General features: G+C 39.9%; 1 protein-coding gene and 3 long non-coding RNA genes across 5 annotated transcripts; 3 read left to right on the top strand and 1 right to left on the bottom strand.

Moving 5' to 3' along the window:
* The first annotated feature begins 18,539 nt into the window (after positions 1–18,539).
* On the top strand, positions 18,540–19,737 carry LOC117088760. The gene is made up of 3 exons (XR_004439306.1): positions 18,540–18,650; positions 18,793–18,849; positions 19,339–19,737. It is a non-coding gene; the product is annotated as an uncharacterized LOC117088760 (long non-coding RNA).
* A 19,179-nt stretch (positions 19,738–38,916) lies between these two features.
* Positions 38,917–75,746, top strand: LOC117087782. The gene is made up of 4 exons (XR_004438912.1): positions 38,917–39,420; positions 54,961–55,092; positions 73,133–73,296; positions 75,352–75,746. It is a non-coding gene; the product is annotated as an uncharacterized LOC117087782 (long non-coding RNA).
* Positions 75,747–105,431: 29,685 nt separating this feature from the next.
* TOX3 (TOX high mobility group box family member 3) lies at positions 105,432–215,237 on the top strand. 2 transcript variants are annotated; one of them, XM_033218381.1, is made up of 7 exons: positions 105,432–105,934; positions 184,942–185,007; positions 189,108–189,362; positions 202,346–202,615; positions 206,959–207,186; positions 208,833–208,913; positions 213,257–215,237. In XM_033218381.1, exons 1-7 carry the CDS (start codon positions 105,848–105,850, stop codon positions 214,010–214,012), a joined length of 1,743 nt encoding a protein of 580 aa, XP_033074272.1. In that variant the 5' UTR covers positions 105,432–105,847; the 3' UTR covers positions 214,013–215,237. The 2 variants fall into 2 exon arrangements, with proteins under 2 accessions (XP_033074272.1, XP_033074273.1); XM_033218382.1 differs by having other exon boundaries at positions 105,460–105,934; positions 189,111–189,362.
* LOC117087781 lies at positions 208,253–236,567 on the bottom strand. The gene is made up of 3 exons (XR_004438911.1): positions 236,487–236,567; positions 208,872–209,000; positions 208,253–208,405 (listed from the first exon to the last, which is right to left on the bottom strand). It is a non-coding gene; the product is annotated as an uncharacterized LOC117087781 (long non-coding RNA).
* Positions 236,568–288,358: the final 51,791 nt, after the last annotated feature.

Below are 288,358 nucleotides of genomic sequence, written 5' to 3'. Positions count from 1 at the left end.
ATACACATCTTTCTTTCAAATAAATTTAACTACAAAAAGTCAATTAAAAATAGCTAACCAAATAACACAGAGAGGTGATCAGGAATAGTACCGAAATATGCACATGGTGTATAGGACAGGGATGTGGTCTAACCCATGAAGGTGAAATGTGATCAGCCAGAATTTGGGAAACTGCTTTAGAGCAAAGGATTTTTCTTCATGCTTTAGGAGCAACAACAATCTGCCTCAACCTTCACTTCCAAATCCGTTTTGTTCCTTGCTAGCCTTTCCCTGAGGTCTTCACACACTCTAAGTGGCCCCTTTCTTCCCCAGGGTATAGACATCCCCTAGTCTTCAAGCAGATTTTGGCAACTGTGTTTTATACAGTGCAACAGTGAGATTTGCACTTCCCACTGTCTAGAACTACAGGCACTGAAATAATTAACAAGATTGCCAGAGAACAAATAGGCCCCCACAGCCACCCATGAGTTTTCTTCCTTTATTCACATGTTCCCCTACCACTCTGAACCCTAGCAGTTTCTCTGAAGATGGTCTGGTTGCTAGTGTGGCCCCAGTGTTTCCATCTCAGCTCACACTGCAAAGCCTACTGCAATCCATTCTTCATCTTCATTCCAGTTTAATAGACCCAGTGTTGGCCCCAAGGATGCCATTATATTCCCATAATCTTTATTGCTCCACCATTGTTTGAGATGGTAATTGATCACCTCTTAGTCTTTGTATACAGCTCTGTGGCATAGTTTGGATATTTGTTCCTGCCCAAATCTTGTGTTGAATTGTAATCCCCAATATTGCAAGTGGGCTGGTGGAAGGCATTTGGGTCAGGGGGGCAGACCCCTCATGGCTTGGTGCTGTCCTTGCAATAGTGAATGAGTTCTCTCGAGAACTGATTGTTGTAAACTATGGCATCCCCCCACCCACCCAACTTTCTCTCTCGCTTCTGCCTTTGCCATGTAACATGCCTTCACCCACTTCCCCTTCCATCATGAGTAAAAGCTCCCTGAGGCCTCCCTAGAAGCTGAGCCAATTATGGTCACATGCTTGCACAGTCTTCAGAACCATAAGCCAATTAAACCTCTTTTCTTTATAAGTTACCCAGACTCAGATATTCCTTTATAGCAATGCAAGAATAGCCTTACACACTCTGAAGGCCATCTTCAAGCCCTCCTTCCTGCCAGCCTGCTTTCCCTAGATTCCTCCTATCTAAAAATTATATAGATTCTTCTGAATCCTTCCCTCCCTTCCTGTGGCTCATTGCTCTAGTCCACCCCTGCGATCTGCCATTTCTCTAGGTTCTTTCCCTTCCCTCCCTCTCTCACTCTAGGCCTCTCTCACCTGGTTTTCTTCTTTCAGGTTATCTGGACCTCTTTTAAGGCTTACCCATTGTCCTGAAAACATGATGTTTGAATGCCACCTTTCTTCCATAATTAATGGAGAGAGGATTCTTAGGGCTTAGAAAATGCCATTACAAAGGCCCTTCCCCTATACCCCATCACTTCTTTCTCCTGCACTCGTGCCTTGATCCAGATGCAGAGCTCCTCTTTGTGATTCAGGACAAAAAGATGTGTCCCCTGAACAAATCCCCCTCTGCCAGACCTGGAGAGGACTGTGGCCAGCAGGGTAGTGCAGTCTTACCTTCTGCTACTGCACACTGGGACTAAGGGGCCAGAGGCCTCACCAGACCAAAGGCCTAACCAGGACCCAACACAGAAGGAGCTCATGTGATCCACAGACGGATGTCCACGAAGAACCATAGGCCGCATTCATATGTCTGAGGTGCCCAAGAGAGTCCTCAGGACATACAACACCTATCCTATGGCCCCCAGTTCCTTTTTTGAGAAAGAAGCCAAAAAAGAAAAGGAAAGAAATAAAGGAAAGGAAAGAAAAGGAAAAGAAAAGATGACAGAAAGGAAGGGGAAGAAAGAAAATAAAAAGTAAAGGAAGTGGGGGCGGAGCAAGATGGCCCAATAGGAACAGCTCCAGTCTCCAACTCCCAGCGCGAGCGACACAGAAGACCAGTGATTTCTGCATTTTCAACTGAGGTATTGGGGTCATCTCACTAGGGAGTGCTGGATAATCGGTGCTGGTCAGCTGCTGCAGCCCAACCAGCGAGAGCTGAAGCAGGGCGAGGCATCGCCTCACCTGGGAAGCGCAAGGGGGAAGGGAATCCGTTTTCCTAGCCAGGGGAACTGAGACACACAACACCTGGAAAATCGGGTGACTCCCACCCCAATACTGTGCTTTAAGCAAACGAGCACACCAGAAGAATATATCCCACACCTGGCCAGGAGGGTCCCATGCCCACGGAGCCTCCCTCATTGCTAACACAGCAGTCTGCGATCTAACCGCAAGGCAGCAGTGAGGCTGGGGGAGGGGCGCCTGCCATTGCTGAGGCTTAAGTAGGTAAACAAAGCTGCTGGGAAGCTCGAACTGGGTGGAGCTCACAGCAGTTCAAGGAAACCTGCCTGTCTCTGTAGACGCCACCTCTGGGGACAGGGCACAGTTAACAACAATGACAACAAAAGCAGCAGGAACCTCTGCAGATGCAAATGACTCTGTCTGACAGCTTTGAAGAGAGCAGTGGATCTCCCCACACGGAGGTTGAGATCTCAGAAGGGACCGACTGCCTGCTCAAGTGGGTCCCTGACCCCTGAGTACCCTAACTGGGAGACATCCCCCACTAGGGGCAGTCTGACACCCCACACCTCACAGGGTGGAGTACACCCCTGAGAGGAAGCTTCCAAAGTAAGAATCAGACAGGTACACTTGCTGTTCAGCAATATTCTATCTTCTGCAACCTCTGCTGCTGATACCCAGGCAAACAGGGTCTGGAGTGGACCTCAAGCATTCTCCAACAGACCTATAGCTGAGGGTCCTGACTGTTAGAAGGAAAACTATCAAACAGGAAGGACACCTATACCAAAACCCCATCAGTACGTCACCATCATCAAAGACCAGAGACAGATAAAACCACAAAGATGGGGAAAAAGCAGGGCAGAAAAGCTGGAAATTCAAAAAATAAGAGCGCATCTCCCCCTGCAAAGGAGCGCAGCCCATCGTCAGCAACGGATCAAAGCTGGTCAGAGAATGACTTTGACAAGATGAGAGAAGAAGGCTTCAGTCCATCAAACTTCTCAGAGCTAAAGGAGGAATTACGTACCCAGCACAAAGAAACTAAAAATCTTGAAAAAAGAGTGGAAGAATTGATAGCTAAACTAATTAATGCAGAGAAGGTCATAAACGAAATGACAGAGATGAAAACCATGACACGAGAAATACGTGACAAATGCACAAGCTTCAGTAACCGACTCGATCAACTGGAAGAAAGAGTATCAGCGATTGAGGATCAAATGAATGAAATGAAGCGAGAAGAGAAACCAAAAGAAAAAAGAAGAAAAAGAAATGAACAAAGCCTGCAAGAAGTATGGGATTATGTGAAAAGACCAAATCTACGTCTGATTGGGGTGCCTGAAAGTGAGGGGAAAATGGAACCAAGTTGGAAAACACTCTTCAGGATATCATCCAGGAGAACTTCCCCAACCTAGTAGGGCAGGCCAACATTCAAATTCAGGAAATACAGAGAACGCCACAAAGATACTCCTCCAGAAGAGCAACTCCAAGACACATAATTGCCAGATTCACCAAAGTTGAAATGAAGGAAAGAATCTTAAGGGCAGCCAGAGAGAAAGGTCGGGTTACCCACAAAGGGAAGCCCATCAGACTAATAGCAGATCTCTCGGCAGAAACTCTACAAGCCAGAAGAGAGTGGGGGCCAATATTCAACGTTCTTAAAGAAAAGAATTTTCAACCCAGAATTTCATATCCAGCCAAACTAAGTTTCATAAGTGAAGGAGAAATAAAATCCTTTACAGATAAGCAAATGCTTAGAGATTTTGTCACTACCAGGCCTGCCTTACAAGAGACCCTGAAGGAAGCCCTAAACATGGAAAGGAACAACTGGTACCAGCCATTGCAAAAGCATGCAAAAATGTAAAGACCATCGAGGCTAGGAAGAAACTGCATCAACTAACGAGCAAAATAACCAGTTAATATCCTAATGGCAGGATCAAGTTCACACATAACAATATTAACCTTAAATGTTAATGGACTAAATGCTCCAATTAAAAGACACAGACTGGCAAACTGGATAAAGAGTCACGACCCATCAGTCTGCTGTATTCAGGAGACCCATCCCACATGCAGAGACATACATAGGCTCAAAATAAAGGGATGGAGGAAGATCTACCAAGCAAATGGAGAACAAAAAAAAGCAGGGGTTGCAATCCTAGTCTCTGATAAAACAGACGTTAAACCATCAAAGATCAAAAGAGACAAAGAAGGCCATTACATAATGGTAAAGGGATCAATTCAACAGGAAGAGCTAACTATCCTAAATATATGTGCACCCAATACAGGAGCACCCAGATTCATAAAGCAAGTCCTTAGAGACTTACAAAGAGACTTAGACTCCCATACAATAATAATGGGAGACTTCAACACTTCACTGTCAACATTAGACAGATCAACGAGACAGAAAATTAACAAGGATATCCAGGAATTGAACTCATCTCTGCACCAAGCGGACCTAATAGACATCTATAGAACTTTCCACCCCAAATCAACAGAATATACATTCTTCTCAGTACCACATCGCACTTATTCCAAAATTGACCACACAATTGGAAGTAAAGCACTCCTCAGCAAATGTAAAAGAACAGAAATTATAACAAACTGTCTTTCAGACCACAGTGCAATCAAACTAGAACTCAGGACTAAGAAGCTCAATCAAAACCACTCAACTACATGGAAACTGAACAACCTGCTCCTGAATGACTACTGGGTACATAACGAAATGAAGGCAGAAATAAAGATGTTCTTTGAAACCAGTGAGAACAAAGATACAACATACCAGAATCTCTGGGACACATTTAAAGCAGTGTGTAGAGGGAAATTTATAGCACTAAATGTCCACAAGAGAAAGCAGGAAAGATCTAAAATTGACACTCTAACATCACAATTAAAAGAACTAGAGAGGCAAGAGCAAACACATTCAAAAGCTAGCAGAAGGCAAGAAATGACTAAGATCAGAGCAGAACTGAAGGAGATAGAGACACAAAAAACCCTCCAAAAAATCAATGAATCCAGGAGTTGGTTTTTTGAAAAAATCAACAAAATTGACAGACTGCTAGCAAGACTAATAAAGAAGAAAAGAGAGAAGAATCAAATAGATGCAATAAAAAATGATAAAGGAGTATCACCACCGACCCCACTGAAATACAAACTACCATCAGAGAATACTATAAACACCTCTACACAAATAAACTAGAAAATCTAGAAGAAATGGATAATTTCCTGGACACTTACACTCTCCCAAGACTAAACCAGGAAGAAGCTGAATCCCTGAATAGACCAATAGCAGGCTCTGAAATTGAGGCAATAATTAATAGCCCAGCAACCAAAAAAAGTCCAGGACCAGATGGATTCACAGCTGAATTCTACCAGAGGTACAAGGAGGAGCTGGTACCATTCCTTCTGAAACTATTCCAATCAATAGAAAAAGAGGGAATCCTCCCTAACTCAGGATGATGAGGCCAACATCATCCTGATACCAAAGCCTGGAAGAGACACAACAAAAAAAGAGAATTTTAGACCAATATCCCTGATGAACATAGATGCAAAAATCCTCAATAAAATACTGGCAAACCGGATTCAGCAGCACATCAAAAAGCTTATCCACCATGATCAAGTGGGCTTCATCCCTGGGATGCAAGGCTGGTTCAACATTCGCAAATCAATAAACGTAATCCAGCATATAAACAGAACCAAAGACAAGAACCACATGATTATCTCAATAGATGCAGAAAAGGCTTTTGACAAAATTCAACAGCCCTTTATGCTAAAAACGCTCAATAAATTCGGTATTGATGGAACGTACCTCAAAATAATAAGAGCTATTTATGACAAACCCACAGCCAATATCATACTGAATGGGCAAAATCTGGAAAAATTCCCTTTGAAAACTGGCACAAGACAGGGATGCCCTCGCTCACCACTCCTATTCAACATAGTGTTGGAAGTTCTGGCTAGGGCAATCAGGCAAGAGAAAGAAATCAAGGGTATTCAGTTAGGAAAAGAAGAAGTCAAATTGTCCCTGTTTGCAGATGACATGATTGTATATTTAGAAAACCCCATTGTCTCAGCCCAAAATCTCCTTAAGCTGACAAGCAACTTCAGCAAAGTCTCAGGATACAAAATCAATGTGCAAAAATCACAAGCATTCTTATACACCAGTAACAGACAAACAGAGAGCCAAATCATGAATGAACTTCCATTCACAATTGCTTCAAAGAGAATAAAATACCTAGGAATCCAGCTTACAAGGGATGTCAAGGACCTCTTCAAGGAGAACTACAAACCACTGCTCAGTGAAATCAAAGAGGACACAAACAAATGGAAGAACATACCATGCTCACGGATAGGAAGAATCAATGTTGTGAAAATGGCCATACTGCCCAAGGTTATTTATAGATTCAATGCCATCCCCATCAAGCTACCAATGAGTTTCTTCACAGAATTGGAAAAAACGGCTTTAAAGTTCATATGGAACCAAAAAAGAGCCCGCATTGCCAAGACAATCCTAAGTCAAAAGGACAAAGCCGGAGGTGTCACACTACCTGACTTCAAACTATACTGCAAGGCTACAGTAACCAAAACAGCATGGTACTGGTACCAAAACAGAGATATAGACCAATGGAACAGGACAGAGTCCTTAGAAAGAATACCACACATCTACAGCCATCTGATCTTTGACAAACCTGAGAGAAACAAGAAATGGGGAAAGGATTCCCTATTCAATAAATGGTGCTGGGAAAATTGGCTAGCCATAAGTAGAAAGCTGAAACTGGATCCTTTCCTTACTCCTTATACGAAGATTAATTCAAGATGGATTAGAGACTTAAATGTTAGACCTAATACCATAAAAACCCTAGAAGAAAATCTAGGTAGTACCATTCAGGACATAGGCATGGGCAAGGACTTCATGTCTAAAACACCAAAAGCAATGGCAGCAAAAGCCAAAATTGACAAATGGGATCTCATTAAACTAAAGAGCTTCTGCACAGCAAAAGAAACTACCATCAGAGTGAACAGGCAACCTACAGAATGGGAGAACATTTTTGCAACCTACTCATCTGACAAAGGGCTAATATCCAGAATCTACAAAGAACTCAAACAAATCTACAAGAAAAAAACAAACAACCCCATCAAAAAGTGGGCAAAGGATATGAACAGACATTTCTCAAAAGAAGACATTCATACAGCCAACAGACACATGAAAAAATGCTCATCATCACTCGCCATCAGAGAAATGCAAATCAAAACCACAATGAGATACCATCTCACACCAGTTAGAATGGCAATCATTAAGAAGTCAGGAAACAACAGGTGTTGGAGAGGATGTGGAGAAATAGGAACACTTTTACACTGTTGGTGGGATTGTAAACTAGTTCAACCATTATGGAAAACAGTATGGCAATTTCTCAAAGATCTAGAACTAGATGTACCATATGACCCAGCCATCCCACTACTGGGTATATACCCAAAGGATTATAAATCATGCTGCTATAAAGACACATGCACACATATGTTTATTGCGGCACTTTTCACAATAGCAAAGACTTGGAATCAACCCAAATGTCCATCTGTGACAGACTGGATTAAGAAAATGTGGCACATATACACCATGGAATACTATGCAGCCATAAAAAAGGATGAGTTTGTGTCCTTTGTAGGGACATGCATGCAGCTGGAAACCATCATTCTTAGCAAACTATCACAAGAAGAGAAAACCAAACACCGCATGTTCTCACTCATAGGTGGGAACTGAACAATGAGATCACTTGGACTCGGGAAGGGGAATATCACACACCGGGGCCTATCATGGGGAGGGAGTAGTGGGGAGGGATTGCATTGGGAGTTATACCTGATATAAATGATGAATTGATGGGTGCTGACAAGTTGATGGGTGCAGCACACCAACATGGCACAAGTATACATATGTAACAAACCTGCACGTTATGCACATGTACCCTAGAACTTAAAGTATAATGAAAAAATAAAAAAATAAAAAATAAAATAAAAATAAAAAAATAATAAAAAAGAAAGTAAAGGAAGCTTCGGCCTTGTGCTTCTCATGGGAAATGCAGGTCTCGTGCAGCATAATAGAGATCTGTGGCTCTATCAGCCATTGCCTCTAGCACCCTGGATTAACAGAGCACAGCATCCAACTCTACTCTAAATCCAAGGGGAAATGACCTTGGTTGCAATTTGCTGAAGCCTCTGTGGAAGTTGGAACAGCAACTCTGAACTCCAGGATTGGAAAGAATGAAGTCTTCGTGCCCTGGGATGGGCTCCCCACAAATCTGAGGACAAGAGTTGAGGATACCTCTTCCCCAATATTCATATACCAAAGAACCTGGAAGGAAAGAGCCATTTTTTTACACGCTTCTTTTAATGTGGGCCCAGCACTACATCCTAGAAGCCTTCCTGGATAACCTTAGCTCATACTGAGTTTCCTTTTTCTAGGAATGGCACAACTCCTAATCTAATTATACACCATCCTGTCTTTCTTTCAGGGACATTGCCTTGTTTTTCTTTCAGCTCTGCCCTCAAATATGCATGTTTCTCAGAAATGCACATAGTAGGTGCTTGATAAAGACTATCTGTTGAGTAAACAAGTGAGAGAAGAACTGTGATCTAGGTAGGAAGTACTGTGGAATTCTTTGTAAATTGTGTTCCATTTTCATCGACACCATTTTTTTTCCAAGAAAACCTTGAGTTTTCTCATCTGTAAAATCAGGATAATACCTACCTTACAGGGAAGTTAAAAAACTTACAAGTATGGTAGGCAGAATAATACCTTCCCTACAAAGATGTCCATATCCTAATCCCTGGAACTTGGGAATATGTTATGTTACATAGTAAAGAAAGGGGAATTAAACATGCAGATGGGATTAAGGATGCTAATCAGTTAACCTTAAAACAGGGAGATTATCCTGAATTATCTGGGTGGGCCCAATGTTATCATGAGGATCTTTAAAAAGGGAGAAGTGAGATAGAAGAGAACCAGAGAGATGGCACTACAGGAAGGTGCTATAAGACTGAGATTGTTGGCTTTGAAGATGGAAGAGTGAGGCCACAAGCCCAGGGATGTGGGTGTCATGGAAATTAGAAAAGAAATGCAGCTTGGATGATACCTTGCTTTCAGCCCAGTGAGACCCATTTTGGACTTCCAGTCTCCAGAGTTGTAGGAGAATAAAGTTGTGTTGCTGTAAGCCTCTGAGTAGGGTCAATCACAGCTCATTGTAGCCTTGGATTCTGGGCTCAAGCAATCCTCCTATCATCATCCTCCCACACAGTTTGGACGACAGGTGTACACTACTATGCTCAGTTAATTTTTTTTTTTTTTGAGAGATGGGGTCTTGCTATATTGCCCAGACTGGTCTTGAACTCCTGAGCTCAAATGATCCTCCCACCTCGGCCTCCCAAAGTGTTGGGATTACAGGTGTGAGCCACTGCACTTGGCTGTTTCTTACTTCTTTTGCATTCTCCTCAGCCCCTAACAGGTTACTGGGGATACACCAATCTCAAAGAAGTTTCTAGACTCAGATTGATTTTTACATTTGGGCATTGACTGTGGCAGGAAACATGGGAAAGAGATTCAGTGTAGAAAGGGAGCAAACGGGTTATAAAAGGCAAATCAGCTTTTTCCTGAAATGTGGGTTTAGTGAGTGTAGGTTACCTTCAAAGGCATATAATACAGAAGCCAGGTTTAAATATACCCAAAGAAAAATAAATCATCTACCAAAAGACACCTGCACTTCATGTTCATCACGACAGTATTCCCAATAGCAAAGGCATGGAATCAACCCAGGTGCCCATCAACAGTGGATTGGATAAGGAAAATGTGGAACATATGCACCATGGAATACTATACAGCCATAAAAAAGAACAAAATCATATTGTTTGCAGCAACATGAATGCAGCTGGAGGCCATTTTCCTAAGCGAATTAATGCAAAAACAGAAAACCAAACATTGTATATTCTCACTTATAAGTGGGAGCTAAACACTGGGAACACATGAACATAAAGATGGGAATGAAAGACACTGAGGATGGATGGGGAGAGAGGGAAGGGGGAAAAGGCTGAAAAACTACCTATTGGGTACTTTCCTCACTACTTGGGTTATGGATTCATTCATATGCCAAACTTCAGTATCATACAGCATATCTTTTTATAACAAACTTGCACATGAACCCCTGATTTTAAAAAGCTGAAAAATATTACTGCAAAAAATAATAATAATAAAAAATAAATACCCCTGTGCCCTGAGACTCCAGGCAAAAATGTTTGGGGAAGACGTGGGGAAAAGACCTTTCACTCTTTTCCACGAAATGCAAGAGGCCATCTCTCTGGGTGAGAGATGCTATTCATCAGGGGGAAAACGTGCATTATCAGCAAGCCCGTTTCTATTTACCAACACTGTTTGCAGAGGCATCAGTTTGAAGTCACCAGTGTGTCCAAAGGGCTGGGCCCTGGCAAAGGCTACGACAGTGAAAGCCATTGCAGAGCAGGATTTTGCAAATTTTCTTCATGTATTTGGCTCCACCTGGAACTCCAGGTTCCAAATAATAAAATCTTGGTTATGGGGATATTGCTGATCAATTGATCAGTATGATACTGCTGCAAATCATTGAATGTCTTCCTTCATTTTTAGGAGAAATGAAAAAATTTTATTTCAGTTCTGAATGCATGGGGTAAGAAACCCAGTGGTCACTTTCTTCTTCTTTCCAGCTCTCTCTCATTCTCTTAAATAAGGAGAAAGGCTATATTTTTTCATGGATTAAGTCCAACACAGAGAAAACTGTCACTGTGAAAACAATAGAATTTATCTCCACTGATATAGCTTGACACTGGGACAAGTGCCTGAATTGTTGCCATAGCAATAAATGTGTCGAACTTATGCATGCGTTTTCTGCTATAGGATTTTGATTAATGGCATTGACTAAATGGTGTGAAGGGGGAGAGGCCATTCAGAAGGCCCAAAGAGAGAGAGCCAGGCTGCACAGGACTTGCTTTGGCCCACTCTGGAGGGGTGTTGCATAGCATTGGCTAGAAACCAGTTAAACAAGCTGCAGAATCTCTTCTGTGGAGCAGAATCCACTTGCCAGCAGTGTCTTGTGGCAGGGGCTTGGGAGGTGGGTGCAAGACACTGAGGCCAGAGCTTGATCAGAGCCAGGAAGCCAGTGAAATCTTACATGTATGGGTGCTTCCTGTATGCCAGGCACTGATCCAAGGACTTCGTGTCTCAACTTATTTAATCCTTACATAACTCTATGAGTTGGATATTACAGTTTTTTTCTGATAAGAAAACTGAAGTACAGAGAAGTTCATTAGCTTTTAAAAAGTCACACAGTAGTTGGTGACATAACCAGGATTTAAACCCAGTCAGCCTGGCTTCCGAAGGCAAGCTTAACCACTACACTGTGATTTGCTCTAGGAACAAATACTGCCCTCTTGACCTAGCTCATAAATGCTGGCAATGAGGGTGGAAGATAAGAGAGAGACAGAATGGCTCAGTGAAAAATTCCTCACCCCCGGAAAATCAACTCAAAGCCCGCACAGCTCTCTGAGGGGAGGCAGCGTATCTTCCTCGCTGCCGGCATTACAGGCACCCATTAAGCCTGGGCCTTCAGTGTGCTTCCCGGAAGTCTGTACTGAATCCTTCACATGCATCAAGAAGCAGACTGGCGGGATGGTCAGAGCAAGGCCTGGGAGCCAGGAAGGCTTGAAACCTGGCTGACGGCTGTCGACGTGACCTTAGGCAGTTCACGTGACCTCTCTAGGCCTCCATTTCCTCATCTGCAAAATGGGTGTAATAGCATGACCTTGCCTATGGTTGTGGGGATTAAATGAGATGATGTATTGTGACCATTGGACACAGTGACTGGCACATAGTAAGTCCTAAAATTAAGTTAGGTTTTGTAAAGACTCATTTTTACTAATTTGCCTGGTGTTCAGAAGACCTTTTCAGTTCACAGATTCAGACTTTCCTTTAGCTCAAACAAGTTTTCTATTAATATTTTCTTTGATTTTTTTGTTTCTGCTTCCTCTATTCTTTCCTTTTTGATCTTCCCTTTACTTTTAAACTGTACCTCCTGAGGGTGCCCGCTCATCATTCTTCTCTTTTGTTTTCACTTTCAAACTCTTTGTTCTCTTTGGAGATGAGGCTGCTTTTGTCAAGTTTGTCTTCTACTTCACTCACTGGGTATTTTTCTTTGTTATTCATTATATTGTTCATGCCTTTGAAATTGTTTCTAATTTTAGATTATTCCTTTTAGACTAGTCTAATTTCACAGATTCGAAAATAGTTTTGAAATCACTACTCAGAATTCTTTTAACTTTTTCTTTTCAATTTTTCAACAATAAATCTATATAGGAAAGGCTGCTTCTCTAAAATGTTCCTATTCTGTTGGACCACTATGTTACTGATCTGATTTCATTCATTCATTCATTCATTTGCTCCCTCAAGAGTAGTTTACTGTGTGTCTGTTACATGTCCACATCGTTCGTCATGTCATGGACATAAGCCCTCTGAAGGAAAATACAGCAAACTAAGGGAAACTGAGAGTGACAGGGGTAGCTATTTCATGTGAAGTGGTCAGGGAAGGCCTCTGCACAGGCAACATTTGAGCAGACACTTGAAAAAAGTAAGGGAGTGAGAGATGTGGCTATTGGTAGGAAGAATATTCCGTGTGGAGGGCAGCCAGTGCAAAGACCCTGCTGTGTTTGCAGAAGCAAAGCTGTTTGCTATGGAAGACAACTCAAGTAGAAAACTCCAAGGAGATGGTTTTCACCTGGGTACCGCTTTCTCTCTCATGGTTTGCCTGCTCTATAGGTTATTGTTTTTAGGTTTTTTTTAAATTCCCAGAAATAAAATTCTTTCCAAAGAGGGGAAATTCCCATGATCTCTCCTACAATAAGATTCTATTTGAACTCTAGCAGAAATCCTTTGAGTTTGGCGTGTGGGGGTCATCTGTCCTACTTTCAGGGACTGTCACTGAAATGCTAATGGCTTGAAAAGGGGACTGTACCCCATACCCCACTGCAAGAGAGCAGGGATGGCAAATGCATGACACAAATGCCTTGATTTCGGGGAAGGTAGCACATATTGATTATAGCACTCTTTCCTGCTGAGACAAGATGCCACTTCAGAAACCTTCTCAACAGCCTCAGTCAGTCAAGGTTGGCACCCAACATGAAACCTTTTGGCCATCTTTGATGATGATTTCTGATGATACACCTATAAATTACATTTTTGTATTAGGTTGAGCCACATGAAATTGCTGATAGACAATTTATTTAACCTCAAAAATGGCCATTTTATATGGCTTAATTTAATGCATCAAATTAAATACAACTTTGTTCAATGGACCCTTGCTGGGAAATCTTTTGCTAAGCAAAGTTCCCTTTGTCTTCTCAGAACACTTAAGCCATAATATAAACTCACTTTTCATGTATTGAATTTTCTTGCAGTGGGACTCACCTGTATTCATTAATTTGCTAACACATCTACCACAGCAGCAGCTCCATTTCTGGACCTTGTCTAATTTTTTTCACCTTCTGGGACCATGAGGTGGCTGAACCTAAAATAAGGAGCCCCTGGGCCAGGTGCGGTGGCTCACACCTCTAATCCCAGCACTTTGGGAGGCCGAGGTGGGTGGATCACAAGGTCAGGAGTTCGAGACCAACCTGGCCTATATGGTAAAACCCCATCTCTGCTAAAAATCAAAAATTAGCCAGGCATGGTGGCACATGCCTGTAATGCCAGCTACTCGGGAAGCTGAGGCAGGCGATTCGCTTGAACCCAGGAGGCAGAGGTTGCAGTGAGTCGAGATTGTCCCACTGCACTCCAGCCTGGGTGACAGAAAAAAAAGGACCCCCTAACAGACATACCAATAGACCATAGCTTTCTCCCCTAGCCTCCATGTAGTTTCTGTGTTATTGTTCTCCTTTATTCACTCTCCTCCCTGCAGGAGGTTTATACTTTCCCCACCCACTGCCATGTGACTTGCAGTACTCCCTGAAGAAGTGTACTTTTCTGCCCTCTTGACCTCAAACTTGGTCATGTGACTGACTTTTGCCAGTGGAATGTGACACACAATATCTGTGTGCAGAAGCTTTAAAAGACTTTGCATGGTTCATTCAGAGTGCTCTTTTCCCTGAGCCATGAGAACTGCATCTCAGGTTGCAGAAAACATGTGGAGCAGAGGTATAGAGCCTTCAATTTCCTGCAGCAACAAATAAAGTGAGTGAGAAATGGACCTCCATAAGGCACTGAAAGGTTGGGGAATATTTGTTACTGTAGCCTTACCAGCCAAAGCTGACTGATATACCTTGCCAGCATTCAATATCATGTTAAGAAATAATTTTCCCCAGGAACTTGCCATGGCTAAGGGTCATATAGCAGTAGAACTTGCTGGAGAGTATGTTGGTTTTCATATATTGATATGAAGGCGATGGAAGGTCTATGCTTTCGAAACATAGCATACGATGGATGTGTCAGAAACCTTTAGAAGAATGTATCCAAACCACAGAAGGATCACAGATGCTTTGTAAGAAAAAAAAAAAAGAGGTTTAAGGTTCAAATAAGCTTGGAAACACTGGATTTGATAAAGTTAAACAGGTTTCTTTCCAGCAAGACTTCTCAGAGGCTTTAATCTGCTATCATGCATTGTGAAACTCCAAGAAGAGAGGGTACATATAAATTTACTGTTTTCCAAAATTGTTTGATCGTAGAGAATTTCATGGGCTTAACATGGCAAAAAAGTTGGCTAATGTTGCCTCTGGTGGCAGCAGAATTTTGCATATTTCTCTTGTATTTCCATCTCTTCTAACCATCTTTTACACTGCTTGTCTTCTTCTTCCCCTCATTTATCTTCTCTTCACCCACCTGTTCTTCTGCCTCTACCTGCTCTTCCACATCCTCTCATTACTCTACCTTTGCTTCCAATTTCTCCTTCTCTTTTCCTCCCTCTTTTCTTTCTTCTCACCTCTCCTCCCTTTCCTATTGTTCCCTTCTCCCCTCTGTTCACTTTCCTCATCCCTTTTCTCTTGCTCTCTTTGGCTTTTCAAGAAGCCAGTGAGTTTTCTTGGACTGGATGACCCAAGGGGATGTCCTGCCTGATTGACAGGTGTCATTCTTGAACAGGAAAGCCAGTGATGATGCTGCCTGCTCTTCCCAGGTGTGGTGTCAATTTTAGAGTGATGGGCTTTAACATCGCATCAGCCTCCTTAAGGGCTGATCCTTTGTTCTAGATTCAGACAAAGCAGCACAGTCGGCCTTAAAAGAAAAAAAAAAAAGCTGTTTCATTTTATATTGGAAAAATACAATGTGACATCTGGAGAATAAATTGTTCAGTCAGCCAGAAATACGCCTTGTAAAAATTGCTTAGGTTTCTGTAACAAGATTATTTACTGCGAGTGTTCACCTATAATACAGCACACTTTTGAAATGGACCTTTTATGAAACACATCAAGAACTGTAGAAATGTATTCAGTGCATTAATCTACAACACTGCGCACTTTACCACACTTTTAGAGCAGATTTCAAAACTCAGACCATCTAATGAGATAGAAAAAAGTTATTTTCGTCCTGTATTCATTCCAGTCATGTTCTACACTGAGCCCTTGGGATATTTAACATAATGCAATAGGTTTTTCAACATACACACACCCACACACACACTCACACACACTGTGACACACACTCTCATGCAAAAACAAAATATATGACTGTTCAGATGAGTATTCAGTTTAGAATGCACCAGGCCCATATTTCAACAGCCCACGTGCAAGGCAAAGGCTGGCTATTTCAGATACCAGAACTTTATAAATATTTAAAGAACTTGATTTAATCCAAATGAGAGATGCTCAGGTGCTGTCAGTTACTTACATAACTCCTTCTTTTCTGATCAGGGGGTGACAGTTTGGATAGCGATCTCCTGGCAATTTGAGGATCTGACTCCGTTGGAGTCTGGCAACCGGGATCAGGCCTGAGGTAGCTAAAGCAGGTGGATTGTGGAGAAGTGGGTCAGGTGGGGGAGGCAGAGAAAAGACTGCTGCTTTTCTGACCTTGGCTCTTTTTTATGTATTCTGAGGACAGCAATAAATTCTTCTAGCTGGGCAGCTCAGAATATATGATTCAAGCCCTTCTACCTCAAGGTCAACTCAACTGCCCCTTTGGTTCAGTGGATATCAGCTCTAGAAGATAGAGAACAGACACCCTGCAAACTGGTCCTCCACCAATCCAATAAAGAGGCCCAGACTCTCCACAAAATTCACCTTGGCCTCTTGACCTTAATGTTGTTGCTGGGAGAGCTAACCTGAAGGAAAGGAGCTAGCACGGAAATTCAGGAGAGAAGAAATAGAACCACCCCCAAATTCTCTCTCCAGCGTCAAAGATAGACTAATTTCTCTGCTACCACTTTCCATCCTCTTGTCATCACCACACTACAAAATTTGCGTACACTCAAGGTAGGGCTAGTGGCAATTGTGCATCTTCTGCACCTTAGAGGATGGAGTGCTGGAGATGGCTTGCCCAGTCCTGCTTCTTGAGTCTCTCTCTCTCTCTCTCTCTCTTTGAAACAGGGTCTCGCTCTGTCACCCAGGCTGGAGTGCAGTGGCATGATCATAGCTCACTGCAGCCTCAATCTCCTGGGCTCAACTGATCCTCCCAACTCAGCCTCCCAAGTAGCTAGGACTACTAGGCCTGGCCAAACTTTTTTCTTTTTTTCTTTTTTTTTGCAGAGACAGTCTTGCTGCGCTGGTCCCAACTTCCTGGCTTCAAGAAATCCTCAGCCCTGAGGGTCTCTTCTCTTCTTTAATTTATTGATTTTTAATTTAATAGTGTTGGGGGGTACAGGCAGTTTTTGGTTACATAATTAAGTTCTTCAGTGCTGATTTCTGAGATTTTAGGGCACCCATCACCTGAGCAGTGTATCCAATATGTAGTCTTTTATCCCTCAACTCCCTTCCCCACTGAGTCCCCAAAGTACATTATGACATTCTTATACCTTTGCATGCTTATAAATTAGCTCCCAATTTTAAGTGAGAACATATGATCTTTGATTTTCCTTTTCTGAGTTATTTCACTTAGAATAATGGCCTCCAACTTCATCCAAGTTGCTGAGAAAGATATTATTTCTTTCCTTTTTATCACTGTATATAGACCACATTTTCTTTATCCACTTGTTGGTTGATAGGCACTTGGGCTGGTTCCATATCTTGGCAATTGGGAATTGTGCTGCTATAAACATACACGTGCAAGTGTCTTTTTCATATAATGACTTACTTTCCTTTGGGTAGATTCGCAGTGGTGGGAGTGCTGGATCAAATGGTAATCTACTTTTGGTTCTTTAAGAAATTTCCATACTGTTTTCCATAGTGGTAGTACTAGCTTATGTTCCAGAATAAAAGTGTTCTGAGAGCCTCTTCCTAATGGACTTCAGCATTTTCCATTTTTGTTTTTCTGAGTCTCACACTCTGCGAAACTACCAGCATCCTTGAGAAACTTTCTTCTTCTCATTGCTTCCATCCTTTCATGGAAGTGTTATATTCACTCTTTGTGGTCCAACTCAAGACACTTGTCCTCCTTCAAACCTTTCATGACCCTCTGGCTCCCCCTAATTTTTCATTTTTTGCTTTTTTTCAGGCAGGATCTTGCTCACTGTGTTGCCAAAATTGGAGTGCAGTGGTGTTTTCTATCATAGCTCACTGTAGCCTTGACCTCCTTCAAGTGATCCTTCCACGTAAGCCTCCCGAGTAGCTGGGATCACTGGTACACAACCATGGCTGGCTAATCTTTATTTTTCATAGAGACTGGGTCTCTCTCTGCTGCCTAGGCTTATCTTGAGCTGCTGGGTGCAAGTGATCCTCTATTCTTGACCAACCAAAGTGCTGGGATTACAGGAATGAGCCACCACAACTGGTCTTCATTATTGATCCTTTCATGTAATCTATTGGACTGTGCAGAAATCAATCAGACATACCCTTGCCTTATTTTTTCTAGTACATCTTCTCCTGTAGGTTAAGCGGAGGCATAGGGGATAGAAAGACAAGTGCGCCAAGAAGAATCAAACTAGGATTCTAATTTTCCCTCCCTTGCCATTTTTATTCATCTTGTGAACCTTGGGCAAGCACCTTAACCATTCTGAACCTCAATTTCCTCACCTATCAAAAGGAGGCATTTCTTATATTGCTCATCTTATCAAATAGTTATTAGTGTTAAGTGAATTAATTGAGTGTGAACAATTCACAAACTGAAAATTCTGGAATGTATATGAGTATCAAAAATACTTAGCTGCTTGTCTAACATTTGCTTTTATTTCCCCCACAGAAGCTAGAAAACGGTTGAACACACAGTAGGAAATCAACAAATATTTGTTAATTAGAATGTCTGTTCATTCTTCATACCCCAAGGCACCCTTCATCTGTTCTGGCTTCTGGAAGGTCTACTAAGATACACAGAGCAAGCCCTAATCAGGATGGAAAGGATTTGATGACTGCATCTGTACTTTTCACAAAGATTCAGAGAGGTGGGTTTAGGTTTTCCTTTACAATTTTCTAAGAGCCTAAGTTGAAAACTTTGTTATGGAAAATTCTCTGGAAAGATTCTGGGTGGGGCTTAAAATTAAAACTTTAACACAAACTCTGAGATGATCTTTTCCCTTCTTTTAGGAACAGAGAATACTAACAAATTAGGACCATCGTTTGATAAGCCAGATGTTATTTCCGGTAAGGTTGTGACATGTCTGTACTACAGGAAAGTGAGAAACATCGAACATTTTTGGGAGAGCCTGTCTCAGTCTGTTTCATGTTGCTATAACAGAATACATGAGACTGGGGAATTTACGAAGAACAGAAATTTATTGGCTAACAGGTCTGGAGGCTGGGAAGTTCAAGATCAAGATACTGGCATCTTGTAAGGGCCTTCTTGTTTTGTCATAACCTAGCAGAAGGCATCACATGGGCTCAAGAGAGATGAGGAGGAGGCTGAACTCATCCTCCTATAAGGAACCCACTCCTGCAATAATGGTATTAATCCCTTCATGAGAGCAGAGCCCTTATGACCTCATCACCTCTTAAAGGTCTCACCTCCCAACACTTCTGCATTGAGGACCAAATTTCCAACACACAAACTTTGGGGACACATTCAAACCATAGCAGAGCCCATTTGATTAAAAATTCAGTTGACTTACTCCTTGGTTTTGTATTTCTCCACAGATGACCCCTTCTTTGTTGTTCTGAAGAGAGCAATGGATTTCACTGTGGACAACCTTATTTTCCTTCATTGCACTGGTGGCTTGGGAGAGAAATTTGGTTAAAAGGCCTTAATACTGGCCCTGAGGCTCAGAGCCACTCAGATGCTTGAAGATTTCATCTTTAGGCAGATGCTGAAATGTGTGTTGCATCTGCGTGTGGTTTGGCTATTAATATTTGGAGTAAAGGCAGGTGAATCCTTTCAGTCAATCTCACCTGGTAGTTCTAGAATCTCCATCTCATTGTGGTATAAAAGAAATAAGGTGCAGGCTGGTCCAGAGAGAAGAGATAGCATCAGGATTGCCAGCCCCCACGGGAGATCCTGGGTTCTGCACCCTCGCTGAAGCAACTGTTTCCCCTTTTTCCCCATAAACTGGCACATCTCTAAACATAAACTAATGTGGGGGAAGCTACAGGCTCCAAACTGAAGCCTCATTCATAGAATTCACTCCATTTTCCTTAAAATGATGTCACAAGGGGGTTGAGAAAATCATACCTCAACATGAGCCACATTAATCGGTGAAAATTTCCCCTACAATTTTTTTTAAGGCATTCATTGAAGGGCTTATGGTTTTGAGGTTTTGTAATAATAACTATGGGAGAAATAGAAGCAGGTAAGATGTGATCCTCTTTTCAAATGACTCACCATCTGCAGGTGGAGATAGCTGTACAAATTAAATGAAGGCTCTAGACTAACTGTTGTAAGTGTAGTAATATATGCGCAAGTGAAGTTCACTCAAAGAGCAGGGAGGAAGGGATATGGGAGGGCTGAGGGGTCTAAGAAAGCTTCTTGGAGGAGGAAGACAATCTAATGAGGACTATCCATGGTGATGAAACCAATAACTTCAGCCATTACATTTTAGCCATGGTTTCAGCACCAGATTGATCAATGAGGCATTTGAGGAGTATTTGGCAAGCCAAGTTGGGGAAAAGGTCCTAGAGATGGGGTGTGTTCATGATATTTAGAAAAAAGAGCGGCAGGCACAGTGGCTCATGCCTGTAATCTCAGCACTGTGGGAGGCCAAGTCAGGAGGATTGCTTGAGCCCAGAAGTTTGAGACCAGCCTGGGCAACAATGTGAGACTCTATCTCTCTATAAAAAAAATAATAATAATAGTAAAAATAAAAAGTAATGTGGCATGGTGGTGCATGCCTGTAGCTACTCAGGAGGCTGAGCTGGGAAGATTTCTTGAGCCCAGGAGGCTAAGGCTGCTGTGAGCTGTGTTCACATCACTGCATTCCAGCCCGGATAACAGAATGAGACTCTGTCTCAAAAGAAAACAAAAGGCAGGCGAATTGTTTCAGTAATATTAATACTTGAGAATTTTTCTCCTCTCCTCCTTCATATCTCCTTAGTCTTTATGATTCCTGGTGGCCACTAGCAGTTGGGGACTCTGATTTAGGTACTGTCAAAACTATCTGGGTTTCAAGTAACAGAAGCCAAATTAAGAAAGCTCAAGCAAAAAAATATAGATTTACTAAGAATATGAATGTCTCATGGAACCCAGGGTGAGGAATATATTTGAGTCTCAGGAGGAAATTGCTCTCAAAAACTGGGAAAGCAGCTAGGAGTCCAGGCAGTTCTCCCACTCATCTCTGCTTCTCTCTGAGCATCTATGACTCTTCTCTTTACACAGCAGTTCTTTCTGCTTCTTAGTCTATATAAAAAATATGATTGTTCCAGAGTGTCTAAGCTTTTACCTACCATGTCCTTCAAAATCTCCCATTCACAGAGACTATGTGGTTATCTCTGAGTTCCTATTTTATTCACATTCCTGGTAAAGAGAATCTATTTAAACTAACTTAAGCCATGTGTCTTGTCTCTCTTTGGTCCAATACATTTTGCCTATAGGGTGGCTGTCAAGATCCTATCTTTGTGGGTGGACATGATGTTCTTAAAACATAAAAGGATTGCTCAAAGCCTGGCCAGATTACCCCCTGCCACCCTCAGCTCTCAAAATAATATGCCGTCTACCCCATCCTAAGCTCCTGTTCTGCAGGTGAATCACAAATCATCAGTTTAAGGAAAGCTCAGTTATAGGAAGAAATAAAAAGAAAAAAAAGAACTCTGCGATTTGGGATGCCATCCTTTAAGAAAACAGTGATATAAGCCTTCCTTTTTCATAAACTCAAACTTTCACCACATCGAAGTTGTGTTTCTGGTTGTTCCTGCTGTGCATAAAAGGGTATTTGCTTGGTTTCAATAACTTCATTTTCTACCAGTCTTATTATCCTGCCTTACAGATGTGTATATGATGCTTCTGAACAAGGCAGGTTCAGGAAGGCCCTAGTAAGTCCAAACTCTTGATATTACACACAAGGCCATTTAAACTCTGACTCCTGCCTACTTCTTCTGCCTGAACTATTACCACACATCATCTTTCAATGAATGTTCCGGGCATTTATAACTGCCTCTAATCCCTGAAAGAGTGCATGGTGTTTGTGACTCCATGCCTCTGAACATCCTGTTTCCTTTTTCTGAAGCCTCCTTCCCATCTGAGTCTCCTTCCCATCTGGACCTCCTTCCCATTAACTCCTACTCACCTGTTAGAGCCTGGCTTACATATACCACCCCCTCCCTCACTTCCAGAAAGCTCTCTTGAGAATGAGACTTTCTTTCTTTTCTGTCTTCTGCACTAAAATGAGATGATGAAGTGGCTTAACTCAACACAAAGTAGCGCTCCGAGGCTGATAACTCCTTGCATGGCGCCACCTTCCCATTCTTCTCTTTTTATTTACTCACAAATTATTCCCATACGCTAGACAACACTCCAAGCTCCCTTAGAGTATCTCTGTTCTGTTTATCTTCATATGTATTCCTCAGCAAACACACAAGTTTGTGCAAGAAAGTGGTATAACTTGGAGATTAAGCACAAGTCCTCTCATGCCAGATGAACATGCTGACATGAACGTCTCAGCTTGTCCAGTCCTTAGCTGTAACCCTGGGCAAGATATCCTACCCTCTACATCCCAGTTTCTAAGACTATAAAATGATTATAATCATAAGACTTACCTGTTAGTGTTCTAATGTGGTGATTTAGCAAGGTAATGCATGTAATATAGTAAGCCTCAACAAATATTGAGTACTATGCAAAAGTCTTCTAAGCAGAATTTCTCTTTTACTTGGTGGCTTAGGAGATACTCTATTTCAACAACCAAAAATGTCTCATGCATCTTGGGGTCCTTTACTAAAGACACTGATAAAATATTACTCAGTAGATGGGCTAAAGTGCTGGTTGCCAGAAGGTTCTGATTAATTAGAGAGTCTTTCTCTTACTACATTTTGTAAAGGCTTTGATTCCATTGTCCTTTTCCTAGATGGGGAAGAAATGGAAATCCAAGCAGCTTTGATTTTGCATCTGGGGATCTCCTTCGACCACCATGAGACTGTTGGATGAAATATACACCCGGAGCTCAGGCATCCCACTCCTTGCTTGCCTGTCACACCTCTGCCCAGTTCATCCCAGAAAAATGCTCATCTCGGAACAATAGAGGAGCTTTTGCAAAGTTCTAGAACTCTCAGTTTTTCAAGCAGAACTCAGGACAGAGGGAAATAACCTGTTATTCTTAAAGAGAAAACAGACGTTAGGAGAGGAAATCTGCCCTGCTCAACACACCCCTATGTTTATGAGCTATAGGAATTTTGGATTTTTTTTTTTTTTTAATACACCTATTTCCTAAGTCCGTGGTGACGGCTCTTCTTTCCAGATCTTATTGAGGGCTGTTCTCTAGGTGTCCCTACATCCTAAAAGGTACAAGGACTGAAGGCTTGCAGCTCCCTGCCTCCCTTCTCATCCACTTTCTCTTGCTTTCTCACCAGTCCCTCAGGCACTTGGTCCTTGTTTCTTGTATTTCTTCATCTCAGTTCTCTCTGCATTTCTTCCCTCTGTATCTCCTCTCCCCAACCCCCTCTTTTCCTCTTTCCTTCCTCTTACCTCCCTCTCTCTCAGTTATTCAAGAGCCATGTTCATTCCTGGTCATATTCTATTCTCAATTTTAGGAGATGAGATGCATTTTCAGTTCCACCAAACCAGCCCCGAGGGCTGTGTTCATCATGCGTGAGCACAGCTTTTGTGGTCAGGCACGTGCCCAGAGGGATGCTGGCACTGGAACACAGCAGAGCAGCCTCTTCCCTTCTCTGTCAAATTTGGACAATGTTGCTCCATCCAGAAAAGCCTGCATTTCCAGAGCTGCCACTTTCAGGCCTAGCCAAGTGACTCTTTGAGCTCTTTATTTGGAAATCATGTCTTGTGGATTCTCCAACAGTCTGTCTTGAAAGAAAGAAAAAGAAAGAAAGACAAAAAGAGAGAAAGAGGGTAAGAAAGAGACAGAAGAAGAGAAAGAGAGAAAGAAAGAAAGTAAAGAAAGAAAGAAAAAGAAAAGAAAGAAAGAGAGAGAGAGAAAGGAAGAAAGAAAGAAAGGTCTGATTGCCACCTACTGATTACTGACCAGGAAACAATAGATCTCTAACATGAGGCAAATAACTATTTTAAATCTGCTGCCACTTTTCTAAATATTAACATTAGGATTAAACAGAAATTTCTTGTGTCCCCCCCCCCACAAAAAAAGAAAAGAATACTAGGTTTAGGACCAAAGAGAGTTGATTTTGACATTCATGATAGTATTTTTAAAATAATTCAACTTGGAGAAAATGAGATAGGGGGTAACTGGGTACAGAAGAGTATTTTTTTGTGTGTGAAAGGGGGTTGGGTCTAAAGCTGTGCATGTCAGAGAATTTACCCAGGGGGATGGCAAACCTGCGACAGAGTCAATTTAGTTACAAGATCAAAATCTCTTGACTCACAGGAGACAGTGTTAAAAGGTTGGGAACAGCTACAGATCTGTTAAAATCATGCTTTTGCAGCAAAATCAGATTCTGAATTGTTTTACAGGCTCTCCATTTATAAAGCCCCTTTCAAGCTGGCAGTTTTTTGGTCCAAGCAGTCAGGATGTTTAGGAAGCTGCTGAACAAGGCATTCACTGCACACAATCCTCCTCCTCTATCCCCGCCCCAACTCCCAGCCCCTACCTAGGTCAGGTTCAGCTGCTTAAAAGACAAAAAGAAAAAGTAAAGGCCCAGGCAAGGACTGATTTCCTGGTGCTTATAGAATGAGAGGTTGCAGAACTAATGCCCAGTGCTCCCTTGTTAATATTAATAACAAACAAGTTAACAATAGCTAATGAACACTTACTATGTGCCAGATATTGGATTAAATATTTACAGACAAGAGTGGGCAAACTATGGCCCATGGATCAAATCTAATCCACTGCCCCTTTTTGCGCAGCCAGCATGCTCAGGATTGTTTTGACTTATTTTTAAATAATTTCTAAAAATTCAGAAAAAGAATATCTTATGACTCATAAAAATTACATGACAATCAAATCACAATGTGCATAAGTAAAGTTTCATTGGAACACATTTATGTTCATTCATCCATTCAATGAACTGTGTTCATCTCTACCTATTATTTATGGCTGCTATGGGCTACAAAGGCAGGAATAAGCAATTGTAGCAGAAATCATATGACCTACAAAGCCTAAAATATTTACTGTCTGGACTTTTACAGAAAAAGCTTACCAATCCCTATTTATGTACAACACCTCATTCTTACAAATGCCTTCGAAAGTAGGGACTATGATTATCCCCATGGTTGCAGGTGGAGAGGAAATGGGGGCTAGAGAAGTCACTGCACCTTAAGTACTTTGCTTAATTTCCTCCTTGAAAAGTCTCTTTTAATGAGACTATTTTAAAAGGAAGCACTTCCTTAGGTGCTAGGAAGTAGGGAAAAGTGACCGGACAAAGTCAAAATCCACAAGAGTTTTAGTCTACAATGAAAGTCCATGGTAGCTAGAGCTAATGTAAATCTTCAAAGTCATAAACACTTTTTGATTTATTTAACAAGCACATGTATGGAACTTAGTATGTGGCAGGTACTATTCTCAGTGCTTGGCAAATATTAACTAATTTCATTCTCTCAGCATCCCTATGAAATAAATCCTATTACTACCTCCATTTTATGGAAGGGGAAACAGGCATACAGGTGTTTGTAGGTAACTAGCAGTCACATAACTAGTCAGTGGAGAGACAGGATTTGCAGTTGGTTGAACTTGGTTGGAATGCCATTGCTCTGCACCAATGTGCTATGCTGTTTCCTCCTCTCAGCCTATCATTGGATCGTTACAGCAATCCTGGGAGCAGAAGGCTGCTCATTATTCCCACTTAACGAATATGGAAACTGAGGACCCATGAGGTAAATGACAGGCCCAGGAATGAACACCTATTTGGCTGCAAAGCCATCCCCTGCCTACTTCACTCCACACCACTTTCTTCTTGCTGTTTGCCTTGAAGCCACTCTGACTTTCTTTCTGTTTTTGCCCTGAGATTCCTTTTGCCTGTGGCACTTCCCTTCACTTTTCATGTGGTCAGTTCCTTTTCAACTCTCATATTAAACAGTCTAACCAAAAATAGGTCCTGCTTTCTCAACGAATAGATTTTCAAATAGCAGTGTTTCTTTCTCTCGCATGCAGAAGTGTGGGTTAAAGGCTGTCAGGCAGCTACACGGTCACGAAGGACCAGGCTGCTTCTTCAACATGGCTTCTGACTTGAAGTCCAGAAATGTTGCGGTAGCTCTTGCCATCACATCTGATTTCGAATCAATTAGAAGGAAGAAAAGAAAGTAGAACAACTCCCACTTTTACTCATATCCTGTTGGCTAGGATTTAGTCAGATGACCACAGTTATCTGCAAAAGAGTCTGAGGGAATCTAATCTTTTTTTGTTTTGTTTTTTAAGACTTTATATCAGCTAAAAAGTAGAGTTCTGGTGGTGAATGAGAAAGGGAGGATGGGCATGATATGACAACTCTCACAGAACTTTGTATTTTTCCTTTATCACACTTCTCCAAATTGCAATTAGATATTTATTTGTGTGGTTATTACTCAATGTCTTTCTCACTGTACCAAAACTATGACCTTCTAATTTCTGCTGTGTCCCCAGCACTTAGCAGAGAGCCTGGCACATTGCAGCTGATCAGTAAGTATTTTTTAAAGGGCTGCTGTATTAATCAGGGTTTTCCAGAGAGACAGAATCAACAGGATGGGTGAATGGATGGATGGATGGATAGATAGATAAGTACATAGATAGATAGATGGACGGATAGATAAGTACATAGATAGATAGATGATAGATTAGATGGATAGATAAATTATAGATTAGATAATAAATAATAGATGAATAGATAGATGTACAGATAGATGAATAGATAGATGGATAGATAGATGAACAGATAAATAGATGGATGGATGGATATATAGATGAATAGATAATTAGATGGATAGGTTAGACAGGCAGACACATAGATAGATAGATAGATAGATCAATAGATGAATAAATAGATAAGTAGAAGGATAGGTTAGACAGACAGATGATAGATAGGTAGATGTATAGATAGTTAGATAGATAGATAGAGATACAGATGTGGCTACTGAGATAGAGCTAGAGATAGATATGTGAGAGAGGATTTATTAGAGGAATTGGCTCACATGATTATGGAGGCTGAGAAGACTCACCATAGGTCATCTGGAGACCCAGGGGAGCCAGTGCCAGCGCCAGAATCCAAAGGCCAGAGAATCTGAAGCTCTGATGTCCAAGGACAGGAGTAGAAGGGTATTCTGGCTCCAGAAGAGAGAGAGCATTCACTTTTCTTCTGCTTTTTTGTTCTGTCCAGGCCCTCAGCTCATTAGATGGTGCCCACTCACATAGGATGAGGGTGGATCTTCCTTACTCAGTCCACTGATTCGAATACGTCTCTTCTGGAAACACCCCCACAGACACAACCAGAAAAAATGCTTTACCAGCTATCTGGGCATACCTTAATCCAGTCAAATTGAGACCTAAAATTAACAATCACAGACGCCAAGCAGAGTTGAGATGCCAGACACTTATCCTGTTTCCCCAGCTTTAAGCCAAGGCATAGACAAAGATCACATTATCCTTGTGAAGCTACAGGGTAAGAGAATTCCGGCGGAGTATGAAGGTGAGCACTCCACTCCTGAACCCCTGGGTAAAGTTGTTTCATCTGGTCAGTAATTGCCCACTTGGCGGGAGAGACATCCAATAAGAATGTGATGCCGGCCTGTACAGATCTACAGTGGTGGCCTACCTTGGTAGCAAGGAGGCTGGTTTCCTGTGTATAACCCTCTGCCCAAGTCATGCTTGACAGTTTCATTTCGTGATCCCCAGACAATAGGGAGTGTAACCGTAAGTCCATTATATGGGCACAATTAGCACCAATCCTCCTACTTTTGAGTAAGATCTCTGCTAGCCAAGGTCATTTTTCTAGCTTTCTCATAGAGAAATACCTTTTAGAGCCAAATATCATTTTCATTTTGCAGAATGTTAATTAGAGGCATCATTTGTCAACTGCCCTTATGTGCCTGGAGCATCCAGTTTCTGGAACATACGTGATCTCAGAGCCCTCAACAGATATGAGATTGCTAGTGTAGCCAGTGGAAGAAACAAGGTTATCTTTTCACTAAATCGTTTCTTTTTTCTCTTGGGCTCTCGGGAAGGGTATATTTTTTTTTTTTTTTTTTTTTTGTATTTTTTAGTAGAGACGGGGTTTCACCGTGTTAGCCAGGATGGTCTCGATCTCCTGACCTCGTGATCCGCCCGTCTCGGCCTCCCAAAGTGCTGGGATTACAGGCTTGAGCCACCGCGCCCGGCCAGGAAGGGTATATTTTTAAGATATTCCTTTTGATGAGAGGATGGAGGTGTGTGCGACAAGATCTGGTCCATGGAGTGTGGGTAGGAATGACATTTACTACCTCCAGGCCTGGCTTTTTCTTTTTGTCCATCTTCCCCTTCCGTGGCATGAAGGCCATGGGTGAAGATGGGCAGGCTGTAATACGGAAGAAGCCTATACCCTTTGTACATACCTCCCTGGGTCTCTATGCATGAGACATCTCAAATGCACCTTTTCAGATTCTCAAGGTCTCACTTGGACAATGCTCCAGCCACTGCTATGGTTGCCAGCTCTCCATGAGAATTCAGTCATGGAACTCTTATGTACACCAGGGCTTCAGTGGTGTTGGTGAACATATGGATGACAGACATGGGGACGGGTAGGAAAGCCTCATTGGGGTAAAGTTTTGATCCATGAGGATGGGAGCCAATGGGATAAATGCTTCACCCTTATCCTACAAGACATATAGTCTTATGGCCCATTTTATGATTTTTTTGAGTCCACAGGACCACACAGCCCACTGCCCTCAGTGGCAGACAATGCAACAAGGCATCCTTGTGCTCACGTTTCCTCTACCTGCTATACTCTCCTTGCTTTCACTCTTGTTCCCTGATACCATATTTCCTAACAAAGCCCTTCCACATAAGCCTTTGCCTCTTCTCACTGTGGGACCCTGTTTAAGACTACTGGGTAGAAAACTGTCTGGTAGAGCCACCCAACCAGGAACATCAATACTGAATTTTGTGTGAGTGAGAAATTAATTTTGATTGTATTAAGCTATCCAAATTTGGAGTTGGTTTGTCACAGCAGCTAATGCTAATTACCCTAATAGATTACTCTCCTTTTACAGATAAGAGAGCTGAGTTCAAGGAATTGAAATAACTTTTGCATAGTCACACAGTTATGTTGGAGCAGGGAGTTCAAATCAAGGTCTGCTAGCTTGTAGTGATTTGTGGTAAATCACAATTTTCATGATCCATTTACAAAATGGTAATCTTTTGGAGGATGATTTCTTCATCTTTCTATCTCCCTCCCTCCAACTCCATCTCATTCAAAGGCTCATGCCTGTATCTGCTTAGCTGAGCTAAGTCCAGAAAGTACTTGTATAAGCAGCCTTCCCCTTTCCATCAACGAATGTCCATTGATATACTTGGCTGCTTTTTAAAAACATAGGTTGGGTAGGGGGAAAGACTTTATTTGAGGACTACAGAAATAAGTGAGTGTGGCTTTGAAGGGGTGTTAATTCCTAATTTGCCATATTAACATTGTTCAGACAACAATCATTATTTATTTTGTGATAAAAATGTTTTTTATTTGACACATTCAGAAAAATAGCAAAAAGAAAGAAAACTAGTCTATAATATCGGGGGTTAAATGAATTATTCAAAATGAGAAGGAAAGTATTGCCTTTCCACTCCTTACAAACTCCAGCATTATCAGATTCACCTTCCAAAGAAAAGCATTGTTAAAACTATGGAGCAAAGCCATTCCTCTATCTATCTATCTACCCCTTATCTGCCCATCCATTTATCTATCTATTCACATATACAATTTCAAGCAATTTGTTCAACTACATGCATTTGAAAACAATATTTGGATGTTACTCAAAATGGCTAAATCTTTTTCTCTTAATTCTATATCATTAAAATGTTTCAATTACCATATATTCATTAATGTATTCAGCAAATATTTAGTGATCACTGTCTATGTGCCTGGTGTTTTCTTAGTGGTGAACAAAACAAAGTTTCTACTCTAGTGAATCATACAATAAAAATTTATATTGTGATGTAATATTCCATCATATAGATGTACCAGATTTTACTTAACCAATTCCCCAAAGATGGACATTCTAAATTGTTTCAATTTTATCTACTGTTACAAAAAATACTGTAATGAGAACATTTGCATATTTACTTTACATATGCTGCTGTTAGCTTTATAGAGTAGAATTCTGTTAGTTTTGTAGAGTAGAATCCCAGAAATAGAATTATTAGGTCACATGCAACATTTTAATAGATACTGGTAAATTACCCTCCACAATATTGCACCAATGTTTTAATACAGTATGAATCTACTCTCCTCTCCCTACTCTTTCCTGCACTTAATGTTATCAGTGTTGATTTCTGGTTTTTGGCCCATCTGGTTAGTGAAAAAAATACCATTTTGTCTTGTACATTTATTTAATATTAGTGGAACTGAGCACCATTTGACATGCTTGTTGCTAAAGGTTTTTCTTCTGTAAGTGGCTGCCGATAGCATCTGTCCCTTTGTCTGTTTATTTTTCCTTATGAATAAATACCAAGCTCCTACTGTTGTGAAAGTGACAGGTATATTCCCTCATGGAGCTTCCAATCCAGCTGGGAAGATAGACCTTGACCAATGTTAAAAGAGACCCAGGACGCATTCTATGAACGTGTGGTACCAGGTTCTATGGGAGCACGTGACAGTCTTGGGTGAAAGTGAGCAGGAAAGGCTTCATGGTAAAGGAGATGTTTCACAGTAGGAGGAATTAGCCGCATGGATGTAGAGAGGGGGAATTAAATTACAGGATAAAGAAGCACTAAGCAGGAAGGCGATTAAGAGTCTCCGGTTTGGCTTTATTACTTTACATACTTATGTAAATGTAATTAATTGCTTGTATCCACCGACTGATGAGAAACAGGTGATTTTAGGATTATAATAGCAATTGTTACTTAAAAATAATAGTAACTAACGTTTTTGAATATTTGGTTTATTCTAGATAATCTTATGAGCAATTTACATGTTTTCTCATTTAATCTCTTCTCCATCTCTTGCACTAGCCACTCTTTTATTAGTCCCATTTAACTGATCAGGAAATTGAGGCACAGCTAGGAAGTAGTGGGGCCTATTATTTGCACTTGTATAGCAAGTATTCCCTGCAGTTAGCAAATTTCTATTTATATTATATTCCCCTTGGTGTCCACTTTAAAACGTGGGCCTTCATTATACTTCCATCACAAAATTGCTGTGTGATATTGAGACCATTACTCTGAGCTTTAGATTCCTCTTCTGTAAAATAAATTTAATGATACTTAACATTAATAGATGACTTTCTGCGTGGGTCAGAGGGGAAGTTGAGTTATACTTCAGTTCAAAAAAAACAAGCTTCTAGCCACAAACTGTTATTTATTTCTCACTCGTGTTACATCTTGATTGGGCTGAGAGCTCTGTTCCATGTCTCCTTTCTCCAGGACTCCCTGCCTCCTTGCTCCAGCATAGCACACATGTCTAGAATCTCTGCAGCAGAGGCAGGGGCCACTTTCTTCCATTCAGCAGTGTTACATACTCTTCCTCTTTCATTGGCCAAGGCAAGTCATGTGGTCGTAACTGAGCTCCAGCAGGCAGAGAATTGCAGTCCTGTCCTGGACAGGAAAGAAGAGGAAAAGAACTGTTTATGAACTACCATAATCCACGTGCCAGTTCTACCTGCTTTACTGTAATAATCCACTTACTTGCCAACAATCCTGTGTAGTAACTATGATTGCTATCCCCATTTTAAAGATGAAGTGTCTGAACTCCCATGTTCTCTGAAGCCCCATTCACAAGAGCCAAGATATGGAACCAGCCTAACTGCCCATCAGTGAATGAATGGACAAAGAAAATGTTACATATAAACACAGTGGAATACTATTTGGCCATAAAAAAGAATGAACTCCTGTCGTTTGCAGCAAGATGGATGGAACTAGAGGTCATTGTGTTAAGTGAAATAAGAAAGGCAAAGAAAGACAAATACCATATTTGTTAGAAAGTAGAGTGATGGTTATCAGAGGCATAGAAGGGTAGTGCAGAGGGTGGATGAGAAGCTGGTTAATGAATACAAACATATAGTTAAATAGAAGGAATAACTTCTAGTATTATAATATTAATATACTACATATTAATGTAATATAGTATAGTATTCTATAGAATAGTAGAGAAATTATAGTTAATAATAATTTATTGCATATTTCAAAATAACTAGAAGAGAAAAATTGTACTGTTTCCAACACAAACAAATGATAAATGTTTGAGGTAATGGATATCCCAATCCTGATTTGATCATTCTGGATTGTATACAAGTATGAAAATATCACATGCATCCCCAAAATGTGTACAACTACTATATATCATTTTTTAAGATGAGGAAACTGAGGGAAAGAAAGATGGAGTCACTTGCCCGAGGTCACTTGGCTAGAAAGTGGTAGATCAAGTTTCTACCCAAGACACAGTCTCCAGATCCCATACTCTTAAACCACCCACTGTATTTACCTTATACAGTTATTGTGAGAATAATAGATTAGATGGGACTTGGAAAATGTAACTTACCATAAAGGAGCATTAGCATTATTGTTGTTGTTGCTGCTGGTCCCTCAGTGCGCTGGTCTCAAGAAGTCCTCAGTGAGGAGACTGATTTGACTCAGCCTCTCCAGTGGCCATCTCCCACCCCACTCTGCCAGAAAGACACAGGTTTTTGAAGGAGGTGTCACTGCCTTTGCCATGAATGATTCCCACACAAACAATCCTTTTCCAGTCCAGTTTCCATTAACCTAAAAATCACAGGCAAGTGCGGCGATTAGAATGAATCAACATCAGGCGGTGAAGGGCTGGCTCTGTGAATAAGTCATGTAGCACAATGTAAAGTGGGATAACACGTTGTAAATTAATGTTGTTAAAATGAATACTTGATAGTAATCCCAAAGAAGGCTATTTACCATCCACACTTGAAGCGACAGGAGCCGTGTGGAAGCCAAAGCAATTTGCATTGCACAGAAACACTCAGGTTTGCTGCTGCTGCTGAATTATCACACACTTTGGCTTCTTTCCATGTGCAGTGCTGTTTAATGTTTACCTAAAAAGCAATGGGGCGGGAATGTGCTCTGTGTGCCTTGGGAATGATGAGTGACAGAGGTCAGTGGGATGAACAAAACAAAGGAAATCTATTTTAGTAGCCACCACCTTCTCTGGGCTATCACAGCTGGCTTTCATTCTCTCTTGAATTTTGGATGGACCATTCCGTCCTGGAGCTGGGTGAATGGAAGCACTGTCAAGACATCAGCAGTCACCTGTTCTTTCTGTCCAAGCTCACTTTCCTGGTCTGGGTCTTCTGATGTCCGGCCTCCACTTTTTAGGTGTTGGGATTTCTATGTGCTTAATCAGACAGCTGATGAATGGCACTTTCCATCAGTGCAAGTCTTAGGCAAAAATTATCTTTGTCTCTTTTAAAAAGTATTCACCCTGGGACCCTCAAACTTACCTTGAATACTTTGAGTGCCACATAGAAAATAACACCCACTGATTTTGACTTCCTCTCCTTCATGAAAAGTCAACATTACCCTGTACAATAGCTTCAGAATTCTGCTGCTTATGTGCATGGTTTATTTACATGATAGGCCCATTTATCTTGGAATTCAACCATAAAGGAGACAATCAAAAGAAGGAGGATAAAAAAAAATTTAAAGAGTCCTGATGAGTTTACCCACAGTTCTGCTCCATGTGAGGCTGAGATAGGGAATAAGAACTTAGTTTCCACAGGACATGGCGCTTGCCTCCAAGCTAACTACTTTGTCAGGAACCAGACCAAAAATCCACAATCATTCCAGTGTTAGAAGCAGAACTTTATGTGTTGAACTCATTGAGCTTCTTCCTATGGGATTTGGAAAACCACAAGTTGCTTTTTATTTTAAGAGGTAGAAACTATACTCCACTGTAATGGGAGAGTCCAGTAATAAATTAACATAATTTAAGCCCATTCTTTTCAACTTAACTTTTAGCAGATTTTGCACCTTCTGGGGGTTGTACCAGGAAGAATAAATGATTCCTCTTCCTGGTACTCCTTCTTCCTCCCTACCACTACTGAAAAGCAAAATCATGCAGTCTAGAATAGGGAAGCCCAGTGTTTCATTTTTTTGTTTTTTGAGATGGAGTCTTGCTCTGTCGCCCAGGCTGGAGTGCAGTGGCGTGGTCTCAGCTCACTGCAACCTCCGCCTCCCGGGTTCACGATGTTCTCCTGCCTTAGCCTCCCGAGTAGCTGGGACTATAGGCGCCCGCCACCACGCCCGGCTAATTTTTTGTATTTTTAGTAGAGACAGGGTTTCACCCTGTTAGCAAGGATGGTCTCGATCTCCTGACCTCGTGATCTACCCGTCTCAGCTTCCAAAAGTTCTGGGATTACAGATGTGAGCCACTGGGCCTGGCCTGTTTGATTTTTATTTCATGGAGACCAGGGTTTCTCAAACTTGAGTTATATAGAGACCCTTTTGAGAGGAAAATAATTACCATGGATCGCAATGAGAATATAAAAGACTTTTTAAAAAATGTTAATGTATAAACATAAAGTCAGATAGAAACTCTTTGTGCTTATTGTTTTAGTCAATTATGAAACCAAAACAAATTAGAAATTAAATACAAACATCATTGCAGATCTAATAAAATTCAAATTAACAATATTAAATAAATATGATGAATTGTGTTGTCTGGCTGAAATGGAATCTTTTCTTTAAACATGACTGTTGTACTTTGGGCTTTGTTGCAAGTTCTCTTGGGGTAGGAGACCTAGACCATCGTGTATGAACAATGCTCTCATCTCTCTTTGGTTCTCATCACTTGGCATGAATTGATCATTTCCTATGAGTTTTTGCACTGGATCTTTCTCTGTTCTTTTCTGCAGGTAACACAGGTAGTAGTATTAGGAGCCTACAGGATGGCAAATTACAAAAGCAAAGTCTTTTCTAAAATCATGCGGCTGAACTCAAAGAGAAGGTGGCAATGCAAATAATTCACAACATGCTTCCATTGATTTCTTCTTGCTTGTCTCTGAAATTTCCTGTGACAATGAAAATTTATTTTGGAGAGAATGTGTGTGGACACTCAGGGGCTGTGGACTCTAGTTTGGGTGCAGTGTTCTAGATGTATTCTCTTAATGACCTTCTTATTTCCCCACCAATCATCTTCCTTTGTCCCACATACCATCAGAGCATGGTCAGTTTAAAGGATCCAGTTGGACAATCAGGAGACCCGGACTCTGATTTTGGTTGAAGCCTTAACTACTCTTTGACTGCAGAAAAGCCTCCTCTTAGGTCTCTACCAGTCCAAGAAAAGCCATCATTATCTCTTGCCCCAACTGGAATGGCCTCCCAACTTGCCAACCTGCTTCCATGCTTGGCCCCCTTCCCCATCCATTTTTCACCCTAGAGCAGAGGGCAATCTTCTTAAATTGTGCATTAACCATGTCACTTTCTTGTTTTATACCTCTCCACTGAAGTTCCAATTTTATTTACAATAATATCCATGACCTACTATGCTGTAGGTCCATTTTTCACAACCCCCTTCCCTCTATTTTTGCCCTACAGCAGAGGGTAATCTTAAATTATAAATTAGTCATGTCACTTCCTTGTTTAATACCTTTTCATTGAGGTTCCAGTTTTACTTACAATAAAATCTATGACCTACCAACCAAACTGTATGGGATCCAGTCCCACCCATCTCTCCAGCTCCATCCCCCACCTCACTTCTTCACATTCTCCATGCCCAATCCTAGCGTTTCATTTCAGTTCTTCAAATTGAATAGCTCTTCTTTGAATGAGGTTTTTGAACGGGCTTTTTGCTCTCCCTGAAACAGTCTCCATTTCTACCAGTCAACTCCTCTCTTGCCGGTTTCTAATAATCCTTTAGAGTTTAGTTTAATTCCTTCCTTTTCAGATCAGGCTCCTCTGATTACCCTACCTTAGCTAAATTTACCCCCAAACCTTGTTCTCTGTATCCATCTTTTGTTGAACTCCATCATGCCACGATTTAGTTGTGTGATGTGGGCATGCATTCCTCTTTGCGTCTGTCTTCCTCCACTAGAATGTCAGCTCCTTGAGGGCAACAACATTGTCTGCTCTTTTATCATGGTATCCCCCTGCACCTAGGACAGTGCAGGCATGGAGACTATCTTGAATTATTGAATTAATATTTGTGAAAGAATGAAAGCCCTCCTTCCACTGGGCTTATTTTCTGGGCTTAATTTTCCTTAGCTATAAAGTGGAGCTAATAACATCTGCTTGATTTGACCTCCTTTATTTAACATAGAAAAGCCAGTTTTGTAGTGAGGCCCTGTGCTTGGTACCAGGGATACAAAGTGTATTGACAAAAGTTCAAGGGGTCTTGGAGAGAGTCAAGTGCTGGAGGTTTGGTATCAATAGCCAGGCAGAAGGTGTGGGGAGTCAGGCTAACTGCTTGGAGAGCTCCACACCTTGGGCTCTAATAGTTCAATGCCCCAGGAGCCTTCTCTTTCCTGCCAGGGATGGTCTGGCTGCCTTTGACTCAGAATGGAGCACATTTTACATGCATTCACTGAAGGATCATGGTCAGGTACTTAGCAGCTCTAAGTCCGTCTACCATCTTTGCAGTTTATCTCTTGTTTAACATAGCTTCTTCCTACTTTTATTTTGGAGATCCTGATGGAGTGAGTTTAGCTTGGTTCATCAGTTCATTCATTCAGTGCACACATGAGCACCTTCTATGTGTCAAGCACTAGGGTTGTGAATTTTGCTTCTGCTACCACCAAGACAACACAGCTCTGGCCCTAACATTGGGGCTTGGTGTGCTAGTGCTTTTCTGAAGTCCATCTTCCTTATAGAACTCTGTGACATCATAATCACATGGTGAGCTGGAGTGGAATTTAGGAACTCAGCCTTCTTACCTCATTCTACAGGGACAGTGTGACATTGGGTGGGTTTCTTAACCTCTCTAAATCAAGGATTTCTTAACTTGTAAAACAGGGCTATAAATTCCTGCTCCACCTTACCTCTTTGGGTTCTTTTCAGACTTGAGATAATGAGCATGAGGGAGCTTAAAAGAAGCATAGAGCAAAATGAAAATATAATTAACTCAATGACTATAAAATGCCAAGAGAGGTAAAGATAAGGAAACTAATGCTGATTATGTATTTACCGTGTGCTTGAGGCTTTGCTGAATGCTTCATGTGCAATACCCAAACTGTCATGAAAAGCCATTTTTCCTGGAGAGGAAACTGGGACCAAGAATGCCAGGTCGCTTTTTCAAGACTGTGCAGCCAGTAAGCAATGAGGTTGGCTTTCTAACCAGACCTGGGTGACTTTTAAGGCCAACATCCCCACTGCTTCAGGTTGTCCAAGATGACTAAACATTGTGTATCATTGTAGAGGGTGGTTCAGCCTCTACCTAAATGCTTCCATATGGGTGTGGTCTGATTTCTTTAGGGTCCTCACCCTGGGAACAGATAGGATGGACCTAAGATCAGAATATCTCTCTGTTGGTAACATTAGGTTTTTTGTCCTCCCTCCATCCAACTGGAAGTGTGCTCTAGAAATCATGGGTTTGCTGGCACCCCGGAGAATGTCTTAAAATATCCCTTTTTTGGATGGGTGTGGTAGCTCATGCCTGTAATCCCAGCATTTTGGGAGGCCCAGAAGGCCAGATCACCTGAGGTCAGGAGTTTGAGACCAGCCTGACCAACATGGAGAAACCCCATCTCTACAAAAATATAAAATTAGCCAGTTGTAGTGGTGCATGCCTGTAATCCCAGCTACTCAGGAGGCTGAGGCAGGAGAATCACTTGAACCCAAAGAACAAAACTCTGTCAAAAAAAAAAACCCTCTCCTTTCAGACAACCCAAGTTGCCCCAAGTCCCAGTGGTAGGCTATCATCCTCACAATTCCAGAAATGCCTCCTTATCTGCTGAAAGCTCCAGCCCATTGACAACTGCTTTCTGAATTCCGAGGATGCTCCCTATCCTTTAGATAATAGAATAACAGGGTAGAGGCTGCGTCAGGAGAGATGAAGCCTGCAGCAATTTGGTAGCAGCTATCACCCCAAATACCCTGAACTTCATCTGTATTCGTTCCCCCCAGTGCTGTGGACGGCTCCTGTGGACTCCAGTTTATCTCAGTCTCAAAGCTAATAGAGTTAAACCAGCTGGTCAATTTAAACAGGAGCTGAAGCAGTGAGATGTTACTGTATTCTGAGATGGTGCTAATAAACTTTAATAGATTTCAGCTAACAATTTGGTATAAATTAGACATTGCACTGCTGCTGAGGTAATAACTTTTGGCACTAAATAACAGAAAATCAAGCTCTGTGATGTGCTTCAAAAGCACCTTCATCGAGCCTCCGAGAGTCAGGCAGATTTCACTATTGATTACTGCTTACTCTTCCCCAGGCTTTAAGAAAACAGCAAACTGCTCCAAAATACACCCCCTCAAAGGGGCCCAGACTTTTTCTCACACCTGCTCAGTAACTCATTTACATTAAAGAGCCCTTGGGCTTAAAATGGGTACAAGGTGGCTGCAAGACATCTGAGGATGAGTCAGGAGCCAAGATGTTAGACAATTCCCTTAAGAACACTCAAGCACTTCTTCATATTTTTCTGGAATCTTCCAAAATATTCACCAGCTGAATGAAGTCATTTCCGTTAGATTTTGTTTAACAATGGTTCAAATGTGAGCTCTGTGATGAGCAGGGGTTAGGCACTAGAGTCAATGGAGCATGTGACAAGAGGCCTGACATGGCATTAGGAGAACTTGCTCAGGTCTTGGCTATGACATTAATGATCTGCATGACCTTAGACAAGTGATTTAACCTCTCTGAACCAGAGTTTCCACACTCACTTGCCTTAAAAGGATGTGAGGAGGGAGGAAGTTTGAAAACCCCTGTCAAAGTGCGTTGTAGGCTGGGAAGTGTTATCCAAACATGTGTTGTGAGATTCGATAGGTTGTGGGACGTTTGGGTGGTCTAGGGTATACTAGGGTTCTGACGCTCTATGACATCATCATGAGTCTCAGAAATGGCCAGAATGTTCCTTGCTGCTGATGCATTGGCCTCATCTGGAGGTCCTCTTTGACACCTACCCTACTCTCTCCCTCCACTCACACTCTTAGAACTGTGCTCAGGGGCAGCGCTACAACTTCAAACACTGGTCTTCACAGGGCTTGAGTGATTCTTTCAAGAACAGAACCCTGTGTGGAGGTTGTTGTTACTGAAACCTTTACCATATTTCATTGCATCTAAGACACATTTTTTTGTGTGTGTGATTTAACATCTCTAAGGTTGGGTTATGTTTCTTCATCATTGTCAGGTTAGAGTTTAATTAGCAGCACTTTTTTTTTCCTGAGTGTCACACACAGTAATGGTGATGTATCTCACAATTGAGATGGTCTTAGATCTGATGGAATATGGAATCGTGTACCTGTTACAAGCCAGGCTTTTGTTTGGGTTCTACAGACAGTGGAACTCAAGACAGTACCATCCTCTAGTGGTGTTCACAGCCCACCACAGTGGAGTCAGGTAAGTTAACAGGAGCAAGTCAACAAGAGGATTTCATATGGTATTACATTTTGGAGCAATGTAACAGGAAAAAGATAAAAGATAAAGATGATCTAGAGTTTTAAGCTACTATTAAGAGGATAGTCCATGGGGGCATCCCAGAGGAGGTGAAATGTACACAGGAAGCTGAATGCTAGAAGGAAGGTTACTTGGTAAGGTCCAGGACCAAGAGCTTTCCAGGGTGATGGAATAGCCAGGTGGTCCCTACAATGAAAATTGTGTTAGCAGGATGTTACTGGTAGATTCCTTACGTGCATAATTCTCTAAATATGTGCAAATGAGAATAGTCATAGATTTTCCCAAAAAGATCTTGTGCCTCCATCTTTCCTTGATTTTTTTTGAAACAAAGCCCACAATTTACCCTCATCAAGGATTGTCTTGGTTTCCTAGGGCTGCTGTGATAAATTACCACAAACTTGAGTGGCTTAAAACAAGAGAAATTTATTTCATTATAGTTCTAGAGGCTACCAGTCTGAAATAAAGGTGTCTGTAGGGCCATACTCTCTCTGAAGGATGTAGGGGAAAATGTATTCTATGCTTTCTCATAGCTTTTGGTGTTAGCTGGAAATCCTTGTAATTCCTCAGCTTGGAGTAGACACATTGCTCCAAGCTCTGCCTCTGTAATCACATGGCTTTCTCCCCAAGCATGTCTGTCTCTTTTCCTCTTCTTACAAAGACACCAACTGTGCTGGATTGGGACCCAGTCTCATTCAGTATGACCTTGTCTTCAGTCGATTATATCTACAAAGTCACAGGTACCAGGGATTAGGACTTCAACATATCTTTTCAGAGAACATAATTCAACTCATAACAGATATCCTAATGATACATATCAAGAAGAGGCCTTAATGGAAGTCTGATGCCACTTTGATAAGATGAGACCCAAACCCTCTCACCACCAAACAGATCTCCCACATTTTGTTTACCGAGAAGAAAAGTCATGACCCCATCTTCAGGGTTCAGGATCCAAATGCCTGGCTTTGCTGTGAGCATTTTCTTATCTCTCTATTGGCCTAGCTGATTTTGGTGATAAGGTAAAAGCTTTATCTTGGTGGAAGATGGTCATCATCATAAACCTCCCTAATGGTAATCATTGGCTGCAACAATTAATGATACTATTTTTGGAGTACATGGGTGGCAGCCACAGCCAAGTGAGAAATTTCTAATAACTTGGAAGCCAGTTGTCATCAGGAGTATTAGTATTAAGATAGGTAGTTCATTCCTCTGTCTATTCCTGTTACGATCTAATGCCACCTTTGAAAGTCATCATAAAATAATAGCTGGCATTTATTGAGTGTTTATCATGTGTTAGGTATTATGCCACATGGTTTAAATGTATTGTGAACCCATTTAATTATTGCAATAACCTCATGGAGTAGGTACTGTTATTCCCCTCACTTTAAGTTGTGGGGAACGAAAGTTCGAAAAGCTTATGTGTCTTGCATACTGTCACTAAGCTGGTGGGTGATGTAAAGAAGATTCAAATTTAACAGGCCCGGCTTGAAAGCTCGTGGGCATAACCACTCTCTCTATCGCTCTTCAACAGGGCAGCCCCCTCATTTTACGCCACACAAGAGAAATGATGTTCCCAAGGTCACACAGCTGAAAGATACCAGAACTGACCAAAGGACCCAGATTCTTCTGATTCCCAGGCCAAGTGCTTGCTCTGCTGCCCCTTGCTTTCCCAAGACTTCATCAACATTCACAGCCCTGTGAAATTTCCCAGTGTGATGTCTGACCCCGATGCCTAAGAGCAAGCCTAAGATAGCCCACAAAAAGACCCTGCCAGCAGAGGCTGGAGCTCTGACAGTGCCGCCCTGCGCTGCGGACATCAGTTCCTGTGAAGCCCAGATGTTGTTCAGGAATGTCTTGATCATTGTGGGCAAAGTGGTGCCCCTCAATGTAAAGTGTTTTCTGGATCTCTGTCATTGCTACAGAGCTAAGTCTGCTCTATCTCAGCTCACTACTGGCTGAAGCACAGTGGGGTCGCTCTTCTGAAATAGAACTAGATTCTAAATCTGATCAGTTTCACCTTTCAAAGCTATTAGTTTCCTAAAATGCTGCCTCACAAGAGATTCTGAGACCAGGTACCTTGGTCTCCATTTGGGGAGGGCAACAGGGTGGTTTGGGGTCAGGGGTGGGAGGGAGATTTCTCTCCTTTTGTATTTTTTTTGAATGTTGTACCCTGTGAATATATGGGGTGTTGAAAAGAAGGTCTGAAGTACGACCTTCGGTTGGTGAGAAAATTCTAAATACTTAGTGACCAATTAGCTGTGTCTGCTGTGAGTGGGGATAAAGGAGTGTCAGTACATGGGCTGACATTTCTTACCTCTGGATACTTGTCATGATATTCATAATTTATAGCTCATGAGGATAGAACTTCTTATTTCCCGGGGAGAAGATTGCAGGGCAGTTGTCAATGTTTTGCACATTTCCAGTTCTTTTTCAAAGCTCATCATAGCTACATGAGTGTCACAAAATTGGTTTTAACAACTTCTCAGCTGTGAGAGGGAGCAATATTGCAGAACCCCAGGGATCTATTTCATGTCTAACCTCACTCCCTCTTGTTGCCTGCATAGAAAATAAGGGGTGGAAGTTTTTGTTTCCTCCCAGGGGTGTCCTAACCTCATGCTCCCTGGTGTCACCCCTTCCTCCTTCTGCAGGAGTTAGGTAGCTCTTCTTCAGGTTCCTCCCACTACTCAGGTTGCAGCCTCCAGTGGAGGCACACAGGAGTGAAGACTCAAGATGACCCCGTTTGGGGCCAGGCGCAGTGGCCTGTAATCACAGCACTTTGGGAGGCCCTGGCGGCAGGCAGATCACTTGAGTTCAGGAGTTCGAGACCAGCCTGGACAACATGATGAAACCCAGTCTGTATTAAAAATGCGAACATTAACTGGGTGTGGTGGTGTGCACCTGTAATTCCAGCTATTTGGGTGGCTGAGGCAGGAGAAATGCTTGAACTCGGGAGGCAGAGGTTGCAGTAGCCAAGATTGTGCCACTGTGCTCTAGCCTGGGAAACAGAGTGAGACTCTATTTCAAAAAAAGAAAAGAAAAGAAAAAGATGAGCCTATTTTGATGTTCCTGCCTGGAAAAACTACCCTTGACAAACACATTTGTTGCTCATGCATTATCTGTTGGCTATCTACCCACATGCCCATCTGTCGAGATGGCAGTGTGCCTGATCCCAAGCCCTGAAGCCAGCCCCAGTAAACCTAGGTGCCAGTAATCAGTGAGCTGGCTGCAGGAGACTTTGCTCCCCGGGGATCCTTCTCCCAACATTGCCTTGAGAAGACTGAGCCTGCAGGCATGCTTCCGGCTGTCTAGCCTGATTCTTGGCTGGAGGTATACTCCCCTTTGGAGATCCCCAGTTTAGGATGAGAAAGACTTGTTCTGTGGAGGATGAGGCCCAGTCTAAGCTGAGACTCTGTGTTGGAGGGAAAGGAGAGGTGGTGAACTTGAGACGTGTGCTTAAGTCCAATGGGATCCTGCCTGTCTGCACTGTGGAGAAAAGGCAGGGATATCAGTATAGAGTGGAACCACATCTCTTCCACTGAATCCCATATGTTTGAGTGTGTGTATATGCGGGGTGGGGGGAATAAGTTCATCCACATCACCGGTGATAAATCAAATGTCTTTATTTCCTCCCTTGTTCCAAAATGGATTTGAAGAGACAGATAAAATATGCTAACAAGGGCACATTTCCATCTCTGGTGATATATTTAGGCTCCAAAAGGCACCTGGCAGGGTGGAGGTAGAAAATTAACTATGGCTTATGCCTGGCATAGCATCAGCCACACAGTATGAATGAGAATATGAATGAATGATAGAGGTCCCCTCACAGATGGCTTTGTCAATGAAATGTGACGACCTATTTGTTTACTTTATTTTTTGAGCAACTTCTATATGCCAGTGACCCTTCTGGGCTATTGGGAGGTAGTACCAAGCAAGATAGACAAGCCCTCTGCTCCTGGAGGGCTTATGTTCTATCAGGGAACAGACAAAAACAAATAAATGAATGTGCGATGAAAACTGGGCAGAGCTTAAAATCTTTTCTCTTGCCCTGTGGAAAATAGCAGAATAGAAACTGGCATACATGTGTGTATTAATCCATTTTCATACTGCTATAAAGAAATACCTGAGACTGGATAATTTATAAAAGGTAGAGGTTTAATTGACTCACAGTTCCACATGGCTGGGGAGGCCTCAGGAAACTTACAATCATGGCGAAGGTGAAGGGGAAGCAAGGACTTTCTTCACAAGGCAGCAGGAGGGAGAAAGAGAGAGAAGGAGAAACTTCCAAATAGCTATAAAACCATCAGCTCTTGTGAGAACTCACTATCATGAGAATAGCGTGGGAGAAACTGCCCCCTTGATCCAATCACCTTCCTCCCTCGCCATGTGGGAATTACAGGTCCCTCCCTCCACACATGGGGATTACAATTGGAGATGAGATTTGGGTGGGGACACAGAGCCAAACCATATCAACCTGTTAAGCCATCACCTGTATTTGCTGGATGGTTTCCAAAGAGCCCCCTGCCACAGCACACATACTCATGTATGTAAACATATACACTCATGTACACACACTGTCTTCTTGAACTTGGAATGCTGCTGAGAGATACATTATTTTTTCCTGTCAAATTTGCAAGAGACATACCTCTGTGACTAGACTGGGGGGCTTGTCAACAATTCAGAGAGATCCCAGTTTGCTTGGATCAGTTGTCAAGTTTCTGTACTTCAAATCATAATATCTGGGCATCTCTTTGCAGGCCTAACACCTGTGTGCTGCCTCTGGATGTGTGTGGGAAAGGGCCGTGGCTTCTGGGTCATGTCCTCCCATGTATCTACCCTGGAAAGCTGTGAAGGTGGGAGAATAGCTACTGTAGAATCAGGGCACAGGAGAGGTGACTTGGGAGAGATTACCATATAGAATTCTCTACTTCTTCTAAGAGTCCATCTGTCTTTGAGACTGTGATTCCTGAAAGATTCCAGAGCTCTGACTTCCTTGGGTTGCTTAAATGCTCAGGGGTTTGAAGAGTGATGGGAACCATGGCTTGGTTGTATGGTTGAAGATATTTGGGTGTCAGGGAGACAGTACCATCTAGATCTGAGGGATGGCAGTCCGAAAAATGTCATCTTCCATGGGATGGAGACTGGGTCTCCTTTTTAGCATACAATGGCCACTCTGATTATGTCTAATAACCAAATCATTCACGAATAGCCTGGTGTTGTGCTCAGTCAGCCAGGGTGGTCATCTCCAATTATACTCAGTAGGATTAAGAACCCGATACCCATTAAGTTCTCCATGACTGGTGAGTGAGTGCCTGTGAGAGAGATAGAAGAGAATGTGATTATGGGACTATCTCATGTGCTGAGATGTGAGTAGACTATGAGCCCCAGGCAGTCTACTATGTAAATGGTGGGAGGGATGGGAGGGTTGGTATTGTCTGTCCCTATATTATCAACATCTACCATAACAATGCTGGCCCAAAGTAGGACTCAATAATATTGGTGTGATGAGTGAATGAATAAATGGTTATAACTGTTTTTTTTCCTCAAAATTAAGTAAATGTGGTGGGAATATTTTGATGCTAGTACCTATAGTGCAGAGAAATTGGTAGTGCTGGTGATGAGTGAGAGGGAGATTATTATTAGACTAAGAGACAACATGCTACCCTGTTGCTAGGTGCAAAATCCCAGCATAAATCAAATTGTCACAGATAAAAAGTAATAATCACCATTGTGGGTGACAGTATGGATGGACAGGCAACTTTCTGCAACTTTTGTAGGAGCATAATTTGGTGTACTACCTCTCTGGAGACGCATGTTGGCAATAAGTTTCCAAAAAAATTAAATATGTGTGATGGTCCCGCTGGGCCCAGCTAAACTGGGACACATAAACTAGCATATAGGTTTAGCCTAAGATATCTAAGGATTTACATAGGTTCTTAGCTACTAGGGGTTTCTTAATACCTTGTTGAACATAGCAAAATATTGGAAATAGCTTAAACATTCTCCAAGAACGGGCTGGTTGAGTAAATGGTGGCACTTCCATATCCTAGAATGCCATGCTGCCATTTAAACAGCATTGTAGACAAGTATTTGTCAACATAGAAGCTTGTGTATTTCTTAGGATCTGGTTAGGATGCAGGCAACAGAGAAGGAAAAAAGTGTTCCTTTAATGACAGAAAAAGAAGTTGGTTCCTACTGTGGCTTAAGTGTTCCCTCCCAAATGTATGTTGAAGTTTAATTATAACAGTATTAAGAGATAGCACCTTTAAAAGGTGATTAGGCCATGAGGGCTCTGTCCTGATGAATGATTAATGCTGTTATCTCACGAGGGAGGTCCTTATAGAAGTATGAGTTTAGCCCCCTTTTGCTTCTCTCCCTCACCCTCTCTGGCCATTCCACTATGGAATGATGCAGCTAGAACACTCTTGTCAGATGTGGGTCCCATGATCTTGTATGCCCCAGTAGCTAGAACTGTAAGAAAATAAATTTCTGTTCATTATAAATTACCTCGTCTGTGGTTTTCTGTTTATGACAAACAAACTATGACAGTTCCTCTCTTATGTGAGAGTTCAGGGTTATGTTGGGGGCTCTTCAGGCTTCTAGGATCAAGCTTCCAGATTTCTGCTGTCAGGATTGGTTAAAAAAAAAAAAAAAAAAAGCATTGACATTGGGTAGCCATCAAAGTGTTATAAGCAGCACCTGGCTTTCCTCTGCCTTCTTTGCAAAGATGTCCTGATTCTTCTCAATGAAGTTGGGAGTTGCTGTAGTTTGTAGGACTCATGCAAACTCAGACAGTGCTTATGAGGACTTTAGACAAAGAAGTGAAGAATATGGGGCTCCACATAGTCATGACTCTGTATCCCTGAGTAAGCTGCTTTTAATTTTTGTTGGCTGTTTCACTTCCATTATACTTTCAGTTAATAAATAGTGAAAGTTTAGAGAAACACCTCTCTATTTTTTTTTTTTTTTTGAGCTTTGAAGCCACAATAGCAAATGAAAGGTATATGTGGAGGATAAATCAGGTTTATTTTAGTACTTCCCAGCATATCCTGTGTGTAATTGTGTTGGGTGATCTCTAAGACACCCAGAAGTGTTTGTAAAGATTTTCTTTACAAGCCTACATTTACAGCCTTCTATGAAAGTAAGGCAGCATTTGCTCATTAGGATGGACCCTGAAGCAAGGAAAACATCACCAGTCTTACTGGAACACTCAATTCAATCAAATTAGATAGAAGAGCATCACTTCAATACTAGCTTTGCAAGGCCATGGCTCCAAGCCAAAATAACTACCACTAAGTGTTGACTATGATTACTTCTGGGAGGCAATAGAGTTCCCGGAATCTGGGTGGCGTATGAGAATTGGGGGGTCCCAAAGGACTAAGTCAGTAGGGGAGGTGGTGACATGTTAGTGATGGGCAATGGAGCCTCATTTTACTGGGTTGGAAAGAGTTAGCACAGCATTGGTCTTGCCTTAGCAGTTTAGCAGTTTATACTTTATTTGATAGCAACTCCCACTCTATTGTTTTTAATAGGCTTTGCATTTTCACCAGAGGCACTTAAAACTAAAATAGAGAGAAGTCAATGATGAGAGTGCTTTGTTATAGAAGGGACTCTTTGGGTTGCAAAAAATGGCAATGAACTTGAGTGAGCTAATGTACAGGGAAACTTCTATCAAAGAATCAGAGGTAGTCTATACACCCTGGGGCAAGACCTGGGTAGCTTAGTAACCTGATACATATCCTTTCCTTTTACCTGATTAACAAAACTCCAGTCTATCATTGGTGTGCCTGCTTAAAGACTACATTTCCCAGTATTCCTTGCAGCTGGAAAGTAGCCAGGGAGATTAGGTGGAAACCATTGAATGGTTCTTCTGCACTTCTTTGAAGGGCTGATCTGGCTAGGAGACATGCCCTTTCTATTTGGTGGGAGAACTATAATGCCATTAGGAGTCTGGTGAACTTAACTGACAAGTACTCTCTGATTGTTGGTGGGAATACAGGGTCCACGGTGGCTATCACGAAATAGCTACCTCGTCCACCTTCCAAGTCCGCATTGTCCTATAGTTTCAGCATCCAAAGTTAACTGGTACTGTTTCTTCATGCTCTGATTCAGAACTCTGAAACAGTCGAATGTGACTAGCCCAGCCTAGGTCAGGTGCTTATCCAATCAGCTGTGGTTGATGGGGGTGGCAGGCCATGTGAGGCTCATGAGAGCTTTGAAAAAATGAAAAGGGCAGATACTCTAAGAAGGAACGTGGAGTGGGTATAAATAAGCAGCAGAGAACATCATTTGTGTCTATAATTTATTTACCTAAAAAGAGAAGCAAAAATGCTAAGCTCACAGCCTACACGGTAGATTCTCAGGAGATAGGAAGAAAATCTGTATGCTGTGCTCCCCCTCTCCTTGGACTTCTCTCCTTACTTCTTCACCGGTTTTCTAATTACTACCAGCAGAGCAATCAATACAAGGTTATCAACAATAGGAACAAGTTAATTAAGATGAGCGAATTAATCAGGTAATTAAATGGCCTTCCCTCAAAAGGTGAGCCTGTCGAGGTGTTAGTGACATTAGGTCACATCAAGTTGTCTTTCTGCAGGCATACAGGAATTGTGGTGACTGTGGATCATGCCAGCCTGAACCACAATTTAAAATCCTCATCCGTGTGCACAGGATTTCTTTGGTCTTATCCATAGTGAGCTCATATTCCAATGCAAACTCCCAGAGCTTTGATTTTGTTCCCAATGTATGAGCCCTTTGTTTCAGGGGCAGACCTGGGTAGCTTAGTAACCCGATACATATTCTTTCCTTTTACCTGATAAAACTCCAGTCGATTATTGGTGTGCCTGCTTAAAGACTACATTTCCCAGTATTCCTTGCAGCTGGAAAGTAGCCAGGGAGATTAGGTGGAAACCATTGAATGGTTCTTCTGCACTTCTTTAAAGGGCTGATCTGGCTAGGAGGCATGCCCTTTCTATTTCTGTTGCATATTTTATAGTTCTGTGGTTTCCTTTTTTAAAAAAAATAAAAAACTATTTTTTGCCCAGATTTTATATTTTTTCCATTTGTTTCAAGAGAATGTGTAACTGATTGTTGAAGCATTTCTATGTCTCCTTTAAAATCCTTAGGCAATTCCAGGATCTGATTCATCTGAGCATTGCTGTCAGTTGATGGTCTTTTTTAGTTCACTTGTGTTTTGCTTGGTTCTTGGTGTCATGGCTTTTTACTGTATACTGGACATTTTGGTTATTATGTTAGGAGACTCTGGATCCTATTTTAATCTTTTATTTTAGCAGGCAGTCAGCCTGTTTAGGTTTAGCACAGAGGTCTTGGCATACTTTCATGGACTGTGGTTCGAAAGACAGTTTAATTTTCACAGCCTTTGTGATGTTGTTTTGGTCTGCTTGGTGTATCTGGTGCTGCCTGAAGAGACAGAGGAGATTTTGCAGGCCAGCAGAAAGGTGACACTTGGTAGGGGAGGAGAATCTCAGGCCCTGTGAGGAAGAACAGCACTTCTCCCGGATGCTTATTTTCGAGGAGCAAAAAAGTAGGACCTTGGTCCTGTGGACTGGAACCCACCATACCAGCTTTCGGCTAAATAAGCTTTAGGCTGCTCTTTTCCTATGTAAGAGAGAAAAAAAATGTATCTTGTTTTAGCCACTGTTATTTGAGTTTTCTGCAATATACTTGATATGATTTGGCTGTGTCCCTACCCAAATCTCATCTTGAATTATAGCTACCATAATTCCCAAGTGTTGTGGGAGGGACCTGGTAGGAGAGAAATGAATCATGGGGGACGGTTTCCTCATACTGTTCTCATGGTAGTGAGTAAGTCTCACAAGATCTGATGGTTTTATAAGGAGAGTTACCCCTTTCACTTGGCTCTTATTCTCGCTTGTCTGCCACATGTAAGACGTGACTTGTGTTTTCTGCCATGACTCTGAGGCCTCCCCAGCCATGTGGAACTGTGAGTGCATTAAACCTCTTTTTTTTTTTTTTTAAATAAATTACCCAGTATTGGGTATGTCTTTATCAGCCGCATGAAAATGGACTAATACACAGAACTTAATCCTATTGCCATAAGAGGGAGGGATAGAACTGGGAGTCCCCAAAGCTGGCTAACTCTTGTTCTTCTAGGCTAAGCAATTTGCCAACCCCATGTCTATGGCCTATACCACCATCCTTGGCTACAGGAATTCCCTCCTCCAAATCAGAGAATGCTTTCCTGTGTGAAGGGACAGAGTGACTATGTTTAGAGATTAGAGTCTGGTCAGTCTGAGTCTGAATCCCAGCTTTATCACTGGCTTTGTGACCTCATGCATGTCACTTCAGTTACAACTGAGAAAGGGATAATAATAATTGTGGGTCAAGGTTGTTATGAAGACTAAAATACATAATGCACATTTGGCCAACACCATCATCTTTTACCTGTAGCAAATATTATTTCTTAAGAATTGGGTCATATAAAACACAGCATATAAATAATCAGAGCTAACATTTACAGAGCACTTACTATGAACCAGACACTGGCTTACATACTTTGTGTTATCTCATTGAGTCCACACACACTCTTATGAGGTAGTTATTTATAATTATAACCCTTGTTCCCCTTTAATAAGCCATGGGACTCAAAGGAAGCTGAGAACTTTGTCCCAGTTACACAACTAGCAAGAACTGGAGCTGAGATGTGATCCCAGGTCTGTCCAACTCCAGAGCAAAGTTTTAACAAAATAGATTAGTAAACACAGAGATATCTCTCAGATTTGGGGATATGAACAATTAATTCACTTAATTCATTCAGCCATTCAAGTAGTATGCATTGAGTTCTTATTCTGTATCAGTTCTGTGGTAGGCACTGCTATGGTTTGAATGTTTGTGTCTTTTTAAAATTTGTGTTAAAACTTAATCACCAATGCAATGATATTAAGAGGTAGGGCCATCAGGAGGTGATTAGTTCACGAAGCTCTGCCCTTGTGAATGGAATTAGTGCCCTTGTGAAAGATCTTGAGGAAGTCTGTTTGGCCCTTTTTGCTTTCTGTCATTTTGCTATGTGAGAATGCACCAAGAAGGCAACATCTTGAAAGCAGAGAGTGAGCCTTTCCCAGACATCAAATCTTCTGGTGCCCTGATGTTGGACTTCCCAGCCTTCATGATTGTGAGAGATAAATGTCTATGATTTATAATTTACCAAATTTAAGGTGTTTTGTTATAGCCACAGAAATGGACTAAGACAGGCACTGTACATACAAAGATGTATAAAACATGGTCATGCTTTCAAGGGCCTTCCAGTGTAGTTGCAGGAGGTAGACATGTAAAGAAATGTGTGCCCTAAAAATTTAGAGGCATGATGAAGTATGTATATATGGAGTTCATTTGGATCATACAGCAGAAAGCAGTCAGTTCTCAGGGAATGAAGGAATATTTGGCCCCATATCCCAGAAAGCCAATTCTGCAACATTTCCTGAAAGGTCTATTTTCTAATAGAATTTTGAAGAATCCCTAGTTTCTTGTTTTGCTTGTGACAAAGAAGCATGACAGTATGTGCCAAATATACCTGAACAAGGGCTTTTGTTAATTGTGAATGCAAAGATCCATGCTTTGTTTAAAGCCGGAAAGTACTAGAAGGTGCCTCAGCAGACAAGGCACTTCCCTTTCTAGAGCACATGGGAAGCTCCAGGACAGGTTAGGTTTGGTTTCTGTTTCTACTGTTGTTCCCTGACACTTCATCTGCCCTTACACACTCACAGCTTCTACCAGTACGCACCAGATGGTTGGGTTGATGAGGAAAAGTCCACACAGCAAGGGAGATGGCAGCCAAGTTAAAAAAAACAGAGGCTGAGCAGGGGTTGAAAGATGGGTGCTCTTGAATCTTTTCACTAAGCACCACAACATTTCCTTTTCTCAAAAGCAACTTAAGTTCAAAACTTCTGCACTTAGAAAGATACTATGATGAAGCCACGCACGGTGGCTCACGCCTGTAATCCTGGCACCTTGAGAGGCCGAGGTGGACAGATCTCTTGAGGCCAAGAGTTAGAGACCAGGCTGGCCAACATGGCAAAACCCTGTCTCTACTAAAAATACAAAAATTAGCTGAGTGTGGTGGCATGTGCCTGTAATCCTGGCTGCTGCATGAGAATCACTTGAACCCAGGAGGTGAAGGTTGCAGTGAGCTGAGATGGTGCCACTGCACTCCAGCCTGGGTGATGGAGCGAGACTGTCAAAAAAAAAAAAAAAAAAAAAAAAGAAGAGAGAGAGAGAGAGAAAGAAAGAAAAAGAAAGAAAGAAAACTATAAACAAAATGAAAATGAAAACCACAGGTTGGGAGAAAATATTTGCAAAACATCTGACAAACGGCTTATATCCAGAATATATAAAGAACTCCTACAACTCAATAAGACAGATGACCTAATAAAAAATAAAAGGTTTGGATAGGCAATTCACAAAATAAAATACCCAAATGGAAAATAAGCACATGAAAAGATGCTCACATTCTTAATTATTAGGGGAATGTAAATTAAAATGATAATGAGATATCACTACACACCTTCCAGAATGACTAAAATTAAAATGATTGGGAAACCAAGTATTGAGAAGGAGGTGGAGCAACTAGAATTTTCACACATTGCTGCAGGGTTGTAAAATGATATAATCACTTTGGAAACAAGTTTGGTAGTTCCTTATAAAGTTAAACATTTATTTCCCATATAATCCAGCTATTTCACTCATGGAGGGTTACCTAAAAGAAATGAAAGCATCTATTTATAAAAAGAAAAACTATACAATAATTTCATAGTAGCTTTATTCATAAAAGCCCAAATTAGAAATAATCTAAATGCCCTATGAGTTTTATTAAATGTAAATGTCCTAAATATTTTTAATAATTATATAAGTTGTGGACCATCGTTTAATTAGCTGGTCTCTATTGTTTGACGCCTAGGTCATTTGTGATATTTTTGTCATATCATAAGTAAAACTACATTTTCATAGCTAAATTTGAGCACAAATGATAATTATCTCTTAAGATACATCCTAGAAGAACAATTTTTTGGTCAAAGGTTGGAAATGTTTTAAGGCTTTTGATATATTAATTTCATACATATATAGTTATTTGATAAGTCACCTATAACTGGGGAAATCTGAACTATTTTCAAATGGGATATTTTAAAGCAGGCTTGTCCTGCATGTGGCCCAGGATGGCTTTGAATGCGGCCCAACATAAATTTGTAAACTTTCTTAAAACATGATAAGAATTTTTTTGTGATTTTCTTTTTAACCCCTCAGTTATCATTGGTGTTAGTGTATTTTATGTGTGGCCCAGGACAATTATTCTTCCAGTGTGGCCCAGTGAAGCCAAAAGATTGGACACCCCTGTTTTAAAGTGTTTGCCAGTTGAGAAGAGGAAGATGATATCTCATTGGTGCCTTAGTATGCATTTTTCTGTTTGCTTCTACCACCTTTTTCTTGCTATTTTAGCTGTAACAGGATTGGACCCAGGAGTTTATCATGACTAAGTTCAAAGGGTGGAGCAGCAGCAAACATGGATGACTTCTGACTCTCTAAGTCACCCGACCCCAGGGTCAACCAGCTAATACTGGTCTTGACATTAAACAGATCCCTAGGCAAAGGAGTCTCTGAACCAAATCCTTAGCTCAATTGCAGCACTGGCCAGATGGGAAAAAAAAAAGTCTCAGTGCCCAAGGATCATGGTCCAATTTCAGACAGCTGAGACCTGGAGAAAGTGAACTAATTCACACTAAAGGGATAAGTGCTACTATGGCCAACACCCCTCCTATTATTATCTCCTTCACAAGCACACAGATCTATTAAGACTTTGATCCAGTTACTAAGCTTTCCCTTGGGGAATCAATAAAACACCAGAAAGAAAGAAAAAAAGTAATACTCAAGGAGCATCTCTACTTCTCCATTCTCCTTCTAGATATATCATAGATGGAGACCAAATAAACGCTTTCTAGTAATTATAGAAAAACAAAGATCTTACTGGTAGAGGGGTGGATTTTTCTTTTCTACAACATTCCAAGTGTTAGCACATGCCCCCAACTTTTGTTCGATTTTTCCTGGCCAGAGAGAAAGTCTGTTTATCCTTCAGTCTGAAAGAAAACCTTGGGACGGGAATTCTCCATAAAGGCAGAATTGTTGGTGCTGGTAAAAGAACAATGTTGTGTATTGTGAACACGAAAATTGATGAGGTCAGAACCACCCCAGGGACATGAAAATATATATTTATGTAAGAGGCAGTGAAATTTGTCTGCAATTAAGTTTTACCAAAACTCTCAAATCTGTTGTTTGGTTTTAAGCAGATGTTGAAAAGGTTTATCCTGGATTCTGTCTTTATTGATAGGATGTCTTTTGATCTGCAGCCAAATAAGAAATCTGGATGTTATTTTGGATTTGGAAATTTCTTTTAAATAAACATATTAGTTAAGTATGTAAATCTGCTTATCATCACTTCGGGCATATTGCCAGAGTGGGAAACATCTGGGGCCTCGTGTCACCCGACTTATTAATTCACACTTAGAGTACGTTTCACCCAGGTTACTGCTGAATACTGTTGTCTTGATTACCTAAGTCAGCTGTGTCTTGACAACAGTTGGTTACAAGTTTCAAGGCTTAAATTTTGACTCACGAGAAATTCATGGAGCAGGGTCTGCCTGGACCTAGAGATTTAGGCTTCCAGCCCCCTTCAGGATTGATTTTGGAAATTAATTGTTAACATTTTGGATTATAAATGACAGAGATCTGTGTTATTTATCTGAACCGACCAACATGTAATTCTGGGAAGGGATTATATGGCCTGCTCCTGATAAGCACTGAAGTGGTGTCATTAGTAGAACTTTCTGCCATAAAACTCTCACCACTTTGTGGAAGCGCCTCTCCCTCCAGTTCAAAGGATACTCAATTGACTTCAACCTGTAAGTCTAGGGTGAATCATTTTGTCTGGCAGGCTGGTAGATAATGAATGGGTACAGCCTAGCATTCTTGTTAATACAGATAATGTAGCATATAGATCCAGGGAGTGTGCTGCTCCTCATACGCTTCTATACCAAGAAATGAACACCATGGAATGAATGCGTTTGGAGAGCACCCTCATGAATGAAGACTTTGCACTCAACAGCAAAAATGATTCTAGACATTGGTTGACAGAGCAGCTGGAATTCATATTCTGAGGCCCTGAAGAAGTGATTGGTGACAAAAAGGAATTTCAGAGAAGCTGTTTTTATGTATGTCTTCTGGTTAGTCCTTGCAAAGCATCTGAAAGACTTCCTTAGTCTTCCTTGGCATTAGCTAGGCTAAGTAATACTAGCTTCTACAAGGAAGAGTCCTCAAATTTCTGTGACATAAGAGAAATGAAATTGTGTTTTTATGTCACATTCCTGTGCAATGTCGGCCAGCAGGGCAGGCAGTGGGAGCTCTGCTCCACACTATCATTCATGGATGACATTCTTTCTATCTTGTCACTTTGCCATCTTCTAGGACTTTGAAGTCCTCTGTTGGATCTGCTTGGAAGATGAGAGAAATGAGAGAGTATGGAAAGAGGTTTTGTAAGTCGTGTCTGGAAGAGGTCATTATTCAGAATCCAGCCACATGGCTACGTGGAACTGTAATGTAAGTTGGAAAATATGCTCAAGTTGTATGCTCAACAGAAAACATTTGATATATATTTAGTCTTGCAGTAGGCATCTTGACTATAATACTAACAACAAAGATAATCATAATAATAGCTAACAGTTATGGTATATGTAATACATGCCTTGCTCTGAGCTAAACGTCTTGCAATGCATTATCTCATTTAATGTTTTAATTCCATTCTGTAGATGAGTAGTAAACTGAGGCTCAGGGAGCTGAAATGATCCTCACAGTCACATGACCAATAAATACTGCAGCTGAGACCTAAGCCCAGAGTACACTTGACTTTGGGTCACATGAGCTCAGTTTTTTTCTCCCCATGCACGTCTTCAGACTCCTCTGTCCAGCGCTGGGTCAACCCTGTCTCCCCTCTTCCTCTTTCTCTAGGCTAGCGCAGGTCCTTTTACTGACTGAGACCTAAAAACTTTTATTTAAATTCCTTGTCACTACCATGAACCTACAGTAAATCCTAGTGGGAGAAAGATACTTGAATATTCAGTCATAAACAATGCAAACTTCCTGCTCTGGGATGAGAAATAGATAAAATTGGTACCACAGACGTTTTAAGTCCCAAATATCACTCTAGTTAAAACTTTCCCCTTTTAAGTAGAAGTAGTGATGTTTAACAAACATTTATGTGACTCATCAAACTCCTCATAATTCTAAAAAATAGGGGTCATTGTACTTTTTTTATTCCAAACTTTTTTTTTCAAAATAAGAAACATATTTTTCTATAAACTGTTATTTCCTCTTTACTCACAGTAACTGTCCTAGCAGTTGAGTTTCAGGACAACTTAATTTCTTTTCTTCCTCCCTCCCCCTTTTCTCTAGTTCTCTCCTCCCTTCCTACCTTCCTCCTCCCTCCTTCTCTGTCTTCCTTTCTTTTAATATTTTCTAACCACCAATTTCGTACTAAATTTATTATAATAACAAAGAGAGCCAAGATTTCTCCTTTCAATGGGCTTACATCTGGTTTTTTACAACAAAATAAAGTTCTTAATTTCTGTAAGAGCTTTGTCCGTGTGAAAAGAGATGAGGACCACAAAGTAGCTCACAACATGAGTATGAGGAAATTTCACAAATCTCCCCAGCAAAGCAACTTGCTTCCAGATATCACTTATGTGGGATTCAAATTTGAACCATACGAAAGGAGAAATTTTATTTTTTGTGCACAAACAAATATATACTTTTGAACAAATGGAAAGTAATAATACAAAATTTGTTAGTGGGATAAAAGGAGTAGAGATCAAGGAAGAAATCAGATGGAGGTAGCATAGAGACTGGATCTTCATTGTGACTAGGGGCCCTACTGGGATGGAACATAAGTGTCTGATGGCAGGAGGTAATGATGGGTCACTCAGCTCAGTGCTATCCATGCACCAATTGCCATACTCTGTTAGGTGTGAAAGGGCCAGGGTAGAGATGAGAAGTAAATGTGACTGTCTTTAGGTCTTTTGCCATCACAAGGTACATATTGCTAGGATAAAGAGACCAGTTCTCCTCCTACTCATTCCCTACTCTATTTTATCCCGGGCCATGTGGCTTTCCTGGAAGTGGGAAAGCCATGAGTCATTGGTTGGCATGGCCTGTGGACACGGATAAACAGAACTCCACCTGCCCTCCAGAGTTACTGGAATGAGGGAAGAGATTTCTGCCAGGAGCAGGTGGAGACGAAGTTAGCAGGCACAGGACAATTTATTATCAAGGTGCTTTAGTGGCCTGAGAGCAAGGGTTCCCAGGAGCCAGGATAGATTCTAATTTGTTCCTTGTTTGTGTACGTTTGTGTTTGGGAGGACATGTGTGCTGTCATGGAGCTGGTCCTCCCTTCAAGGACACCTGCTCTTCCAGTGCATGTGTTCACTCAAAAAAGGGAAAAAAACCAGTGGAGTATGAGGGTGGGAGTGGGACAGATGTGGGAAAAGCCTCCCCACAGGGCGTAGGTAATGAAAGGGCCATAGTCTCTATAGAATTAAAAAACAATAATCAACTAAAAGTTGTTTTGCTTTTAATTATCACCATACCCCACCAATTCTGAGCCACTCTTTCCACCAGGGTGCCATGCCACTGAAACCACATGGAACCTGCAGGCACCCATGGGGCAGGTAACCCCTGCAGGCCAGATTGGTTCCCTGACCCCCTTCCCACACTAAAACCCCCACCCATTACTGGCCCCATAGGATGTGAAGATTCACAAAGCACAAACACCAATGACTAAGGACACACTTGTTGTAAAGACAATTAATATTTTATGAAATAAATTAATACTTAATATAAAATAGTTTAATACTCTATTTTATTAAATAATCATTTAACAGTTGTTTTCTCTCCCAAGGCTGAGTTTCTTCATTTTTCTTTCACTCAAGAAGTTTGCACTGAGTTCCTACAATGTGCCAGGCCAGGTGCTGGGCATGGGTGGTACCACACAGCAGACCAGACAGTGACAGGGAGCCGACCTTCCAGAGCCAGAAACAGGCAGGGGGCAAGTGAGCAATGCACAAACAAGATGGTTTTAACTAGTGTGAGCTATCACGAAGGGGCACATTGTAGGGTCATGAGATAGTGATGGACAGGAGCGGGTCTGTGTTGTATAAAGGTGATCAAGGCTGGCCTCCCAGAGGAGATGTTGTTTGGGCTGAGAGTTGGTGTTTGGGAAAGAGCCAGCAATGGCAAGAAAAAACAGCAAATGCCAAGACCGGCAGGCAGAAACAAGTTGGGCCTATTAGAGGAAATGAAGGAAGGCTTGTGTGGCTGGCAATAAGGGAGAGTCCTTTTGGGGAAGAGGCTGAAGGGATGCCGAGGCCAGGTGCAGTCAGTCTTGTAGGATCATAAGACCAAGTTTGCATTGGGTGAGCCATGAGAAATACACCTTTGACCACTCCCCCGTTATCATCCTAATTTGCACAACTGCTTGTTTTGTGTTGTGTCTTTCATGTTTGCTAGCTTCTGCTGACTCTCCTTCCCAGCACTCCAGTCTCCCCACCTCCTCTGCACTTGCTTGCACCACCTTCACTCTGTTCATGCACCTTCGAATGTCTTTTCCTTGGCACCCAATTCCCCAACATGGCATCCTCTTCACGCTGCAGCCTTGTCATCTAATGAGGAAGGAAAGTTTGAATGGTTCTGACCACAAGCAATTGTCAGAACTCACATCCATTGTTCAGGTTGGAAGAGATAAAACAAATTAACCCGTGCCTTCCTTTTCTCATAAATGGAATTTCTTATCTTGAACTTTTTCTTGAGTCTTCTTGGGGAAAGAGATGAGCCTGTGAATGAGAAGGAGGGAGAATGAAGAAAGATTACGAGCTGTTGAGGCCTGGGAGAGTTCAGAGAGAAGGGTAAATGTCAGTCTGTGATTCCCTTTCCTGATCTCTGTGCTGAGTGGAGTTATCTCTCTCCACAAAGTATATTTCTCTTTTCAGTCTTCAACAAAGTCTTCTTCCTTTGGACCTTTGCAGATCTGAGAAAACAAACAAAAAAAACCCCCAAAAAACAAAAAAACAAACAAAAAAAACCAGTCGTTTAAGAATTTAAAATGTAAACTCACTTGGGCTGAAGAAAGCCTGGTTATCCTCTGATTTAAGAATAAAAATGCCAGTATATATCTACATTTTCTTTCTCTCCCTCTACACACACACACACACACACACACCACACACACACACACACACACACAATTTGCCAATACTTGGAGATAATTGGCTGCTGGATTCCACTCTGACACACACAATAGGTCAGGCGGATTCTACCTTTTTACTAAAGTAGAGGATGACTTCTATGGAATCCCGCTTTAGTTTTTCCTCCTCCTCCTCCTCCTCCTCCTCCTCCCCCTCCCCCTCCCCCTCCCCCTCCCCCTTCTTCTTCTTCTTCTTCTTTCTTCTTCTTCTTCTTCTTCTTCTTCTTCTTCTCTTCTTCTTCTTCTTCTTTCTTCCTTCTTCTTTTTTCAAAAAGAACATAAATTGCAGGACAAATGCAGCAAGTTGTAGCAATAAGTGGATGATGTCCTGGAGGACAGGAAAGGCAGATACATCTGGACCTCTTGCCTAGAAGCATTACATGCCTTTATTTTATTTTAGAAATAAAAAGATGACATCATTTCAGGTTTTTATAGCAAAGAGGATAGAATTAAGGCCCAGATTTTTCTGGGTTCCCTTGAGGGAGATGGCAGAGTTTGGTTCCTTAGGTATGATGTCTCAGATATATTTGTTTTCAGCTACTGTGATGGTTGGAGAAGCGCCTTGTATCTTCCAAATTTCTGTTGAGGATCTAAGCCAAATAAAGTACAATTCCCCTAGAGATGACATTGGAGACTCAAGAGCAAATATATTCTTTGCTCTTCAAAATGTGATTTGTGAATCTGTCAATATGTCATAGTCAATCAGTAAGTAGTTATTGATCAATCACTCAGCTTTGGATCCAGATAGGGCAAGTGCTTTGGATAAGGATAAGACAGAATCCCTAATGATGCTATCTAGTGGGGGAAATGAAGACACATCTTTGATGTGTCAAGAATTGTTTTATTTCAAATAACAGAAAACCCAATCTTAACTGACTACATCAAAAATAAAATTATCGGTTCATATAAGTTGAAAAATTCAGGGATGGGATGTGTATCAGTTATTGATGAATAATAAATCACCTCAACATACAGTAGCTTAAAACAACTGTTTATTTTGCACAAAATCTGCAAGCCAGCAGTTTAGGCTGGGCTCAGTTGAATGTTTCTTCTGGTCTGAGCTGGGCTCCCTTATTGATCTGCAGTTAGCTGTGGGTCAGTGAGGCAACACTGCTTCTGGCTGTTGGCTGGGATGCCTTGGCTCTCATCCACATTGTCTCTCATCCTCCAGCAGGCTTGCCTAGGCTTTTCTACATGGTGCAGGGTTCTGACATCAAAAGTGCCCACCATCACTTCCACTGGAATGCATTGGTCAAAGCATGTTACAAGATCAGCCCGTACTCAAGGAGTAGGAAGTAGTTTCCATCTCTTAATGTTCTCAATGGGAGAATCTGCAAAGTCACATTACAAAGGGTTTGGATAAAGGAAAGTGTGAAAACTTGTCTATATTTTTTTCCCAACCAATGCCAGCTTTAGGAATGGCTCTCTGTGGGGCTTGAACAATGTCATCCTTCTACTCTGTTGACTTCAGCCTCAGGCTCCACATATACCCGCAATGGCTGCAGCAGCTCCAGCCCTCACATTCAAGCCTAGTGAGAAAGGACAGTCCATACAATCACTTTCCTAGAAAGTCTCATCGACTCTAACTGGATCATTTGCCTATAATTAAACAGATCTCTCTGCCCTAGGGACACAGTATATTAATTGGTCTAGGCTTGGTCACATGTTCCACCCTTGCCCCAGAGATGGAGTGCCACCAGAAGTGGACAGTGTGAGGCTTTAAGTGTGAGAGTGAAGGAACCTCAGGTGAAAATGGGTGGCTTTGCCAGAAGGAGTAATGGTTGCTACTTGCGATAGTCATAATGGTGTCTGCAACCCCACAACAGAACACACTGCATTTGTTACAGCTCTATTTGCTGCTTCCATGTGATAAAGCAGTAGGTTTGAAGTTCTATGAAGCCTGATTTGAATCCAGATCTTCAGATATCAAGCCCTGCATTTTGGCCTGAATTATCTTTCTCAGCATAAAGCATAATTCTTACATGATATAAGAAATGGATAGCCCTGCCTAGAAGGGCTTTTACTTGGTAATAGAAATATCACCCTGATTGATGGCAGCGTTGGCTCTTCATGATCATCTTCTATGTGTTGAGGGATCAATACACTTTCAAATACTAGCCCATTCACCAGAGCATTATCTCCCCAAACTTCTTTGTCCCTGCTTATATTTGTCAACTTTACAATCCTTTTATTACCAGCAAAAGCTTTGGGAAGCTACAAATAAAAGCAGGGATTATAAAAGGATTATTAAAGCATGCTTTCTTTGAGGTACAGAGTACAATGTCCTCCGTTCTCCCCTTGTGAAAAGATGTGTTTTCTTGTTTAATTAGAATAGACCTCCATTCCATTAGAAGAGGACAAGTAGGGCACCAGGGTTGAGACTGCAGGACCCAGGAAAAAAAGGCTTATTTATTTCAGCTGCCATCAACTTTAAGCGTGTACTGCAACTTTGTGAAATATTCTATCATATTTGGGAATGGATGAATACATGTAAACACCACCCCTTCCCTGATACAGAGTAATTGGTTGTAGTCTCCATTTTTGTTGTTGTTTTTTTGTTGTTGGTACTCTGCAATTAAAGCCTGTGTTGGAGAAATGCAAAGCCAAGTGCATCAATTAGGGTCCTAGCAAGAAACAGATGGCACACTCAATTTGGATAATTTGAGGGGAGCTTAGTAAAGGGGCTTTTTGCAAAGATGTGAGCAGGATTAAAGGAAACCATAAGGGACTGTGCTGTCCCAGACTAAGCAACCGTGGGGAACTGTCTCACTTAGAGCAGGCGTTGGCAAACTATGGCTCATGGGTCAAATCTGGCCCAGTACCTGTTTCTGAAAATAAAGTTTTATTGAAACACAGCTGTGGCCATTTCTTTACATATTGTCTATGACTGCCCTCACATTTCAAAAGCAGAATTGAATACTTGCATCAGAAACTGTTTGGCCTACAAAGCCTAAAATATTTATTCTCTAGGCCTTTACAAAGCAAGTTTGCATCAAGGCCAGGACAAGGGTAAGGCAAGTGAGGTGTCCAGGGTGCAAAATTTAAGAAAGGATGAACTCTTGGGCCCTGCATTTGCATAACTCCGAGGGTAACCTTGACTTCCTAGGCACTTTGCTTGCCACCCCGTAGTCCGGGCCTTGTTTGACAATCCCTGACCTAGAGAGTAGCTATAAAGAGAATGCTGCTTGACATGGGCGGTGGCTTTGCCAAGAGAGATGCTGCCAACACTTGACAACTCTGCACATAGATATATGGAGAACAAAACCCACAGCCTTCATCATGTCCTGCTTTCCAAGCTTCCTAGAGGCACAGGGTGAGGGAGGCAGTTGATTGGGTCCATAAAGGTCCACCTCTTGGGGAACAGAATGGGTTGTATTAGGGTTCTCTAGAGGGATGGAACTAATAGGATAGATGTATATATAAAAGGGAGTTTATTAACGAGTATTGACTCACGGTCACAGGATGAGGTCCCGCAATAGGCCGTCTTCAAGCTGAGGATCAAGGAAGCGAAGCCAGAACTGAAGAACTTGGAGTCTGATGTTTGAGGGCAGGCAGGGAGCATCCAGAACAGGAGAAAGACGTGGGCCAGAAGACGATACGAGTCTAGTCTTTTCATGTTCTTTGCCTGCTTTTATTGTGGTCACGCTGGCAGCTGATTAAATTGTGCCCACCCAGAATGAGGGTGGGTCGGCCTTCCCCAGTCCACTGACTCAAATGTTAATCTCCTTTGGCAACACCCTCACAGACACACCCAGGAACAATAATTTGCGTCCTTCAATCCAATCAAATTGACACTCAATATTAACCATCATAAGTGGAGAAGGGTGGAGAGAGTATCCATGGAGCAAACTAAAATAACCTGCTCTAAGCTCCAAGGCACTCCAGCCACTATAGAATCACAGCCTGGAGCTGGTAAGGATGACGGTGATCATTTGGCCCAAAGAAACTGCATTAAAAATAGAATACAAGAAGAAGGCTGGCGGCTCATTTATTCAGACACTTACTTTACCATTCAGAAGTAGGAAATCCATCCCAAGTCTGAGTTACATAAAAACAGAGTGAACTCTGAATTTCTCCATAATGCACATCACAGTTATTAAATGATGATTCTCTGATTATTTAAAGTCTGTTTTCTCTACTGTTGGCTCTACAGTTCATTGGTCTATGCCCAGCACCCAAACCAGTGCTTGGCACATAGTAATTGTTCAGGATATAATTTGTTGAGGGCCAGATGTGGTGGCTCATGCCTGTAACCCAGCACTTTGGGAGGCCGAGGTGGGAGGATTGCTTGAGCCCAGGAGTTTGAGACCACTCTGGGCAACATAGGGAGATCCCATCTCCACCTCAAAAAAAAAAAAAAAAAAAAAAAAAATTTTTTAAATAAATATTGTTGAATGAGCTAATTGGGTAAAGAAAGATATGTGAAAGACCTTACACCTAAAGGTAGCACAGCATGTCTGTGGAAGGGGAAATGGGAAAATGGCAAACAGGAAAAGTAATTATGTGAAAGTCCTTCTATCAGAAGCAATTGGGACAAATAGGTAGGGTTTGAATTCAGAAATGATTAAAAATGATCCATACTTTAAATATTTCATTTTATTTTAACACAAAACCTATACATTGTTTTGGGGTATCGTTTTGACAATCATTTGATATATGACTTAGGCTTTTAAAAAACATGGTTATATTCCATTGCTAAGACTTCTAGATGGCCTTTCTTATATAAATCACACTCACAACGCATTGTCCATGAATTTCAATTTGTTTCTTTAACACAGAAGGTGAAGCCTTGGGAAACTAAAAGAGCATTCTGAGGGCAGGTTCCATATAGATCATAACTTTTCTCAATTTTTTGTTACAGATCTGCCAACACTCTTTTTAATAACTTGCTTTTATCAAATCTTTCCAAAGCATTCTATCCAGTCTTCACAGAAATATCTGTTTTTTTCGGACTCACATTACATTAATGTACATAATGACAATAAGAAATACAATGAGAATAAACAAGCCTGGGAATGAACCTAATAGACTCTTAGTAAACATAGCACTCAATGATGGGAGAGCAGGACCCTGGACATGCTGGACAGTAGCCTACTTGCCATGAGCCTTCAACCTGCATTAGAAGTGTGCTTTATAGGAAAAAGGGAGAACTTTGGTTTGTTTAGTGAACTGCTTAGAAGGAGGTTATTCAGTTGAGATTCTTCCATATGCAAATTAGGAGACAATATTTTTAAGATCATATTATAAAGATCAATCCTGCAACTACTGACTTTTGCCTTTCTATCTTGCAAAAGCAATCACATGAAAGATGAACTCAGGCCAGGCATGGTGGCTCACACCTGTAATCCCAGCACTTTGACAGACCAACGTGGGAAGATTGCTTGATCCCAGGAGTTAGAGACCAGATTGAGCAACATAGGGAGACCCTGTTTCTAAAAAAAAAAAATTAAATTTGCTAGGTGGAGTAACATGCACCTGTGGTTCTAGCTACTTGGGAGGCTGAGGTAGGAGGATCACTTGAGCCCAGGAGGCTGAGGCTGCAGTGAGCAGTGATTGTGCCATGCACTCCAGCCTGGGCAATGGAGCAAGACCCTTTCTCCAAAAAAAAAAAAAAAAAACCTCAAACTGGACAGTGGAGCTCCTTACAGTTGACGTCATTGAGGGTTATCATTGTGAACTTTCTCTGGTGGTTTCTAACCCCAGCAAAGACCCAATGTTGTCATCTGCTGGCAACTGCATGTACTTGTTTTTCCTTGGCCTGATTTTTGCCCAATAACTTGGATTCCTCCTGAGTGGTGGGGGAAGAGGAGTGTGAGTACAAAGCTAGATATTCCAATCTGAGTATACCCAAGGGCAGGCAATGGTGCTCCAGTCCTTTTTTGGAGGAAGTGTTCTGCATTGAAGAAAGATCAGTCATTACAAGCCCTGTGCTCCACACCTAGCCCTTCCACTTACAAACTTTGTGATCTTGTGCGGGACACTTAAACTGCTATGTCAGTATTAGATTATCTGTAAATAGTAATTTATAAATACATAATAAATAATATCCATTCCTTACCTTTCTCATAGGAATGCTGTGAGTCTCAAGTGAAAAAGATGCAGTGTAGAAATGTTAACTGTTTCCCTTCCCACCTCTTCCTAGCATCTGGAAGAGTCGGGATGGGCTCAGTGATGCTACGGTAGCAAGCAACCATCATAGTTCAGGGGCTCAAAATAACACAAAGCTTTTATCACTCTCATTATGTGTCTGTCATAGGTTGGTGGGGGTTTTTGGTGAGCATATTCACTCACTATGGAACACAGGTTTATGATGCAACCACCATCTTGAATATTGGCAATTTTCATGGCAGAGGAAAGAGAGACAGCTCTGTAAGGTGTCCACAAGCAATTAAATATTTGATCTGAAAATGAAACATGAAACTTCTGCTGGCAATTCATTGGCCAAAGCTATTTACATGGCTCCTACCTACTTCTAAGCAGGGCAGGAAGTATAATCCTTCACATACCTCAGAGACTAAAAACTGGAGATACTTGGTAAACAGCACTAATGACTACCACACCTACCACACCACCCTTTTATCTCATCTTGATTTACTTCCCTTTTTCTTTTTTTTTTTTTTTAAGAGAAAATAGAGTACAGTGAAAGTGTAAACTTTGAATCCAAGCCAAATACCATTTCTGTTACCCAGCAGTGTGGGTGACTTTGGGCATATCACTTAAACCTGTCGTCAGTCACCTTATCTTAAAAAGGTGCTTGTTGTAAAGATTAAATGAAGGAATACATGGAAAACCTCCAAGAACAGGGTAGAAACTTAACAAATGTCTGTTTCCTTCCTTAATTCATCAGTTTCTCCCCTCTCCTTTCTCTCTATTTTGCAAATTCTCTTTGGAAGAAAAAGGGGAAGATTTACGGGTCTGCTGTAGATCTAGAAAGAGAAATCATTTCTGCTTTTACTACATCCACTACTTCCAGCCCTGTCTTCAGATCACATGAAAATGGAAGCCAGAATCAACCTTGATCACCCAAGATAATCTCAAGGTCATCTCAAGGTGTTGCAAATTGCAAGGAAATGCTTAACCAAGTAGTTGCTGGGAGATTTGCCTGAGTTACCATTCTCTCAGTAAAAGGCAGTGTACTATCCAATAGTTCCAGTGCCTCTTAAACTTCAGTGTATAAGAATCACTAGAGGATACTGTAAAATGTGGAGTCTAGGTGAGGCCTACAGGTCTAGGGTGAGGCCCAGATTCCAGTGAGCTTCCAGGTGGGGCCAATGCTCCTGGTTCCTGGACCATACTTTGAGTAGCAAGGTTCTAGGGGAATGAAATGAAGATTTAGGTGTTATAGACCTAAATTAGAATCCTGGATCTGCTTCTCATGAGTGGCAAGGCTTGGACAATATACTTTTCTACTCCATCAATCTGTTTCCTCATCTGTACATCAGACGCCCTCACAGTGTTATCAGGAGGCTTCAATGAAATCATACATGTAAAAAACTTTATTAACTGGAAAGCATAGTGGAGTGTTAGCTTTTAGTGGAATCTTTTCAGCTGTAAAGCACTGGGCTCTCTCTAAACCAAAAGCGATTCTGTCCTCTCCCCTTTTTTGCATTGCCTTACACACCAGATGCTGGAGAATGCCTCTTTCCCATATGCTGTGGTAAGCACTTCTCACTTCCAGAGAGATTTACCTTGTGTAACTGACGAGTGTCAGGGAAATGTGGGAGAGCAGCGCTAAATCTAGACCAGGTACGCGTACGTGTGGGCAGGGAGCATGACAGAGAGCTGAGGGGGTGCGTGGCCCCAAAGCTAAGCAAAGTGAGTATAAATGGTGGCCACAAAGGCATCTTAACCAAATAGAACCTGTTAAACCAGGCCATGAGCAGTGAGACCCTACTTTTTCTTATGGGATGCAGTGATAAAGAAATTACATAGTTATTTGAGAGGAACATAAATAAAGATTAATAGGTTAATGAGTTATTTTCCTTTCATTACTACACTATTGTACTTTATTATAATTGCTTTGCACTCATTTAATTAAATTTGAACTGGGGCCAACACAAGATAATTTGTTTTCCCTGTACTGAACAATGAGTATGCAGATTGGATGTACTGAAGCAGTAATCAGCCCTCTGTTTGCAACACTTTTCTACTCTGAGTAGACATTATAATTGATAATTTGATTGTTGCAGCACTCTGTGCAATATATTTTAAAGCAACATTAACATAATGGAAATTATGTTGTGAGCTTAATCTCAGCTTTTCACTGAGAGGCTATCTGGTTCCTCAGTGTAAACCAGTCAGGGTCTGACAACAGCAGGTTTCTCTCTCATTCCTACTTTTTATCTCTCTCTCTCTCTCTGCCTCTCTCCCTCCTTCCTTTCTTCTTTCCTCTCCTTTCTGCTCCTTCCTCCCTCACTCTCTCCCTGCTATATTTTGTCCCCATTCTGCCCTCCCTTTCTTCCTTTCTCTCCCATTTTTTTTCCCCTTCCCTTCTGCCCTGCTCCCTTCCCTCTGTTTTTCCTCCCTCCTTCCATAACTGCATTATTTTCTTTTCTTGCCTGTTTCTCTAGTGTATTGAAGAAAGGAAAAAGATGAGATAAGCGTTGTTGATAGCAACCATTCCCAGTTGCATTTCCTAATTTTGACACCTGTTCACATCACGGACATTTGAGAAAGCAAACAAGAGCCTTTCCTGCAAACACCTAAGTGAGAAATTATTCCTGGTGGTCAGTGTGGTAGTCAGCACCACACTTTGTGTTGTTGGTCAACAAAGGGAATTAATCCACAAGGCAGTCATGAGCTCTTCAAGGGCATTTCTGCACATTTGGGCAGATGAGGAAAAAGTCACTGGTGTTTCCTTTGTCCAAAGTCCATTCTTCCTTGGAGCCGCAAACACTTCCTTGAAAAGATGAGGCCTTTATCCTTATGGATACATTCTGCGGACTGATTCTCTTTGGCCCAAAGGTTTCCTGTCCCGTAATGGAAAGTAGGTGTGACATTCTGTTTGATAATCCCAGGCCAGAGATCTTGGACGCAGGTGAGGAAATTTGTGCTCCTGTGACTTCTATTGAATTTTCATAACTCTGTAAATATTTGTTTCTGTGTTTGTTTTGGGAAGAAAAACGCCTGTGAATGGTTGGAAATGACTGTGTTTGTTTGGAAAAGCTGAAAGAGAGGGGTCTGAGCGTTCTTTGTTCTTCATTAAACTGTCCAGACCCTGAATTTGTTGCAAAAAAAGTCGAATGTATTTGAAGAAAAGCCTATTCTTTAATCTCTTTGTTCTAAGGCATGGGCACCACACTCTACTCTAGTCTGCTGTTTTACTTTCAAACTATCTGTCAGTGTGGAGGAAAAATGCTACACCAAGAAGAATGTTTTTTTGGAGGGGGCAACATTTTGGAGAAGGCAGATTTTTCTCTGACACATTAAATTTCTCCAGTGAACACTTGGATGTCATTGCTGCATCGGAGTGGCTTTTCTTTTCTCTTTCTGTGTTGTTAATTTTCATAGAAAATTGGACTAGAACTTATTCATATATCAATTACTGAGTTGAGAAGTAGCACTCTTAAGTTTTACTTTTTAGCTCACTATTTCCTTACCTGTTTGGGGGAGAGTGTGTTTTAGTCTCTCCCATTGTTTTGAGACAGACTTCTCTCAGCTGGTTCTACTGTTCTAATTATTATTATTTTAAAAAAATGTTTTTAACAGAAACAGGATCCAGAGAGTTAAGTTGGGTTTTGCTTTGTTTTGTGTTTACATTTTAACCTCTGTTAAAATTACAAGAAAGAAAACTTCAACTTGCCTGGATGGAGGGTGCTTCCTCTTGTGCACAGATGTTGCATTTAAATTGAGAAACCCACAGCTGGGATGCTGTCACAGCCTAGAGACACAACTACAGTCTCTTGCATCAGTCCACCCATGGCTCCCTGCCCCCAGGGACATTGCTAAGCAAGCCTGTTCCCAAATAAGAACTTGAGGGTAAATTCGTGGAGCACAGGTATCAGACATACAGCAGTTTTCCACTGCAGGAAGTCAGGGAAAAGGACCTCTCTCCCAGTGGTCTCAAACACAAATTCCTGGCACTTGCCACCCATCTGGACATCATAGCACTTTGAAACATTCATCTTGGCACTTCAGTTTGTATCTGTCATAATTTAGTTTCCCCAAAGCAGACCTTATGGCAAGGTTTCTTAAGGTCAGCAGCAGAAAGATGAGTCACTACAGTGCAAATGAGCAGCAATGCTGAGACCAGATGGGTGGCACAGACAGCACTGATTACACCTTCACTGAGAAAAATCTCGTGTGCACCTATTCTATCTAGACTGTAAGCTCCATGAGGGCAAGTGCTGAGCTTGAGTATCAGTCTGTGTTCCACAGTGCCCATCTGGATAATAACATCATCCAAGCAGCATCCATCCTGGTCTGAGCATTGTGCTGAGCACATTATAAGATCCCTGCCAATCTTCACAACAGCCCAATGGGGTATCTCCATCTAACAGATGAGGCAAGAAGCACAGAGTTAAGTAACTTGCTGAAGAGGTAGAGTCAGGATGTTTAAACTCAGGCAGCCTGGAGCCTACCCTTTTGCCACTGTGGGAACCATCTCTCATGGCTGTCTGGTTAGGAATTGGAGTCTGGAAGCTTTAGAGACCATCACCACCATAACTAGAGCTATCCTTTGTTGAATACTTCTCATGTGCCTTGTCTTGGGATAAGTGCTTTACATTTGTTATTTTGTCTTCGTTTGCTCATTGAGGCTGCTACCCCCATTTTAGAGCTAAAGGCAGGTTCAGAGAGATTAAACCACACAGCTCACGAGTGGCTCTGTCAAAACTCTACCCACCAGACACCAAAGCCGTGACTTCAAGATGTGACATTTTCCACTTGAGCCGCTGCAGCAGTAGCAGGCAAGCGATGATGGAAATCAAGAAAGTTGTGTCCCCTGACTCATCTCAGAGGTAGCAGGTGGGCCAAGGGTCATTCAAGAAATGGAGGTCATTGAGAACACCTCTCCCCCAGATTCCTATCACAAACCTGGCACAATCAGGTGAGGTGGTTGCTGTTTTTTTTTCCCAAATAACCTTTGATAATATTCAAAGTATTTTACGGTCTGCTTCCTCTTCACCTGGTGCAGTGGCAAGGATACCGGAATACAGCCAAACCTGCCACACTTGAAGAAGTCACTATTTCAACTCACCTTTGAAAACTCTTTTCTCCCTATCTGTATCTCTGCTCCATGCGTGGGGGCAACAGTGAGGGTGCACAGTTGTTATTGGTGGTGGTGGGCTGGTGCAAGCAGGAGAAAGGGATACCTACCTGTGTTCCTCTGAAAGGCTTGCTGGACACTCCCTAGATAATAACAACTGAGGACCTTCCTCTCTCTTCCTCTCTTTCCTTCACTAGCACTTTCTCCTCTTTTGTCACTCCTCTTTCCATGTCCTTTCTAGCAAAGAAATCCCAGTGTGGTGGAACAAGGTCTGCCTAGGAAGTCAGGAGACCTTGCTAACTACAACAATCACAGTCGCCTTGTGCTTAGCAAAGAATGATGAACACTGCATTCGAACTAGATGGCCCCAGCTCTGTGTTTCGATTGCTGACCAGCCAGGCAGCCTTTCTCTACTCCCTAGATTCCAGGCCCCAGTCTGTAACAAAGGGCAGATGCACTAGATTATGGTTTTCAGCTCTTTTAAGAAAAACAGTAAAACTTGCCCTGTGCAGTGTTTACAATTATTCTTGAGCCTGTATTTTTTAAATGTTAGATTTTATATTGAAAACAATCAGTTATCACTGGCATTCCTTTAGAAGTCAGATTTGGACATCCTGGACTCATGGTGCCTGCTCTTTGGCTCTGAGTTCTGGCTTCCCCTTCTACTAGAGGCATGCATTTCCCATCCAGTTCCCACACAGTTTGTCCTACAGTCACCTTGCTTTCAGGTTTGCAAGAGGCTGAGGAAAGATATAACCCCAAAGGAACCTTGGAAGTTCCTGAAGTGCACATAGATAGAGAATTTACATGTCTGCATTTTTACTTTGTGAGAAAGATGGAAAACATAGCAAAACAAAAGGCCAGCAATCACCCAGATTGACCTTAGGTGATGGCAGAAACGATGTGCCCTGTATGTGCAATGTCTTTTTTTTTTTTTTTTTGAGACAGAGTCTTGTTCTGTCACCCAAGCTGGAGTGCAGTGTCGCGATCTCGGCTCACTGCAACCTCCGCCTCCCAGGTTCAAGCAATTCTCCTGCCTCAGCCTCCCGAGTAGCTGGGACTACAGGCACCTGCCAACACGCCCGACTAATATTTTTTTTCTATTTTTAGTGGAGACGGGGTTTCACCGTGTTAGCCAGGATGGTCTCGATCTCCTGACCTCGTGATTCACCCGCCTCGGCCTCCCAAAGTGCTGGGATTACAGGCATGAGCCACCGTGCCCAGCCTGTATGTGCAATTTCAAGTGCCATGTCATGTGGGATCCCATAGGATCCTCCAACCCAGAGAGGTTCTGCTTTCCACATTGCAAGATGAGGAAGCTGCAGTGCAGAGAGGTGAAATGACTTGCCCAAAGTCACAAAGCTGCGATCATCCAAGCCCAGCTTCAAACTCAGATTTGCTCACTCTTGGCCTGGTGTTCCTTCTCTCTACCTTGATTTTAATACTACTTGATTTTCAAAACAAGTTTTCCCATTGTCTTATCTACCTGGCTCTTCTAACACCTTGGACAGGTGTGCAGGTCAGCTGTTCCTAAACACATTTCAACAGATGAGGACACTGAGGCAGTCATTGATATAAAAGCAGAGTGAGTTGTTTTCACTGTGGCACAATTTGAGGGATAATAGGAAGGATTTTTTACCTCTCTCTTTCCCTCTCTAATTCTAGATGGGGTGGACTCTAACACACTCATCCCCTCCCTTTATTTTAAAAAAGGAGAGATCAAAAAGTACCAAACACCAATCTTACTCACTTTGGAAATTGGAAAATATCAGTCCTGAATTCTTTTCTTTCTCCTCTCCCTTCCTTGTTCCTTTCTCTTTACTATGAAAATAAAACAAAAACAATCTAACAGTATTTTATATTTTCAAAATGCTACATAGACTTCTCAGTTATTCTTATCAAAATACTTAGGGAGGAGTGGAATGATGAGTTCTACCTCCCAACTTAGGATACTGAAGTCAACACCAGAACTAACATGTCCATTTCACTCAATGGCTTAGAAATGGGTGGAGAGTGAACCATAGATCTTTTGAAATTTCAGCCTGAGTCAAGCTAAGCTTCTAACAACTGTTGCTTTGGTTTTGGGCGCACCTACAGTGTGCCAGGTATCTGCTGGGGACTTGATATACAAAATCTCGTACATCCGTGCAATATTTCTAGGATGATGTATCATCTCTTGCAAGCTGAAATGAGCCAAAGCTGCGTAGACTACTTCCCACGTCATCCTACAGGCCTGGGTTTGACTCCAAAGCCCATATTCACTCTACCATGCCGATTCTACAGTAGAAACAAAATTATCTATAATTCTCCACACTGACCCCCAATAATACTATAAATCAGGCCATTTCCTTAATCCATGTGTTGCCAGTGACCCCTCTGGGGTGCTTGGGGGTTTCCTGCAGATCCTCTGGGATTGTCTGAAGGTTAGATAATGTGTGGGCCACGTTGCCATAGAGGAATCTTCAACAACATAAAAGGAAAGACAAAATCGCGCATGGTAGTCAATCGCGTACTGAAATCAGCTCCTGGTTTTTTGTGAGCTTAAAGGGCTGTCACTTTTATGTCGCTCTGAAAGAGAGCCAAGCTGTTTGAAACTGGGTAACAAACATTCAGGAAGTGAAAAGCCCATGCCACACCCTTAATGTGGTGTGCCAGGGAGGAGGGAGTAAATATTAACCAGAAGGCAAATACGGAAACATCCCAGAGGCAGTGCATGGAACAAAAATCAGTGAAGCTGGGTAGCAACAGCTAAGCTTGTGGACTTGGAAACCAGCCGAGGCCTGGGTTCAAATCCCTTCTCTGATACTTACTAGCTGCAGTCTACTAGGAAAATTACCTAACATTCTTAGCCTTAATTTTCTCTGTGAATCTGGGATGGTAATACAGTTACCCTGTAAATCTGGGATGGTAATACATTCCTCTGAGTCTTATTATGTAGATTGAATGAGGTAATGCATAGAGCATGTTTAGGGGAGTTACTAGCATTATTATAGGCTTAATCAATGGTAGCACTTCTTAGATACAATTACACTACTATTAACCTATTTTCAGGCTCTTCTGTCAAATGTCTTCACTATACTCATATTTCAAGCAAAAGTTGCATCAGGGTTTTCATTATATTATATATTTTTAACTTCTAGAATATGTTCTGTGGACACTACAGATGTAGACTAAATCACATGCAAAGAGAATCTGTCAGCCCTAACAATAAGAATGGCTCTTGTATGATGAGCAGGTGAGACCAGGTAATCACCGAAGAAGGAGAGTGGTGTGTTCATTGAAGTCTACTCATGGAGGAAAGAAGGTAGGCAGAAAATCAACAGGTTTTCAAAAATATATGCAAAATAGGCTTTGGGGAGAATGCCAACCCTCAGTTAACCTAAGTCCCAGTCTTGGGTACAGGTATGCCGGTCAACTCATGTCCCACAAAAATGGAAACTGGACAGAGGCTGGAAAACAGCAGCCCCAAGATACAGGTTCCTGGTTCATAAGAGGCAGGAAGAAAGCCGACACCAGCCCTTCCTGAAAAGAGAAAATGAGGGTATCCAATAGACAGCACGTGGTATCTGCGATGAATGTGGTGATTCTGGCCAGGTACAAAAGTCTACTGTGTCATGTGGGAGACCTTATTATGAAAAGGATATTGTGCCACTGGCGAGGCCTAGTGCAATACAGCTAAAGTGATTGGGGCACAAAGATCTGTGGATATTTTAAAAGGGAAGTGAAACCAGGCTGGTATTCTCCAAGAAAGAAGAGATTACGAGGAGAGGATTCACTGGTGACACTGCATTCTGATGTGAAAACAGAGAATAAAAGTGAAAAGGCTATTTGAGTTCATCGGTCCTTCTTTCTCCCTGACCCAGATCTGCTTCCCCAAGCAAGGCAGGACAGTCTGAAAAAACTGTATATTAGCAAGGATTTATAACGTATGAGCATTTTTTAAAAGACTAAAAATTTACCTTGGATCAAACAAAGGAAAGTGAGAAAGAGAACAATGCAATATGTAATTAAGAAAAGGAGTGCCTACAGGAACAATTCTGATGATTTTGGCATAGCACCAAATAATTGGAGAAAAAAAAAAAACCAAGAAATACGCAATTAATATCCTGCAGAACTGGCTTTGGAGTCAGACACATGGGTTCAACTCTCACCTGTTAGCTTTGTGACTTCGGGTTGGTCCCTTTGATACTCTAACCGTTGGGAGCAACACAAGCCCCTAACTCATTGCATTTTTTTGTGAAGATGACGTGGTCAGGTGCAGTGGCTCATGCCTGTAATCCCAGTATTTTGGGAGGCCAAAGCAGGAGGATCACTTGGGGCTAGGAGTTTGATAACCAGCTTGGGCTGTATAGCAAAACCTCAGCCTCTACAAAAAAATGAAAAAAATAAATTAGTTGAAATCTGTAGTCCCAGCTACTCAGGCAGGAGGCTGAGATGGTAGGATGGCTTGAGCCCAGGAGTTTGAGGCTGCAGTGAGCTGCGATTGCACCACTGCACCCAAACCTGAGCAACACAGTGAGACCATGTTTCTCGGGGGGGAGGGGGGAGGATAATGTGTATAAAATGCCTAGAATCAGGCCTTTCATGGAATGGACACCTGTGACAGGGTAACCATTATTACTGTTATTATCAGTCTTGGTCTAGATATCATCCCTGCAGGAGGGTTCATTTTATGCATGAGGAGAACAAAGCACCAAGGCTCAGAGAGGTTACAGAATTTGCCCAGGGTCACACAGGCAGCAAATGTTGAAACTGGTATTTGATCCCTGTTTTGTCTGATGCATTCAGTCTCCATCCTGCCTTGTTACAGGTGATGAAAGGAAAAGAAAAAATCATACATGCTACCTGTGCTTAATCCATGCCTCCTTCATAGATATACATTTTTCTAGAAACCCAAATCATTAGCATATCTTTAGATAATTTCTATACCTGTGAGGGCTCTGTGAAAACCTGATTTACATTTAGAGATTCTGGGGAAATGAACATCCTCAAAAGCTAAAATAAGTGGGGCACGGGAGCTGCATGCATTGGAATCAGTTAAAAACACCATTCAAGACAATGGCTTGGAGGGAGAGGCTTCAAGTGATTCACAAGTGACTATGGAGCCTCTCTGAAGATTCCTAAAGCTTCTGTGTGCATGGACATGTTTCCACCCACAGCAAGATTACCGTCCCATAGGGGCATCTACTTACTTAAGCTGCTCTTCTTATTCACCATGTAAGGGAAGTTGTGGCCATCCCCTCTTCTTTCTTGCCTATCGTTCAGAGCCTCGATTTTGTTCAGGACAGTCTAACTCCAACAGTGGCTCCTGCTTGGCCTTAAGCAATCTTGATGACCCATTTCCCTTTGCCAATGATAGGTCAAGGATGTGCATGTGACCCAGTTCCAGCCAATGAGGTGTGAGGAAATGTCTGCAGGAAACTTCCTGGTTCTCTTTCTCGAGCAAGAGAGATATGGGAGAAGAACACTTTTCCTATGCTTGCTTTGTTCCTGCCTGGTATGCTGGTGTGAGGATATGATGCTTGGAGCCATAGCAGCTGTTTTGCAACCATGAGGAAAGACATTGCTGATACATCGAGAATGGCAGATCAGGAAGAAAGAGCCTAGGTTCTTGGTGGCATCATTAAACTGCCATACCAACCCTGGAATAACTTGTTTCCATATGCTTTGCTATGTGAGTTCCTGCTTTATTGCTAACACTGCTATTACTTGGAGTTTCTGTTTCCAGAGTAGTAATATGAGACTATCTTGGGATGGGACCTGGGCATGTATGATTTAAGTATTCTCAAGTCATCACTGATTAAAAGTTAGATTTGAGAATCATTTTTCTGTACCATAAACATCTTAAATACCATGAGAAGTGTTAAGACCATTCAGAAGAGGCGGAGAGACTTCTTTCTGATTGGAGCATCAGTGAAAACATCTTGGAAAAGGTAGCACTTGGTTTGCACTGGGTGGGATGGGTGGGGTCTAGACATGTGAGGATAAGGAGAATGGTCTATAAGTGAGCAAAGCCTTGAAAAGCAGGAGCTATGTATCGGGCAGGACAGGTATCTCAACTTGGCTGGATAATCAGATGGGAAAGGTAGGAGAGAGGCTACAAAGATGGTTTGAGGTTGCACTGGGTGTTGGGTGATGATTTAATGCCATGCTAAAGGCTTGGTGCCTGATACTGAGCTAATGGCTATAAGCAATTCAAGAGAAATTTAAGACTCAGTCTGTAACATTGAAATGCTTCCAAAGCAATTAGGAAGACAAGAAATACTCATGGAATCTCTTAGAGACACAAAGAAGCCATATACAATTAGGTTCCCCAAGGAATGGCACAGAAAGTAAAAGCCTCAGGATGTCACAGTCAGGAGGAAGAGTATGGGATAGAACAGGACTATGGAATTTGAGGATGTTACAGTAGGAAAGATACTGACTGGCTCAGTCTCTAACTTTCCAAATGACACCAGAATTCCATCTGGGATGCTCTTGGGAAATGAGCCATTGAACTCTGTCTAATCCCTTCTGGGAAAAAGACTTCAGTAATTTGCGTACATCCTTGGACAGTTCCAATGATCATCCAGTTTTTTATTACCAAAATCTATCTTCCTATAGCTTCAGACCACTGACCCTCATTTTGACCTGCTACTCTGGAGTGGAATAAATTAAATTATTTGTTCCACTACTCCGTAATAGGAACACATGCAGTTCCCTTCCCACGGCCTCATAGTGGCTGAAGCTCCTTAAATTTAGGATGGCTTAACTTGGGCAATGGATATTGGCAGACATGATATCAGCAGAGGCTTTTAATGCATGCACCCTCTTGTGCCTCTTCTATCACTGTAAGAAAAATATTCCCATGGGCACCTACTGATTCCCAAAGAAAAAGAAATACATGGAGCAAACCCGAACCCCAGTCATGACCTGGAGCCAAGCCCAGTCAAGCCTACAATTAGATCAGACGAACTCCAGCTTATCTGCGAATGCATAAGAGATAAATAGATGTTGTTACAAGCCAACATAGTATTAATGTGACCATAGCTGACTAAAGCATAGAGCAAAAAGAATAGGTTTACTCCCTTTTACACCTGAATGCTCGTCAAATAGATGGAGGTCACTATTATTCCTGTAAAATATTATCATTTTGTTCGCATTTATCCCTGATAAATGCTGATAACCAGTCCTTGTGTGACATGCATTCGAAATCCCTCCTGTATGTAATTGCTCACTCTTTCACCCAGAACTGAGTACACAATACTCAGATGTAGCCTCACAGAATCTATTAGGATCATCACTGCCCTTCAACTGAGAATAAGACTTTTATTACTGCAGCCTAAAATTGCTTTAAAAAATAAGCTGTTTTGTTGTTGGATCCTATTGAACTTTGGGTTAATTAAAACCCCCAGGTCTTTTCCAACTCAATTGCTGTCAATGCAACTCCCAATCCTGTACCAACACAACTGACTTTTTAATGTTAAATACAGATTCTATTACTCTTAAATTGCATATGGTTGGTGTTGACCTAACATCCTGGCCTGTCAGTACAATTTGAATCCTGATTCTACCATCAAACATGCCAATGATTCCTTCCATAAATGTGGTGAGTATGCCTGCTACATCTTCTTCCAAATCATTGAGGAAAGAATATCGAACACAATCAACAGAAGAGAAAAAACAAGCACCTGTGGCGTATCTCTAGAGAGCTGAGTACAGTTGACTGAAATCTGCTGTACAGTCAAAAAAAAATTCCACCTGTGTTTTGGCATGTTGTCCAGAAAAATATTATCAGTGACATGGCCAGCAGCAATGCTTAGATCAATGTATGTCAGCAAAGTAATTTTATCAAAAATGGAAATTGGCTGGTACACTATGATCTATTTCTGGAGAACCAGTATTGGGTCCTAGTAATTACTTTTCTTTTCTACCTGCTTGCCAACATTTTTACCTTATAATTGTCAATAAGTAATATTAAAATAATGTCTAGTCTTGAGAATCTACTTTTAAAAATGTTTATGAAGTTTCTCCTTGGTGAAATAGCATAGTGTGGTGCAATGTGCTCTACGATGCTGGGAACTGTCAGGGCGCTCCTCTTGGACTTGACGTAGTCTCCTTTGTTAGGTCCTGGATTAGGTTTCATTTATTCACCACCCTGGATCCATCCTGGCCTTGCTTTTGGATGGGAGGCCCTAACATCGGCATGCACCCTTCCCACTGTTGCAAAACCTGCTTACTACAGTTTCCGCTAGTGTTATAGATGGAGGGGCTCACTGGGGCAGCAGCTCCCAGACTCTCAGGGCTATCAGGCACCTCCTCTCCCCTCTCCTGCACTATGTACCACTCAATTCCTGCCCCGGGACTTTCCTGTTGCCACTGAGGTACAAGACACCACGACACATACTCAATAAGCACCTTCACATGGACAATGCAGAAGTGCAGAGGAGCTGAAGTCCCCGGTAAATTCCTTTCTTCCTCTTTTACAGAGGCGTAATGTGTAGACAAGGTAGCTTCCTATGGTCTCCTAGAGAACATCTGATAAGACTTAAAAAATCAACTTGTCAGCTGGCACAGTGGCTCACGCCTGTAATCCCAGTACTTTGGGAGGCTGAGGCAGCAGATCACCTAGGTCAGGAGTTTGAGACCAGCCTGGTCAACATGGCAAAAACTCCATCTCTACTAAAAGCACAAAAATAAAAAAAATTAGCCAGGCTTGGTGGTAGGTGCCTATAATCCCAGCTATTTGAGAGACTGAGGGCAGAAGAATCACTTGAACCTGGGAGGGAGACGTTTCAGTGAGCTGAGATAGCGCCACTGCACTCCAGCCTGGGCAACAAGAGTGAAACTCCGTCTCAAAAAAAAAAAAAAAAAAAAAAATCAACTTGTCATAAGTAATGCACTTCCCTGACTTCCCTGTACGGTTCCCTGTATGGTTCGCTCTCTCTCTCCCTGCCACATAAGGACACGAGTTTTTGTCCGTGGCTTGGCTGTCTAGGTAAGCAAATGTACTGACAGTGCCCTGCCTGTATCTGCTCAGTATTCACTTCCTCTACACGCTGACAACTTCCCCCAACCAGCACTTGCTCTGGTGTCTCCGCCAGCAAGCAGAGCCGACTGGAAACGCTGGAGAATTGATGTCCCTGGGAGCAGAGGATAAATTCTTCAGATTCCTCCCACTTTGGATGGGAGACCTCTGAAACATGTCCTACAGTGTCTCCCAGAGGTCTCCAGTGGGGCGAAACCCCAGTTGCCCACAATGGTAACTCACAGCCCCTTCAGTGACTTCCTTTCCTTCTTTGTGTCCTTTCCCCACTTCTGTTTTGATGCTTCCTGGGACCACTTCCCACATAGATTACTCTCATTAAAATCCTTCACTCTGAATCTGCTTCTTGGAGAAGCCAACCTCAGGCACCAGGGAGGCCAAGAACTTTTCTATCGTAAGAACCACCTCCCCACTGCCATCTTCCTTTCTAATAGAATAGTTGGCAAGGGTATGCATTAGCCAGATGGGTTTTAAATTCTTTCCTCTATTCTTGTATTCGAGTCTGAGTAAAATTTAGGCAAAACCCGAATCATCAAGTTTAATATAATAGTGTGTTCCCATAGTGTGGTAGCTAGTTGTGTGCAACATTATATAAGCAGGCCTCACTTTTTTGTTAAAATGTTATTTCTATGATTTGAATAAGGGACACCTGCAAACAAGGTAAAAATATGTACAAAAGGATATACAATGAAAATATGCACAAAAGGATACACAGTCTCCCCTCTTCTTCAAGTTTTCCAGTCTGTTACTAATGTCTTAATTATCTTTCCAGAAATCTTCTATGCATTTACAAATTTACAGTCACACACACACACGCACACGCATGCATGCACACACGCACACACACTTACCTTCCCTTTTTTATGCAATGGTAAATCCCATACTATACCCCACAGATTCTTCTGAATCTTGCTTTCCCATGTTAGAGTAAATCTTGATGATTTTTTTTCATGTCGGTAAACATGGATTTGCCGCCTTCTTTTAATAGCTGTGCAGTTCTCCATTGTACAGATCAATTTTTTATGACTATTTAGGGATCTCACATATTTAACATAATCTAAACTCTAAGATCATCTAAAAACCTTAAAACATCAACTGCTTTATTTGCTTACAATCCGCAATTTGAAGTGGACTCCGCTGGGCTTGTGCTGGCCTGTCAGTGGTTACTTTTGTAGATGTGCTCAGTTGGCAGATGGGTTTGGAGTGGGACTCAGCTGGGACACTGGGATGGCTGGGTGTTCCTCTCCCTTGCTCCATGTAGTCTCAGGGTCCCTCTCTTTCTCTATGAGCTCTCCATGGCCTCTCTCCATGGCCTTCCCAGCACGGTAGCTGGACTTACTAGTAGCTCAGGGCTCTGGAAGCCACTGTGCCTTCTTTGAGCTTACGCCAGAAACCCGCCTGTTCTCATCTGTGCATTCTATGAGTCGAATCAGGTCATAGGCCCAGTCCAGATTCAAGATGAAGGACCTTCACAAGACTGTGGATATGAGAAAATGTTCACTGGGGAGTCCCCATGTGAATAGGCTACTACAAGTGGCTTCAGGGAAGACTAAACTAGTTACAGGATCAGGGCTCTCAACAGACTTACATTTCCTTTTCTCAGAATTTATTTGTAATATTTAGTTTGAAAAAATAATTGCACTTTTTAATGTTGAAAATCACTGACTTACATCATGGAGTTACATCATGTCCCTCTAAAAATTCGGAGAGATCGAACCCTTTGCCTTCATTTGACCAGTGAGGGACCTGAAAACATGTACAACATTCCTCTGACTTACGGTTCAGAGGTCTGCACCCCCAATTCTCTGCCCCTCTTTTTACTCTTACCTGCCTTCTGTAATGATTTCCCATCTGTGGGCTTCAACACAGTCAGTTCCTGGATCAACAAACATTTATTCAGCACCTGCTATGTTCCAGGCATATGGTCCAGAGAGTTGCTATTCCAGTTACGTGGTAATTCTAGCCTCATATATAACAGTGGTGTGCTGGGGCCAGCTTGGACCATCTCATGAGACCTGATTATGCCTGTTCATCTCCTTCCAACTCCAAGTTCAGTGTCAGCACGTTGGTAGCTTGAAATTGGTCATGATGGGAGTATTTACATCACAACAATCGGCAAACACTACAAATTGGGACTTTTCTTCCTCCCCGAAGAGTTGGTTGTTAAACATTTACCAGCACATCCTGGATTTAATCTTAGATCACATTCTCTTTCAGGCTCAGACAGGTTCCTTTACCACAGTCCATGATGACCTATAGGTCTCTGACTTTTCATTCATGTATTCATTCGTTCAGCAAATATTTATTGATTAACTCCCATGCTATTTATACCATGTCCAAAGTGGGCAGTCCCTACTCTTTCCCAGCTAATTATTTTCCGGCAGGAATGTGGGCCTACCATTGCTAGATGTTATTTTTTTAAGAGACATGAGTAATTCAGATTTTTATGTAGAAATTGTCCAATTTTTAAATGTGAACAACAAATTAAAACTTTTTTAAACTACTGCCTGGGTCAAAGTAAACACATCTTTAAATTACCTTTGGGACTGGGTGCAGTGGCTTATGCCTGTAATTCTAGCACTTTGGGAGGCCGAGATGGGAGGATTGCTTGAGCTCAAGAATTTGAGATCAACCTGAACACAAGGTGAGACCCCATCTCTACAAAAAAGAAAAAGAAAATAAATTAGCCGGGTGGAGTGTCGTGTGCCTGTAATCCCAGCTACTCAGGGGACTGAGGTAGGGAAGCATTGCTTGAGCCAGGGAGGTTGAGGCTGCAACGAGCTGAGATCGTGCCACTGCACTCTAGCCTGTACGACAGAGTGAGACTCTGTCTCAAAAAATAAAAAAATTAAAATAAAAAAAATTAAATTTGCCCTGGGGTCCAACAGTTTGTGACCTCTGTTCTAATCCTAACAAAAGTAGGTGACATCAAGGCCTTAGCCTCTCCACTACTTCAGTCCCACCAGTCGTGCTACAGTTCAGCCACCTGGAAACCCAGGCACACACCTAGTACTCCACTCTTTGCCCTATGTCTGTCATGTAAGTACTGAGTTTTAGATGTGTGTTTAAAACAATGTCCTCTGCTTAAAGGCCTTGTAGGGGTCCCCAGCAATGCTCACTTCTCAGCCTCCCATTTCACTCTCTCCTATATTCTTTCCATTAGGCTGCTCTGGCCTTCTTTCAGTTTCTTGACCATCCCACGCTGCCTTCTGCCACAGGGCCTTTGCACTTGCCACTCTCTTTCTGGAACATTGCACTTTCCTCTTGTGAATGTAAGACAAGAGACTATTTTCTGAAACAATCTTCATTGTCCTAGACCAGATCATGTTCCGCTAATTTATCTTGTTATTATTGTGTTTTGCTCTATTGTAGCATTGCAATGGCAATGAGCACGTAATTCATAGATCTCTTTCTGATGGACAGCCCCAGCTGCTGTACTCCAAATCCATCACCACATGTCTGCAGAGACCACACTTCCCAATGGCTGTTCCCAGCTTATAGCTAAGCCCAGCAGGAAAACTAAGCCAGTTCCATCCTTGAAAAAGCAGGACTCTTCTGATGGGCAGTTGTGCCTTTGCCAGAATTTCCTTAGGATGACACTGAATGTAAGACCACCCATGCATCCATCCTCCTCTCTCTTCTTCACAGAACTGCTTCCCTGTCTGATGGCTCTCCTGGCCTTCTCCAACCTCCCCCCACCATTTTCTTTTTTTTTTTTTTTCCATTTATTTATTTATTTTTGAGACAGAGTCTTGGTCTGTTGGCCAGGCTGGAGTGCAGTGGCATGATCATGACTCACTGTAGCCTCGAACTCCTTGGCTCAAGTGATTCTCCCACTTTAGCCTCCCAGTAGCTGTGACAACAGGCATGCGGCACCATAGTTGGTTAATTTTTGTATGTTTTTTGTAGAGATGGGGTTTTGCTGTGTTTCCCAAGCTCGTCTTGAACTCCTGGACTCAAGCAGCCTACCTACCTCAGTCTCCCAAAGTGCTGGGATTACACGCATGAGCCATTGTGCTTGGCCTCCAGTTTTCACTCACAGGCATTTTCCCCAATAAATCCCTTACCTGTTTATTCCCATCTTAGTGTGCGTCATGGAGGACCTGAACTAACACAAGTATCTATTATGGTGGTAAATTTATGTTTATATATGTAATTTTTTAAGTGACTAGTTTTTATTCCTTGATCTCATTCCTCAAAGCAAACCTCTTTTTGATCTTTTTTAAATTAAACAACTCAAAGCATTTAGTTTTATACATACATACACAATCATATATGTGCGATTATTTGACAAATGCTTACCTCCCAGACTAGATATGAGGGCAGAGACCAGATTGAGCATATATTTGTCTTTGGTTTATCATTAAATCCCAGGACCTCCACCAGGGCGGAGCTCCCACACTGTGAGCTCCCACAGTGGGTGCCTATGAACATTTGTTAATTTCACAGTGAATGAAACAATTAAAAATATAATGCATTATAAAAAATGGAAGGTATGCTTAAATGTAATGTATGTTTGTCCCAACTGGAGGCTTTATAGTTATTTTTCAACACGGGAAACTGAAATTGGGTATATCCCTGCGGAAGAAGGTAAATATAAGGCAAATGTGGTCAGTCACAATAGTCCATGTTGTAATATAGGGACTTAGAATTGGATTACATTTCAGTGTGCTTGTAGGGTGGACCTCTGGTTTCTCCTTACCTAAGCCATAATAGTTTAGTAATGGAGAATACACTAAAAAGTGTCAATTCAAATACTGACCAAGATTGAGCAAGTGAGGTAGTAGGCAGTGAAAGCAGCTGACACCGTTTTGAGACCTGACTTGCTTGAAGTGGGCTAGCTCCGGATCTTGGGCAAGTCACTTTGCCTCTTCTGATTCCGATAGTTCCATCTGTACCATGAGAGGAGTGGCCTGAGACTCTGAGGCACTTCTAGCTTGGATTCTAAGTGGAGAGGAGAGAGAGGTTGGGGAGGAGGGACCTCTTTCTTGCTGCTTACTGTGTTCCCAGTACCTACCTTGGTGCCTGAATTTTAGGAGGCACTCAAGAAATCTTGCCTGAACGAATGAATGAAAACCTAAATGGAGAATACCTCCTCTTTCGCCTGGGTACACACTGTTTCAGGGCCCCAATCTGTGCTAGCAGGGGAGGCAGGAAGCAGCTGTTTACCTTTGAGGGAGCGGCTGGGTGATCTGCCTGTGTAAACAGCCATTTACCCAGGTGTCAAGAGGAGCAACTGAAAGAGAACACACATTTATTCCTTTCCTCATGGTAATGATCCAGAAATCCTGGCTTGTCTCTGCATTTTTCCGGGCACTGCTGCAGTGGGAGACTGGTCTTTTTCTAACGCAGCCCCAGGCCAAGCCATGAACCCCATTACTACTCTCCCACACCTACCCCAAGTCACCTCTCTAGTCACCCTTCTAGTCACCTTTTTGCCCTTCAGGACAAAAATCAGTATCTGAAGTTACCTTTTAATCGAATGTTTTGGCCTGCCTGTTGTCTGTATCCTTTCCCTACAATGTAAACACCTTGAGAATAAATCGCTTTGTTCGATGCCCTGCCCCCACACCTGGAAGAGTGTCTGGTACTTGGTGGGGCTGCTCAATCAATGGACATTGACTGATGGACAAGTGAGGCTTGTGTCAAGCCTGGTTTAGTGCAGTCCCCGACCTGAAAGGGTGCCTGAAATTCCCATTACTAAAGTCACCTCTTGGGTTGAGTCTGCGTTCTTCACTCAATCACAGCACACCACTTTTAGCTTTGTCATATTTCCTACTTTTACTTACTTATTTCCTTAATTCATCTTCCCTATTTAAGTAAGTGTATTTAAAATGCAAATTGTATGTCATGGCTATAAACAGAAACCTACTGCACTTTCCATAAATAGAAAGTAACCATGAAAATAAATGCAACAATCACGAACCGTAGTGGCAAGAGGATGGTGGATGGAACTCTATTTCAACATATTCTTTATCTTGTAATACTAGGTATTTTATTGTAGGTATTTACAAGCATTATCTTGATATAGGGTTCATAGACTTCACCAGATGTCCAAAGGAGCCCATAGCATTTTCCTTAAGAACACCAGAGTAGAGATACCAAGATATTGACTACCAATCTTGAGATCTTTCTCTGTTAAAAAAAATATCAAATAGCCTTAGGATGGTATAAAAGACATGTTAGCACCAAGCTGAGATTTCCTCTATGACACAATCAGAAGGACTAAAAGGAAATAGAAAAGGGGCCAGGTATCTCACACCTATAACTCCAGCACTTTGGGAGGCCAAGGTAGGAGGATCACTTGAGGCCAGGAGTTTAAGACTAGCTTGGACAACATAGTGAGAGCCTGTCTTTACAAAATTTTTCTTAGAAACTTAGTTGGATATGATGGTGCATGCCTGTAGTCCCAGCTACTCAAGAGGTTGAGGCAGGAGGATCACTTGAGCCCAGGAGTTTGAAGCTGCAGTGAGCTATGATTGCACTATTGCACTACAGTCTGGACAACAGAGTGAGAATCTTCTCTTAGAAAAAAAACAGAAAAGAGAGTGACTTTCTCCATGTAACTTAATGTCTGTGGGCTCCATTAAATCATCTCAAGGTACCTGAGGTGACTTAATAGAGCCCTCAGACAATAAGACTTAATAGGGTGTTCTGAAACCCCAATTGCCCATACATTACTTAGGGTTAAAATTGCAAATATATTAGTACCATTATTTTGGATTATCAGTTCATATCATTAAATATTTGTTGAGGGAGTATTATATACACAGCTCATGTGCCAAGTTTATGTACTAAGTATCTCTTGAGTAATATGAGTAGAGAAGGACCACGTAATCACGGTTATTTTAAAGTCTATGTCTAGTAACTCCAATATCCAGACACTCTTAGGGTCCGCCCCCTCATCTATTTCTTCAATCATGTGGTCTTGTCTCCTTAAATGACTGGTAGTTTGAAATTAGATGCCAGATGTATACATAAGATTAAGATAATTTGAGCCTCTTGGTAATTTTATTTTCTTTCAAAGAAGAATCATTTTTATTTTTAGTAAATGGTTAGCATAGAGGCAGATCACCTAATCCAATCAGGGATAATGTTTAATCAAAGCTAGACTTTGTTCTTTGTGAGGGTTGGTCTATTTCTGGTTCACCCCTACGTTCTAGGGTACAGCCCTTGGTGGATGTCAACTAAAACCTTGGGATGCTTATCACGGACTCTTTTCCTTATAGGGCTCTGAATTCTAATTTTTTCCCTCAGTATGATAAGACTGCAAGAAGCCTAGCTCAGCTTCTCTGCTCTCAGTCACTACTTGTGAATCAGCTAAAGACCTTGAGAGCAAAGCAGACTGAATGTTAAGCACACCTCTTTGTACTTCCCTTTTCTCAAAAATATTAGCCCCTCAAGTCCTTGCTGACATGGTAGCTCTCTAATGCCTTCAAACCAAATCAATTGAATATTTTGTCAGACTTTTCGAGTTGCCCTTGGCTAATGGATTGTTCTGCAACAAACAAGTCTATCATTACAGCCTGCAGGCCATATTATTACATGGGAAAAGCAAATTATAAAAGAATATGTAGGGCATGATCCTATATTCATTAAAATAAAAATATTGATAATTTTTTAGAAAATGCTTAGGAATGCAATCTGAAAGAAGAGTCACCTAATCATTTACATTGGTTATGTAGTATTTCATTTCACTTTCTATGCTACTTTTTTTTGTAATGTTTGGACTCCGGTTTTCAATAAAGATGTGTTTCATAATAAGAAGAAATTCATAAGGTCATTTCCAAAAGATGAAAGAAATAAAAAAGGCATAACAAAATAGCTGGAAAGTGAGCTTACCCTTATCTCTGTTTCCTGATTTGGGAAAGCCGAGCTTACAGAATATCCAGCAGTATAGGGAAAGCTATGGTACCCTGGTTAGACTTATGCTATTAATTATGGTAGCCTTTCCTTACAGTATCAAGGGGCCTCTTGGTTCAAGGATTTTCAAGGTTGATGAATTAACTGTGGTGACTCCAAATTATTTACTGGGTCATTTAAACTACTTGATCTGCAAACAAAAGGGGAACTGAAATTATAGAAATCTTCCAACCCTAGGAAAACATTTACTTAGCCAAACTAACTTTAGCATGCGACTAATTAAAAAGGACTTCCTTGGGCGGAGAGAGGGGGGCGCTCCCAAGATGGCCGAATAGGAACAGCTCCAGCCTCCAGCTCCCAGCATGAGTGACACAGAAGATGGGTGATTTCTGCATTTTCAACTGAGGTACCAGGTTCATCTCACTGGGGCATGTCAGACAATTGGCACTGGTCCGCAGGTGCAGTCCAACCAGAGAGAGCTGAAGCAGGGCGAGGCATCACCTCACCTGGGGAGCACAAGGGGGAAGGGAATTCCTTTTTCTAGCCAAAGGAAATTGAGACACACAACACCAGGAAAATTGGGTAACTCCCACCATAATACTGTGCTTTACCAAGGGTCTTAGTAAACGGTACACTAGGAGATTATACCCCACACCTGGCCCAGAGGGTCCCCCACCCACAGAGCCTCCCTCATTGCTAGCACAGCAGTCTGAGATCTAACTGCAAGGCAGCAGCCAGGCTGGAGGAGGGGCGCCCGCCATTGCTGAGGCTTAAGTAGGTACACAAAGCTGCAGGGAAGCTCAAATTGGGTGGAGCTCAACACCACAGCTCAAGGAGGCTGGCCTGCCTCTGTAGACTCCTCCTCTGGACACAGGGCATAGCGAAACAAAAAGCAGCAGAAACCTCAGCAGAGGTAAATGCCCCTGTATGACAGCTTTGAAGAGAGCAGTGGTTCTCCCAGCACGGAGGTTGAGATCTGAGAACGGACAGACTGCCTGCTCAAGTGGGTCCCTGATCCTTGAGTAGCCTAACTGGGAGACATCCCCCACTAGGTGCAGACCGACACCTCACACCTCACACAGTGGGGTACATCCCTGAGACGAAGCTTCCAGAGAAAGAATCAGACAGCAACATTCGCTGTTCAGCAATATTCTATCTTCTGCAGCCTCCGCTGCTGACACCCAGGCAAACAGGGTCTGGAGTGGACCTCAAGCAAACTCCAACAGACCTACAGCTGAGGGTCCTGACTATTAGAAGGAAAACTAACAAACAGAAAGGACACCCACACCGAAACCCCATCAGTACGTCACCATCATCAAAGACCAAAGGCAGATAAAACCACAAAGATGGGAAAAAGCAGTGCAGAAAAGCTGGAAATTCAAAAAATCAGAGCGTATCTCCCCCTCCAAAGGAATGCAGCTCATCACCAGCAATGGAACAAAGCTGGATGGAGAATGACTTTGACAAGTTGAGAGAAGAAGGATTCAGTTGATCAAACTTCTCAGAGCTAAAGGAGGAACTACGTAACCAGCACAAAGAAACTAAAAACCTTGAAAAAACAATGGATAAATGGATAACTAGAATAATTAGTGCAGAGAAGACCTTAAAAGAACTTACAGAGATGAAAGCCATAACACAAGAACTACATGACAAATGCACAAGCTTCAGTAACCGACTAGATCAACTGGAAGAAAGAGTATCAGTGATTGAAGATCAAATGAATGAAATGAAGAGAGAAGAGAAGTGTAGAGAAAAAAGAGTAAAGAGGAATGAACAGAGCCTCCAAGAAATATGGGATTATGTGAAAAGACCAAATCTACATCTGATTGGTGTGCCTGAAAGTGACGGGGAAAATGGAACCAAGTTGGAAAACACTCTGCAGGATATCATCCAGGAGAACCTCCCCAACCTAGTAAGGCAGGCCAGCATTCAAATTCAGGAAATACAGAGAATGCCACAAAGATACTCCTCGAGAAGATCAACTCCAAGACACATAATTGGTAGATTCACCAAAGTTGAAATGAATGAAAAAATGTTAAGGGCAGCCAGAGAAAGTTCGGGTTACACACAAAGGGAAGCCCATCAGACTAACAGCAGATCTCTCGGCAGAAACGCTCCAAGCCAGAAGAGAGTGGGGGCCAATATTCAACATTCTTAAAGAAAAGAATTTTCAACTCAGAATTTCATATCCAGCCAAACTAAGTTTCATAAGTGAAGGAGAAATAAAATCCTTTACAGACAAGCAAATGCTTAAAGATTGTGTCACCACCAGGCCTGCCCTACAGGAGATCCTGAAGGAAGCACTGAAGGAACAACAGATACCAGCCATTGCAAAAACATGTCAAAATGTAAAGTCCATCGATGCTAGGAAGAAACTGCATCAACTAGCGAGCAAAATAACCAGCTAATATCATAACGACAGGATCAAGTTCACACATAACAATATTAACCTTAAATGTAAATGGACTAAATGATCCAATTAAAAGACACAGACTGGCAAATTGGATAAAGAGTCAAGACCTATCAGTTTGCTGTATTCAGGAGACCCATCTCACATGCAGAGACACACATAGGCTCAAAATAAAGGGATGGAGGAAGATCTACCGACCAAATGGAAAACAACAAAAAAGCAGGGGTTGCAATCTTGGTCTCTGATAAAACAGATTTTAAACCATCAAAGATCAAAAGAGACAAAGAAGGCCATTACATAATGGTAAAGGGATCAATTCATCAGGAAGAGCTAACTATCCTAAATATATACGCACCCAATACAGGAGCACCCAGATTCATAAAGCAAGTCCTTAGAGACTTACAATGAGACTTAAGACTCCCACACAATAATAATGGGAGACTTTAACACCCCACTGTCAACATTAGACAGATCAATGAGACAGAAAGTTAACAAGGATATCCAGGAATTGAACTCAACTCTGCACCAAGCAGACCTAATAGACATCTACAGAACTCTCCACCCAAAATCAACAGAATATACATTCTTCTCAGCACCACATCACACTTATTCCAAAATTGACCACATACTTGGAAGTAAAGCACTCCTCAGCAAATGTGAAAGAACAGAAATTATAACAAACTGTCTCTCAGACCACAGTGCAATCAAACTAGAACTCAGGACTAAGAAACTCAATCAAAACTGCTCAACTACATGGAAACTGAATAACCTGCTCCTGAATGACTACTGGGTACATAACAAAATGAAGGCAGAAATAAAGATGTTCTTTGAAACCAATGAGAACAAAGATACAACATACCAGAATCTCTGGGACACATTTAAAGCAGTGTGTAGGGGGAAATTTATAGCACTAAATGCCCACAAGAGAAAGCTGGAAAGATCTAAAATTGAAACCCTAACATCACAATTAAGAGAACTAGAGAAGCAGAGCAAACACATTCAAAAGCTAACAGAAGACAAGAAATAACTAAGAACAGAGCAGAACTGAAGGAGATAGAGACACAAAAACCCTCCAAAAAATCAATGAATCCAGGAGTTGGTTTTTTGAAAAGATCAACAAAATTGATAGACTGCTAGCAAGACTAATAAAGAAGAAAAGAGAGAAGAATCAAATAGATGCAATAAAAAATGATAAAGGGGATATCACCACCGACCCCACAGAAAGACAAACTACCATCAGAGAATACTATAAACACCTCTACACAAATAAACTAGAAAACCTAGAAGAAATGGATAATTTCCTGGACACTTACACTCTTCCAAGACTAAACCAGGGAGAAGTTGAATCCCTGAATAGACCAATAGCAGGTTCTGAAATTGAGGCAATAATTAATAGCCTACCAACCAAAAAAAGTCCAGGGCCAGACGGAGTCACAGCTGAATTCTACCAGAGGTACAAGGAGGAGTTAGTACCATTCCTTCTGAAACTATTCCAATCAATAGAAAAAGAGGGAATCTTCCCTAACTCATTTTATGAGGCCAACATCATCCTGATACCAAAGCCTGACAGAGATACAACAGAAAGGAGAATTTTAGACCAGTATCCCTGATGAACATCGATGCAAAAATCCTCAATAAAATACTGGCAAACCAAATCCAGCAGCACATCAAAAAGCTTATCCACCATGATCAAGTGGGCTTCATCCCTGGGATACAAGGCTGGTTCAACATACACAAATCAATAAATGTAATCCAGCATATAAACAGAACCAAAGACAAAAACCACATGATTATCTCAATAGATGCAGAAAAGGCCTTTGACAAAATTCAACAGCCTTCCGTGCTAAAAACTCTCAATAAATTCGGTATTGATGGAATGTATCTCAAAATAATAAGAGCTGTTTATGACAAACCCACAGCCAATATCATACCGAATGGGCAAAAACTGGAAGCATTCCCTTTGAAAACTGGCACAAGACAGGGATGCCCTCTCTCACCACTCCTATTCAATGTAGTGTTGGAAGTTCTGGCTAGGGCAATCAGGCAAGAGAAAGAAATAATTTCAGTTAGGAAAAGAAGAAGTCAAATTGTCCCTGTTTGCAGATGACATGATTGTATATTTAGAAAACCCCATTGTCTCAGCCCAAAATCTCCTTAAGCTGATAAGCAACTTCAGCAAAGTCTCAGGATACAAAATCAATGTGCAAAAATCACAAGCATTCTTATACACCAGTAACAGACAAACAGAGAGCCAAATCATGAATGAACTCCCATTCACAATAGCTTCAAAGAGAATAAAATACTTAGGAATCCAACTTACAAGGGATGTAAAGGACCTCTTCAAGGAGAACTACAAACCTCTGCTCAGTGAAATAAGAGAGGACACAAACAAATAGAAGAAAATACCATGCTCATGGATAGGAAGAATCAATATTGTGAAAATGGCCATACTGCCCAAGGTAATTTATAGATTCAATGCCATCACCATTAAGCTACCAATGACTTTCTTCACAGAATTGGAAAAAACAGCTTTAAAGTTCATATGGAACCAAAAAAGACCCTGCATTGCCAAGACAATCCTAGGCCAAAAGAACAAAGCTGGAGGCATCACGGTATCTGTCTTCAAACTACACTACAAGGCTACAGTAACCAAAACAGCATGGTACTGGTACCAAAACACAGATATAGACCAACGGAACAGAACAGAGCCCTCAGAAATAATACTACACATCTACAGCCATCTGATCTTTGACAAACTTGACAAAAACAAGAAACCGGGAAAGGATTCCCTATTTAATAAATGGTACTGGGAAAATTGGCTAGCCATAAGTAGAAAGCTGAAACTGGATCCTTTCCTTATTCCTTATACGAAAATTAATTCAAGATGGATTAGAGACTTAAATGTTAGACGTAAAACCATAAAAACCCTAGAAGAAAACCTAGGCAATACCATTCAGGACATAGGCATGGGCAAGGACTTCATGTCTAAAACACCAAAAGCAATGGCAACAAAAGCCAAAATTGACAAATGGGATCTAATTAAACTAAAGAGCTTCTGCACAGCAAAAGAAACTACCATCAGAATGAACAGGCAACCTAGAGAATGGGAGAAAATTTTTGCAATCTACTCATCTGACAAAGGGCTAATATCCAGAACCTATAAATAACTCAAACAAATTTACAAGAAAAAAACAACCCCATCAAAAAGTGGGTGAAGGATATGAACAGACATTTCTCAAAAGAAGACATTCATACAGCCAACAGACACATGAAAAAATGCTCATCATCACTCGCCATCAGAGAAATGCAAATCAAAACCACAATGAGATACCATCTCACACCAGTTAGAATGGCAATCATCAAAAAATCAGGAAACAACAGGTGCTGGAGAGGATGTGGAGAAATAGGAACACTTTTACACTGTTGGTGGGACTGTAATCTAGTTCAACCATTGTGGAAAACAATGTGGCGATTTCTCAAGGATGTAGAACTACAAATACCATTTGACCCAGCCATCCCACTACTGGGGATATACCCAAAGGATTATAAGTCATGCTGCTATAAAGACACATGCACACGTATGTTTATTGTGGCACTATTCACAATAGCAAAGACTTGGAATCAACCCAAATGTCCATCAGCGACAGACTGGATTAAGAAAATGTGGCACATATACACCATGGAATACTATGCAGCCATGAAAAAGGATGAGTTCGTGTCCTTTGTAGGGACATGGATGCAGCTGGAAAGCATCATTCTCAGCAAACTATTGCAAGAACAGAAAACCAAATACCGCATGTTCTCACTCATAGGTGGGAATTGAACAATGAGATTACTTGGACAGAGGAAGTGGATCATCACACACCGGGTCCTATTGTCGGGACGGGGGGTGAGGAATAGTATTAGGGGATATACCTAATGTAAATGATGAGTTAAGGGGTGCAGCACACCAACATGGCACATGTATACATATGTAACAAACCTGCACGTTGTGCACATATACCCTAGAACTTAAAGTACAATAATAATTAAAAAAAAGGACTTCCTTCTTGGAAAGAGAGACAAATATGCACAGAGTGTTATGATTTATTTAAGAGTTCATTTTGAAAACTCCATTCCATCACTTTGCAAGTGAACACTGAAATCCAAATTTGGAAATTAATATTTATGTGAGCTAATTTTTATCTTACTGATTCTACCCAGATTTCTAGCCCTTTAAGATGATTTTGAGTCTGAATCTCATTTCTAATTATCTTAACTAATGTTTCCATGATTTTGTTAACTGAGAGTTCAGTAGGTATATTTTCTATGTCCTAATCTGTTTATTAAAATATTGAGAACATTAGAAATGAATCAGAACCGAGGGCAAGATAAAGTGGGACTTTACTAAAGATGTCTTCCAGCCTGTCCGTAATGAATCAATACCTTTGTGTATGACGGTTTCATCTGCTTCGAATCCATTTGACTACACTATAATTGTATCCACATAACCCTCTTCCACTAAAGTTGCTAAAGAATTTATTCCCATTCAAGTCTTCTGGGTGAGCTAACTTAGCCACAGATCACAAGAGGTAGCCCTTGTGTACCACCTGACCCATGCCCCTGGCCACAGCCTATTGGACCAAGGGTAGACACTTGATGCAAACTGGGCCAATCAGATTCTCTATCTCAAGAATTTCGCAAAGAGGTAAGGAGCCTGAGTTTGCTATCTGGGGGTAGCCAAACGTAAGTGTCATGTGACTTAGGGGCTGAAGCTACTATCATCGGGCACTCATGATGAGCTTTGTATAAGCAGAGGGGTGAGGAGAAAGAAAAAAACAAAGCATGCATACTGAGAGAAATATAAATTTGAAGCCATGAAGAGGGAAAAACATGAAGAGAGTAGCTGCCTATTGGCTTCCCAGTTCTCTGGATGTCTGACTTTAATAACGTGCACTTGGATTCTGTGAAGCTTTTATTCTGAAATTTTAAAATAAACTCCCCCCTTTTTTTTTTTTGCTTGAGCAAATGTTATAGGCTCAACTGTGTCCCCAACAAAATTCATATTTCGGCTGGGTGTGGTGGCTCACGCCTGTAATCCCAGCACTTTGGGAGGCCGAGGTGGGCAGATCACTTGAGGTCAGGAGTTCAAGGCCAGCCTGGTCAACATGGTGAAACCCGTCTCTACTAAAAATACAAAAATTAGCTGGGCGTGGTGGCATGTGCCTGTAATCCCAGCTACTCAGGAGGCTGAGGCAGGAGAATCGCTTAAACATGGGAGGCGGAGGTTGCAGTGAGCCAAGATTGCACTGTTGCACTCCAGCCTGGGTGACAGAGAGAGACTCCATCTAAAAAAAAAAATTGGAGATAGAGCCTTTAAAGAGGTGGTTAGGTTAAAATGAGGCCCTTAGGGTGGGCCCTAATCCAATATGTCTTGTGACCTTATGAGAAAGGAAGAGACACCAGAGATGTGCACTCACAGAGGGAAGGTCACATGAGGACACAGCAAGAAGGTGGCCATCCACAAGCCAAGAAGAAAGGCCTCAGGAGAATCTAAACCTCCTGCACCTTGATCTGGGACTTCCAGCTTTCATAACCGTGAGAATATGAATTTCTGTTATGAAAGCCACCCAGCCTATAGTATTTTGTTATGGGTACCCTAGTGGACTCATATAGCAAGTCTAAGAGGGTTTCACTGCTTTCCATTGCATGTAACAGAAAACTAGGACTCAATTGGTTCAAAAGATAAGATTATGAGTTATTTCACATAACTAGAAATCAGGACAGAAGGAGCTCCAGGGTTAATCAGTGATTCCTGACATTGTCAAGGATCTATGTTCTTTCCGTGTTTCTGCCCCTCCATTCTCATCTCAGTGTGTCAGCTCTGACCCCGGGCTAGAGATCCTTTCATGCTGATGAGCTGGCTGCAACATTTCAAGACATGACACTGTCCAGAAGAAGAAGTTATTATATATTTTCTGAGTGTTTCTTTTTAAAAGCATGGAAACCCTTCTTAGAAGCCCTCTTATACTCTTTTCCACATCTTATTAACCAGAAATGCATCAGAGTCCATGACTACAGTAATCATTGGCAGTGAAAATAGGGCCATCATAAAGGATCCTCCCTGGATAAATATGGTCCCAAGGAGAAGGGCAGAACTTAAATAAAATAGAGGTAGGGTTAAGGAAAAAAAAAAAAAGGGAATGAATTCGGAGTAGGTAACCAACAGGGTCTCCTTGGTTTCTTTCACCAATTCTCCCTAGACAGCAATTCTCTGCAAGATTGTCATGGGAGATTTTGACAAATGTGTTACTGAAATGGCAACACCCTTTTTAATGTCACTCCTCTGATCTATCAATTTAATATATACCAACAAGTACAAAATAAATTTGGATTTTCATAACTTTGCATAACTTATACTTTTTGTATGCATTATGTCTTTTGGTACAAATAACAATTTTACAGAATGGGAAACTGAGGCTCAGAGACTTGAAATGATTTGCCTAAGAACACACGATGCTTGTCCCTAGAACAGTGAATATAGTGAATATAGTGACCAGGGGGCACAGGCCAGTAGTGATAGGTTAAATTGGATTAGAGCAATAAATTAGTAAAATTGTAGGAATCTAGGTGAGATTATGAGGGCCTTGAATGTCAGAGGAAGGAGTTTTAAATTGATTAAATATGTAATAAAGTCTTGATCTGAAGAGTGATCTGATGAAATGATATATCAGAAAGATTGATCAATCACTGGTTTCTAAAAGCAGTTAATAAGTGGCTTAACCAAATAATAGAGTCCAGACTCAATTTGAGATTCATTCATTTTCCTCTAATCAAAATTTATTAAGCATATATTATGTGGGAGGTCCTGTATTCAGCAGTAGGGATAAGAGGATGTGCAAGACAGGTACGGTCACTTTCCTTGTATCAATTAAAGTCAGAAGGATCTGTATTAATCAGGATAGGTTGGGCTATGCTGCTGTAACAAATAGACACTGGATATCTTGTAGTGCAATACCATCAAGACATGGTTTGGCTCACGCGAATTCTGAGGCATGAATTGTCTTCTTCCACCTGGTGCATGTGTCTTCCCAGGACATCACAGTAGGTCAAGAAAGATATGGAGGAAGAATACCAATTCTTAATTGCCTCAGCTGTTCCTCACCTAACAGCAGGAAAAACCGAGAAACACATAGTGGGGAGCATTATATATTTGGTTAGAAGTAACTGTCTCTGTCACAAAATTTTATAATAAATACCTTAAAGATCTGTGTCTTTTTTATTCACTTATAAAGTTGTATTATGCAAGGAGTAGTTATATAAACATCATTTTAATTGCAACTTCTGCTTGAGGAGAAAAAACATCGTATTAACCTTGCTTTCAGACTGTGTATATAAGGAGAAGATAAAGAATAACAAGTCAATACTAAAGAAAGGTGACATTTTAATTTCTTTGCCCTGCAGTGATGCAGCAGAAAGACCTCACTTTGCATCACAGTTCTATGTGCTGCTTTTGTGTCTTTAAGCAAGTCATTCAACCTCGGTGAGCCTCCTTCAGCTTAACAAAGAGAATAATACTTATTTAACCCAGAGAGGCGTCAGGAGGATCAAAATTTAAAATATAGATCTATGCAAATGTCTACATGCCACCACAACTGACATACAGTATAAACTAATTAAATGTTAAATGAGTCTGCTCTATATGGGTCAAAATAAACTTTAGATCAGAACTCACAGCCACGTTTTTTCATGCCATCATACATCCTCTTGCATCGAATCTAACTCAGCTGCCCGGCCTCCAAAACTTGGTAATGTTTCACTTCCCAGCCTGTCTCCTTCCCACTATGACTTCCCAGCATCTTATCTCACCAAGCTCTTCCCCTCAACACTCACTTACTCCTCCTGCTAAACAATTTTGCTTGCTGCCTGAAACTTTTGGTAGGTCTCTAAAACACTCTTTCCATGGCACCGACTACATTATTGCAAAATAGGGGGCTCCTCCTTACTCTTTAGCAGGCCAGTCCCTCCAGAGGGATCATACTTTCTGCCCCATTGACATGGGGCTTGACCATCTGATTTGCTTTGCCCAGTGAAAAGTGAGTGGGAATGATGTGAGCAGAAATGATGTGAGCAGAAACTTTGACAGCTGTAGCGGGTTTCCACTCTCTCTTTTTCCTCTGCTACGAGAACCACATGCCCCAGATAGAAGCCTCTTTTTCAGCTTTGGTCCTGAGATGAAGATGTGCAAATGAACAGCAGCTGATGAGTGGTGGACTGGAACGGGGTCTGAGAAACAGTCGTTTGTGCTGGTAACCCAGTAAGATATTAGAGGTTATATTTGTTACTGAAGCTTAATTTGCCCAAAAAATGGCTGATGCCACCCAAAATTCCCACCACACATGGAATATTTTCTCTTTAATAACTGTGTTCAAAACCTCCCTCCACTAGAATATTTTTTCATCCCTCTTGCCTCCCCAAAATGCTATCTACTTTCAAATGCCTTCTCCATGAAGTTTCCTCTGATTATCCTAATCATAAATGATCCCCCCTTTTCTAAGCAGCACACTAACATATTATCTGTAACAATTTCTGTAAATAAATGTTTGTTGACTACTCTAGCCTGAGAATGCTTTTTCTATGGCACTGATTACAATATTTCATTATATTACTACTTTCCTCATATCTTGTCATGTTTAGTATAAACAGGGATCATGCTTTTTCCTATTTCTGGAAACGTAGTACCATATAGTTAGAAAGGCACAGTCAACACTTGTTCAAAAATAAATGACACATGTTTCAGCTGTGGGTAAGATGCGGTAATCACACTCTACTCTTTCTCGCTAGCACTGAACACAGCTCTCTAACTTGGTGCTGAAGCACACAGGGGGAATTCAGTTAGTGATGGTTCCAGATTAAGAGGGCTCAGTCTTTCAGTTAAACGATAGTTGAAATGTGGTTTTGGACTGCAGAAGAAGTTTTAGACTGGTGAGATCCAAAAAATTCCTTAAACTCCTTTCTCTGGGCCTGAGAATTGGCCAGTTACACAAACGTTAACCAGGACATTGGCTCTACAGTGGCTATAATTGTGTTGTTGTTGTTGTAGGTATGTGAGACACCAACCAGAGTTCGTAATTCTAATGATCTCTCCAGATGTATGGCTGCAGCATCCCCAAGAAGGGGTAGGGAGGGGCATATAATGAGCTACCCTCAGGGGATCAGAAAGAAAAGGGAAAGTGAGGAGGTATGATCTAGAATGCTGAGGGTGGTGTTTGCATGACAGTCTGCATGTCTTATGAAACTGACTTTATTTCACAGTGATGAAGATACTTTGAGGAATAGTAGAGATCCTTCTTAAATAAATAGTTACTTCCTCCTGGGGAAAATTTAAATAATTAAAGATGTAGTAGCACTGGGCAGATTGGCCAATAAACAAGCAACTTGGATGGAAAAAATCAAACAGGGATTTTACTGTAAGGTTTAGACTAATCCAGGACGCTCATGGATTTGTTGTGGGTGAATGAAGAAGGAGACCAAATGGGGAAAGAGACAAGAGACAGTAGGGGAGGCCAACTTTAGAATCACCCACACAAGTTACTAGAGTGTCATTTTCAGTAGCCATCTTACCTCAAGATGTTCCACCCAAGCACCGGTTCTGAAGAGTCTTCAAAACTCCATTGCCACCCTCATTTCCTGCCTGCCCTGGGCTTCTAGGATGTGTGGGTTGGGATAAGAGGTGGAAGGGAAAACAGCAATGCTATTTCATTGCACAACTCTAGGGGGCATCATCCACAATGCATTTATGTAACAGAACGTTGTAATTCTCCCTTTCTTCCCTGTGGCCTCAACAGGGAGGAAACACAATGTTTTCCCTGAACCACTTTCAAAGCCACCTTTCTATTTGATTTCTATTATATATGTAACCATTCCTCAATTCCCAAAGCACTAGTTCAAAGTTTTTAAATCTTGTCCTTTCCTTCAACATGTTGTTGATACAGGATAGAGGGAGTGGATGAAGCTAAATGATTTTTACCTGCTCTCCTTAAAAAGAAAATCTCTCATGCTACCTAACCTCAGTTTTTAAAATACACATTTAAAAAAGTGCAAATCCTCTAATCTAACTCATAAAACATTTAATATTTTGGATATATGGCTTTAATGACCATTCAAAAGTCACGGTGGCTAGACAATGGGAGCTGCCAGACTATTGTCCATTGACCACAAAGCCATGAGGTGGCTCTTTTTCCAGGGTCAGGAGGTCAAGCTTCACAGCATTAATTTTGCTGAGTTTCTTTGTTATAAATAACAAACAAGGTCATTTATTTTCATTTTCTTGTTTCTAATTGCATGCATCTTCTCCCGAGGATGAACTCCATAAACAGGTGGCTGGAATGCTGGGGAGAAAACTTGAAACTGTTCCAGAAAAAGAGGGCATGTCCCACTCTAGCGAAACAGTTTGATGAGTTGGAGATTTAGTCACTGCAGGATACGCACCTGCACTATTACTCGAAAAGCAAACACTCATCTGTTTGGCACGCACAGATCTATGTAAATTAGGAGAGATTATTTTGCTGCTAGTTCTTGGCTGTTCTGTGATCAAATGCAATTGTTTCCCATTTCTTAAGAAACAGAATCTTTATTAGACTCAGTTCTTTTCTTGGTTATTTTTACAATTTTATTGTTCTATGGTTATTAAAAAATAACATGTCATATAAATTAAGCCTAGAAACATGGATGCTTATCAAAGAAAGGGTTGCCATCCAAAGTTCCAACTATGAGAGATATTTATGTGCAATGCTATACAGATCTGTCATAGAAGGGTTTAATTAATATCTGCCTAATGATTTTCTCTCCTTAATGCCTCTATAGCTGTCCCCTAGTGAAGAATAAAACTGTGGACTGACCCCCACCCATTTGCGAAGAAAGTCCTGGGTCTTCAGCTTTCATTGTCCAGTCGGTGGTCTTTGTGGACACCAGGGGCCCCTCCTGCTGAAAACTGTCTGGACTTCCTGATTTTCACTCCTGTATAAACCCCCTCCCCCATTAGTACCTTTGTCTCCTTGGCGGAAAAAAAAAAAGTTTTTCACTTAAGTAAAATAAAAGCTACCCAGTATTTGTTTCTGGAGTGAAATTATAAACTTCATTGTACATTCTTCCTGGTTTTGATGCTTATCTTGAAGAGTTCAGTGAAAATAAATTGTTTTTATGAAAGCAGAGAAACCATTTGATAAACACGCTGTCTCTGAAAATTGTTCCTGCAAAAGAGGTCATTCTTTCACTTTAAAAGAAATAGAATATATTTCAGAAAACAGGCAGGACGACAGTTTAGAATTTCTGTGAATATAATTTTTTTAAAGGCAGAGTATAAATACAGTGAAAATTGCACACCTCCTGATTGTGTTGAGTGTTTTGGTTTCTAAAATAGCTTTACTGAAGAGCTACTTAGGTCACAAGCAAATACTTGCTGCATTTCATATTTGTGGTAATGAATTCTTGGCTTAATAGTATTTTGCTACCAGGGTGTTGGAGGTTACTGTTCCATAATTACTATATATCTGTCAGAACCTTTGGGTGTATCTATTCTTAGTAAAAGTAATAGTCAACTGACAAAATGATTAGTTTTCTAGAGCTCTTCTTGTGCCTGGTAATACAGAGACCAATAGGACTAAAATTGTTTGTAGTAATATGAGAAACAACCTCATGTACACAACTGAATATATATTTGTTATCATGAAGGAAAAGTTTGCTTATTTTTATCCCATTTCTCCAGATTTCTGTATTTTTTGACCAAAGTAAAAATATCAAAATAGCTCACATCTTCAGACCAGAAGAGTTTAGATTCCCTGAAAACTGAAGCTAACAATGGCTATGCTTGGGGATTTTTTTCACACTGTAATTCCTGCGTAGATCTCTCTATGGTAATTCGTTTTATGTCCTACACTGGTGATGTGTCATCAGGTCCCCCAGGTAAGAATTCTTCCTCTATACCATGTGTAGGTTCACTATGGTGAGAGTCTTGGTAGGTTCTGACTTGCTTTTATCTGCATGTGGTTTAGACTATGCATGTGAAGTGTTGATTCGCAGATACGAAACTCTCCTAAATTTCATGAAGATACCCATATTAAGAATCCAGGCTGGATAGGAATGCTACGATTTATGACACAACACCAAGTTCAGATATAAAACAGAATATAAGATATTTTAGCAATATAATACATTAGCTGTTACTATGAGAACAGATGAGAAGAAACGTGAGTAGCCCTGGCCTTGTTAATTTCCACTTGGAGCTACCGATAATTTGGTTACATTACATATTGCAAGGATCATAATATTTGGATAGGATTTTTCATCACCCAAACTCAAGAGAATTAAACTGTATATACTGTTTAATAGTATTTGTGTCTCATCTTGGGCAAGCAGAACATGGAGGGGTTAAATTACTTTCATAGATTTGTAAAAGTGGGGGTTCCAGTGAGGTTTTTGGTTATAAAACTCTGGCAGGTTTAATGAAGTCCTCATGGGGACTTTCTTGCATAATTTGAAACCAGATAAAGTAGAGAAAGGTTTCAGCTTCTGTCAAGATGTAAGGTAGTTTTCCCACAATGTAAAGTTTGTGTATTTTCTCCCCATTTTTAAGGGATTTTTGGATGACATCAACTATTTAATTAGAAACATCAAGCATTATAAGATGGACAGTTTTGATCCAAATCATCTCAAAACCCTAAAGGAATTTTCTTAAGCCCAGAAGTTGCATTTTGGCTGCAGAACTGATTCTTCTGCTGCCCTTCTAAGTCAATAACTGTTAGCATTGTTCAGCATAAATTCAAAGCATATTTAAGATATGTTCTTGGAGAAGTTTCTTCAAATTCAAGGCTAATCCAGTATAAAGGAAACCTTTGTCTATGGCTTTCAGAAACAAGACTGCTGACAGACTGAAAACAGTGACACCCTTAAGATAACAAATACCATGACAGTTACAATTGCATTTAATTTTTTAAAGCATCATTCTAAAGTTTTTAATGGATAGTCTTCAAAACCACTGGAACCCTTAAAATTAGATGATAGTGCAAAAGCAATGGAGAGTGTAATCAGATCAGTTCTAAAGGAAACCACATAGGATCCTAGTTTTAATATTTACGAAGAGTCTACAACAGCAGGGTGCAAAAGGCCCTCACCCCACCCAAGGTAGATTGTTCTAATTCACATCAGAGGCCCTGGATACACTCTTCTCAAATCCTGCCTTAAGGTTCCCTGCAAATAAATAGTGTAAATAAATTACACTATTAAAACATTCTGATTTTTTTTTCCTTCTTCCTTCCCATGTTCTTTCTAAACTTTCTTTCTTTAATGAATATTTATTTCCTGCAAACAAACTATGCACCAAGCATGGTCTGAGGTTCTTGGGATCCAGCAATGATCTAGCAGTGTGCACTGCCTCATCCCTTGAGCCTTCTTATACAAATACCATGGGGATGTAGAGGCTGGCATCCTTCACACTGTATGTGAGTTTGTTTTTCATGTTGCTTCTCTCAACAGCAGCTAGTGGCTGTGCCATGACAGTATCTCCAGGTGACTGGGATGGTTCAGGGTATGTATACATGTGTGCATGTGAGTACGTGTGTATTTTGTGTTCCAAGAGCTCAATTCATAGTCCTCTTTGAGGACTTCTATATGTGTCATGTTGGGAATCGAATCCTCTTTCTCATTCACAAGTGCCTAAAATCATGTCTGGCACATGGTAGGTACTTATATAAATAAATAAATAAATAAATAAATATAGCTAGCTGCCAAATGCGTGGAGATTGGGCAAAATCGTCAAGTCAGCAGCCTTGCCCAATGCCCTTTTTCTGTTCCAGTGATTTTCTCATTCGAAATGCCTCAACATACACGTCTTCAGCTCATCATCCGAATTCTTCCCCTCCCCCCAAATCAAAATCTAAACTCAGATCTTTTGCTTACCTTACATCCTAAATCAAATAATAAAATGCAGACGGATGAGTATTGTTCCCTTCTCAAAAGTATTTGCATCCTAACAGGGAAGGGAAATTTAAGAGAAAGATTTCCAAAACAATGGCCAGAAGTTAGGGATTGTCATTGAGCATTCCTAACTCCTGAGAGCCTTAGGGGTAAAGTTCTCGCTTCATTTTCTAGGCTCCACCGCCCAAAGCTGAATGCAGTACATCAGCCCACTTGCAATTCCCATTCTTGCAGCTAGCGGGTTTCCACTGCGAAGCGTATTTATATTCCTGATCCTCGAAGTCTGATTACAAGTTCAAGTTTAGTCTCTGTAACTTTGATTATACTTTTCCTCGTCCTTTAATCAAGCTCAGATTGCTCCAGATGCAAAACGGAATGCGCAGAAGGTGAGGATTGTGAGTCTGCAAAGAAAAACTTAGCTTTCCAGACTTTTGGCTCCTTGTAAGAGCTATCTGTAAAAACAAATTTTTTTTTAAAATTCTTTTTTGGTACCCCAGATCATCACATTGCTCCTCTCCTGTGACAAGATCGTGCTCTATAGGCTATTGTTAAATACTAATAGCGAAACTTAAAAGATGTTCTTTTGCTAGACAACAGGTGGCCACTGCAACCTCCAGCTCTGATTGGTGGAAAGGCCACAGGCGCCCAGTGGCCCACAGAAAGGGCCTCCACTTCTGCGTTTCAAGAACTTACTCAATGGGGTGTTGTCCTGATAATATCTCAGCTCGCTGTCAATTTGTGCAACCTGCTGGGCCATTAGGGAGCGCCGCTGGGTTGTCAACGTTAAATGGAGACTAGGGAGGGGAAACCAAAGCTTTTTCGGGAGGGTGGGAATAGGAGTCAACCCAGGGACAATGTGAGCAGTTGTTTCTTTTCTGAGTACACACTGCTCTCTCATGCAGTCTCCTGACCCAAGTTTTTGCTAAGAGAAGAGCAAATACAGAAACTTTCACCTAATTGAAGTTTATTTTTTTCTGCTCCGTTCCAGAAAGATAATATTGAGCGAAGGTACACACACAGGTGTCGCAAGCCCGATCCACTTTGGAGAACAGAAGAAATGAAAAGAAAACCCATGTCATGCTTGTCTGAAAAAGCTCAGGCCCTGGGCCAGCAAGGTGTGATCAGGGGACGAAACTGTTAGCGAGTGTCATAGGAAGTATTTCAGAATGTCTCCGTTCTGGTTACAGTGGCTCGCAGATAACTAAACTGGGGAGGGGGCAGATCTCACGGCCTCTCCACAACGTTCCCATCTAGTATAAAGCCTCTTCCCTTCGACAAGGCTGAAGGCCAAACTCTCAGATTAACTCAAAGCAATAAAGCCGATGAGAAAATAAATAAATAAAAAGATGGAGCTTAAGAAAGATAAAGAAATAAAGAGGGGGTGGGTGAATGCAGAGTGGGGAAGTTAATCAGCTAGGACCTTTTAGGAAAATAGGGACATTTTCTCTCTAAGAGCAGTGAATGATCTGCCTAGATCCAGTTACTCAAATGCCTTTCGAATACAAACAAGAGCAAAGAGAATACGAAGAGAACCGACATGAGGCTTCACTTGGGAAGCTTCAAGTCTGCCTACCTGTGAAAGGTCAGGCCCCAACACCCCTTCTGGGAAATCCTACAGGTGAACTTGGGGTCCCGGTTCCCGGTTACCGGGAGACACTCTTGCAGGTTGGCGTCTGGGTTAGGTGTGTCCACGCAGGGGACATTCGAAAGGCAAGGCGGGGTCGAGGAGAGGGGCCCGGGCACAGGCACCCGTAAGGAAGGAAGCGGGGCGTGGGGAGGAAAGCGACAGGAAGGGAGCAGAGGGCCTAGGGATGCTGGGGCCCGGGGAAGCGGTGGTCGCGCAGGAGGAAGGTGGGACACACGGGACGCAGGGCTGGCGTCCGCTTCGGCCGAGGAAAGGAGGGGAGAGAGGAGCGCTCCGAGGCAGCGGGGACAAAGAGGACCGGAGCGGGAAGGGGGGCGAGGTGGGGAGAAGAGGGGCCCCGGAGAGGGGGAGGCCGCGGCGGGGGTGATGGGGCCGGCGGGGCGGGGTGGGCGCGCCCGGAGGCGGTCCGGGCCGAGGAGCGCACCGGCGGGGCGGGCAGCGCGCCAGCTGCCCGCGGTGGGAGGGGCGGAGCGGCGGCGGCGCGGGGAGGGGACCGGCGGTGGAGGCAGGAGGGGGAGAAGGAGGGGAGGGGCCGGGCCCCTTGTCTCCGCGGCTCGTCTCCTCAGTCCGCCCGGGGAGGAGGAGGAGGAGCGGGGCCAGCCGCCGCCGCCGCCGTCCCAGCCTCGCCCAGCGCACCTGAACTCGCCGCGCCGTCCCGGGCCCCCGCGCCGCGCCCCGCGCCCTCGGCGCCCGGCCCGCGCGCAGCGCTGTCTCGGTGCCCCGGCGGGGCGCGTCCTCCGGGCCGCCTCCCGCTCTCCCGCGGCTCGCGTGGCCGCGCCTTTGTGTGCGGCGGCCGCGGCTCCCGGGCTTCTCCGGCTCCCGTCGCGGCGCTCCTCCGACCGCGAGTCCGGCGCGCCACCCCCGGGCGCCCCCGACGGTGGAGCTAGCGGCGGCGAGGAGGCGGGTCCCGGCCCCGGCGAACCCCAGTCCCGGCCCCCGGCCCCGGGCCCGGCTCCGGCATGGATGTTAGGTTCTACCCCGCGGCGGCCGGGGACCCTGCCAGCCTAGACTTCGCACAGTGCCTGGGGTACTACGGCTACAGCAAGGTGACCGGGCCGGGCCGGGGGGGCGGGTGGGCGGGGGCCACCTCCCCATCCCGGGCGCGCCAGGCGCTCAGGCTCACCGCCTGCTGCACTTTTCTTTGGCCTCTTTCCTCCCCTGTTTACTCCTTTACCTTTGAGCCTTCGTCTCTGTCCAGCTCTCCCCGCTTATGTTTCTGCCCCATCCCACTTCGCTTTTTGTCCCCCAGCCGGCGCTCCCCTCAGCCTCTCCGCTCCCTCCCACCTCCCCGCCAGACTCTCCTTTGCTGCACCAAAGAAGCGAAGAGAGCCCGAGGACTAAAAGAGGGGCTCCTGTGTGATTGTTTGTTGCTGTTATTAGTAAACACGATCACAGGCCCCCTGGAGTGAGTGGAGGGGGGGGCAACGCAGGGGGTCCCTGATCTCCTAGTCCGATGATCTTGCCCTCCCCCACTCCCAGTCCTTACCTCCCCCCACCTACTCGAGAGCCGGCCTCGGGGCAGCTTACGGACTGAAAGGAACAAACTTTTGAGTATGCCTTGGACAGGGGAATGGGGTAAGTGGTGGGACCCCGCAGGTGGCCTTTGCTGCCCATTCGCTAGGGCGCTTTGGACCTCGGAACAGGGGTGCCCGCCCCTCCCCGCTTAGCGTAAGTGGCTTCTCTCCTCTCATTTTTTTTCTGGGGCGGGGGTGGTAAGTTTTGCATTTCGGGGAGATCGGGATTGGAGACCTCCACACCATACCCTGGAGTCACCTCACCTTCTCCACCTCCCCCTGCGCCAACTTCGAGGACCGAGCGTTCCAGGTGGCTAGGTGGACCTCAGAAGGGCAGCGGGCGCCCCTCGGAGCAGCGAGGCGGGCGAGAGTCGCAGCCCTGGTACCCGGGCCGCGCGGAATTCCCCCCCGCCCTCCCACCACCACCACCACCACCACCACCCCTCGGTGTCCTCTGTCCTCCCTGAAGCCCCCAACGCCGAATTTGCCGAAAACATCACCCTGAGGGCGAGATTCAGAGAAACAGCCGGGCTCTGGATGGCCTGTACCTTTTGAATGTGGTTTTCTTTACCCTTCCTCCTGCTCCTCCCTCCTCCCTCCCTTTTTCTTTCAAATCGTAGTTTGTTTATGATTGCTTGGATAACAGGAGGAAATAAGGAGTCTGCTAAAAGAAAGGTGCTAAACAAAACTAATGAATAAATAACAGGAAGAGGAGGAATTGCATCTAGAGTGAGGAACAGTTTGCTGTGCCCCGTGGCTGATGGAGGCTCGTGTTCCTTTCTATTTGTTTATACTCCGTTCCCAACTCCAGTGCTGAAGTTTGTAAAAAAACATTAGGGTCTCTCTTGCTCGCCTTCCAGTGTCATCATCGCCCAGCTCCGCGTCTGGCACAGAGGGGCCTCCCAACAAATATAGATCGAGGGGACTTTATTCCTTGTGCTTTAACCCTTTGGTGGTTGGAGCGTTCCTGCTCTCCGCATTCTAAGGGCTACGCTAAGCATTTAAAAAGAGGCAAGAAAAGGCCGATCGCTGGAGCCAGAGTTAAGGATTAGTTTGTGTCCTCTGATTTTGGATTTACTCAGGTTGTTAAATGCTTTAAAAAGTCCCCCATGTATGCTCAGTAAGGGACTTAGGCAGCCTAATTAAGTATGTAGTGTTTCTGAGAATCCACCTAATTGTTCCAGTGGGGTATTATTTATCTCCTTACAACTTAGCATGTGGATGCAAGCCTTGTATAAACTGGGCATGCTCTTATTTTTGGAAGCCATTACCTTGCCTAATGTAACTCCTTCTTTCTCTGATTTAAGATCAGCAACACTCGAATGACACCAAAATAGAAACCTATTGTACAAATGCAGTGACTGCAATGCGTGGCAAATCTCTGTTCACTGGGATCCCAAGGGTACTTCAAGGGACCAGAGGAAATTGGGGGTGTTTTGTGTATGTCTCTTTTTTATTTTCTGAGAAAGGCTATTTTGAGTCTATTTAAGCTCAGAACATTTATTTCAGGAAGGGTATATAAAGCTTGAAAACAGACATTATTTATCGAGATGCTTGTTCAGCTTCAGGAGTGTGGATGCAATTTGGCTTACTGTCGTATTTTCTTAATGCAGCTATTTGCCTGAAATAACTTGCTTTCTTACTTATTTAGCAATCTGATCGTCATCAGTGCTCTGTGTACCCAAGTTACAAAAGTTAGACATAGCGCTTAATATTGGTAGGAATCAAATTATACTTATTTTAAGGGATGTTTGTATTGACTTCCTTGCAGGTAAAAATATAACTATCTTTAAACTGAGCCACAATACTATATTTTGCTACTTTTATTTTCAGAAGTGAAAAACACAATTTAATTTTCCATAATTTTTCTTTACAGAGAATATAGTAGAAGAGGAAGTATTAACTTTATGGGTATAAAGCAGCAAGTGCTAATTAAAGGTTTATAGCATTTTGTTTCACAGCTAATTTGTGTGTCTGAAGTGGTGCTGTTCAATATAGGTTTATACTGAAAATGTAAAAACTAGCATGTAAAGACATGCATTTATTTTATTTGAAAATACTCAAATTATTAATTAATCTCTAAAGACTTAACTTTTGATGACATGTATTATCGTTCTGGATAGGAAATGATGGATTTCAAAGAAAGTATGTTTCTGCCCTCTCTTGTTTTAATGACCATCTGGGAAACTTTAGAAGAAACACAGAACTCTTGGCTCTAGGCTTAACAAGTGAAAGTTAGCGCTTATCTTTAAATTTATTTACAAACCGTGAATAATAGGGTTTCATTCATTTCTCTCTTTAACAAATGACCAGAGTCCTTTGTATAAATTATATGCATGTGTATTATCTTTACATTCTGTGAGTATATGGATCCTTTTCAAATGTCAGCGCTCATGAAAGTGTACTGTGTCTATGGAGAATGGATGAAAGAGTTTTGTGGGTTCAAAAGTCGTTGCAAGTAGGAGAATAACTTCAAATAAAATATAGCCAGGATCATTAAAATCAGTTAATAATTCATGAACCAGCCACTGATGTATAAACTTAAAGTCATCACTGTTTCCTAAGGGCTAATTTCCATTTTAATTTCAAGTAGAAAGTTGACTGTTTGAACATTTCTTTTTCTGGTGTGGTTAACAAATTAAACCCCATATATTAAGAAATAAAAACTCATTATGTTACTCAAATGAATTGGTGACTCTTTCACTATATATTTGTAATTTTTCTTTCCTGAGTTCAATTTGTCTTTTCACCAGTAAGAAAATAATACACAGAATATCAATTAGCAAATATAATTTAAGTAGCACTGATCTGAAATCCAACATACTCCAAAATCCAAAACTTTTTTGAGCACTGATGTGACGGTCAAAGAAAATGCTCATTGGAACATTTCAGATTTCAGATTTTTGGATTAGGGATGCTGAACTGGTAAGTATTATCCAAATATTCCAAAATCAAAAGAACCCCTAAATCTGAAACTTCTAGTCCTAAGCATTTCAGATAAGGGATACTCAACCTGTAGTTGTCAGAATTCTGCCATCCCAAAATAAGATACTGTATTTAATGTAGGTGTGAGGTGAAATCATATAGTGAGTTATTAACGAACTTGGACTAAACTCTATTTACTAGCTATTTCTGCATATTTTTAGGGCTTTTCCTTTTGAATTATGGCTATTGACCTCTCATCCTTACGTAGATCAGTGCTATGTTGTTTTTATTCTATCAGTCCCAGACTTTGCTTTCTAATTATTATGTGTATTATTTATTGATCACTCTGCTTAATTAAGACATTCTTATATTAGTGCTTTGACTCCACCTGATTGGGCTTCTGCCTTGGCTAGCTTGAAGGACAAAAGAAACGGAAGGGTAATTTGTCATTTATCCATCTTCTTGGGGATCATGGTTCAATTGAGAACATATTGAGAGGGGAATTCGATTGAAACTCTTCTTAGATTGAGAGATTCCTATATCCTATCATGACAAGTCTTCACGTAAGATATTGAAGCCACATTGTGAAAAAGAAATAAGGTTTTTCTAAGAGCCTTAGACCAGGGAACATAAACTCAATTGTCTCTTGGGGGGGACAGTAAGTTAGCCTACATGGAGATAGGGTTTGTGGCCAAGTAGAGAACATACCCCATTTAAAGGGGTAGCCTTAATCAGCATTAGTAGACTGTTGCCCTGCCAACATTTGGGCCCGATATCTCTATACTTTACAATTCTTTTTTCAAGAGGATGATAATCTGGGTTTTTATGTGAATTATCATGAATTTTAAATGTTGTAATAAATTAACAAAAAATAGTTAAAATCATTATGTGGGACCCTCAAAACTTGCTTGTGTGCTGATTCTTGCACTTCTTGTCTTAAATTCATGTGTAGATGAGGATCCAAACATAATTTTTTAATAGTCATTTATGGTTTATGTGCAACTATGTGGACAGTTCTACTCTCATGTCCAACTATGTAGACAGTTGAATAGAATAGAGTAGAGCTGCATAAAGAAATTTGTGACACCTGTGAAGACTAGACTTACCACAGAATGGTTGGCTTCAGGTTGGTACCCAGGGCCTTTTTAGAACCTTGGCAGCTCTAAGCACTATTGATCTGAGCTCCCCTCCACGCCCCATCAAACATTAAAATGCATCCACTTTCCTGCATTTAATCTAATGTGATATGATACCATATCCGAATTGATATGGATCCATTGACTTATGTTTACATTTTGTAAACATTTAGCTTCACATCTATTAGTTGTAATTTTGTAGTTTTCTGGTATTGTGTGGCCAGTTTATTTTTTTCTCATGTTGTTGTGGACCCATGAGAAGCTTGCAGTTCTAAGTGTGTGGTCTATAGTGATTAATGGATAAAACAGTCCTGCTGCCCCTAACTAGAGGTCCACAAACTCTTTATTTGACCACTCCAGATGCTGGGCTATTGATGAAGACCCTGTGCTCAGTAGAGACTAGCATATAGTTAGCCAAAGAAAATTAATTTTAGTCATTTTAAATGAAGTCAGTGAAGCTATGTGGTCACAGTTTTCAAAGTATGTGTCGATATTTCAAGGAATCTCTACTTCATGTCACAAACTCAGCTGGATGTGAATCCACTTGAAAATTTGTTTAATCTGCAGAGTATTAAAACAACCTTGGTTGTCTATATCTAAAAAACTTTGCATATAAATCTGGATTCCAGCTTTTCTTTAGAAATGTGAAAACACAGAACCAATTTCCTTGTATGACAACGTCTGCTCGGTGTCCTTCAGACGTGCCTGTACCCCGTAGTTCATCACGGCCTACTTCACAGCCTGTCTTATATTCAGACCTTTGTAATCCTCTCGGGTCCTGGAGGCTTCAAGTTTGAAGACTTTGATTAAGAGGAGAAGAAACTAAAGGAGCAACAAATGATGCTCAAACCCAGTAAGGTTACTATCACCAGACAAATTGCAAATCAAGTGCACCTCATCCTATGTAGGATAGTAGCTGAGATGGTAAAAAGTAATTTGTGATAACTTTGTAGAGCAGTGTTTCTCAAACTTCACCATGCACAAGAACCAGCTGGGAGCTTGTTATATAACACAGACTTTTGGCCTTTACCCTTGGAGATTCTGATTCATGGGCCCAGGGCTGGGCTCCCAGGCAATGCCAAGGTTGTGGGTCTGTAGACTACACTTTGAGTAGCACATCATGCAGAGGGCCTTCTGTGGTAAGGTCAAGAGTTTGCTCTTTCTAAGTTTATCAGTTAGAGTGCTTTGGGCTGCAGATAACAGAAAAAACGGTGGCATAAACCATAAAAGACACAGGTTTATCTTCAAAGAAGTCTTTAGGTTGGCAGTGCTAGGCTGTCTTGGATGGTTCATTGATGTCTTTAAGAGCCCTTCTTTGATTTTCTTTTTATTCTGCTGTCCTTGGAGTTTTAGCAGTCTTCCCATGGCCACAAGTTGGCTGCTGTAGCTCTGGGTGTCACATCCTCACATGAAAACACAAAATGAGAAGCAAGGTGATGGTGGTGGGAGTGGTAGCAAATGAATACTTTCTCTTCCTGTACATCTGTTGGCAAGAAGGAAAACTTTTTCCACTAGACCCTCTTTTTTATCTTACTGGTCAGAAGTGGGTTGTGTACCAACCCTAGGCCACTCACTAGCAAAGAGGAAGATTACTGTGATCAGTTTAGACCAATCCATCATCATCCCTGAGGCTGGGCATTGCCACATGAGCGTAATTAATTAGTGTTACGCTCTGTTAGCAAGGAAGAAGGCTGTTGGAAAGACAGTCAACAGTGTCTGCACCTGAGTGCATTCAAAGAATATACATATATACATACATATTTTTTGAAATGGAGTCTTGCTGTGTCACCCAGGCTTGAGTGCAGTGACCATGGCTTATTGCAGCCTTGATTTCCCAGGCTCAAGAGATCCACACATACCTGTGGTCCCAGCTACTCAGGCCTCCTGGGAGGCCTCTTGAGTAGCTGGGACCCCAGGTGTGTGTTCACCATGCTTGGCTAACTTTTTCATTTTATTTTTTTTGCAGAGACAGGGTCTTGCTATGTTGCCAGGGCTGGTCTTGAACTCCTGGCCTCCAGTGATCCTCCTGCCTTTGACCTCCCAAAGTGCTGAGATTACAGGCGTGAGCCACTGCGCCTCGCCTGAAAAATGTTAAGTGGACTGATGGCTTGGTTAGAGTTTTACTTTTGTAAAGATGGATCTGACCTTTTGAGTAGATTGGTGTAGGCCCCGGCAAGAGTAGGAGAGACTGGGTAGGATGCCATCACCCAGTTGAGGTAAGGTATGGGAAGGATTTGAATCAAGGATATGTGAATTTGGATGCAAAAGAAAAGAAAGCACTAAAGAGAACCTCCCGACTTGGGAAGGCAGAAAGAGGAAGCAGAAATGATTGAGGGTGTTTGAATTTGGGGCCTGGACGAATGGTAAGACCTTGAGTGGAAGCAGAACAGAGAGAGGAGAAGCTGGTTTTGAGGAAAGATAACCAGATAAAGCTCATTTTGGATATTTCAGTGGTATATTCTTACAGAGTCATGCACTGGAACTCAAGAGAGAGTTCAGGGCTGAACAACCAAAGTTGGAGTCTTTCTGTTTGTGTTAAAGCAATGGAAATGAATTTGAGTCCTTCAAGAGAAGGCGACAGGAAAAGCAAGGACAACATCCTTGGACTTGAGGATTGGCTGGTGTTGCCAATTCAGCTTCCCAGTCAGTAAGGCAGTAATTTAGGAAGTAACATGTGAAACTGGGAGAATTTGGAAATCCTATTGCACCATTAAAAACAATGACATAAACAAGGAATGTGTGTTTGTGTGTGTGTTTGCATGATGAAGCATCCTTTCTCTCTTAATAGTTGTTTGGAAGGAAACATTCTTAAGTGGTTATTAAGGGGGAATGATGGGAAATTTTCAATAACATAATTTAAAACCATATTAGCCGTTCATGAATGAAAACATTTATTTTTCTGGGAAACGTATTTTTTTGGGTTTTGTGAAATGTTAATGGTGTCATAACTATCTTAGAGAATCTGTTTTGAGTATGGTTAATAAGAAAGGATAGGATTTTTGCTAAGTATGCTTACAAATTCAAATATATTTTGAAGGTGGATTTAGTGCTCTAAAAAAAAAAAAAAAAAAAAACCCTGTTTAAAAATATAAGGAGTAGAGGCTTTCATTTAAGGTCTGCATGAGCTTCTCACAGGTTTAATCTTATCCCTTTGAGGTAGATCGTTTTATTTTCTTTGTTTCCTAGGTTTGTATCCTTAATCTCTTCCTCAGGGAGGCCATGTTCTCTTAAATATGTTTCATGCTTGTGTAAAACACACCAGGCCCTGGAAAATGGCCCTTCTTGTATGATTAACATTCTATCTTTAATCTTAATTCAATTTTGCTTTGTTTATAAAAGAAGAATTTGAAGATACACAAATGGGCTAATATGAAGACACATTTGAGTTTTTACTCTAAATTCATATTTGAATGATCTACACTCATTCTTTTGGGGGAGTGAGGTTTTAAGCTGGATCCTTCTATTCCAAATACTGAAAATTTCATGTAGCCTTATCTACATTGACTAAATTGTTTATGCAGAAGAATTATGTCAAATATGGTGATAAGAGTGAGTTTTAAAATTGAAGTTATTTTAAATGGATGTAGTATAACTACCATATTGTGAGATTTTTTCCAGCAATTTCTACAGCTAATTTGTAATAAGCAAGGGATTTACTGTAGAATAATAAAAATTCTACAGTTTCTTTAAAAAATCTCCTAGGTGTAGGAAGTAGAAGTTCAAAATGCTGACCTGACTAGAAAACTTTTATGAAATATGTATGATTGGTTGGAAGTTGATCTTCTTGCAAAAGGGGATGAGTTAAATCTAGAAATATCGAACAGTTAATAAAACATACTTGGTAGATCCTTCATGCCGCTCCTTGATGCCAACTTATCTTTAATGAGAGATTCAACCTTTATTATTTTACTTATTTAAAAAATTCTAATAAAAAAGTTTAATGCAAAAGTGGTTAAAATGATTGTTTTAGTAAAAATGCTCTGGTTGCAAGTGAGAAAAAGACTTCAGTGAAACTGAGTTAAATAGAAAAGGGATTGTAAGTTTTGTTTCAGGCATAGCTGGATCTAGAGTCTCAAGGGATGCTATCAAGACTTTCTTATATTAGCTCTGCTTTCATCGTTTTCTTTTCTTTTTCTTTTTTTTAAAAATCAACCAGGCTGTACTCAAGCAGTGGGAAGTTGTCCAGCAGCAGCTCCAAGTTACATTCTCACAGCTCAGCCTTCTCAAGAGGGAGAGATGCTTTGTTGCTTGTTTCAGCAACTTTTCTGGATCAAGTCTTATTGGATAGACTTGGGTCCCATGCCCAGGCTCATAGCCATGTAGGCATGCCAGTGGGGGAGCTGGACACTGGCATCTTCTTGGAAGCCACATGAGCTAAGAGTATGGAGCTGTTGGAGGAAAAACAGTGCTGATGTCACAATGAGAGAATGTGGGTGTAGGATAGGAAAGCTGATGTCACAATGAGAGAATGTGGGTGTAGGATAGGAAAGCTGATGTCACAATGAGAGAATGTGGGTGTAGGATAGGAAAGCAAAGTCCATTGAAACTGCTAACTGGAGTGAAGCTTGGTAACTTTGAAGATTTCTGAAGATTTCCACTGTCTGTGTTTATTATTATTCTTTGTGGAAACCAAAATGAGCCTGTGTTTATGTAATGCAGATATCATAAATATTGTTTATATTAGGAATGTCCTTCTTGTTGGGGCTGAGATTGGATGTAGTCTGCCTTCAAGAAACCTATAGGTCACCTGGATATTCTATGGATATGAGATTTTCTCTTTCCATGGTGGGAGATGTGGTTGGTTGAGAACAAATTGTGGAGACACTAGAATGGTGAAAGATCCTAGGTTGTATTGAGTAGGTACTAGTAAACTACGTGTATATGTGTGTGTCTTGGTACATTTGCATATGTATGTGCTTACATACATATGTGTGTGTGTATAGGTAGAGGGTGACATTTTGAAGTGGGGCTAATGAGAAGATATTTTCAAGACAATGTCTGAACATGTGTGAAGAAGAGATTAGAGAGAGAGTGAGAGAGCTATTGAATGATGGATTGGGTGGTCAATTGCTAGAGTTAGCCCTTAAATCCTTAAATGAAGGCTTGGTAACTATTTATTTGCAATAATAGGAAAGAAACAGAAGATGACAGAAGATTCATATATATATACATATAAATATGTGCACACATGTGTATATATATGTATATATGTACACACACCACTGCACTCCAGCCTGGGAAACACAGCAAGACCTTGACTCTTAAAAAATTCAAGAGTTAAGGAAAGGGCCAGTGGCTTGGACTGTGGGAACAAGATTCTCAGTGGCTGTATGGATATAGAATGAGAAATATATATTGTACTATACACACACACACACATATATATGTATAGTGTATATCTATTTCAGTAGAAAAGATGTTGGGAAGAGAGGAGAGAGAGAGATAACAATATGTATGGGCGTGGGAATTGATTGGCAAGCCTGAGATCTATCCCTGTGTACTTTTCCTACTTCCTCTTCTTACCACTCCTCCCCTCTACCCTCACTTCATGTGTTTTAATGGTACCAGCCTTCATCCCATCTTTTTGAACTTGTTCTCTCTGTCTGGAGCCCTCTCCCCAAATGTCTGCACTTGGCTGGCCTCTTCTCAGCATTCATGTCTGAGCCCAGATGTCATCTTCAAGTATGTCCTGACCATATAAAAATATCTCAATTTCTAAAATATCCTTTCCCCATCCCTCTAATTAATATCTCTCTACCTTCATAATTTTGTTCATAGCACATACCCCATTTGAATTTCTTGATTGTTCATTTATTCATCTGCTCCTTATTGATCTCTTTCCACTGAAATGTAAACTTCATGAGGGTAGGGGATGTGTTTACTTTGATGCACATGGTACATCTAGCATTTAGAGAAGTGTCTGGCACATAAAATGTGGTAAGAAGTGAACTAGAGATGAATAAAAATACTGTTGAGCAGAAGATCTGGTTGTAGTTTAGTATTTGAGTGAATATGTGTTGACATTCTATGCGTCAGACACTTCTAGGCAATAGGAATGTCACAGTGAAGTCTCTTGTCCATTTTCAAGGAGCTGGACTGCAGTTGTGGTGATCCCTATTAGAAATGTTTAAGTTTACATTTTATTTTTAATTTTTTAAAATCAGTATTTGATGTGTTGATGGCAGCAAGAGAACAATGGATGTGAAGCTGACTTGGTGGCAGATTTTGCCTAGGCAGGGATGAGAGAAGAACAGGAGTTGAGGGAAATGAGGTATTGAAGTGACTGCTTTTAATCCAAGTATTCAGGCCATTGAAGAAATTTTGGTCAAGGAATAGGAGGCCCCCATAATAGCAAAGAGGGTACATTAGGGTTCAATGTACATGTAATAGCAAAAGTCTTGAACAGCAATGTCTTAAATGAAGTAGATATTCATTTCTTGTTTCCCTAACCAAATCTAGAGGGAAGTAGTCCAAGGCTAGTGTGTGGCCCTGAAGAGCCAAGCTGCCTCTAGCTATCCTGTGACCCTCATCCTTATGGCTCAAGGTTGACCTCCAGTCAGCCTCCATGGTCCAGCCGGCAAGAAGGAGGAAGGGGATTGAAGTGGATCAAGGGTAAACGAAGGTTTCCAGAAGCTGCCACATGTCATTTTGCTTATATCTCACTGGCTAGCCTGCATCACATGGCCACACCCGGTTACTCAGGAAATGTATTTTATATTGTGGCTGGCCATGTGCCCAGTGAAACTCTCAATTACTATGGAAGGAGTGAGTGGAGAGGAAGGGACACCAGGTAGTTCAGTAGGTGTGCTGTACATGAGTGAGTGATGGGTGAGGTCTGAGAAACCCTTTTGGGGTATCTCAAAGTTTGAAATTTTATGTATTTACTGTAGTGTTCTTGTTTTTCCTAAACTTCAAAGTTTTAGTTTTTATGTGCTTCTTGGAGGATCCTCTTTTGGTGACAGAGATACACTGTGATAAGATTTATATCTTTCCGGGCCTTTCTTCAGTTTTGGGATTTTATTTTGCGCATGCTTAAAATACCCAGTGATTTATGTTCTTTGCAAGAACCCCATATCATTATGTCCTAATTTTAATTGATTATCTGCATTTTAGGCCCAAATTTCTCTTCTTTTCAAAAATTTTCCTGAGTTTTTGTAGCACCATTTATTAAGTTCCTGCTCTTGGTAACAAAATTTTGAGCATTAGTTAATATTTAGTTGATATTTTAAAAACCAGTTTTTAAAAAAGTGATGTTTTTCCTTTTTGATCAAACCTAGTTTATTTCTCGCTCCTTATATCCCTATATCCACTGAGAATCTTGTTCCCACAGTCCAGTCCACTGGGCTTTTCCATTAACCCCTTTTTTTTTTAAGAGTCAAGGTCTTGCTGTGTTGCCCCAGCTGGAGTACAGTGGTGTGATCATAGCCACTGCAGACTCAAATTCCTGGGCTCAGGCAGTCCTCCTCCTTTAGCTTCCTGAGTAGCTAGGACTACAAGTGCTTTAGTATTTGAGTGAATGTGTGTTGACATACTATGCATCAGACACTTCTAGGCAATAGGAATGCCACAGTGAAGTCACTTGTCCATTTTCAAGGAGCTGGACTGCAGCTGTGATGATCCCTATTAGAAGTGTTTAAGTTTACATTTTATTTTTAATTTTTTAAAATCAGTATTTGATGTGTTGGTGGCAGCAAGAGAACAATGGATGTGAAGATGACTTGGTGGCAGATTTTGCCTAGGCAGGGATGAGAGAAGAACAGGAGTTGCCCAGCTAAGTTTTAATTATTTTGTAGAGATGGTGTCTCGCTATGTTGACCAGACTGGTCTTGAACTCCTGGCCTCAAGTGATCCTCTCATCTTGGCCCTCTGAAGTGTTGGAATTACAGACGTGAGCCACTGCACCTGGCCAACCTTTGACTCTTTATGTAACCTTGACTATGAGGACTTGTCAGCTATGCTTGCCACTACTACCTAATCTCCTCCGCCCCCTTTTCTTTGCTGGTGTATTTTTTGTGTCAGCCTTAGAGTTTCATTTCTCAACTTTGGGATAAACTGTGTCCATTTTCCTTACTAAAAATTAATGTTGCCTGACTGTCCCTGGGTCTTTGCTGCCGAATTCTTTTCATCTGTTTATTCTTTTGGGCATTGTCCACAATGGATATTCCAAGTCTTTCATACTCTTTTCCAGTCCCAGTCAAACCAACTTACCCTCATTTTAGAGGGGCTCTCCAATCTTTTACTTACGAAGAATTTGATATTATCTGCCTTAGATCTCTCATTTGTCATCCTCACCCATTTAGGGACCAGTTCTTTCTTTCTTCCAGGCCCAGAGAGGGCAGTTTCTGCTCTGGGATAAATCCTTCCAACAATCCTTCCTGCCTGTTGAATATTCTTGGTTCTGCAAACAGCTCCCATCTTTCCTGTCTCTTGCCTTTCTACCTTCGAATATGCCCAGATGTCTTCTGACTTCCACTGTAGATTTTCCAGTCTTCGCTTTGAGTGCTACCTCACTCGTAACAACTTTTGCTGTCTTCTCATTTGCATCCACATTATTATATGCTACATAGCTTTATCTACCTCTTTTTTCCTCTTAAATAAATCAGTGTGAAATTAAGACTACTGCAAATGGAAAACCTGATTGCTTTCCACACATAAAAGAAAATCCTAAAAATAAACACAAAAGGGGTGTAAACAGTGTTTTTCAAATCTCACTGGAGACCTTGCTTGCCTAAGGCTCTGCTCTCTGTTGAACTCTGTTGAAAAGGGAGATTTGCAAGTGTTAGGGAGGTAGGTGTGGAAGATGGCTTAGCACCAAGCCAAGACTTTGTCTTATTTTTTTCTGGGGGCTTGAAAGGGAATTCAAAGCAGAATGACTTTCTCAAGATGTCATTAAATGCTCTTCAGTTCCTTGTCTTTGTACTTCCTAGAGCAGAGCTTCTCATACTTGAATGGCACATGGGGATCTGGATAAAAGACAGGTAATAGGTCTGGCTTGGGCCTGAGAGTGGGCATTGCTTACAAGTACCCAAGTGATGCTGGCATGGATGGTCCCTGCCACACTTGTGATTGTAGGGTCCTAGAGAAAGGACCATTCACATTTACACTTTTGTCCAACTCTGTTGACTTCGTCTTCAACATCCCTCTGAATGTTTCTTCAAACAAGTAATCTTTACTTGGGGTTCCATATCTTTCCCACCCAGGCCCTCTTCAACACTCCATAGACCACTTCTATTCCTTGTTATGTTACTGACACCATCTTCTCACTCTTCTCCAGCAAGCTCTGCCTTGACAGATCAAACTTCAATCATTCTTGCAAAAATACTAGTGCCTTCTCTAGGCAGATGCTCTGCTAAGCCCAGTGCTATACCTCCTTGATGAATCCCTGACTTCTAACCCCACTTTTATCCTCTGTGTCCCCTGCCCCCATGTTCCTGGTTCCCTGATATTATATACTTTAATGTTTCTGATCGCCATTGCCCTGTCATCTTGTCTACAGCTTTCCCCCTTCTTCCCAGGGATTGGGAATATCCTGCTAAATCTTGACCTCTTACTCCTTTGCCTCTGTATGTTTTACCCTTTTTAGGCAGACCTGTGTTGTTTGTATCAGTTATCAATCACTAATGATAAACCGCCTCTAAACTTTGTGACTTCAAAAACACATATTTTGTTTGTGATTCTGCAAATCAGCAATTTAGGCTGGGCTCAGAAGGGCAGTGCTTCTCCTCTTCTGGGTTCTCTTATGTGTTTGCAGTCAATTGCAGATTGGCAGGGAGGGTTTGCTTCAGGAGGTTGGCTGGCTGTCCACCGGAGTCCTTCAATTCTCTGGCATGTGTCTTTCACTTCCAGCATGCCAGCCTGGGCTTGTTCACGATGGCGGTATTCTGAGACAGCAGGAAAGTACACAAGAACCCTTGAGTCCAGGCCCAGAAATGGCACACTGTTCCTTCTACTACATTCTACTGGCTAAAGCAAGTCACTGGGCCAGCCCAGGTTCTTGGGGAGAGGACACAGAATCCATTTCTTGATGGGAGGAGCCACAAAGTTACATTACAGAAGGGCATGGATAGACGGAGGTGTGGAGAATTGTGGCCATTTTTGCAATCTACCCCAGGGTCTCAAATCCTCATCTCTATTGTGATCTATATTTCTCATCTCCTGCATAGTGGCTCTCTCCAGGCTATGACCGCTCCCTCTCTGCCGTACTTTCAAATCCAGCATAAGCCAGAGGGCAACCTGCATCCCCACTGCCCCCCAAACTTCCTTATGAATATCTATTTTTTTCAGTGCCACATCATTTCCAGGTGCAAAAATTCAAAATTAATTTAGATTACTTGGTTTCTTTCGTTCCCTTAGTCCAGGGAGTCTTCATGTCTTCTTAATTTTCCTTCTGATAATCTTTTTCTTTTCTTTCAGCCGTCAGTATTCTAGCCCAGGCCTTGCTCCCTGCTTGTCATCTTTTCTCACCTTCAGTGGAATCTATGCTTTACTTCTGATTTAATCTTCTAAAGGATAGCTTAGACAGCTATCATTTTCCTTCTGAACACTTCCAATGTCTTGCTTTTGTTTAGGGCAATGCGTTCTCAGATTTGCCATATTCATTTCCACTATATCTACCTATCACTGCTATTATTTATAATTTTTTACATTGACCCACTTTTTAATTTGTATCACCATTGCATATGGCGACCCTGTATTGCTTGCAATGTGTAAAGATTACCCATACAATAATTGCATAGCTATTAAACTTTAAAAAACTTTCCTTATATATAACTTAAGTTAATCCAATATGGATAGTAGACACTGGGAACACTGGCCTGCAGGGTAAATTGCTATGTCCTCTACTTGTCATTGAACACCCTCTGTATTTAGTATCAAACTTACACCCTTAAGCAAAAATAAAATTCCTTGGAAAACAGCTGGTGAGTTTTCTTAACTGTTTGAGTTCTGCTCAGGGTCACTATTGACCGTCATTGCAGTGGTAATTGATCAGCACCACAAACTAGGATTGCCTGCCTTTATATTTTTGCACCTTTCCTGGATATATTCGTTGTTTTTAAAATAGCTATTGTCTGTGTGACTCCAAACCCATTGTTTATAATAAATAACTTTCTTGGTGGCATAAAAGCCTTGCTCTGTCTGCATTAATAACTTTTCGAATATCCTCCCCAGTCCTGGCTTTGGCTAGCGATTTCTAATTGCCAATGGGGTAAAATAATATATTACGTGTTCCTCTTTTTACGTCTTGTCTCAATCCTAGATTCCTGTAAGACACTGTAGTTTTGACTATACAGCTTTAATCATCTGAGCCTTTCTTCATAGTTTAAACACTGAAAATAGTGGAGCTTTAAGCAGGTACAAGATGGCAGGTGACAGTGTTTTCCTTCCTCCATGTTTTTCAAGGCTGCATGATTATTAGGGTGAAGCTTGTGGAAGTCCAAGGCAGAAACCAAGTAAAGGAAAACCTAGCCAAGTTAAAAGCCAGTGAGATGAATAAGAAGTGATAACAGAAGACCAAGAAGAGTGTAATAGATGGGAGTGATCTAGAAGATTCTTATATAAGGGAGAAAGACCATTCAGTTGTAGAGAGGGAAAAGAGAAGTATAGTTAAAAAAAAAATGGGGCCAGGCATGGTGGCTCACGCCTGTAATCCCAACACTTTGGGAGGCCGAGGCGGGGCGTATCACCTGAGATCAGGAGTTCCAGACCATCCTGGCCAACTATGGCCAACATAGTGAAACCCCGTCTCTACTACAAATATAAAAAGTAGCCAGGCGCGGTGGTGGGCACCTGTAATCCCAGCTACTCAGGAGATTGAGGCCAGAAAATTGCTTGAACCTGGGAGGCGGAGATTGCAGTGGGTTGAGATCATGCCACTGCACTTCAGCCTGGGCAAGAGAGTGAGACACTGTCAAAAAAAAAAAAAAGGTGGGGCATGGGGCAGGGCAGTTCAACCCTAAGTTAACAGATACATTTGATGACAGACAATACTCATGGCCTGATTTCAGTTGCACATTAAAATTTCCATTGCAACACTACCCATACATTAGAATTCGACTTCCTGGGACGCTTTTCCTGATGATAAAAGTTGCCAATATATATAATGGTTTTGACACAGGATTTTTGTCCTTCTTGAAGTCCCTGCTGCCCAGTTTGTGTTAATAAAATCTATTGGAGGAAATAATATAGCTAAGGAGAATGGCCTGAAGAAGATGCCATGCTTCCATTCATCCAGATAACCTAATTTGTTGAGAGATTTCTGCCAGACTTGTGAGAGAGCTGAATGCTCACAATGGCATGTTATGTGGCACCCCACTTCACAGTTGCCTTCACAGGCCCTCTCTGCTTTATTGAACTGCACACTGATTAAGGCTTCACTTTGTATTGAGAGGATCATGAGTAATAGTTTCATGAACATCATTTAAAAAAAAAAATTCTGTTTACAATGTATAGCCCATTACACCTCATGGTGTCTTTTTGGATGACGATTTACAGAGAATCTTCTTAGGTTACTATATCAAGAAGAACTGAAAAAATCCACTTTGCTGTATCTTATTGGGTACTAATCTTACCATTCTTGTTCTTTCTTTGCATTGATGGCCAAGAAGCTTGAAGTCAAACAGGAAACCCATTAAGTAGCTGTCTAGGGCAGTAGGATATGCATTCCTGTGTGCTGGCCATCTAGGCTTTATTATTTTCTCAAATTTACTTTTTCCTTGTTTTGATTCACCTATTACTTACCTTTTAAAAATCAAATATGCTTTTAAAAGTCACCTCACTTCCTCTGTACAGAAAGACAGGCTATGAATAAATACTTAAAGTACTTATAAGTATAATAACTATGTTTGCATAGTGTCCAGGCTACTATTCTTATCATTCTAAAAGGGAAATTTCCACATTAAAAAAAAATAAAGCCTACTATGTCAATATTGTAAAACTAAAAAACAAGCTCTTATCTCTTCTTATTTTAGTCTTTTTATAAAGGTGGATACAATTCTTTATTTACAGTACTTGCTAGAATTTGTTTCTGATAGGATATTTACCCCTAGAATTATAGAATCTACTGAAATGATGAAAACAGGAAAGTTAGTATACTTTCTGAAACTTTAAATTAATGTTTGAACTCTCTTATCATTCAAAAAGTATAAATTCCTGAAAGTTGACCTCCTGACATAATCAGCATCGATCTAGATTTTACCCAAAGACTGTACTAAGGTTAACTTGGCATTGGGGGTCCATTGGACTAATGGCCAAGTTGTCATCTGGTCCACATGTAAATCCCATGATCCCTGAGTTAGCTCCTGAGTGGTTGCAAAGAGTTTCTGCACTCATGCAGGGCATTTGTCCTTTGAGAAAGTGGCCGTTTTAGCTTCAGGAAGCCTGCCTGGTGGCTGGTGCCACATGAGTCCTGCTCAAACTGAGAGAAGCAGTTAACCTCTTATAAAACCAGCCACCCTCTTAGATTGCTTTCAAGTGGCTCATGGCAATACAAATGCACTTCATCATTGTCTTGGGGTCACTAGATTGTTTAATCAGTCTCTTGAATATTGGGAAACTTTTGGTAACTTTGGAAAGCAGCCTAATTCCTTCCCCCTTGCGTTGGTTCTGCTTATCTAAGGTTAGACTCAAGAGGTCTGATGGGTTTCAATGACTCCACATATGAAGCTGTTGGCCAGCTGGCAGGGTGCGAGAGAGAGAGGCTAGGGAACCAGGCAGGCTGCCTGGTTTGAACCAGGGTTCCACCATTGATTGGCCCTGTGATCTCTGGCATGTTCCTGAGCCTCTCAGCATCATCATTTCTGAAATGGGGTTTTCACTCTGCTGGGTGCTGGACAGATGGTGGTGAAAAAGAACAGATCAAGTCTTGCCCATAGCACACACCTCCTAGGGGCTTATAAACCCACCTACTCCATAGAGTTATTGCATGTGATTAATATACTTACCTTCTAGAGTACACTAATAACATTTGTAACATAGGGTCATTGTAAATGTGGACTGTAACTCTGTATACCAAGCATTTCATTAATGTTACCATTATCATCATTATTATTCTAAAATATGATTAACATCCTAAGATCAGGTCAGTTTTTAACATGTGCATAAGTTGCTGAACATAGACTCTGGGAGAATAATCCTACTTCAGAATATTTTAACAGAACTATCTGGGGTCACTGTAGATGACCCCACTGTTCTTTGTTTAATGTATAACTTAAGCAGGATTTCTTAATCTCAGCACTGTTGATGTTTTGGGCCAAATAGTTCTTTGTTTTGGGGGACTTTCCTGTTTATTATAGGATGTTTAGCAGCATCCCTGGCCTCCACCCACTAGATGCCAGTAGAACCCCCAGTTATGACAACAAAGTATGTCTTTAGATATTGCCAAATGTCCCGTGGTTCAGAACCACTGAGCTAGAAGAATATTGTGGAAAACTTTCTGGTTCTGTCATTTAGAAAGTGCTAACTGGGATGAGTTATTCCTTTGTTACAAAGGGCATTTATCTAAATATAGGGCAGTTATTTCTCTAGGGCCCGATGGAGCTAAAAGGAGCCTCCATCATTGTGTTCCTCAGAATAGCTAAGAAGGCCAGCACTCATTCTGAGGAGTAGATGGTCACCAGGGAAGGAGGCACCTGGATCAGGTAAAATAATCTACACCTGTTTCAGCACTTTGCAAATGTTTTCTTTTTCCGTCTCCCTCTTTCTGTTAGAGAATATCTCTAGGTTAGCAAAACTGTGTTTCAAACTTACGAAGCTGTGTGATCTAGCGGATTAAGAAGAGAAGGTCTTTGTTCATTCGAGGAAATAGTTGTCCTTCAACAGGGGAATTGACTCAATTGGGGACCAGCTGTGTCTCTGGGTGCTTGAACTAAGTCACAAAACTATTTGGGAGGAATTGTTAAAATAGCACCAATGACTGGTTCTGTGCAACGATGATATTAAAATAATAAATAGAAGCAATACGTAAAGGATTTTGATTTCTTGTTCCATTTCTCCTAATATTGTGGGAGCACACTCCGGTTCATTATTTTGTATGTTTGGTTGTTCCTAGTATACCTGCTAGTTTTTTCTTTACTTTTACTTTTTTAAATATTTTGTAATCTTGAATCACATGAACCTCGAGCTCTGAAGTCTTTTTATTCATTCATTCCTTAAATATTTATGGGATGGCTACTGTGTCTGACATGGAGTGCACAGAGATTTAAAGAAGGAATTTTGTCCTTCTCAACTGTGATTTCCAGAGAGTAGTGACCACTGTGTTTGGTTTGTTCGCTGCTATGTGTTTAGTACCCAGCACTGTGCCTGGCGTGTAGGAGAATCTCAATACATAACTAGTTATGAGATTTTATGCTAACATTTAGTGTTCTTTGCTTAAAGATTTCATAAGCTGATTACACATTTTTGGAACAATTGAGAGGATGTCTTAAGAAAGTCTGTAGCAATTTGTTTAAAAGAACACATTCCAAGAAAATGTATTGTTGTAGGCTAGCGTTTCCCAAGCAGTAAATTGCAAAGACTACCTGGTTAGAGCCTTCCCAAAGCAGTTGTCACTGTGACCCTCTTCTCTCTACTAGGCCTGGAATTCCCAAAGGAAAGGGGAGTGCTGAAGACAACAATGTCCCCTCTCTGGCTCTGATCAGGGTTTTATTGTCAGGAAATCCCCCCTTTCAGGGACTTCATTGTCTGTATCCTCTAACCAGCCCTCCCCCACCACCCCCATCCCATGCCAGCTAGCGATTTCAAGGCTTTATGGAAATGAAAAGTTGCTCTTCTTCACAAAAAAGATTGGGGGAGATAAAGTGATTAACACTTATTTTGTTCAAGAATCCATCCGAGCTACCATCCTTGAACACTCATTTGGCTTGTTGGAAGAGTAATCTCTTTCAGAAACATTGGACAGAATTGACCAATTCATTATGTATGTAAGTCTGCTTAAGAATGTTTAATTCAGTGTGCCCTCATCTCCTGGCTTCGTAATCTCCTGCCTTGGCTATTCTGTTCTCTTTGAGTTTCTGCAACTCATTTCTCCCTGATTATTGAAGCTTTCTCTGGACATTCCAGGCGGGCTTGGTCGAATCTTGATGAATAGATTTATGAGGGAAAAAAATACCATCCTCTTTTATTTGGTTATTGATGACCAGATTGTTCTGGGGTAATTAAACTTGGGAAACTACAAATTTAGGCAGAAAAGTATGAGAATACTTAAGCCAATGGGAATGTCAGGGAATATTTCAAAGGCAGTGGGAAATTCTTATAATAAGTAGCTACTTTGGACAACATGGGCAGTTCCTGAACAGCCAATTCTGGAAGATCTAGATTAAAACAAACAAACAAACCTTTAGTTCTTTGTGGACAGAGTAATATTTGCACTATTTAAAAACAGGAACAAGTAAGTAATTTAATTATGGGCATCTTTCAATGCGATATATTGCATATTTTTTTCCTAATAATTTTCCTTTGGGGTTCATTAGGCAGGTTTCCATTAAAGTACATTATCACTGCTACTACCCATAACAAGGAAGAGAAGGAGTGACAAAATATTGGAAAATGTTGGAATGGTGTGTGTGTGTGTGCATGCACGCATGTACGCTCTTGCATTTTGGCATGTGCACTCTATGGAACTTAAATGGACTTCCCAATGTTGGAGAGGAGTAGAGGTGTGAGATGAGCCCCTCTTTTTAGTTATTGCCTTTGTAGTTCATGCCCCAACTGTCTTTGATAGCAAAGATGCTGTGGGATACAGTGATAAATCCTTGACATTGCTCTTGATTTGAAATTAGTGTTTGCCCTCTGAGTGTAGATGGTAATGTGACTGATGGCAGGATGCATGCTCTTAGCAAGCGTCCAGGTACCCAAAATAGCATTCAATTATCTTCTTTTGTATGTGCTTTATTGTCTTAGTAATTTAGATAGGCACTCAGGACTCCACATAAGGTTTTCTTCCATTTCCTTTCCAGTAGGAGAGCTTCAGGAAAAAAGGACAGAGGAAAAGAAAGAGAACCCCCCTCCCCAAATGTAATTAAATGGATCTTTAGTATGCTAAAAGAAGATACATGGATAGGCCTCCACCCACAAAATATCATCAGTCTTTGCACTCGTCAGAAAGATTCTCAAGTCGTTTTATTTACTGTACCTGATTAGATTGCAATGTAATCAGCACAGACAAAGCATGGGATTGTTAGGTTCTGCAAATTTATTTTTTAAAAAGCAACAAAACAATGTTCTCTTTTTTCCCTCAAATATCTTGCCTTTCAGGTTTTTGAAACCAGAATAGAACAAAGTAGGATTTTATTTTATTTTTAAATAATGATCACTCTAACTCAAGAGACTTTCTGGGAGGTTACCATCACAGAAGAAGAACGTTGGGGTGGGTGAGCCAGGGAGGGAAAACAGCATCATGCCTAAGTGTGGAGTTGTGAAAAGGTAGAAAATAGGGGTTCTCAGAAAGGAGACTCAGAGAGGAGGGTCGAGGCCAGATTTTGAAAGGTCTTGCCTGTCGTGCTGCAGTTTAGGCTTTATCTTTTAGGCACTTTTAAGCTCAATGTGCTTCAAGGGCCATGCTGCGATTTCTGTTTGGATGGTGGCTGAAACTGGGGTGAGGGATGGACTGGGGAGAGGAAGAGAGGGAGGAGTGGCCATGTTCTTGTAACAAGAGTGAGTTCCTTTCAGCCCTCTGTGGAAGGGGAGGGCACCGGAGAGTTCATTTCCTTTATGTCTTGTTCAGTGAATGCTGAAATCTTCTCAATGCTCATTAAGAGACTTTGTAATTGAGTACACGTACCCGTGGTGATTGGAAACCATTTGCATTTACTGCTCCATACATGTAAATCATAGTAATTTTAGGAATAAAGAATTGCAAACATCTAAAAAATTCATTTGAATTCATTTCTCAAATTCCATTTTTAATATATCCTTTTCTTTCAGGCAGTCTAAAGTCTTATCAGAATTATTTTTTAAAACTGAAATAGACCACTTTTAGACCCTATTGGATTCAGTGAGTTATTAAATTTCACATCTTCCAGGGTTTATTTTTTCTGATGCCATAGTTCAAGATAATGTTTTTTTAATACTACATGCAGAAGTCTAGAGATTCATAATAGCTTATGACATCTTAATGTCCACAGTGACATTCCACTGGTCATATCCAACTGTGATAAACAGCTCTATACTCTATAAAAGACGACAGTTACTAAGTAAATGCAGAAAGATGCAAACAGCCCCTCAATCTCGTGAATAATGTTACAGATCCTGAATGTTAATTTTGAAGAAAACACATGCTTAAATTTAAAGTTTATGTCTTCAATTCACAGTTCTTTTATTCTTCCAGGAAAAAAAAATCAAGCAGCTATACTTTAAATGAATTTAATGAACTGCAAAGACTGACATTTTCACTATAAAAGTCACACTTCATTTAATGAGTAGTTAAATATTGATGCTATATTAAAATACAGGCAGAATAAAAATGGCACAATGGATTTCAAAATAGGAATTCAGGGTTCTTTTATGTTGAAAATTTCATGAACTGAAAAAAAGTCTTGTTCATCAGAACGTCTTCATAAACACAAATATTCCAGTGAAATAGAATATTAGCCTGCAGTATATAAATGCACATAGATAAACTGAGGTAAGTCTTCCCTTTTGCCGTTTGGTTCCCTGTCAGTCTTTATTCCCACAGGATTCATTGATGTTAAACGTGTTTCCTGTCTTCAATGAGAGGGGATGCTGAAATTACAGAAGATGGGGAATCTAGTTTCCTTGGATTGGCCCTCCTTGAATAACAAGTCAAAACAACTAGATGTCGATGAATATTTGAGAAAAATAAGTAAGCTAGGTCCCTGTGACTCCTGTGCGTGGAGCTCTCCAGTGGCTCCCTGATTCATTCAGAGGAAAGCCTGGTCTTAACTCAGTGGTGGATATTGTTTCCTTGACCTCGTCGAGGCCTGTCTTGCTTCCCTCCTGCCGCATACCCAGCTCTTCTTGATCACTTGGAAACCCCTGGCACACTCCCACCTCAAGGCCCTGGCCTGTTTACCTCTGCCCCAAATACTGTTGCTTCAGATATTTTCATGGCTCAATTGTTCATTGTTTTCAAGTCTTTCCTCCGATGTCCCTTTTCTCAGGGAGGACTTTGATGGGCACCTCATTGCTTTCCCTGATACTCTCCATCCTCCTACCTTGCTTCCGTTTTCTCCAGGCACTTACCACCATTCAACATTCCCTCTGCCTTATTCATTTCATTCTCTCTCTCCTCCATGCTAGAACATAACCTGGTGAAGGCAGAGATTTCTGTCTCTTTTGTTTGTTGCTTCATCTCCAGTGTCCAGGACTGTGCCTGCTATAGAGGAGGCCTTCATCCAAGAAGTGCTTGAATAGCACATTATAAACATGAAGGAATGTGTGTTTTGAGGCAAAAGTGGGATTTGCAAAAAAGAAACAACAACAACAACAAGTGCTTCTCATGGTACTTGGAAACAGGGACCAGATAGGAGAGACACTTGTATTGTAGACTTGGGACCCATCTGCATAGATAGGGTGACCATCTTGTCCCAGCTTTCCTGGGACTCTTTCAGTTGTTGCATTAAAGACCATGTCCTGGGAACTCCCTTGCTTTCCCAGTGGGACAGCTGTCACCCTGCACACAGAGGACACACTTAGAGGCCTTAGAGTTTGCAGAAGGATGGGCTCACAAACCCCCGTGCCATAGGTATGAGGAAGATGGTGCATGACTGCAGCTGACCTGTCCCTTTGTGTGAGACTGTGGGAGACCAGGCTTCTTCAAACGAGGTGATTGCTACTCTACTCTGCCTGCCTTGTAGCTCTAGGGAATCATAGGGTAGTGTTGTCCGAGGTCCTGATTTTTCAAGGGGAACCAGAAATTTTGATTTCTGTGATATTTTAAAATTTTTAAATGTTAGCACTATTTGGAAACTGTCTAAAGTCTGCATCTGGCCTGTGATAGCATTTGGCTATCTCTGCTGAAGTTCCACACTTCCAATTTATTAGGAGACAAAGCCTATGAACCTCATTTTGAATGTCAAATGAAGCTTGTAGTTATTAATTGTCTTTATTATTTGGAGAAAATATTATTTTTAGCTGTAAGTAAAGGTTTTTTGTAGCTTACATGGAATACTATTGATATTTGTGCAGTATTTCCGTGAACGATTCTAAGTACCCTATCTGTATTAATAAATTTAATCCTCTATAACTCTACAAGGTAAGTACTATTAATGTCCCAGTTAACAGAAAAGGAAATGGAAGCATGGCTGAAATTAAATAACTTGTTCAAAGTCGTAAGCGAGGAGGTGATTGATCTGGGATTCCTTCAAACCAGCAGGTGGGTTCCAGAGGCTAGTTACCTACAGGCTTTTCAGATTTCACTGAGCATCAGAGTTACCTGAAGGCCTTGTTGGAATCCACATTGCCGCTCCACACCCAGAGTTTTTGATTCCGTAGGTCTGGGGTAGGGCCCAAGAATTTGCATTTCTAACAAGTTGCTAGGTGACGCTGATGCTGCCTTCCTGGGATCACAGTTTGAGTTCTACTGCTCAGAACCATCCAAAGGCCTCTGAAGGGACCCGGGATCATCGGGTAGAACATACGTGCATCCCCTGAAGCTGTGTGTGCACAGTTGGTCACTGCACTCATATTTAGGTACTCTAGTGGTAACAGTGTCATCTGCACAGATGGCCTTGCACAAAGGCAAAACATATTTAAGGGGCATAAAGTAAAATGGGTTTTATGTAAAATGAAGCACTTCCTGGACCCCTGTGGTCTTATACCACAGAACTTTTTATTTTTCAGCTGAATACTACAACCCCTGTATGTTTCCAAATATCTGGCAGAGAAGGTAGGGTTGGCCAGGGACATGAGCAAACATGGTGTGCTGGTTGGCATAGGATAGAGGGAAGCTAGGCAGGTGGTTCTGGGCTTCTACCATTGGTAGGATGTAGCTTGATTCTTAGCTACAAGGATATGTTTTTAAACCATATTGAATTACATAGAAAGCATTTCCATTTTCCTTTCAGACTTCCTTATTACATCAGTGAGAAATTCTCAGTTTGGTGCGAATATGTCTTTAACACCTAATACTTGCTAAGCTCTTTTTTAGCAGAGAGATTGAGACACATTATAGGGGAAGATAGAGAGAGGGAGAAACAGAGGAGATCATGCAGGACCCAGTTACAAACCCTTCTGTAGCTTTGGTTTGCTAGAATTAAATAGATTATTTTGTATTTATTATATTTCTTTTGATGGTTATGTGCTATTTATGGAAAGGAATACTGATTTTCCAGGTATGACATAAAGTTTCCTTTTGTTAACAAAAAAGCACATTATTTTTTATGCAAATGCATGAATTAAAGAAAAATAAAGGCTTGGCCAGGCGCGGTGACTCACGCCTGTAATCCCAGCACTTTGGGAGGCCAAGATGGACAGATCACGAGGTCAGGAGATCGAGACCATCCTGGCTAACACGGTGAAATCCTGTCTCTACTAAAAATACAAAAAAAAATTAGCCAGGTGTGGTGGCAGACACCTGTAGTCCCAGTTACTTGGGAGGCTCAGGCAGGAGAATGGTGTGAACCTGGGAGGTGGAGCTTGCAGTGAGCTGAGATCATGCCACTGCACTCCAGCCCGGGCGACAGAGTGAGACTCCATCTCAGAAAAAAAAAAAAAAAAAGAAAAATAAAGGCTCACAATGCTATACCTTAGCCATAATTCTAAATTCTAAATGCTCTGAAAAACAAATTAAAAAAAAAAGTTTAGGGTTACACATTTGCAGCAAAACCTGGCCTGAATTCACATGAAACTTTTTTTTTGTATTTATCTTTATGTGAATATTCAGATATTTTGCTATAAAAATGTCCACGTTTGATTATGGGGTGCTGCCTCAGACCACTAGAGGTATTATGTAAATGGAATATGCACCATATTACTCTTCTAAATCTTAAAAACTTTCAACTGTAAAATACATCTGGCCCCAAGGTTTTGGATAAGGAGGAGTGTGGACCTGCTTTAAATGGCAAAATTCATGAAATTGGTATACAAATAACTGAAATCTGGCAGACACTGATCTAGGAAGAAGAGCTATCATTGAACATAAGTCTATTAACACGAGAAGAACAAACATAACAACTAATAGGGTTTCCCAGCTTTTGCTTGCTGTAAACAGCTGGCAGTGGTTACATCTATATTTGTTAAGAGGCAGAGCACTGTATTTTGTGTAACATAAGGTGCTAGTCTTGGCCAGGCTGCCAAGCCTGGGCTTTTAAAATAAAAGTTTTAAGAAAAATTGTAGCATAATAAATTACACAATTTAATTGGAAAACTGAAGACATTCAACCAATGTTGGTTTTTAAATATATTTAGAAATACGATTTCAGGAACTTTTAAATATGCTCATTAGTCTTATGGATCTGCTCTTTATGTTTGGACTTTATATATCGATATTTCATAAAATTAGATACATGAGACATGTCATATCTGCATTCATACTTCAGTTTCCTTCAGCCATTGGGGCATTGTATTTGTAGCTCATCTACTGCTACTACTTCTCTTTCTTCTTCTTTATTTTTTTTTGCTTTTGAGACAGAGTCTTGCTCTGTCACCCAGGCTGGAGTGCAGTGGTGTGACCAGTGCTCACCGTGCTCACCGCAGCCTTGACCTCCCAGGCTTAAGCAATCCTCCCACCTCAGCCTCTTGAGTAGCTGAGACTGTGGATGCATGCCACCCTGCTCGTCTGATTTTTTTATTTTTTTGAGGAAACAAGCTGTCACTACGTTGCCCAGGTTGGTCTTGAACTCCTAGACCCAAGAGATCCTGCCATGTTGGCCTCCCAAAGTGCTGGGATTATAGGTGTGAGCCACTGCGCCCAGCCCATTCTACTACTTCTTACTTGGTAAGAAGTGATGTCATCTCAGTGTGACAAAAAAAAAAAATAGCTGATTGCCCAACCATGTTTTTTTTTTGTTTTTGTTTTTTCTTGTCTGCTTAGCTAGGATGAGTTTCCCTCACTGAACCCCATCCAGCAGAGGACAGAAGAGTCAGAAGAGGGTAGAGAGGATTTCCATACTCATAGAAGAAGTAGTGGAGGATGATTAGGGCCAACCTAGCTTGGGAGCCGGGCACACTGAGGAGAGCCTTTGTTAACTGATAGCTACCTATCTGAAAGTAAGACCTAATCTTCTGGTGAGGTTTCTAATGGATCTGGACAGGCTAACTGGATAGTGTATTTTATCAGTTTGATGAATGAACTAACCCTTGCATTTCTAGTTTAAATAAGATGAAAGTGGTTGGGAATAATGAGGTGTAGATTCAAATATAACATGCATGAGTGAATGTCAGTTTCAGTGGTTTTAAACAATTTGTGGCCTCCACAGTATTTGTAGATAACTGAAGACGGATTAGCCCAACCATCTGTCTGGTGCATTTAGCGCTAGAACAGGTTGGTTCTACATGCCTCTCATGATACCATTTCCCTTTGATCTTCCTGGCAATAGTTGTCTTGTGAGTCGTCCTTATTATAAGGAAGGATTTCCTGATACCTGACATTTTGCTCCCTGTATCTTCTAACAGCCTCTAAATCCATGCTCATTAATCATTGCCGTTGGTGTTTACACTCAAGTGTAAATTTTAGTTGGAAAAAATGGAAATGATTTGCTCAACCACAGGATATTAATGATTATTGAAATATGATTCAAATCAGAAACATATCCAGCTATAGAAGAGAATGTTTGGGAAAGCAGTTCATTATTGATCATCAAGCTAGTAATCTGTGAAAACTATATCCAGCAAAGTGGTTGTTCTTTTTATTTATATTATTCAAATGAACATTAAGCTCAGCAATTCCAGATTACTATGAGGTATTCTTCATCTCTGTTCCATATAGTGTTGCATTTTATCAAGATAATGTAGATATTTAAGAAATACATTGCTGACAATTCTTGTAAATATTAGAATTCTGTATGAGAATATTGATATTAAAGCTGTATTAGGATGGATACCATTAGCAACAATATAGAGAAGATGTTTTATTAAATACTAATTTCATATGTTATTTAACAAGTAGCTGGCTTTGAGCACATTAATCTCTCTTTTTAATTCAAGGTTGATGGTCTGGGTCTTACATATTGTATCCCTGAATAGGCCATTCAATAACTATGCAAAATATCTATTTCTCCCATGGGTATTTGTGCTTTGATATATTCTGATCCTTATTAAATTTAAACAGGATCAAATTTATACAGCTCTGGCAGAGATTTATTAAAATACACTGAATGGGCAGCTTGTGGGAGTGCAGTGTACTGTAATAACATATGCCTTTTACCAGAGAATAGTAATTATTGAGAATCAAATAAATCTGTAGGAGGTTAAGTATATATGGAAAAGATATCAATTGCAGTTCTTCAAAACTAGCCTGAAATATTATTTGAAGATGTGTTACTGTGCAAAATAATGAATCTCATCTTTTTAGACTCTAAACATTTAGCAATATTTGAAAAATGCAGGTTTTTTTCAGGATGTTTCAAATTCCAAAAGGGGAGGGGCTGGTTCAACATTATCAGAAGTGTTACATGTTTTTAGTATACTCCATCTGTGGAGGCACCTGTTTTTTACTTTGCCCTACTTTTTATTAAATAAAATTGAAAGCACATATATTATCCTGTTGGTAAAATATACTTTGTTTTTAGAAGCAAAAATCTGTGTCTCTTTTGGTCCGAGGTTTGGGAGAGAGATCAGAGATGGACTAAATAGAAGTGTTTTTGATACTTTTAAACTGGTTTATATTTTTAAAGTATTATCTTGTTCTCAATTTAGAGTTTTCCTCCATACTTTCAGAGTGACCTTGGTGTGTTTAATCTGATCAGATTGCAATAGTTCCAATGGATTAGTCTTCTCGGTGGGGCATCACTGCAGAGGGCAGCTAGGATTTTTAATACTCAACGTGTATATAAGATGAATGTAGTCTTTCAGAGCTCTCATGACTCTGATGTTTTATCCTTCATAAATTATTTAATTATGTTACAATCATCATTATTAGTGCTCTTCTCTTCTCCTATTTATAGACACCCTCTCTTCTCCTATTTATAGACACCCTTGAGAGTGGGCTAGGGCACCACCGAGAAGAGAGCCATCTGATGAGAATATTTTGCCCCAACAAACCATCGTGGCTTCCCAATACCTTCTTTTCCTTCCAATATTTGAATCTCTTTCTCTGTCTAATCCTTTCTAGTATAGAGGCAGAGGCACAGGTGGAGGTGGGGCACCTTTCTTTCCTGGTCAAAGTTGTATGAATGTCAAGTGAAGGCTCTGGGAGCCATGGGAATCTTTGACTGGTGGTATCTGGAGGAAGTGAATTAGGAAGTGAATTAGGATACTCTCTGAAATTCCCCCAATTCTTAAATTTGATTGAACATTGGTAAGTGATAGTTATGGCAGGGGGTAGGAAATCTGTTTCTGCCATGTATTATGGTAGCTACCCTAATTTTTGTACTCATTCCTTAACATATTGTGTGTGTGTGTAGATTTTATAGGAGAATCACTGTTTATGCACACTTTATAGTGTTTTCTTGGGTCATGGTTAATATTTGAGTGTTCATGATGTTCTAGGTAAGTCTCTATAGGAATTATTTTTAGGCGTTGTGGTATAACAGCGTTTTGGCTTTTTTGGTTGGGGAGTCAGATATGTTACATACAATAAAATCTGCCAATTTTAAATGTGCTGTTGGAAGTTTTGACAAACATGTACAGTTGTGAACAACCACCACAATATAAATATAGAACATTTCCATCACCGAAAGTTTCCTTGTACCCCTTTGCAGTCAATCCCCTACCCCCAGCCACTGATCTGCTCATCTGTTTACATGATATGTATGATATGCATATTTGTTTATATCAACCAATAAGTATATAAATGTTTAGATATATCATACTGGTAAACCTTTATGGTTAGCATATACCTGAGGTTTTTCAATCTTTCATTACATTTGCTCACATGAAGTCATTATCAGTAGAATGAGGAAATGTCAGAAATCTGGAGTTTGAGCAAAAAATGTATATTTTAGTGAAAAAGATTTTTAAATGCCTCCAATTATTTGCTACTTAGAAAGTAAGTATACTTGGCTCTATTGCCAGCTTTTCTCCTTCATTGTTGCTGATGAATGAGACAGATTTTTCTAAATGCATATAACTGATGAATCCAGTTCCCTTTCTCTTGCAATTAAAAGTTTTAATTTATGTGTCTATCTGTATATTGGGAAATCTTTGTAATTTTTCTTTTATAGTGCTAGTTAGATCTATAGGGCAATATAGACCTAGTTTCTGAAATTTGAAACTGGATAAAAAATATTAAATGAGATGATTTTTAAAATCTAAATGTCTTAATGTTGATTTTTGATTGATTTTCTTAGGTATTAATATTCATTACCATTTGAATAACTGTGAAATTTCAAAGTGATTTTACAATACCAACACTTTAAACCAGGTGAGCTCAAATATTCCTTCAGTTCTGTAATATGTGAGTGATTCTTTGAGGATTTTTTAAAAACAAGTATATGTGTGTGTATTTGATTTACATATACAGATTCAGATACATACACACACAAGCACACTTTTCAAATGGGAAAGAAAAGAGAAAAAAAGTAATTGTGCTGTTTATATTTTCAAGTTAGCATTTCAGAAGATTGATTATAAAGATAAATTAAAATAATCTGTACACTTTTTGGATGTTGATTAATGCTAGTGCAAATAGTGGAGAAAATAGAAAGCTAATATTGTTTGCTATAGGTATCCTTAAAAAGAAAAAGGAAGTAAAAAATGAAAAGAAGAAATTTAGCTTATGCCATTTTTCCGTTTTACTTGCTTCTAATTTAGAGTAACATGATCACTAGCTTCATAAATGCAAAGCTCTTAAATCGTTTGCAGTAACAAGAGCATGTTCTAGTGTTGTCAGAACTTTTGTTTGCACCTGGTGTTACACTTGATCACTAAATAATTGAGTGATAATGACTGTTATTTTTAAACTAAAGCATAACATCAGGGGAGGATGGTAAACACAAACCGCCCAGCTTCCCAAAGCCAGTAGGGAAAATATTTCTAAGTGTCAAAGCATGATAGAATTGTTGAAAGTACATGCAGCCAGCTATGTAAACTCAGAAAATGAGACATGGAAAGATTTGTTCTGCAGCTCAAAAATTATAGTTTTTAATTTCATAAAGATGGAAAATTCAAACAAAGAAAAACTAGTAGAATTTGAACACCGTGAGCTAGGGTTAGGAAACCATACTATCTGGCCAAACAGTTATTCAGGACCAAGGACAAGGCCATAGGCATGCCTCTCCCCACTTAATTTTTTCTTTTCTTTTCTTTTCTTTCTTTCTTTCTTTTTTTTACATTCATAGCTGTACTTTTAAGTTATTCATTTGCTTAATTTATTCACTCAGAAATTAAATTACCTATTGAGTATCAAATAGGTAATGTGACAAAACAAGACAGACTTGAGCTCTGTTTTCATGGAACTTATATTCTCTTTTCTCTTCTCTTCTCTCCCCTCCTCTCCTCTCCTCTCCTCTCCTCCTCTCCTCTCCTCTCCTCTCCTCTTCTCTCCTCTCCTCTCCTCTCCTCTCCTCTCTTCTCTTCTCTTTTTTCCAGAGTCTCACTCTGTTGCCCAGGCTGGAGTGCAGTGACTGTGATCTCGGCTCACTGCAACCTCCTCCTCCCAGATTCATGCCATTCTCCTGCCTCAGCCTCCCAAGTAGCTGGGACTACAGGTGCCCGCCAACATGCCAGGCTAATTTTTTATATTTGTAGTAGAAACGGGGTTTCATCATGTTAACCAGGATGGTCTCGATCTCCTGACCTCATGATCTGCCTACCTTAGCCTCCCAAAGTGCTGGGATTACAGGCATGAGCCACCGTGCCCGGCCCTGGGTCCTTCTATAGTTAGCTGTTGTATTCTGTTTCTCTTCTTCTGGGGCTCTGCTCTTCCTTCAAGGTAATTTGTATCTCCCATATAAATACCTCTTCTTAGATTCTTGACCTACTGGTCTTCTTCCAATGTGCTCATCCTCCCATAGCCTTCACAAGCCTTCTATTTTTGGCTCTATTGAACTTGCCAAAACTGTTCTTATCTCAGCTTTTACAGCCATACAGAGAAAACAATACCTATTTTTCTCATTCCTTAAATGGCTTCTCCAATGATGACGTGTGTTATATAAGTGGTTTAGTGGTTAGGCATCAGTTGGGTTCAAAACTCATCATGTGAAGCTAAATTTGTAAGCATTGGCTTCTCATTCATGGTTGACATGATATTCAGAATACAAGGGAGGAAGGGCAATATTGAATCAAAAAGGTGTCTATTTAGGCCCCAATAATTTGGAATTTGTTAAACTTGAATATTTGGGTAGCAGTCTGATAAAGTGGAACAACATGGATTTGGAGCCTAGTAAGCCAGGATTTGACTGCATTATTTAGCTCCATGTCTTTGTTTACATTATTCTGATTCCCTTAGAGATAAGGAGATAGTAATACCTACCTCAAGTTCATTGCCAGGTCTAATGCATATAAAACATCTAGAAAAATAGATGTAAATCTCTTGCTCTCCCTTTTCTGCAGTGGTCAATGACTTATAATGAACGAAGCCCAGAATACTTCTTTCTGTACAAATATTTAGAGTTTAACTTTTCGAAGTCAAGGTTTCTGGGAAATAGAGACATACTTTCAAATTATCCTAGACATCTTGATCATTCTTTTATGGTTGAGAAACTTTTATATAAATGGTTTAATATAGGCCTCCCATTATTATTTCTTAAACTTCTAATTGAAGAATAACATATATAAAAAATGCACAAATCATAAGTCTACAGTTTTAAATTCACAATCACTAGGTATTTTTATTTTTAACGAGTCACATAAGCAGTGAACATCCCCTTATTTTAAAAGTTTGACATTTTAGATTCTTCAGTTTTAGATTGGCCTTTCTATCTCAATTCTAAGTCACTTTGCTTTTATTCAGTAGAGGTTTAGCTTTAGATCTCAAGTGGGAGCAACACAGAAAAATCAGGCCACTTTTACTTGGAAAGGAAACTAACATTTATTCAGCCCTTGTAAGACTGTAGCTACTCTGTTAGGAACTTTGCATATATTATCCCGTATTAACTATAGGTGACTTTAGGTTTTAGTGTATTTTCAATTTCCATTTCATCTAGATTTCTATAATTTTAATTCATGCCTTTACCCTCATAACAGTTCCAGTTGCATGAATATTTGGGAAGCAGAGGCCTATTCCTAGGGATTTCTGTACATTAAATATGCAAAGAGGAAATGATTATCATCTTTGTGATGAATATACCATACATCTCCAGTTATAACCCAAATGTTTCTATAACACAGAAGTAACATTGTATTACCTGTTGTTTGGAAGATGATGCCATTAATTGTGATAGCTCTCAGAGGGCATGAGAAGCATTGAACCAGTTGCCTTTTCTACAGCGTATGCCCTTAATATTGTTCTTTGAGTAAGGTTGTGATTTATTCAGCCTTTTGTGTTGGTGTCTGGACTTCTTTTTTCTTAAGCTCCCCAAAGAGTCAGTTGCTGTTTGTTTGCATTATAGCTCTTCTTTCCTTGTGCTTCACCGTAGTGGTATGCAACGTGACATTATGTACTTACGTGTATTTTTGGCATTGGAAAAAGAAATCTGATCGGCTTTTGGATGTGAAGAATGGTATTATTTATTCTTTTCGCTTACGTTGCTCACACCATGTTCTCTAGCTCTTTCCTTCCCCTGCAAGCTCACATCTTACCACTTCTTGGCATTCACTTTATTTAAGTCTTCTTTTCTCCTTTTTTTTTTTTTAATAACATGCCAGCCACATTCCTAACTCAGAGCTTTTCCATTGATTCTTTCTTCTACAAGGAATTCTTTCCCCCAGCTCTTTGTAAGACCAACTCCTTGTCATTTGTGTCTCAGCTCAAAAATGTCACCTCTTCTGAGAAGCTTCTCCTGTTTTCCCTTTCAAAAGTATGCTACCCACCAAGTCATTTTAAGTGACATAGTCTTATTTTACTTCCTTCATCTAATATTCTTATTTATTGCCATCCACCTTTGCTTATCCCCAATTACCAAGGGCATGGACTTTGGCCTCTCTTGTCACTAACTGCATATCAAGCACATAGAATGTGCTTGGCATGGGATCATGAATATGGCATTTGTTGCATGAATGGATGTATTGAGCAGCAACTGTGCTCTGGGTAAATAGAAAACAGAGGTTCACGTTGGTTGGATTATTTCTGTAGTCAAGTTCTGGGTAATAGAGCATTTTTGGTTGGAATCATTTTGAACATTCAATCTGTCAGCTTCCTAGTTTTTCCTTTAGAAACCTCCTGGTACTTGATCAACTATTTCTGGGGCAAATTTTCTTTTTTCTTTTTTTTTTTTTTGAGACGGCGTCTCACTCTGTCGCCCAGGCTGGAGTGCAGTGGCCGGATCTCAGCTCACTGCAAGCTCCGCCTCCCGGGTTTACGCCATTCTCCTGCCTCAGCCTCCCAAGTAGCTGGGACTACAGGCGCCCGCCAACTCGCCCGGCTAGTTTTTTGTATTTTTTAGTAGAGACGGGATTTTGCCGTGTTAGCTAGGTTGGTCTCGATCTCCTGACCTTGCGATCCACCCGTCTCGGCCTCCCAAAGTGCTGGGATTACAGGCTTGAGCCACCGCGCCCGGCCTTTTTTTTTCCAGTATACCTTAAGTTCTAGGGTACATGTGCATAACTCTGGGGCAAATTTTCATCCCTTTGATTCAGGTAAAACAAAATCCATTTGAGCCAATATTTATGTGTCTTTATCAGAATGTGTCCTGATTTTGAGATAGGGTCATAAAAAGTATCTTGCTATCTTCATGGGCAAACTGTCTTAAAGATGGACCTGCAAATACAGTCGAACAAACATAAACCACAGGGACTGTTCCTCAGACTTACCCTGGGAGGCAGATATGACAGGACTGATCATTTTTAAAATTGAGGAATAGGCAACGTGGTGCTCGAACGTGGAATATCTGATTCCAAGTTCTCTTCCCCTCTGTGTTCTGCTAGTTCCCTGAGGAGTTCTGAATGTGTCCGTTTAGGCATTTCCCATACTGCTTTAAGTATTCTTTGAAATTATAAAGGCAAACATGACTTTACATTAAATATTTTTTCTCCATGCAGTAAACTTTCAAGTCATTAGAATATAGGCTAATGGTTCTCAAACTACTTGAGGCCTTCTGACTCACTCTTCAAACTACTGCTGCCGTCTTTCATGTTTTCTTGGTATATTCCTACTTTTCTGGAACTATTTGAGTTACAATTCTCTGCATTCATTCTTTCCTACAAATACACATAAAAATGCAGATTTTTACATCATAAAGAAGCACATGCTTCATAGGACAAACAGAGTATCCTAATCTGTAAATACTTCACCATCTATTTTTAGGACACCTTATATTCACTCTTCTTTGGTATTATGATACGAATGTGTTTTCTGTAGGCCTTACTGTTTCTTCCCCTGCTCTCCCACACCCACCCGAGCCCGGAGATGGAGTCTTGCTCTGTCGCCCAGAGCGGGAGTGCAATGGCACAATGTCAACTCACTGCAACCTCCACCTCCCAGATTCAAGCAACTTTCCTGCCTCAGACTCCCGAGTAGCTGGGATTGCAGGCGCTTGCCACCACGCTCGGCTAATTTTTGTATTTTTAGTAGAGACAGGGTTTCACCATGTTGGCCAGGCTGGTCTCAAACTCCTGACCTCATGATCCACCCGCCTCGGCCTCCCAAAGTGCTGGGATTACAGACATGAACACCTGTGCCCAGCCATCCTTACTGTTTCTCTTTGAGTATCCTGGACTCTCAGCTTTTATGGGATGCACTTGTTCTAATTAATCGTAATTCATATTGTCATGTCGATGCTCAGATGGTCACAGCATGACCTGCAGGAGTCCCTTTAAATGTCCTGTTTGGTCCCCTTAGTATTACCCCCGGGAATTCCTGAAAGCACTGTTGTTTTCTGAGAATCACAAGTTCCAGTGGACCTTGATTTTTTCATGACCCAATACATGGAGTCAGCTATTATCCAAGGAGCTCCGATTCCTCTGATAGAGCATAGTGCCGTCCAAAATTTAGGTGCCCTGCATGATATCAAGGTGTTCCATTCAAATGCTTCTGGAAGGTAGAAATGACTCCCCAGTTAAGTCATTTTAGGGAGAGAGCTAGAAGACAAATTTTCTTTTCTTCTCCTCCTTCTCCTTCTCCTCTCCTCCTCCTCCTCCTCCTCCTCCTTCTTTTTTTTTTTTTTTTTTTTTTTTTTTTTTTTTTGAGACAAGGTCTCTCTCTGTTTCCCAGGCTGGAGTGCAGTAGTGAGATCTCAACTCACTGCAACCTCCACCTCCCAGGTTCAAGCAATTCTCCTGCCTCAGCCTTCCAAGCAGCTGGGATTATAGGCATGCACCATCATGCCCAGGTAATTTTTGTATTTTTAGTAGAGATAGGATTTCACCATGTTGGTCAGGATGGTCTCAAACTTCTGACCTCAAGTGATCCCCCTGCCTTGGACTCCCAAAGTGCTGGGATTACAGGCATGAGCCACCGCAGTTGGCCAAGACGAATTTTCTTTAAGGTCATGAGTTTAAATAGCTATTTCCAATTTTAATCCAGTATTACTAAATCCATTTTTATTTTATTCTAATGTAAATTTTTAGTATCTATTTCTGCTCAACATACTTACTCTAGATTTATAAGACCCTGGTCCCAAATATTACTTTGATTCACTTCTCTAATCTTTAGTCTTGTCTATCACTTTATTGTAATCACTTTACTGACAAACAAATATTTTGAGATTATTCTTGCCTATTCTAAGAGAAAGGGGAAAAAAACAAATAAAACACCTTGCCTCTTATCTTGTAAGTAGCAGCATTTTTTTTTTTTTTTTAACAGCAAGACTTATATCATTGTTCTTTCCCTTGGAAATGCAACAGATATTTTTTGAGGTATAAGAGGCAGGGACAGATTTCTAGGGATTGAAAGAATAGAGCTGATCTGGTACTTAAAACCCCCTCCTCATCATTACCAGCAGCAAATATCTCTGGTTTCTTGGAGGGGCAGGACCGAGGACCCTTTTAGACTCATCTCTTGAATACCATGACTTGACATTATTGTACCAGCCTGAGAACCGCTGCTGTGGGTCTTAGACTTTGAACTTGATAATTCAAACCTAAAGGTTAATTACATTAGTGAAACTACTGATATCCATCATTATGTTTAATAAGTTGGTATGCTGCAAGCCTGTTTGTTTTAACCAATACCTAGCAATGCATGTGTTTGTATGTATTTAAACATTATGCACGTTTGTGTGTACACATGTACACGCATACGCATACACGTTAGGCCACATTGCATCATCTGGAGGAATTGTGAGTGGGTGTGTGTGATTGGCAAGTGTGAAATTGAATTTAATATGAGATTCTCTGTCTTAGGTAAAATATTTGAAAGAACGTGGATAGAGAAAAACTGTCTAGCTTTGGAAAAAATGGTTTATGTGTTTTGGGAGCAAGAGGTCTGAATGTTAAAATTTCATTTAAATGGCAAAACACTTTTAGAACTATGCTGAAGAATTTGGTTTTAGTGGGAAAACTTTAATTTGCCTATAACATGAAGTGCAAGTTATTAATTGCACCAAAGATAACATGCTAATTAAAAGGTTCATGCATAATTGTCAGAGGTTAACAGTGCACACTGACAGACTTGGAATAGAAACTAATTATATTATGTTCTCTAAAAGGAGTATTTTTACCCATGAATGTAAGATACCTTATTATAGCACTGTTTTTTCTTAGCTTGGAAAAATATCTTGTAGATATTCTTTGTAATGAGGCTGCAATAACAAGCATTCAAACCAATGATGAAGCTATATATAAATAGCTTTATTTGCAACATCAGCTTCCAGTATAGTTATAATTCCAAATAAACATTTATTTATATTTGCAACTTAGAAGAAAGACACTCAAAGTAGAACCTTCCTAAAATTTATTTTCCTGGGGTAATAAATAATAAATGAATAATAAAGCAACCAGGATTTCTGGAAATAGTCCAATGTTCCTTTTTGAGATACTTTATGAATAACAATCATCTTTTGATTGGCAGTATGCTAGAGATTTGGGCTTGTACACTCTTTCATTGCATTTTATACCTCTGAATTTTTTTATATCTATAATATATACATACATAGCTATACTTGTGATTTTAAATTATGAGTATGTTTAAATAATAGTAATAAAATGATCACCTATTTGTCTAATATCCAACTTTGTTGAAAGTTATCAATAATTTTGAAGTTCTCTCTGTGCACTTCTCAATTGCAACTCCCTCCCTTCCTGCCCTCAGAGATAGTCACTTTCCTGAATTTTACATTTATTATTCCCTTGTTTTTTCTTTATATAAAAGTTTACCATACATCTCTTTATCCCTTAGTGATATATTACTTAGTTGTACATATTTGTGGTTTCTTTATAAGTGGAATGATGTTATATATTTTATTTTCTGACTTGTTTTCCCCTACTTCAATATTAGTTTTGTAATATTCGTCTAAGTGGATGCAGGTGTCTTTCTTTTGGTTTGCCACTGTATAGTATTCCATGGTCTGAGTATCCTACCTCTGAGCATTTGATTTGTTACCAGTGCTTTGCTATCATGGGCGGGTCCTGCAAACACCCTTGTGTATGCACTCTGCTGCACATGTGCAAAAATTGTTCTCATGTCTTTACTTGGGAGTGGAACTCATGGGTTTTAGGGGATGCTCTTGACTTGGCAACATTGAATTGTTTTCCAGAGTAGTTGTATGAATTTAATACTCACACCCAGAATGTATCTACATTATACATTTCCTCCAAATCAGCCTTCATGATAATGTCTCCAGATATTTGTATGATTAACTGACTCTCCAATTAAACAAAGGCAACATTTTCTTACACAACGGAAACTTACAGGAGTCCTGCTATGATAGTGTATTTCTTTGCTTATAGCACTTAGTCAAAACTGCTCGGTATTTTGGATCAAATATTAAACATGTTCAGTAACAAACCTCAGGCTCATTTATAATATTGTTATAGTTATGCAAACATCACAGCTTAATTGTAATATAGTTCAGCTTTCTGATTTACCTTCACTCCTTCCTGGGAATTCTGTTCCCTAACATGATTTGTAGACAGTATTTACTTTCAAATAATGTAATCTAGAAATTATAAAAAAGAAAAAAAAACTAGTATTAGGCTTAGTAAAATATAATTAAGATCATAGACACACTCTAAAAATTATCTGATGTATTTCATTTCTCAGTATCTGACTTCTGGACTACCTGGTATCTTGGATTATTCATGGTATTCCTTTGCTCTATTAATATGAAAATAATTTATTATATATCTTTTCTAAAAAAATGTTTTTGAAGCAATATTGCTTATTTGTGACTTATTTTGCTTACTAAGCTGTGTGAATACAATTATGTTGAAATAAAGATTTCAGTTGCCTCCTTTAAGGTTTGCCTTCCTATATGTAATCACAGAAGCACTCCGGATGACAAAGAAGGCAGATAACTTATATTCTTTAAGTCACGTAGCCTGCAGCAATTCTTTAAAGCCTCTAGTTTCATTTTTTAATGCAAAGATTTTTTGTGTGTGTATGGAGATGGAGTCTCACTCTCACTGTGTTTCTCAGGCCTGTCTTGGATTTCTGACCTCAAGCGATTCTTCTGCCTTGGCCTACCAAAATGGTGGGATTACAGGTATGAGCCACCACCCTCTGGCATTAATGATTTTGATAATTTCTTTTACACAGGATCTCCTTGTTTGCTGTGATACAAAACAGCACCCCCCCACACTTTTTTTTTGTTATGGCTCCCTTTCTACCCCCATTCTTTGAATCAATTGATAATCTGAGACACAATCCAGTTCGTTCTGTAACTCTGCAAACTTTTAAGATGTAGGTCTTAGGTGTATATGTACCCCAGTTGAGAATTGAACTGTCACACATTTTAACATTCCATGGGAACTCTATGCATCTCTTCACTTTGAGAGTCCGTCACCGTTGTGTTGTCAGCTTTGGGCTGTTTGAGCAGAATTCAGATTTCTATGGGCAACTCTGATCAGGGTTTCCAGCTACTTAAATCCATTAACCTCCAAGATAACTTTATTTTTGAGAATTTAACACAAACAGTACTACATTATAAATACTAGTGCTTCTTAGATGCAGTGGATATTGGACATTCCAAGGAGAGTCAGAGCTCTTTAAATCTTAATGTAATTATAGGTGATATCTCATTGTTGGAGGCCTTTCCAATAATTGTCCACTCCAGCATAAGTGTCCTCTTATCTCCACCCTTCCTGTAGCCTCTAAAGGGTCTGGATCACTTTATGAACCTGACCAATAAGCTTGTGGTGATGAACAATTTATGGTAGGGGGCAGACTCCCATGACTCTGTGGGTTCTATTCCTATCTAGAAACCCCGCTTCTTTAAAAGAAGGGCCAAGAATCCAGGAGGTCCTTGGGTTGTGCATGCCAGTCCTTTCATAGCGTCTCCAATCTGTCTCTAATCCAATCTGATACATTGCTTGGTGGGTTGGGTTGAGATGAAGACGTTGGTTGACTCTGTGTTGATTTCTCACCTTTGAGAGATGGTTTACTTTCTCATTCTATTCTCTTTCTTCACCTTGGACTTGCTTCCATTAGTTGGGGGAAAATGCTCCTTTTTATCTGTGTTTTGGTAGCTAGACCTTTGGACATGTGTGTAAAGGAGCATGAGCATTTTGCTGTGTTTCAGGCATCAGCCTAGTGAGCTTAAAACTGAGAGGTGCTTTGTGCATTGGCTTTAGTGTGAGAAGACTTTTAATTGCAAAATATTGGATGTGTATAAAATAGCCTTAGCATTTAGCATGATGGCTCTTGTCCTACAATGATTACAGTTTTGACCAGGAGTGTCAGTTCAGGGCTAAGTTAATAAAATTCATCATTGAATTTTCAGATAGGTTTAGATAAAAGTTGAGACTTTCCTAGAAATTCTTTTCTTTTTTTGAGACAGGGTCTCACTCTGTCACCCAGGCTGGAGTGCAGTGGTGTGATCATGGCTCACTACAGCTGCAATCTCCTGGGCTCAATCAATCCTCCCATCTCAGCCTCCTGGGTAGCTGGGACTACAGGAATGTGCCACCATGCCCAACTAATTTTTATATTTTTTTGTAGAGACGATGTCTCCCTATGTTGCCCAGACTGGTCTTGAACTGCCAGGCTCAAGTGATCTGTCTGCCTTGATCTCCCCAAGTGCTGGGATTACAGACATGAGCCACACTACCCAGCCTTCTAGAGATTCCTAATTCTTATTGTGATATAAAATTATTAATTAGTTGAATGTGATTTTGACTATTTTGTTGTTTTTGGAACTTGGGGCTTATCCATGAGGCCATTCTCTGGAAGCCACAGCAGTTAGTGCTTTTTGTGGCAAAATCCAGTCACGAGCTTCATGAAAACCCAATCTAGTGATATTGTCTAGCATCATCTGTAATTGTTCCTATGCTTCCAAATTCTCAATCAGTTTGTTTAATGCTTAGTTTGGTGACTCTGGCATTCAGTGTTTATTATAGCTGAAGAAACAAGCAAACAAGTAATCCCTCTGAAGAAATGGATTAACCAGATGATTATTTTTATTGGAATGAGAGGTTAACAAAATTAGAGCTATTGATGGCACAAATTAATCACTACGTGATTCGATTTGATTGCCTTGATTCTTAACTGCATTGATGACTAACAAGAGAGTAGTGAAATGAGAATGTTCAGGGAATCCTAGCCAGGACTTTTCCTTCCCATGCAATTCTCTCTTTAACAGATCTTCCTATCTTACTTCTTTAAAAGACCTTCTTCTTGGCTGAGCGCAGTGGTTCACACCTGTAATCCCAGCACTTTGTGGGGCCAAGGTGAGAGGATCATTTGAGGTCAGGAGTTCAAGGTCAGCCTGGCCAACGTGGTGAAACTCTGTCTCTACTAAAAATACAAAAATTAGCCGGACATGGTGGTACAGGCCTGAAATCCCAGTTACTCCGGTGGCCGAGGCAGGAGAATCGCTTGAACCCGGGAGACGGAGGTTGCAGTGAGCCAAGATCATGCTACTGCACTACAGCCTGGGCAACGGAGCAAGACTCCGTCTCAAACAAACAAACAAACAAAAAGACCCTCTTCTTTAAATATATCTCCAGTGACTGCCATTTCATTGGACTTCTTTCATCTCCACTCTCCACCTCCCGAGATCGAGTCCCTTGCCTTGCCTTGCCTTTCTGTCTCGTTGATCCTTTACTTGTCCATCCCATAGGCCCCTAAGAGCCTCCTTCACCCCATCCATGGAACAAACCTCATTTCTTCCATCCTTTAAGTCTCATCTGTGCTTTGAAGTGACATGTGATCTGGAGGGTGAGCATGACTGTGATCTCTAACTAATGTGTGTATATGGGACATTGTGTGCACACAGGCATTTCTCATTCTCTTCATTTTAGAGTGTGAACTTCTTATGGGAAACTACTTGACTTTGTCATCCTCTCCCAACACAAAAATTGTTGCACAACTAGGAACTGTTGGCATATTGCTAACCTCATGTTCAATTTTGCTACAAGAAACGACTTAATCCCTGGATTATGATGACCTATTATTTATTAAATATCTCATCTCATGCTGTAGTGAATACGAAAATGATGATTCTTTTGGAGAACAAATACCAGAATATGACAATTGGATTTTACAAACAATGACAAAATGGACTTCAGAATGATGTATTTATTTAACACATTTATTTAAACTATCTGACATGATGTACATAGATTATACGATACATTTATTCTTGGAGGTATTTTTTTTTTTTTTTTGAGTCAGAGTCTCGCTCTGTCGCCCGGGCTGGAGTGCAGTGGCCGGATCTCAGCTCACTGCAAGCTCCGCCTCCCGGGTTGACACCATTCTCCCGCCTCAGCCTCCCGAGTAGCTGGAACTGCAAGCGCCCGCCACCACGCCCGGATAGTTTTTTGTGTTTTTTTAGTAGAGACGGGGTTTCACCGTGTTAGCCAGGATGGTCTCGATCTCCTGACCTAGTGATCCGCCCGTCTCGGCCTCCCAAAGTGCTGGGATTACAGGCTTGAGCCACCGCGCCCGGGCGGAAGTATTATTTTATAACATTGAAACTGATTAATTTGCAGCATGTATGTTGTTACCATAAACACATTCTATGGTTCAAATAATGTCTTAAAATAACAACTCTAAAAAAAATTTTATTGCTTATTTTAGGAAGTTGGAGAGTAACAAATTCTATGGAATTTTCCCTAGAAAACCTATCAATACAGCTTAAATATTAATTATTGGTTCTGATTGCCTTTCCTTTTTGTAAAGCATTAAAAAATTCAGGTTGTACTTTAGCTTGGAAACTAAGGTAAAATTTTGCCATCGCACTCCCTCCTTTCATTTGCTCATTCATTCAACATAAGCATGTCCTTATGTTGGCGTTATGCTGGGTGTTTTTATAGTATCATTAACGATAAGCTAGAAGAAAGTTGATAGCAATTGCTATAATAGGGTAGGTGCAGGGTTATCCATAACTGTGCTAAGTGCTGTATGCATATTCACTTGTGTGGTCCTTGCAGTGAGTGACCCTGTGAGGTGAGGGCTGTCAGCATCTTAATTTTACAAGTGAGGAAACTGACACCTGGAGATGGCAGGCCACTTTCCCAAAGTCACACAGCAGTCCTGGAACCCAGTCCTATTTGACTTCATAGCCCAAGGGTTGCTCTTTATTCTGTATTTTAATACTTCCCAAATCACTTTAATAAAAACATAATTTTCATGATGGAAAGACCCTAAAAAACATAATCTTTAACAAAAAGATACAAATAAGAATTTAAACCAAGGTTCAGCAAATTACTATCCATGGGCCAGTTGCCTGTTTTTATTAATAAAATTTTATTGGAACAGAGTCACACTCATTTGTTTATGTATTGTTTGTCTTCTGTGGTTGCTTTCCTGCTTTTTGTATAGTTGCAACAGAGGTGATATAGTTTCTATAGTTGCAGTGTGTCTACGGATGACCCATAGAGCTTAAAAGATTGACTCTCTGGTACTTTATAAGAAAAAAAGTTTTTTGACCCTGATTTAAAGTAACTTGCATTGTCATTGTTAGGATTATTCTAGCAAACCAATGTTATACTTAATGCAAGAAGCAATATTATTTGACAGTGTTTTAAAATTTCTAGAAACTGCATTACCTGGGTTCATTGCTCTTTGGGATATCATGGAATTCTTATGTTGGTGTCAAAAAATTTGTAATATTAAAAAATACTTCCTCTACTCTCTTAGTTTTGTTAAAAATTATATGTCAGAAAACTTTCTGGGATTCTCCATTTTGATGACAAAGTAATTTATTTGGTTGAGCTTCAATGCTAATATTTTCTTTAAGACCTTACTGCTTTTTATTAAACATGGCAACCTGGATCAATGGTAATTTTCCTTTTTTGCTATTAAATTAATTTCTCAATCTGTGCTTTTTTTTGTTGAGAATAGATTTTTAGATTTTGACTGAAAATTATTTCCCTTTCTTGAAGACCCATTCTTGTAGGTTTGACTTGCATAATGTTTATTGCTGCTTGTCTTGCTGGAAACTGGCTTTCTGGCTAACATATGAGGACAGACATTTTAAAAATGGAAGCTAAACCTGAAGCATGGAAAAGTGTGGCTTTTTCCATCCATGTTAGATTTTCCTCCTATTTTTTATTTTGAAATCTTGTCCCTGAATGGCCATAGCTTTTATTTTTGTGTTCCTGGTGTTGCATAGAGCCTGGCAAATAGTAGGCACTCAGGAGTGCTTAGCTGTTTGTCTTACTGTAGGCTTGGAAGGAACTTTTAGGAAAGAATGGAGTTGCAGTGTGTCAGAAAAGTGTGTATTACTAAGTCACCTGGGAAAATGCGGCCACTTTCTCCCTCATTGGCATGGCTCAAGTTTTACTTGGTGGGGGTATTTAAAGTACAGGAAACTGTGTTACCCTACTTCCCCATTCTGTTGCTGCCTTCCTGCTGGTAATTGGGGATGGTGAGAAGAGTCCATCTTAGCCCGCCCCAGGAGGGAAGGCAGAAGGAACTTTAGTTATTGACATGGTTGTCTCTTATAGACCGTTCTCGATAGGGAGGCTTCTTAAAAAGAATCTGTTTACATTAGTGGCTTAATGCCGTACTTTCCCTAGTATAATCCACATAGTTTAAGGAGTGAGCACTAAGATTGGAGAAGAAAATATTAGTAACTCTCTCTCTCTTTTTTTTTTTTTTTTTTTGAGACGAGTCTTGCTTTGTCGCCCAGGCTGGAGTGCAGTGGCGCGATCTCAACTCATTGCAACCTCCGCCTCCTGGGTTCAAGCGATTCTCCTGCTTCAGCCTCCTGAGTAGCTGGGATTACAGGTGCCCGCCACCATGCCTGGCTAATTTTTGTATTTTTAGTAGAGACAGGGTTTCACCATGTTGGCTAGGCTGGACTCGAAGTCTTGGCCTCAGGCGATCCGCCTGCCTCAGCCTCCCAAAGTGCTGGGATTACGAGCATGAGCCACCATGCCCAGCACTCTCTATGTTTTTATTTACCATTTTTAATTATAATTTTTGGTATGTTCTGAAATACACGTAATACATCAGGATGGTGGTAACTGTGTTTATAGTTTATAAATAAATAAACCTGCATATGTTGGAAGTGGGTGCCCATGTTATTAAAGAGACAGTACAGTGGCTCAGAGTGTAGACTTGGAGACCTGTTTGTCTGCATCATCATGTAGGCTTGGCCAAAGTGCTCAGTTTGTTCCTCAGTAGAGTGGGTACAGTGATTGTACCCGTCTCATAGGCTGTTGTGAGGAATTAATGAGTTAACGTATGGAAAGTGCTTTAAACTGTACCTGGCACATGGCAAGTTATATGTAAGTGTTAACTGTTATTATTTATATGAAAATCTTTAGCAGAGGTGTGTAGTAAAAAATAATTGGAGATTACTTATTTAGCACTTAAGACTTCAGACTCAAACAGTTGTTAGTTTGAGTCCAGACTTTCTTGTGTGTAACTTTGGACAAGTTAGCTATAAATGGGCATGGTAATAATAGTAGCATGTTACTGACTTAGGCACACATATTTTTCACATTTTAACATGTCTGTCGTTAGATTATATCTTATAATCAATGGTGTCTTAGAATATGATAGTTTCTATTTTCTAAGGTTGTTGTGAGGAAGAAATAAGACGATGAATGGGAAGTGGTTAGCATAACGTCTAGAATATAAATGGTGTTTAATAAACATTAGTTGTTATTATTAAGATATATTGGCATATGCATTATTCTAAGAGGGAAATGAGAAAGCAAAATCCAGTGATAATAGTAGGATGGTCTTGATCAGCCTTTGATATCTAGTAGGATTATATATTTTCACCTTTATAACTCTTGGAATATTCCTGTGGTACCCAGCTTGGGAAATATGGCCACATTTTAATATTCTCCAGAAACCCTGTGAAACACTGCCATGTGATATTATTGCTTCATATGATCGAATGCTGATTAGTTGGTACCCATACTCCTCAATTAACAGGGTATTTTTGGATAAGAAGTCTGTGCCAGGAGTTAAGGCCTAGGCTAAAATGATGTGCATGGGATGTACCTGTTTTATTTACATACTCTTTGGTTTTTGCTCCAGTCATAGTGCTGCCTCCTCTAATAACCTAAATGTTTAAAACACAGGAGAAGGAAGCATAGAGATATGGTGTAACATTTGATGTAATGTGACTTCCTTTACAGATTAAACATTAATACATTTTTAAGAATCTCTTAAATATAGCAGAATCTCTTCTATTTGGAGAAGAAAACCATGAAAAGCATTTTCATTTCCAGTATCAGAGCTCCCTGTCTCTGCAGAGATGGACAACTTCTGGCCAACATAAACATCTCTTGTTACATTGGATCAGAAGCAGAAATTCGTAGTTGTCACTTTGTAGCCAGCGACCCTTGTGTTCAGGTCAAAGACTGATGCTTGTCCTGGTTTTCTGCTCATCTCAGATTGTGCACCCTCAGAACCTGATGGAGAAGTGACTTGGAAAGAGCTTTTATAAAGAGCTTTGCATCCTTTCCTTGTACTAAGGTGGCTGGAAAGTTGCTCAGCAGCATCTGTGTTCACCCTCTGCCTGTCTAGGCAGGTATGTATTTGAAGCCATAGGGAAAACATATTTTCAGCTCAGTAGAACCATGGCGTCCAGGTGAGAGTATGCTGGGGTGGGTCTTAGATCTTTCCAGACTACTGTGGAGGACATTGGTTTAGAAATAATCACAACCAGTTTTAGCATCCTTGTTATTTAGGGTGAGGGCCAGGTCTAAAAAAAGGCCTTTGACTAAAATCCTCAGGCAATTTTGTTCCTTGTGGATTTTTAGAATCAATCAGGTTCTAAGAATCTGATTCCTGAAGTGATAGATTCTTCATACTTTCCCTAGCATCATCTCATTTATGATTTTTTGTTTGTTTGTCTTGTATTTATTTTATGAACCAGAGAACCTTGACTTAATACTGTACTTGAACACAGCTTGAGTTAACGTTTTGAGTATCTGGAACACTTGCCATGAAGAAAAACAAAGGAAAACCTCTCAAATAATTTGCAAGGACTGGATTTTGCATGTTGTTCCGAAGTAAATGCTGCCTGGCTTCATTTGAGCAGCTGTCTGCATTGCTAAGGCTCTGGTGTGGAGCACCTAATTCCCTTCTGTTGCTTACTGGCTTTCTAATTTTTCCCCTGTGATCATAGTTATAAAACCTAATTTCCAGGGGGTCTTGTGAATCATATTAGTAGCTTTGTGTTATAATAGCAATTTTATATTGCATTGGTATTCATTTTCACTATTACGGAATAATCAAATCAGCACCTCTCTTATTATGCCGTTGAAATAGAAAATAATGGGACTGTAATGTAAAACTGCTAATGTGATGAAACTCGCTCATTGTGTTAGGGTAAGAATGTTCTCCTTTCTTGTTCCAGCTCACTTGAAACTGTGATTGAGGAAGGAAATGGAAAGCATTTCTACATCTGTGATAAGGCCCCGCGTACATCCTTCATTTGAATACGTAATTGTCTTTTGATGGCGCAGGGTGTGCTCGTTCGCACACTCGGAGGAGGCCCTCCATGCCACTGTGGTGATGCACGGGGAAGCGGGATGTGCATGGACCAGTTTTATCCTGTGGTTTCCCTTTTAATCATGAGTTACATTGGATGTCTCTTTGTTTCCAGAGGACTTGTTTGCACCCTTTCTTGCTCATGGAGGCCTTCTTCTGGCCTTTTTAAAAACTCAAAGAGCACATTTTTGCTACATTGTTAGAGAATACAACCTCCCCCACACCCCCCACAAAGGTTCCGATTTGACAGGGATGTTGGGAGGCAGGTCAAGTGACTGCCTAATGAAGATGAATGAAGAAAATTGCTGGTACCAGGATCACGCGGGGGCTCCCAGCCCAGGTTGTTGCAAGTGTGATGGAATCTCATCGCTTCATTTATCAGTGTCATATTTGGGCTAAAAGTGAGCAGTATTGTTCTCATTTTTCCCAGATGGATAGGTCAACTTTAATATTTATTGCTCTTGTAGAACATTTGTTTGATGTATTTCCATTAGCTAGGCAATAATAGAAAAGCGGTGGAGAGAAACATAAAACAGTTCCCTTCCTATTCAGTTGAAATACAGTGTACACTAATGTATAACTATGGCTTGAAGTGCCATTGATTTTCCCCCCTTTTGGTTGATGACATGATTGTATATATTAAAGATTCCCATGAAAATAATGGAGAGGCAGCATGAATATCATATATATTGAGAGCAGCTGGCGGGGTAGAAATTGTGTTGTCTTTTGATTTTCGTGATTTGGTCACATAATTGGTGAATTTCTCTTGGCCATATATTAAATTCTTAGCCCAATATCGTATTTTAGAATGGGGAATAATGTGCGGTAGATCGCATCATCCTCTGGGTTCTATGGTGAATCTCAATAAAGCTAGAATTTTTCTGCCATTATAGAGCAAATTGTTTTCAGTTGCTGAATAATGTTGATTTTTTCTTTATATCTTTGCGGACAAAAAATACCTTTTTATGGAAAGTATTTTCCCCTATGTTTTGAATATATTAAAGATAAGGCCCTACACATTAAAAGAAAAACTGACTCTGTAAGAACATCTAACTCCTGAGATATTAGTTGATGATCACATTTTGCAGCAATATGAACGTTGGGCTATTATTTTGTACTGTGGAATAAACCTAGCTCTTCGTGAGGTAGGTGTTGTCTTAAGTGCAAAGCAAACATCCTAGCCATATGTTTCTATAATTTAAATTAATTTGGTACAGTCATACTGTTAATCTTTAGTGACTTGTTGATTGGCATTTTGCAGACATATTTCTGGAAGGCTCCCAATACCATTTTCTGCAGCCTTTCTGGCAGTAGCAGAGAGCAACATTTCCACAAATTGGAATCTTGTACAGCACTGGGAAGCAAGCCAAGATTTAAATTAGACAATAACCTCTGCTCTGTATATAGCTTCTATTCTTCAGCTGTAGGCAGAGTGATTTGTTTAATACAGTCAGCCCTGTAGCATATAATAGACTGATATATGAGTCACTCCTTGGCAATGTGTGTTTCTTAAATTTATATAGATTGAACAACTGGTTGGTAATGTACTTAGTTACAGTTGTACAAACAATAACTATTAGCAGGGCTGAAACAGGCCTAGAAAGGCTGCACTGGGCTGGTGTTTGTGAGGATCCTGAAGTATTGCCGATTTTCAGAATAATTCCCCTTTTGAGGCTAAGGGAGACTCTATTTCATAAACATGAGTGTGCTTTTTTAGCAAAGTAGCAATAAAAGTTTTATGTTATAGTTTTCTGTTTCTCATTTTCTATTTGTTTAAAATAGAATTGGGGGACCTAATTTACTTCAAAAATTAAACTTAACATCAGTCTACATTGGGGCAAGATAATTTGATTGCAGGGGTTTTGTTTTTGTTTTTAAACATTTCCTTTTTTTTTTCTTTTTTAACAAAGAAATAACATAGGTATAAATACGTATTTTCCATTTTTTTTCCCAGGTTAGACTGTCGTGGGCATTAACTGTTCATGGGTTGAAAGAGATCTTTCTGAGCAACAAAGATCTTTTCTTAAGGGAAAAGCTTGTGCTCCAAGTTCAGTTCATGTTTATTTAAAAGATTAAAATCATTAGACCAGATCTCACTTTTTTGTCCAAAAGAAAATTGATTTTGCTTCCCATAAAAGTGGGATCTGAAAGAGGATATTCAGGAATACGCAAATAGAGGCAATGTAGAAATCTGTTTGTGCAGCTGAACAAAGCAATTCTGTTTTTACCGCTGAACATTTACTTAGCCTTGGTGTGAAAATTTCTGAACAGAATTGTCACCTGTCTTTAGAAAGTACTTCTTTTGTAAGGCAAAGGGGATCATTTTGATCTGAAATGTTTTAATGCTTTTTCTTTTGAAACTTCTGCCAACTGGAGCATTTATAAAATAACGTACCCTGTAAATATTGAACAATACAAAGACATCTTTCATAACAGTTTATAGTATGTTGCGTGTGCTCTGTGGAAGCCAGGCAGCAGTTAGTGGCAAATGATATGCCAATCAAAAATTATTACTGCAAGTATAACCTGGTATAATGCAGTATCTTATCTGGAAGTGTCAACTTGATATAAGCCAACTCTTTGTCTTTTAAAGTTAAGCTCTTGTTTGCCCTCAGTTAATTCTGTCTCCCAAAGGCTCATTTGAATTGCATAAAGGATAATCTGCTTGACAGTTTTATACATTTAAGCAATCTTGATTATATGGTATTTTACATGTTTTTTAAGCTCCCAGTTACTATTTTATTTGGCTTTTAAGTCTTTAGTTAGGAAAAAATAAAAGAAACTGATAGGTAGAATTTGATACTCTTTCTGTGAACAGCATTTAGTAAAACTGATATAGCACCTCTTTTTTTTGCTCCATAGTTCATGATGGTAATATTTGATAATTGTTGATGATGGGGTGGAGGTGAGAGTAAATTCTAGTGAAAATAAATGGAAGAAAATGTAATATCCAAATTTCATTACACTGAAATAGAGATTTATAGACAATCTTTTCCTCCCTCTCAACCATGACTTAATTTGGAGAATTTCTAGATGAATTTTGGGTGAAATTTTAGGATCAAGTGCCTAGTGGAAGAATTTGGAGATTATATATGTGTTAACTGTACTCTGGAAAGGCATGAGTTCTGTGTTAACATCGTGGTGATAGTTAAGAGCATACCATCTGGTATTATATAGACTGGCTTCAAATTCTGCATACACCACATGTGTATGTGCTGTGTGATTTTAAAACAAGATACTAAACCTCTCTGAGAGTCTGCACCTGTAACCAGAGGAGAAAATAATACTTCCCCAGTAGGGTTTTGATCAAGGTGAAATGTACTGAAATGCCAATAAATGCTACTGTTATTAAGGTCTGCCTTCCCCACACTTTAGGCCTGGTGAGATTTGAAAAAGTTGGTCCATCCAAGAAGACAGAGAACCATGTGTGAGTAATTTGGTGGGATACTGGATGCTACTGCTTTCGGGGTGAAGGAATCCCAGAGAGGCCATAAGAAAAGGAAGATCTTTGGGAAGTATCTGGGCTCCCATGAAACCCCCATTAGACTCCAACAAGCAATAAGAGAGCCACTGAGAGCCAAGCATTCCTTGAGTCTTACACCCTACCCACCTCAGATACAGCCATGGGAGGAAAACTTGTCAAATTAAATATAATCTATTAAAAAAAAAAAAAAAAAAAGAAAAAGTTGGTCCAGAGTGGTAGCTTTAGTACTTACCTTTCTTTCACTAGCAAATTATTTGATAATCATTATTGGAAAATCACATGGCTGTTCTCTATATCCTGTGACGAAATGAATTTTGAAGAGAACATAAGGCATTACGGGAATTAGGGGAATTAGGAAGCTCTTCTGTTTCCATAAGCACGTTCTGGGCTCCCAACTCCCTTCAAAGTTGTATTATGATGTCTTTTTTTTTTTGAGGCGGAGTCTCGCTCTGTCGCCTGGACTGGAGTGCAGTGGCCAGATCTCAGCTCACTGCAAGCTCCGCCTCCCGGGTTTACGCCATTCTCCTGCCTCAGCCTCCTGAGTAGCTGGGACTACAGGCGCCCGCCACCTCGCCCGGCTAGTTTTTGTATTTTTAGTAGAGACGGGGTTTCACCGTGTTAGCCATGATGGTCTCGATCTCCTGACCTCGTGATCCGCCCGTCTCGGCCTCCCAAAGTGCTGGGATTACAGGCTTGAGCCACCACGCCCGGCCGTATTATGATGTCTTAAAGGTAAAAGGGGTTTTCTCACATTGCTTTATCAATTGATGGACAACAATTCTGCAAGGTTAGCATCAGTATTATCTTGTTTTATAGATAAGGAAATGAGAATGTAGAGAAGGACCTTATAAAGAACTTACCTAACTCCAGCAAGTGGATGGGATTTGAACCCATGTGCCCAAGACTGCAAACCGATGGTCCTTTCACCCACAGCAGGCAGTACGCCTATTTTAGGAGAGTAATTTCTCCATGGAAGATCTCCCCTACCTGTATGGTGCTGAGAATTGTGGTGTAACCAAGCCAATTACTAGCCAGTTGACATCAACTCATACTTACTGGCCTATGCCACAGGTGGATGGTTTGTCACCAAAGAGCAAACAAACGGAAAAGAAACCTCTCTTCTTTAGAATCGGATAATCAGATTGGTGAAATAATTTTGCATCTGATGTAAGAGTGCTGAGTCAATATTTGTTGATGGAGAGGTTGAATGGGTGATGTAACCAAATGTAAGCAAATATAATAGAAACATCCTCAAAGTGTTGAGAGGATGATCTTGAGTGCAAGTTTTTGTTAGAGAGATGGATTTAATCAGAGACTTGAAGGGCAGGAGGGGCACAGAATAATCTAACAAATGTAGAACTACTGAGATGGCCTTAAAGGATATGGAAAGTAGAAATAAAGAAATAGGAGATGCTGGCTCAGTTAGAATATCATAACAGCTGTTAACAGATAGACCCACCATGTATAATGAGGTAAATGTAATAGAGATGTATTTCCTGTTCAAGTATTAACATCAAGGTTGTTCTGGTAGGCAGTGGAGGAGGGACCCAGGCTGGTGGAGGCCCTGCCATCTTGTCTTAGGTTCGAACACCTAGTTGGGGTGGACCGGGACATAGAGAAGGTGGAGAAGCCACACCTGCTCAGCTGCTTTGGCCCCAAAGTGAGACACATCCTTCTGCTCACGTTGCACTAGTTAGTAAGAGCTAAATTGCCTGCCCCCCAATCCCCATCAAAATGCAAGGGGGTTGGAAACAGCCCGTAATTATATACCATGGTAAGAGGAGCATGACTCTTAGAAAATAATTACCCTAGCTGCCACATATGACAAGCAGATTTGTTTGTCAGTATTAGAAGATTCTTTTGGGAGTTGGAAGAAGAGATAATAAAATTATTATTTCAGTTGTGGGTGAAAGGGTTATAGGGGAGTTTTGGATTATCAGTCAGAAAATATCTGTTCTCCTAAGATATGAAATTCAAGTCTTTCAATATTGGTGAAGATAAATGTTTAAAGAGCATGTGCCCACAGGGAGAATTATCAACAGTGGAAAAGCATCTGAAGTATTGACATTGAATATAAGGAGTGTGGCAGTGACTGAAGAACTGTCTGGGTAATTATGTGCTTAAATGGGTAGGAGTTTGGGAAATAATTACCACCTTTACTCTAAATGAAAAGGGACACTTTGTAGGAAAGGTGGGATTTCAAGAGGTGGAAGCAAAGGCTGTTTAGATGAGAAGCCATGTTCTTTAGGCAGTGTTTTTAAGGTGATTCTGTGATGCAGTAGGATAAAAGGAAGAAGATATGGAGGACATTTTCTTGTGAGAAAAAAGGGGCTAGGGAGAACAAATGAGAACATTTAGGTTTGTCAAATATTTATAACCAATTTTCTCTCTTTATTCTTGCCAGTAAGTAATTCTCTTCAGGTGATATTTGGCATAAAATGTACTTTATTGCTTTGCATCACCCTGTAGTTTATATATACATTTATTTTTTAACCTCCCCTGGGAACTCACCATTACCACTTTCATTTTATGGTCCAATTTATGGATACACTGAACTTGAATAAAGATTGCACTCTCACTTTCCCAAAGAGCTGGATTCTCAGAGGAAAAGGGCTGATGTGTATGTGGGTGTATGATGTGTGTGTAGGTGTGACTGTCCGTATATGTATACGCATGTGCAAGGTGAAAGAGTTCTCAGTGTTACCTTACATGTCTTTCTCACATGCACCTTATTCTGCACAAGTTCCTTGAAATACTGCTATTGAGATCCTGTTCCCATTGCCCCAGTTATAAGTCACTGATTCCAGGCGCCTATTTCTTTTGTAGGACTGGAGTCCTTTGTGGGTATGAATATTGACTAAGCACAGGAAAGCTTGGTTCTGTCCACTTGTTCTGTGTTCAGTGAAAGTACAAAGTACATGTTTGTTTCACTTGTAAGTATAAAGGGGAAAAACCCACCTGTTTTGCCTTCAGAAAAATTCTTTTGATCTGACTGTTCTCAGAACGAAAGCTGGAGTGAACTTTTTTTTTTTCAGTTGGGTTTTCTGATCTACCTTGTGCCTCTCATGAAAACACAATTGGGAGTTGAAAGAATCTACTGTTGAGGAAAAAAAAGGAAGGGGCTTTTCATCATCCTGCAAATCAGAAGCAAAGATAGGGCCTTTTCTTTTTTTCTTGTCATATCTAATAACACCTGGTAACATGTGGAGCCCTAACTCAGCTGGGAAAATGAAGAGTAACTTAATTTTGATTGGCCATCTGTCTTAGGTCTCAGATTCAGTATATGAAAATGTAGGTTCTCATGAACACTCTACCTGAAAGGAAAAAATTAAGGAATATACATACATATATATATACACACACACATTTATATACAACATATATATATGTTTGTAAAATGACCAACAACACAGCACTATTAAAAAGTTTCCCAAATATTGACAAAGTAATTTTAATGTTAGAATTCATTGTACAGACCCATTTTGAGAAATAGATTTCATTTACAAAGACAGGAACAACTGAAGAGGACTGCTTCAGAGTCAGCCTTTGTTGTGTCAAGGGGCCTAGTAAAGCTGTTCAGATTGGAGTCCTGCAAAAGCTCAATGCTTCCTACTGCTCCTGGCAATGTGGTGTGTAGCCCCAAGCACAACTTCATCTGTGGCCGTGGTACTTTCTTTCATGAGAGGCAAGAAGCCATTAGAAAAATTAGAACAGAATATTGAAACATACTGGCATGTCATCTTCTCATCTTTGATGTGAAACCCCAACCAAAGTACTTCTGCTTCAGTTCCCCTCTCTAAGGATGGAGATAACACTGCAAATGACCTCATAGTGTCATTTCTTCATCTATGCAGAAAATACATATTTAGCATCAACAGTGTTCCACATAGTGTATCCAATACTGAGAACAAAAGAGGGAACAAAAAGAGATGTAATTCCTTTGTGATATTTCCAGTCAGTGGGTGGGACAAGCAGATCAGTCCATTAATTACCCAAAGACATGTAAAATTGCAATTCTGATGATCAAACAATGTTATACATACCAGCACATACTTAGCACTCAATACGTGTGAGCTCTTGTTAGAAATATTACACAATAAGTCCTTTTGTGCTGATAAATCTAAATGAAAAAAAATACTCCCATTTATTTAACACAGATTTGGGGAAATGTTGTGAGTCTTTAGCTGTGTGGTAAGATTCCATGTCTACTGGGGGCGCTCACAGCTTAATTAGGAAAAAAGACAAAGAAACCAATCATAGTGCAGTGTGAAAGGGCCTCAGTGTAGGGGCAGGAGGAAGGAGAGCTCACCCTATTGGATGTTAACAGAAAAGGATCCTTCTATGAAAGGGACTGGAAGAACCAAGAAGAAGAGAAGGATTATGAGAGTAGAGGTGATGAGGTTGGCAATGGAGTAGAGGAGCAGAAGGAACAGAAGGAAATAAGGCTGTGTAAACAAAGTGATGTTGATTTGTAAATGGCTTTTTCCTTCAATAAGGAAAGGAGTTTTAATTAGGCTGTGGGTAACTGTGGAAGGATTTTAACCCTGACAGTGACATGTATGATCAGACTTCCATACTGGAAGACTACCCTACTGAAAACCAATTAAGTAAATTATGCTGTAGCCAGGCCTTGGCATACTGTGTTAAAAATCACATCTTAGGCCAGGCGTGGTAGCTTACAACTGTCATCCTGGCACTTTGGGAGGCTGAGGTGGGTGGATCGCTTGAGCCCAGAATTTTGCGACCAGCCTGGGCAACATAGAGAGACCTTGTCTCTACAAAAAATAAAAAAAATTAGCTGGATATGGTGGCGTGCACCTGTAGTCCCAGCTACTCAGGAGGCTGAGGTGGGAAGATTGATGGAGTCCAGGAAGCTAAGGCTGCAGTAAGCCATGTTCATGCCACTGCACTCCAGCCTGGGTGACAGAGCAAGACCCTGTCTCAAAATAAAACAAACAAACAAACAAACATTACATCTGAGAAGGTATCAGTGAAGAAAATGATTACAGAGTACTTTTCAATTTAAAAAAATATACTAAGTATAATTTTTGGTTCCCCCTTGTGAAGTGTTCATCTTGAGGGTGGGGTGAGAAATACCTTTTATGTTAGTCCTCAGGCTTTCCAGTATTTTCCATTATTTTAAACAATGCAATATAAATGACAAATGGAAATAAAGGTGTACTAGTTCATTCTCACACTGCTATAAAGAACTACATGAGACTGGGTAATTTATGAAGAAAAGAGGTTTAATTGACTCCCAGTTCCACAGGCTTAACAGGAAGCATGACTGGGAGGCCTCAGGAAACTTATTATCATGGCAGAAGGCAGAGGGGAAGCAAGGACCTTCTTCACATGGTGGCAGGAGATGGGGAGAGAGTGAAGGGGGAAGTGCCACACTCTTTTACACCATCAGATCTCCTGAGAACTCACTCACATCACAAGAACAGCAAGGGGGAAATCTTCCCCCATGATCCAGTCACCTCCTACCTTGGCATACTGCGTTAAAAAATCACATCATAGGCTGGGTGCGGTAGCTTATGCCTGTCATCAATTCAACATGAGATTTAGGCAGGGACACAAATCTAAACTATATCAAAAGGTACCTCTAGGTGCAGTGTGGAGGAAGGGTTTGAAGGGGGGAAATTGGCATCTGAAGATTGGTTAGGATTGGTAGTCCATTAGAAAGACACACAGTGATGTGAAACATGTTTGTGTGGTTGGTGTAGTTGAATGACCACATGTGGAGGATAACAGAAAATCAAAGGTGGTGGCTTCGGAAAGGAAATTTAATAGAGTGATGGATTTCTGTATAGGAGCATAAGCATAAGATAAGCTCTGTGTTTGATTTGTTGAATATAAGCTGTTAGTAAGTCATCCAAGGCAATATTCAGAAGGAGTTAGAAATTTGCAACTCAGTATAGTGAAAGATATTCAAACTGGAGATTCGTTCGTGGTTGATGCATTGGGACATGATGAGTTTTTAGAGGATGTGTTAAGAAGAAGCTGAAAACCTTTCCAGGGGGTAAGATCACTGGCTTAGAGTGACTGTTCCTAAATGAAAATAACTCTTTCCAGAGGGTGATAGCTGAAAATGTCAGAGGGGGAAAAGTGATCATTTGAGACCTAGATACTGTGGGGGACATATCCATGGGCTTTGGAGATTAGAAGTCCACAGTAGACTTAATGATCACAGCTTATTAAATAGAAGAAGACAGATTTAGGAGGGCTAAAGGTGTAGAGGGACAGATCACAATGTGGAGATGGACACATAGGTAGTGGGCTTGGGGGAGGGATTTATGAGATTAATTTGAGAGGGGCTCAGCAGTGTTTGCTCCCCTAACTCTAAGGGTGAATGGGACTGGAACATTTTGTTAGGAGGAAACAGTGGAGTGGGAAAAATGGAAGAATCAAATGAGAGGTAAATTGACAGAGCCAAACCCAACCATTGTGGAGTGGGATTCAGGACACGTATGGAAGAACATGTTTTGCTGGGCAAAGGAAAACAAGGGGATGATTTGAGGTTCTGGTTTGGGGTGATAGTTGCAAAAGAACTGTATACCTCATGGCCTCTGTTTATGCATTGAGGGACAAAGTCCATTAGTGAAGGAGTGGGTGAGATTTGGTGCTGAAACCTCAGCAGAGCTGCTGTGGGGAAATGGGATAGGAAAAGTTACAGGTGCTGAGTGGTTGGAGAGGCTCTGCTGAGTCAGAAACCTAACAATGAAAAAACTCATGCCTGTTGGGAGAGAGACATTTTTGATGCTTATGTCTCCAAGGTATATTAGTCGTATGTGTGTCTGTATGTCTCTCTCTGTGTGTCTATCTATTCCATAATGAGAACTTAGTACACATTTGTTGAATAAATGAGTCAATCATAGAGGTGTGGACAATTTTTTTTTGGTTTGCTTCCTAGAACCCAAGTAAGTATAATACCAAGATTTGAATCTTTTTCCTGACTTTTGTTTTCCTTCTCTATACTTGGTATTGCCTCTTCCACTAAAAAGAAAGTTTATACAAGAAGGAAGAATTAAATCCAAACACTTCTTGTGTCTTTTCTATGGATAAAGCATTAGACTTGCAGAATAGTCATGGCAATAAGATGATCTTTGCCCTTAGAAGCTTCTACTATAGTGGGCATGGGGGTGGTGGGATGGAGCAGAGGAAGAATTAACCATTATCAGCACAGGCTGTGTCATCAAAAGAGATGGAAAGGAAGAGCTTTGGACATTCCAGAGAAGGGGGTCAGTAAATCTGGTAGCTTGAGCTGAGCAAAGTTCCTGCAGTAGGGGAGGTGGTTTACACGGGACACTGATGAAGGCATGGAATTTCAGCAGGGGACCACTGGCTAGGGGCAGGGTGTTTTAAAATGGAAGTGACAAGAAGAGTTTCCAATGGAAGAGAAAGCCTGAAGTTGGGAAAATGTGGAATGTAGTCAAGAAATAAAATATATGTACCAGGATACATAGGCAGATATATCCATATGCAGAAAGCGCAATGAGTTAGTTACTCATTGTCAAGTTTTGGCCCTTGGAAGTTTCCCTTTGGCTTACTTAAGGTAACTGATAGGACCTCAGATGAAAGGGGAAAGGATTCAATGTGGGTCAGTTTCATTTTTTTTAGACATATCAGAATCATGGGGAAGAATTTGCTTTTCCCTATTAGTCATTAAATATTTGATTCCCAAAATCACAGACTTAAATTCACATTGCTCCACAGATACAAGTGTCAGTTTCAAAGAGTCTTAACATCAACATTTATCAAAACCAAATTATGTTGAACAATGGTTTCAAGTTTTGTCAGAAATTTCCTTAAATTCCCAGTTAATATCTCATGCGTCAATTTTAACTGCAAACCATCGTCTGATTCTCTTGTTTTTAAGACCTTATTGAGAAGATACAGGACAACGGTAGTTTGGGGCTTATACGTTTTGTTGTCCTAGAGACAAAAGCTATCCTTTAATCCTGTTTCTTTTAGTAGATGTCATTTTCATATGAACACATTCAGATACTTTCTCATACTTAAAGGATGTGGATATATAAAATTGGGGATGGAAGTGTTTCTCGCGCAATACATGTGTGTTTAGTTTTGAAATGTCCCTGTTTTAGAGCTATTAGTTCTTGAGGTGAAAGCAATCTACTTTATCTTCTGATATATGACATTCCCTAGTAGTGAAAGGGTATTGAGGAAGCTTATTTTTCTTCATTTTGCCACCATTCATGATGAAGGGATGTCTTTTTCTTTTTCTCTTTCTTTCTTTTTTTTTTTCCATCTGACTCAGCTGCTCTGGTGGCCCTGATGGAGAGGAATGTGGGATTGGGGGATGAGCTTGGCGCCATGCATGTCACTACCAGAAGCCAACAGTTTCCAAGTTGTACAACTATTGTCATCCCATGGTGCACAAGTCCTTCTCACTAATCCCAAAAGATGCATCTTCTGCTTTATTATAAGAAAATAGTTTTGTCCGTTTGTTCCAAGGATTTTCATTTATGTACTATTTTGGACTCTTTATCTACAGAGGAATAATTTATATGCTAGGGGCATAATGCTTGTTATTTTTCCCCTTAGAACAAAGCAAGATCATATGGTGGATGGTCACCACTTTCTTTTCTTTTAAAAATTAATTAATTAATTAATTAAAGACATAGAGTCTCGCTTTGTTACTCAGGCTGGATGGAGTGCAGTGGTACAATCATATCTTAATACACTCTCAACTTCCTGGGCTCAAGTGATCCCTCCGTCTCAGCCTCCAGAGTAGCTGGGACTACAGGCGTGCACTACCACACTCTGCTAATTTAAAATATGTGTTTGGAAAGACAGGTGTCTCAATATGTTGCCCAGTCTGGTCTCGAACTCCAGGGCTCAACTGATCCTCCTGCCTAGGTCTCCCAAAGTGCTGGAATTACAAGCATGAGGCGTTGCACCCGGCCCACAATTTCTTTATATCTATAATTCTTCCTTGGCCATAGCAGACCCTCTTACTCTCAGCCACTTTCCCATTCTCCCACCAAAACTGGAGTTGAGTATTTGAATTTATTTTTGATATTGTTCTGTGTGGGTACATGCATGTTTGTCCTGTTTTCACAACTCCTGGAGGGCAGCTGGTGCCATCCCTCCCTTATACTTCTGCTCTGTGCTGTTGATAAATACCAAAGTGTCTTTGATGTCATTGAACCCAACAGATCTATTTCAGCCTCATTGTACTTTAAGCTTTTGTGGCATCACTTTCTCCTTAGTGAGATCTTCTCTTGATGTCAGGGATCCTACCCTCACTAGGCTTCCCTTCCACATCCCTTGCTGCCCTTTCTCAGGCTTCTTTTTGGGATACATGTCTTGGTCATCAGACATTGGTGTTCTTCAGGGTTCTCCTCTAGGCCTCTTCTCATCTCACTTAGGAGGTTCTCCCTTCCCAATCTCAGTACAGGGAGCCTCATTCATTGAACACCAGCACCCATGTGTCTCACAGAGTCTCACATGAAAAGGTCACTGTATTCCAGACTTTTCTGGTAAATGACAGACATCTCTTGGCACCTCAACCCCAACAATGTTTAAAATGCACCCGTGCTTTGGCCCACTGCTGGAAGACTGATTCTGTTCAGCTTCCCCTGTGTTCATGAATGACCACATATCTAGTTATGCCAGCCCCAAACCTAGAAGTTTCCTTGATGGTTCTTCTCCCTCACCCCTCTCAATTCATCATCAAGTCCAGGGAAAACACTCCTAAGGAAGTTCCTGGGATCCATGACTCAGCTTCCTCCATCTTCGCTCTCTTCTCTCCATTACCATCTGGGGTCATGCTATCATCATCTCTCATCTGGTCTGATGCACGATTTTCCTAACTGATCTGCCAGTGCCCACTCTTATTTATTCTCCACCCTAGATGCTTCCTTTTTTGTTAATTTTGTTTTATTTTAGATTCAGGGGGTACAGGTGCATGTTTGTCACATGGTTATATTGCATGGATATATTGCAACCCAACTGGTCGGGTTGGTCTTCTAGTGTACCTGTTACCCAAATAGTGAACATTGTACCTGATAGGTAGTTCTGCAACCTTCGCCACCCCCTGACTTACTTTAGGAGTCCCCAGTGTCTGTCATTTCCATTTTTTATGTCCATGTGTACCCACTGTTTAGCTCTCACTTTTAAGTAACAATATGTGGTATTTGGTTTTCTGTTTCTGAGTTAAGTTTACTTAGAATGGCCTCCAGCTCTATCTATGTTGCTGCAAAGAACATGATTTCATTCTTTTTTATGACTCCATAGTATTCCATGGGAGATATATATATATATATCTCATATTTTCTTTATCCAGTCAGCTACTTATGTGTACTTTGGTTGGTTCCATGACTTTGCTATTGCGAATAGTGCTGCAGTGAACATAACAAGTACAGGTGTCATTTTTATATCATGATTTCTTTTTCTTCGGGTAGATACCCAGTACTAGGATTGCTGGGTTGAATGGTAGCTAGCTCTAGTTTTAGTTCTTTGAGAAATCTCTATACTGTTTTTCATAGAGGTTGAACTAATTTCCATTCCCATAAACAGTTGTATCCTTTATGGCATAATTCACAGGAGAAGTCTGACATTCATTCATTTATTCACTTATATCTATAGTTATTTGACTGTTATCTTCTTTCTCTTCACCGGGCTAGATGCTCCATGAAGGCATAGGTTTTTTTTCTAATGTCTTTTCACTACCTCAGCAAACTTTCTGGCACATAGGAGTTAAGCAGAATATATTTGTTGTAAGAATGAGTAAATGAATCAACAGTAAAACTTGATTATTGCTGTTTGTTATTTTCAGAATTTATGTTTATTTACATGCTTTATGCCAATGGAGATTAATGAAATCCTTCTTGCGCAGTTTCATTATAAATAAATATATACTTTTTTTAATTGCAGAACTAGTAGGTCCTAATGTTAAAACACACTTAAAGCATAGAAAAGCAGAAGAATAAAAGAATTCTGTCAAACTGAATATGGTTTTGAATCATGTTTTTTTGTTATACCGTGACTATTTTCCTTTGTCATTCAAACTGCTTCAGAATTGTTTAAAATTAAATTGACAAATTGGAGACACAAAACCTTTCTAGAATATTTATTTTTGATAAATGAAAACTCTTGAAAAGACTTTGTTTAAAGAAATTTCCCTAAAGTATTGTAGTCCATAAGGTATGATGAACTTTAGGCTCCTTTTAAAATATATTACATTTTGTTTAGGTTCAAAAATATATTTTCTGCTTCAGTAACTACTGCCACTTTATATAACCCCATGTTATTATCTGGATCTTCCATCATTCCAATTTCTCAAGGATAGTGTGAGGATTCCTTGGTTAGTATTTGTTACAAAGCAACATTGTATATAGTTCCAGTTGACCACATTAAGTGCTAACTTCAGGTTCTACCACTAGGAATTAAATATTTTCTTGTCAAGGTTACTTTTCTTGTATTAAAAAACCTGCTCTGTGGATCATCTCATGCCTGTAATCCCAGCACTTTGGAAGGCCGAGGTGGGAGGATCACTTGAGGTCGGGAGTTTGAGACCAGCCTGGCCAATATGGCGAAACCCTGTCTCTACTAAAAATATAAAAATTTGCCGGCTGTGGTGGCAGGCACCTGTAATCCCAGCTACTCGGGAGGCTGAGGCAGGAGAATGACTTGAACCCAGGAGGTGGAGGTTGAAGTGAGCCGAGATTGCGCTACTGCACTCCAACTTGGGCAACAGAGTGAGACTCTGTCTTAAAAACAAAAACAAAAACACAAAACAAAACAAAACAAAAACTGCCCTGTCTAGTAGAGGAAGCAACTTTAGCATTTTACCCAACAGTGAATGGGTAGGCAACACGTAGGTTTCATCTTGGCTCATTTGGCCAAGGCACCTGAAGGGGGTTTATAATTGTACAGTGCTGGAATGAGGTACGCCCGTGGCGTTTTCCCAGCTCTCCTCTTCTAGGCAATGCAAGAGTCAAGAACTTCAACTTAATGTAACATATTTTCTGTTTTCTCTGGAGGGTTTATTTTTCCGTGGGGAATTCTGATCCCTTGTGTCGAGAGCTTTCCTTTGATATGCACCCTTTTATTTTCAGTTATGCATTAAGATATTCGGTGTCACTTCCTTATAATCTTATTAAAGTCATTAAAACATGAAAGTGAAACGGTGTGGGCGATGTGCATCGTTGTTGAAGGCGTGGTTTTCCTGGGAGGTTTTCTTGGGAGGGCATATTTTTGGTCTGGAGTATTTAGCACAGTGGAAAAGGGAGCGGCTTATGGCTAGTGCCAGATGGACATCCCTTAAGGAATCTGTTACTTATCCCAGGGGCCCTATTATACGGGGTTTATTTTCAATATTAATCTTGATATGAAGGCAGCTGCAGTTCTTAAAATTCATACCTCTAACTTATTTTTACTATAGCCAAAGAAATTTATAGATTGGCTTTATAGATGGATTCTACTATTCCCCTCCGTTATTAACCAGCACTGTGGAATGTGTCGTAATTTTTCCTGTGTGCCATATATATTTTTCCACTAGTAACAATGAGAAAAATAATTCTTTTTTGTTAGGAATAAATGTAGCCAGTGTGTATGGTAATATGTACACTTTGTGTAAGAGTTGCTGTAAATAAGGTGCTAACATTTTACTTTAAAGGTAAGTAGTGTGCCCCCCCCTTTTTTTTAGCTTCTCAGCAAGAATTTTCTCTCCAAATATGCTGCATTTTTAACTGTGGCATATCCAGAGGGTTAATAAATATTTAGAAAGTACATATAGTGTCTTTAGCTTAAAATGCACCCTAACTGATATCCTTTTGTGGTTGTTTTAAGAATTTTTACATCTGTTTTAACTCCCTTTTAGTCACTTTTGCATTTACAACTTGATATAATTCGCCTAAATACAATTGAGTCACTCTTTTAGAATTTGATTTTTGCTGGTGAGTAAAATTTAATATATGATTTAAGAAGAGCTACTTACAGATTGCTGAATAATCACATCTTTTTAAATGTTTGTAAGGAAATGTTAAGGTAATCTTAAATGTGTTAGTATACAGTGACTCTTTGGGATCCCAAGAATAAAATGCCTCCCTAATTTAGGAATACTTAAATTCATGGTTATTTGATATAAAATGCTAAAATAAGTTGTAGCTGAATACCAGATTAAAATTTACATCTTGACTGAGTTCTATTATTTGTCTTCAAGATGAAAGCCAACAGCCCCTACTTTGAAGGGATTTTATTTTATGGTTATGTTTAAGAAGCCATTAGCCACATACTCAAACTAATTAAAATATAGGTTTAGCAAAAACCCTTCTTTGAAAATAAATATAAGATATAAAATCTTAAGTTACAGATTTTGGAATAGTTAGTTGGGAGGAATGTGATTTCTATCCTTCCTGCCCTAAGACCTCATCAGAAGTGGGATTTAGAGCCTCATGTGAGCTCTTTCCTAGTAAAAGATTTTAGATAAACACAACTGGTAAAATACAGAGAACTAATGAAAGCTATATGATCACCCATCTGGTAAACAGTTGTCCCTACAGAATTCTGGCAATCATAAAATCACAGAAAAATGTAAGTAATCAAGATATTCTTGCAGTGTGAGCAAAAGCTCTCTGCCACTATGCAGTAAAACATTAGCCCTGACATGTTTCTAAAGCCAGACTGGTACCAGTGGTTTCATAGATTCCCATAATTTCTTATCAGCTATCTTAGACTTTCTCTTAAACAATGATAGTTGTGAATTAAGAGACATTAATAGACCTCAGATGTAATGCTGTTTGGCTTAAATGATTATATGTTATATATGCTTATGAACTTCTTATCATTGATGATTTGTGAGTTAAGTAGGCTTTAGGTATTTGGTTTATCAAATATGATTAAGACTGGAAAATAAACACATTCAGTCCCTTATAATACTTAAAAATTTATTGGTTTATTGATCTTTTAAAAATGTTAGCCTTAAAAGAACATGTTAAACTATTTGTTTCTTGGCTTATTCTCAGCAGGAACAAAAAAAGCAACTGGGTGTTTATATAAATGGAAAACTTCATTGCTGAGAACCTACTAGTTGATATATATTTGAAACATGTTTAAGAGAATCTTTCATTGCAGTCAGTAATCTTGTAAATAGATATATCCAAAGGCAACACAATACCCTCTTGAAGAAAGAACACACTGCATTTGGATAGTGTAGAAGGAATGATTCTGTAATATTTATTGTAAAATGCCTCAAGTCTCAAATTTATGTGTAATGTATGGATTGATCTATATCAGAGTTTCTCAGTCTCTGTTGACATTTTGGATAAGGCAGTTCTTTGTTGTGGGAGGCTGCCCCGTGCACTGTAGGATATTTAGTGATACCCTGGCCTTTATCCCCTGGATGCCAGAAGTCCTAACGATAAAGAAACTCTCTCCAGACATTATCAAAGGTCCCTGAGGAATAAAATTGCCCTGGTAGAGAATCACTGATGTTTATACCTATCTGTTTATAACTGTTTATAGCTTTATCTGCATCTGTGTATTAGGACATTCGTTTTCGGCACCTGAACATGATTATGGTTTAAGAGCATTACATTTTATACTTTAGAAATCAAAGAATGGAAGACAGTATAGGAAGTCATTGATGTTTTGGTGGAATTCACACTAACTCATACTTAAAGGGATTTATTAAAATTAGAGAGCGTGTGTTTTTACTATTGGTTAGTGAGAGAGTTCAGTTACTGAACTAAAGAAATTTTGTAATTAGTTAAAAGGTTTTCATTTAAAAATACTGAGGAACATTTTATTTAATTTGTTGTTCCTTTTGTACATTTGAAGTTTCACATGGTTGTGCAAGAAGTGATGCCCAGGAGACTTACTCAGGGTGTCTAGTATAAATACGTCATGTCATTAGAGGCCTGAAAGTTTGTTTTCAGCAGAAAGTCTCTAAGGTCCTTAGTCACTGGATTGCAGCAAGAACTACAAAGTCTGGCAGTACAAGGAAAATAACTCAAATTTTATCTTATGTGACTTTTTATTTCTATTTTATTTTAAGGCTTGACAGTACTTTGGCAACCATAATTGCAATGGTTCACCTGAATTTGATGTGGACTGCATCATGTGCACGGAAAAATAAATGGCTTAGTAACAAGTGTCTTTAACCACATTGAAGCTGCCAAGTGCAAGCCTCCCTGGGGTTGATCCTGAGGCCGTTGCATTATCAGTTGAGTACTTATTGTGTGCCTGGCCCTGGAGTTGCAATGGCCAATGTGTCATTGCCTCTGCTTCTAAGGACTCTAGCAGGGAGACAGACACTGAAATAGATCATTTTAACACAGTTTAGAGCAATGCACAGGTTGCCTTGGAGCTTAAAGGAGGAGAATCCAGTCCAGCTAGGGGAGAGGAAGGTGGTGCCAAGGAAGGCTTTTCCAAAGAGTTGTTTTCTGAGCATCCTTGAAGATGAATACCTACTGTGTGCATCAGTAGAACTACTTATTATGAATGAATTCACACTAAAGTGCCCATGGCAGATGAGAGCTAAGTTGTTATACCTCCCAGCGATATTAGGATTTATAACAGGTCACAAGCCTTTCCAAACCCAAGAGAGGATACTGCTAGTAACAGAAGCTTGCATGTCACATCTGTCCATGGAGAAGTTGTCTTTTCAAGTCTAGCAACATCAGAGAAAGTAACCACCTTTTCCATCTGGACTAATGGATTCTCTTAGCTGTCATTTCAGTGATTCTCATAAAAACCAAAACAGAGCAAGCACATCTCTTTTGTAAGTTGCTGTCATTTTATAGGAGATGCCCACTGGTTTGCCAAATACAAGAGAAGACATGCAGAATAGACATTTTTCTTACCTTCTGAAAATTATGCCTCAAAGTCTATCTTCTGCTGTCATGGTCTGATCTTCCTTCTCCTTTGTGTTTAGTCTCTTCCCTACTTGCAAACATTTGCAAGTCTCCTTTTATTAATAAGCATGTTCAAAGTAACCCTCTCCTAAGCACAGTGTATACTTGCAGGCTCCTATATCAGCCTTCTCCTAAGCACAGTGTATACTTGCAGGCTCCTATATCAGCCTGTCCTTCCTGCCTAGAGTGCATACATCTTCATTTCTTGGTATGCAAGTCTCATTTTGATGACATTAGGTAGGCCTTTGCCCAAGTAGTTTTATCTACGAGAGTGCTTTTGTCTTACAGGTGAGATCCTACACATCCTTCAAGACCCCAATCCAATGGCTCCTCTTATTGAAAACTTCTGCTGACTTTCCAGGGGGAGTGCTTCAAATATCTCCTCCGTGTATTACCTGTCATGGGGAGTCATATCTGTTTTTTCTATTAGAGCTGTTCTTGGGTAGAAACTGGGTCTTATTTTTAGCCCAATATTTACCATTGTATCTTTTTTATTGTAGGCACTTAATAAATGCTATACAAAATGTTTCAATGACCCATTCATTTTCCCCAGATCATTGAACTCCTGTCTTCCCAGGATTCTCATTTCCAACTCTGACATTTATCAAGTGCCTCTCTGTATGAGATCCTTTCCTGGGAGTTTATGTTGTCTCCCTTCTTTTTGCAAAGCCCAGTCCCATGTAGTTCTATCCTTTCTTCCTTAGAAATGAGGAAACAGAAGTTCAGAGAGGTGACATGAAGCAACTTACCTGATGATACCCAGCTTGTAAGTGGTAGAGCTGGGTTTTGAATTTGGATGTTTCTGGCTCACTCATTCATTTACATATTCAACAGAAACATACTGAGCAGCTCCTGTGGCCCAGATACTCTTCTAAGGAAACAGCATTGACTTAGAGAAATGGACTGTCTATTCCAGAATGAAAAGAAATAGTAAATGGACAAATAAATCCAGTACATTAGTCAGTGATGAGTGACTTTGTATCTCTGATGAGATATAAAGGAAGAGAATGGGCAAGGGGCGAGGAGGGCCCCATTTTAGCTAAGCTGACCTGGGAGGACTCCCTGAGGAGTGAACACTGAGCAGAGACCTACATAAAGTAGGGATATAAGGGAGAGCAGCCCAGGCAAGAACAGCAGGTGCAATGAGTGGCCCAGAGAAAGAACTGAGGACCAGGCAGTACAGTGTTTCTGGAGCTTAGTGGGTGGGAGCTGCTTTCTTAGGAGGGAGTTTGGAGAAGCAGCCAGAACCCAGATGATATGGGGACTTGTAGCGCATGGCAAGGAGTTTGAATTTTACTCTAAGTGCCTTTGGGAAGCCATTGGAGTTTTCTAAATAGTAAAATTCTCTTGCACTGTTGTATAAGCTACAGCAGTTTGTAAAATAGATATGCTTGGTTTCTGTTGGTTTCTTCAAAACTAGTTGAAATGTCACCCGGCCATTAGTATAGATACAAAAGGTGACTTTAAGCCTGGCATGGTGGCACATTCCTGTAATCCAAGTGACTCGGGAGGCTTAAGTGGGAGGATCATTTGAGCCTAGAAGTTTGAGGCTACAGTGAGCTATGATAGCACCATTGCACTCCATCCTGGGCAACAGAGCAAGACTCTGTCTCTTAAAAAATTTTAAAAATTTTGAAAAAGGAAAGGTGACGTTATTTGCACTTATCCATTTAATCCTCAAAACCCCTGTAATGTGGCAAATACTGTTCTTTTCCCTGTTTTATTGATGGGAAAATTGAAACACGTGGAGAGTAAACAGCTTGTACACACTGACAGCTAGCAAGTAGCTCAGCTGGAAGCTGAACTTGTTCTTAAAACAAGTGAGACAGCTTGCCTACCATCCCACAACTAGTTTGGTGCTAGGATCGGAATTCAAAGTTAGTCTGATTCCTGGTAAAGTGCTCTCTGAATTTTGTTCTTCCTACTGTCGCATCTGCCCAGTCTAGACACTTTTAACCTTCTGCCAGCCTTGAAGTGTTCTTCACTGGTCTCCTTGGCACCAACCTTTCTTAATACTACTCTTGTGCATCTCACACTATTGATAAGCTCAGGTGTGGGCTTTACATCTCTCTCTCTCTCTCTCTGCCTCCTTCCACTAACAAAATCCTTTGTGGACTTTCCTATTTAATATATTTAAAAATATTTAGGTGAGCCTTCAAGGCCCACCAGAGCCTGGCTTCCTACCATCTCCTCCAGCTTTCTACCCTTTCTCCTGTAGCCAAATTGCTCTCTGCTTTGTTCTTTGAACACAGGCTGTGTACAGGTAGGTCTGAGGCTTCACTCACTCCCTCCTTTTTGCCTGGGATTGCCCCTCTGTCTACCTTCTTTCTTGGTTAAAGACTTGTTCCTAACTATTGGGTACTACGCTCAGTACCTAGATGACGGGATCATTCATATCCCAAACCTCAGCATCATGCAATATACCCATGTAACAAACACGTACATCTACTCCCTGAATCTAAAAGGAAAGTTAAAATTATATATTGAAAAACGTCTTGTTCCTCTGAAAGGCCGTTCCTTTTTGACTCCTCCTCCTAGATTTGCAAGCCTCTTGTCACTGAGTTGGCCCTTAGCTTGATACATTTTTTTGTCTCATCACCCCAATTGAGTTTTCATCTCTTAAAATCTATAATCATATCTTCCCCTTCTCTGCATCTACAGAGTAGATAATATATTCCACTAAATATATCCTATTAAGTAGCATTTAATAGGGACTCAGTTAAGCGTTGGTAAGGCTTTCGGGGAGAAGGGAGGAAGACAAACTGGAATTAACACAAAAGGTGTGGTCACTTGGCAGCACGTGTGTTACCACTGGCTTTTGTTGTGGGTGTGTATTTGAAGAAAACCGGAGATCAGAGACATCTCTTCCTGTTCTCTGAATATTGGTGATGATTGGTTGCTTGGCCAATCTCAAAGATGGCCCCATTTTTGCTTAAAAAAAAAAAAAAGGAACAAAAAACTTCCCAAAAACAAAACAAAAAAGTCCCCTTAATTCTGGAACCTTAGTATCCACTACTACTTATATTTGTTTTCCTGATATTAAACAAGTGCAGTTGGGTTTGAGAGGGTGTTTTTTCTTTCTTGTCACTTTTAACTAGTCCAGATGGTTATGCGATTCACAGACTCAAACGTGTCCAGATCATGAAAATCCCAAGGCCTCCGTGTTTGAGCAGAGTCCATATGTTTAGGCATTGTTGTTACTTGTGTGGGTCCACAGAACTTGTTGAAGAATCCAACAGTGGAACTTGTGTTCCTACTTGATCCAAGTTTGGATGTTCCCATCCTTCCTCCTGGTGATATGGGTAGAAGGGGCTGGATGGTCACCCCACAAATGGTTGCATGTCCCTGTCATCCAGGAAAGCGAGAGGAGATTGTAAATATGCGTGCCAAGCGTTCACTGCTATAAACAAAACAGCTTGTGCTCTATCAGCATTTCTGTGAGATGTGTAGAAACGTTTATTTTAAAAAAAGGAATTTCCACATTAGTCTAAAATGAACTAGGCTAGTCGTTCTCAAATATTAGAGTGCTTCGGAGTTCCTTTGAAGCTGGTTAAAAATACATATATTAGGGTCCCACCACCTAGAGCTTCTGCTACGGTAAATCCAGAGTGGGGAGCGGGTAATGTGCATTTTTAACGGCCATCTGGTTGTTCTGTGGTCCTCAGCACAACACTTGGAGAAACCCTGACCTATAATGGAAAGCAATTTTTTTTTAGAAGAGGAAATTTTAAATTAGAAAAAAAATTAGCTGTCAAATCTAACACTTGAATCCTTGCCCCCATTGACATTACGCTGTTGGTTCTCTCTTCTCTCAGCATTTTGCCTGCAGGCCAGAATCTGTGTTGTTCATTGCAGTTTGTGCTCAGCCACCGAAGGCACCTATCCCTATCACCCAACCCCCATCCACCTAGGGCTCTATAAAAAGGTTAGTGCATTCTCTAGAATAAAGCCTTTTTCTAGGCGGATGGTTCTAGGGCTCAAAATAGGACTTTTATTATAACACAGAAGACTTAATGTTACCATGTTTTCCCCATAGATGTAGTTTGGGGAGTGACTAGTGGTGGTGGCTGCTGGACATCTTGTTTTCACTTGGATTTCAAGTACTGTGTCTGGATGGGCTTGGACGGCAGTTCTGAGTATCATTATTTTGCACCCAGAAATTCATTTGTGCCTATTGGACACCTGCTATTTACCAAACACTCTTCTTCTTACTGGGACATCAGTATAAAAGACAGACAAAACATTTTTATCTTTATTGAATTTATATTCTAGTGGGAGGAGAAAGGCAGTAATGAAACATATTATTTGATGTTGAAAACTATTCATGGAAAAAGTAGACTTGGGGAAGAGGGATAGAGAGTGTTGGGGGTGGAGGAGAGTAGTCAAGAGAGAAGATGACATCTGAGAAAAGACTCCAAAGGCAGGGAGTGAATGAGCCCTGGGAACATTTAAGGGGACAATAGTCTGGACAGAAGAAACAGCCAGTGCAAAGGCCCTGGGGTGAAAACATGCCTGGGGTGGTGAAGGAACAATAGGAAGCCAGTAGGCTAGAGGAGTGTGAGCAAGGGGAAGGATGATGGCCAAAAGGTAAGAAGAAAGGGGCAATTGTAAGGATGGGGCATCTCCCCCGAATGAATCAGAAGCCACCGGAGAGTTTTGAGCAGAAGAGTGACATGGTCTGAGTTAGATTTCCTCCCTTCCTCCCTCCCTCCCTTCCTTCCTTCCCTCTTTCCTTCATTCTTTTCTTCCTTCCCTCTGTCCTTACTTTCTCTTTCTTTTCCTCTGTCCCTGTCTCCTTCCCTTCTTTCTTCCTTTCCTTCATTTTCTTCCTTTCCTCTTTCTTTTCCTTCTTCTTCTTTTTTTTGAAACAGGGTCTCACTTTATCACCCTGGCTAGAGTGCAGTAGCATAGTCATAGCTTATTGCAGCCTCAAACTCCTGGGTTCAAGCAATTCTCCCATTTCAGCCTCCTGTGTAGCTGGAACTACAGATGTATGCCATCATGCTCAGCTAATTTTTTTTTAGTAGAGATAGGGTCTCACTATTTTGCCCAGGCTAAACTTAGATTTTCGAAGGGCCTCTTTGTCTCTGTGTTGAGGATAGTCTGTTGGGGAGTATGGTAGAACCAGAGGGACTTGCTGGGAAGGTAGTTGCAGAGGTCCAGGAGGGAATGGATGGCTTGGGCCTGGGTGGACCCTGAGAGGCAGGCACACATGGTCCATTTTGGGTACAGTTGGAAAGATAAGCCAACAGAATCTCCTGATGATTGGATGAAGGAAGGGAGCTAGGGAGAGAGGATTCAAGAATGATATTTGGCCTGAGTCACCAGAAGTGTGTCATTTCCCCATCAAAGACTGGGTGGAGCAGGCTTTGAGGAGATGAGGAGTTCAGTTTTGGACATAGGTCTAAGATGCCTACTGACTTCCAATTGGAAGTGCTGTAGACAGTTGAATGTATGAGTGTGGTGCTCAGGGGATCCTCATCTAGGAGTTTTATCATGTGGATGTGTGTGTAATTATATGTATGTGTGTGTGTAAATCTATATAACTGTATATACGTAATTAGCAGAATTGTGTGCACATATGCTTGTGTGTATACATATCTATATATAATTATATGTAGAGTCCTATATTATACCTCACAGCCTGTTGTTTGCAATGTTTTGTTTCTAGAGTATAGTTGAACCCCCAACCTTTGGTGTAGTGGTCTTTAGTCACAAAGTCACGCTTTGCTTCCTGATGTGGTGCTCCAGACCCATCCGCGATAATCATCAGTATTCATCGTCATCTGCCGTATTGGCTTGTTTTCACTCCTTTGGGCTTTATGTCTTGAAACAGATTACTAATGCTGAAAATGGTTGAACCTTGATCATCTCTCCTAAGTTCTCTTCCAGGGGGTAATTAACTGAGCCTTCACGTGCGTGTGGACTTTGCAGTCCTGCCTCCGCCAGCATGTGACCATGCTTGGCACACTTGATCCATCATGGCACAGTTCATTTGTGTAAGTGACTTGACAGATGTCCATAGTGAGGCATCAAATTGGATGGTGTCTGCTAACAAATCTAATGGGAGAAAAAGAAAAGAGAATTCGAAGGATTATCTTTTTTTGTTTAGGATTAAGTTTGTGCCATTTAGCTGTTTGAGACCCTGTAGTTAATGCTGCTTTATTAGAAGCCTATACAATTCTTCACATGGGTGTCAAAATAATTTCAGTGAAAATGATGTTGTGTGGACGCATCAAGCTGAAGTATTCGTCTTGTGATTACAGATGGGTTTTTGTCTGGGCTGTTCCACTTTCTTCCGGCTCCTTTGCTGGACTAGCTAGACTTAACAATCTGCATTAATTTACTTTGGCACTTCACACGGTCAAACAGGCCATGAACACGATGGTCCTTAATAAGTTTCTAAAAAATCCTATGGTGCTCCTTTTTAATTGACGTCCTTCATAAATTGTATTTGCCCAAGCTATAATTACTCATCAAGCAGCAAAAGCAAGTCTTCCTCCAAGTATAATGAAGATGTTATTTTATGAAATTATTAAGATACAGAAGTTCAACACAGAGTAATTTAGTTCTGCTTTATAATGATATCTTTGGGGACTCTATCTTTGGGGATCACATCTATTACAGCCTATCAGCATGGAAGAGGACCTATCACCATGAGTGTGTGTCGTAAATGCCAAATGCCCTTGATTCCCAGTGACCATTTATGTGTCTTTAAAACAGTTGGAATTGGCTGATTTCTTTAATAATGTTTGTATATGACCTTTAGAACAATTAACTACTTCACCTGATATTCATTAGTGTATTTGGAATATTTTGTTTTGACTCTTGAAATTGCATAGATGGCCCCATGTATGGTTGAGTAGGGGATCTTTGAGGGAACATCAGTGGAGGGTTATAATCTAGAAAGTTTAGAAATAGACCAAGTTAAGGTGACTTAGAATGAATAATTAAAATTTCGTATTTAGTTGATTCCTATTAATAAAACAAATACATTTTACCATGGTATAAAATTAGGATATTAGCTTTCCTAAGAAAGATTCAGGGAAAATAAAATAATATTGTCAATAAAGGGCTTAGAAGAAGCCTTCCCAAACTGTGGTTTCACAGGATATTGCAGGGGAAACAAAAGGAAGTGATCCACAGCTTGTTGTTTGTTTCCTGTCTCCCCCTTAAAGAAAAATGTAAGCTCATCCAAGTAGAAACCTTGTCATCTTTTCCATCATATTGCCTCCAGTGCCTAGCACAGCCCCTTATACATAATAGGCACATAAATATTTGTTGGATGAAGGAACTGCGGGACTTCTCAGAGCCTTTAACTTTATAGCAAGCATTGTGACTCATCAAAGAGAAGTCAGCCTTTCCCAAACTTACTGGACCATGGAATGATCTCTTGAGGAACATTTTACTAGACTTGAGTACCTCTGGGAAATTCTAGCTTTGAGTAAAATAGATAAAAAAGTAAAACTGAATTGATCACTGAGTGAAATATTCAAGCTTTCGCAGATACTGGAACGGAAGTGCTAGAGATCATGAGGTAGGGAGGAGGCCAGACTTCTGTGGCTGAATCTATAACCTTGAGCAAGTTACTTGAGCCCTAGAAGCCTCAGTCTTCTGATCTATAAAATAGGGATGATAATTATCTTACTGGGTATTGGGAAAATAGATTACAATTAGTCCCAGTTTGGAAAACTAAATGAAATAAAGTATGTAGAGGGTGTCACTGGACTGAATACTTATTACTATTATCTTTAAAAAGTAAGTGAAAATGACTTCAGTTAGGATGGGCGATTAGGAGGCATTGAAGTTTATGTGTGATCAACCTTTCTCCCTCTCTCCCTTCAACAAATACTAGAGTGCTTGTAATATTCCAGGCATTGTTAGTTCTGGGGGAGATGTCAGTGAACACAGTTAAGGCCCCTTCCCCATGGACCTACGGAGTTTTTGTACTATAATGTGTTTACTGATGTCACTGTCTCTTAGAGCATAAAGTAAATTTAATTGTACACAATTCACTTAAAGTTAATTGTTCTGAGGTCATTATATTAGAGACCTGCCCCAAAGGAGCACTTTTTCTCTCAGAATCAGATCTGTTCTTACACCAAATGACTAAAGCAGGATTCATAGGTCACATTTTAAAATAAAACAAATAAGATCAAGCTAGCATGACTAGGTAAGGTAATCAAATGAAAATGCCACCCTTTCATTCTGATTAGTTTAACCACCACGGTAGGGTGGCCAGATTTACCAAATAAAAATACACAGCACCCAGTTAAATTTGAATCTTAGATAAAAAATAGTTCTTTTAATGTAAGTATACCCCAAATAGTGCGTGGGATATACTTATACTAAAGCACATTTGCTGTTTATTTGATAAATTTAACTGGGTGTCCTGTATATTATCTAACTACCTTGCTACACTGAACTAGGATCCCAGGTACCTGCGCAGGAGAAAGACAATTGCCTGCAACAAGTCAATATTTAAAGACCCCTTTGTAGAGGGGCTGTTTTACCCAATACAGAATATAAACCTTTACTTCTATTTGAAATGATTTGTAACTGTTCCCGCCTGATCCGCAAGTGTCTCCAAATTAAAAGCCATTAATTAAGGCCTTCTATAGATACAAAAGATATGCAAGGAGTGCTTTGTAATTCTAGCTCAGTACTTCAGGTGAGAGCTTTTCAAATTACCTGGACCACTGGAGCCACCTGCTTGACTAAATGCCGTGTGGCCTGCACCGCTCATCAGTGTGCGCCGCGGTGCCAGCGTTGTTACTGATTTTTCTCATTTCTCCAGGGCAAATACTAATTAATGGATACAATTCACAGCTGATTAGCTGTAGTTTCTTCAGTAATTACATTCGCATACTAACCGTTCAGAAGAGGATTTCTAACCCAGTTCTTATTTCACTCTAAGCTTAATTTGTTTTTTCAATTGTTTAGGCCTTTAGTTTAATAGCCATTTTATTTTTCTTTGTTGTTTTAGGTGCTACTAGATAATAAGTAAGTTTAATCTTAAAAAAATACTCTCTGATAATGAGCTGTTTGCTTTAAATGGATTTCTAATTCCCCAACAAAACCTACATTTAAATAACGTTGAAGTTGTGATATAGGCTGTTAGGTGGTTTGGAGGGGCCAGGACTGGTGCACGGAATACTCATCTCGAGCCCAGGTTCTCGTAAATATCCAAAAGGAACATTTACATGGAGACCTGAGATTTTAACTCTAGCATCATTCATTCATCAAAAATTTCATGATAGAAAATAAAATACTTAAAATATAATACTTTTTCTTGCATATATTTAACATTGTCGGAAAACAAGGGAAAATATGTGTGTGAGTGTGCGTGTGCACATGTGCAGCCATGCACGTTTTTGATATCACATGCCTTCAGAGAAACCAGATAAAAGTCTTTCTTAAACGCCAATTCATCTTTCAGAAATCCTTATAAAGATGTTTACCTAAATGAAGCTGAGTGCTCGGTGAGAGCTTTTCGGATGGCTCGTTGTATGTGTATTTCAGTGTGTTGGCTGTTGTGGGATACTCTGGAGCCATTAGAGTCTTTCATATAAATCCTGCTCAGTTCTTGGATCCCTGACATAATAAAGTGTAGCATGCCAATCCTGCTTCTGGATGCAAGTCCTTCAGAGTCAGGGATTGAGAGCCCCCAAGAAGTAAGTGTTGGTTTATTGAGGAAGAGGATTATATGAGTCTTTCATATCTATGTGTCTCTCTCCATATTCTATGTATTCTCTATATTTATCTGTGTATCTATCTATGTACCTACCCGTTTATCTCCATCCACCCATCTCTCACTCTCCTTGGGAAAATTGTATCTTTAAATAATTACTAGCTTTATTTATATTAGAGAATATATATACATATATATTTCACCCTTTGGAGACCAAACCTATGTTTTATTTGATGCATTAAAGGAAGGAAATAATAAACTTTATAAAAAGGACATTCTTTCACCAGTTAAAAATCATGAAAATAATATAGCTCTAGATTTTTACGATCACAGAGCCTTTCCATATTGCCAGACTGATAACGGAATGTTTAAAGCAACAAAATGTGCCGATTTAGACCATTCGAATCTGAAAATACATTTCTGCCAAACTCCAAGTTTTACATTTTGATAACAGGTCCCTAGAAGTAAAGAGCTTAAGTCTGAAATGCTGATACGGTCTTATTTGTGATGATATGAATGGCCCATTGTGTTAGGGAATGAAGTAAAAATTGCTGTGTTCATAAGATCCTGCTTATTTTTAAACCTCTTTGCACTTAATGTTACATTGTGAGATTAAATATCACTGTTTTCAGCAACTCTGATGGATATAGATATCGCTCTAAGCTCTGTTTGGAGATTTTAAAAATATTCTTTAGTCTTATAATTTATTTATATTCATGCCACACCCCATTCACTAGAAAATAGAATTTGAGTCCTGGGAATTGAATTTTATTCCCTTTAATTCACATTTTAACCTACCCACACTTGTGACATCTGTTCTTGAAAAGTAAGCTATAAAATCCTTACGTGCTTTTAAAATGTGTCAAGGTGATTTTCTTGGAAACTCTTTTCCCTCTCACCTCTTACAAATGCCAAGTCAATAAACAACACACGCTGGTGACCAGTTAGCTTAATGTTTGTAATCCTCTCCCTTCACAGTTAGTCTTGATGAGAAACAAAACTATTTTATAGAGTTATTGAGTTATCTTAACTCTGTGCTTTATTTTCTGAGGGAACCAGCTGACAGTATAGCATAGTGCCTTGAAACCTTTGTCATGTTTCGCATTTGGGCTGATAAAACCCTCTTTTATTTAGCAATACCAGCATTCTTTCCAAATCACAGCCAGAATGCTTTATTATGCCCCATATTAACATAAAACAATCTGTTTTCTTTCAGTTTGGAAATAATAATAACTATATGAATATGGCTGAGGCGAACAATGGGTTCTTCACTGCCAGTGAGGTAGGTGACTGTCTTAATGTGTTTGTTCCTGTTTTTTGTGTTATTGAGATAATTTAATAGGCTTAAAGGGAAAAACAGTATCAAATTTATCTCTCTCTTATGTGGCACAAGGTAACGACTTTGGAGGAGAAACGAGAAAAGCTTATTGGAAAAGAAAACCTGATAAGTCTTTTATCACTTTTCTGTAGACTGTTACTAATGATAGTAACTTCATACAAATCTTTTGAATTAAAAAATATGCAAACAAAAAATAAATATATAAGAATGTATGTTAAAACACACACACACACACACACACACACACACACATACAGTGTTGGTATCTAAGCAGATAAGTGGTTACCTTTTTAGAAACTAGGCTAGAAGTGACTTTTAATGGAAACTATTTTACCTTCACATATATCTAGGGATAATTAACTGTCATTAAGTTGCCATGGTTTGGGAAACCATGTGACAGAAGAGTATTGTAGTTTCTTGGGGCTTGGGGTGATGTGAAATGAGTGTTGTAATTTGCTGCTAGATCCCCACAGCCTGTTACAGTGCGTGGCAGTAGTAGGTGCTCAATAAATATTTATTGAATGAATGAATGAGTGGCTGGCATGCTCCAAGACTTGGTTGCAGCTGGGGAAACTGGGTAATGGAATCTAAATGCAGCACCTCATTGTCTCTGGGTCTATCTTCAGTTTACGGGTGCAGATGAAACAAGCATCGTTTTCTTGCTGCTGTTTTTACTGCATTTCCTATTATTGATTTTGGACTGCTGTTTGGTCTCATTGGCCTGCCCTCCAGAAAAACCTCGATCTTGATTAGATAAAAAAATGGTTTCCTAAAAATGGTAGAATGTGTGAGATTTAAGATTTTAGAACAAGAACAAACAGAAGTGAAATTGACCCAAATGGAACATTTCCTCTTGCAGTTCGTGTAATAAAAAGTCCTCATTTTCCAGATACATTCAGATACAGGAAACTGAACTAGCTTGACCCCAGAGAATGAAAATAATAATGGCTTCATAAATGATCTTGGTAAAGGGAGGCAAGTGTTATGAAAGAAATTAACTTAGAGAAATTGTTAGAATAAATGGGGAATCAAGAATTAAGTGTATTCCTAGATTAATCATTTTTATAGTGACCATCATCTCTCTAACCAAGAAGACAGCTTAGATAAGGGAATATTGTTTGGCACTGGCTGCTGTGTTGTTTGTGATAATGAACACAAACCCCATCTGTAAGGACAACATGATGTTTCATTCTGTAGGATTTTTTTTCCCTACATTTGAATCAAACATTGATGAAAGCTCTACTGCCAGCAGCTGTTCAGAGACAATTTAATTCCAGCTGTGATAATTCACCGTGTCAGACATTGGCTGTTATATGTTGATACAACAGTTCTCCAGATTTGCATTTTTATCAAAAGGAACAAATGTTTTGAACATTTCAGTACAGATGGTATTTAACCATGTACATACTACTTTAACATGTTCAAGGTAAACATTGAAAAGTCAATATCTGTAAAAAATAATCGCATAAACTCTAAATGATTAATCTGATATTGGTCAGATGGCACAGTTACCAAAGTCAGTGTGTCTTTTTGTTGTTGTTGTTGTTGTTGTTGTTGATGCCATGTATGGTTATTTTTTTATAATCTTAGACATCCAGCATTTTGGATTCCTTTTTTTTTCTAAGAAAAGCTTAACTTTAATATATTATCTGTCATTAAAGGTAGTTTAACATTTTAACATTTTCTTGGTTATTCCACTGGATTATTGTATTAGGTTAGGATATTGTAATATCCTAAATTGAAATTAATTTGTCGTTAAAAAAATTACACCATAGGGACATATTGCATATGACATCTCTCTCTGTTCCTTAACAAAAATAAAAACCTTCCTAATTGCCTAATTGTGACTGCTTAACATAGATATGTTTTATGTTAGTTTTGGAAGTAATCTTATATAATGATTTTTCTGTACATCTTTTCTTGAACACAAAAGCCCAAGTAAATGTTAATGCTACATTATAGCGTGTGCCTAATTTCCCAGTCACTGCATTAAAAGTAAATTTACTTTTTTTTTTTTTTAACATTTTAATGAGTGTAAACTAATTCAGGAAGACTTTAGGTTTGCCTGCTGTAAAGTCTAAATTGTGCCTGAAACCAATTCCCTTCTCATGGATATTGTCCTGTAGATAACACTACAGGGACTAGGATACTCTGAGTTTGAAATTCACACATTTGCTTTATGTTTTCTGTCTGTGTCATGATTACCCTGACCATTTTTAAAGTACTTTAAATATTTATTGAAATAATATTTCAAGTGTTAATTACAGTGGTAATGAAAACAGCCAAATGCCACATATCAAGAATGAGTGTTTATCCGTATTGTTAATGTGATATGTTAGATTTCATTAAGCAGTAATGGGGTAGCAAATGAGTCACAAATTACAGTTGCATCTGTTACTAGACCACATTAGTGCCAAAATAACAGCAAATGCAACCATAGGGTTATGTTCATTAGCCAACCACGTTTGTGGCCAATTCATCCCTTTGTGTTTGGGAACTAGGGGTTCCACAGTTAGAAACTGACAGCTTTTGGGGTCATTATTAGAATGCATGTGTCAGAAAATCCAATATTTTAGTCTAGCATTCAAATGTATTATTCTGCTACGATGTTTTGCATGTATTGAGCCTGCTAAGAACCTCAAGATGTTCAGTTGTCCCACCATAGACTGCCATAGCTCGTGACCTCTTTTTTTCTGGTGAGATACAAATAACATTTGACAGGTTCTGATGTAAGAAATGTGTTTTGTTGCTTTTTTTTTCTTGAGTTTTTCTTTCCTCTCAAGTGGTCATTACATTATATCATGATTGATAGCTTGAAGAATGATGATTTTCAGCACTTAATTAGTCCTCTTAACTGTTAATAGCAGACTCAAATTATCTTGCACCAGTTCATTCTTTCAAATACTATTAATAATAAATGAACTATAAATTTGACCCTCTGATCTAGGAATAAAAAATACGAGTAGTCCCCCAAACCCTTCACCTGACCAAAAAAAAAAAAAAAAAAAAAAAAAAAAAAAGAAAAGAAAAGAAAAAAAGAGAAAGGAACAAAAAAACCCCAAAAACCTAGACCTTGCCACTCCCCCAGAACCTCTCGCCAAAAAAAATCCCCCCCAAAATGGTTAGTGTGGTTGGGTAGAGCAACCCTGATTTATATCATGAGGCCCTATTTTAAAATACCGCCTTTAAGAATCTCAGTATCAGTGAAGAAAAACAATGCATTAAGACTTATTTAGGTCTTGAGATATAATACTTGTCTAAGTAGGTGAACAGCATCAAATCTAGTTAGTATTTCTATGTCAATATAGCTCTATGCTCTCCAGATCATCTTTAAAAAGCAGAAGACTGGTAGAAAATGTTCAGATAAATGCATATTAAAATGTTCATGTAAAAGAAAATAACCCTCCTTATAGTTTAAATAAAAGCGCTGGCATCTTTTTAATATGAGCTGTGATAATCCTTATATAAAACATTGTATTACACATAGTAACAATTTCCATAGAAGTAGTCACTGCACTTGGGAATATACTAATGAGGAAATTAAAAAAGCAAACCACAAATTTAATATTACTTGTTTTATATGTTGTGGCAGAAAGTAAATATATGTAATGTTCACTCCTGGATTAATGTGTGTGTGTGTGTGTGTGTGTGTGTGTGTACATGCACAAAATCATCAGCATTTTATAAAGCATGTGCATAGTGTCAGCGGTTTGAGCTGTTTCACTAACATATCAATAAAGTAGCAATTTGTTATATGCTCCAACTAACAACAAAGACAGATGTTGCTAATTAAGTAGGCATTAAAAAACTGTTAATACGGATACTCCATTAAAACCATATGATAATGAGACAAATCTTTAATCAGAATGATCAGCAAAACTTTATATATGGAAATCTGTGTTTAAGATGTTTTCATCTGAGAAATAAATATTTGGCTTAGATATGTATGTAGTGTTTTCATGCAATGTCTTTCTCTTTCCCTCCCAGGAGTAATAAGATATAGGAACAGAATATGAAGATATCTATATTTTGTTTCCTTTTAGCAGACATTCCATACACCAAGCCTTGGGGACGAGGAATTCGAAATTCCACCAATCACACCTCCTCCAGAGTCAGACCCTGCCCTAGGCATGCCGGATGTACTGCTACCCTTTCAAGCCCTCAGCGATCCATTGCCTTCCCAGGGAAGTGAATTCACACCCCAGTTTCCCCCTCAAAGCCTGGATCTCCCTTCCATTACAATCTCAAGAAATCTCGTGGAACAAGATGGCGTACTTCATAGCAGTGGGTTACATATGGTAGGCCCCACATTTATTACTTAAATTATTTTTTATCATTTGCACAAATCATGGTAAAGATCTGAGAGTCCATGTTCTGAAACGTGCTATTTGATCCTAGTGTTATTTACATGCAGGTACTGGATCGCTGCCTGGTATTGAACAAAAGGGTATTGGGTTGGTTGACAGTAACCAAAAACAAGATGATCCAAAAAGATTCTGGTGATTTAAAATGATTTTTTTTTTAAAGTCCAACTCATTGGACTGGAAGTAGCTAATCTTGCCTTGCTGTTAGTTTAACACAAAAGTGTGCTTGCGTTGAAAGTTTGCCCAGGCAAGATTTTTACAAATGGAAGTCCCTATCAGGTGCCTAGGTCTTTTGAATTTTTAGAATTATAATGCTTACGATACATAATTTACTCTTACTGCAAATGAAATACCAAACTGAGATACCAAAAAAGGGAAAAAGTATAATTGCTTATACCCAGCAGAGAAAAATATATAACAAGTGATTGTGTGAAATACACCTAATTGTGTTGTTTATTGTCATAAACATCGAATAAGGCACTCCAGAGAGCCAAGATAACTAATGCAATAATTTTGGTTCTATTTTTCTTAGTGTGCGATTATAGTCAGCAATCACTAGAGTAAATCTGCTTAAGTATTTTAAACTCTGCTGCTGGGATTTTTCTTTTTTTTTCCATCAGAGCATATAATGCATCTGTGTCTATCTAAGTGAGGTACTAAGTTGACATTTTTAAAACAAGATTAATAGTTTATAGAGCTTTTTTAAAAACCCTGATAAAAAGAAACAGACGTGTTGGTAAAACAAAAAACAAATCCTCTTGCTTGTTTACGTATTTCTGTGCGCATTAGGACCATGCCAGTGATGTTTATTTGGTTTCATTGTTAATTCTCTAGATAACAACATATGATTGCAAAATATGTAGTGGATTAGTGGGGCAAAGATTCAATGTGCTCTCTGAAATAGAAGATTACTTTCCCAAATAAGATTGCAGCAACATAATTTTCTTTGCCTGTGATCTTTTGTGTTTGAGCTGAACATCGGGGTTTTTATTTTGTACTTTTTTTGTTGTTGTCAGAAAAGAATTCAGTGAACAGTCGAGAAATAGTCATTAAGTATTCATAAACGTTACTCGACATCACAAATAATTGTTTCCTGGGGACTTTCTTATATTTTTTACCTTTGACATTGGAATGGAGGGTTCTATTCTCTGTTTCTCTACAGCCAGGCTTGCAGTGTTTTGCTAAGAAAATAATAAAAATAAAATGGGTGTGTTTAGTCACCAAGGAAGTTTGCCAGGGTTCACCATCATTCACAGATGCTCTGTGAGGCTTGTTTAAGTTGCAGAAATAGTTAAATGTATGTTAAAATGTGTAGTTTATTAAATTGGTAAATATTTATTAATAATATAAGAATCTGCCTTTAAATTAAACATCTGATGAATTACCTTGCCTTAAAGCTATAAAACTGTTATTGCTGCCATAAAAAAGTGTAAAGGAGGCATTTTGACTATGAAATTTCATTTCATGGTCAATTGAATTTACTATATTGGAAAGAACTAAAGATGGAATCATAAAATAATTATGATGTTCACATACACTTAAAGAACAATGCTTTCACGGACTGGTGTTGGGAAAGAGGACTCAATTTTTAATGCTTCTTTTGTAATGTATGGCTAATCACTAAAGCAGTTGAATTATTTCATTGATTTTTAAAAGTATAGGTACTTTAGCTAAGTGCAGGCTGTTGTCATGGTATTTACATGGACCTCATCACATTTATTGGTGCCTTTTTGAAGTTTTGCTGAACCTGAGTGATATTTATTTTGGCTTGAAACAAACTAATCTTGTTGAAAATTCTAGTAGAATTTCACCTTGAAGAAATGTCATGGGGTTTTAAATCACAAATGTTGGAAAAAATAAAAGTAGTAGGACAGAATTATGATGAATACAATGTGTCATTGGTTTTGTTCTATGTACTACCTGACATGTTCACCTATAAACTTGAATTCAGAATCGCCAGAGGCATGGTTAAAAATTGGTTATGTCAAGGTTCTTCTGTATCTCCCTCCGGGTACTGAGTTGGCTGGCTACATCATAACACTCCACAGAAGCCTCCTCAGAGATTTCCCTTAGGAAGGTCACCAGAAAAATAATAAATAATACTTTATACATCATGCATTCAGCTTCTGAGTGTGTGTTGGATATTTCATACCTTATGCAAGTAAGAAGTTTTATTATCCAAATGAATATGGCTGTCTGCTAAGGATTGCCATGGTGAATTAAGACTATCATATAAGAAGAAAAGCCAGCTTGTTGATGTTGTATTGAACCAGCTTTTCTTCAGAGCTTCATCGGTTTTCCTTTAGAAAGAGTGACAGTTTGTCACATTACTGATTAGCTGCATTATTGTTGGCAACAAGCACAACATGTTTATCTTCCTTAAATTTATGCCATTATATTTAAAAACAGAAGGCAGGAACAAAAAAGGGGGATTAAAAAGAGTCCAGTGATTAGCATTCACATTTCAAAATATGCAAATAATGCCCCAGTATTCAAAAGCGAATTGCTGAAAAATTGAATGTCGATGCATTTGTGACTTCAAAGAACAACCTTGATTTGCTTGTCGTGAATACGTGTATCTTAAAACAGGATGCGGTTGGCAAGTCAAAATCAACAGTATATTTTGGTTAAAAATTTGTCACCTCTAAGCGTTATTGTCAGTTCAGATGATCACCTGGAAATTGTTTTAATCCACAAAAGATTGCAATTCTAAAAATCTACAATGTGCGTTCCAAAGGGTTGTGTGTGTGTGTGTGTGTTTTTAACACCTCTCTGTAATCTGCCCAGCCTGCTGAGTAGCATTGACATCAGTAGTACATCAATTTCAGAAAGTGGATTATTTTTACTAGACAGCTATTGTGACATATTGGGTCAGTCATAAATGAAAGATATTCATGCAAGCATGCAATACTTGTAATGAAGTCTCACTCTGACCTTCTGTATGATTGATTCTGTAATTTAGTTTTCTCAGGCAGTGCCTGAAATGAAATGAAATCATGTTGAACAAGTTTTGAATACCCACAGTGCACCAGGAGAAGAAAAATTTGCAGCCCTAGAGGCTTGAGAGAGAGCAGATGAACGATTTATCTCTATGCTATTATAGCCTTTGCCAGCATTCAACATTTCTTTTTTTTTTTTCTTATTTGGCTTAAGTACTTAATTCTGCAGGTAGCTGTAAATGGGAAAATAAAATGCTGTTCAGATTTAAAATGACAGGACAGGAGTATGTGCAGGGGACTGATAAAATATCTTGAATAGAACTGACCTTTCATGTAGCTGAAAGTTACTGGGGGATTCATCCTCATAATTACCATATAGATTATTTTTATTTCTTTCCTGCAATGAAACATTTCAGAGAGCAGTAGTGCTGATTGAATGAAAATTGAACTTGTTAACATTCTTTTCAGCTTAGCCTGTTGTACATAACAGAAGGTTAGCTTTGATGAATTTCAAAATTCTCTTTGATATCTAAGAAACAGACAGTAAAATAATTGTCTCTGGTCTGATATTTTGTATGCCCCCCAAAAGAGAATTTATAAAACACACTGATAATTCACATACTTTTCTTCCTATATTATATTTCCATACTTAGAGGACTGACATTTTCTGTTTGATACTACTTTGGATTTAATTGTGATCACACATATTTACAGAAAATGCTATAGTGGTGCTCTAGCAATATCAAATGGAGTATTAGAAAATTGAAAAAGATGGAAGTAAGAAAAGTGTTTGAGTATGGTAGTATTCATACCTGTTAAAGGGAAGAGAAAAAGAGAGGAAAAGGTCCTATAGGAGACACTTATGCAGAGAAGAAAATTATGAGCTTTTAAAATATTCATAAGACTCTTAAGTCATAATCCAGAAAGATATCATTTCTGATAGAAAAATGGCAATTTATCAAAATATTATATCTAAAATTACCAAGCTTATTTTAGAAGTTTTTATAGCATCATTTGGCATGGCTCTAATTTTGAAGCTGAATTATTATATTTGTTTTTAAGAAAATGACTTTCATGCCATTTTTATACTTCAAAAAATCTTATGTTTAGAGAAATAGTAGACTTTCAATTAATGCATTGTTTTTAGCAATGTTGCTTTAATGTGTTACAGATAAAGCAGTTATTTCATGGGTCATTAATGTGTTTAATGCATGGAACGTTCTATTAAAACAAGCCCTTATTATTGTTATGAACGCATTCATTGCCATTGTCAATAGATGCTGCGGAGCTACAGTCCACAGGATGATGACTATTTAGCCATAGGGGGACAAGCAATTTCTCATACGAATTGAATGCTTACAAATTTATCTCACAGATTGAATAACTTTGGTCAAGTTATGGTCAAAAGCTATTTTACTATAAATTAACGATATAAAAGTCACAACTTATATAGGCAAAAATATACATTGAATGGAATAAGACCTATCTGCGCGAAGTCTAAATTATAAAACTGAAACCATATATTGACCTTCAATGAATATTTACTGAGCACCTACTAAATGCTGTGTATCTTTTTCTTTTTTTAATTTTACATAATTTTTAGAGAGAGGATCTCATTCTGTCACTCAGGCTGAGGTACAGTGGTGTGATCATAGCTCATTGCAGTCTTGATCTCCTGTGTTCAAGTTTCCTGAGTAGCTGGGACTACAGTGTGTGCCACCATGTCCAGCTAGTTTTTAAAATTTTTTCTAGAGACAGGGCCTTGCTGTCAGTTGGCCAAACTGGTCTTGAACTCCTAGCTTCCAGCTGTTTTCCTGTCTTGGCCTCCCAAAGTACTGTGATTAGAGGCATGAGCCACTGTACCTGGCCTGTTTTAAATCATTAGAGCTTGATTATACTGTTTGCGAAATTGTTTTGTGTTTCTTTTTTTTTTTTTTGACTACCAGTGTCCCCTCAACGAATTACAGAGATTCAGTCTGACTGCTGCCTGAAAGAAGCTTATTGTCAAAAGCCAACTTTAATTTAGCTATTACTATACCTTGCCAATTGTCTGCCAAAAATACCCAGACCACAGACACTTTTACAAGCTGCCTTCTTTGTAGAGCCTTGTACCATACTGAGCTTAAAATAAATATTATTTATTCTTGGCCTGTGCATACTACTGACTCTAAACAGATAGGAATTGTCTTTAGGGTTGAGTTAACTTGAGGGTCATCTGTCAAAGTAGGACTGTGTTCCAAACTTATACTAAACCTAATTAACCCTTGTGCAGTGTGATACATGATTACTTGTTTGGTTTATAACATTTAAAGGAAAGTGGTATGAGAAGGCTGGTCGTGGTTTACTTCCCTGTCTCTTCTTTTTAACATATATCATCTACAGTTAAGTATTGTAGTACTTAGCGATGGTTCAGAGACAGCAAAGACACCCTTTTACAGCACTCAGATTCCCACGTAAAACTGACATGATGGCTCAAATATTTTTTGGAGAAGTGAGAATTACTGTGTATACCATTACCCCTGTTCCTTTTATTCACCGCCCTTGTCGTCCTTTGCTATGGTTTCCTTTGCTTGCTTCCCACTTGTCTCCTCCTTACCAGAATAGAAGCTCTAGGAAGGCAAATGCTCCTTGGGTCCGTTTGGTGTCATCCCTGGACCTGGAATATACTTGGCTCTCAATAAATATTTCATGTGTTCAATATATAAATGAATAAAAGGATAATGAAAGGATATTTACTTGTTATTAAGAGCATACCTAGACTGCTAAGTTAAAATGGAGGGGAGGGGGCTCAAAGTATCAACAGCTATAAAAGTGGAATTGCTCTTTAACATGTCAATTTAGAACTGAATAAAGTAAGCATGGAGCTGTCCCTTTGGTAAAACAAAAGCAATTACAGGTACATGAGTAAACTACCATTAAGTATTCATAATAAACTCTTGAAAATTTTATTTTGCCAATAAACTATTAATTAACTTTAGGGAACACTGTTTTTTACAAAACTTTCATGGGTAGGTATGTCTGATTACAACCGTGAGAGTAGTTGTTAAGTAAAAATGATCTATTTCAGTGCAGATATTTTGATGAATATAAAGGTGGTGGCACGCAGGTCTGTAATTATCATTGGTATGCATTTGGCATGACTGTGTCAGGGTTCATTGGAGTTACAAACGTAGTAGTTATGCATAACTATTTGATCGTTGTTAATTTGGAAATAAAATTTTAACATTGCTATAGGACATAACTAAATAATTGAACATAAAATTACTGGCCTGCATTTCCTATTTGCAGTTAACTCTGATATTTATGAATACAAAGTAATTTTTATTGCTGATAATTGTTTAATTACTTCATTTCTCCAGACATATTGATTAAAAAACTGGCACAGTGAAAATATATTTAGTCACACTCTAATATATTTGGGTTAGTTGCTTATTAACTGGATGTTATGCTGTATTTTGAAAACCTAATATTGGATCATTACAGAGAATATTTATGTGCAAGTATAGATAGAAGATGCATTAAACATATTTGCATATTCAAATTTAAAAAATTTTTAATGATGAAATCAACCCAAGTGGAAGTAAGTGTCGTTGTAATAAGTATAAACAGGTAATATGGAATAATAATGTATAATGTTTAAAATAAAATGTCAATGTGAAAGCTTGTATCTTAGATTTGCAAAAAGAAACAAAACAAAGCAAGACCATAGTATGTATAACTATGTACTACTAAGTGTGCAACACAAAGATAAATGTGGCACTGCTCCCAGCCTGAAAAAATGAGTGAAAAATATTTAAATATGTAGAGTTTTCTCTTTTAAGGAAATTAGAGCAAGTTTTATCCATTCTCTTCTCATATCCTTTTACCCTAGGACGTACCTTCATATGAAATACAAACATGATATTATAACATAGTGATTTACACAGTAAGGAAGTTTTTCACCTTTCAATTCTCTTTTAATCTTGATTAAGTCCAGGAGAAAGACTCAGTTTGGGGCTAATTAAGTCTTTCACACCTTTCTTTTAGCCTTCTTAAGTTAAAGAAAGCAGAGCTCAGGCCCAGAGCCTTAGGCAGGCCCCAGTATCCACACTGACTATAACAGTATTATTTTCTTTTCCTGGTGTTTATTTGGCATTCCATTGGCCATGAGTGATTTTAATTTTTCATTTATGTTAGTGATCTAAAGTTTCCTTATTAATATAACATTATTTAAATTTTAACCGCTCACTCAAATGATTAATGTTCAATAATAGACTGGGTTTCAGGCAATTTAAGAAAATGAGGGATTGCTACCCAAAATATCCATTCATTGGATTTTTCCTGTTTAAAAAAGACAAAGAGCCTCTTTCATCAGTTGGAGAGGGAGGCGAGCCTCAGCCAAGCACTCCCCTACCCACACCAAGACATACAGAAACCAGAAGGCTTTGTTGAACACCACAGACATGAATCATACAGGCCAATAGATAGAAGGCAGTGCCCCTCCTATTAGTGAAAGCATTTTATGAGATCCATGGCCCACACATTCTGAGTGAACTTCTGTGACTGCAAAAATTAATCTTTGAGTATTCTTCGAGACACAGATTGAGGTGATAGGCTGTACATTTATATTTAAACTAAATAGAAATGCCCGCAGTTGATTTAGATGGGTTGGTTGCCTATGAGGTATGGTCAGTTAATATTTATTGCAATGAATAGTCCCACTAGATATATACCATGCTTTAAATTCCAATGGCAGCCTTCTACACTGTGAATGATAATCCAGACTTCCTAACCCAGACAATAAACCTTGTCTCTTTATAGCCATGACTTGCCGTTCCAACCTCATAGCCGGCCATGCTCTTCCTGGCCCAGTCACATTAGACTGTCATTTCCTTATTGGTAGTATGTTTGCCCTTGCCCCAGGTTTGGGTACATGTTCATCTCTGTCTGGGATGCCCTGGCTTGGTTAGCTTCTACTTCCCTTTATACCTCAGCATAGTAGGTCATCTCCTTGGGGAAGCATCCCATGATTTCCCCACCTTACACAATTAGGCCAATCTCTCCCAGTCTATTGTGTTTCACCCTTTACCTTGCCTACCCTGCACCCAGCTTTCCTGCCCACCTTTTCTTTTCTCAAGCATGTCAAGTTCTCTCCCACTTCAGACCTTGCACATGCTGTTCCCTCTGCATGGAACATACTTTTTCCTTCACTTCACAGTTGGCTTCTCCTCATCCTTCAGCATCAGCTCAAATGCCATCTTTTTTGAGAGACCTTTCCTATTGACCCAATTAAATGTAGCCATCCTTTCCCAGTAACTCTTTTTTGTATAACCTATTTATTTTCTTCCCAATATTTATCAAAGTGGAATCTTGTTTATGTGGATGATTTCTGTTTTTAGGAACAGAACATAAGCTTTGAACATTCACTACCTGCCTCCCCCAAGAAGATGATTTTTATGATATTTTAGGTCTGATACAGTAGTTTGCAAATGAAGGGGATTTTGACATTTGCCACTGTTTGGATACATTTCTGTTGTCACAACCTGGTAGGGCAGGGGCGGCTGCTGGTATCTAGTGGGTAGAGGCCAGAGATGCTGCTAAATATTCTATGATGTACAGAATATCCCTCCCCCAAGAAAGGATCATCCAGACCAATATGTCAGTACCACTTAGGTTGAGAAACTCTTATCTAATATCGCCAATTAGAAGACAAAACAAGACAAGGAAGAGAGAATGAGTTTTTCCCAAATACTGAAAAATTTAGGAAATGATATAAAGGAAGATTACATATAAAATGTAATTGTGAAAGGAGTTGAAAAAGCTACCAGCATTCAACTCTTATTGTTGGTTATGAGAGTGGGCAATCTCTTATAACCCAGTAGCTGCTTTGCCTTTAAATGATCACTGGTAAATCTTTCAGGACTTAGTTTTTGTAAGTGAGAAGTAATATTAACAAAAGCACATTAAGTTTCTCTGGGCTATATTCATGGTTATACATTTCCTTATTGTGTCACTACTACTGGGAAAAATTGTGAGCAATTTTGATGGGGGTATATAAAAATTATTCTGGCCTACACTTGGTTGTAGTAAATTTGTCCATCCATTCAGGATTTTGTTTAATGTGTAAAATAATCACATGGTAATTTCCTAGTTCTTGAAGATAGAAGGTTTGATATATTGCCTTCTCTGGCCTGATACATAGTAGGTGCTCAATAAATACTTTTGTGCTGAGCTGACATCTTTCTCTTTTTATGTGGTAGTCCTAAGATCAAGGGTAACATCTTTTAAAGGTTACTTTTATGGAAAATGATTGGAGCTATTGAGGATCCTCAAGTTCCCCAAGGCAGTTGTTAATAATTGGTGGCCCTAAAGGAGCTTGAATTTCCAGAGAGACACTTTAGCCATTGATCTTCTTATACTATAATCTTCACTCATAGGAAGTTATTATCAACTAACTGTGAACCATGGTGAGTGGTAGCACGTTTTGATGCATCAATTATGTGGGTCAGAGGTTACTTTACAAATAGTCTAGAGGTCCTTGGTATCTTGTCCAGTGGGAGATGGCATCTTTTTGGATCTGAAGACTATGTGATGATTCTAAGTTTTGGCAAAGCCTTGGCCCCACACCCAGTACTCTTCAGGAATGGTTTCCATACTGTCACCCTGCAAAAGAACCTTGGTTTTGATTTGTTTTTGTAATGAAATATTATGAGGAACCTCAATTTATAAAACATGGAAATGGAGTTGATTTTGTTAAAGGGGGATGATGGCAGTGGAGATCCCAGAGTCTCATTCATCTCTCTCTGCCAGGACACACCTCTACCATGAAGACACCATGGCTCTCTAGGGCCCAGGTTTCCTGTCAAGCATTCACTTGCTAGCCTAGGGGCCTGGGGAATCATTCTTATGTGTCTAAGAATGAGTATAGTACTAGTATCTAATGCAGAAAGCAATCTAGGGCATTAAATTAGAAAGAGCATATTAAGCTTAGCACAAATGCTGGCACATAGTAATAAACACACAGTAAAACTTCCTTTTTAGTACAGTGAACCTTGGCTGTCCATCAACAAGAGCTCCCCAGCAGCAAGATCCATAATAAAGGTGTAAATTGCAGATGGAATTCAGGAAGGGCTGATGAAGCCAAGGAGACATGCTTCTTGGCCTTGTGTTTGGCCATGAGAGCCATCTAAAAAATGCTCTGGGTGTGGGATGAGTCAATCGAGCACCTATGTGTGCAGATTTTCACAGGCATTGGAGCAAAGAGAGCAAAGAAATTCTCTGCTAATGAGAACACTGCAGAAATCAGATGATCACATTCCATGGCCATACCAGTTAACTAATTTAGAATTACACAGTCAGAATTAAAATGCTTCATTTAAATGTGCCCTGGAATTTGCCTATAGATACTTTAAAACATCTAGATTTAAATAAGATGGAAAGATTTTTAAAAAACATTCTGGGTCGGGTGCGGTGCCTCATGCCTGTAATCCCAGCACTTTGGGAGGCCGAGGTGGGCAGATCACTTGAGGTCAGGAGTTCAAGACAAGCCTGACCAACATGGTGAAACCCCATCTCTACTCAAAGTACAAAAATTAGCCAGGCGTGGTGTTGCATGCCTGTAGTTTCAGCTACTCAGGAGGCTGAGGCAGGAGAATCACTTGAACCTGGGAGGCGGAGGTTGCAGTGAGCCGAGATCGTGCCATTGCACTCCAGCCTGGACAACAGAGTGAGACTCCATCTAAAAACAAACAAACAAACAAAAAATAAAAGCATTCTGAAAGACATATAGGAAGAAGAAAACTTAGAATAAGCTAGATGGCATAATTACCAGTAGTTTTGGGGTAGAAGTTATAACAGGGAGCAGTGGTTAAACTTTAAGAGAACATGGAAGACTGAACAGATAGCTCAGATTTTCTAGGAGAAATGAGTAAATGTGGTAAAATTCCAACCAAAAAAAAAAAATAATTAGGATGAACGGATAACATAAAATCCACACAATCTGCAGAAAGACACCTGCAAGTAGAACGTAATATTGTAGGAATAATGAAGGAGAACATTGCCAGTGATACAAGGGAGTGTGGTGTTCTGATACTCGTGACACTTTCCTCCAGGATTTCACGGTAATTATTGAAAAATTATTAAGAAATGGAAAATGTATGTATTTAATATTCTAACACTTGTTGACGGCCTCTTTTAACCACTTGCATTATCTTCTTTTTTTTTCTGATTAAAGTGTTTTAGTTTTTGTTTACTTTTGTATTGTGGTCACAGCTTATCAAAATGGCATACACATGTACATAGAAAAAGTTGCAACTCTCCCCCCCCTTGCTCCTCCCATTCCACCCCTTATAATGTAACCATTGTTAACATTAAGATACACATTTGTTTTTTTTCCTCAAAGGAAATGAGGCTCTCCTGTATAGTTATTTTTTAACTTGCCTTTTATGTACTGTATCTTGGGTAGGCTAGTGGTTCTCTACTGGGAGTGGTTTTGCCCTGCCAGGGGCAAAGTCTGGAGACATTTTTCATTGTCATGACTGGTACGGGGAGGGACATCGTTAGCATCTAGTGGGTAGAGGCTGGGGATGCATCTGAGTACCTACAATACGCAGGACAAGCCCCCTCAATGTGCAGGACAAGCCCCTACAATAAAAATTATCTGGTCCAAAATGTCAAGAGAGCTGAAATTGAGAAACTCTGCCCTAGGTCAATGCACATAAATCTAATTCATTATTTTTAAAAGCTTCATAACACTTTGACGTATGGGTAGACCATGATTTATTCAACTAGTTTTCTTCGATAGATCTTCTTATTGAGTGGCATTTATATATTTAATATGAAGAAACCAAATGCTCCAATTTAGTTATTTACAATTCATTCTGCTTCTTTAAAGAGCAAAAATAAGCCTTATCAGAAGGACTCAAAAAAGGAACAGTTAAGAATTCATAGGCTTGTGTATAAAATTAGATTCTGGGTCACTGTGAGTCAAGAGAATTTGGTTTCAGCAAAATCACAGACTCACTCCAAATGACATGTCTTAAAGTAAGTCATTTGAAAAGTGTGTCTTCATTTTTTGATTCTTTGGAATTAAAAAAAAAATAGAGAGCAAGCAGCAACAACTCTAAGGCCTTTCTGTATGACTACCAAGAACAGAGAAAGTTTCATGTAAAGTAACTGCAGTAAGTTTCAGAAAAAGCTATTTCTGATGATCTCTACCATCTTTTTTAATGATTTTTTCTTATATGTATTAACGAAAAAAATCATTAGTACATTAAATCATGGTGGATTGAACAAAAGAAAACAAAGTAGGTTTAAATGAAAGAAGTGATATCCAAACCAAAAGACATTGAATGACTTCCAGATGCTGCTGACAATGTAATTCAGAATCGGAATGACCGTCTGGTTAACCACAGAGGATTTCACAGAAAGGGTGCCCTAAAGCAAACAGATGTTTGCTCTGTGAAACTAAAGCTCTGTGCTTTGCTGGCTCATCCTCTGCATGTCTTGTGCATTTCTGGGAGAATAAAATAAAGAATGGCTTTGCCTTCTCTCATAACAGCTATGTGTGTGGGAAGGATGGTAAACTAATGGATGAGCCTGAATGGGTGGGGTCTCTGCTTCATTCCTTTCTCTGCCACCAGTTTCCTCAATCAGAAACAAGAGCTAAAAGATTATATTTAGTTTTGCTAATTTCCTTTCTTCCTTCTTTTTTCCCTGCCTCCCTCCCTCCCTCCTTCCTTCCTTCCTGCCTTCCTTATCCACTGACAGTTCTATAATGAAATATTCTGGACTAGATACTTGGATTTTGTGCTTCTCACCTTTCAACTTCTTGGCATGGGTCCTTACATTTAATAAATGAACGGAGACCATCATCCTGCAATAGGTCAGACCTATTAACATTGTAACAGTTCAAACCTATCTAAGGAGATGCTAATCTAATAAGTTCGCTGATATCTGGAAAAACTGATATATTTTCCCCCTTTGCTGCTGCCTTTCTAGGATCAGAGCCACACACAAGTGTCCCAGTACCGGCAGGATCCCTCCCTGATCATGCGGTCCATCGTCCACATGACCGATGCTGTGCGTTCTGGGGTCATGCCTCCTGCCCAGCTCACCACCATCAACCAGTCTCAGCTCAGCGCCCAGTTAGGGTTGAATTTGGGAGGTGCCAGTATGCCTCACACATCTCCTTCACCTCCAGCAAGCAAATCGGCCACTCCCTCCCCTTCCAGCTCCATCAATGAAGAGGATGCTGATGAAGCCAACAGAGTAAGTTAGAACTGCCTTAATGTGTAACCTGCCAGAGAATATGGGATCTTAGTGTGTAACCTGCCAGAGAGTATGGGATCACCCCATGCTGTTTGAATGTCATTCATGGTGTTACCTTGTTTTTCTTCATAGATTTGGAGTAGCATTTAAATGTATGATGGTTTGTTGTTTTTCTTCAGTGTTTCATTTATTTTCTGTAGAAAGTATATTGGACTGGAAATTGAGAGATCTGGCTTCTCCTAGTATAGCTGTAAGGCACTGGACATGTTATTTAACTCTTGTAGGCCCAATTTTTCTAATCTGCAAAAGGAGGGCTTGGACTCCCTGCTACAAATTTCTAGAAATTCTAGACATTCCAGAAATTCTAAACTGCTCTGGTTCTAAATTAATGTCCATGTGAGCAAGTTTCATCCAGTGTGTCGGTCAAGCTGCTGCCACATTTGACAGCCTTCGGTGATGTTTATCTCTGAGTTCATTCTCATCATCTTACGTTTTTGCCTTCGTCATGGGAAATGTATAATTTTAAATGATACATACTTTGAAATAAAAACTGCTTTCCAGGTATGACTTTTCCAAATGCTTAGAATAATGAAAAAGAGTGCTGTAATAGTACATAATTACTCATTAGTCACTCATTAATTATGTGCTGTATACCTACTCTGTGCTTGGCATTTTGTTTGGTTCTTGTGATACAGAGATTTATAAGAGAACTACTGCTCATGAGACTCCCCACTGGAGATGAATAGCAATGTTTAAAACTAGCTCCAGATGTGATTAGTGATATAATTGATGTATCTGGTGTGCTGAGATTCTAATCGATTCTGCTTGGGAGAATGATTTGAGGAAGACTTTACTGAGAAAGTGATATTTGAATTAGGTCTAAGAGGATGAATAAAAGTTTGTGAGGCAGAAGACAGAGGCCAGCATTTTGGTGGGAGGCTTGTGAGGAACGGTAGAAGTACATGCTATTTATAGGTATAACGAAGTTTGATATGGGGGAAGAGAGAAATAGAAGTTGAAGAACAAAATGGCTTCAATGTGGTGGTCTTTCTGTTGGTAGCTAAGAGACGATTTATTATTTGCATCAAGAAATGGCATAAGTAATTTATGCTTTAAAGAGATAATTTTGGCTATATATAGAATGCCTTACAAAGGGAGGGACCAAAGAAAAGGCAATTAATTAGAAGACTCTTTTGTTATGTTTCCCTTCATCAAGGGAGGGAATGGACAGGAGGTACCAGGTTAGCAGGCATTTTAGGAGTGAGAATCATAAACATTTTAAGGATTTGGTGATCTACTGGAATTTGAGGAAAAGACAAATTGGATTTTAGTTTGAGAGCCAGAATGGCTATTAGCAAATGAGAGGAGCAACCCACAAAGAGAGAAGTGTTCTCCCCCATGGGGAACATGAGAGTTTGGGATTTTAGAGTTGAATTTGAGTTGCTTACATTGGAGTCTAGAACTCAGTTCATGGGAACTGGAGCTATAGATTTTGGGACCATCAGCACATAGATGAGAAGATGTGAAAGTAATCAGGACTTCTGTCAAGGACAGAATCCTGAGCATCATTTATTTCTAAGTAGCAAAAGGAAGAAGAGGAGCTAGAGAAGATTAAGAGTGATGAGGAACAGGGGAGGGAGTTTCGAGTGACGCTGTGGAAATCGAAGGGGTTTCGAGATGAACCGTTTAGTTTATAGTATCACGTTAGCACCCCCATTGGGCCCAGGAATGGTAAATGCACTGATAGTCTTCTCACATTCACAGAACCTCAGTCTAGAGGATTGAGAAGTAATGGTTAAAGACTCTTGAGGGATATGAACAGATGGGGTTAGGTAACCGCTTAGCCATTACAATTCAAAGGGATTCCTTTCCTTCCACTCACGTCCACGGATCTTCATACTTGCCGCTGTACCAAACAGAAATTGTCGTCTTAAAGAGGACCTCCTATGGGACTCCTAGCTTGCTCCATTTTAAGCGAGGGTCTAGGTTTTGCGTAACGACAGTAAAGCCAATTTATCTTCATTGAAACTTAGCTGAGAAAGGAAGATTAAAACTATCATTGATTATGTCTCTTTGGGGTAAATCTTTTTCTCCAGCGTTCGGTCCAAACCCTTTTAAGTCAATGGCACAAAAATTTCCTTAGGAGAATTAATTCTGAATTTTTATTTAAATGGTGAGACTCCATGTTTCTGGTTTATTCTTAAAAAGTAATAATGATTAGGGCACATCATGGTTATCCAAGAAAGGCATCAAAGGTGTTTGACGTTTAAATATTGTTTTACAGAGAATGAAATTGAACTCCTCTCACTTGGAAAAAAAGCTCCCCTGGAAAGTAATAGCATCTTGCCATTGGTCAGGGTAGTGTGGCACTAACAGTGCCGGATTTTCTTCCAGGAGAAGAATATAGTTGTTGGATTCAACTAGAAAAATGTGTGTGTCTGTATATAGTTTTTCTTGTTTAAATAATGTTCTTCATTGAAGGAAAACTTGGCTCCAAGTGAAGCTCTAACTGAAAGGCATCTGACTGTCTTGGAAATTCACGTTCATTAAGTAGAATTAAACAAGTCTCACTTATTTTGAAAATTTAGAAAAAAGACTATGGGCTCTAGAGAATTATTGAATTAATTGTGTGAGTTATGAAAGATGACATTTTGGAGGAGAAGAGAGATATGACTTAAAACCATCTGAAGCTTATAAACTACTCAGATAAAGTGTGGATGCTGTTATCACTTAAATAGTGCAAACAATAGGCTCACCTAGAGGTAGGCCAGTGGTTTCTTAACTCTTTGAGGGTTCAGAGCTCTCTAAGAAAATTTCCTTACTAAGAATTTTAGTAAATGGTAAAAATTCCAAATGATCCTCATTTAGAAAGTAAATAATACTCTAGGAAAAATTTGAATTATAATTCAAGCCATTGAAAGCCAATCTTTTTTTTTTTTTTTTTTTGAGATGGAGTCTCGCTCTGTCGTCAGGGCTGGAGTGCAGTGGCTCGATCTCAGCTCACTGCAAGCTCCGCCTCCCGGGTTTACACCATTCTCCTGCCTCAGACTCCCAAGTAGCTGGGACTACAGGCGCCTGCCACCTTGTATTTTTTAGTAGAGACGGGGTCTCACCATGTTAGCCAGGATGGTCTCGATCTCCTGACCTCGTGATCCACCGGTCTCGGCCTCCCAAAGTACTGGGATTACAGGCTTGAGCCACCGCGCCCGGCGAAAGCCAATCTATTAGTAACTTGAATCTATCTTGGTTGATCTTGCTCAAGGCTGGCTTTGAAAACAGATTTTGTCAAACATTGCAGGATTCTTGATGAAGTTAACTGCAAAATTATCTTTGGTATTGTGATCTAGGGGAATAAAACATTTACAAATCATTTCCCTGCTTCTCTGATAAGTATATTAAATGATCAGTGAACTTAGATGATGGTAGCGGGTGAATATGGAGCTGCATTATCTTTAAATTGGGAAACTATAGCCGTATCAGTTTATGGTTCTGATCTCTCAGAGTTCATCTGGTGAATGTGTGTGAGTCTCTATGGTAGTATTCTTGTGAGCAGGGTTACTTGCCACAAATAACAAACATCCTCTCTTTAGTCTTCTTAGTGATTTTTAAGTATCACCTATTGCTTCCTTTTTTTTTTTTTTTTTTACAGGTTTTTAATTTTATGGAGAGTATCAATTTCACTTTTATCTCCACTTAAAGTAGTTTTGACATTTTTACATTTGCCGTTAATACTTAGAAAATTATTGTTATTTTAGAAAATAAAGATGACCTTGTCCTTATGGAGCAAGTATAGAAATTGGTGCTAATTTCCATTTGAGTTTCTGGAGAGCCACTAGCAAAGTGACATTCTGGTAAAATAAAAAAATCAGCCTCAAAAAACAAATCAATTCAGACAGATCACATATATGGCATGTGACTATGGCTAGGGACCTCATTTAAAATATTTGAATATGATCAACATCTTGAATATTATTTAGGTTTTACTTCTAAAACCTCTGAAAATACAAAATATTTTGCTGATGTATATACATGTGTAGTATAGCATATATATAGCATTGCCTGGTACAGAGTGTTCTGTTTTTCATTACTCATAATTGCTATTTAGAGCATATGTTGTGAATGTATTGAAGATACTTCTGGGTCTCATTAATCGATGTTCTAAATGCTAATCTCTGCTGTCTGGTTAACTCCAAGCAAGTTTACCCCTCCCCCGGTTTTGGTGGTGATTCATCTGTTGATGGTGCCTAACAAAACCTTCAAAGAACAATTATGGATCTGAGTTAAGTCTTGTTGCATTCTCTGCAAGTATATTCTAGGCAGTGAATTTTCTTCCTGCTTTGCAGGCCATTGGAGAGAAAAGAGCTGCTCCAGACTCTGGCAAGAAGCCCAAGACTCCAAAGAAAAAGAAAAAGAAAGATCCCAATGAGCCACAGAAGCCAGTGTCAGCATATGCCCTGTTTTTCAGAGACACACAGGCTGCAATTAAAGGTCAAAACCCCAATGCAACCTTTGGAGAGGTCTCAAAAATTGTAGCATCTATGTGGGACAGCCTTGGAGAAGAACAAAAGCAGGTGAGACAAAGACCCATCAAGGCTCCATAAATAAACCTCATGATCATTTAAAATATTCCTCACACCTTTTCCGAGTGCATGTGTTCACTTAATATGATTGCTTCTTTTGAAAGCCTTTTCTAAGCGATGGAATTTAAAAACCTAGATGTATAAATCTAAACAACTCTCCAGTTATATTGATTTCTCTGTCAGCTTATGGGTGCATGTTCAGAACCCATTCAGAGGAAGGCTGGAAGAAATCCAGGCAGTATCCTGCAAGCATAAACTTTTTGATGATAATCTTTTCATTTTAAATAATGTGGAATGTTTCCCCTTTTGTTCAAAAAGGGCACTACAAAGGGATTAGGTCCATCCCGCTTGCCTTTCCATTGATCATCTTTCTGAACCCTTGTGCTGTCCTGGTGGGTTTCCAAACTTTGAAGCTGCCTCTGCGTGTCTCATTATTGTCACCAGGCATTTGAAATTTTATTCCAAGTTCATTTTAAAGCAAGGCAGTAGGAGAGGTATTCAGAAATTAGCCATGCTGGTGGGAGATACTTCCTTAGGGGCTTCGTCTCCTCTCCTTCCCCTTGCAACTCCTCCACACAAATGAAGAGAAGAATGGGTTCCTTGGGGGTCGGTCCCCCCACTTGCTCCTTGCATGAAACTCCAATGACCATTAATAGAAGTTAACTTTTACGTATCCACAGAAGAATAGATCAACCCTTATGAGTGATAAAATAGAATAATATTTTTTAAGAACGAAGAGTGGAAAGTCCTTGATTTTTATTTACAAATCATGAACTGATTTCAGGAACTCATTCCTAGGAGCTTGTTTTGTTGGGATAGTGCAATATTAGAAATTTCTTGTTAGTTTGCACTGAGTTTATTACTGTAGACAGCAGAGTGATTTTCTGTCCCAGAAATATAATTCTGAGAGACTGGAAAAGTGCCGCACCTAACTTTTAAACTCTGGAGAGAAAGATGCATGTTGATCGAACACCCAACTATCAGACCACTTAAGAAAAGGAGAAGCCCAAATCATGTTTAATATGCTGGAATTTTATTTATGTAACTCAGTGGGGTCACTAATGGAAATCTCCCAGCTTGGATGATTTCTGACTTTCAATTTTGCTCCAAAAGAAAACCAAGGTTGAAACGCTTTGCTCTTTTCTCTTCTGTCTTCATCATTCTACCTGTTGTTTTTATCCTCTGGCTTTAGTATAGTTTAGAAAGGTATCTGAGGGAAAGAAGACATTGATGGAGAAACTCATTACTTTCTCTAAAGTTAGCCATTTGCAGCAAAGCTTATTCTTCTTGCTACCTTATTTATTGCCTTAGCATGAGGTTTTCAGCTGTTCTCAGGAAAAAGTGATTCTCAAGAATCTGTATTGCAACTGGAAATCTTTTTCTTATTTGCAATAGTAAATATAAAAATTGTGCTCCAGTGAGGGTGGCAGGGTTCTGTTTTGTTTTAATATCTGTGTGTGTGTGTGTGTGTGTGTGTGTGTGTGCGCGCGCGCGCGCACGCTAACATTTAAAAATCAAAGCCAAGGAGACCAACCTTTTTATGTGAGTTGTGTTTATGTGACCTAATTTGTGCAGAAGTTGTTTTATAGCTGAGAATTTATATGCTAAAGGTGGTGCTAATTGTGGTCTTTTAATAGGTATATAAAAGGAAAACAGAAGCTGCCAAAAAAGAATACCTGAAGGCCCTGGCGGCATACAGGGCCAGCCTCGTTTCTAAGGTAAACCTGGGCAGGGGCGGCCAGGGTCCGAAATAGTTACAGCATGGAAAACAGCCCTCAAGCATTGAAAACATAACTGCAGCTCCCCTAAAAGTTGATGGAAAGACATCTTGAACAACTTGTAAACTTAGGTGTTTCCATTAGAGATTACCCAAATGATGATCTGAAAATAAGAGTTAACTTAAGCAGCCGAGTCTAAGTTGTTTCTGAGAGATTTCCCTGATCTTTATATATGTGTATGTAGCTATATACGTAAATCTTAAATAGGCTCTTATGCTTTCTTCTGGTGAGGGATTGGGACCTGTGTTAATGTCCTCTGCTTAAACTGGGAGGTATGTTTGTCAGGCATTTTTGGACATCATATTATAAATTCTCCTGTGGTTATATTACTATGATGGGGGGGCGTTGCATTTTTGACCGAACTGTTCCATATCCTATAAATAAATAAACCTCATGATCATTTAAAATGAAATTATATTCCAAGTACTAAACAAAAACTATATGTATTATATAGAGAGTATACAGTGGACCCTGGTGTGTTATAAAATGCACCAATATCCCAAGCAAATGTCACTGTAGATTATAATTACCTTAATCCAAAGGAATATGAGTTGTTACATTATATTAACATTTAATTAGCTTTTTCTCTTGCCTTTATAGATTTTAGAGGTTTTAGAAAGGATAATTTGATATAATATATTTTTGCTCTAGAGAAATTTTTTCTGACAAGTAGAGATATAATTTCATTGTCACTGTTGCTGTCTCAAGTACAACCTAGGGTCTCAAAGACATTTTAAAAGGGTTCATTCCCCTTTTTCTCTTTTTACCTGAGTTGTTTCTTCTTTATATTATCTGTATTAAGTACTTGTATCAAGATCTAGCATTTGCAGCTGCTCAGAATCAGATCAACAGAGATCCTCCTCTCTTTGTTGACAGCTATTAGGACACTTCCCACTTCATTAGATAGAGAAAACATTTATCAGGTCAGTAGCAAAACCTCTTTCTCAGACTCTGGAAGACACATACTAGAAGATATACTGATGTTGTACTCAGGCTTGTACATTGGCAAAGAACAGCTGACTGTATGGGCTGCAGATGTTAAGAATTAAAGTATAGTTGGTGGTTAATTAGATGGAGTGAATAGAGCAACAGTGTGCATGTACTTCTTAAGTGGATCATTTATTCATTCATTTATCCAGAGCAGGTATAGGTGATTTTGTGCATTAGAGCATGAATAATTGACTGTATATGGATTTATTTAAACTAAGATCCAGTATCTCAAAAGGCATTCAGGGAGTATTAACCATGACTGGGCTCATGAAGTCTGTGAGTGACTTAGAAGGGATAACTTAAAACTTATACATTACATGCTACAATCGGGATTCAGAAATATTTTCAGACGAAATTCAATGATACCAAAAAGGAAAAAAAAAATCAATAGGATAGAATTTAGAAGGAATTAATTTTAAATACTAGGGTTTTGTTTGTTTGTTTTTTAATTCAGTAAATGCACTTTGAGAAGATCCTAAATCTCTGTTCAAAGAACTGTGAGGCAACTAATATGGTCCTTTAGGTATAAGTTTAGAATAATTTCAACCTGAACCCAAAGTGTGAAGTAGCTGCTAATATAGTGATCTCACTGGAAGCAGCATCGAATTGTACAGTGATTGTTAGACCACTTCTAAAGAATTGGTTCTGTTTTGGATCCCACAATGTAAAGAGAGAGACAATCAACTGATGTCTCTCTAGAGCATTGCCTCCATGATGGTGAGGACTGAAAATCACATCATGTTAGAATAACTGAAAGAATCAGGGAGGCAAGGACTTGGAGGCATATGATCTTAGTTCTCAAATATAAGGGCTGTTATATAAGAGAAATGAAGTCGATCTTTGTGCCCAAGAGAGGAGAAATCATCCAAGGGGTGAGCTTACAGGGAGCGAGAGTTCAGCCCCAGCATCAGAAACATCAATAGGGTTGCATCATATGCACATTTAACTTATGCCTCTACACGCGGAGCCTCAGACCTCCCCCCTTAAGATGTGACTCTGCTATCACTTTTAATCTTTACAACAACCAAAGAGATTCATGGGAGCTTACTATTAAACCATAAAGGAGCAAGAAGACAGGCAAGGAAGAACTCTGTGCAATCATCCACCCATCTCCATTTACCATTAAGGCAGCATCTTAAAGGCACAACTGTGCAACTGAGCTGCCCAGGTGTTGAAATACAGACTTTCTTTGTGTTTTTTTCTTTAAGACTAGCTTGTTAATTTTTAACTACGATAGTATATAAGAATTATGTACATGTTTACTGTGTGTATTCTACTTTATGGGTGATTTAATGGTTTTTTGAAGACAAATTTGAATATTTATAGGTTGCTTCTTACCCTAAGACCTTAGAACATGACCGTTCAGGAACATGCAGCCCCACTGAGTTTTGTAATGTGGAGAGCTGTGCACTGAAGGGGAGTGCCTTACGATGATGACATGTGTTCAAGCAGAAAACATCAGAGGTGGCTATTCCTACACACTGGATGACTCTATATGAGGTTACATCTCAGTTTCTTTCCAACAGCAGGATTTTATAAATCGGAGTCATAAAAATTTAGAAATATACAATTATTAAAGATAGTGGATGGCTGCTTGATGTCTCCTAGGTGCCCCTACAACACTCCCCTGAAAACATCCTAATCAAATGAAGAATACAAGGAAAAAATTGTCTTTGGAATGAATCATTCCAATCACAGTTGCATTAGTGGAAGAATTTCCTTTTGTGGAGGCAGTGAAGTGTTTTTAGTACAAAATGCAGTAGTTTCTCTCTATGTTCAGCCCTATATCTGCTGTTTATCTTTTAACAGGTGATTTGGTCCCATGAAGTTGAATATTATATCTATGACTCCTTTAATAAATTCTGGAAATCTTCAAAAACAGTTGATGAACTAAAACATTTCTAAAATTGTGAAAACTTCAGTTTGGTATCTCTGAGGAAACCAATAACGGTTTTCTTATATTTGAATGAACCTTGTTATAAATAATCACACAATACAGGGCTTTCAAGTATTCCAGTGGCCATTTTCTGGTAATAGTAATTGTTAACTAATAAAAATAGCTAATATTTATTGCTTCCCGTGGACCAGGCACTTTCTTAGATGCTTAACATGTGAGTTCATTTAATTCTCACGACCTCTGCACAAGAAAAATATCATATAACCCGGCCGGGCACGGTGGCTCACGCCTGTAATCCCAGCACTTTGGGAGGCCGAGACAGGCGGATCACGAGGTCAGGAAATCGAGACCATCCTGGCTAACATGGCGAAACCCTGTCTCTACTAAAAAACACAAAAAATTAGCCAGGTGTAGTAGTGGGTGCCTGTAGTCCCAGCTGCTTGGGAGGCTGAGGCAGGAGAATGGCACAAACCTGGGAGGCAGAGGTTGCAGTGAGCCGAGATCGTGCCACTGCACTCCAGCCTGGGTGACAGAGTGAGACTCCATCTCCAAAAAAAAAAAAAAGAAAGAGAGAGAGAGAGAAAGAAAAGAAAGAAAGAAAGAAAGAAAGAAAGAAAGAAAGAAAGAAAGAAACCATATAACCCAATGTTACAGATAAGAAAATGGGAACAGATGAGTAAATTGTCCAATGTCACAAAGTCATTAAGTCAGAGAACTGCATTTGAACTCAGGCAGCCTGTACTCTGTTGTCTTTAAACATATGGTACTCAATGGTAAAGTCCTTAGTACAGAGTTAAATGCAGAAGAATTGTTGCTCTTAAATATGTGTATCAATTATCTTTTTGCCACAATAGTACTGTGTAACAACCATCCCCAAAGCTCAGTGATGTGGTACAAGATGAGCATTTATCCTCAGAGAGTGCCAGTTAGCTGGCTGGTTCTTCAGATCTAGGCCAGGCTTGGTAGAATCAGCTAGTCTTGCTTTTCTATCTGGGGTCAGTTTGCATGTTGGAGGGGCTGGACTCATTCACATTGATCACAGTTGGCTGGATGGCAGTGAACTGACTCTTGGGGTGGGTAACTGGGCCACATGTCTGTCATCATGCACATGTCAGGGGCAGGCTTGAGGCCTCCTCTTGGAACTGGGGCAGTATCACTGCCATCACATTCTGTCAGCCAAAGCAAAGGCACTAGAGCAGCCCAGACTCAAGGAGGTAGGGGATTTGACTTCACCTCTGGGAGGAGTGAAAAAGTCACAAGACAAAGAGTGCAGATACAGGAGGGCATGAATAATGGTGGCCATTTAAAAAAATCAATTTATAATATCTAAAAATGCTTAAATATTTTAAATACTTATGTATTGTAACAGTCTGGAATTTTCTCCCCCAAAATGCAGGCTGCTGCTGAGTCAGCAGAAGCCCAGACCATCCGTTCTGTTCAGCAGACCCTGGCGTCGACCAATCTGACATCCTCTCTCCTTCTCAACACTCCACTGTCTCAACATGGAACAGTGTCAGCATCACCTCAGACTCTCCAGCAATCCCTCCCTAGGTCAATCGCTCCCAAACCCTTAACCATGAGACTCCCCATGAACCAGATTGTCACATCAGTCACGATTGCAGCCAACATGCCCTCGAACATTGGGGCTCCACTGATAAGCTCCATGGGAACGACCATGGTTGGCTCAGCACCCTCCACCCAAGTGAGCCCTTCGGTGCAAACCCAGCAGCATCAGATGCAGTTACAGCAGCAGCAGCAGCAGCAGCAGCAGCAGCAACAACAGCAACAGATGCAACAGATGCAGCAGCAGCAACTCCAGCAGCACCAAATGCATCAGCAAATCCAGCAGCAGATGCAGCAGCAGCATTTCCAGCACCACATGCAGCAGCACCTGCAGCAGCAGCAGCATCTCCAGCAGCAAATTAATCAACAGCAGCTGCAGCAGCAGCTGCAGCAGCGCCTCCAGCTGCAGCAGCTGCAACACATGCAGCACCAGTCTCAGCCTTCTCCTCGGCAGCACTCTCCCGTCGCCTCTCAGATAACATCCCCCATCCCTGCCATCGGGAGCCCCCAGCCAGCCTCTCAGCAGCACCAGTCACAAATACAGTCTCAGACACAGACTCAAGTATTATCGCAGGTCAGTATTTTCTGAAGACGCATGTGGCAGACGGATTTGCATATACCGAGGAGAGTGGCATAGGAGGGTAAAGCATATGTGGCTGAAACCTGTAAGTTGGTGTTGGTTATGCAGAAATGTGTAACAGATCAAACGGTCCTCTCAAGTGTCTATTAGATAGGCAATAAGAACTACAGTGTAGCTGAGTAACATCTTTTAGCTGACTATAAATCACTTTGTTTTTAAACAAGAAAAGCTGTGCTCTTTTATGTGATGCCTTTTTAATTTATTCAGGCTATACCTACAATATGTGAATCAAACTGTTTAATGAATCCTGGGACATATTAATGACTATAAACTGGCCTCTCTGAGTCGTAGAAAATGGCCTTATTTCTCTAGAAGTGAGTAAACCACACTTCCAGGCTATCTGAACTTCTGAAGCCCTAAAAATAAAAAGCACAGTTGTAACTACCTGAAATATGAAGATCCAGTTTCATACAAACATTTGTATGACGTGAATAGTTGATGGCATTTTTTTGTCATGAAAAAAAATAATGTAAATCACAGACTTTTGCCAAAGCTCTTATTTTTTTCCTAAATCTCTCCAGAAAAAAAATGCAAGTGATTAAATTCAATTATTGACTTATTTACACTTTTTATCTATGACTTCTCCAAATCAAACCACAGTATATGTTGTAACAATATCTATGGCCACTGTTAGCCCATTATATTCATTCCAATTAGAAGAAAAGAAATGTGAATATTATATTCCGTGTTTTGAGTGACAAGTTTCGAAAAATAAAAAACACTGTATTTTTAAAAGGGAAATGCACTTAAATGAGAACAGTTATTACAAAAGTTAAGATTTAAAAAGAAAAAGCAAGAGTTTTTATTATGATGTAATACCAGTAGACTATTTAAAAGGCACACCACATCTGAATAATCAATGTAAATATTTTCTTTCAAAGTTGTAAGTTTTCATATCATGTGCTGTAAAGTTTTCCTAAATGAGGCTTTAACGTAAACACTGGTGACATAAACCATTCATTGCTACGTTGCTTATTGTGTTTTTATGCTGTTTTATACTTTTTTATGAGTTATGATAGCAGCAATTAAGTTGTTTGTATTTTGCTTAACTAAAACAAAAATGCTTTTATCTTGCTATAGAATAAACACATTTCAGTAAAAACTGTGGACTGTATTTTGATGCAACAACAAGGAAACTGTTCACTTTTCAAATAAAATGATATGTCAGATTTCATTTTTGGTTCCTTGAATACATGTAAGATGGGGAAATATGCCCCATACCAAGTTTCATTTCAGCCCAAGCATCATCTTCCATTTTTCAATTGGAAATATGATATTTATGGCCAAGAATACGCAATGCATAGCCTGAAATGAAGATCCTGGAAAAAAACCAAAACAACCCATTGGGAATATTTGTATAATCGTCTTTTTTAAAAGATGCAAGTACAAGGTAAGTATATAGAGAAAAAAGTAATCGTCTTTTTTGGGGGGGAGCTAGAACTACCTGGGTATTGTGATGTTATTACTATTAAAATGGATGGTGAATGCTAATTCTTAAGCCAAAATAATTATTTCAGTGCCCATTTATTCCCCCCTTTTCTTGCTCTGTAGCGGTTCCTCTTTGAGAGCAGTGTGACCACTATCCCCAGTTGTCTTGCATGATTAATTACAGCATCTGTCCTGTCAGAAGCTATAATGAAGAGGTCTTGATAAAAATTGCAAATTACCACTGGCAACAGTCTTAAACTGCTTATGATAAAATGAAAATTAAAAACAGCAAGTGTCAACCCTGACCAGAATCCTAATCTGGAAAGAATGAGGGTGTGTGTGGTGCGCTCCATAGCTGCTGTGTGTGAGACATTCAAAAATAATGGAATATGGATCCCTCAAAGTTGTTGTATTTCAGAGAATATTTACTGTATGTTGTGGGTTATGAATAATGAATTCAGCTTTCAATATTTCATAATCCTCTCCTACTCTGTATTATGTACAAATATTGAACAGCAAGAGATTCTAATTATAAATTTATGGATTTCTTGCTGTAGAAAAATTTATGTCTAAATTGAAGCTTTTCATAAGATGTATTAGTTGACAGGTATCAGTGTTCAAACAGCCTTAGAATGATGCCTAATTACAGCTACAAGGGAGTGATTGTATTCCACAAAGAAATGATCTGCTAGCATCAGACCCAGCAGAAGTAGAGCTCGAATGGTAAAAGATTTTCTGTGAATTGAAACTAACATTACATAACAATAACCATTTTATATTCTGTTGTGAAACCTTTAGACAAATGTCTTCAAAATTAATTGCTAAACTACATGTGACAGTAATTGTGTATTAGTTCTGTAATTGTCATTTTGAAAACCCATGAAGTATTACTTGGAAAAAAATGTCACTAGTGATAAGACTTAATTGCAAGTGAAGTCTGTTTTCAACTGTTTGCAGTTAGAAGCAGGTGTTGTAACATCTATTAAATGATTTTTATAAATCTTAGGTTTTATCACATTTGATTAAATGCTGCTAAGCCACTGACGGTCAATTCCAGAGGAAAAAAAAAGCTTAATGACTACAGTTTATAAAATTAATCACCAGACAAAACTATATATTTAAAATGTCAAAAGGCTTGAATCATGAAAAGAATTCCTCAACCTTGTTACCACATTATTGTTTTCAGGATTCACAAAGCATGTGATGTATCCATTTACATTTCAGTTTATACATATGACTGGTTTCTATTCCTAAGACTTAAGTAAGTACTTGGTGCACTTTTTCTTTTGTTAGAGGTCAGAAATAAATCAGGATAATGAAAAATAGACATGAGAAATGTGGTATCTGATTAGTGTCACACCTAAGTGGCCTAATGCCTTCCCTCTTAAGTGGTCTACAGACACCCCCTCACCCCCACCACCTCCATCACACACACACACACACATACACACACACACACACACATACCTTGTCTCTCCCAATGCCATGTAGACATTATTTTATTACTCTGGCTAAACATGTTCCCTTTTTGCATTAATCTGTACTGCTGTATGATGAAAGAACATAAGGCATTTTCATTTGTAGCTGACATGGGGTCATTAGTTCCCGACTCAAAGAACAAAAGCTTAAATGCCTTCATGGAGCATAATTTCTGCAATATATTACCACCTGACGGAGGTTTGAAGGCTTTCTAGACAGATGGATTAATATCTCAAGTTTAAGTAGAAGTCCTCCACTGTGTCCATTCAGTGAGCTTTAGACATTTGAATGGTTTCTTTCCCATTTCTCACTTCATGGAGCATTTTTCAGCACTGGACTTCAATATAACCTTTCCTTCCCCCCCCCAACCCCCTTTGTTTGGCTTTTGTTTTGCAACAGCTGTTATTATCGTTTTTGGTCAGCTGTGATTGCTGGAGGCAAAATAGGACCAGATGGTGTTTTGCTATGCATGAATGGAGAGTTAGAGGAGTTGGGATTGAATAGGCCAAGTTTGAATGGTGTCTATGCACCACCTGCCTGCCTTAGCTGTGGCGTACACATCACAGTAGCATGATCCGTCTCAGACCTACTAGAATCGGATGGGAAAGTGGAGAGCTGGGGTGGATTTTCCCCATATTTATTGATCTTCCATGCACTAACAGAATAATGCAGTGTACAGTCAATTTGAGATAATTGGATATGACACAGCATGGACATGTAATCTATCACTCCAGAATTGTGGTTTGCTTTAAGGATCTGACTGCTCTCCCAAATACACACACACACACACACACACAACACACACACACACATACCTTGTCTCTCCCAATGCCATGTAGACATTATTTTATTACTCTGGCTAAACATGTTCCCTTTTTGCATTAATCTGTACTGCTGTATGATGAAAGAACATAAGGCATTTTCATTTGTAGCTGACATGGGGTCATTAGTTCCCGACTCAAAGAACAAAAGCTTAAATGCCTTCATGGAGCATAATTTCTGCAATATATTACCACCTGACGGAGGTTTGAAGGCTTTCTAGACAGATGGATTAATATCTCAAGTTTAAGTAGAAGTCCTCCACTGTGTCCATTCAGTGAGCTTTAGACATTTGAATGGTTTCTTTCCCATTTCTCACTTCATGGAGCATTTTTCAGCACTGGACTTCAATATAACCTTTCCTTCCCCCCCCCAACCCCCTTTGTTTGGCTTTTGTTTTGCAACAGCTGTTATTATCGTTTTTGGTCAGCTGTGATTGCTGGAGGCAAAATAGGACCAGATGGTGTTTTGCTATGCATGAATGGAGAGTTAGAGGAGTTGGGATTGAATAGGCCAAGTTTGAATGGTGTCTATGCACCACCTGCCTGCCTTAGCTGTGGCGTACACATCACAGTAGCATGATCCGTCTCAGACCTACTAGAATCGGATGGGAAAGTGGAGAGCTGGGGTGGATTTTCCCCATATTTATTGATCTTCCATGCACTAACAGAATAATGCAGTGTACAGTCAATTTGAGATAATTGGATATGACACAGCATGGACATGTAATCTATCACTCCAGAATTGTGGTTTGCTTTAAGGATCTGACTGCTCTCCCAAATACACACACACACACACACACACACACACACACACTCAGTAGTAGCAAAAAATGGGCTAAGTAGGTGCAAGTTAAAAAAATACTAAAATAGACTTTAATAGTCTGAGGTTTTGGGAAGGGAAGACATTGAAAAATGTCAATGCCAAGTGAAGAAAACCTGGTATTAATAGAAAACCCTCATATTTGTACGTTATTCTTCAGGTATTACACATTTATAAAAAAGGTGCCTTACTAAGAAAATCAAACAGATATACAACCAGACTTGAATTCTCTTAGAAAATACTCTTAAATATATAAATGTTTTCTCCCCATCCCCTCGAATATAGTTAGCTTTACTGATTATCTGAACTGACCTCAAAATAAAGACATTCCCTGAATTTTAAAGCCAGTGAGCGGGTTTAATCCTTGTAGTTTGTGATCCTATAGGTGTGTGGGTTGTGTGTCAGTGTGTGTAACTGAGGAAAAGCTTAGCCATCCAGGAGACAATGACGTCAGATATGCAGACAGACAGCTCCATTTGCCTAAGGCCTGAATTACTTAAATTTACCTCTGCTACATGCGAAACACTGTGATAGGTCCCAGAGAGATGCAAAAACAAACAGTGCCTTCTGTTTATTTTGTATATGTTTGAAATTTTTCATAATAAATGTTTAAAAAATAAAATAATAAAATAACGAAGCCATTCTGAACTTTAGGAGCTTTCATTTTTTACTGGGGTGGAAAAGATACCCACCAGACCCCAATGATTTGTGTGCCTCTAAGAGCCATTTTAAAGGTGTGTTTTTTTATCTGAGAAAACTAAAATGTATTTAGAAAGAGGAGAGGCTGCTGTTGGAAAGCTACATGAAATTGTGGGCATTTTGGCCGGGCGCGGTGGCTCAAGCCTGTAATCCCAGCACTTTGGGAGGCCGAGACGGGTGGATCACGAGGTCAGGAGATCGAGACCATCCTGGCTAACACCGTGAAACCCCGTCTCTACTAAAAAATACAAAAAACTAGCCGGGTGAGGTGGCGGGCGCCTGTAGTCCCAGCTACTCGGGAGTCTGAGGCAGGAGAATGGCGTAAACCCGGGAGGCGGAGCTTGCAGTGAGCTGAGATCCAGCCACTGCACTCCAGCCTGGGCCCAGAGAGAGACTCCGTCTCAAAAAAAAAAAAAAAAAAAAAGAAAAGAAAAGAAATTATGGGCATTTAAGATGTGCCTTGGAGGTTGTGTAGGATCTCAACAGGCCAAGATAAAAGTTATCCTGGTAGAAGTAGAAGACATCTCCAGCCAAGGGGAGAGCAGCGAAAATCCATTCAGGTTGAAAGCATGGGCACCTCAAAAACAGCAGAAGAAAATCAAACAAAATTGGACACACAGCTTTTGTGGAGGTGAGCAGGAAAAGCACAGGAGAGGAAGTGAGGGGTCAGATTTGTAGAAGATCTGCTGGGGAATTATGATGAACTCAAAAAGTACTGAAGGCATCCAAATAAGGCAGGTATGATGAGAATTAATTGAATGCATGAAGGCTGAAGGGTTTCATCTATTTTTTTAGAAGGGAGTGTTCAGGGAGCACTGAAAGCTGAAAGAAAAATGGAACAAGATGACCACTTGAAAATGTATGTCAATATTTAATTATTCATATGCATAAATGAAGCCATCGCTTCATGTACTTTCTCCTCTTTCTCATGCCATTCCCATCTTCCTGGTGCAGGAACACACCATCAACAAAGCCAAATCAAATCAAGGTGTTTTTTTCGTGTGTGTGTGTGTGTGTGTGTGTGTGTGTGTTGGCAACTGTAGAATAAGCCTTATCCTTCCATTAGCATCAAGAGAGAGATCATTTCTGTTTCTGCTGTGAAAAGAAAGCTATTTTCACCACTGGTAAAAAGTACCTCTTGGTGCTTGAACTCAAATGTGATGAAGGATGAAAGAAGCCCTTGCTTTGTTGCTGAGTAAAACCTCAGGCAGCACTGGGAGAGATGTTGGTTACGGTCTCAATTTAATTTCAAAGAAGAACCTTCACAGATAGAAAATGTGAATGTGGATGTACCCTTCTTAGCAAAGGAATAATGCTCTTTTGTGAAACATATCATTATCCCTGGCATTTGTATTGCACTCTGGACTTTTCAAAGCAGTTTTCTGTGTATTACTTCATTTGGTTCCCTTTCTAGATAGGGCAGAGTTAACCTCATGTAACAAATTAGGAAACTGAGGCACAGAGGGGGTGGTGGCGGCTTATTTCAATATCTGTCTGTTTTCAAGAGAGATAGCCAGAAACGGAATGGATGTGTCCTCACTCTAGGTCAAATATTCCTATATGTATGACATATGTATTTGATACAGATTTTTGCCTATCATATATTTGTATATAAGATGTGTAAATGTATGTTTGTGTGTGTAGCTAGCTAGATGACACATCCATCACAACACTGAACAGAAACATTGCTCTGCTTTCCTCATGGCGAGGCAGGCAGTAAGGTAGAGTGAGTGCCACAAGTAGTAGCCAACGTTCTCAAAGGGGCTTAATGCCACATGGCACTTTTTTTGGTGTGAATGCTTTCCAGTCTATTTTCTCTACTTCTCTGTCATTCTTTTTATTCAAGCAAACAGCTTTGATTTGTGGGGTTCAAGTGTTATGACTGGAGGGACTACAAAAGTACCAAGGCATAGTATCCTTCTATATGTTTAAAAAGAAAAACAAGATTTAAGGAAGCTTGAGAGGGGTGAGCATCGAGTAGGTGTTCATTGTTGTATATTATTTATGGAATCCAATGAACCGCTCCAATGTTGAGCATGAAAAATCTAAGACAGTATAGGGGATGTATCTTCCCAGGAATTATGCAGCAACAACACTGTATACTGCTTCATGAGTTACCACTCAATTTCTGAGACCACATGCCCCTTACTAAGTGCAGTGCATGCTACCACTCATTTGTCAAAGGAGATATGTCCCGAGTCCACAAGATTTATTATTGCCTTGTTTTAAATGAACAGAGCACTAAAGCTACCTTGCAAATGGTCACTTGCTAAGATTGAGTAGAATTGAATGACATTTTTTAACATATTCTTCCAGAACCAGGTATGAGCATCCTGGTATTTGAGGCTTTCATTTGCAAGGTATTTGAGTGACTTATCCAGAGGCAACTGAGTAGCGGTGTTTTTGAGATCCAGGTCTTATGTTTATTTTCAGATTTTTGGCCTATTTTTTCTTACCAGGCAGTTTGCCTTGTGTGTAAGGATATGTTGTTACCAGGAAAGATGTTTCTGATAGCATTTCTTGTTGTGTCATTACTGTCATGCTTCTGACATGCAGAGAGAACCTTAATTTCCAGTTTGTCATAGTGAGCGAAAATGATGCCATGTTCTAAACCTGCCTTAATTGGTAATTTGCAAATTTGATATAAGATTTTAGTCCAAATCATTCAGGCCCGCTGTTGCAGCCCTCACCCTTTTTGACTATTCTTACTCCTCTCCTCTGTAATTGGTATTGCATATGTGGGATCCCAGGGGACAAATAATAGCATCTGCGGAAATTACCTACATACAGTCTGACCCCGTGTGTGTTTTTTGGATGCCAAATTAAGACATCTATCTTTGGATATTTGGACAGTTACCTAGAAGGAATGGCACCATTTTGTCCATAATAACACTTTTATAAATTGTGTCCAAATGCTGGCATACCTAGCTTGTAACTTTTAAATGATGCTCAGAATATTTTGGCCAAAGAATGTGAATATAGTTGTAGTTCTTTCCAAATCAGAAACTAATTCCATGGGGGAAATGCAATAATATCCTTTTGCATGCAACAAAACCATTACTTATACTGCTTGGAGGTAGAAATTTTGTAACAAAAAAAAAAACAGAGAAGAAAAAGTATGTTTTTTCCTAGCTTAAATCCTAAAGTCTTAATTAGCAAGGAGATCAGGCCTTCTAATAAGGAACATTTTCAAGATTAAAATATGTTAAAGGCCAGGCACGATGGCTCACGCCTGTAATCCCAGCACTTTGGGAGGCCAAGGCAGGTGGATCACGAGGTCAGGAGATCGAGACCATCCTGGCTAACATAGTGAAACCCCGTCTCTACTAAAAATATAAAAAATTAGCCGGGCGTGGTGGCGGGTGCCTGGAGTCCCAGCTACTCGGGAGGCTGAGGCAGAAGAATGGCATGAACCTGGGAGATGGAGCTTGCAGTGAGCTGAGATCATGCCACTGCACTCCAGCCTGAGCTACAGTGCGAGACTCTGTCTCAAAAAAAAAAAAAAAAAATGCTAAAAAGGTGACAATGATATTGACTTCTAGATCATCAGACACCCAGAAATATGCTGATTAGGCTCAGTCAATGGCTAAAGACAAACAACAAATCTGAGCAGAATGACTTTTGAGGGTGGGCACAACTTATCTTTCTTAGATTGGGTTAAATTTCTGCGAAGTTATTTTTGTTTGTTTGTAGGTTGTATCCGAAGTTTGTTTCCTGCTGAAGAATCACTTATCTATTGGAAACAAAATGTGTACTTTGTTCAGTCCTCTCAAAGTCAGGCTGTCTTGAGTAGGTTAGATAGCTGTCAATAGAGGTTTAAATTCTTGGACCAAAGATTGTTCAGAGATCAGTCATCTTTTAAAAGTTGCTGTTCTCCGTTAAAACTTTTTACATAGTGAGGGGGCCTCTTCAGAGGGAAAACTTCATTTGGAGATTTCTGGAGGAACAACTTGGAAGGGACACTGAAAGACCCTGATAGCACTTTGTGAAGGGAAATTTAGGAAGCATCCCTGTTGGCCAAATTTCAGGACCTAAATCTGTACCACACATATAGGAAATGAGCAGAAATTTGTAGCGCAAAGTAAGTGCACTTAATGCTGAACAGAACTGCAGAGGTGTATCAACATTCCGGGCACGTGGGCCGTGATTTCTGTCATGATCCTATGCTATCAAGGTAACTAACCAGGCTTCAAGTCAAAGAAACAGAACACAGCTGGAGAAGATCATCAGATTCATGTGGATTGTGGAAGCCTAGGCAATAGCCATGAAACTGCTTGGCCCCAGAACTAATAAGCTACATTTTGTAAGCCTGTATTCTTACAACAACTAAGAGTTTTATGTTTGATACAGATGGTGTTTATACAGAGTATGTGAGCTCAGCGTGAGAAGTAGTCATAAAACAGACTGGGGTTTGGTATAATTATTCACAATTACTATTGTATAATTGAATGCCGTAACTATTATATAAAAAAAATTTTAAGAAGTAGACTTGCTCATACTTCCACAATAGTTCTTAACAATAAGAGACATATGCTGTAAACATCGTAACATATTTTATGGTGTTTACAAACTTACACAAGGTTTGGCGAAGTTGCAAATATAAAAGGCCGAGTTCTCTTTCTTATATCCTTAGGGGAATCAGCTGCCCTTACTCACCTTCAGTAGCAAGCTCCCCTTCTAATCACCTGTGGACTTGAGAAGTCAACTGCATTGGACCACTCAAATGAATGAATGAATGTGGATAACAATATTTTGGCAGATACGAAAGAGAAGAGAAGAATGGGCATGTTCCGTGGAAAATACACAGTTCTCTAGCTTTCTCCAAGCCAGCAAAGCAGAGTTCTATTGGGCCAAATTGTGGCAATTGGCACATGAGCATAATGCTTATTTTAATATTTCTGGATGAAATTAGTGAATCTTTAGTGTCTAATTGTTATATGTATAATCTCTTACATTTTCTGGTAGAAAGATAAGCCTATGTCCCTATCACCCCCAAGCTACAAAACAACCAAAAATAAAATTCATTCGAGTTTTAAGTGAAACTTCATTTCCTTTTAATCGCATATACAAAACAGGTCTGTGTTCATAAGCATGGCAACTCTTCATGCAGGGAACAATAGAGCACAGGAAGCGAACTTCAGAACAAATGACTTTGTGATAGTTTTGTTTTCTTTTTTTTTTTTTTTTTTTTTTTTTTTGTTTTTTTTTTTTTGAGACGGAGTCTTGCTCTGCCGCCCAGGCTGGAGTGCAGTGGCCGGTCTCAGCTCACTGCAAGCTCCGCCTCCTGGGTTTACGCCATTCTCCTGCCTCAGCCTCCCAAGCAGCTGGGACTACAGGCGCCCGCCATGTCGCCCGGCTAGTGATAGTTTTGTTTTCTAACACACCTGTAACGGGCATGGAAATCATGCCCTCCTTTGCTCCTACTCATGGGTGGCATCCATTGCTAAATTTTTGCCTGTTACTTTGGAGGCTAATTGCTAAGCTTTGATGACACAGTAGTTTCAAGAGATTTCCAATATGTGCTATGTTAGCATTGAGAGTGAGAAGCGTCTTTTATTGTCTGAACCCCTCTTCAATTTCCATGATTCCTAATGCAGAGGAACATGTGCCAGGCTGGAAACCATTACTCGTGCAAGCCCATCTTCTGTTGTCACAATGATGGAACCTTTGAATATTTATCTGCCAGATGACAAACAGGACATCTTGTGCCTTAGCAGCCTGGGAGAGTGAGAGTAAGCTCTCTTGTTATATTGGAAGCCAAGACTTAATGTTCCAAGCCTGAACTGAAACAACCTGTCTTAGGTATGGTTTCCAAAGAGAACGCTTCCAAATGTCCTCCTTGGCCCTGGAGGAGGGAGGCAGGGAAGTATGGGTTAGTACCTTTACACCTGAGCATGTAGCTTCAGCCTTTCAGAGATTCTCAGCTATCTTGCTGTTTCCTACACCAGGAAGATGGCCAAGAAGGCTACTGACTCAATGAGAGCAACAACACATACAGTGAACTCCAGGATTAGAGTTCCTGAGAAAGAGAATGTGAATGCTTAGTGAGCAAGGATGCTTGGGGTTTCGCCTACCTGAGTCTGGACTGGCTCACCCTAATTTTTTTTTTTTTTTTTTTTGCATACATATTTATGTACTGCTAAGTCTGACCTATGCGTTACAGCTGTTTCTTTATGATTGTATAGTACCACTTTTTACCAACCTGGCTTAATTCTATGGTGCAAGCAGCCTAAGGGACTGTTAATAAAAGAGAACTGTTGTGCTTTCTGATGTTAACCTCAATGCTTAGGATTTTATTTCAACACTCTAGCTCCCATTAATAGCTTGCTGTGAATGTGTTACCTATTAATTATTCTCACCTTGTCATGTTTACAAATGTTGTTGTTTTTCTCTAAGCTTTATAAAATAGAGTATCTATTTATTTGACTCTTTACCCTTTATCCCATCATCTCATTGGCTTACAGGCCAGCATAATATTATCCAATTGAGTCATTCACTTATGCATTCATTTAGCAAATATTTACATGGAGCCTTCTCTCATGGAGTTATATTCTGATGGAGGAATGCAGTTTTATTCAGCAAGTATTTGGGCACCCAATAAACGCCGTGAATAAAAATAAGCGTGGAAGGGGGAGAAGGAAAGCATGGGGTGGATAGGGGATGAGCTACAAGTTTAAATAGGGTAGGCAAGGAAGGGTTTGTTGAAAAAGTGACAATGGATGAGGGATGAAGCTGTGTGTCTATCTGGAAGAAGATCATCCTAGCCAGTGAAAAGGTGGCTACAGGATCCCAGGAATGCAGTGTTTGAGATGCTGCAAGGCAGCCCTGTGGTTTGAGGGGAATGAAAGAGGGAAAAAGCAGTGGATGAGGTCTAAGTGGAAAGTCCCAAGGCAGACTGTATAGGGCAATGGTTCTCTATCCTTGCAGTGGATCATAATAGCTATACATTCCTCCTTAGATGTGTTAATGATGTGGTTATGCTGAAAGAAAAATGAATTCTTAATATATTGAGTTGCATTCTGAAATATTTATAGATATTGATAATCTAGATAATGACTATCTGGATAATGTGATGATGTCTCAATTTGCTCCATAGTAATACAAGACAGGGGAACTGGATGGGGATGTGGAGGGGGCAGGATTGGTCATGGATTGAGAGATGGCTGGATGATGGATACATAGAAGTCAAAGCGCTAGCTTGTCTACTTTTGTGTATGTTTAAAATTCTCCATAATAATAACATTTAAAAGAATTACCTGGGAATCGTTTAGAAAAATAACAGCTCCAGGAATTGATGTAATTAGTTTTGGGTGCAGCAATGACATTACTTGCTTGTCTTAAGCCTCTCCAGGTTTCATTAATTTCCTATTAGTAGGAGAACCACTGGTATAGGGTATTCTAGGCCATTCTTAGGGCCTGGGATTTTATTGTGAGTGAGAAATGAAGTCAATGGAGAATTTTGAACAGTAGACTGACACAATTTGCCATTTGTTTGAGACAGATCATTCCGGCTGCTGGGTTGAGAATAAACCATAGAGGAACAAGGGCAGAGGCCGGCAGATCCAGCAAATTATAGATAAAAGAAATTACAAAACAGTTTGGTGAGGGCTGTGATAGGAGAGAACATAGGGCATATAGGAAGGTAGGCTGAATACACATATTGTCAATCCATCCAACCACTGCTGAGCAAAATGGACATTCCAAAATATGCTGGGATGCTGTACTGTGAAGGAGTAATGATATTTCAGGCCTTGGGTAGAATATAGTATGCGAGAGAGTGAGAGGACCTAGGAAACTTCCCATTACAGGGGAAAGTCACTTGTTCTTAAAGACCTTTGATTTCCTTTACCCAAAGCAATTAATGCATTGCAGTTATTTGTCCAATTTTCACTCTTATTTCTGATTTTTAATGAATGGGACAAGACTAGGAGGGGTAGAAAGAAGAAATGTTTTCAGAGTCCAATATACCGGAAACTTAGCCTCTCATCTTTCACTCACTCGTAAATATACAGAAGGCTCTGGAAGTCCAGACAAACCAATCAAACCACAGTCCGCAGTTATGGCATTTTCCCCATACAATGAAATCTTCCACATTTTAGAAGCAGAGCATTGCCCATCACTCTTGGCTGTATCTTCCAAATATTACTCTCAGACATCTTCTTCAGTCAATCTTGTATAATCCCCAGCAATATATGGTGTGAGCCTTTGTAAGGTTCTGTATTGGATCTAGCAGAGAAAAAATTGCCTAAAATGCAAGTTTTGCCTTCAGGTAGCTTTTTAAAATGTATGATATTTGCTATTATTAAGACTTTATTTGTTCAAGTTGATGGGGTATATGTACAATTTTGTTAAATGCATGGTTTGCATAGCAGTCAAGTCAAGGCTTTTAGGGTATTCATCACCCAATTAACATACGTTGTACCCATTAATAGCTTCTCATCATCTACCTCTCTCCCATCCCCTCATCCATCCCAGTCTCCACTGTCTGTCACGCCACTCTCTATGCACATGTGTACACATTTTTTAGCACCCACTTATAAGTGAGAACATGTGATAGTTGACTTCCTGTGCTTGGTTTATTTAACTGAAGATAATGATCTCCAGTTCCATCCATGTTGCTGCAAAAGACGTGATTTCATTCTTTTTTACGGCTGAATCATGTAGGGAGCTTTACATTCTGATCCTCTCTCTTTTCATACTAACCATTGCACTTTAATAAGTACCTATACAAGCATTTGCTGATGATCTAATTTGTTATGTAGGTCACTACTGATTGTAAAGCTCATGGAATACAGGGTCCATGTTTTACACATGAATGTTTACATTCCCCTCATCACAAGGTGGGTCCACAATAGATGCTTAAAGATTTTGGTTGACTAATTTCTAGATAATTTTTATGTGAAGTCAATAATAGGATGCAGAGTTCAAGAGTAGTGCATTTTCAAAGTTATCGTAGAGGGATATTGAGATGACTATAGCTGATCTGAGTTAACCCTGGAGCATCTGGAGAGCCCTCCAAATCCAACACACCAAAAAACACGTGAGAGGGGAAGCTGAATTGTTAGATTTCCCAGTGGCATCTAAGAGGATTGTGGTGTTGGCTGACTCTTACTGCTGTCTCAAGCCTCAACCCTTTGACCCAAGCCCATCTGACTGAGGAGGGAAGAAATAACCAAATTTGACATTGACCCAGCTTATCTCTCCTCCAAGAAAAGTATACCTCTGCCTTCCATGTTGACTTTTCTCTTTGGACCACCTCAGCCCTTCTGTATTTCATTTGCTACACAAAGCCCTTTCTATTGCTGTAAGTAGATGTTACTCTACACTTCGTGCATGTATAAACACTGTCTTTCCTTTAGCACCTCAGAAAGACAATGCCTTCTACTTCTTCAGAAGCCCAAAGCACATGCTCAATGTTTTAAAAGAAACAGAATTAACACAATGCATTATTCTATTATTCCTGTTTTAATTAGGACTCTTAATTACAAGAGATAAAAACCCAAATCAAATTGGCTGAGGGAAAGTAAGTGCATTTACTTGCTTGTATAACTGTGAAGTCCCGGGACATAACTAGCTTCAGACACAACTGGTGCCAAGAGTGCAAACACGTCATCAGCACTCATTTCATCTCTATGTCTTTGTTCTGACTTCTACTGGGGTGTCTTCATTCTCTGTTTTCACTCAATGACTTCTGGAAGTCCAGCTCACAATATCTGTACTGCTAGCATTTTCAGCAGAAAAGAGAATGGTCTCTTCTCTCACCATCTCAATAAAATCTCTGTGTTTAGCTGAGTCTAATTGGGTCTTGTGCTCAAGTATAAAGCAATGACGATGAGCTGGTGTAGGGTACTGATCTAACTGGTTAGGCTCAAGTCACCTGCTCATCCCTGGAACTGAGGATGGATTCAACTCCACTAGAAGTACATGGGCTAAGAACAGAGAGAAGTGCTTCTCCTGTGAAAAACGAGACTCAAGTTGTCAGAAGAAAAGTGAGTGGATGCTGGGTAACATTAGCAGTGCATGGGACATACTTTTTGTAAGGAAAATTCTTTTCAGAGAGTTGGCTGATAAAGCATTTATCAGGAGTCTGGGAAAAGGAAAAACTCACTTTTGGTATAGGCCAAAATAATTTGTTTTATGGCTTTGGGAAGGTGTTCTCTGTTACTCTCAGCCTGCCTTTTATGTGAGGACATTGCCTAGAGTCAACTCCAATCGTTTATTCTTCAAAGTGAGGTCATATGACCTGCCTCTTGTTCAGATTCCCTGTCCTTGGCTTTACGCATAAAATAAGGAGAAACACTCTCCCTTGCAAAACCCACCGAACATCCATATCGCACTTGCCTCCTCTTATTAGCTTCCCCGTGTGGCTGTTGAATAAATGATTGAACACAGGGCAGTACTTAATCTTCCTAACAATAGCCCTCCAAACATCCAACACTGTCAGATGCTTTCCTGGCATTTGAAAATATGCCTGCAGCAAAATCATCTATTAAATTTTAACAGTGAGTAAGACCTTGTGGACAAAGAAGACTGTCAGTTAAGCTGCCATCATTTGGCAAAATCAGTGGCCATGGGGCCTCCAAGGGAAGAGCAGAAGACATGGATGGTAACCCCCGAAAGTTATCCAGGAGTGGGGTGCTAGGGCTTTCCCAAGCTTGTACACTGACTTAATGACTTGATTGCACTCCAGTTTGGGGATATTTCAGGATGTGGGCTTGGAGGTTGGGAAGAGAGGTAGCCCTCCATAGTATAAGTGGTGTCCTAGATGTCCTAGATGTAGCATTCATCACTATAAGCCTCTATGTCTTGGCTGTTTTCCTTTTGCTCCATGCAAACTCTTGACCAACGTTGGATTTGCTACCGGGATACTTCCTCCAATTTTCCAGCATAGCCTCATTTTATAATTTTAAAAACTAGTTGATATAATATTTCAGAACCCTAAATGAGACTTAAAGACTGGATAGTGAAATGTACATAGCTTTGGCTTATTTTATTAGTAATAGACACTACTTAGCAGTGATTCCCTGTTCTTGGTAATTTCTCTGGCACTGGCCCCTGATACACTGGACAGTGTTTTCCAATACATAGTCTTTCTGGCCATAACTGATGGACTCAGGGCAGACCCCTGTCCCTGGGTGAACCAATCAGCTTATCCCTTCCTGGAATTTGCCAGTTGGAGCAGAGTCTAAAGTTCAATGGAGTGGAGTTAAATTAGCACTGTCTTCAGTGTTTCTTGGTCTTTACTATTAAATATACAGATTCCAGCATACCCCCCAGCCCAAAGTTCTGATTCAGCAGGTGTGGGTTAGATCCAGCAATCAGTGTCTTAACAAACACTTCTAAGTGAGTCCTATCGTCAAGTTGACTTGGAAAACACTTGTTAGAGAAGGTTTAGGAATTTTCACTGTGGGATTTCCTTAACAGGCTTGGTCCTTCCTTCCCAAGTCCTTGCAAGTGTTCCGCTCTTCATTCCATAAATAAGCCTACTACCTCCTCTTTTGTATTTATTTATTTACTTTACTAGTGTTCATTTGTATTACTTACAATAAAGGACTATGACTTTGAAAATACATCACTTCTTGAGGGACTAGACAAAGGGTATTACATGTTGATGAAGTAGAGTGGTAGAGAAGTAGATGAGCTGATTGAACAAAGCTCATAGCCGAGTGAGGGAAGACTCCACACTAGAATATGCTCTACATTCATTTTCCCTGGAAAGGAGAAAAACATAATAAATGAGGGACTCTGACCTTTCAAGTAAATTAACAAGCTGTAGCTATTGTTTTTGCAGATCTATGTGACCTATTATATGCCTGATGCCTTATTTTTTTCCTATCATTTCATTTTCAGAAACTTGGTTTTGTTTTGTTTTGCTTTTGAGCACACAGTCAGTGAGAGGTTCTGTTTTTGTTCAGTCTCTTAATTCCAAGCCACTGGTAGCTAGCTTCTACCTACTTAAGTGAGGTGTGTATACTAACTGTACATGGATGTACTTGCAAAAGTACCAAACTTTAGTGGTCAGTCGCTTGGGTAGTCTTTTATTTAACCAGAAATCTCTCATTTAAACTTCAGTCTTGAGCGTTAGAAAATTTGTGACACAATGCTCTCCAGATGAATAATAACCATAGACAGAGGTTTCAAAAATGCACATTCTTTGTAAGAAATAAGGGATCTCTGCAGTAAGGCAACTGATTTCTAGTATGCTTTCTGTTTTCTTTTTTCCTAAGAGCCAAACTTTACAAATAGCCTTTACCACCCCTTTCCAATATTTTGTATGTGTATGGGATTCTAAGTAACTCTAGAGTTCCCTAAAAATACCAGTTTGCACTTGGCTGACAGTATAATTCTAGTCACCCCAAGACAACTTGATAGAGAGTAACAGTGTCCACTATAATATATCAAACATTTCTTCTTATTTTTCAACTCTGAACTGCCTTTTTGTCCCTTCTCACATTGACAGCCTGCTATCAATTCCAGCAGGGAGAACACAGACTGGATATTTGCCAGGTAATTAGTTGGCTATAAATCAGTGAGAGTTGGTCATTTTATTAAGCATGTTCAGATCTTGTTTGCAGTTCCTCACCATGGCCCATCAGCACTGTGGCAGCTTTAGTTGGTTAATGTGATATTAAGACTCCTAGCCAATGAAAAATTGAGGAAAAAAACCCATTAAAATTGGGTAATATTTGGTGTCCTTATTTTGCATTGTACATTGGTATCTAATATCAGCTGTATGAACCCACTGTCCGGAAGCAATGCCATCTCTTGTTCTATTTTTAGTGCCTTCTCTCCTTGTGAACATTAAAGTTGCTCACAAAATACCAGTGATGTTTTCTCCAGGCATTCTGGAAATTCCAAACCTTTCTGATGTCTCCTCTGATGCAGGGAAACTGACTTTAGATCTTTACTCAATTTTGCTAATCTGAGAAGGTTAATGTGTGTGCCTTAGAGTTAGGCAAGACTTTTCTATTTTTCATGTATTAAATGATTTCACTTACAAAGCATATCAATCTGAATTTTTTGGGTCACTGGTTTCAGCATCAAGTTTAGCATCATAAAATTCCATCTTCTATTATTTCCCAATGGAAGAATAAGCTCTCCTTTTTCTTTTTGCTTGTCTGGTAGTCATTCTTCTTTTGGTAACTGCCTCCTGATGTTACTTCATTTATGTGGCATGGATGTTGCTGTCTCCATTTTTGGCCCCAGGATAGATATGTGAACCAGGCCTGGCCACTGAGAGCATCACGTCTTACTGCTCACAAGAAGAGGCTTACAGATGGACATGTGACTCAGTCACAGTTTATGGAACTGAATTATGTGAGTTTTTTTTTCTAGATCTCTTAGGAAAAAGATAATCCCTAATTTTTCTAAGGTTGCTCAGAATTGAACATAACAACTAACTCTAGGAGAGACACTCCATGAGTGGAAATGGTGTCCAAATGAGAAAAGTGAAACCAGGAAATGGAAGAGCAAAAACCTGAATTTGGTGACATGATTTAAGTCTCTGGATCCAGCTGTGCCTGCAGCGTGAATTGGACTTCTTAATTACTCATGCCAATAAATTTCTTTTTCTACTTAAGCCATTGAGTTGGATTTTTGTCAGTGGTAGCATGGGAGTCCTAATAACCACAGGTCTTTGCCTCCTATGCCACCTGCCTATTTTTCTTACCCTGGCCCACTCCATTATATGCATCTCCATAAAAATCTGCTTATTCGCAAAGATTGAATTCACATATCCTTGATTCTAGAAAGTTTTTCCCAATACTTCCTCTAATAAATTGAATTTCTCACTCTTCTCTTTTTCCACAGCATCCTAAAATTCCCCTTGACATGTTTTGACATTCACATTTCCATTTATTATAAGCTTTCTGGTGATGCTGTGTCCTGAACACTGTAGATATTCAATAATGTAGTGAATCGAAATTAGTGCCTTTGGAGGCTGCAAGCACTTTTCACCTTCTTAGGAAACAATTAGATTAGCCATAAGTCCCCTAAGCCACATTTCCAAAACTGATCCATTAAATACCAGTGTACTTTAAGGGTACTCGAATAACTGGTGCTTAGCTATAAAAATGTCTTGTGGTCCAAAAAACCTAGGAAACTCTTAGTTAAACAAAATTAACCTAGTGCCTCTTAGAGCATTTATTAAACTAAGAAACAATGTAACACAGTGGGTAAGATGTCGGGGGATGTGGACATAGAATGGCATAAGTATCAGCCAGGGTCCACTGAAGAGACAGAAGCTATAAAGTCATTTGAACCGGAAAGGTTTAATACAAAATGGTTATTAATGAGTGTCAGGGGACTGGTTAATGAGGAATAAAGAGAACTAGAAAGAATGTAGGAAGAGATTCACACCTGATTGCAGAGTAGGTGGCTCTACCCCACTGGATGGTAGGGAAGTTCACTGAGGTGCCATAGACTAAGGCTGCAAGCAGGAGACCACTGGCTGAGAGCTCAGTAAAACTTTCCCAGAAACTGCCCAGTTTGAACTGTCGAACTCACTTCTCAGATCTCACCTTCAAGGGAATAAGCCCTTTATAGTCTTACTCAGAAAATTGACATGTTTTAATCTTTCTTTCTTCAAATGTACTGGCATTGATAAACTGCCAGTATGGACTTAAAGTTGCCTGAGGTTAGTGAACATTTTTCTTTTTCTGTGCTCCATAGTGCTTTGAAAAGTGCCAAGAATACAGTTTTCCCTTTCCAACTTTACACATAATTATTTGTACTTCTTTGTGATACTTCTTATTGCTACTTTGCATGAATTATATTAGAGGTTCAACAAGAATTCTAGCTTAAATCCTATTTATTCCACTAAGATTTCCAAGACTGATCCAGAAGGACATTTTGTTTTTTAACTAAAAACCTGTATTTTACCAAAAATCTGTATTTAAACTTCATTGCTATTTGGCTGCATTCCTTAGCTTCCTGTTTCAAGATCCCCATAAAAGCATCTGACTGACTTGACATCTTGGTAGTCTCAATGGTATGTGGATGATTTTAGCTGAAATGAAAGAAAACCCTAGTTAACACTGGATTAAAAGCTGAAGACCTTTACTTTTCTCATATAGCAAGAGCTCTGGAGGTCAGTGATTCATGGATGACTTGGTTGTTTAATGGTATACATAGACCTCTAGCTCTTTCTGTTCATCCATCCTGCTATCTATAGTTTCTTGGTTTTGCATACTCAAAGTTGTCACCTCAGATCTGCAAGATGAAGTCTGTACTCTAAGTATCAAGTTCTCACATGAGAATATCGAAAGGAGGAAGGGAAATATTAATTTTCTCTCATATCAGATCTTTATCACATGACCACACCCAGTTGCCAGGGAACCTGGGACAGCAGGGATCAGGCATTTGTATAATAGCTTCTGTCATGGGACTGGACAAGAGTGAAGCGGGATTAGAATGCCTATTCATATGCAGTCTGTAGTTGTAAGCTAGAGTAGATGCTTATTAAACACTCACTGAGTGAATGTGTGAATAAATGATAGATTTCAGTGTGTACTTTTATATTAAATGCTATTTATGTGGTCCCAGATTTAAATTACAAATCATGCCACATGAACAAGAGATGACTCTTGAAATCCATTTGCTTATTTTTTAGGAAGCTGTTTTCTTTGCTTGTTTTCTTATTTTCCTCATCATTGAAACATCATGTTACTAATATTTCACTAGTGTGAGTAACAGGATCAGAAGAAATATGTGAGAAAACTGATCTAGTTAAAAATTTTTAAAGTCATCTCTCATTTATATGTTATACCAATTTCTTTTTTTGTGTGCATGTGAAATTCTTTATTTCCTTACTATCTGAGGCATTCCACAAGACTGAATTCTTCAGATATTATCCAGTTATTCTTTCCATTATTGTTTCTCACAATATTGTTTGGGTTTTTCTCTATTATAGTATTATACTATGGATTTGGCATGCATTATCTCATTTAATCTTCCCTTTACCTATTCACAGTGCAAATCTAGCATTTGAAGGAAGATCTGTCAGACATTAAAAATTATTTCCTTTACCAGAATTCTGTACTGCTTCCTGTAGAGATCCTCTTATCTACCTTTTTCTCTGTCAAATATTATTTATCCTGTGTTTCAAACTGTTCTCTCATATAATGTGCTGGACTTCCTCTTCTGACCCTGAGAAAGTAACTGCTATCTAACTGTGGTTTCAGACACTGGTCAATAAATAGCACAGGGATTGTGAGTTCTGACAGAAGGGAGACCAATGAGGTGAGACCAGTGATCACTAAAACTTTCTGCTTGAGACGTTTTATGGATTACAATAAATTGAGAAAGCCCAATGGAAGCAAATCAGACTCCCTGAGTTCAGGAGAAGGAGACTTGGGAGGCCTAGGCAGCTAGAATTTGTGGGCCAGAGTACAGAAGAAGAGGAGGTATGCTTAGAAAGAACTCTCAAAATTTTCATAGGAGTTCTTGAGCCTTTTGGTTAAATACTAAAATGCATGTACACAGTAAGAAACTTCATGAGATTAGCCCAGAAAAACTACTGAAGCTGAACAATTCCTAGATCTCACACTGGACTGGGAGACATTCAACTTCTCACATTCCACATGGAAAGAATTCATTAGAAGTGGGATGTAGCCCTTGAGTAAAGCCTACTCTATACCCTCTATAACAAAAAATTACAAACAAATCTCAAAAAGAACAAGCAAATCTACATGAAACTTCCTAGTAAAACAAAATTCAACACACTTTGAAGACAATCAAAATCTAGAAACTCAATATTATAACATTGATAATTTCTGGAATCCAATTACAAAATAATAGAAATGATAAGAAAAAGGGGAATGTGCACCATAACTACAAGAAATCAATCAATAGAAATAGACTCAGAAGTGGCAGAGAAGATGGAAATAACATGCAAGACTTTAAAACAGCTCTTATATACAGGCTCAAAAATTTACACACAGTAGAAAGCCCAGAGGCCAGTGCTGGCCAGAAGACAATAGAATGACATCTTTAAATTGCCAACAAACAAACAAACAAACAAACAAAAACTTCCCCATTAACCTAGGGTTCTCTCTATCAAGAGAAAATACCCTTCAAAAAGGAAGAAAAACAAAGATTTGTAGGCCCAATAAAAGCTAAGAAAATCCCTATGAATGGCTCTCATAGTAGATAATTTAAGACCACATCTCTCTCTTACCTGACTTCTGTTTCCTGTATTGAGCTTACTCTTTTAATGCCATGAGATACAGGTAATACTCTCTGTATTTGACTATGCCACCCAGTGAGATTTAAACATAGCTCCTCTATGAAATAATTCCAGTGTTCTGATTTGGAATCTTGGCACTGGAAACTCCAATGTTCACCTTATCCTTGAACTTTTCCGTTTTTTATTTTTTCTTTCCAATTCTTGGTGGATTTGTAAGCTCATAGAAGGCAAGGACTATGTATTATTCATTTTTCTGTAGTTTTTTTGTAGCACTTTTAGCCAAATGTGCTTTAAAAATGTTAATTTATAATTGATATTGAAATTGTACTCCAAACAGTTAAAGAAATAAATGCCTAACAGATTCTTGAGTTTGTAGGATGATAGATTAAAAAAACAACAACTTGCTGAAATGCTGGAACTCCCTCTGCTTGTAAGATAACAAAACCAACTGAAATAGATTGGAACCAATATGGCTGACTAGAGTCTATGCAGAATGAACTTGCTGACATCACAGCCCAAATTTCCACCACATGGTTCATACTATCTTCTTCTGAAATTGCGTGTGTGACTCATGAGGAGACATGAAGAGATAACAGTGCATGCTTGAGGACTTTCCAGACCTCCTCTTTCCCTCTCCCATTCATGTACTCAACCCAGAATCTGCCCTTGAACCTTTTCTAATAAAAACGCTGCCTTGAAGTCGGCACCAGGAGACAGATATGAGTTGGACTCCTGTCTCCTTTTTGGCTGACCTTCAATAAAAAGCTTTTCTTTTTTTTTTTTTTTTTATTATACTTTAAGTTCTAGGGTACATGTGCATGACGTTTATATCATGTATAACTCCCCAGTGCAATCCCTCCCTCCTCCCCCCTCCCCATGATAGGCCCCAGTGTGTGATGTTCCCCTTCCCGAGTCCAAGTGATCTCATTGTTCAGTTCCCACCTATGAGTGAGAACATGCGGTGTTTGGTTTTCTCTTCTTGTGATAGTTTGCTAAGAATGATGGATTCCAGCTGCATCCATGTCCCTACAAAGGACGCAAACTCATCCTTTTTGATGGCTGCATAGTATTCCATGGTGTATATGTGCCACATTTTCTTAATCCAGTCTGTCACAGATGGACATTTGGGTTGATTCCAAGTCTTTGCTATTGTGAATAGTGTCATTGTACTGGCTTCTAGAGCATCAGGCAGTGAGCCCCTTTTGCTTGGTAACAATATTAGAAAATTGATACATCAAATTTGTTACTTTTTAATGAATATTCTGCCACTATCAGGTAAAGGTTTTTGGTATTGCTGTAGTTTTTTTGTTTTTGTTTTGTTTTGTTTTCAGCCCAGGATGTTTAGCAGATAAATATTTTTTTTCCCCAGAGAAATGATAGTTACAAGAAAAAAAACAAACAACCCCACCAAAAAGCGGTCAAAGGATATGAATAGACACTTCTCAAAAGAAGACATTTATGCAGCCAACAGACATATAGAATAAAGCTCATCATCACTTGTCATTAGGGAAATGCAAATCAAAACCACAATGAGATACCATCTCACACCAGTTAGAATGACGATCATTAAAAAGTCAGGAAACAACAGATGCTGGAGAGGGTGTGGAAATAGGAATAGGAATGCTTTTACACTGTTGGTGGGAGTGTAAATTAGTTCAACCACTGTGGAAGACAGTGTGGTGATTCCTCAAGGATCTAGAACCAGAAATATCATTTGACCCAGCAATTCCATTACTGGGTATATACCCAAAGGATTAGAAATCATTCTATTATAAAGAGACATGCACACTTAAGTTTATTGCAGCACCATTCACAACAGCAAAGACTTGGAACCAACCCAATTGCCTATCAATGATAGACTGAGTAAAGAAAATGTGGCACATATACACCATGGAATACCATGCAGCCATAAAAAAGGATTACCATATGTCATTTGCAGGGACATGGATGAAGCTGGAAATGATCATTCTCAGCAAACTAACACAAAAGCAGAAAATCAAACACCACATGTTCTCACTCCTAAGTGGGAGCTGAACAATGAAAACACTTGGACACAGGGAGGGGAGCATCACACACTGGGGCCAGTCAGGGGACGGGGGGCTAGGGGAGGGAAAGCATTAGGAGAAATACCTAATGTAGATGATGGGTTGATGGTTGCAGCAAACCACCATGGCATGTATATACCTATGTAACAAAACTGCACGTTCTGCACATGTTTCCCAGAACTTAAAGTATAATAATAAAAAAAAAGAATGAATTTTATTTTCCAAAAAAAAAAAAAGATAAAAAAGAAAAGACAAGAAAGGTGGAACACCAGCACTGTGGGAATCTTTGGTGGAAAAGTAATTTTGGTTTTATTATGACACATAGATGTTTCCCCTGTTAGAATGTAGCTTCGTGAGGAGAGACATTTTTTACTGTTCTATTCACTATTGTATCCCTTGTATCTAGAACCATAGTGGCCACTCCATGAATCTTTGAACAATTGAATCAATAGCCATTGGATAACACCTGCCCATCACAGGCTTCTACTCAGTACGCTATTTTTAAGGAAACCTTTTCACCAGGGAGAATTAGTAAGAAATAGCCTCACACAATTATTAGGAAAAATTTTTAAAAGTTCAAAATGCACATAAACATTTGGCGTAGACCTCATGAATTATTTTATTATGCACTACTAAAACATCATCATGTCTTCATTGAGGTCAAGAATATGGTATAATTGTGTGTTTATTCCTTTAATATTTTGAGAAAATAAGAAAATATGATGAGGGGGTAGTGGCCAGTATTGTACTTCGGAAATAGATGGCCTGAAGTTTGAATCTGAATCTGGGCTTTATTACTTACTAGCTCTGCAAACTTGATAAGAGCTTGTTGTTTACCTATCTTTAAAACACAATAACTTTCTTTGCAAGGTGGTTGCTTGTAGTATACGAGACACAATGCCTTGCTCAGGAGGGTTTAAGCAATTATAGATCTTGTTTTGGTGAGACTGAGGTTTCCTTCTGCTTTATTAAAACCTCATATAGCCCAACATTCAAACTCCTTAAAATGACCTGAAAGGCCTTATATAATCTGGCCCTGATGGTCTCTCTGTCCTGGCTTACTACCTCTCCCGTCTTACCAGGAAAAGGGGCGTGCTTGCCTCCTGTCTCTTCTTTCCATGGACCAAGCTCTCCCTGCCTCAGGGCCATTGCATTTGCTGCTCCCACTGTATAATATGTGCTTTGAAAAACTGGCTTCTATTCAGCTAAAATGTCATCTATTTATCAAGGCCTTTCTCTCTTGTTTTTTGGGGGTTTAAAAAAAATTTTTTTGAGACAGGGTCTCACTCTGTTGCCCAAGCTGGAGTGCAGTGGCATGATCACGGCTCACCGCAGCCTCAGACTCCTGGACTCAGGTGATCATCCCACCTAAGCCTCCCAAGTAGCTGGGATGATGAACACATGCCACCATGCCTGGTTAATTTTTCTGGATTAATTTTTGTAGAGACAGGGTTTTGCCACGTTATTCAGGGTGGTCTTGAACTCCTGGGATCAAGCGATCTGCCTGCCTTGGCCTCCCAACGTGCTGGGATTACAGGTGTGAGCCACTGCACTCAGCCAGCAAGTTCTTTCTTGCCCTCCCAAATGAAATCTCCATCTCCATCACTTTCTATTAAATCATCCTGTTTTATTTTCTTTAGACAACATAGAACTCTCTGAAATAATCTCATTTATTTATTTGTTCACTTGGATATTGCCTATCTTTTTCCACTAAGATGAGGGTTCCTGGAGAGCAAAAACTGTATTTGCTGAAGCCCTAGTGCCTAGAACAGTGCCTGACATATTAAAGATTCAGGAAATATTTACAGAGTAGACACATTTTTATCAATCAGTATCTTCCCTTCTGCCTATTTGAACAAAAATAACTAAATGATTCTGTTTTTCATTGCGGCTTGAAATCCCGACAATATCTAACTGATTAAACTGAGAGTTAAGGCGATAGAGATGTTAAGTAAGAGGAAAAATCTTGAAGAAGAAAATTTCCAAACTTCTTTTCCCCAAAGTAGTGAGACTGATTTTCAATGTTTACTTCAGGGTCCCTTTTCAGCATTGGTTTTTTTCCTCTATCATCAATCACTGTCAATTTGAAATAGTACAATACTTAGGGTCATTTATCTAGACCTATTGGAGTCTAAAATTATGCAGCTCAGTCAAATATATGTGAATAAAGACTGTCATTTCTGATTAATGACATGTGACTTGAATGTCTTACAAAATCATTTGTGCCATCCAAGCTTTACAGAAAGGTTATTATGTAAGGTCTTCCCCTAATGTTTCTGCTTTTCTCTCTAAGAACCCTAGAGGATCCAATTTCTCCATAGGAGAAAACGTGGATGCTTAATGATTTCAGTTGTAATTGTTACTCAGGTCCTTGGATTGCTAAACCAAGAGTGTTTTTCAAGTTGAAAATTCTCTTCCACTGGATGGTTAGGCAAGCTTATGATGTTGCTGTTTTGCAATTTTTGTTGCCAACATAGCCTTCCCTATTATTGAAAAAATAATCCATGTAAGACACTAATCTTAGTCAGTTGATGCAGAAAAAAGAAGAGTGAAAAACATGCCAATTCTTTGTCAATTACACTTTCCATGAATCATCAACTCTCTTCTTGAAGCATAAAATTCCACTTCAGCATAGTCCCAAAAACATGAGAAAAAAAGATTTAGAAAGAAACTTTGGATAAGAAAAAGTCAGGACTGAAATAATGAAAAAATAGATTTAAAAAAAAAAAATAAAGTAACACCATGTCTACTTCTCCTTGATGATATTATCCAGTATCTTAGATCCTTTCCTCACAATCTCTTTGTGGCTTCTTTATTTTTTTTATCACTGGGAACATAAGAGGAGACCATTAGCAACCATCAGTCACATGCCTCTAAAGTATGACTAGAGCAAGTGGCTGGGAGTATGTGTTGAGAGATGGGAATGTTTCTTCTCTACTCTTGATGTTTCCTTCAAGGCAGAGGGAACTCCTTAGGTATGGCACTTATGGTCTTCCCCTCTCTATCCTTTGCCTGGGGAGGTGGAATGACATTTGATTGTAAATGTTAATGGAATAATTAGGTATAGTTGGCTCCATTCTGACTCTATTTATGTTGGAAGTGAGCTGTCCACAGGAAGCATATTTTCTCTGCTTCTCCTTCTACCCTAGAAGAAGTGGGGAGGTGAAGCGTCCCTGGTTCAGTGCTGTCAACACTAGGAAATTAAGTCTTCCTGATTTGGGGATTCGGTATTAGTAAGCTCACATGACGATCATTCCTGATGGGTCATCTTCCATGCTGGTCTCTATTAATCTATGAATGATATTTTGACCGTCATTTTTTTTCTTTGTTTTTTGAAAGTATGTAGAAGTCAGTTGGGTTTGAGGGATTCTGGTTTGAGAGACCTCCCTCAGAGACCCAAATAATAGATATGTCCTCTTGGGTCATAGCAGACAAATGACAGAAACTCACAACATGATATTTTCAAAGTTCAATAGTATCTTGACTGCTTCCCAATAACTCTATGCATAATAAGCATCTCTAGTTCATTTTTTTGAGAAATGTCATATAATAAATTAGGAAGTACCTACTATGTTTTAAGCTCTGTTTCAGGTTTTGAGGTGAATAAAAAAGAAATATAAAACATGGCCCCTAACTGGAATATTGTTCTTAAGGTTGAATCTCATTTTTTAAAAAATCAAATAGGCAATAAACAGATGAAATTGTTCAGAAAAAGAGAGAGAAGTAAAGATGAGTGGCTGGGGAAGACTTCTTAGAGAAGATGCCATTTGAATTGATCCTTTAAAGATAAATAGAATTAAAATGATGAAGGATGAATAGAATTAGAATAAGGGAGAAGGAGCCATATTAACCATAGCTCTCTTGTTTGCAAGAGATAGAATTATATTCAAACTAGCTTAACTGAAAAAGGGAACACCTTGGTTCACATCTGAAAAGTCCAGAGGTGAATGTGTTTCGAGCATGGCTGGCTCCATGGACTCCAGTGTTGTTCTGAGACTTTGGTCTCATCTTCTCCACCTATTGGTTTATATCTTCTTTACCTTATGTTGGCTTCATTCCCAGGCAGGCTGTCTCTTTGGTGGCAAGATAGCTGCCAGGATTTCCAGATTTAAATTCCATCAGCAACCCCAACAAAAAGCAAATGTGCTTTCCCAACAGTTCTAAAAGTCCTGGAATTCAGGCTATTAGACTTCAATCAACCCAATTGTCCGTCCTTGAAGTATCCATTGTTGCTGTCTGATCATGATTCTCTGTTGACTGGAGATTTGAGTTGTGTGGATTGAAAGTAGGGAAAGTGTATTTCTCCATGGAAATTTGGGGTGCCATCAGCAAGACACTAGGGGAGTAAATGTTGGACAGACAAATGCAAGATATGTTTACTGTAGGACGTAAACCAATAAACGTAGAGGGGAAATTCTGCTTACCTAAGAGATGCTCTACAAATATAAGAAAGTATCAAGAGTTGGGTATGGAATGGGAGTTGAAGTAAAACCTGATTAGGACATCATTGGGGAAGAAAATGTGTACTTATGAAACAAGGGAAAGTAGTGACTGATTAGAATGTAAAATTATCTTGGAAATGGTGAGTAAATAAAGATAGAGAAGCAGAATGGACTAAAACACAGAAGGACTAGGAGTTAAACTAGAAGCTCATTAGATTTTATGCACTATGTAAAATCAATTAGCCATTGAGAAATGTTAAATATCTTCTTTAAACATTGCATCACACTATTTGCTATGTCAATATACTAAAAAGACCTCCCTATCTGTTTTCCTTTTTTTTGGAGGGAAAGGTACTTGATTCACTTCCTAAGGAGTTTGAGGTAAGGCAATCAGGTACAGTTCTTTTCCCTGATCCATGACTGGGTCAGAAGTGAAGTCTGTTGGGAATTTCTGCAGAGCATTTTCTCTTTTCTAAGACAGGTCTAAGTAAAAATATATTTTTTTTCTTTTCCCATAGGAAGCTGGCCTTGATACCTAGAACTGTTGAACCCTTTTACTACCGGTCTGAGGATGGAGTTCACGCTAGGAAGATGTAGAAACCCAGGTCTTATTGTCACTGTCAAACTGGTCTTTGTAGAATAATCTACTTTACTTTGGGTTTTCTGCTATGTGAGATAATACATATCTTTATTGTTCCAGCCAATTTGAGTTGGATTTTCTGTTATTGCAGCCAAAAGCAACTCAAGAGATGTACTTTTTGTCCTGAAATTGTGGACATAGAGACCTTTTTAAAAAGTGATTTATGTATTCTTCTATTATCTATACAATAAAATCCTAATTAAAATATAAAAGAAAATGTTATACTCTCATGCTAAAAGCAAGGCACAGAATTGTGTGTGTATATACGTGTGTGTGTGTGTGTGTGTGCGTGTCACAATTAAATGTAGAAAAAAGGATTGGAAGAAAATTGGCCAAAATCTTAATAGTACAACTGTCTCTTTAAAGAATATAAAAATGAATGATGTGATATTTTTCTTCTTTCTTTTTTTTCCCAAATATTATGTTGAAAAATCTCGTTGCTTTTATGAAAATGAAAAAAACTAAGTTTTTTTTTTCAAGATCAACCCAAATTCAATTACCCTGAATTTTGAGGAATGGGCTATTTTTGACATTTTAATTATCTGGGTAATTCAGAACACTTTTGATTTCAAATTTTGTGATGACACATTGTTCTGAAATGTATGAGTCACTTTTCTATCTTAGTAAATTATGTAGTAACCATAATGAAATTTTTCTTCACTGATGGCAAATATCTCAGGCTTCAGGTCATCTTTCTGAGGGTCAAGGCCTGGAGATAGAGATGCAGCCAGTGCTGGAAATTAGGCACGATGTGTAATGACTGAGCAATGCCAAGGAAATTGCTTTCCCTCTTTGTCTTGTAAGTGAGTTCCTGATAGCCATATATTATTTGAATGACTTACTAAATATTTATTTTTAAATTGTTTCATACTTCTTTGAGAAAAAGTTAATTAAAAGGAAAAATATACATCACTATCATATAATGAAAAACAGTGTCATCTAACATAAATAAAAAGCAACCCATAAACATAGTCCGAATAACATTTAATAATATTAATTATATCATGTCTTGATGCTGTTGAATACTAGAGGTTCTGAGCCTGGGTCCTGCTCTGTCTTTATGTTAAAAGGGGGATTAACAAGGGTTAGAGAGATGGTAGAGTCTCTGTTCATACCAAACAAAGTTTGTTTGAACAGTGACAAAGGTAGAAAAAGATTCACTTTTTCTCCAAGAGATTCAATATTATTTAAAATTACATTCCACTGCCATTTTACATCACACCTTTCAGATCATGCAAAGTTACTTGTCTACCACTTAACATTTGTGTGTCACCAGTGGTGCTGCGTTCCATTTTTTAGGAGACAGGAAACTACATCAATGACTATTGACTCTGGCTACACATCAAAAGCACCTGGAGGGGACACACACACACACACACACACACACACGTAGTTCTCAAATATTAGCATGCATCAGAAGGGCTTGTTGAAACAAAGGGTCTCTGACTCAGTAGGTTTGGCACAGGACTTCAACATTTACATTCCTAACAAGACCCCAGGTAACACTGATATTCCTGCCTAAAACCACACTTTGAAAACCAGTGCACTAAGCGATAGAGGGGCCCATGCATTACTAACTTCCAAACCATGTTGCCTTCTCCATTTTGATGGGGCCAACACATGTTGGTCTATATAGTAAGCAGAAGACTAGAGCAGAGTTGAAATCCAGATGAATTAAGATGCACATATTTCTTAACCTTTACTCCAAGTAGGAGTACATCAGTTCCTACAAGTTGAACTGCATTATAAAGTAAATAGATCTGCTCTGAGAAAAGGTCAGTACACATGTTCTGCTGCAATCTAATTTAAGTCTATTGCACTATGCCCTATCGCTTACTCTGGTGCCAGAGATACAATGGTGAAAAGTTGGAATTTAATTCTCTTCTATACTAAAAACTTCTTGGTCCACAGAATATGCATGAGAGCTAAAGAGATGAGCTCAAGAAGACAGGCTTCTCTAGACATAGTATTGCACACATCTCTTCTTCTCGAACACTGCTTCTTCTTGAGTTCCCCATCAGTGTTGAGGAGAAGACTCCTTTTAAATCTTAAAGTGGCCCTCAAATCTGTTTTCCTTCCTCTTCACTCAATCTGTGTCATTACCAAGAACCCAATACCAGGAATTATTTCAGAGAGCAGCCCTGAACACATTCCTGTGACTGCAGTGTGCTAGCTATTTGCCAGCCCTCTGCCTATTGTGGAATTGTGTTTAGTTTCTGACTTAATAATTACTTTAATTTCACTTCATACTGTTTTGAAGAACTCTTTTTGAATGAAGGGCCCTTAGCACACTCCTACTGCTTGTCTGGAACAGACACAGCTAATCAGAATGTGTAGAATTAAATAAAAGAATAATTACGAGAGTCTGCGATGTGTTATAACAGATGTACCAAACAAGGCTGGATCAACTCATTGCTCGCAAGAGAAATAACTTATTAAGGCAGTTTCAGTCACAAATCTTACAAGCACAAGTGGAAGCTTCTAACAGGGCAGAAGAGGGGAAAAAAACTGAAGTCTTTGAAGCAAGGAATTTTAAAACTTCCGATTATTTTATTGATTCTGTGTGCTGGTTCCCATCCAGGTGTACCTTCTTAGAGTCCATGGTGCTCAATACTGTTTCCAATTGCCTGTCCATGGGAAATGGGTTCCTTTCTTGGTTCAAATGACCATGAAGCAAAGGTCACTAGGGTAGAATAGAGGTCACAGAGAGCTATTAAGGATATCCCCAACCCTAAGGGTCCGAGGTAAGTCTCTATTCTGCCAATAGCTAAATTAACTTTATTTCCAATAAATACTAGTACCAGTTTATAGTATTTAGCTTTGGCTATGAATATAAACTCTTGCTAGGCATAGTGAGAAAGGGGCAGGAAAGATAGAGAACAAGGATTATGAACTGCTGAGGCTTATGATTAGCTAATAAGACAAGCCCAAACACTTCCAAATTTGAGAACAGTCCAGGATGTCATTAACTAACTGCTAAATAACATGTCCAATTGTTCACAAATGACCTAAGGACTAGGGTTTATAATGCATTTAGGAGGGTCCAAGTTTTGACCCAATCTTTGAGAAACCCTGAATTCAAGCAATTAGCTGTCATTGAACAGGTTTGATTTGGCAAAAAGGGCCTTTTAAGTGCGGCTTTGTCAGATGCCATCTTGCCATTGAAACCTTTCTCCATTTTTCCTCTGTACAATTTGTGTGGGATTTTATCACAAATGGTAGAGGGTCACCGTTTCATTTATTTTGTCTCAAGCTCTTTTACCTCTTTGTGTGCACCTATGGATCAATCTATCTACCTATCTACATTTTTATTTTTTTAATAAAATTTTAAATTTTATTTAGATTTTTAATATTTTTCTCAAATTGTCTTGTGTGCACAACTAGACATTAAGATTTTGAAGATAAGTAACATTTCTTATTCATCTGTGTATCTTAACAGAGTATCCAGGACAGTGGTTTTTGGTTTTTCCATAGAAGCAATAAAACTGTCAATTGATTATAATGACTTTGGCTATCCAGGTTGTAAGTAGCACAGATTCCAGGTGTGGACAATGAGTGAATGATTTTTAAATTTATTCCTTCTTTTCTTCTTTTTAACATTGAATTAGTAAAGAATAAGGCCAGAGGGTGTGTGAGTGATGTTCTGGTTGTGGGCTGAGTCCAGTTATGACAGGATACACCAGAAGGAACACAGTCTTCTACCAGAAGAGCTGGGCTCAAAACCCCGCATGCCTGCCACCAAATTGAGTTCTAGAAATGCTTAATCATTTAGGTTGCCAGTGCTGCCATCCATAAACTGGGCCTGCCTGACAGTAGTACTGACCTTTGTTCCACATGTGGGATCAAATGAAATAATATGAGAGAAACATAAAGAGAAGTTTTGGTCCTGTATAAATAAATAGGAATTGTTGTTTATGATAATAAAATGGAGAGAATAGAACACACATTTAAACCAGCATAAACCAGTTTGATCAAGTCCAGACCGTTTGGCAGTTTCGATAAATCTCCTGGCTTTATACACTTTCTACTGTTTACTTGAAAAAAATCATAACATTTTCCAAAAAATCAAATACAGGCCCCTCTAATTTGGGCCAAATTTGGAAATGAGAAGGACAGATGGTTACCCAATGGGCTAAGGGATTACTGAGAGGCAGCTGCATGCCTTGTCCTTTCATCTGGCTGGGTTATCTTGGCTAGAGGAAAACAGGGCTGTCCTGTACTTACCTGGTACCTGCCTGTGCTTGTCAAACGCCACAAGCATGAGGAGATCCAGGATCTGCCCTGAGACCTCCTGCCTGCTCCAAACCAAGCCCTAAGGAAACCTTGGAAAAGATTAAACATAGCTGTCGGTGCTTACAGAACCATCTGCTGATTTTTGTTTCTATGCCATCCCTTCCCAGTAAGGGCACTGTTATTTTTCTTGAGGAACCACCCTTTTCTCAGTTTTAGTCCATATGTATCCATACATATCATGATTAACTTAAGAAGGCAAGACAAGCCCAAGCACTTCCAAATTTGAAAACAGTTCCGGTACATCATTAGTTTACTGCTAAATAATAATGTCTAATTGCTCATGAATGGCCTAAGGAGTAGGGTTTATGATGCTATTAGGAGGATCTGAGTCTTGACCTGGTCTTAGAGAAAACCTTGAACTCCAGGCAACTAGCTGTCATCAAACAGGCTTGATTTAGCGAGAAGGGCCTTTGATGGGTGACTTCTTCAGATGCCATCTTTCCGTTGAACGTTTTCTTGATTTTTCCTCTGTACAATTTGCGTGGAATCTTATTGTCAATTGTATAGGGTCATCTTTTGATTTATTTTGTGGAGGAACTAATTTTATCCCAGCTCAGAAAAGTCAGGTGACCCGCACCTGGCCAATCAGGATATCGTGTTGTCCTGGACTAGCAATTGGTTCTTACGAGCACCTGACCCATGTCAGCGAGGTCATCCAGACCCAAAGGGACTGGATTCTAGAACTTGTGTTTGAACTGTTAGAAAAGAGAAGACCTCTTTCTCTTGATGCTGGAAGCATGCCAAACTGGAACTCCTAGTACCACCTTACTTACACGTAGGAGAATGTGCCCGAGAATGGAGCCAGTGGTGAGGAAGGCAAAGCTGAGAGATAAGGACACCTAACTGGCCTTATCACTTGAGTGACTGGATATAGTGACTCATCAGCAATTTCCTCCTTAGAGATCATGGTAAGAGTACAGTCAACATAGACTTCTCAGGGGCAAGTGGGACAAAAGGAAAACAAAATAAGTTGTTATCAAGAATAGAATAAGGTCTTTTCTCTGCCTTAGATTTATTATGAAAAATTTGCACATATAGATTTTTAAATTTTATTTGTGTAAATTTATGCTGTGCAAGTACATGCACTCGTATGTTCATTGCAGCACTATTCACAGTAGCAAAGATTGGAATCAACCTGAATGTCCACCAATGGATGACTGGATAAAGAAAATGTGGTGTATATACACAATGGAATATTTTTCAGCCACAAAAAAGAATGAAATCATGTCTTTTGCAGCAACATGGATCGAATTGCAGGTCATTATTTTAAGTGAAACAACTCAGAAACAGAAAGAATAAGCTGTTGTATATTAGAATGTACTTTATCCTTCTTTAAGCCAAATTTCCTCTCAGAAGACCCTCCCCAATGCTGTCCCTTCTTCTTACCTGGAGCCACACAGTTACATAGTGTTTTCTCTTTGCTTGCTACATTTGGACTCCCTGGTAGATTGACTTTCCTTGAAAGCAAAGTCTATTTGACACTTATTTTCTCTCACCTGGCAGGCAGAGCTGCTTAGATCATATAGGCTTGAAATCCCTTTTCTCTGTTGGGAGTCTTGGGAAAGTGGGGAGGCCTGTTCAGTGCTCTCTACAGAAGATAGTGCCTTCTCCATGGTGTCTGCGGGTAGCTAGAGTGTACAGGTTGCTTGGCCTTAGGTCATTAGTCTTACAGTTGTAACAGTCATACTAAGGGAACTCTAACTGAGCTTTTTAGGGCATGCCCAGGTTTGGGGCGGAAAATTTGTTTAATCAAGAGCAAGTGAACTCATTTCTTCCTGCCTTTGCCATCTTCTCAAGATTTCCATCACCACCTCTGTTTTATGAAATGTAACCATGTCAGACTGTCTGTTCCACACTATGCATGGAGCAGTGGCTCAGAAAGGACTAGGGACCCTCAGCAACCTTACTATCCATGCCTTGTTCTAGGACTTTCACTCCACGTCTCATGGAGCCATGGCTCTTTCAGTTTTTCTTATTCCTTCGTCCATAGGGCTGTCAATCAGATCATTCAGGCTGATGAGGGGCCAGAGACTCTGTCGTCACACCATTACCAAAGATTTCTTTCTCCCCTTTCCATCATCCCCCTCACCAGAATACCTTCCTCTTTCTATAGCTAAAAAGCAAGAGAGCCATTCAATGTCAATGGTTCTCCACAAGAAGCACCCAAGTCCCAGGTCCACCCCAGCCAAGCCATTCTAGGATGCTAATGGTCATTGTTAAACATCCTTTGATTATCACTTTACAAAGTGCTTTCACATACATAGCCTTGCTGGTGCTTCAGATCACTGTGTTGAGCCAGAACACTCAGTCTGAGAATGCCCCCTGCCATGCCCGCCCTCCCCACAGAGTTTTTAAGGGACCGGGCCAAGCTTGGAAAACCTGTCACCTAACATTTTTTCTTTTTAGAATTATTTCTTTCCATAACATCAACTGCTGGGCCAACGGGTGGAAATCAAGCCCATCCTTCCTCAACCCTTTGCATAGCATTCTTCTTTAGCTTCTCTGGGTGTTAATATAGTCCCCTTCTACCCTGATCCATCTATGGAGGCCCAGTTGGGCTGGAAATTTAACTCCATTTTTTCTAGACAGATAACAGGACCCTTAGCATCTGTCTTGGTACTGACCAACCCTGAGGGTCCCATGGGCTTCAAAGAGGGTTATGATTAGAAGGTCCTCTAGACCCTTGGAGTAGAATTCCCACCTCCGCAGATGAGTTGTGATTATTATGAATGATAAAGAGGTTCAGTGCTTTGTTATTCTTACTTTTAAAAATTTTGAAGCAAATGTTTCTCTCTGCACCATACTGATCATTTTAATTTCCTTGCTTTTGCTATAATAAAAATTGACGTTAAAGGATGCCTGAGGCAGTGTAATGAGAAAATGAAATTAGTTTTTCAGTTGACTGATCAAAAGCATTTTATATGTGATAATAAACAGTTTATTTTACTCTTTTGCTTATGACATAATTAATGGCAAAAATATTTTCCTAAAATTCATACTGTCTGCCAAACTCTCCTTCCAAGTTCCAGGAAAATAATATTTTTGTATTTCCTCAGACTGGGCAAAAAAATAAAATAAAATTTACCATCCCCTGCCAAAGAGATCTTGTAATCTTTGTTTAACCCTTTACAATGTGTGGCCAGTATTAGAGCAATCAGGTCAGGGAAATTATGTCAATTACATTTTGTTCCTAGGGGACAGAAATATTTCTGTATTGAAATTGAATTCAGCCTTCCCAGTGGTCTTTCTTGTTGGAACTCTTTTCCTAAAAGCCTGACAAGTTCAAGTTTGTTGTAAAGATTAAAGGACACAGGTTAAAAAATGTAGGCGAATTTGAACTTCCTTAATTTTTTTTTTTTTTTTTTGAGACAAAGTCTTATTCTGTTGCCCAGGCTGGAGTACAGTGGCATGATCATGGCTCACTAGATCTCCTGGGCTCAAGTGATCTTCCTGCTTTGGCCTCCGGAGTAGCTGGGACTACACTTGTGAACCACTAACATGACTAATTATTTTATTTTATTTTTGTAGAGATGGGATCTTGCTTTGTTGCCCAGGATAGTCTCAAATTCCTGGGCTCAAGCAATCCTCCTGGTTTGGCCTTCCAAAGTGTTGGGATTAAAGGCATGAGTCCACCATGCCTGGCTTTAATATTTGACTTTGAAAAACATGTTGCTTTTTCTCCATCAATAAGAGGATGTTAGGTTTGAATGAATGTTAAATTGGGCTTTGGAGACCTGGCTACTAATTCCAAATATCTTCCTCCCCATGTGTGAGTTTGGTATTTCTATTTACTTTAGCTGTGTGTCAGTTTCCTCATCTGCACAACTTCTTAAGTTACCTTAGTCACAATTATGAGGGCTTGCTGTCTATCAGGTGCACCAGGATATACATGCAAAGACATTCCTTAAAGCGCTGCTTCTAAAACCAGAAAACTTGAGTTGACCTGCATTAGTTACCTTTTTCTGGTAAAACTAGCCCCACAATGTAGCCCAAAACAATAACCATTTTATTTAGTTCATGATTCTATGAACTGGCTGGGTGGTTCTGGTCTGAACTGGCTTGGCTGACCTCTGTTTGGATCTCTGGTGTCAGAGATCAGCTCACATTTTGGCTTGCAGCTAGATGGTCTAGGATGGGCGTCCTCATGTGTCTGGTGTTTGGCAAACTGGATAGCCTAGGCGGCCTTAGCTGGGACAGCTTCTCTCTACTTCATGTGGTCTCTCATCTTCCAGAGGGCTAGCCTTGAGCTTGCTCATATGGTGATCCCGAGGTTGTAAGTACAGCAAGAGAGAGAAACCATCAATGTGCACAGCATTTTTTGTTTCTGCTTGCACCAACATTTGTTATTATCTCATTGGCCAAAAGAAATCATATGGCCTAGCCCAGAGTCCATGCAAGAGGTTACTGGTCAAGGGAAGGGAATCTTTGCAGCTTCTTTGGCCGACAGTCTTCTTTCCTCTCTCTCTCTCTCTTTTTTTTTTTAAACTTTCTTTCCTTCCTTCCTTGCCTTTCTTTCTTTTCTTCCTTCTTTTCTTTTCTATTATCTTCACTTTCCCTTTCTTTCTCTCTCTCTTTCTTTCATTCTCTTTCTTTTTCTTCTTTCTTTTCTTACAAAAACATCAGATTGGTGAAAACTCTTTGGCAGACAATCTACCACAAAACCTAAATAACCATCAATACCAAGAATTGTTGATTCAATTATGTTTGACATTTGGTCTTTACCTATAGGCTTTCCACGTGCTCTTTTCTGGGTTTAGAATGCTTTTTTCATCTGTTTAACTCATTTTCTTCCTTTGGGGCTCAGCTCAAGAAGTCTTCACTGGTTCTTTGACTGGTCAAATTGCATTTCCAAAGCTCTTACAGCCCTGTGTACATCCCCTGTAATCCTTCCTACATTTACAATATTACATTAATTTGCATGGTTATCTAACGAAGGACAAAGACTGTGTTTATTTTCACTTATTATATCCTCAATCTAGCAGTGTCTGGCATATAACATAAAAAATGTTTAGTAAGTAATTGAAGTAATTGTGTTTAGATTATCTTTAATCTCTCTCAGTGCTATGTCATTTTCACCATAAAAGTCTTATTTATCTTTCATTACATTTATTCCTGGTGTTTTTAATGTCTTTAAAAAATTATTTTCTTTTTCTTGGTTGCTGGCATATAGTAATACAATTAAGTTTTATGTATTAACCTTGTGTCCTGAGACCTTATTCAGTTCACTAATTAATTTTAATATTTTGTAGATACATTTGAATTTTCTTATATGAAACTGTATCATCCGTGAATGATGGCTGTTTTATTTCTTTTTAATTCTTATGTCTTTATTTTCTTGCCTTATTATAGCACTTAGAAACTTCCTTACAGCGTTGAAGTGGCGATATCAGGCATCTTTATTTGCTTTTGATCTCAGAGGAAAGTGTTCAGTAACTCACCATTAAATATGAAGTTTATTAAGTATTTCTTTTTAAATTTAACTTTTATGGAAACTTTCAAATATACATAAAAGTAGAGAGAATAGTATCATAAGCTCCATGTGTCTAACACTAGGCTGTAACAATTCCCAATATTTTGCGATTCTTGTTTATCAATACCTCCACATTTTTATGTCTTCGCTCACAGAATAATTAAGTGTATTTTGAATAAATAAATTACTTAATACAACTGAATTCTACATAGTCATTAAATATAAAGTAGACCAATCTGTATGGACATAGAAAGATGCCTACCACATGGCAAGTGAATATACACACATACACTCAGACACATATATATCCTATTTTTGTCTTAAGACTACATATGTATAGGAGTATACATCTATGTATATGTATATGTACAGAAGAAAGAAAGGTATTATTCCTCAAGCTGCCAACAGAGGTTACATCTGGGAAGTGAGAAAGAGAGAAGATAGACATCATTATTTTCTTTATACGCTTCTGTGTTATTAGAATTTCTTTCAATGAGCATGCATTGCTTTTGTAATTTAATAAACAATAAAGGAAAAATATATTACTAAACAGCTAGTTTAGTTTATTAGCATTAAGTAAAGAATGCAATGATCAGGAGCTAATAAGTTATGCAGAACTAATTTCATTTCTTTCTCTCTCTTTTAACAATATAATTATTAGACTGGTAATTCAAGAGAATGCAATCGACTAGCATATCTTAACATCCCTTGACCTAGTTTCTTGACAAGGTGGGGAGGTGCAGACTGATGAGTGTTCTGCTGTCATCAATATTTATTGAGAACTTGCTACATGGCAGGCATTCCTCCAGGATCTGGGGGTATAGCAGACAAAGACCCTGTCCCCAAAGAGATTTCATTCTAGTTGGGGGAGATGGGTAGTTTACATACAAATGGACAATCCCATCTCCTCTGAAAATAATTAAAGTGCATGATAGAGACCAGAGAATTGGCTCAGGAAAGGTCTCTCTGAAAAAAAAAAAAAAAGAACAGCTGAGATCTAAAAGCCAAGAAGAGGTAGCCTGGTCAAGAACATGGAGAAAACCTACACAGAGGGCCCATAAGGAGGGAATGAGCTGGAAGGGCTTGAGAAACAGCCTGAAAATTAAGGAGGCTTCAGGGTAGAGGGAAAAGGAGGGAGTGGAAAGACACAAGGGCAGGGGAGGATGTAGGCCTCCAGTTAGGTTGGTCTGTAAAGCCAATGTAAAGATTTGCACTTAATCTAATTGCAAATGGGGAGCCATGAAAGAGTTTTAAGCAAGGAAGCAGTGTAATCACATGGGGTTTTTTTTGGTCTGTATTGCTTTGTTTTAGTTATACTGGTAGCTGTGTTGAAAGTGGAGATGGACAAAAGAGAACTAACGGGTGGGGATGCTCTTCCAGGTGGAGGAAGATGCCAGCTTGGACCAGCGTGGTGGCAGAGGAGGTGAATACAAGTGAGTAGATTTGTAATGATTTGGGGGCAGAACCCCTCAGGACTTGTAGATGGATTGAATTGAATTAGGAAAAGAGAGGAATCAAGGGTGACGTTTAGCTTTATGGCTTGAGAAAGTGGCAAAAATACCTTTTATTGAGGTTGAGAGCACTGAGAAAGGAGCAGGTTTATAGACATGTTGAGTTTGAGATGTCTCTCAAATATCCAAGTAGAAATAACACATGAACATCTTGATAAACAAATCTAAACTTTCCAGGAGAGGCCAATATTTGAAATATATAGTTTGAACTCTGGCATAAACATGATACTTAAAGTTGGTGGTTTCATCATCCATTGAAAAATCTGTCTTTGAAGACTGTGGATTAACTCTTGACAATGACACCCCAGGACTCTGCTAGTGGGCTACCCTGTTCTACACATTTAATCATTTGGCAGAGGGAAAAGAATTTGTTTTCATCATATTTTTGATCAACATTCTGCTTGGAGAAAGGCATTGTGCACTGGATGAGAGAATGAAGATGTATAGGCAGGCCCAAATTAAGATGACTGACACATGCATTAACTTTATTTCCAGCCCCCAAAATCAGAGTGGAGGATGGCTGACTGGAGGATGGCTAAGTCCTTTATATGAAAAAAGGCCCTAGAGTTTTGGCTGCCCATAGGTTTAATATGAACCAATAGTGTGTTAGAAAATTTAGACACATGACGAAGACCAGACCAAGGCACACCGGCCTCTAAACAAACTAATAGGGAGGACTTCTTTAAGAATATAATCTTTGAGTAGAGACCTCAAGGACACTAAAAGAGGGAGCCAAATGAATATCTTGGAAAAGGGATTTCCAGATATCGGAAACAGGGAGTGTAAAGATCCTGAGGTAGATGCTTGCCTGACATGCTCAAAAAACAGCAAGGAGGCCTGTGTGGCTAGAATAATGTTAACAAGGGAACGAGAGCAGTAGATGCGAGGTCAAAGAATTCCCAGTGGAGCAAATCACGTGGAGAGCATTGAAGTGCTTTGGCCTTTACCCTGAGTGAAAGAAGGTGCTCTAAGGGGTTATGAGCAACATATTGATACAATCTGACCTGTGACGCATGTGGCTCTTGAGTTATGGTTCAGAGAATCAATAATTTGCTCAAAGAGACAAGTTTTTCCTGTTTGGCGGCATCAACAGTTGCCTAATTCTACATATTTTAAATTTCTGAATTAAATAAGGATTATTTGGGAAATTTTATTGCTTTTTAACTTTTTATTTTTGAAATGTTTTCTAAGGAGTATGTATTATTTTCTCATCTTAGCAAGTCCAGGGAAATACCATAACTTATATACTTGTCAGAAAACTGAGGATATTATAGTGTTATTGCTCTATGTTCTATGCATAATTTTCTCTTCCTACAGTTGAGTAACATCCATTCAAATATATAGAAAGCTTTAAAACAAACAATGGGTAATAAATTTCACAGTAAAACACTGGATAGTCCCATTAAAATCAACAATAAGTGAAAGATGTTGGCAATCACCAATATTATTCAATATTTGGGAATCTTAGCCAATGAAACAAGATATGAAAAAGAAATGAGGTATAAATATTGGAAGGAATATAATAATCCTTTGTATAATATACCTATATATGCATATGCATAATATAATTTGATTACATACATAAAACATTTCAGATATAAAGCAAATAAAAATCTATCAACATCAATAATAGAGTTCATCTCCACCCCAAATCAACAGAATATACATTCTTCTCAGCACCACATCGCACTTATTCCAAAATTGACCACATAATTGGAAGTAAAGCACTCCTCAGCAAATGTACAAGAACAGAAATTATAACAAACTGTCTCTCAGACCACAGTGCAATCAAACTAGAACTCAGGACTAAGAAACTCAATCCAAACCGCTCAACTACATGGAAACTGAACAACCTGCTCCTGAATGACTACTGGGTACATAACGAAATGAAAGCAGAAATAAAGATGTTCTTTGAAACCAATGAGAACAAAGATACAACATACCAGAATCTCTGGGACACATTTAAAGCAGTGTGTAGAGGGAAATTTATAGCACTAAATGCCCACAAGAGAAAGCAGGAGAGATCTAAAATTGACACTCTAACATCACAATTAAAAGAACTAGAGAGGCAAGAGCAAACACATTCAAAAGCTAGCAGAAGGCAAGAATAACTAAGATCAGAGCAGAACTGAAGGAGCTAGAGACACAAAAAACCCTCCAAAAAATCAATGAATCCAGTAGTTGGTTTTTTGAAAAGATAAACAAAATGACAGACCGCTAGCTAGACTAATAAAGAAGAAAAGAGAGAAGAATCAAATAGACGCAATAAAAAATGATAAAGGGGATATCACCACCGACCCCACAGAAATACAAACAACCATCAGAGAATACTATAAATGCCTCTACGCAAATCAACTAGAAAATCTAGAAGAAATGGATAATTTCCTGGACACTTACACTCACCCAAGACTAAACCAGGAAGAAGTTGAATCCCTGAATAGACCAATAGCAGGCTCTGAAATTGAGGCAACAATTAATAGCCTACCCACCAAAAAAAGTCCAGGACCAGATGGATTCACAGCTGAATTCTACCAGAGGTACAAGGAGGAGCTGGTACCATTCCTTCTGAAACTATTTCAATCAATAGAAAAAGAGGGAATCCTCCCTAACTCTTTTTATGAGGCCAACATCATCCTGATACCAAAGCCTGGCAGAGACACAACAAAAAAAGAGAATTTTAGACCAATATCCCTGATGAACATCGATGCAAAAATCCTCAATAAAATACTGGCAAACCGGATTCAGCAGCACATCAAAAAGCTTATCCACCATGATCAAGTGGGCTTCATCCCTGGGATGCAAGGCTGGTTCAACATTCGCAAATCAATAAACGTAATCCAGCATATAAACAGAACCAAAGACAAGAACCACATAATTATCTCAATAGATGCAGAAAAGGCTTTTGACAAAATTCAACAGCCCTTTATGCTAAAAACGCTCAATAAATTTGGTATTGATGGAACGTACCTCAAAATAATAAGAGCTATTTATGACAAACCCACAGCTAATATCATACTGAATGGGCAAAAACTGGAAAAATTCCCTTTGAAAACTGGCACAAGACAGGGATGCCCTCTCTCACCACTCCTATTCAACATAGTGTTGGAAGTTCTGGCTAGGGCAATCAGGCAAGAGAAAGAAATCAAGGGTATCCAGTTAGGAAAAGAAGAAGTCAAATTGTCCCTGTTTGCAGATGACATGATTGTATATTTAGAAAACCCCATCGTCTCAGCCCAAAATCTCCTTAAGCTGATAAGCAACTTCAGCAAAGTCTCAGGATACAAAATTAATGTGCAAAAATCACAAGCATTCTTATACACCAGTAACAGACAAGCAGAGAGCCAAATCAGGAATGAACTTCCATTCACAATTGCTTCAAAGAGAATAAAATACCTAGGAATCCAGCTTACAAGGGATGTAAAGGACCTCTTCAAGGAGAACTACAAACCACTGCTCAGTGAAATCAAAGAGGACACAAACAAATGGAAGAACATACCATGCTCATGGATAGGAAGAATCAATATCGTGAAAATGGCCATACTGCCCAAGGTGATTTATAGATTCAATGCCATCCCCATCAAGCTACCAATGACTTTCTTCACAGAATTGGAAAAAACGGCTTTAAAGTTCATATGGAACCAAAAAAGAGCCCGCATTGCCAAGACAATCCTAAGTCAAAAGGACAAAGCTGGAGGCGTCACGCTACCTGACTTCAAACTATACTACAAGGCTACAGTAACCAAAACAGCATGGTACTGGTACCACAACAGAGATATAGACCAATGGAACAGAACAGAGTCCTCAGAAATAATACCACACATCTACAGCCATCTGATCTTTGACAAACCTGAGAGAAACAAGAAATGGGGAAAGGATTCCCTATTTAATAAATGGTGCTGGGAAAATTGGCTAGCCATAAGTAGAAAGCTGAAACTGGATCCTTTCCTTACCCCTTATACGAAAATTAATTCAAGATGGATTAGAGACTTAAATGTTAGACCTAATACCATAAGAACCCTAGAAGAAAATCTAGGTAGTACCATTCAGGACATAGGCATGGGCAAGGACTTCATGTCTAAAACACCAAAAGCAACGGCAGCAAAAGCAAACATTGACACATGGGATCTAATTAAACTAAAGAGCTTTTGCACAGCTAAAGAAACTACCATCAGAGTGAACAGGCAACCTACAGAATGGGAAAAAATTTTTGCAACCTACTCATCTGACAAAGGGCTAATATCCAGAATCTACAAAAAACTCAAACAAATATACAAGAAAAAAACAAACAATCCCATCAAAAAGTGGGCAAAGGATATGAACAGACATTTCTCAAAAGAAGACATCCATACAGCCAACAGACACATGAAAAAATGCTCATCATCACTCGCCATCAGAGAAATGCAAATCAAAACCACAATGAGATACCATCTCACACCAGTTAGAATGGCAATCATTAAGAAGTCAGGAAACAACAGGTGTTGGAGAGGATGTGGAGAAATAGGAACACTTTTACACTGTTGGTGGGATTGTAAACTAGTTCAACCATTATGGAAAACAGTATGGCGATTCCTCAAGGATCTAGAACTAGATGTACCATATGACCCAGCCATCCCACTTCTGGGTATATACCCAAAGGATTACAAATTACTCTACTACAAAGACACATGCACACGTATGTTTATTGCGGCACTATTCACAATAGCAAAGACTTGGAATCAACCCAAATGTCCATCTGTGACAGACTGGATTAAGAAAATGTGGCACATATACACCATGGAATACTATGCAGCCATCAAAAAGGATGAGTTTGCATCCTTTGTAGGGACATGGATGCAGCTGGAAACCATCATTCTTAGCAAACTATCACAAGAAGAGAAAACCAAACACCGCATGTTCTCACTCATAGGTGGGAACTGAACAATGAGATCACTTGGACTCGGGAAGGGGAACATCACACACTGGGGCCTATCATGGGGAGGGGGGAGGAGGGAGGGATTGCATTGGGGAGTTATACATGATATAAACGTCATGCACATGTACCCTAGAACTTAAAGTATAATAAAAAAAAAAATAATAAAAAAAAAAAAAATAATAGAGTTCAATAAAAATATCAGACTAGAATAAAAATAAGTATGTGCTTTCCTAAATTTTGGAGATAATCAGTTAAAAATAACAATAATTAACCACATTTACACAAATAATAAACACCAAGAAATAAAGATAACAAATATGCAACATCTCTCTAAGAAACCATACAATTTCTTTAGCATAGAAACTTTGTAGTTTAGAAAAGATTTGAATAAATGGGATATCATACTTGATTCTTTAATGAGAAGAACTGATAGTGTTCAGTTTCTTCCACATTAATCCACATATTGCATACAATTTCAATGAAAATTCCGATAAGACCTTTTTGGCGGTATATTGTTTTGGAGGAAGACTTAAGATGATACTAAACATTAGTGAGAAAGGTAAACATAGAAAAACAGCCATTTAGTTCTAGATCCTTGAGGAATTGCCATACTGTTTTCTATAATGGTTGAACTAGTTTACAATCCCACCAACAATGTAAAAGTGTTCCTATTTCTCCACATCTTCTCCAACACCTGTTGTTTCCTGACTTTTTAATGATTGCCATTCTAACTGGTGTGAGATGGTATCTCATTGTGGTTTTGATTTGCATTTCTCTGATGGCGAGTGATGATGAGCATTTTTTCATGTGTCTGTTGGCTGTATGAATGTCTTCTTTTGAGAAATGTCTGTTCATATCCTTTGCCCACTTTTTGATGGGGTTGTTTGTTTTTTTCTTGTATATTTGTTTGAGTTCTTTGTAGATTCTGGATATTAGCCCTTTGTCAGATGAGTAGATTGCAAAAATTTTCTCCCATTCTGTAGGTTGCCTGTTCACTCTGATGGTAGTTTCTTTTGCTGTGCAGAAGCTCTTTAGTTTAATTAGATCCCATTTGTCAATTTTTGCTTTTGCTGCCGTTGATTTTGGTGTTTTAGACATGAAATCCTCACTCATGCCTATGTCCTGAATGGTATTACCTAGGTTTTCTTCTAGGATTTTTATGGTATTAGGTCTAACATTTAAGTCTCTAATCCATCTTGAATTAATCTTCGTATAAGGAGTAAGGAAAGGATCCGGTTTCAGCTTTCTGCTTATGGCTAGCCAATTTTCCCAGCACCATTTATTAAATAGGGAATCCTTTCCCCATTTCTTGTTTCTCTCAGGTTTGTCAAAGATCAGATGGCTGTAGATGTGTGGTATTCTTTCTAAGGACTCTGTCCTGTTCCATTGGTCTATATCTCTGTTTTGGTACCAGTACCATGCTGTTTTGGTTACTGTAGCCTTGCAGTATAGTTTGAAGTAAGCTAGATGTACCATATGACCCAGCCATCCCACTACTGGGTATATACCCAAAGGATTATAAATTATGCTGCTATAAAGACACATGCACACGCATGTTTATTGCGGCACTATTCACAATAGCAAAGACTTGGAATCAACCCAAATGTCCATCTGTGACAGACTGGATTAAGAAAATGTGGCACATATACACCATGGAATATTATGCAGCCATAAAAAAGGATGAGTTTGCATCCTTTGTAGGGACATGGATGCAGCTGGAACCCATCATTCTTAGCAAACTATCACAAGAAGAGAAAACCAAACACCGCATGTTCTCACTCATAGGTGGGAACTGAACAATGAGATCACTTGGACTCAGGAAGGGGAACATCACACATCGGGGCCTATCATGGGGAGGAGGGAGGGGGGAGGGAAGATTGAGTGGCCATGAGCTGAGCCAGTGGGTGTTTGTTTCACGGACTCTGCCTTTTGTTTAGCCTGCTCTCACCTCACAGTTCCTGAAAGCACAATTAATTTTTACTTACTTCCTGACTACGGTAAGTGTCATCTGTCATTAAGACCACCACACATTTTGATGGACTGTAGAAATTCTGGGACGGTTCTAGGGAGGTCAAATGTGTCTGTTAGGTCACAAATTCTGCTTGGTGGCAAAGATAAAGTGATTTGGAACTCCCAGGGAAACAAGTAAAATGATTGGGAACTGGTGGTCAAGGAAGAGAAACTGGAATTCAAAATTCTTTGGAAATGTCAACAGATCTATTAAAGTTTTCACAGCTCAGGCTTCTTTCAGACTCACCTGGAAGGAGATAATCAATTCTAGAAACATCAGTGATCACCAGATACTCAACACAGACAAATATAGGTTAATGAGGTGCATTTAGTTAGATGATTTTATAAGCACTGCTATGCAGATGTATTGATGGGAGAAAAGTACACTGTTAAGCTCAGGTTGGAAAGAATATTCCCCCAGCATGTGTGCACAAGCTTTATTCAGTAGTTTGGAAAAAAATCTAATGAAATGTAAAATTACTCTATTTAATCTGAATTTCTCATGCAATGTGTGTTAATATTTGTCTTCTTTTTTTCCTTTCTTAAGTGGTTCAATCGTTAAGTTTTCAATCACATAACCACTGAATATGCAAGATATAAACCACAGGCAATTAAATGATAGCTAAGGTAGTAAGGCTGACTTGATTAAGCTGCTATATTATTAAGATTATAAACACAGCCTGGCCCAGCCACTGAGTGAAATATGCCTGGCTGAGAGTCCCCTGTGTTCAAGAGACAGCTAGTGTCCTGGGTGCTGGCAGATGGCCATGTTCATGTGATGATGTTTGAGAGGCATCCTCCAAATTTCTCCCTACCATTCTGCTTTGTATTCATTTGGCTTCTAAACATTATATTTCTTAAAGGCATTGATTAAAATATAAGTTTACTATGGGAGAAAGAGGACAAATCACAGGAACACTAAATGGAGTTTTCTGCTTCTCTTCTGGCTTGTTGATAGCTCCCTTTCCACATCCTTTCAGGACCACTTTTCTTTCTGTGTAACGTTGGGAATCCCCAATTTGCATTTGTAATTCTTCCCTTCTTGCTCAGAAGTGAGAAACTGACACTCAAGATTCATTCATAAATTACGACCAACGCCACGTAGTCTAACAGAAGACATTAATAATGGCAACTGGTTATAAAGGGGTTGGAAGAGTATCAAAGACAAACAGGGAAAGTTGAGGCAATCCAGACAATAGCAACAACAGAAAACTGCCACCACTCCTAGGGCTAGAAGAATAATGGGAGCAGGTGGCAGTACCAAAGCCCCAGTGCCAGGATTGTCCATGGAGGCTGAAGCCACAGCAGAGGCTGCCCAGCTGGGAACTAGGGCCACCAAGAGAGACGCAACCCCTGTTGGAGACATCACTGAAAGTATAGTTAGAGGCAAGGAATACCCTGACTTCTTTCTGCCCTGCGCTCCTGTATCCTCCAGGGTCTCCCACTGGGTGAAGCCAGGCAGAAGTGAGGAGTCAGTCCATAACTAGCAGGCAAATGGACCCAAGAGGCACCAATTGACAAGAGCCAATGCTTGTGTTCTGAAAAAACAAAACTTTACGGGGTGGGGAGCATTTGAAAATACTGATTTTGTAATTATTTCTGGAAAATTAATGGATCTTTAATAAATAACTCAACAAGCAGTGGATAATCTACACTGAGTCTTTCCAGAGCTTCTCAATTCTAGTAAGAATTTTCAATTCAGCATAAAGCTTCAACTTCCTAACTCTGTTCAGGAGCTCTCCTAATGATTTTCTGTTTTTAGTAAAATAACTGCTTTTTTTTAGATGGGTTATTATTTCTGCCCAAACACCTTCATATCCACATTTCACTGGATACAGTGATCCTTCTGGGAAGGTGGGTAAGAATTAAGTTATTGATCTTATTCCACAGATGAACAAATAGAATCTTAGAGTGAAGATGTTCAGAGGCTGCCTAATTGGCCAGTGGCAGAAAAAATGAAATTCAGATCTTCTAGATGGAGGTAATGATAATAAAGTCAACAGGGAGATGGGAGGGTGGAGGAGAGAACTGGAGTGTGTGTGAATATGTATGCATTTCCATCATTTGGCTGAATTTTTTATAAGGATGAGAGAAAAAGGGATGAAACATGTGTCAGTAAAGAAGACCACTTATTTAAATACTTTGTGTGTGTCTTTTAAAAGAGATCCCATTTTAATCTCCTCATAATCTTGTTATGGCATTTTGGACATTTTAGCCCTGGACATTATTGTAATATCAGGACTAGAGTGAGGACCGTTACAGGTCACTGGGATATGCTGAAGTTTAGGACTGACTCACTTGTCTTCTGAAGGTGGAGACAGTGATTGTTGCAGATTATATTACACTATCAGGATTGACTGATACCTGTAGTGGGATTCAATAATTTTTTAAAAATTTTTATCTTTTAAAATTTTGTTTAAAATAGACCCATAATAGCTGTACATGTTTATGGAATACAGTGTGATGTTTCAATACAGGTCTACGTTGTATAATGACTGAATCAAGGTATTTGACATATCCATCACCTTCAACATTTATTATTTCTTTGTAGTGCTAACATTTCCAATCATCTTTTCTAAGCAAACTTGAAATATACAATCCATTGTTATTAGCTACAGTCACACTACTATGTAATAGAGCACAAGAACTTACTATTCCTATCTAACTGGCCAACCTCTCCCCAACTTCCCTCCGCCCTCCTCTCCCCATCCTTGGGTAACCGCCATTCTTCTCTCTACTTCTATGAGATCAATTTTTTGTATTTCACATGAAAGTAAGATCATGTGTATTTGTCTTTCTGCACCTAGCTTATTTCACTTATCACACTGTCTTCCAGATTCATCCATGCCACCAAAAGTGACAAGATTTTATTCTCTTTTTATAGCTAATAGCAATCCATTGCTATGTATACTACATTTTCTTTATCCATTCATCTGTTGATAGACATTTACACTGATTCCATCTCTTGGCTCTTGTGAATAGTGTTCGGTAAACATGGGAGTGCAGATAGATCTCCAATATACTGATTTCATTTTCTTTGTAAATATACCCAGTTGTGGGATTGCTGGACCATATGGTAGTTTTATTTTTAATTTTTTGAGGAACCTCCATAGTGTCTTCCATAATGGCTGTACCAATTTCCATTCCCACCAACAGTGTGTAAGGTTTCCCTTTTCTCTATATCCACATTAGCATTTGTGATTTTTGTTTTGAAAACAGCCATTCTAATTGCGGTGAGATGATAGCTCATTGTTGTTTTGATTTGCATTTCCCTGATTATTCGTGATGTTGAGCATTTTTTTTTTCATGTGCCTCTTGGTAATTTGTATGTCTTCTTTGAGGAATGTCGATTCAAGTCCTTTGCCCATTTGAATTGGATTAAATTGGATTATTTGCTTTATTGCTATTGAGCTGTTTGGGTTCCTTATATATTCTGCATATTAACCTTTATCAGATGCATAGTTCACAAATATTTTCTCCCAATTTTTAGGTTGTCTCTCATTTTGTTGATTCTTTCTTTTGCTGTGGAGAACCTTTTTAGTTTGATATAATCCCATTTGTCTATTTTTGCATTTGTTGCCTGTGCTTTTGAGGTCTTCCAAAAAATCCTTGCCTAGTCCAATGTCATGGAGTGTTTCACCTGTTTTCTTCTAGTCGTTTCGTAGTTTTAAGTCTTTGATTTATTTAGAGTTCATTTTCATATATGGTGAGACTTGGGAGCTCAATTCTTTTTTTATTGTAAAATACAGTAACATAAAATTTAACATCTTAAATGTATAGTTCAGTGGTATTAAATACATTCGTAATATTGTACAGTCATCACCACCATTCATTTCCAGAACTCTTTTCATCTTGTAAAACTGAAACTCTGTACCCATTAAACACTAACTACTCCACATTTCTCCCTCCCTCCACCCCTGGCAAGCACCACTCTATTTTCTGTCTCTATGAATTTAACCACTCTACCCCATACAAATGCAATCATACATTATTTGTCTTTTTGTGACTGCCTTATATCACTTAGCATTATGTTCTTAAGGTTCACCCATATTGTAGCATATATCTGAATTTCCTTCCTTTTTAAGACAGAATAATATTTCATGGTATGTATAAACTACAGTTTGCTTATTCATTCATCTCTTGATAGACATTGGGTTGCTTTCATGTTTTAGCTACTGCGAATAATGTTACCATGAACGTGTGTATTTAAGTATCTCTTCGAGACTCTCAATTCTTTTGGATATATACCTAGACGGGGAACTGCTGAATTATATGGTGATACTATTTTTAATTTTTGGAAGACCCATCATACTGTTTTCCACAGCAGCTGTACCTTTTTCCATTCCCTTTAACAATATACAAGGACTCCAATTTCTCCACAACCTCACCAACACTTGTTGATTTTGTGTGTGTGTGTTTTTAAATAGTAACCATCCTAGTGGGTGTGAGGTAGTATCTCACTGTGGTTTTGATTTTCATTACCCTAATGATTAATGATGTTAAACATCTTTTCATATGCTTATTGTCCACTTGCATATCTTCTCTAGAGAAATTTCTATTCAAGGTATTTGCCCATTTTTGAATTGGGTTGTTTGATTTTTTTTATTGTTGAAGAGCGTTACCTTTTATCTGGAATTTTTAACTAATGTATATTGTGCATTCTCCATGTGCTTAGCTGTGTGCTGAGTTCTAGAGATATACTCTTAGAAAAGGAAGAGTTGCTCCCTTCAGTGTGCTCCCTATCCAGAGGCCCTTTGGATAGAGTTGCAGCGACTGGGGTTGAGAGAGTAAAGGATGTGGTGGGACACAAATATAATGGACCAAGGTTTAGAGAGAAGGTTCTTTTTCCTAATCCTGCAGCATCATACATTCTTTTCTCCCCCTGGTTACTTGGAGTTTGACCTGGTATATGAAGATTAAGCCCTCCATAAAAAAGAAAGAGATCCTGTCCTTTGCAGGAACACAGATGGAGCTGGAGGTCATTATGATTAGCAAACGAATGCAGGAACAGAAAACCAAATACCACATGTTCTCATTTGTAAGTAAGAGTTAAATAACAAGAACACATGGACACAAAGAGGGGAACAGCTGACACTGGGGCCAACCTGAGGGTGCAGGGTGGGAGGATCAGGAAAAATAACTATTGGGTACTAGGCTTAGTACCTGGGTGGCAATGTAATTTGTACAACAAACCCCAGTGCCATGAGTTTACCTATATAAGAAACCTCCATATATACCCGTGAACCTGAAATAAAAGTTTAAAAAGTTAAAAATTAAAAAATAAAGATTAAGCCCCCACTGCCCTTGAGAACACGGAACACATTTTTGTGTTTTGAATATTTTGGTCTTCACATTTAATGGGCTGATGCATCTATCATGAAAATGACAAAAAAAAAAAAAAAAGCATTTTTCTACCTCTTTAGGAAAGAGGTAGAAAGCTATGGGAATACAGGAGAGAATGGAGATTCCCCTGGGTTTGGATGGAAGAGAGAGCTGTGGATGTAGCCAGGCAGGGTTGACCCAAGGGCTGCTCCGATTTGGCCCTCAAGGGGTGGGCAAGCCTTAGAGGTCATGACCACTGTCATGTGTCATTTAACAAGAGGGATGCGCTCTGAGAAATGCATCTTTAGATTTTGTCATTGTGTGAACATCATCGAGTGCCCTTAATGAACGTGGATGGTGTGGCCTACTACACACCTAGGCTGTGTGGGATAGCCTATTGCTCCTCGGCTATAAACCCATACAGCATGTGACTGTACTGAATCCTGTAGGCCATTGTAACACAATTGTAGTATTTGTATATCTAACCACAGAAAAGGTACAGTAAAAATACAATATTATAATCTTACAGAATCACTGACATATATGTGGTACATCATTAACCGAAACACCATTGTGCCAGGTGTGACTGTACAGGACCTCACTAGGGAGAAGAAGGCTCTCAGTCACTGTACGGCTTTCACAGACCTTTCATGGCATGAAAGTGGGTAGCAACCAGGCTCCAAAAAAACCAGTGGAAAAGCAAGCAAAGAGATTATCAGCAGAAAACATGGTGGGCTGTGGTCTAAGAGCTTCCCCGCTTTTTGTTCTGCTTTCAGAATTGTGGTATAACTCCAGCCAAGACTGAGAAAGGATTGCCCATCAATCATGCAATGAGGGCTTAGGGGAAAAAATTAAGATGATTAATGAAAAATACAGAATTGCCATAGTCTTTGCCTGTCTGAGGTTTATGACTGAGATTCATGCCTGTGATGGGTATATTTAATTGGAACACAGTTGCAGAAGGACCATGGTCTCTGGACACTTGCTCAGCGAGGATGATTCTCCAGCTCAACCTCCTTGAAAGATGCTTACTCTTCTTAATTCACAGGATAATTACAGTCTGTCCCCTCTGCCACCTTTCTTCACAGTCTGTCCAGGAATTCAAGGTGCTCCCCCTCAGTGGTTTCCAAGGAGAAAGGCAAGTTTTGTGGCCTTAGGGATCCTCACCCAGAGAGCCTGAGCAGCAGAGTCTGACTCTCTGGCAGGAGTTACAATGTTACCATCTCATTTAATGGGTAATATTCACAGGGATAGGTTAGATTGCCTCCATTATTCAAGGAGTTACATGTGCCTGGTAGCAACAATTACCAAGTCACATAAATACAACAAAGTTAATTAAAATGTTAGCTGATATAAATAACCTAAGGTTATTGAACATTGTTCCATTTTAAATTAATAAATACGCAAAGGTAATGTTTATAATTAAAGCTATAATTTATCTTCATGCTCTGTTTGTTTAATAGCAGTGGTAATATAACGCTACATGCAGAAATGTAGTAATAGATTTGTTTAGCACTGACATTATAAACAAATGTCTCAGTCTATTTATTCTAAGTTATGATACAGATTCTTTTCACATGCATCTGATGGCCTTTAAACCATTTAAAATGAACTGCATTAACGTAATCTAATCTTGATACTGAACATAACATTTCTGTTTGAATTATCCTGAATCCATGATCCATTTTATTACTCACAAAGCACTTTATACATTTATGATAATGGCAAACCTTGCTCTGTTATTTAAATCCCATTTCAAAAGGGATGTTTTTTTTTTTTTTAATAAATAAACCCCACACATTTGGGGTAGTAAAGTACAAATAAGGAAAAGTCAATGCCCAGCAAGCCCTTTAACAAAGCAAACAATTCAGATTTTTATGACATTAGCAAATAATAAAGCGAAGAACTGACATTTACAGTTGACGAAATTTTATGTTATAACAGACTATGAAAATGGAATGAAAATCACATGGAAAAATTTGTCCATGAGGTTCAGCCATTCTGAGGAAATCTCTACCTGTAGACTGTCTTTGGGGACACTTTTCTAACTCGTTCAGTAGCCAGGAAAGTCCCAGGACTACCCTGGGTTGAGGTTTGCTCAGATAGCTGAGCATGGGCGATACCTGCCTAGTCTCCTTGGTTATCTCTCCCTTCATCTTCATTCTCTGCTCCCCCCACTTCCTCCTCCCTTTCATTCATTCAGCACCTCTTGGACTCAAGGGAACACTTATTCTGCACACTTTAATCGAAATTATAATAAGCCACCAGCCTGTTCTTTTCCATGGTGTTATGGGGAGTTTTAGAGGAAGAAAGAAGAGAGTTCTGTATTTCTTTCTGGTGTCCTTGTATTTTTTGTTTTCCCTTAGCATAACTTCTTGTTTCTCTCTCTCCTTAATCCCTTTTAAAATAAATGTTTCTTCTAGTTTTATTTGCAGTCACTGAAAGAAGTTTCACTTTATTTTAGTAAGAATATTTCATTGGATGTCTTAGAAACGGTTGCCCCTTAAGTCAAATAAACAACAAAAATAATTTTTTAAAAAGACATTTCTTTTTTTCTTTTTTTTTTTTTTTTTAAGGAAGTTAAAAATGTAGCAGGCCTATTTTTGGAGAAAGAATGGGCCAGGGAGTTCTTTAAAAATTCTAAACAGATTACACACTTTGAAAAATCCTAAAAGGATTTTAATACTGGAAACTCTGAAATTCGGGAAGGATTTAAATTTAGGATTATAAGCTATCCCACCGCAAAATCCTTCTGTGATCAAATATCACATTTTAGGAGACAAGTGTCTTTGTAGCTGCCACTCAGGCTGCATCTGCTCGTTATGTGCAGTATTAATAAAACAGGAGGACTGCAGGGTTCAGGGAGAAGTCTGTGGAGTCGGGGCTGCCCCGCTGGCCTGCTATCAAGGGCTCAGCCTTCAGAAATAAGTCTGAGGGCTCCAGTCCTCTTCAGAGGCTTGGAGGGGCTAGGGGAAGCTGAAATGTTGCCTGCACTGCTAGATGGAGGCAGCAAGCTCTGAGCAAATAGGCAAAGGGGCTGGGGGAGAGGAGGGTATGGTGGAGGAGAAAAATATGGTAAACCCTCAACCCTCCGTCTGTCCCCTCACTGCCCTCCCCCTTATTCTTTAAATTCAGGCTTTCCAAAATGCACCTTATTTTTGGTCCTTTTCCACGGGGCCACCTTGGGATTTTGTGGCCATGGGTAAAGTGAAGGAGGAATGGGTCAAATTCCTGCACTCCCCAAGTCTGACTTCTAGTGGCCATTGAAGTATTTTTGTACATAAAATTATTTGTATGTTGAGAGTTTTTCTAGAATATTGGAACTAGAAGGGTTCATTGAGGTTATCAAGTCTAGTGGTTTTAAGACTTTAATAACAATAACATATGTATGTATACACACACATACACACACATACACGGGTATGTTTAATCTTAAAACACTCTTTTGAGTGGGAAGGAAATTTAAGTCAGAAGCCCAGTATGTAGAATAGTTAAATGGAAAATTACTCCGATTGGCTTTGATTCAAGGGGCAGCCTGGAATCTTTCATCTCATGTTTTGTCTCATCTCCTAACGTGGCTCCCGAGATAACCTTCAGCAAACTCTTGATGTGATCCATCCTTTTCTTTTTCTGCCCTTTTCCATGGAATGAAAGCTAAAGAAGCCTAGCCCATGGAGGGAAGAGGAGCTGGCCTGTAGCACCCAGGGGCAGATCTGGGCCCCAAAGCCACTTGCCTTGATTCTAAGCCTAGATCCGTTTCTCTAAGGCTATTACCCAGGAATTTCCAGCTTTGTTCTCTATATCTACTCTAAGAAACTGAGAACCCTAAGTTGGACCCAAACATTGACTAATAAATTCAGGGATGAAATTTAAAGTCGGAAGTTTTGATGTTCCATAGGTCAATAGGAATGTGTGGTTTCATGTTGATTCTCAGAAGAGTGGGTGGGTCAAAATCATTATGTGTTTTGATAGGGAGTCATGTGGTAACTTGCGGTAGGGAAAGGCATGATGTGAAATGATCCTATGTTGGAAACCCTACAGCTTGTTTTCTCCTAATGCTAACGTCTTTTCATGAACATGGTGTTAGCGTTGTCAGTTTCATAAGCCCATGATATATGAGGGCAGTGGCTCTTACCAGGGTGATTTTGCCCTCCATGGGATACTTGGTAATATCTGAAGACATTTTCGGATGTTGATAAAATGTCCTATAATGCACATAACATCCTCCCACAACAAAAAGGTATCTGGTCCTATGTGTCAATAGTGCCTACACTGAAATAACCTTCTTGAGAATTTAGCAATCGTTCTCAGATATATGGCGTCACAATTTTCCAATTAAATCCTTACCTTCACCCTATTTCTCCCGGTAATTCAAAGTCAGAACTAACTGGGCAACAAGCCAAGAAAAGTGCAGAAAACATGTTGAACAGTTTCTGCCTTCTGGGGGTCTCATTCTGATGGCAGAGGTGGGTGAACTGAATGGTACAAGTGCCTGTGTTGCTACAGGCAGAGAAGAGATGGGGGAGTTTCAGCCTCTGGCTTCTTGCCTGCACAGGAGGGGTAGCACATGAATGGTGCTTGTGCCAAGTTTCTTTGTTCACTTTTGCTAGGGATCTGATGAGTCAGATAATTGGTCAGCTATGAGGTAGAGAGGTAAAACTGAGAGGGAGCAAAGACAGTCCGTTTAGTTGCTTAAGATCAGGATGGAATAAGGATGGCAGAACATCGTGGTGAACAGATGGGGGTAAGGGATCAGAGGGTAATCTGGCCAGAGGAACGAAGTTAAAGATACAGACCAGGTAGGTGCAGCCTTTCCTTCAGAAAAATTGCACATAAATGTGAGAGCTAAAGAGATCCCCGAAGCAGTTCACACATTGGATTCTATTTTCTAAAAGCACTGCCCATTGCCTTGAAAAAAGAGCTCTCTCCTCTGCTAGCCCAAAAGACAAAGAGCAATGCTTTGCAAAATCCATAAAACAAAAGACTCCAACAGTGTCAAGCCTCTTTAAACAATCACTTGTGCTATGAGGCAAAACAACTGAGACGTCCGGATAAGCACTGTGGTGGTATTTTTCATGTTGATTGCAATAACACCATCAAAGCCATGCACATTCTGTGTAAAATCAATGTCTGCTTGTTGGAGGAGGAGGGGGAGGGGAGAGGCCTGGGGATTTTATCTTGTAAGTCAGCTTTGCAGATAATCGCATGCCTCAGGCTTGGAAAAAATTGATGGCAGATCAATGGTCAGGAACATGAACTGTACTCGTTTTTGACTGTGCAGTGCCCAGTGTTGGTGGAGAATACCGAGATGTGGAAGAGAGATGGGGTGACTGGGACACTACTTTGGAGTGGGCTGGTAAGGTCTTGGCATTATCTGCAAGGTAACTATAAGGACCGCTCTGGGAAGGATCAGGTGTTAGAAAAGATAAGCTGTAGAATAAATTTTCAAGGACTGGAGGATACTCCTATTCAATAAGGGGAGCATGTGTGTCTGTGTGTGTGTGTGTGTGTGTAAAGGAAAACTTGAGTTTATGTCAAGGACATTTTTACAATGTATGTGTGTCTCGATCAAGGGAGTATTTGTTGGTTTGTTTGTTTCACAGACTAGAGAAATGCTTACATTGGCTCAGGGTGGAGTGGGGGGCTTGAATTGTGACTTTAAGTTGGTACCAGTCTCCTTATTTGGCCATAGGGATTCTAAAGCTTTTCTTTATTGGTGGGGATGCTTTGGAAAGAGATGAGGAAGGAAGGGGAAACAAGACCATCATCTTACTGTTTCTTTATTTTTAGATGAGGCTCTTATAAGAGTGAACCCTTTTCCCCAAAATTTCCCACTAAAGAGGTCTCAATTTCTCATTATTGATGGAGAAAGAGGCAGTGATTTGCCCCCTCTCTCAGTTGATCCCTAGGAGGATTCAATGAGTTATTTCATGGAAAGCACTCACTCAACTCAATAAAGAAAACTTCAGCTATTGTGTTTTCATCACTTTTGCTGCACATACCTCATAGACACAAAAACAGAAGTTCAGAAAGCTCTTACTTGTTGATATTTCTAGTGATAAAAATTTACATCATATGGGGGCAAGATGGCATGGTAGAGGGGACAGCAGAGGGTGATGAAACTGTCTGTGGTGGTGATCCAATCAATCCCTGCTCTGGTTTGTGCTCTGTGAAGTCACAGTGACCTCACTACCAAGACCTGAGCCCAGCACGTGCCCTGTTGAGTTCCCCTCTACACCTCTCTTCCCTTTTCAGTTTCTCTGTCTTTTTAACTCTTTCTCTCCTCTAGAATTCTTCAATTTTTTCCAATGTATCCTCCTCCCTGGTTTACTGTTTTTCCTCCAGCTGTGGTAGCCCTAGCTCTCCTCTGGTGTCTATGGCTCTCCCAGCCTCCTGTTTATACATTTCTACTTCTAGGTGTGAGTGTAAGAGGGCACGTTCAAGAAATATGCTAGGTGTGGCAGCTCATGCCTGTAATCCTTGCACTTTCGGAAGCTGAGAAGGGAGGATCACTTAAGCCCAGGAGTTCAAGACCAGTCTGAACAACATGGTGAGACCCCATTTCTGCTAAAACTATAAAAACAAAAAAATAGCTGGATGTGGTGGTGAATGCCTGTAGTTCCAGCTATTTGGGAGGCTGAGATGGGAGGATCACATAAGCCCAGGAAGTCAAGGCTTCAGTGAACCATGATCATACCAGTGCCCTCCAGCTTGGGCAATGGGAAAAAGACCCTTTCTCAAAAAAAAAAAAAAAAAGAAAGAAAGAAAGAAAAGAAAAAATAAGACAAGAAAAAAAGAAATATGTTGGTGCAATGTTCTATTCCAGATATACAGTCGACTTTTTATTTTCCTTTATCATCTCAAAGATCTGAGAAATAAATTCAAAATACCTCTGACTGCCTAATATTTTTGTCTGCATTAAAAATTGATACATGATATTTCATGCATTTCTAGGGTACATGTGATACTTTGTTACATACATAACATGTAATGATCAAGTCAGGATATTTGAGGTATCTAGCACTTTGAGTGTTTATCATTTCAGCCTATTGAATGGGAGAAAATATTTGCAAATTGTTCATCTGACCAGAGACTAATTTCCAGACTATACAAGAAACTCAAATAACTCAATAATTAAAAAATCAAACAGGCTGGGCACAGTGGCTCATGCCTGTAATCCCAGCACTTTGGGAGGCCAAGGTAGGAGGATCACTTGAGCCCAGGAGTTACAGACCAGTCTGAGTAACATAGCGATCTCCCATCTCTACAAAATAAAAAAAAATCCCATTAATAAATGAGCAAAGGACATGAATAGACAGTTCTCAAAAAGGGGCCTAATGTTGTATTTTAATCTACATGCAGTCCTAGCTAGTAGAATACCCATAGTCTTGTAACATATTTGTCCCTTTTCTGGCCTTTGGATATATAAAAACTGCAGTTTTGCAATTGCTTTTGCACCAACTGGTACAACAAGTTCATTTTGAATTAACCTGATACTGAAAGACAACTTCGGACTGTAATAGAGTGCAGAGGTGCACGCACAGGATGGGAGGTGGTAAATACCTTCCTAGCAGATTATAGTTAGGGCTTACTTAAATGGAGGCCTTACCTCCCATTGATATTTCAACTCATACTGGTAGCTCTCTTCTCCAAGATAATGGCACCATTTTTATGCAGTATGTCACATTATTCACTGGTTGATTGCTATGCTTTATGCTTAACAAAGCAACTAGATTGTAAACTCCCCAAGAACAGTGACTATTTCTTTTTTTGAGACTGACTTTTATTCCTGTTGCCCAGGTTGGAGTGCAATGGCATGATCTCAGATCACTGCAACCTCTGCCTCCTGGGTTCAAGTGATTCTCCTGCCTCAGCCTCCCTAGTAGCTAGGATTACAGGTGCCAACCACCATGCCCAGCCAACAGTGCATTTTTAGTAAAGACGGAGTTTCACCATGTTGGCCAGTCTAGTCTTGAACTCCTGACCTCAGGTGATCCACCCACCTTGGTCTCCCAAAGTGCTTGGATTACAGGCATGAGTCACTGCACCTGGCCAACAGTGGCTATTTCTTCTCTCTGTGTGTGTCCCACAGTGTGCCCAGAAGTTTTTGGCTCACAATGAGTTTGAACACATGACAGGCTACTGTATATGGGAACTTTACCACTTTCAAATTGTTGATAACATTTATTAGTGATTTTTGTCTGATACCTTTTTTCTACCTTGTTAAATCGTTTTTCTTTCTTGAGGTCTGAGACCCCATTAAAGCTTATCTGTCCAGTCCTGCCATCTTCAGCTCTGTTTCTTTTGCATTCCTTAATTTAATAATTGGAAAACCATGCTATCAAGCCATTTTATTTCTAAATGAGATCATTTACCATTTCTAAGACCAGACTTCACGTGCACTCTCTGAAGCCAGATTCTCTTTATTTTTAAAGAATAATCACCACTATACATGTTGGCTTCAGAGAGAAATTCTTTAGAAATTGGGCCCTGAGAGAGTAGTCGTAAGATTCTGGGGAGTGGTGCCAGTTACACGGTAGTTGGTTCCAAACCCCAAACTAAAGGGAGTCTCTGGTTTAGTGCAGAAGGTCTTCACAAAAGCTTCACAATTGTCTATGTTAGAAAGAAGATGCAAAGAAATGGTGGCTTAGGGTTTGAGTCCCAGGTGAGTTGAGGCTAAGGTGCATAAACCATTAGCTTATGTGCACCAGTGGCTCAGACCTTAGAGCACGCCAGTATTGTTGGTCACTCACACCTGAGTTAACTGGGTCCCAGGTGTGTTCATCCAGAGAAAGTCAGATGCTTGAATGGAGAAGGGGGCTCAGGGGTCTAGTTTTAGCTTTAACTCAGCCCTGTGATGACCCAGCTGGGACAGGGGACAGGTCACACCATTTATCTGAGCCTCATTTTAGTGACATATAAATAAAATGAATTTAACATTGGGTTTTAAAACTAGGTGATCTATAAAGTGATTTTATTGGGGGACTGTTAATAACTTATGCCCAACCAAGCTTGTAGAGAGGAACAATATTTGGTTCCAATAACCGCATGTTGCTCTCTTGGAGACACCTTGGTTGTGACAGATACAATTCAAAGATAGTTTCCAGATCATTTAATGTAAGACTTCATAGTGAAAGTTATCCAAATTCTTATAGCTGTGATTCTAAACTTTTGGAAGTCAAGGATCACTTTGAGAATTTGATGACATCTGTAGACCCCCTCTGGCCAACACACACACACACACACATGCACACATGCCTTTTTAGATAACACTGGGAGAGTTGCTCGTTGTTGGACCCTGTAAAGGTGGTAGACCCTTTGTTAAGTGTTCCTGCTCTATGGTGAATAACGAAGTGGGCTGCACATAAGGCCAATCTCTTCCTCTAATTTATGGTCCATTGTTACTGTAGGTCTCTTCCTTCGGATTGAAAATCACTCTAATTCAGCTTCATTATTCAGCAATGTAGTGTAGGAATAAAGGAGGAGACAAAAGAAGTCTGTGAGTTGTTCTTACTCTAGCAAGTTTCAGGGCTGTCCAGAGCACGGCTTAGGCAAGTCACTTAACCTGCCAGGGCCTCAGATTTCTCATCTCTACAGTAGGGATCATAATCATATCTATTTTATGGAATTGTTGAGAAAATTCAACAGGGTGGGACTAGCATGAATACCTGTGGCACTCATGTAGGTTGCAAAATCTAAAGGAACACCTCAAAACCAGTAATTTAGATAAGTAATACTTTACCCCAATATTTTTTAAAATTAAAATTAATGCAAAAAGATGAACAAAATATCACAATTTTGTTGTAATATTTTAAGTGAAGACAAGATATCAGTACTGTTGGTGTTTCCTTTTTCCTCAGTCTCCAATATGGCCTGCACAGCACTGTTACTGATTCTGAGAATGTGGTGGCTAAAAAAATGTGAAAATGTTTTATCTAACCCAGCTTTCATCTGGAGCCATAATCCTGTCTAGTCCCTACTTGTATGCCGGTGGAGACAAAGCTTAACTCCTCTAGAGGCAGCACAGTTGTGGGACAGTCCTCCAAATACTTCATTCCTGCAAGTCATATTTCCACCAGGATAAATATTCCCAATCTTTCTAGCTGTTTTTCACAAGAATATTGTCAAGTCTAAGAGCTTGTAATGTTGGTCAGTGTTCATTTTAAAGGTGGATACTAGAACTCAGCTCACTTCTGATGTGATCCCCTAAAACCCAGAAAAGATATTGGGGGAAAGAAATAGCAAAACTTGGCTCTCTTCCTTGCAAAGCTTGAACGCTTGTTTAGAGAAACCAAGTCTTCAAGACAGCAAGGGTTATAATTTTTTTTTCTTGTGTTACTTTCATGACATACCTAGACAGTCATATATAGGTAATTACCATCTGAAGCGAGTGTGAATTATGATTCTTGATGATAATTCCATGTGATTTGTTGCAATATAAATAACCATGATTTATTGCGGCTTTGCCGACTGCTCCGTTGGTGATGGATCATAATAGTAGATCATGATAATTATGAAATCAGCACAGAGCTGTTTCCCCACTTGTAATTCAATTGTAACACGGCCGCCGAGGCTGCTGAACATCACAGCCTGTCTGCTGGATGCTGGATTGCGTTCAAGAGGGGTACAGTGGTCTTCCATGTGACTCACAGCAGTTCATCTCTAATAATTGTCCAGGTGGTTGTAGTATTACAGGTTGAGGGCATTTTACTCGTAGAATTTTATTGCAGATGCAAATTAAATTCTAGAGTTTGTCATTTCTAGGCCAGAAGCATTAATAGAGAAATGCTGAAAGTCCGGGGAGGCCTGAGCAGGTGACAAAACCCAGATCCCCTTCCCTCCCTCTTTGCTGAAGGCCCCTCCCTGTCTCAGGTCTGGGATTTGTCATGCAGACTGTGTTGCAGTGTTTATTAATTTTTCTGATTTATGCAGAAGAACTTTTACTCCAAGGAACACAAGATACCTGTCATTTGGACCCTGCTTTAAGCAACTCAAAACTACAAAAATCTATTTCATTTAAAACAGACATTTCTCAAACTGAGTGCAAAAACGCTAGTTCTAGGCATTCTGTGAATGAAAAGAGTACGTTGGTCAACTAACTTTGGAAAACACTAGGTTATAAAAGTAAAAAATATATACAGGTTGAAATAAGTGAAACATATTTGTATAAAGGTAAGTAAAATAATGGTCTTTACTTCAGGACTTCTTAGAAACTTCATTTTGATTACAAGCATGGTTACTATCTAAGAAAAAGACATGGTACCCAGTGTTTCTTAAGTACAAGCAATCCTTACCTCTGGGTGGTGGACTGAAGGTGGCCATCAATTCTTTGTATGTCTTTCCATGAACAAGTAGAGCTGAATTTCCATACCTTTGAATCTGGGATGGGCCCATGACTTATTTTGGCATGTGGCAAAAGTGACCCAGTGTCATTTTGGGGCTGGACCTTAGGAGGTACAAAGTTTCCATCTTTTCTACTTGGGACACTCCTTCTTGAACCCAACCACCATGCTGGTGAAGCTCAGGCAGCCTCATAAGTAGGCGTTTGTGGGCAAGAACTGGGGCCACTGGATGGTAGACTCAGGTGAGGTCCCAGTTGGCAGGCAGCACTAACTGCCCAGCTTATGGGTGAGGCCACTTTGGACCTTCCAACCATCTCCACACCCCAATCAACACCTCAGAAAGCAGAACCATCCAGTCAACCTACAGAACTGTGAGACATAGTAAAGTTGCTATTGTAAGACATTAAATTTTGAAGTAGTTTATTATACACAATAGATAACTGAGGCTCTGCCACATTAAAATATGAGATTTTTACCATATGTTGTATAATACATATTGTTTGCATTTTGCCTTATTCACCCTTAGTTTTTGGGATTTATCCACCTAAAATCATATATATGTGTTTAATAAATAAAATTATAACATCGTATTCATTTCTTTCACAGAATTTAGCACGATTTACTTGTTAATTTTTTCCCCAACTGTAAGCTCTCAGAGTGCAGGATCCATATCTATTTCATTTATCTCTGTATGCCTCTCTTAGCCCAGTGACTGGCACAGTTTGCCTTCACTAAATATACATTCAATGAAAGTATCTTTTGGAAAACAGTTTTGAACTGTTAGTCTAAGCTATAGACAGAATCAGGGGCTGACTAATTACATAACAGAAGGATTCTTTGCTAAGGCTGAAATTATCAAAGGTTCCTTTAAATATTGATCTTTCATGGTACATCTAAAATAGGATTCAGCGTGAAAAACCCCAAATTACCGAAACTTTACTAGAGACATGAACTGGACCTAAAGGCAATCATGTACTGCTTATATCAGAAACATAACGTTTCTACTCGTGTGCCTTTACTTTTTTCCCTCCACAGAGGAAACGATATCAGTAGGTTGTTGAATATCATTCACAACCACACTTTTATTCTTCTAGTAGATAGACACATAAACCGTATTCACTCCTGGGTTGTTAGATATATCCACCTAATTGTATCTATCATCTCTATCTATCTGTCTATCTATCTATCTATGTATCTATCTATCTATCTCTCTCTATATGTCTATTATCTATCTAGTTTGTTCATTTTAAATGTGGCAGAGTATTCCATCTTTTGACTAAACATCAGTCTATTTGTTCAGTCTCCTACTGATGTATAATTACATTGTTTCCTGTTTTTACTATAGTAAACAAGATTGTGACCAACATCTTTGTACATCTTTCTCTGTGCATGGTAAGAGTTTATCGTTGCCATTTTCCAGAAAAGAAAACTGTGGCTCAAAGCATTTAAGGAGCTTGTCTAACATCAGGCAGTTAATCAGGTTAGGACCAGAGTTCAAATCCAGTCCATGTTCATTGCTTTGCTGCATTTGGCTTCCTGGAAGGCTGGAAGACCCTCCAGACAGCGAGGGTAGTGCTTGGTGGGGGATCTGAAAAAGGAAGTTTCGTGGATACTTCATTGGCCTGAAATTCGCTCCTCAGTTTCCCGGTGCAAGTTACTGAGCAATGACACATCAGAGGGGCCTATGGTGTGGGGCCAGAACAGGAGTGACTCTCATAAGTCATGGAGTCAAGACCCAGCTTTGCGACCTCCCAGCTTTGGAACTTGAGACCTGTTGCTTCACCTTTCCGAAGGTCACCTCTGAAACGGGGATTATAGCACTCTTAGCTCATAGGCTGGTTGTAAACTTCAAGGAAGATAATGTACAGGGGAAATTTTTATGATAAAAATGTGCTGTATTCATGGACATTGTTAAATCTGTTGGTTGGAATTCAGAAAATGTCACTCAGTTGTTGACTCTTGACAATTTGTCACCTGTAAACTGGAGAGAATACATTAAATTTAAGGTCAGATTTATTCTTTCAGAGTAAATCTGGTTTCCTTGAAAATGGAGAGTTAAGATTCGAAAGCAGGAAGAGGGCGCTGTCTCGGGGACTGGCAGCCTTGAGTTCTGTGAGATGCGAGAGGATGGCTTACCCTGCAGGGACGTCTGGTCTGGCTTGTGGCAGAATTCTGGTCCTGACAGCATGGAAGCGTTTAACTGCAGCGACAAGTGACCAAGGTTCTGGGCTTTTCTGATAAAGTGAATGTGGGTCCTTGTTTCTTGGCTTTAAGACAGATGCTGAAAGGCAACGAATCCATTTGCTTAGAACAGGTGAGGCCTTGAGTTCTAGATTGGAAGAAAGGTGGCTGGTTAGCTGGAAGGAGCGAGATGTGCTTGGAGGGATGCTGAAGCGAAGGGAGTTTAAGAGACTAAGTGTCTCCAGCACCACAGGGTGCATTTGGTTCCTTTGAATTTGGGGGTAAATGCTGCTAGGTGTGTGCCAACCATCAAAGACAACATGGTGACCTTCACACTTGCACTTGCTTTTCTCCTATTGTCCTCAGCATTCTTCAGTTTGATCCACAAACCCAGCTCTGTGCTCCCTTAGCTAGGTACCAGAACAATCTTCATTAGCACCTTCATTTTACTGATTGGAAGAGACCCGGCCTTCGCTGGCTCCACGTGCATCCAACACCAGCAGCAGCATTGGAACATTGGACAGCAGAGCTGGAGGGACCCCAGGGGCCCTGATCCCATCTCCCTCATTTGGCAGAGGGAGAAAGACTAAGGGCCAGATAGGGAAGTAACTTACTCAGGATCTCACAGTCATTGAATGGCATGCAAGGACTCAGAACCAGAAAGATTAACCCCTGCCCAGAGTTCTTTTTACTTTTTCTTGTGGCCTCCTTGCCCCTTGCAGGGTCGTGGCCTGTTTCTCTTGCCCATCCCCTGGGACTAACTCAGATGTGGTTTAGATCTGTGTCCCATCCAAATCTCATGTCAAATCATAATCCTCAGTGTTGGAGGTGGGGCCTTATGGGAGGTAATGGGATCATGCGGGCAGGTGGTTTCTCATGGTTTAACACCATCCTCCTTGGTGCAGTCATTGGCGATAGTGAGTTCTTGTGAGATCTGGTTGTTTAAAAGTGTGTGGTACCTCCTCTTCCTCTCCTTGCTGCTTCGGCCATGTGAAGTGCTGGCTCCCTCTTTGTCTTCCGCCATGATTGTAAACTTCCTGAGGCCTCCCCAGAAGCTGAACAGATGCCAGCATCATTCTTTCTGTACAGCCTGCAGAACCATGATCCATTTAAACCTATTTTCTTTATAAATTACCCAGCCTCAGATTTTTTTTTATAGCAGTGCAAGAACAGACTAATACCAGCTCTTTATGTTCTTACCAGGACCCAATAATGTTGTGTCTCATTGGGCAGGATGGGCGGGGTCAGTTAGAGTCAGGCAGTGTCCTGATTGTCCCTTTCAGATCGTGCCAAGAGAGAAAGAGCTTTTTAATCTACAGCTTTCCCCATCCCACTGGTCAATCCCACAGCATAGTGATGGATGGAGAGTTGTTCGCATGAGTTAGAAATATCAAGCCACCCACTCTCACTGGTGCTTTCCTCCTACTTGAGATAGCAACAGTTGGTAATGCCTACCTGGAACGCTGTGTCAAGAAGGATTCAGAGTCTGGCGCTGAATCTGATCAGTTACTGTCTGCCATAAGCATGTGCGTGGGGTGTAGTCGTCTATGTGGCACATGCTTACATTTCTACCTTCCCCTTATCTGATGCCAGTATTGTCTCCAGAGCTCTCCTGTGAGCCTGGAAAATGCAAAAGTGGAGGTGTGAAGCCTTGTAGTGGTTGTTAGAGGAACCACCACTCACATAAGGAATTTCTTTATCAACCCCAGGGCACACATTAGGCAGGCTGTGCAACCCTTTTGCCTTTCTCCTCCTCCCAGTAGAGTAGTTGACACACTTCCTGGCTGCTGAGATCCTGACTAATCATCACCCCTCCAAGTAGAACTTCACTGAATCTTAGAAGCAGAAAAATTCAGAAACAAAAGCAAGAAATAAAAGAGCTGTCAGAAAGGATCTACGTAGAAGCCTGAAGTTGTGCTTTCATAACTGAATAAATACCTCCTTGAGCAATAATTTGTTTGCAAGCTGTTAATTAGCAGCATAATTAATTTCTGCAGATTATAAATAACAGAGCACAAAGTGGCATTCCCAGTAGAGTCAATGAAAAATTACCTAAGCCATTTTAAGAACCAAAAATAGTTCACAATATAACAGATTTAAATGGGCTCTAGAATCTACATGGTGCCGTTTTCTTTTTCTCATGGGTTAAAAATTTTTTGTTATTAACTCAAAAAACTCGGCAACTCTGAGCTCGTATCTGAAGTCAGAAATTTATTGGTGAAAAGCAGAGTTTCATTAATCACCCTATTCTCTTATGCCTGGCATGTTGAGAAGGAAAAAAAAATATCTGTTTATCTCTGCTTCAAACAAACAGTGACATAAGTAGATTATTCCCAACAGAAAGATTTTCCCTACACTCTAATCTCAGAGCAATCATTCACTGCTCTAAATGAGCAGTTACTTAAAATGTTAAGAAGAGATGCTAATTAGCTCAAGGAAAACCCTGCCAAGTATTTAATTTTGAGAAAACAAAATAAAGATAGGAAAGGCCTGTCACCTGTTGCAATCATAAGGCCATCGATTTATACCTAGACTTTTGCTTGGTTACCTCTCTAGTGTTAGCATCTGTACTGTGGGATGCTGGCCGAGTGGTATGAATTGATCTCTAGGTTCAAAAACAAACTTGAAGGTAAGAGTATTGTTACAGTTTGGGGAGAAAGAGCCTTAACTTTATTTGTAATCTGGAATCATTTTTCAAAGGAGTTGCAACTTATCAAAATCAAAAAAAAAAAAGATAAAAATGAATTTAAGAGAAAGTACAGGGTGGGTAGATGTTAGAAGGAAACTGACCCAAGAGGAATGAAGCTGATATTCCAATAATAGGCAATAGATGATGTAATTTAGTATCACTTAGCTCTGAGCTTCCTGGTAGCCAAGGTGAGGAACAACATGGAGCAAGCTCCTTAGCTTGTGTTATTTGAGAGGAATAACTGTGAGAAATTGAGAGCATGGCCTGTAAGTAGTGTAATGGTAGTTAACGCATGGGCTCCAACCAGGTGAATGGACCCACCCCTTCACATTTGAGCTTTGTGATTTGGGCAAGCTCTTTAACCTCCTTGTGTCCATCCCAGGATTTGCTTTTGTTAAAAAACAAAACAAAACAAAACAAAAAACCTTTATTTTGAAATAATTCTGGACCCACAGAAAGTTATAAGAAGAGTAGAGAGAGTTTTCTTGCACCTTTCTGCCAGCTTCCTAACCTGTAATATATTAGATAAATTAGTACATTATCAATACCATAAACTGACATTGGTACAATACTATCAGCCAAACTATTAGGCAGTATTCAGACTTCACCAGTATCAGATTTGGCATTTTCTTTTTTAATATATGTAAAATACTACATGGTTAATACACGTGGCTCACTTAACATATTATTGGCACTGGTCACATAGTATGCACTTAATAAATAGAAGCCACCACCTTCCTCCTTATGATGAGTTATGAGTTAATGAGAAGGTCGTTAGCCCCAGCAACTACAGGATGCTTCCTACACACTAACCTATCTTATCTTTGTTTTCAGCCCAAATTTCCAGTGGAAAAAGATATATTTGGTCAGGTATGACAAGGCTTAGATTAGAAAGAGGGTCTATTGAAGAATAAGGAAATGCAGACAGACACATTTAATCAGGGATCTGGTAATAAAATGAAAATAATTCTAGCATCTTCATTTTTGTTTCACATGGTGGTTTATTTTCTGTTTTTCCAGCCACCCAGAAAGTAAGAGCTCCTTTCTTATAGTGTGGATATAAAAAGAACAAAATCCTAATTATAGATAGTGCTTTTCTAAGATCCGAGCCAATGCTGCAGAGGAAGCGGGTATGAGTTTGCAGTTTTATTGTTGCCTCTTGCGGGTGTTTGAACATTTCTGCAGATGCTTGTGCTATACTGTTCAATTCCGTTTGACATAGCTAAGCTCTTATTATAAAAGTGCATTTCATAGTGCTTGCTGGGCACTACAGGAAGCACAGCAATGAAAAAGAGTTGACTTTTACCCCCAAGGAGCTTATAATCTAGTGAGAATATGCCAAGGATTCAAATCCTAACAATACTTCCCATTGAATTTAGTTATTACCAGCTATTTTATTCAACTGTTGAGTAATACTGTCTCAAGCACAGTAAATTGACTACAAAAGTAATACCTGTTCTAGATGGTATTGTCCTGAAGCTTCTAATAATATTTAAGGAAAAAGCAAAAATTATTTATTTACCCAGTAACTATTTATGGAGCTCATTCTATATGTTAGGTAATGTTCTACATGCTGGGGGTACAGGTACGGCAATGAACAAGATAGACAAGATTCTTTGTTTTTTTTTTTTTTTTGAGATGGAGTCTCACTCTGTCACCTAGACTGGAGTGTAGTGACATTATCTCGGCTCACTGCAACCTCCGCCTCCTGGGTTCAAGCAATTCTGCCTCAGCCTCCTGAGTAGCTGGGACTACAGGCATGCACCACCACACCCAGCTAATTTTTGTATTTTTAGTAGAGATGGGGTTTCACCATGTTGGCCAGGCTGGTTTCGAACTCCTGACCTCATGATCTGCCTGCCTTGGCCTCCCAAAGTGCTGGGATTACAGGCTTGAGACATGGCACCCGATCCACAAGATTCTTATTCTAATGAAGTTTACCTTCCAATAGGAAAGAAATATGGAAAAATGAAAACAAATGAGAAAAGCAGATTGAGCCAGGCACGGTGCCTCATGCCTGTAATCCCAGCACTTTGAGTTGCTGAGGTGGGAGGATCTCTCGAGCCAAGAAGTTCAAGGCTGCAGTGGGCTATGATTGTGCCACTGCACTCCAGCCTGAGCAACAGAGGCAGATCTTGTCTCTAAAAAGTAAATAACTAAAAAATTTTTAAAAAAAGAAAGTAGGAAGATTGAAGAGTAACTGGTGGAGAGGGGGGAATGCTACTGGAAGAGCAGAATAAAGGAAGGCTGCTCTGCAGAGGCAACACTTAACCTGACATCTGCCAAACAGAGAAGATCCAACCACGTGAACCTGTGGGGGGAGGCAGGAAAACACAGCAAATAGAGACCAGCAAATCAAAGGCCCAAATGCAATCTCACTTGATAGCAGAGAGCGTGATTATAATGCTTAGCACAACATAGGCATGTAATAAGCATATGTGGACTGAAAGAAATGCGAGAAGGAATATGGTACAGAAGATCAGAAACAAAGGGCATCTCTTAGGTGGTGAGAGAGAGCGTCCCAGAAGGAGACATTGAACTTGACTCTCCAGAGGACATCTTATGGCTAACTGGAGGAAGGATGGCTTTTGTCTGAGAAATGGAATGAAATAAAGATCATTTGGGAAAGTTTGCGATGAATGGGTTGCAAGGGTGGTGAAGGTAAGTGATTATGGCGGCTGAGGGAGACAAGCAAATGTCTACTACTATTACCAGTAGCAACAGTAGAAATTATTACCATTCATTACTTTTTACTCTTAATATGAAAATATTTAATAATATTAAGCATTCATGAAAAGTTTACTATATGCCAAGAATTATGCCTCATATCTTACTCTCATTATCTCATTGTTACCCACATTTTATTTTACAGTTGAAGCACTTGAGTCTCAGAGAAGTTAAATTACTTGTCTAAGGTCACATAATTAAGTGACAGAGTCAGGATGTGCATCCATGTTTCTCTGACCTCAAAGTCCGGGCATATTTATTAACTATAAGCTGTTGAATTTCTTCCCCAAGTCTCTCTCTCTGATATTACAGAGCATATGGCAAATGGTGATTAAATTCTATGAATCAGTGAAAGAACAGAGTGCTTATTAGTTAGATAACTTTAATGTCATCACCAATGGCAATCTTATATCTATGCCATAATCTTGTCCCATATCAGCGGTGGCGGTGGTGGTAATGTTTTGTGTCAGGGAGAGGATTAGATAGTGTCTGGTAGACCAGATGGGTTATACTGAGCTGCTCATTTTCTTATTTGGCTCTTTGTGATAAACGGTAGTTCTTGGCCAAATTGGAAAATACAGTACTTTTCATTAATACAACATGTGGTTCTAGAGCGAGATTTTCTAGGCCGAGCTAACTGGCTCTCATACATATTAAGTCTGTACATGGCTGAGCTCATTACTGGATGAGGCATAGGAGCTTCCTTTAAGAGTGCCATTCTTTCTGGGCATAGGCTCAAAGTCATAATGCTGAAGTGGAAGTGGGTGATGAGAGCACAGAGATAAGGGGAAGAAGTTGTGGCTTTCATCACACTGCATTCGTGTCCTAGTTAGCATCATTCAGCCTCTGGCTACAGCTGGAGCCATGATCTTGGCACTTTGTCTTGTATATCTGTGCTGTTGTCTGTAAAGGACACTGATCAAGAGAGTAACTAATGAAGCACACTCAGAGTAGAACTGTCTTCTGTCTTGAGATAACATGTTCAAAACCGCAAGAACAACATCTCAATAAACATGGCACAAACACACTCAGTAAGGTGAATTTCTTCTCTTTTCGAAACATCTCCCTATGCCATTCTCCCTGGTTCTACTGTTTACTTCTTTTGTGCTATTAGATATTTTCCCCTCTGATCCTCACCTTTACCATCTCTGTAAAAAGTTGGTCAGGGAAGGCAAATTGTATTCATCTCACATATGAAGTTGGAACCATTTTTAAAGAGCACCAAATGAAAGAGAAATTTGGAGCTATATTCAGGCTCTAAAGAAGAGAGTTCTGTGGTCAATTGGTGATGTCTGCCATGGATGTGGACAGGGAGAGTGTGTGTGTGCACACGCTATGTATTGATCTGGCTGGTTTCTAAGTTTCTTCCATATCTAATATCTGTGATTATGTCTCAACAACCCATTTTACATGCAGGAAACCAATTTAAACTACCATATTAAGAAGTGGGATCAGTAAGGTTATCTTTATATTGAAGAATGGTGTATTGTCATGGTAACTTGAACAATGTAAGACAGACTAGCAATGAGCAAATCTTAGCAGCTATAGAGGGAGTGGAGGAGGCTCTGAAAGTTACTGCAAACACTTTTGTGACTCTGGTCTTCTTGCCAAGTGTACAGCTGCTGTGGAATAACAAGCAAGTGAAGACCTGGGCCTCTGCATGGTGTAGTTGATGAGATGACCCCACTGTGGTTAAAAGTGGTGAACAGCATAGAAGGCACAGAATAAAAGGGTGGGGGGTGACCTTTTTCAGACTGGGATTCACCCCTGCCCTTGACTTTGAGCCTGAATAGCCCTGCCTTTGCTCATTATTATTTACAGCTGCAGCCTCTTCTTTTCTCGTCATCATTTTCAGTTCACATTTCCTATTCTGGTCTCATTTTTGGAATGAACTTTCTCTTCTTCACTGGGCTTTTCACTGGATTTCCAAATTCTTTTCAAATATGCTGTTGTGACAGTTATAGAATTTTGAGCAAATCAACCTGCTTTTTTATTCTTCTCTATGCCATGTTCCATTGTCTAAGGATAAAAGTTTAGAATCGCAAAGACCCTCTTAGTATATTATAAGGATTAGCCATTTATCTGTCCTACACACATACACACACATATACACATACATATGTATGTTGCATATTTTCCTAAAATAGTGTGATTTTGATTGCATCTTGTGTATCATCACATTAATAATAAAGAAAGACAGCTCAATAGAAAAGTATATGAATAACTTATTTAGAGAAGAGCAAATCCAAATGGTCAATAAGCATGTGAAAAGATGCTTA

This window comes from Trachypithecus francoisi, unplaced genomic scaffold (assembly GCF_009764315.1).
Source record: "Trachypithecus francoisi isolate TF-2019V2 unplaced genomic scaffold, Tfra_2.0 Lachesis_group10, whole genome shotgun sequence".
Classification (NCBI taxonomy): domain Eukaryota; kingdom Metazoa; phylum Chordata; class Mammalia; order Primates; family Cercopithecidae; genus Trachypithecus; species Trachypithecus francoisi.
The sequence above is the reverse complement of the archived record's forward strand: the minus strand, read 5'-3'. Positions and strand labels throughout refer to the sequence as shown.

What these genes read in the sequence shown, in the direction of transcription:
- TOX3 (XM_033218381.1), top strand. Translation starts at nt 105,848, where the DNA reads ATGGATGTTAGGTTCTACCCCGCGGCGGCCGGGGACCCTGCCAGCCTA. An exon ending in TTGGAGAAGAACAAAAGCAG is followed by an intron (nt 207,187 to 208,832) that starts GTGAGACAAAGA and finishes GTCTTTTAATAG; the next exon opens with GTATATAAAAGGAAAACAGA. An exon ending in GGGCCAGCCTCGTTTCTAAG is followed by an intron (nt 208,914 to 213,256) that starts GTAAACCTGGGC and finishes CCCAAAATGCAG; the next exon opens with GCTGCTGCTGAGTCAGCAGA.